Below are 288358 nucleotides of genomic sequence, written 5' to 3'. Positions count from 1 at the left end.
CTTTTACATGTAAGCCGACCGCTGGCTGTAAAAAACGATACCAAGATGATGCCTAAATCTGCAGGCATCATCCTGGTATAACCACTCAAAGTCCAGCAACGTACCAGTACATTGCTGGTCCTTGTTTGGCATATAGGTTTTTTTTTTTTTCATGCAGCCTGTGGGCTGAACGGAAAAAAAGAGAACCTATCAGAAATCAGCACAGGAATAATGCGTAATATTACTCATCATTAACCGCCCAAACAACCACCCACTGAATTTAATGATGGGTATACACGACACTATCCACGTATACCAAAATAGGATTTTAACTGCAGTGCTGAAATCAGAAAATCACCACAGCTGCTATCAGCAAAGGTATCCATATATGCTGAGCGCAAACGCTGTTTGTGTCAGAATATATAAAATCAATGCGTGGTAGCCGACGAGGGACCTGCAAGAGAAACAGGTCACAAAAGAATGAAAAAACAAACAAAGGACATTGAAAAAAAGTATAGTAGGAAGGAGTAGAAGGACATATAAAATGACTGACAACAACAGTTTTTGGATCTTCATCATTAACCGCCCAAACAACCACCCACTGAATTTAATGATGGGTATACACGGCGCTATCCACGTATACCAAAATAGGATTTTAACTGCAGTGCTGAAATCAGAAAATCACCACAGCTGCTATCAGCAAAGGTATCCATATATGCTGAGCGCAAACGCTGTTTGTGTCAGAATATATAAAATCAATGCGTGGTAGCCGACGAGGGACCTGCAAGAGAAACAGGTCACAAAAGAATGAAAAAACAAACAAAGGACATTGAAAAAAAGTATAGTAGGAAGGAGTAGAAGGACATATAAAATGACTGACAACAACAGTTTTTGGATCTTCATCATTAACCGCCCAAACAACCACCCACTGAATTTAATGATGGGTATACACGGCGCTATCCACGTATACCAAAATAGGATTTTAACTGCAGTGCTGAAATCAGAAAATCACCACAGCTGCTATCAGCAAAGGTATCCATATATGCTGAGCGCAAACGCTGTTTGTGTCAGAATATATAAAATCAATGCGTGGTAGCCGACGAGGGACCTGCAAGAGAAACAGGTCACAAAAGAATGAAAAAACAAACAAAGGACATTGAAAAAAAGTATAGTAGGAAGGAGTAGAAGGACATATAAAATGACTGACAACAACAGTTTTTGGATCTTCATCATTAACCGCCCAAACAACCACCCACTGAATTTAATGATGGGTATACACGGCGCTATCCACGTATACCAAAATAGGATTTTAACTGCAGTGCTGAAATCAGAAAATCACCACAGCTGCTATCAGCAAAGGTATCCATATATGCTGAGCGCAAACGCTGTTTGTGTCAGAATATATAAAATCAATGCGTGGTAGCCGACGAGGGACCTGCAAGAGAAACAGGTCACAAAAGAATGAAAAAACAAACAAAGGACATTGAAAAAAAGTATAGTAGGAAGGAGTAGAAGGACATATAAAATTACTGACACCACAACAGTTTTTGGATCCTTTTATTTTTCTTTCTAACTGTTCCTTTACTTCTTGATTTGGGAGGGACTGCGATCATCTGCGATCTTCTCTTCCAGCTTGGGTCTCTCAAAATGTCGATGGACATCCAACATCCTTCGAGACCCTGTGTTTATGTGCCCTACACTGTGTCGTGCTGTACCCTACGCTAATAATCCACTAGTGTATGGTAGCGCTCGAAACATTCCCCGATGCAGAGACCAGGTTGGTCAGGACATTTGGGACAATAATAACGGGTGTCACGCCTAAATCCGCGCTTGCTACAGACACGACATCTTCTTTGGGGCCATCTTTGGGTAGGGGTACTCGGGAGGACATGTGAAAAATGCCTCTCATGCAGCCGGCTCACTGCATCTGGAAGGGGAAGTTGGGCAGGCATGCCTCCTGGGTACAGGTAGGCAAGGATGATCTCTTCCTGGAATTCCCGGAAAGATCCAGTTCGTCCTGACGCCCTGTATAGGACAAAGGCGTTCAGCATAGCCAATTGGTATAGGTAAACAGACACTTTTTTGTACCAGCGTCTGGCTTTACGGGCAACTAAATACGGCGCCAAAAGCTGGTCGTTAAGGTCCACCCCTCCCATGTTAAGGTTATATTCGTGGACACAGAGGGGTTTCTCCATAACGCCAGTTGCCGTAGGAATTTGGATCGTCGTGTCTGGGTGAAGGGAGGACAGAACATAAACATCCCGTGTATCCTTCCACTTCACCGCAAGTAATTTGTCCGTTTTCAAGCAGGCTCTCGCCCCCCGACTAAGACGGGAATCTACAAGCCGTTGGGGGAAGCCCCGGCGATTAGGTCGCACGGTGCCACATGCGCCAATTTGTAAATCAAGAAGGTGACTAAATAGTGGCACGCTTGTATAAAAGTTGTCCACGTACAAATGGTACCCCTTTCCGGATAAGGGTGACACCAAGTCCCAAACGATCTTACCGCTGCTCCCTATGTAGTCTGGGCAGTTGGGGGGCTCCACACAGCTATCTTTTCCCTCATAGACCCGGAAACTAACTGTATAGCCTGTGGCCCTGTCACACAATTTATACAGTTTGACCCCGTACTTGGCACGCTTGCTGGGGAGGTACTGTTTCATAGCAAGGCGGCCAGTAAATTTAATCAGGGACTCGTCAACGCAGACAACTTGTTCGGGGGTAAACAAGGCTGCAAACCGCTGATTGAAGTGGTCTATGAGGGGCCGAATTTTGTGGAGCCGATCGTATGCAGGGTCTCCCCGAGGACGACAGAGTTCATTGTCGCTGAAATGCATAAATCGCAGAATTTGCTCGTATCTCGTCCTGGACATAGAGGCAGAGTACATGCGCATATGGTGAACTGGGCTAGTGGACCAATATAGCCGCAATTCACTCTGTTTAGTTATGCCCATGTGGAGGGAAAGGCCCAGAAAGATCTTAAATTCGGAAACAGTTATAGGTTTCCAGCCGAATTGTCTGGCAAGGTGTGAATTTGGGTTGGCGGCGATGAACTGTTGTGCATATAAATTTGATTGATCCACAATAGATCTGTAAAGATCTTCCGTGAAGAACAGCTCAAAAAAGTTCAGGGGCGTAAAACCAGCTGTCTCCACGTGGATTCCAGGTTGGGCGGTGAATGGGGGAAGTACTGGCGCTGTAGTATCAGTGGGTTGCCAATTAGGAAATGCCAGCGCATCAGGGAGGGCACTATGGGCTCTACGGGCCTGTCTTCGAATACGCGGTGGCTGCGGGCCACTACTTGTGCTAGCCACCGCACCAGCTTCAACTGCACTTAGGGGACTCGCCACGTCACCAGGTCTTACTGCAGTGCTGGTTGTACTAGGTCCAGGTTGTACTAGGCCGCTGGCGCTTGCCAGGTCGCCAGAAGGATGAGCGGCACTAGTACCCACACTCTGCTCCATACGAGCACCCTGCGATTCCTGCATCACAACAACTTCAGAATGGGGTCGGGTACGCCTGGGTCTAACAGGGACCCATCTGTCGTCGGAGCTATCTGTCAGGGAGCCGCTGCCGTCATCAGGTTCATATACTGACACTAATTCGGTCATTGTAGCTTCCCCTTCGCTATCAGATGACTCGGTCAGCATATAACTGAGAAGCTCTTCATCCCTGTACGAACGTTTGGTCATTTTGGTAACTAAATTTACTCGTACAGTGATGCGACTCACAGGTAATAAAAGCACCTGGTTGTCGAAGATTATTTCAAGCGCTACAAAAAAAACTGCTAATGCTAGCAGGGATCAGGCCTGACTCTGCTAACACAGCGGTTTTGTGTCTTGTGTTTTTTTGCAAGTGACAGTAATCTATTGATTACTACACTTGCCTGGGTGAAAGGGTTAAACGCAGGTGCTGGCCGGAATCAGTACTGATCGTGCAAACACCGCGTTTTGGGAACCCTAAACTATGGGGGCGCTAGTATAGTTCTGATCAGATCAGATATTGATCTGTTCAAACACTATACTAGAAATGGAAGTGTAGGTGCGTGCGTGCGTGCGTGCGTGCGTGTGTGGCAATCAAGGGGTTACTTCTAAACTATGCGCTGGGGATCTGGGGGGGGTGGCGGGGACCCTAAACCTCCTTTGGGAAAGAAACTAGCTAGCTAGCGCAACCTCAAGTCACAATGACACCAATACAAAATACAGTAAAAACAGTATATTATGTGTGTATTAGTGCTAATGTGACAGAGGGTGTAGGGGTTAACGGGATGTGATCAGGGGGGGATCAGGGGTTTAAATCTTTATTGGAAGGGACTGGCGGGTATCCTAAGGATAAAAGGAACGGTGGCAAGCGCTAAACCTGGTCACAAGTCACACTTATACGGGTATATAGAAAATGCTATATACTGTATACAGTGTGCGTTGTGGCAGGGGGTGTAGGGGTGATCAGGAGGGGATCAGGGGATTAAATCTTTATTGGGCGGGTGGGGGGGACCCTAAACCTGCTTGGGACACAAACTTAGTCGCCTGCGCTAATTCTGATCACAATGACACTAATACAAAAATACAAAAACACAGTATATTACGTTTGTATTAGTGCTGATGTGACAGAGGGTGTAGGGGTTAACTAGCGGTGATCAGGGGGGGATCAGGTGGGATCAGGGGCTTAAATCTTTATTAGGGGGGGGTGGCGGGTAATTCAAGTGGAAAAAGGGGGGTCGCAAGCGCTAGACCTGACCACAAATCACACTTATACGGGTATATAGCAAAATGCTATATACTGTATACGGTGTGTGTTATGGCAGGGGGTGTAGGGGTGATCAGGGGGGGGTCAGGGGCTTAAATCTTTATTGGGCGGGTGGCGGGGACCCTAAACCTTCTTGGGACAGAAACTTAGTCGCCTGCGCTAATTCTGATCACAATGACACTAATACAAAAATACAATAACACCGTATATTGCGTTTGTATTAGTGCTGATGTGACAGAGGGTGTAGGGGTTAACGGCGGTGATCAGGGGGGGTTCAGGGGGGATCAGTGGGTTAAATCTTTATTAGGGGGGGGTGGGGGGTAATTTGAGTGGAAAAGGGGGGGTCGCAAGGGCTACACCTGTTCACAAATCACACTTATACAGGTATATAGGTATATGCTATATGCTGTATATAGTGTGTGTTGTGTCAGGTGCTGTAGGGGTTAATTGGGGGGGCGATCGGGGGTGAAATGTGCCTATCTAACTGTGTGTGGGTGTGCTTGGTGCAGTACTCACAGTAAGATGTGCTCTCCTCTCACGCTGGATCCAAAAAGACCGTTGTGGGGGGAGGGCACATCTCCTCTAAGCCTGTGTTTACATTTCACAGGCTTAGAGGATGATCTGATTGGGCAGGACCGATCAACAGGTCCAGACCAAAAATGATTGGCCTGGACCTGATGACTGATCGGTTCTGAACCCAATCGAGTCATCATCGGCGGCGGGGACCCGCGGGAGCGCGCACAGGGCCGGCAAATTGTGCTGACGTAGGCCTACGTCAGTTTGCCTGGCCGGGGCTGAGTGCCGACGTAGATCGTCGTGCGCCAGTCGTAAAGTGGTTAAGTAGCATAGGGGGTTGGTAATTGGTTTCAGCTGCTTTGTTATTAATGAAATTAACAACAGGTGCACTAGATGGGCAATAATGACACACCCTCCAAAACAGGAATTGGTTTTACAGCTGGAGGCCACCGACATTTTTTTTCCCTACTTATCTTTTCTGACTGTTTTTCACTAGTTTTGCATTTGGCTAAGGTCAGTGTCACTACTGTTGCATGAGGCAATACCTGAACCCTAAAGAGGTTGCACAGGCAGTCCAACTCCTCCAGGATGGCACATAAATACATGCCATTGCCAGAAGGTTTGCTGTGTCTCCTAGCACAGTCTCAAGAGCATGGAGGAGATTCCAGGAGACAGGCAGTTACTCTAGGAGAGCTGGACAGGGCCATAGAAGGTCCTTAACCCACCAGCAGGACTGGTATCTGCTCCTTTGTGCAAATAGGAACAGGATGAGCACTGCCAGAACCCTACAAAATGACCTCCAGCAGGCTACTGGTGTGAATGTCTCTGACCAAACAATCAGAAACAGACTTCATGAGGGTGGCCTGAGGACCCAACATCCTCTAGTTGGCCCTGTGCTCACTGCCCGGCACTGCGGAGTTTGATTGGCATTTGCCATTGAACACCAGAATTAGCAGGTTGGCCACTGGTGCCCTGTGTTTTTCACAGATGAGAGCAGGTTCACCCTGAGCACATGTGACAGACGTGAAAGGGTCTGGAGAAGCTGTGGAGAACGTTATGCTGCCTGTAATATCGTTCAACATGATTGGTTTGGTGATGGGTCAGTAATGGTCTGGGGAGGCATATCAATGGAGAGACACACAGACCTCTACAGGCTAGACAATGGCACCCTGACTGCCATTAGGTATCGGGATGAAATCCTTGGAGCCATTGTCAGACTCTTCGCTGGTGCACTGGGTCCTGGGTTCCTCCTGGTGCACAACAATCCAAGCCTCATGTGGCGAGAGTATGCAGCCAGTTCCTGGAGGATGATGGAATTGATAGCATTGAATGGCCCCAATGCTCACCTGACCTAAATCCAATAGAACACATCTGGGACATTACTGTATGTTTCGGTCAATCCGATGCAGCCAGGTTGCACTTTAGTCTATTCAGGAGCTCAGTGATGCCCTTGTCCAGATCTGGGAGGAAATACCCCAGGACGCCATCCGTCTTCTCATTAGGAGCATGCCCTGATGTTGTCAGGCATGCATACAAGAATGTAGGGGGCCATACAAACTACTGAGTACCATTTTGAGTTGCTGCTAAGAAAATTTCAGCAAAATGGACAAGCCCGTTGCATCATTTTTGATTTTCGGGGTGCCTTTGAATTCAGCCCTCTGTAGGTTGATAATTTTCATTTCCATCAAACGATGTGGCATCCTTTCATTACTAACACATTACCCAGTCCATATCAGTATAGATATCCAGTGCAAAATTTTTCTCCATTGAGATCTGGTGTGTTTTCAAAGTGTTCCTTTCATTTTTTTGAGCATTGTATATTGCAGCTTATCAATGCTTAGATGTGGTGGCTGCATTAGTTTTACTTTGTAATGTTTTTTTCCATCTTTCACCTGGTGATCTGGCCAGTAACACACCTCCTGTATTAGGGTGCCCCCCACGCTGGAGGAAAGACCACAGGGGCACCTTTGGACCGCAGCATTGGTAATCTGGGGAGAGGGAGTGTTCGCCTATGAGATTCAGATGCACTTGACTAACAAACTGAAGCTGAACTCCAGCTTACACTTTATAATCTGTTACAGCAAACAGTTTTTTTTGTCTTTTGGGATAAATGTTTTACATAAATGAATACAAGCTGATCATTGTGAGCACCCCTGTTGGTGTTAAATGGTTTGTCTCAACCCTCTATCTGCTACATTGTCTAGTTTGCTTGTTCTGTTAAAGTAAGTGGAAAAATACCTGACTTACTGGCTGGATCACCAGGTGAAATAAAGGAGAAAACAGCAAAAAAAAAATCGAATGCATCCACCACATCTAAGAATTGGTTAGCTGCAATTTAAATCAGAACTAAACTTTATCTGAGCACCACAAACTGAAAATGCTATTTGCCAGTGCAATGCCTTTGGATATGGATGTCAAATATATGTATATTTATTAAGGAAAGCCTCGAGTTGTTATCGATTGCTAGGAGACGAGGACTGCACCAGGCCGGTGACATTCAGGGGGGCAGTGAGGGGACATTCATGCCTCTTCTTCCTGCATGGCCATGAGGAGTAGCCACCATTTATACTAATGCTGGACAGGAACTACTTTACAACAGGAGTGGGCTGAGAGTCTATCTGTGCCAGTCGGTAGCAGAGTGGTTTGGGAAGTCCAATTCTACTTGCTGGCTATATACCTGTGACCCCTGTAGGGGCACCTCCATTTGGTGAGTGCGGTCCAACTGGGGGAGCACGATTGCACCTGTTTGCACGGAGTGATTTCTACACAATCAAATTACGAATTATATTTTGCACGACCTTTGCACTTTTTACGATTACTGGGATTATTGGACGATATAATTAATTTTTTACAACTTTTAATACTTTTTTATATATTCTCTGATGTTGGATACCATTTTTTATGACCGGTTATATTTTTTTAGCACTGCATTAATTGTATTTCTTAGGTACTTTTTTTATAATTAGGTTATACTTATTGTACCCATTTACACCATTGCACTTTATTCTTTGTATGTTCACACATGAGCACACACGACACTTTATTTACAGGTTATGTCACCATATCCTATTTCTTGCACATTTGACACTTCTGCACATATGACAAACTTCTTTAGCAAGGCAGTGAACGTCTTAGAGGTGTGTTTGGGGTCGTTATGTTGGAATACTGCCCTGTGGCCCAGTTTACGAAGGGAGGGGATCATGCTCTGCTTCAGTATGTCACAGTACATGTTGGCATTCATGGTTCCCTCAGCCCCAGACTATGACACTCCCACCACCATGCTTGACTGTAGGCAAGACACACTTGTCTTTGTACTCCTCACCTGGTTGCCGCCACATGCGCTTGACACCATCTGAACCAAATAAGTTTATCTTGGTCTCATCAGACCAAAGGATATGGTTCAAGTAATCCATGTCCTTAGTCTGCTTGTCTTTAGCAAACTGTTTGCTGGCTTTCTTGTGCATCATCTTTAGAAGAGGCTTCCTTTTGAGACAACAGCCATGCAGACCAATTTGATGCAGCATGCAATCAAATTTGCAACCTCTGCAGCAATGCAAATGTATATTTCCCAAAGACAACCTCTGGATATGACGCTGAGCACGTGCACTCAACTTCTTTGGTCAACCATGGGGAGGCCTGTTCTGAGCGGAACCTGTCCTGTTAAACCGCTGTATGGTCTCGGCCACCTTGCTGCAGCTCAGTTTAGGGTCTTGGCAATCTTCTTATAGCCTAGGCCATCTTTATTTAGAGCAACAATTCTTTTCTTCCAAAAAGAGAGTTCTTTGCCATGAGATGCCATGTTGAACTTCCAGTGACCAGTATGAGAGATTGAGAGCTATAACACCAAATTTAACACATCTGCTTCCCATTCATACCTGAGACCTTATAACACTAACGAGTCACATGACACCGGGGAGGGAAAATGGCTAATTGGGCCCAATTTGGACATTTTCACTTAAGGGTGTACTCACTTTTGTTGCCAGCAGTTTAGACATTAATGGCTGTATGTTGAGTTATTTTGAGGGGAAAGGAAATTTACACTGTTATACAAGCTGTACACTCACTACTTTACATTGTAGCAAAGTGTAATTTCTTCAGAGTGTTGTCACATGAAAAGATATATAAAATATTTACAAAAATGTTAAGGGTGTACTCACTTTTGTGAGATGCTGTATACACACTGAACAAAATTATAAACGCAACACTTTTGTTTTTGCCCCCATTTTTCATGAGCTGAACTCAAAGATCTAAGACTTTGTACAAAAAAGACCTATTTCTCTCAAATATTGTTTACAAATCTGTCTAAATCTGTGTTAGTGAGCACTTCTCCTTTGCCGAGATATTCCATCCACCTCACAGGTGTGGCATATCAAGATGCTGATTAAATAGCATGATTATTGCACAGGTGTGCTTTAGGCTGGCCACAATAAAAGGCCACTCTAAAATGTGCAGTTTTATCACACTGTACAATGCCACAGATGTCATAAGTTTGGAGGGAGTGTGCAATTGGCATGCTGACTGCAGGAATGTCCACCAAAGCTGTTGCCGTTATTGGAATGTTCATTTCTCTACCATAAGCCATCTCCAAAGGCGTTTCAGAGAATTTGACATCCAGCCGGCCTCACAACCGCAGACCATGTGTAACCACACCAGCCCAGGACCTCCACATCCAGCGTCTTCCCCCTTCTAGATCGTCTGAGACCAGCCACCCGGACAGCTGCTGCAACAATCTGTTTGCATAACCAAAGAATTACTGCACAACTGTTAGAAACCGTCCCAGGGAAGCTCATCTGCATGGTCATCATCCTCATCAGGGTCCTGCCTTGAATGCAGTTTGTTGAATGCAGAGGTTGAAGGAGTGGGAGGGTTAGCCTGTCAGTGCTCAGACCATACGCCGCATGCTGCATCAAATTGGTCTGCATGGCTGTTGTCTCAAAAGGAAGCCTCTTCTAAAGATGATGCACAAGAAAGCCCGCAAACCGTTTGCTAAAGACAAGCAGACTAAGGACATGGATTCTCACATTCAATGGCGTCTCCCACTTTGGAGAGGAGTTCACTTCACGGATGAATCCCGGTTTTCACTGTACAGGGCAGATGGCAGACAGCGTGTATGGCGCCGTGTAGGTGAGCGGTTTGTTGATGTCAACGTTGTGGATGGAGTGGCCCATGGTGGCGGTGGGGTTATGGCAGGCGTATGTTATAGACAACGAACACAGGTGCATTTTATTGATGGCATTTTGAAAGCACAGAGATACCGTGATGAGATCCTGAGGCCCTTTGTTGTGTAATGCACAGCCTCATGTTGCAAGGATCCGTACACAACTCCTGGAAGCTGAAAACATTCCAGGCCTTGCATAGCCAGCATACTCACCGGACATGTCACCTATTGAGCATGTTTGGGATGCTCTAGATCGGCGTATACGATAGCGTGTTTCAGGTTCCTGCCAATATCCAGCAACTTCACACAGCCATTGAAGAGGAGTGGACCAACATTCCACAGGCCACAATCAACAACCTGATCAACTCTATGTGAAGGAGATGTGTTGCACTGCGTGAGGCAAATGGTAGCCTTTTATTGTGGCCAGCCTAAGGCACACCTGTGCAATAATCATGCTGTCTAATCAGCATCTTGGTATGCCACACCTGTGAGGTGGATGGATTATCTCAGCAAAGTATAAGTGCTCACTAACACAGATATAGACAGATTTGTGAATATTTGAGAGAAATAGGCCTTTTGTGTACATAGAAAAAGTCTTAGATCTTTCAGTTCAGCTCATGAAAAATGGGGGCAAAAACAAAAGTGTTGCGTTTTAAAATTTTGTTCAGTGTACAGTATGTATATATACATATATACACACACATACATGGCCGTCTTTAATATTGATTGGACCCTGGGCAAACATTTACTTGAATGACCCCCCCACAATGCATTTTTTCTTTCCATCCCAACATCCCATAGCACATAGACTTATCAGACTTATCTTAAAAAGAATAAATAAATAAAGAACTGGTCCATACACACTGATTGGTTGCTAGAGGATAGTTACTGCAAATTATTACTGCTCACTGATTGGTTGCTAGAAATAACTGTACATCATTACTGCTCGCTGACTGGTTGCTGGAGGTTACAGCACATCATTATCGCTCACTGTCTTAAGCCCTGCAGAACAACACACCTGTCTTCAGCCCTGCGACAAGTCACACCTGTCCCCAGCCCTGCATAATGTCGAACCTGTCCCTAGCCCTGCGGAATGTCGAACCTGTCCCCAGCCCTGCAGAACATCACACCTGTCTCCAGCCCTGCAGAACATCACACCTGTCTGCAGCCCTGCAGAACGTCACCACCTGTCTGCAGCCCTGCAGAACGTCACCACCTGTCTGCAGCCCTGCAGAACGTCACCACCTGTCTTCAGCTCTGTGGACCATCACACCTGTCTTTAGCCCTGCGGACCATCACACCTGTCTTTAGCCCTGCGGACCATCACACCTTTCTGCAGTCCATCACACCTGGCTATAGTTATGGCTAGCAGTAAGGCCTCATGCACACTGGACATTATCAAATCGTCAGTAGAAAGCTGTAGATATAGAAGGCGTTTTTCAGCCTTTATGCAATAGCATTTTTCAGCATTTTTTAGCTTTTTTCAGCTGTAGCTTTTTTTTAGCAAAACTATACTCCCCCAAAAGCCTGGGGCTCAAAAACATTGATAAGCCCCGAATAGCCGTGTTTTTCAGCGTTTTTTAGCTTTTATAAGAGTCAGTGTTTTTACAGCTGAAAAACGCCTTCTTAAACCCGCTAGTTCTGTTTTGGTTTTTTTTTTTCAGCCAGAAAACACCACTGCCAAAAACTGCTGATAACATCCTATGTGTGCATGGACACATAGGATAACATGATAGGGAGTTTACTGGCTGAAAAAAAAAAACGTCTGATGCCAAAAACAGCAACTATAAAAAAGTCCAGTGTGCATGAGGCCTTAAAAGTAACAGGAGTTTCAATCCTTACCATCTCAATTCAAAACTATATATACTCTTTAATGCTATAAAGCCTCATGCATAGATGCACAAGGCCATACAACATACATTGCAGGAACATTTCCATACCTGTGAAACACAGGTGCAGTTCATAGTAATAATTGGCTGTACCTAGGTATACACTATATACTTGTGTAAAATCGTGCATGGGTGTAAATCTGTACGATGTATACCTGCGCACAGCCATTTATTACTAAGGGCAGCCTTACACTGCAGCTGTGGCTCTCAGGCACAGAAAAATACCTGCAATTTTATGCTCTACAGCCTCATATGCTCATGTGCATGAGGCCTAAAAACACATCTAAACCGTACAAGCTGAATATTGCCTCTAGGCAGGCAGGACTGCATTTAAAAACTATCGTCTGCTTGCCTCAAATCTGTAACTATTCGTTTTGCCGTAATCACCTTTATACTGTGGCTTATTGTTTATTAAAGATTTTGGCTTCACAATGCAACCTGAATAGACAAGAATTTCTAAGAAACTGCAATCTCTACTGCCATCCAGTGGCAACAATTGAAACAAGATTTTCTAGTTCGTATAATTTCATAATTGGAAAGGTACAAGCAAAACCAAATGTTTTAACACGTCACAGTTTTTGCATGTAAATCATATTTCAAATGAACCTTTGCATTGGAAATAATACTTTAAGACCGAGTTGTCTATTTGCTTGGAACTCACTTTAAACAATTGACCACCCCCACTCTCCTTCGTTTTTGGATATTTTTTTTTTTTGGTACCTTTTTGTATTTCTTTGGGACTTCCATTCTATGTTGCTGTGGCAAGGTACGTCACTTCTGCAGTTGCATCTTGCCCTCCTCCTTCCCTCCTCTGCCTTCTGGGACATGTGTGTGTCCCAGAAGACAACGGCACCATTTAGAAAGCGCCGCACGACTTGCGCATGCGTAGTAGGAAACCGGCTGTAAAGCCTAAAGAGTTCACTGCCGGTTTCCCTTACTTGCATTGCCAGGGCCTGCACCTAAAGCCGATGGTTGGAGTGGCTTGGGGTGCCAACATCCCGGGCTCCCTGGACAGGTAAGTGTCCCTATATTAAAAAGTCAGCAGCTACAGTATTTGTAGCTGCTGACTTTTAATTTTTTTTCCGCAGGCTGGAACTCAACTTTAATACAGGTTATCTAATTCTGATTCTAACAATTTAGCAAAATTTTCTCATTTGATCAGATTCTAACTAAATAGCAAAAGTGTGTCTATTTTGAGCAGAGAAGGGTCCATAACCATACATGGAAACTGGTGAGCCTGATTTGTGACAACACACAGTGGTAAGGTATACAGTAAAGCCTATAAAGTAGAAAGGTGGGGTATATAGTGTACAGCAGAGAATAGAATATTGAGCGGTGTTGAATCTAATATTAGTAGCATATTTAAGCATGTGCATAGAAAAGAACAGTATGCTAATCCTAAGGCTTAAGCCCCGTACACACGTACCGATCGTCGTCATACAAACGTCGGCGGACGAAAGATCTGCCGATTGTACGCTTGTTAGTATGGTGCCTCCGACAGCTGTCTGCGCACATTCTGCGGACAAGAGTCTTTCTTGCAAACATGAAAATTTTTGTATGCCGACACCAGAACGGACGATTGTTCGCCAGTCAGTACAGAAATCAGCCGACAGACCGCAGATTTGCAAGACTGGGCATGCTCAGAAAAGAAAAAACACAGGGAAAGTTAACCATTACATGACATCACTTCTGTAGTCAGCTGAAGTCGGCGGACAAAATTCTTGTGCTGTCTTTGCACTTTTCAACAGACATCGACATCCCGGGGAGAAAAGACGAACGTTTGTATGACGACGATCGGTACGTGTGTACGGGGCTTAACTCACACCTGCGTCAGCCTTTTGTTGCCCCTCTGAAAAGCAGTCTGTGGATTGCTTTTCAGAGGGTGGCTGAACAGTGGCAGAGCAATACTGCCACCTCCTGAATGTCTTTTTATTTTGACTGCCGAACTGTAGTGAAGCCCCATTTACTTGAATAGGTCACGTTTGGCTGCAGTACTGCCAATTGCGACCTGGGGTATAACCCCGAGTGAATGCATGTTATCTTTTAGGCTGGCAGTCAAGGGGCAGTTAAACTGTTTCAACCAACTGTTTTTACAGCATCTGGCTGCCCGTGTGAATAAGACCTTACTGAATTCAAAATGAGGTTGAAGGATTGTAAGAGGTGCATGAAAGTCAGTCAGCCCCCAGTCTGATGTACTCACACTCCAGTCTGTCACCAACCAAATAAAACCTGTCTCTTGGTACAAAGAACAGGGGTTTAGTTGACACACATTTGCAAAGCATGTGAAAGCTGCAGAGCCACTTCACGACACCCTGTTTTATCTGCAGTCCTACACTCTTAATTTAGTGTCCTCACACTGGAGGCACATGGCCGCTAATGGGTGGATGGGGGAACAGGTGAGAGGGAGACAGCCCAACCTCCCCCAACCCATTCTCATCCACAACTGGCTGTTGTCTCAAAGACTCAAATAATTAGGTTTATAACCATGGTGCAAACTGGAAAAGACCAGCTGAAAAGCATTACACCTCCATCCCCTTGGTGGATGCAGCATATAGATAGGAAGGGATTTTATGTATGGGGCATGGCCTGTAAAGCTCACTGCCTTTCAAATCCATAATTTCCTTTTGGGACTTTATATGAGACAAGCAGGTCATGCTATTGGTCTCCATCCCTGTATACGGAAAACACTAGGGTCAAATCAAAACTGCATCCACCAAAAACGCACGAAAATCGCACAGTGGGACTTTGACCTTACTGAATTTACCATCACTGTCATGCAGCTACTGCAGATTATTCCTAAATATTTCTGTTATATGCTGTATAATGTCATTCTTTCATTGTTAGGTAAATTTCTAAAAAGACGTCTAAATTTGTCTCTACAACATACAGGGGTTGGTTTTCTGAAGGCACATAGGCTGCTCACTTAGCAAGAGAAGATTAAAGTGATTCATATTCTTTGCAAAGTGAACAATCTATTTGTCTTTAATAGATCAACCATAGATTAAATCACGCAGCGTTACTGTATGTAAGGAAATATTGTTGTGGAACTAGGTAAAAACTATATGTATAGGTGGACATACATTCGTCAGTTATTTGATCAATCTAGGTAAGAGCAATTGCAAAAAAAAATATTCACTATCAGTTAAATTATTAAATGATGCAATATTTATGATACTAGCTAAAGATATTATAAACAATTGGATTTTAATTCCGCGCAAAGGAATGGGTGATAAGTAAAGCTGCTGCTAACCCGTTTTCTTCCCTAGAGGAAGTTGGTAACAATTGGTGTGGTAGTTGGGTTTATGGCACTGCTTTAAATGAACCTTATAGTGAAAGAATTAATTATGTGCGTGAGATAATAAAAAATACTTCCTGATAAAAGTTACTTAGTGTTACAATGTGTCAGTGTTCCCATTTATCCAAAAATGTGTTTTTAATGTATCTGATGACAACTGACATGCTGGATATAAGTAAGTAATTAAATAATTATAAATTAGTCTGTGTATAATAATACTTAAAATACAAAGTGACGAGTGCTCTATAAAAATCTGTCCAACTAAAAGTGACTAGTGCATAGCACAGTGCTATTAAATTAAATAAATAAAAATACCATATATCAAATGTGCTTCAAACAATAGTCTAATGGGCCAAACACACTATAAGATTTTCTGAAGACTTTATCCTTTATGCCCAGTACACACGATCCGAAAATCGGAAGACGTTCCGTCCATTTTTTTTTTGGTTGCTAGGAACTCTCAATTATATTCGCAAACGGGAGAGGTTACTTACGATACGAATTTTCTCGGACGATGATTCAAAAGCTTCCGGTATGCGTAACCACGCTTTAGCGTGTGAGGGGAAATGATGTCTACTGCTCATGCGCTGTCTACTGCTCACCATTTTTTTTCGGACGAACAACATACTGATAATACGATTATCGTACGATGTGTTATAATACGATCAAAATTTTTATGCTTGCACGACCGGATAATATCGGGCGAACTGTCATGATCGCCTCTCGTAAGCTGTGTACTAACGATCAGATTATCGTCCGATCTTTTCACAAGCGTTATTTTCGGATCGTGTGTACGGGCCATTAGACTTACCAAAACCATATAATATGAGGTCAAACCTAAACACTTTCAATTTGTATGCAATCTGGCAGGCCCTTGCACTACATAGAAAAGGTAAATCTGAAGGAAATCTAACCACAAAAGTTGGATAGTGTGTATCCAGCTTTAATTTCCACCACTAGAGGGAGTGCCTCCCGTAGGTATGCATCCCTATGCAAAATATTTTTTGCTATTTAATTCACAGATAAAAAATATTGGTGCAAAATATAAGTGACAGGTGCTTTTACAATTCCTTTAGCTCTAATATGACAAATGAATACACAATGGTTGTACTTCATTCCTAAAATATTTTTAAAACCAGATATCAGTCTGTGCGTTGAAGATTCTTCTAAGTTTCTAGCAGTATAAAGTGACCAGTGCTCTTCAAGGGACACTCAGTGCTCTCAAACTGTGCTCTCCCCCGATGGTATTACACTCACTACAAAGCAGTCCCCTTAATGGGGTATCAGGCCTTTCAGCAACTCGGTGGTGTCCAGGTCTCCCCCTCTGTGTTTACTCTCCTTGGGTTTGCATGGAAAGATAGTTTACCAGTATGTGTAAATTTATTTTGAAAAAATCACATCCACTTACTAGTTGGCAAACAGCAATTATCCATAGCAAAACTCAGTGCAGGATATCTGGGTCCTGTGCACTCCATGGCCCATAACCAGCCTACTAGAAGTGATGCAATGATGCTCAAACCCCGCCCTACGTGTTTCATCAGAATTACGTCTTCAGGAGTGGCCACTTCTCATTCGGCTACCGACTCTTTAGTAGGGGGGATGAAATGCACCTAAATGGGGAGGGTACAGACGTACTGGGATAGAAGATGGCCAAAAAGTTAGAGGGGCTTTTAAAAGTAAGTGATGGGGGGGAGGTCCAGATGTATAATTAGCCAGCGGGGTGCAAGGTTCAGCGGGCATTATTGGGGACATTAGCAGTAGAGTGACCAGAAATCCAAAACCCAAGGTAGGTAGACTGACAAATTGAAAGTGCAGCCTCATAACATCTAGCGAGGATACAGTATGAAACCGGACAAATTACGAGGTTTGTATACCAATGCTGAAGTCTGGCCAACAAGATGGGAGAACTGGAGCTGTTAATTTATGAGAATTTCAATTTTGTGGGAATTTCGGAGACTTGGTTTGACAGCTCTCATGATTGACTGACAACCATTCAGGGGTACTCTCTTTATGGCACAGATAGAGAGGGTAAAAAAGGAGGAGGGCTATGCCTGTAGATCAAGAACAATCTGCAAGTGAATATGAGGGACAATATCACTAATGGAGCTAGGGAGGAGGTTGAGTCCCTATGGGTAGAGCTGCCATTGCACACAGAGGTGTTTTTGTTTTTTGTTTTTTTCATCTTTGGTTTGGTGAAAGGATTTCTGCACCTCTTCACTATTCACTTACTTTTAGATACCTTGCACTTTTTTCAATTAAAGTTCACTGTCATCGATTGAAGATTTTTTGAGAATTGTTCACATTTCAATGCACAGTCACAGACTTTATTTTACTTATCAATTTCATGTTTCTTAAGCCTCGTACACACGCACCGATTGTTGGCCGACTGACCGGCCGTTTTTTGTCCAGTGCTGTTGTGTTGGTTGGTTGTTGGTTGAAATGTGCTCTAGACTGCACTTGACTTTTGTTGGCCGACAGAAAATGACGTCACTACGTTCAACTCACGTTCGACGCACGTCCGCCGCTACAAAAGAGGAAGTGAGTGTTTGGCCATGACCCTTCTGGGCATCTCGCGCTGATTTCGGTAGCATTTGTTTGGTTGACGACATTTCGCTATTTTCGGAGACATCGTTCGAGAATTTATTATGGAGACCGAGGATTCGACTTTTGCTGTAGTTGGTCTTGGAGTTTTGGCTCTGAGGCGAGTTATGAGCAAGAGGAAGAAGAAGCGGACCTCCTGGACGAAAAATTGGTTGCTTAACCGTGATCAATTTTCCCACATGTCCTTGCTGAGGGAGCTCCAGGAAAATAATCCTGATGACTTCAGGAATTATTTGAGGATGACGGATTTCAACTTTCACCGTCTTCTTGCCCTGGTGTCCCCCTATATTCTGAAGCAGGATATGTGTATGCGGGTTGCAATTACTCCTGAGCAAAGGTTAATTTGCGACTTTGAGATATCTTGCAACAGGGAGAAGCCTGCAGGATCTCAGGTTCACCACAGGCATCTCCCCCCAAGCTCTTGGTATCATCATCCCTGAGACCTGCTCTGCTATCATCAAGGTCTTGCAGAAGGACTATATCAAGGTATGTTTTATGTTTTACATTACATGTATTAGTCATCTCACCCGAATTATGATGTTTTTGGATGTACATCAATTTACAGATGTCATTATTTTGTAACTACCCTCTGTCCGCATGCACATAGTAGTAAAGATTTATATTATCTTAACCATTTGTAAAATTACCCAGTAACCACCCCAGCATTCTCTCCTATGTGTCCCTAAACGCATTGCCTGTTAACAGTATATTGAATCTGTATCATTTTCTGACTTTCCCTGAACCAATTCTTCCTTTGCAAATGTTTTAGTACCTAGTTTATGATTTTTCTTAAAGACATCAGTCCATACATTCCAACCTATGATTGTGTATGTTTATGTAATGATGTAAAAACGTTCAGTGGCCACAAGCCCTTATTGATGTATAAATGCATAGTTTTATTTACCCATCCCCCCACCCACCCACGCTAAATGTAAAAGTCAGCATATACCAAAGCTCTAGCTGGTGAATTACAATATAATCACATTAGGAGGTGTAAAATAAATGTATGTAGATGTTAGATCCCCAAATGCAAACGATTGTCTTCCTGTTGTTTATATCTTAAAGTTGCATAAGCATTTAACAGACAACTGTGTGTGTAATAATGTGATGTGCTCAAGCACTAATTATTGTTTTTTTTTTTCCTTCAAACGCAGAGCAATGGCTGTAGATTGCTGCTCAATTTCTGAAAAGTGGAATTTTCCCAATTGTGGGGGTGCTATAGATGGGAAGCATGTCCACATTGTCCCCCCTCCAAATTCCGGCTCATTTTTTTTATAATTATAAAGGTTTTTTTAGTATAGTAATGCTAGCCATAGTTAATGCTAACTATGAGTTTATCTTTTTGGATATTGGCAAAAATGGCCGCAATTCGGATGGGGGAGCAGACGGAGTTCGCTCGTCGCCTTCATAACGGCACTCTGAACTTGCCATCCAGGGAGCAAACCATTGAGGGGATGAGCTTCGTATTTGTGGCAGATGATGCTTTTGCGCTTGGGGAGCATCTTATGAAGCCCTACCCTCAGAGGAACCTCACCCCCGGGCAAAGGATCTTCAACTACCGGTTGTCCAGAGCTCGCAGAGTGGTGGAGAATGCCTTCGGGATAATGGCCAACCGGTTCAGGATATTTCTGACTTCAATACACCTGGCACTCTACAAAATTGATCACGTGGTCCTCTGTTGCTGCATTTTACATAACTTTTTACGCAGGAATGCTGAGAACTATCTAATGCAGCAACTGGATACTGACCCTGCTATGCCAGGGCCAAGTGGAGAGGTACAACTCCGTGAACAAGTGGAGTCCATGACCTCAATGGAAGTCGGACGTTCCGGATTGGCATAACAAAGAGCCCGTGAGATCCGCAAGGAATATCTAGACTATTTTGTGGGGAGAGGAGCTGTGTCCTGGCAGGAATTACTGCCAGACACTCGCTAATTTTGTCTGATCTGCCAGACACAAGATAAATGTGAGAGATATAATAATTTTTCTGAAATTAAAAAAAAATTGCAATGATTCTGTATTGTGTATTCTAATAATTTGGGCACATATCCAAAACAAAATTTTTTGGGTTGATCATGTGTTATATATGTGTGACTTTAGAAGGGTTAATACATTCATCAGTGTGTTTCTCTACTGTTGTCTCTCCCCAGCTGTTCCAATGCGATTATGGCCATGCGTTATTTTTTTAACCAGTGGTGTGAATACAAGGGCCTTCTGCACCCCTTTAAATTTATACAAACCCTCTCACATTGAGAAGTAGGTCACACCCAAGGTCATCCAATGTCACCTTACATTGGTGGTCATTGGCCAGAAGGTGCCCATACTGTATATTTATTCTAATACATTAGTGTATTATATCCAATATAGAAAAAAGTGTATTAGCAACTTACCTCCACCTGTTATGTTGTGTTCATTTATGACATCCTTCTCACTGCCCACCAATGTAAGGAGATGTCAGTGTTATGTGAAACTTGCTCATTGTTGAGCTCAAAGTGTTATATATAGGTAATGTAAAGTGAAATAGACAAAAGAACCAGCAATACACTATATATTACACTGATCTCCCTACACTGATTGCTACTGGCCATCTCAATGCCATATAGAATCCTAGGAGTGCTAGTACTTTGAGTGCCGGGTCACACTTATGCGATGCAGGAAGGCTGCGAATTCGCAGCCTGCCCCCGCATCGCAAACGCACCCTTGGCAGTTCACACTGCCATATGCGATACGCTGGGGGTGTCAATGAAATGTTAACGACACCCCCAGTTTGATCGCATATCGCAGTGCGATCTTTAGTGCCGGTTCACACTCTTGCGGCTGCGGCGATCGCATGTAATATTGGAACGCACTGCTCCTTCATTACATGCGATCGGCTGTGCGGTGCGAATTCAGGCATACACTTTGTATGGCTAAATTCGCACTGCACCCGCACAAAAGTCACACATGACCTTTTTTTTCTGCCGCATCAGGATCGGATCGCACAGTGGTTCACACTTGTGCGATCCAATCCTGTGCAAACTGTAAAGATCACACTGCGATATGCGATCAAACTGGGGTGTCGTTAACATTTCATTGACACCCCCAGCGTATCGCATATGGCAGTGTGAACTGTCAAGGGTGCGTTTGCGACGCGGGAACAGGATGCGAATTCGCAGCCATCCCGCATCGCATAAGTGTGACCCGGCACTTACAGTTCGCACAGAATTGGATCGCACAAGTGTGAACCACTGTGCGATCCGATCCTGATGCGGCTGAAAAAAGGGTCATGTGCGACTTTTGTGCGGGTGCAGTGCGAATTTAGCCATACAAAGTGTATGCCTGAATTCGCACCGCACAGCTGATCGCATGTAATGAAGGAGCAGTGCGCTCCAATATTACATGCGATCGCCGCAGCCGCAAGAGTGTGAACCGGCACTAAATAGAACCTGTATTTTAGTAGACTGATTGCCACTCAGTTCACAGATATCATAGTGCATTCAGTGTACTAGTGAATATCACTTGTTAGATGTCCACTGGTCCTGAAGGCACAAACATTTTGTCCGGCTGATAATTATACGCACAATCAAAACTGCTTTCATTAACATGCAAATATGTGAATAGGACAGCCATCATACATTTTGTGCTACTTTACCCAGCTTTAGACCTGCCCCCCCAGCGAAAGTCAAAGAAAGAATCAAACACACATTATTGAATGTAAAATTTTTTTATTAAAACACATTCACAGGGTTAGGGTGTTGTAAAGTGCTTCATATGCATAGGAGCCCTGTCTAAAACTTGAACAAACTTGGGTACACCTTTAACAGATGACGATGCATGTATTGTGCAAAAAATATGCCATAAAATTTAAAACGAACATGGGGAAAAACAACGACATCCCAATAAAAACCAATAAAATATCTGCAAAAATTTGTTTAAAATTTGGCGAGCATGTCAACAAAGTCTCGCATTTTATTTTGTAAGGCTGTTGCAGCCTCCTTCATTTTTTCAAGCTCTGAGCAGCATTGTAGAGCCTCTACTGTTATCCTGGCTATAGTGCAACTAGGAACAACATGACCTGTTAATAAAAAAATCAAATATTAAGTACATGAGAAACAACTAGATGAGGTCATAATATTGGAACATTTGGGGTCAAGTTCATCTTAAACTACTGAAGAGTTAATACCTACCCTGCTCTTCTGCTCTTTTGCCCTAGGCTCTTCTTCTTCCTCCTGTCCTCCTCCGATGCTGACGCCAATGATTATGCCGGTCTCTGCAGCTTAATATATATCCATTAGGGTCGTGAACTCATGATGACGTCATCAAGAGGTCACGCCCCTAATGTATATATATTAAGCTGCAGAGACCGGAAACCGGCAGAATCATCGGCGACAGCATCGGAGGAGGACAGGAGGAAGAAGAAGAGCTTAGGGCAAAAGAGCAGACAACAGAAGAGCAGAAGATTGGACAGCAGAAGAGCGGAGAGGAGATGATCCGAAGAGCAGAGTGGAGAAGACCGGATGAAGATTTTTAAGAACATTTCATAAACGTCTCCTGTCGTTATTCACATACACTTCCTTTTTTGGGGTGAATGGGTAGGGGTACTATGTACCCCATATAAGTTGAAAGACTCCGCGCTAAGGGCGTATTGGATGTGGTATATGATTAAGACTGCTGCCTCCCTATAATATAGTCCGAAGACTATATAATGTATTAAAAAGAGGGGGGTAGGGGGTGGCGCTGTCTGATAATCAAAGAAAGTATAATATGTGTTATGACTAGCTACATATAACAAATATAAATATATAATAAAGCCAATGTGCAAATCCTAATAAAGTAACCTGTGCATCAAAGTGACAAGTGCATGTACTTCACCGTGTAAGTGACGGGTACTGTATACATAAAATCAGAAATAAATATGTGTGCACTACGTGAAATAATGGTATGGTCAATAGGTATTCACAGACAACTGTGAGTGCAGCCGTGCATAGCGTGTTCCACCTGTATAAAATGACGTATGCTAAAATAAATACTATCTTTGATAATCCAGTAAGTATATATAAAACTTGATACAAAAAAATTTATACACATAAATATATTAAGTGCAGCTGTGCTTAAAGTGGTTCAAATAGCCCCCAATAATTAAAGTGACAAGTGCAAAATAATGCTGGGTGATAAAAGATACAACAGGTGAAGTAATAAATAAGTGTACCAAATAAGGGGGGGCAAATGGATAATTTAAATGGTGACTATAAAGTGACAAATGCTAAAACACCCCGATACTTTGTCGGATATCAAAAGTGTAATAATCAATGAGTCTCTCTCAAGCAAAACAGTAATGGGTGATGAGTGTTCGTCCTAAAGGAAGTGTTGGCAAATTTCTTTGTGCGTCCCGTACACACTAGTGGATAACCCCGCGGTGTGTGGTGAGGTGCACAGTGACCCCTATGATAGGTAGCGCACTCACCAGAGATACCCACCCCACACAGGGGTATAAGGTGGGTATGTAAAGATGTAGGATTGGTGGATCCTCTCTCCTTCTCCAGGTCCTGGGGGGGACCACTGGAAAGGTCCCTGGTGGTCCAAGGGTTAAAGGATACCGGCTGTGTGCTGTATGGGTCTGGTGGGGTTTCAAGGGTATCCACTCGGGGGTCCGCAGTATATATAGAGCAAGGGATCAGACAGTAGAGAGACACATAGTGTAAAACTGTAGGTACGGTGCTTTATTTAAATATGCAGAGTAAAAGGTACTCACAAACATAGGTGATATACAGGCAGTGAATCTGAGCTTCCTGAGTGCTGTACGATCCAAGCCTCGATGTGGGAACCTGAAGTGATGCAATACGCTGTACCGGTTTCGTATTGGATTTGTCCTCAGCAGCTGCTGCGGACGTATACGTCTGTGGTATTTCGAAAGCCTCAGGTTCCTGACGGACCAGGAGGAATCCAGGCCATCCCTGTCCACGCTCCCTTCCACGTCAGCAGAGGCCTCATTTGATGCCAGCCAGGAGGAAGATATCCTGGAGGCCAATTTGACACAGGTATGGCATTTCACAATATATTGTCTGCAATAAATATAATGATGTAACAAAATAATTAGCAAGACCATAATTGACCCTTTATGTAAACAGGGACGTAGCAAGGGGTTGGCGAGACCGGCGCCCGCCAGGGGCGCAGGCCAGGGGGGGGGGGGCGCACAAAACATTGGCAGTGTTAAGCCCCGTACACACGTACTGATCGTCGGCCGAACGATCGGCCGTCTTTTGTCTGAGGGCTGTCTTGTCTGTTGAAAACTGCAAAAGACTGCACACGAATTTTGTCGGCCAACAACAGCCGACTGCAGAAGTGATGTCATGTGATGGTTAACTTTCCGTGTGTTTTTTCTTTTCTGAGCATGCCCAGTCTTGCAAATCTGCTGTCTGTCGGCCGAATTCTGTACTGACTGGCGAACAATCGGCCGTTCTGGTGTCGGCATACAAAAATTTTAATGCTTGCACGACAGATTCTGTTCGGCCGAAAGTGCGCTGTCGGAAGCATCATACTAACAAGCCGAAAATCGGCCGATCGTTCGGCGGCCGAACATTTTCGGCCGACAATCGGTACGTGTGTACGGGCCTTTAGTGATTTTTTAGACCTCCGCTCAGCCTGCGCTCCCCAGAACCCCCAGGCAGCATGCGGCTCCATCCAGGTCTAAAACATTGAGAGCAGCTGAGCCAGCAGACCAGGAGACTGAGACTGCCTCCCACTGCATCCCCAGCACACGTCCGGTCTTAAACACACTGCTGTAGCCTCAGCATTCCTCCGGCTCTACCGTTTTTTTTTCCCTCTAACAAATGAACAGCTCCTGCAATGATACATCCATCCTTGCTTCCATGTCTCTGGTCTCTCACTCCGGGTCTGCAAGGCAGGTGGCTCCCTTATTCCTCTTTCCCTGCACCGATTCCCCCTCAGTGCCCTACATCAAGCCCTCTGCAAGTTCAGGCCCCTCTCTCTCTGTCACCCCCCTCTCTCTGCAACCCCCTCCTCTCTCTCTCACACCCCCTCTTTCTCTCCCTCTCTCTATCTCTCACCCCTCTCTTTCTTGTTGTTCACACCTGACACAATGATTGCCCACTAGTGAGCTCTACCTCTACACTGGGCAAACAAGGGACACATCAGAAACTTTCAATTCCCTTTTATATTTTTTTTTTCGTTACATTTTTTACTTTTTCATGGGGGGGGGGCGATACAGCTCCTCGCCAAGGGCACTGGAGACCCTAGGTACGCCACTGTATGTAAAGTCTGCTATTTGTTTAAAAAAATATAACAAACATGACTTTTTATATACACTATAACATTCTAATAAATTGTTCATTTCATCAACAGGAAAGTGTCACTGAGGATGAGGCAGGTGTCAGCCAGGAGGCTGTGGAGCCCTCTGTATCTGCCCAACCTCCTGCCAAACGGCGGCAGAAACAAAAACACATGGATGACATCACTACAGAATTTCTGAGCCAGGCCTCCATAGCCCTAAAAAGGAAGCCGGACGACCTGGAGTAATTCGGAAATATGACGGGCAATAAACTCCGAAAAGTTGATTTTCTGCAGCGCCAAAGGGTCGAGCTGCTCATTATGCAGGTGCTGCATAGAGCAGAACGGGGCCTACTAGAGGAGTGCACACACCTCTGCGATGAGCACCCATCCCCTCCACCTCCACCACAGCAACCCCAGCCACCACCTCCACAACAGCCACAACTGCCACATGGCAGTCAGTGGCAATATGGCCCTCGGGATCCAAACATCCCCTCATGGCAGCATGATTACCGGTATGCCCAATTATAATTGCCCCTAATTTTGACCCTGTTATTTATGTTACCCCTTTTTATTTATTTAAAATTTATATGAGGCGAAAATGTCCTTTTTTATTTTAATTTTTACAATATGGAGTGTATTTATATATTTATGTTGGATTTTCTTCTTTTCTCAAATAAATACGATGTTACAAAAAACTACTTGCCTATCTTTATTTTTTAAAATGTAGAATATTGTGAGTAAGCAGCAATATATGTTTTATACATTAAATCAAAAATGAATAAAGGGACATATCAATAGTTAGATCTTTACAGTCAAAATACAAAGAGAATGGTGAAGAGTTTAAACTATTTAATTTTAACATTTGATGCACCATATAGAATAGCCAAAACATTATCGTCATCATAACAGAACACATGCCTTTTTAATTGTAAAGTATAGAATTATGAGCAGCATCTTCCTTCTTCTCACATTTACCAAGATGAGCATGTGCTCCGCATTTCACATATTTTTAGGACTGCCACGAGACGAAAGTTCTTTCTTGATAAAATGGCTAGTTTACTTGAGAATATTCTTCCGGGTCGTTATTTGGTTCCGATCATGCGTGTTCCGATTTGTAGATTTTTGTCTGCCGAAATCTGTACTGACTGAGGAACAATTGGCCGTTCTGTTGTTGGCCAACAAAAATTTTATAGCATGCACACCAGATTTTGTTCGGCCGAAAAGTCGCAGTTGGTTGTCGGAAGCATCATACTAACAAGCCGACAATCGGCCGATCGGACGTTGGCCGAAAATTTACGGCCAACAATCGGTGCGTGTGTACGAGGCTTAAGTTATTTATGCACATATGTATTCACTTGTTATTTCAATTTGACATTATTTATTTGTTATTATGATTTTTTTTCACGTTATGAGTAACGCACTACTATATTTATCCTATTTAACCTAGCAAGTTTTCTGAGTGCTTGCTTGAGTGGGAGCTGCAACTCACAAAACATACAGCCACCTAAAAGCACCTAATAGCACCTAGAGCAGCGCACCCGTTATAGATCTTTCAATATTGGATGTATGCTATAGGCCTCCAACCAGAGGGAGGAGGGGGAGGCGGACCTCATATCACAGTTGTGAATGGCAGCAAGGATGGGAGATGTCATTATAATGGGGGATTTCAATTACCCGGATATAGACTGGGCAGAAGGAACTGTGCATTTATCTAAGGCTCGCCATTTCCTAAATGTTTTGCAGGACAATTTCATGGGTCAGATGGTGAATGCACTAATGAGAAACAATGCGTTACTAAACCTACTGATTACGAATAATACAGACCTGATTGCAGATATAGAAATACGGGGCAACTTAGGAAACAGTGACCCTAGGTCAATTAGCTTCAGTATAAATCATAGAAATAGGAAACACAAGGGTAATACAAGGAATTTCAAAAGATTCAATTTCCCTAAACTGTGCTCTATACTAGATGATATTAAATAGGATAAAAACCTAGGAACAAAGAACAAGGAGGAAAAATGGGTGCTTTAAGAACATACTAAATAAAGGTATTTGGCCAGTGCATGCTAATGGGGTATAAGTTTAAAAGAGCTAAAATAAACCCTGGGTGGCTAAACTTCAATGTAAAACTACAAGGCTGAGGGGTCATTGGCAGCATTCTAAAATTACAAAGAATGCAATAAGAAATGTAAGAGCGAAAAGAGAGTAAAAAAGACCCCAATAAATTATTTATGTATATAAATATTAAGAAAGTGAGGCCAGAACACATTGGACCCATAAAGGACGACGAAGGGAATCTGGCTACAAAGGACAGAGAGAAGGTGAAGGTGCTAAATAAATTCTTCTTCTCAATCTTCACGAAAGAATTGGGGGGCTACATTAACCCAGCTTGTAATGTTAAAGTTAATAACATGTCACAGGAAGCACCCTAATGATTAACAGAAGACAGACTCAGAACTAGACTTGGAAAAATTAACATAAATAAGTCACTGAGACAGGATAGCCTACACCCGACGGTCCTTAAAGAACTCAGCCAGGTGATAGCCAGACAATTTTTATGACAGTCTACTGATGGGAATAATACCAGCTGATTGGTAAAAAGCCAATGGGGTACTGTAAGATCCTTCGGGGTGCTCCTCTTCCTGGTTGCGTTCCACCTGACTGAGAGGTGGAACACATGTGGGCGTGGTGACGCTGACGTTGTACTTGACGTCATTCCCGAGCGCCGCTCATGGCGCCTATTTCAACTAGCGGTCTGCACGGACAGATTGTTCGTGCAACCGCTCATAGCAGAAACCATACTGGACTCTCTTGAGCTTACCCCGACCCTGCACCGCTGTGCACTGACTCGACCGGAGCATTCGCTTATCAGCTGCTGCCAGTCTCCTCCTCTGCAACCCTGCTTGTTCCTGCCTGCACTGAAGATTGCATCTACTGATAAGTACCCCACAGGGGACCCCCTTATCAACTCCACTGCTACTATCATTGCTACTTGCTATCTGCATTACTGTGCCTAATTACTAGTTCCTGCATACCAAGACGATTACTACCTGCTACTTACATTGCTGTGCCTAATCACTACCTCCTGTATACCTAAACCATTGATACTCACTATCTACTCTGCTGTGCCTAACTATCAGTTCCTGTATTCAATCATTAATATCTCTATTTCACACTGCTGCATACTACTGCTTTGCTAAGAGCATCACTGCCTTGTACATTGAGGAACACTCTCAACCACAGTGATGAGTAAAGAGAGTTAAGTCAGGTGACTTAACATATTCTCTACAATACTACTGAGTGGTTTTCTGCAGCTGAAGATCCAATTCCCCATTAAGTAAAACCAGAGCGTTACAGGTACCAATCTTTAAAAAAAAAAGGCCGAGATATATCCCTGGGAACTACAGAATGGTTAGCCTAACATCAATAGTCTGTAAGATATTGGAGGGGATGATAAGGGACTATATACAAGACTTAAGTAATGAAAACGGTATCATTAGTAGAAATCAGCATGGATTCACGAAAAATCGCTCTCTCCAGACCAATCTATTAACCTTCTATGAAGAAGTGAGCTGCCATCTAGATAAAGGAAGGCCTCTGGATGTGGTGTATCTGGATTTTGCAAAGGCATTTGATACAGTTCCCCACAAACGCAAGGTGTTCAAACTAAGGTATGTAGGTATGGACCATAGAGTGAGCACCTGGATTAAAAGTTCACTGCAGGGGCGAGTCCAAAGGGTGGTGATAAATGGGGTGTACTCGGAATGGTCTGGTGTGAAAAGTGGGTCCCCCAAGGATCTGTCCTTGGACCAATCCTATTTAATTTATTCATAAAAGACCTAGAGGATGGGATAAACAGCACAATCTCTGTATTTGTGGATGATACTAAATTAGGCAGGGCAATAACTTCTACGCAGGATGTGGAAATCTTACAAGAAGACCTGAACAAAATAATGGGGTGGCTACATGGCAGATGAGGTTTAATGTTGAAAAATGTAAGGTAATGCATTGGGGTGCCAGAAACACAAATGCAAGTTACTCACTAGAGGGGGGGGGGCCTTTGGGGGATCCAAGATAGAAAAGGACCTGGGGGTCCTAGTAGACGACAAGCTCAGCAATGGCATGCAATGTCAAGCTGCTGCAAGCAAAGCCAACAGAATATTGGCATGTATTAAAAAGGGGATTCACTCCAGAGATAAAACAATAATTCTCACACTCTGGTCCGGCTGCATCTGGAGTATTCCGTTCAGTTCTTGGCACCAGTCCTCAGAAAGGATGTGCTGGAACTGGAGAGAGTCCAGAGAAGGGCAACAAAGCTAATAAAGGGATAGATACAAATTACCGTGGTAGGTAGTCTATACCCCTTGGTATGGCAGGTTCGTGTGGTACTGGTTGGACGTAAGGAGCCCTCTATTTGGGTGGTCAGGGTGTAATACCTGTGATGTTGCCAATATACTTGAATATATAGAACACACTCTGGGAACGACCTACCTCATATACACAGCGGGCTAGATGGAGGCCCAACCAACATTGATCTAGAATGCCAGAGGAATCTTCCCACCAAAAGTATGTTGTGGGTACACTGTTGATACTTAAGGCATTGAACGGAACCTTTTCCTTACCTGCATGACTGCAGTTAATCCAATGCACGCTTTTCCTCTATGGCATCTTTGATGATCTGTCCCTCAACGCATGTGTCTACCCAGGTCTCTGTCGCAGGGGGAAATATCGGTCTGCTTTGGTCTCTCTAGCCCTGAGGAAGCCTTGTTGCGAAAGGCGGCGGCTTGCTGGGGACCCTAGACCGTGCAATATATAGAGACCGTACCATCTTTGTGATACGCCGTATCAGCATTCCCTGAGTGAATATATTTCTACACATGCATTTTTCTTTCTTTTATATTTTCTTCTTGATATATGTCTATATGATATATATGTTTATATATATATATATATATATATATATATATATATATATATATATATATATATATATACACAATAAAGAGTTTCTTTTTAATATAATTGTGTGCTAATCGTGATCCTCCTCTTTCCACCAGTCTATATGAAGCCCCATCTTTTCTTTCTTAGTATTTGTTTCACGCTAATAAAGGGACTGGAGGATCTCAGCTAGGAGGGAAGACTGCAAGCATTGAACTTATTTTATTCTCTCTAGAGAAGAGACTCTTGAGAGGGGATATGATATCAATGTACAAATACTGTACTGGTGACCCTAGCATAGGGAACAAACTATTCACTGAAAGGGAATATAAAAGGACTCGTGGCCATTCGCTAAAATTAGAAGAGAATTGGTTTAACCTTAAACTGCGTAAAGGGTTGTATACCGTCAGAGCAGTAAGGATGTGGAATTCCCTTTCACAAGCAGTGATATCAGCGAGGAGTATCGATAGCTTTAAAAAGCTATTAGATGGGGACCTTAACGACCACAACATACAGGGTTATACAATGTACTATTGACATAAACACACACACACATCATTGGATTGAACTGGATGGACTTGTGTCTTTTTTCAACCTCACTAACTATGTAATACCAGGGGCAATCAAAGGGTTAAATGTGTCCCTAGGGGGTGTTTTCTAACTGTGTGGGGGATGGGCTCACTGGATGAACACAGAGAGACTTGCGTTCCTAAATAGGAGGGACTCAGGATCCCTGTGTTCATCACTGACAGAAGAGCGGTCTGCCATGTTTACATCAGCAGACCGCCGTTCTGTCTCCATAGGGACAGCGCCCACACTAACTTTCGCATAACAGAGTTGACCTGCCACTGTATAACTACGACGGCTGGTCGGCAAATGGTTAAATGTCCAGGGATCTGGGTTTCCCATGAAATCAAAGTAACAGCAACAAAAGCTGACTGAGGTTCTAGTCTCCCCCTACTAAATTAATAAAAGTCATTTTTCAAGACTATTTCAACTAGTGAGGTCCTTTCACAAGATTTGAATTGCCCTTTCCTTGGTAAAGTAGGTTATTTCCTATATGAATACCACACCTGACCACTGGGGGCATTTTGTAGACCATTCACAGAATAGGAAATAGGGTATCTTCACAGGATCAATAAGCACATCTTTAAAATTTCAGTGCCGAGAGTCAGCAGCTGGAATGACAGCTGTTTGTGTAGCTGGACATGGCCTAAGCGGCTGTAGCTTCTGAACACACCTGTCATTATAGAGACAGGTATCTGTAGATTCTTGCCACTGGAATTCGCAGACTGTGATAATCGCATGTGTGAATGCATCCTTGGCCTTGACCTGAGTAGTGATGAGCTGAACATACCCTGATCTGGAATTCAAACCCCACTCAAATCAAAAGGGAGCTGAATGTTTGTTTTTAGGAATTGCTATTTTCCAAGCTTAAAAGTTAGGGGATTGACAAAGAAGGAGGCGGGAGCTGTTGGGCACTGACCTGAGCAGATACCAAGGAGATTTCTTTTTAAATGATCATTAAATAGGAAGAGGCCATTTTAGAGTGCCTCAGAGAGCGACTTAAAATTATATGCTATTCCTTTAACCACTTCAAGTCCAGACACTTTCACCCCCTTCTAGTCCAGGACAATTTTTAGCTTTCAGCACTCTCACACTTTGAGTGACAATTACTCAGGCATGCAGCACTGTACCCAATTTTTTTTTGAGACAGATAGTGCTTTCTTTTGGTAGCATTTAATCTGGATTTGTTTTTTGCTTTATAAACAAAAAAATACTGAAAATTTTGGACTCAGATCTCAATTATTCAGAACCACAGGGTTATATTGCCCTCTACAGGAGTAGGACACTAGGCAGAAAAAAGACTTGGCTACACCTATGGGCAGTCCTAGGTGGTATACATTCCCCTCTCTTTGCTATAGGCCTTCAGTTTAGTAACAAGCAGTGCCAGAAGTATTAAAACTCCATGGAGGAGTGGGTGCTGTGTCCATCAATGAACTCAGAGAAATTAATTTTACAGTAAGTACGAAAATCCTATTTTCTCTTGCGTTCATTGACGGACACAGCTCTCCAGTTATTCAGACCCACAGGGACGTCCCCAAGCAGTGCCAAACATGAGGGATGGGACAACAAAAAATCCCAAGGCTAAACACAATAGCCAACCAGGTAAACAGGAGCTCAAAAAAAAACAACTGGAGCCCAACCTGAACAATACACCCCCATAGAGGAAACAGACACTCTAAACAGCAGCCTGCAAAATGTTGTGGCCAAAGGAAGCATCCGCAGATGCCAACACATGCACTTTGTAGAATTTGGTGAAAGTGTGCACCGACGACTAAGAGGCCCCCTTGTAAACCTGCGCCACTGGCGTCTGATGACAGAAGGCCCAAGAAGAACTAAGCACCCGAGTAGAGTGCGCTATTAAAGGGAAAGGAGGAACCTGACCCTTGATAGAATAGGCCTGAATCATCATCTGTCTGATCCATCTGGAAATGGTCACAGAAGAAGCAGACAGCCCTTTTCTTGGCCCATCCATGATCACAAACAGTGAGTCTGACCTCCGAAAAGACTCAGTGGCTGCCAAATACACCCAAATCGCCCGAACCACATCCAGGGTATGCAACGCAAATTCCTTAGGATTGGGACACAGGGAAGGCAACACAATCCCACAGCGGTAGAGGAGACCATACCAGTGGGGTCAGATGTCAAACCCCTTGAATAAAAGGTGTGAGGTGTGGAGCATGAGGGTGGCTAGTAGTGTATTTTTTTTTTTTCCCTCTCGCAGCTGGGGCAATGCTTGTCCCATGCTACAGCCAGGACAAATCATCATCACTATCACTGGAGGTTGCTGAGAGGGAATTGTGGATAGTGGGATTGAGGTAGAAAGGGGGACATAGGAGGAGCAGGAAAAGGGATTGCTGTTTCCTGATGACTAGCATTCTGGTGATGTTCCCATTGAGCTGGGTGGTGAGAAGTCAGATGTGACTTCATACACATGGTTGCCAAATGACTGATGGTATTGCCACACTTGATATGCTGGAGGTAGAGATTGAAAATAACAACAGAGCAGTCTGCTGCACATTTGCTGAAAAAGGCCCACACAGGCAGGGCTCGAGTCCTGCAGAACGCATGGGGACGGCGTTCCCGTACTTTTTCCACAGCAGGAACGCCGTTCCCATTGGCAGCCACATCCTGCAGGCAGGGCTGGTGTCAAGGGGGAACCACAATCCCCCGCTGTGCAGCTATTTAGAAAGAAAAATGTCTCTGGGCCCCCTGTGTTTAGTGGGAGCGGGAACAGTAAGTGGACTATTTTATCAGTTTCGGGTGGGCGGATTAATCCGCCGCAGCGCGCTACACGACTCAAGCCTGGTCACCAGCCTCTTCAATGTGAATAGAATGTGACAGGCTGGGAACGCTGCGGCAGATTAATCCGCCTAATCAAAACTGATAAAATAGTCCACTTACTGTTCCCGCTCCCACTGAACACAGGTGGCCCGGAGACATTTTTTTTTTCTAAATAGCTGCACTGGTGGGGAATTGTCTAAGTGGTGGACAGGATTTGGGAGTCCCAGCCCGCTCTACCTGCCCCCCCCCCCCAGTTCCCCATCTCAGTGGTGCCCACAAGGAAGGGAGAGAACCAGAAGTACCGGCAATGCTCAGCTGGTCTCCGGGCTCCCAGCTCCAGGAGGAACCACCTACAGGACAAACCTGCACCCAGGCTGCAGGTAGAAGACAGCGTCCAAGCCAGGTACTTGGGGGGGGGGGGGTAGGGGGACTAACAGTGCTGCATTTGAATTGTTGTCTTACTGGCGGTTCACATATATGCGATAACAGACATTGCATGTGATGCGCAGCATACTGCTGTGCAAATCACATGCAATGTGTGTGCGATGCAAATTCAGCCAAACAGATTGTATGGCTGAATTTGCATCGCATTCGGACACAACTCACACAGGACCCTTTTTTGGGTCTGCACCAGGATCGGATTGCATGGATGTTCACACCCATGCGATCCAATTCATGTTGGAACTGACAGTTCTCACTGCGATATACGTACTGATCTGGGGGTGTCCTTAACCTTGTATTGACACCCCCCAGTGTGAACTGCCTGCGAGTTGAATGCAATGCGGGAACCTGCAGTGGATTTTTAGGGTTCCCGTATAGCATATATGTGAACTGGGACTAATACCAAGCACGTTTGGAGTGACACATCTGAGGGGCATTGCTGTAAATTAGGGTACACTAGTGTTGCCCTCTGAGGAGTGAACCACAATGGATCACTTTTCAGAGGGTTTCTGCCAGGTGGCAAAGAAGCATTATGATGACTCCTCACCATCTAATTTAATCCTTAAAAACCTGCACCACCTACAAAGGTTCCCCCTTATATCAGGACCCCCCCCCCCTCCATTTACTCTGCAAGAGGTGGTCTCTGGTCACCAGAGTCCCCCCTACATCAGAGTTCCCGGTATTTCCCTTTAAATCAGTCTGCAGGATTTCCCCTTACAGTGCAAGGGGGAACTCTGTAGATGCTGATGTGAAGGGAAGCTCTGATGTAGAGGGCAATGCTGCAGACCCTGATGTAAGTGGGAACTCTGATGTAAAGGGAAATGCAGTGGACTCTGATAAAAGGTGGTCTCTAGTAACCAGAGCCCTCCCCCTCCCCCTTTATATCAGAGTTCCCCTTTAGAGCATGATCTGCAGAATTCCTCTTTATGTCAGAGTTCCCTTGTAATGTAAGGGGGAATCCGGCAGACTCTGATGTAAGGAGGAACTCTTTGCTGGCTGGGTTATATTAACCTGACCTTTGTGTAAATGCAGAAATATGGCTTTTGACTTTTGTTTAACTTAAACACATTGCTAATAGCACTATCTACATGTTTATAGCTTAAAATATTGATATTTGCACTGTTTACCACAGAATACAGGCATTTTAGGTACTTTTTTGCAATGTCGGGGGGGGATCTTCGGTGAGTTCCCACACTTTGTTTCCCAGGACTTGATCCCTGCACACAGGTAAACTCTGGAGAGTGAGCTGACGGACAACAGTCCCTTGCAACTGGGAAGCTCTGCCATCCTGTGGAACAGGAAGGCTGATCCCTCCACTTCTCTGCAAGCTGCCCTTGGAGGACACCCTGCCTCACTTGGGTTGTCCCTCACATTTCTCCTTTGTGCTTTTAGTACAGTTAGAGATATCATCATCATCCCATCTCTCCTGTGGAAACATCAATACCAACTGAATCTCCCTGCCTGGCCTTGGCTTCTGTTATTCTTTTCCTCAACCTCAGAGCCCATTCATTTCTGCGCAGTGTGAAAGTACACCCGTCACCAAGCACCTCCAAGACTCCCTCCAACACTAACATGGCCCCTCCCTCCCCTACAAACACAATCAATCTGCAGCACAGATTCTATATCCCCATGACTCTATAATCTTATCGCTACACCTATCTGTCACCGGGGCTCTGTAACGCTAAGATCCCACCCTCTGAGCACTGACACTGCATATCCTGTCGCTGCACAACCCGTCACCTTCATACCATTGACACTACATGTCCTGTCACCTAGTTTAGTTCACCCTGCAGCAATGAGATTGCACCTGTTGTCACCTCATAGCACTTACAATGCATTATTAACAAACATAACCACGCTTAAACACAAAAATAAATAATCGCAAAGCTGCAGCTAGAAGTGGGAAACACCAAAAATGCAAATAACAGTAATGTAGTTGCGCTACTAGTGATGTATGTTAATAAAACATATATATATGTGCTATAAATTTATCAATATAGCATAGGTTCACAACTTTATAAACAGGGAGCTGTAAACCCTTATGCATACTATGTGATACAATGAATGTATAGCGACATACAAAATAATGTGCACATGTCTAAATATATAAATAAAGAAAAAAGAAAAGTCCAAAAAGCAGTGGAAATTGGATGTGAAAGAAAGTTGAAGTCCTCCACCAAAATTCAATGAATCTTCCTCCACAATGTGTTTGTGCCAAAGACAAGCTATTGCGCTTACCAGATGGAATATAAGATATAGCCTTTCAAGGAATTCCTGAAGGACCCAGATCTCAAACCAGCTCAAATGGGTAACATACAAGTCTCCACACTGTGCAAAACAGGACGCTAGGTACTGTGGCTTTCCAGGGCAGCTCAGACAGGCAGCAATTTCCCCCGCAGTATCACCATATAAAAATAAGGGCCACCATAGTGAAGTACGTAGCAAACAATGTATTTATTATGCACACAAGGTAAAAAACTCACATAACAGCCCCCATCACCCTGTAGTACTGGCACTGCATATCCTGTCACCCAGCTCTACTGACCAGTGTTAATTTCGTCGACTAAAACCGACTAAAACGTTTTCGTCGACTAACACAATTCAGATGACTAAAATACGACTAAAACTAAAATGGCATTTTAGTCTTAAGACTAAAATACGACTAAAACTAAAATGGCATTTTAGTCAAAAGACTATAACTAAAACTAAATCGAAATTTGCTGCCAAAAATTAACACTGGTGCATGCTCAAAGCATAAATAATAACATATTAGATTTTTCACTCCAGGACCAGCAGTAGTATATAATGAGTTTGGAAATTGTAGAGAAATGCTTAAATAATGCATTACAAATTACAATTGAACTACACCCATTCGATTATAGAGGACTAAAATGAGTTTTAGTCGACTAAAATGTAGGGTGTTTTAGTCGACTAAAATATACTGGAGTTTTAGTCGACTAAATACGACTAAAACTAAAACACTTGCAGAAGACTAAAATAGGACTAAAACTAAAATGCCATTTTAGTCCTAAGACTAAGACTAAAACTAAATTGAAATTTGCTGCCAAAATTAACACTGCTACTGACCCTACAGCAATGACATTGCACTCTCCTGTCATCTCACAGCACTGACTCTGCATCTCCTGTCACTCCGCTCCACTTGCCCTGCAGTAATGATGATGCACACCCCATCACTTTCTAGTACTGACATCACTTGTCCTGCCACCCTGTAATGCTGACATCACACCCCCATTCCCAGTCACCCCACAGTACTAACACTGCATCGCCCATCACACATTTACCCTCATCTCTCCCTGCAATACTAACAATGTTCCCCTGTGTGCTCAGACAATGCCCCCTATCCTGCAGCCTCATGTTACCCTAAAGCACTATCACTGCAATCCCTGACACCCATGTCCATTCACCCAGCACCTCCATTGCACCCTCCAGCACTGGCACTGCACCCCCATGTCTTCTAATACCAGCATCTGTCCGTTACCCAGCTCCCACAAACCCCCAGCTTCACTCAGCAACCTCATGTCACTCTTTAACACTTAAAGCGGAAGTTTACCCATAACAACTTGCTTCTTGCTGAAGGCTGCCATTCTGCTGAAGCCCAGAGCCCCCAAACAGAAGTAAATTATAAAGTGGAACTAAACCCATTGATTTAACAGTTTCAAAAAACAGTTACATTCCTAGAATTCTAGGATTGCTAACTGTCACATTTGCTTTGCGTCCTCAACCAAACTGTCAAACCGTCAAATGGCTGTTATCATATAATATAAAATGTGCAGCACCATGGCCGTGGCAGTTTAAACAGAAGCAGCTTCCATGGCTGTAAGGATAGGAGGGTTTCATTCTGCTTTAAGGCTGGCCATACACTATACAATTTTCTTGTTCAACTTTCCTTTAGATTTACCAAAACCATGTAATATAGGGTCAAACCTAAACACTTTCAATTTGTATGCAGTCAGGCAGGCCCTTGCACTAAATAGTTTAAGGTAAATCTAAAGGAAATTGAATAAGAAAATTGTACAGTGTATGGCCAGCCTAAGGGTGTCAGGAGATCACCCTCTACAATCTCAGCAGTGCCTAAAATGGAAGAGCAACTGAGCATGTGCAGAGAAGGGTAAGACAGTGTATACTGGATTTTAAACAGTATAAACATTTATTTTTAAAGTATTACATAGTTATACTTGCAAAATTGACCAGCCTAAAGTTATATAGTAGGACTTTATTTTCTGACAAAAGTTCCACTTTAAGCTGGCCATATATGGATTGCAATTTGTCCAGTTCACCAGGAACCAGCCAAGTTTTGTTCCTTGTATGGGCAGGGTGGTTGCATGGAAGTCCATCTACCGGTGTTCTGTGAAAAAACCATACCCGTGAGAAATGCATACCCTTGTCACTTCCGGTTCACCTACGTCAGCACCTAACTCATTGAACAGCTGAGGGCCTGACAAGTGCGCATGCTCAGAGGGTATGGATTTATCACGGTAGTGTGTGTAAAGCCCCGTACACACGTACCGATCGTCGGCATACAAATGTTCGTCTTTTCTCCCCGGGATGTCGGTGTCTGTTGAAAAGTGCAAAGACAGCACAAGGACAGCACAAGAATTTTGTCTGCAGACTTCAGCTGACTGCAGAAGTGATGTCATGTAATGGTTAACTTTCCCTGTGTTTTTAATTTTCTGAGCATGCCCAGTCTTGCAAATCTGCGGTCTGTCGGCCGAATTCTGTACTGACAGGCGAACAATCGTCCGTTCTGGTGTCCGCAGACAAAAATTTTCATGTTTGCACGAAAGACTTTTGTCCGCGGATTGTGCGCAGACATCTGTCGGAGGCACCATACTAACACGCGTACAATCGGCAGATCTTTCGTCCGCCGACGTTTGTATGCCGACGATCGGTACGTGTGTACGGGCCTTAACGTTACACTTGCGGCGCTTACATTAAAACAGCTGGACTGCAACATGAATCATCTCCACTCCTATCCTTGTCACTTCCCTGATCTCAGCTAATAAATGTAAAAGCGGATCACGGAGCCGAGATCTCCGTGATTTAGATTTCATACACCCGCTGCCGCTTTTACATTTACTAGCCGAGATCAGGGAAGTGCCAGGATAGGAGCGGAGATGACTCATGTTGCAGTCCAGCTGTTTTAATGTAACTGCCGCAAGTGTAACGTTACACACACTACCGTGATAAAACCATACCCTCCGTGCATGCGCACTTGTCAGGCCCTCAGCTGTTCAATGATGTATCCGGGGCTGTGAGCATGCGCACTGCTCAGCTGTTCCTGACAGGAAGTGACGTGGGTATGGATTTCTCACGGGGTATGGTTTTCTAACGTTACACCGGCTTTTCCCTACTCAATCAGCACAACATGCTAGATCCAACAAATCTGATTGGTGTGTTCTGACGGAAGAGAAGTCTCCCCACTGTCAGAATATATAATAGCTCAGCAGGGTGGATTCTCCCTTTCACATCAAGTGTGTAAATGGGGAAATCTAGTAAAAAAAAAAAAATGTAATCCAACCGACTGGTTAAATTTAATAAAAAAATGGAACATCTATGGGTTGCCTTAGACTTCATCCCCTCCTCCAGCATGCCCATGTATCATGTAACCCTGCAGCACTGACACTGCTTCCCTTATCATGCAACTCCAAACCCCCATATTTCTCTATAGAGATGATGCTTCACACCCTATCACCCAGCTGACACTGCTTCCTCTGTCAATGTATCTGCAACCAGCACCTCCTGTAATCCTTTCACTGCACATTAATCCCTAATGTGTGACACATTATTTGCACCCTGTACACTCTTCTAACAACAGGACATTGAAATGTGAGTAGCTCTGTACTCTGTGTATGTTCCGCCCACTCCTTGTGCCTTCGCAGCATTACTTCCGGGTCACTCTGTACCCATGCTTGTTTCTATTTCCGGGTTGGTCTCTGTGTGTCTGTGTGTAAGGTTCCCGAAGGATAAAACTGTGAGTAATAGAGATCAGGTGGGGAATCGTTATCCTGGCCATGTAATACACAGTGGTAATGGGGAGAGGGCACCCTTATAGGGTCACTGAACGTTAGTAGATCTACGGGCTCCACCTGTGTACTGTGCAGCTATTGTACACACAACAGCTGATGAATGCCATTGCAGCTCACACCTTCAGAATGTTACACTTATTTCATTTTAGACACTGGTATTAAAAAAAAAAAAAAATTGGTACAGAAAAAAGCATTAGTGTTTACAACCAGTTGTATTCAGCCTTTAATAGTGTATGCACCAATGTTTCTCACTCCAGCCCTCAAGTACCCCCCAGCAGGTCATGTTTTCAGGTTTTCCATTATTTTTCACAGTTGATTTGATCAGTTTCACTGCCTTAGTAATTACACAGCTGTTTCATCTGAGGGAATCCTGAAAACATGACCTGTTTGGGGTACTTGAAGGCTGGAGTGAGAAGCATTGGCGTATACAACCAATCATCATCAGCCTTTAATAGCGTATACAGCCAATCATCATCAGCCTTTAATAGCGTATACAACCAATCATCATCAGCCTTTAATAGCGTATACAACCAATCATCATCAGCCTTTAATAGCGTATACAGCCAATCATCATCAGCCTTTAATAGCGTATACAACCAATCATCATCAGCCTTTAATAGCGTATACAGCCAATTATCATCAGCCTTTAATAGCGTATACAGCCAATTATCATCAGCCTTTAATAGCGTATACAACCAATCATCATCAGCCTTTAATAGCGTATACAACCAATCATCATCAGCCTTTAATAGCGTATACAACCAATCATCATCAGCCTTTAATAGCGTATACAACCAATCATCATCAGCCTTTAATAGCGTATACAGCCAATTATCATCAGCCTTTAATAGCGTATACAGCCAATTATCATCAGCCTTTAATAGCATACACAGCCAATCATATTTAGCCTTTAATATCATACACAGCCAATCATATTCAACCTTTATCAGCTTATACAGCCAATCATATTCAGCCTTTAATAGCATATACAACCAATCATATTCAGCCTTTAGTGCCGATTCACACATATGCAATGCGGCAACCCTGCAAATCCACTGTGGGTTCTTGCATCACACTCAACTCACAGGCAGTTCACACTGCCATATGCAAATTGCTGGGGGTGTCTATACAAAGTTAACGACACCCCCAAGATCAGTTCGTATATCGAAGTGCAAACTGTCAATTCAGACAGGAATTGGATCGCATAGGCATGAAAGTCCTATGCGATCCGATTCTGGTGCGGACCAAAAAAAGGGCCCTTGTGACCTTGGTCTGTATGGCTGAATTTGCAACGCACAAACATCGCATGTGATTTGCAGAGCAGTGTGGTGCAAATTACATGCAATGTCTGACATCGCATATGTGTGAACCGGTGTTCCGTGAGAAAAACCTACCTCGTCACTTCCGGCCAGGAACAGCTGAGCAGTACAGCAGTGCGCATGCTCCCAGCCCCGGATACGTAATGAAACAGATGAGGAGCTGACTAGTGCGCATGCGCACTAGTATGAAACGATCACGGTGTACCGTGAAGAAAACTTACCCACGCCGCGGTTACATTAAAACAGCTCTGCTGCAATACGAGTCATCTCCGCTCCTGTCCCTGTCACTTCCCTGATCTGGGCTAGTAAATATAAAAGCGGCTCTCGGCTCCGTGATTTATCTTTTCATACACCCCCCGCCGCTTTTATATTTACCAGCCCAGATCAGGGAAGTGACAGGGACAGGAGCGGAGATGACTCCTATTGCAGCACAGCTGTTTTAATGTAACCGCTGCATTACATACAGTGCCGTGCACCGGAAGTGACGAGGGGTAGGTTTTTCTCACGGAACACCGGCACTTAATAGCGTACACACTCACAGCCAATCATATTCAGGCTTTATTAGCGTATGCAACCAATCATATTTAGCCTTTAATACCATATACAACCAATCATATTTAGCCTTTAATACCATATACAACCAATCATATTTAGCCTTCAATTGCATGTACAACTAATCATATTCATCCTTTAATAGCGTACACAACCAATCATGTTCAGCCTTTATTAGCGTACACAACCAATCATGTTCAGCCTTTAATAGTGTACACAACCAATCATGTTCAGCCTTTATTAGCGTACACAACCAATCAGATTCAGCCAGTGGTCAGTATGATGAAGAGCGTGAAGGAATGTGCTCATTGATCTATTATTATGTACTAAAAGGCTTTCCTCAGAAAATTGGAAGTTATGCTGCTGACCTTGCAATGGTCAGCCATAACAATATGACCAGCCACCCTCCCCCGACTAGTTTTGCCACCTCATCCCTTTAAAATTGAACACATATTAATTACACAGTTTCTTTGGCTGATTAAGGTGGTAAATAAACTCACTTGGTGCCTTATGTGCATTCAATTAGTCTCAGAACCTGTGTAAATCATATGTATTTAGGTTTTAAGGTATGAGTTGGCAACCTTACCCCCAAGGTGTGGACTCCACTAGACCTCTGAAGGCACCAATCCATCGGTAGCAAATCCTTTTAGCCCTATGACTAGAGATGGGCTCAGGCCTGTTCGAGTTCCCACGTGCAAGATCCCACCAGGAAGCCAACACTGTACTCCACTAATCACAGGCACTGAGACATTTCCCAGTCTGTGCAGCTGCACAGATCAGGAAATGTCTCAGTGCCTGTGATTAGTGGAGTACAGTGTCGGCTTCCTGGTGGGATCGGGGACGTGGGAACTCGAACATGCCTGAGCCCATCTCTACCTATAAGCTAGGTGGGTCCTTCAGATCCCACAGATGTGCAATTAGGACTGAGATCTGGAGAATTGGAAGGCCAAGTCAACACCTTGAACTCGTTGTGTTGCCTCAAACCATTCTTGAATTCATCAGACTAGACCACCTTCTTCCATTGCTCTTGTTGTCCAGTTCTGATGCTTACATACCCATTGTAGGTATTTTTGGCTGTTGATAGGTCAGCATGGATACCCCACTGGCAGTAGTGGGGCTACACAGCTCCATACAAAACAAACTGTGATGCACTGTGAGTCCTGACTCTTTTCTATCAGAACCAGCATTAGTGCCGGTTCACATTTGTGCGATGCGGGAAGGCTACAAATTTACAGCGTGTTCCCGCATCACATCCACACCCCTGGCAGTTCACACTGCCATATGCGATACGCTGGGGGTGTCAATTAAGAGTTAACGACACCCCCAGATCAGATCGCATATCGCAGTGCAATCTGAAAGTTCGCACAGAATCAGATTGCACTAGTGTGAACCACCATGCGATCTGATTCTGCTGCGGACCAAGAAAAGGGTCCTGTGCGTGTTTCAGTGCGATTGCGGTGCAAATTCAGCCTTACAAACTGTATGGCTGAATTTACACCGCACAGAGATCGCATGTAGTTTTAGGAGCAGTGCGCTCCGAATTACCTGTGATCGCACAAATGTGAACCCGGCACTTAAAGTGATTATAAAGGTTTATTTAAAAAACAAAAACAAACATGTTATACTCACCTGCAAGCCACTTGCTATGGGGGCACTGGTGCGTGCTTGCTCCCAAGCCCCGCTCTATGCGTCCCTAAGACATATCAAGCCGTGCCTTGACCCCGCTCCCCACCTTCTCCTCATTGGCTCGCTTGCTGTGGGTGTCAGCAGTAGCAGCCAATGGCTCCTGCTGCTTTGTCTCAGCCAATGAGGAGAGAGAAATCTGTGACAGCCAAGGCTCTTGTGCACATCGCTGGATGGAGTGGGAGCTCAGGTGAGTATTAGAGAAGCGGGGGGGAGGGCGGGGGGGAGCAGCGCACACAAGGTTTTACAGCCTTTACTACCAATTTACCTTTTTCAGCAATTTTAGCAACAGTAGCCCTTCTATTGGATTAGACTACACAGGCCAACCATCACTCACCGTGTCCATCAGTGGTCCTTGGCCAACCACGACTCTAAAGCTGGTTCACTGGTTTTCTTGGACCATTTTTAGTAGGTCATGAGCACTGCAGACTGGGAATATCTCACATTAGCTGCAGTTCTGGAGTTGCTATGACCCAACCGTCTACCCATTACAATTTCACTCTTGTCAAAGTCGCTCAAATCCTTACGATTGCCCATTTTTTCTGATTTACAACACATCAGCTTCAAGAACAATGTGAAAAACAAAAGAATGTGAATCAGCGCTTATGATCCAAGTGAAAAGCTGCTAGCAAAAAAGTGCAAAATATACATACACTAAAATATCAAATATACAAAAAGGATTGCAGCGCTCAAATAAAATAAAGTGCAAACATATAAAAGTGCATCAATTGTATACATTGTCCCAGTGATGGGTTGTAACACAATATAACGATTGTTCATTCAAAAATGTCAAAAGGTCAGAAATATCCCAGTGCAAATGATGAATCGTAAGAGTTCACACGTGTAGCTGTGTCCACCACCGTATAAGTGAATTTCAAAATCGCCAGAGCCAGATGCTGTCTATGTTATAGGACAGCAATAGGGTATTTGACAATAAGCCTCGTGATCTCTGGAAGTCTGGGTTCTCGGCGACATCCGGCCACGTGGACACCCTCCAGTAAATTTGTCAGCTCAGCACATCACATGAGAGTTCAAATAAAAAGGAAGAGGCTCATGGTGTAGTACAAAGTAAAAGTTGAAATTTAATAAAATACTGTAATACTGACAACCAATACAGTGTACATATAGTAAAAAAACAAACAATAAAAAGACTCACATCAAACGCCACCACTTCATAAATGGAGTGATGGCTGGACCTTAGGCATTCACGTAATAGCTCTAAGGCCCTTTCGCGGCCAACGCATCAACAGGAGCTTAAGCTTAAGGACCATAATTGTGGAAACTTCACACTGGACCTCATGCAGCTTGAATTATGTGCCTCTCCACTCTTCCTTCAGTTGGTTTCCAAATGAAATGCAAAATTTACTTTTATTCGAAAAGAGGACTTTGGACCACTGAACAACAGTCCAGCCCTACATTCTGACTTTATCTCTTGTTCAGGAGTGGCTTGACACAAGGAATGCGACAGTTGTTGCCCATGTGTCCATGTCATGGATACCTCTGTGTGTGTGGTGGCTCTTGAAGCACTGACATCAGCCATAGTTCACTCCTTGCGAATCTTCCCTAAATTCTTGAATGGCCTTTGCTTTACAATCCTCTCAAGGCTTAGGTTATCCCTGTTGCTTGTTCACCTTTTTCTACCACACTTTTTCCTTCCACTCAACTTCCCCTTAATATGCTTGGATACAGCACTCTGTGAACAGCCAGCTCCTTTAGCAATGTCCTTTTGTGACTTACCCTCCTAGGGGAGGGTGTCAATAACTGTCTTCTGGACAACTGCCAAGTCAGCAGTCTTCCCCATGATGTGTAACCTACCGAACCAGACTGAGAGACTATTTAAAGGCTCAGGAAACCTTTACAGCTGTTTTGAGTTAATTAGCTGATTAGAGTGTGACACCATGAGTCTACAATATTGAACTTTTTACAATATTCTAATTTTCCGAGATACCGAATTTTGGGTTTTCACTAGCTGTAAGCCATAATCATCAACCTAAAAAGAAAGAAATGCTTGAAATATATCACTCTGTGTGTAATGAATATACCGTATTTATCGGCGTATAACGCGCACCTACATTTTAGGGAAAAAAGCTGAAATTTAAAATAAACAACTTTGAACTCAGAACATTTTTTTTTAATCAAATGTAGTCTCACCAGTGCCCACGAATGCAGCCTCATCAGCGCAGTGCCCACGAATGCAGCCTCATCAGCGCAGTGCCCATAATTGCAGCCTCGCCATTGCCCATAATTGCAGCCTCGCCAGCGCGCACTGCCCATAATTGCAGCCTCGCCAGTGCCCATAATTGCAGCCTTGCCAGTGCCCATAATTGCAGCCTCGCCAGCGCCAGTGCCCATAATTGCAGACTCGCCAGCGCCAGTGACACTATCCGAATCACTTTTAAAAAAGTCCCGGAAGCAGCGCCGAGAGGTAGAACGGGGTAGGCGGCGCCGAGGAGAAGGAAGGACAAGCTATCATCGGAAGTCTCGGCACCTATGATAGACGTCGGCATAGGAGGCGGGACTTCCGATGACAATGCGTCCTTCCTTCTCCTCTGCGCCACCCGCCCCCTTCTACCTCTCGGTGCTGCTTCCTGGACTTTTTCTTTTTATATTGCCGTAAAACATGCACTGTTACTTCTTCCTCCATTTTTAGGAGGAAAAAGTGCGTGTTATACGCCGATAAGTACGGTATATAATATGAGTTTCACTTTTTGAATCAAATTACTGAAATAAATTAACTTTTTGATGATATTCTAATTTTTTTAATATGTACCTGTAAATTGTGGTTCAGGCTGGATCTGTCTGAAAAACTGACGGATGGAACCAAACTGAACTCCCATGTGAAACGGCCCTCAGCCATCAGTAAACCCACTACACCTCTTTTGCTCTCCCCAAGTCCAGCCGCTCTCCCGTGCACAGTCAGTAGTGCTGGGTGTTGCTACAACTGGCTGATGACAGATTCTTTACTTGTCCTGTCAAAGTAAGAAAATCTTTTTTCCTCTTGTTTCAGATGGTTCCCACTCACAGTTCATACCCTTATTCTATTAATTTGCATTCATGGATACTTTTTAATATACATACATCTGCTGTTTCGTCTAGTATACATCATTCTCCATCCATCTAGTGATTTATGTCTCTAGCTAAAATTGTTTATGAGTCTGCAAAATGTTCTAAGCTTACAACCATGCTTCACAGTAGTTTCCAGCTGTTGCTGAAGTACAAGTCCCATGAGGGATAGCATTCTATGACGGACACAAGCACGACTCCCCGGTGCACATATGAGACTTGTAGTTCTACAACAGCTGAAGTTTTCCTTCCCCCTTTTTTTTTTCTATCTTTCCACATTTCATATGATTTATCTTTATTTTACTGTAAGATGTTCTATTAGGCTCCACTATACTCATATTATAATAATAGCTATACTAATATTTAATATTGATTTTCATATTTTATATTATATTGATAGTATATAAAGCCAATACCTACTAATTACCCACTAATTATTCTGTCAATTATACCCCTTGAAACATGTGATTTATATTTTGTATATGTTTGTGTTTTTACCCTATACATATCCATTGTTGTAACATGTTCACACACCTGTGTTATATATATATATATATATATATATATATATATATATATATATATATATATATATATATATATATATATATAATTTTTTTAGCCTTAAAGAATGTTTTTTTTTAGACCCCCGAAATGCGTTGGCTCAATCCTTTATCTTATTTTAAATTGGAATAAATATATACCTTTACAATTATTTCCTGGTGTGGCCATTTAATCTTAGATCTGTCAGCCTCTTTGTTATTCAATGCTTGCTGTGATTCTTACCTCTGACCCCAATGTCACTGCTGTGTCCTGTAGTGATGTAAAAGTCAAAGGATGGGACCACAGGGTACAGCAGGATACATGGGCATCTGACACACAATGAATTGTTGAATAACGAAGAGAATGGCATAGGCTGCCATGCTTGCATAGAAGGAAAAATAGGAGATGTAGGCCTCCAGAGAGGTGAGTAGACGACTACTTCTATTGTAGGGCAGTGGCATTTTGATATGTTTAGAGATGTAAGGCCCCTTTCACACTAGCGGACCGTTCAGATCCGCCGGTCAGTTTTTCAGGCGGATCTGAACGGATGCCCCATGCATCTCTATGGGGCATCGGATGTCAGCTGAGACAAGTCCGCTGACATCCGTTCCGGTCTGTCCAGTCCGGACAGATGGAAACCCAATTTTCCATCCGTCCACTGGATCGGATGAGAACAGAAAGGCGGCCCGTTCTCATCCGATTCCCCCATAGAGAACAGCAGGGACCTGACAGCTGTGTCTCCGCATAAGCGCGGAGACACAGCTGCCATCCGCCTGCTCAGCGGGGGATTGGCGGATGGATCCCCCGCTGAGAAAAACTGAGTCCGCCGACAGACTCCCATGTGTGAAAGGGGCCTAACAGGGTCTCTTTAACATGCATTCTTTTAAAAAGTAACTATTTTTTAATTATTTTAAACGACACGATTACATTTAGAACAAATTTAAATAAAAGGATAGCACTGATTAGTCTCCGGCTGCTACTATGGGTTTGATTTACTAAAACTAGAGAGTGAAAAATCTGGTGCAGCTCTGCATAGAAACCAATAAGCTTCCAGGTTTTATTGTCAAAGCTGAATTGAACAAGCTGAAGTTAGAAGCTGATTGGCTACCATGCACAGCTGCACCAGAGTTTGCACTCTCCAGTTTTAGTAAATCAACCCCTATGTAACTGCCTTCTCTCAGACTGAAATTTGCCAACTGTCTACATTACTGTTTATGTAGAGCCATGTTTCAGATAGCACATCTTTGTTATGGCTCAGATAAACTTTTTTTTTTATATATATATTTTGTGTAGGAGTCAGGTGGAGAAGATCTGATAAAACTTGCTGGAGAAAGACTAATGGATGATTTTGATCATAAAAATACATTGGAACTAGAAGAAAGTGATAAGAAACTTGATGATGTGGACTCATTAATGGAGCATCTTACACTAATTCAAATTGATCTGGAAAATGCCTCCTCTGATTCACCCTCTGAGAATGTGTCCTGTTCGGTAAGTGTTTTTTAGATATGAAAGATACAAAGTTAAATACCTGTGCCAACATTCTTTTATGCTAAAACTCTGACTTCACTACTTAGTGATCCACTGGCCTCTTACAGGCAAGATCACCAGCTGCATACTTGTTCTGGGTCAGTGACTTACTGAGTGGTGAAGAAAGAAGATCAGCGTAATCATCAGGGAACTTGTATCTTTTAAAGGGTAATGATCTCACTCGTATTTCTGTCAGTGGGCCAGTAAACAAACCTAAAGTGGATGTTTCAGTGAAGGGCTGAACTGCCTACTGGCATATTTCTCTTATGGGGCTTTTCCACTGCATGGTACGGCTCGGTATGGCTAGCTTTGGCGCTTTTCCACTGCATGGTACGTGTTTGAACGTTTCGGTATGGTTTGGTACAGTGGCGCTTTTCCACTACATGGTACGACTCGGTACGGCTCGCTTAAACTATACCACCTCGGTTGGGGTTCCAAGCGGGCCGTACTTATACCATATCCCACAATCCTTCGCATGCAGCCTTGATTGTTTGTTACTACTAGCCACTGATTGGTCAGAGAATCGTTGTAGTCCCACCCACTTACTACTTTAGTGGAAAAGCAAACCGAGTAGAGCTTATACAGTGCTGAAAGGTGCCGACTCGTACCACGCAGTGGAAAAGCAAACCGAGCCGAGCAGGGTCAAGCAGTGCCGAGTGGAGCCGAGCCGGTACTCGCAGTGGAAAAGTGCCATTAGTGGTTTCAGAGGTGAGGTATCAGTTTTTGCAGTCCTTAGCACTACCCATTCCACCATGAATTCTCACTCCTCCTGCAGTAGGAGTATTTACATGGCTATCACTGTGTACTACTTTATTTAAAATAGTCCAGGAGAGCAAATCCCTGGCAAATCTGTGAATTTGGGAACCTAAATGCTGCTGGAATCGGTAGGCGCTATAAAAATGTAAGGGTGTGTTATTCACCATTCTTGACCCTACCCAAAATTAAAATATCTTTTTAGGTAGAATGATCTTGTATAGACAACTTTAAAATACCTATACAAATTATTTATTTTCTTTCCAATTGCTCTTTATTTTTACTTGATATAGAGAAATGTTTTAAGAAAGCAAAGGCACTGGGAAAACATTATCATGGCTAAAAAGAGTAAAAGAAAACAGGAGAAGGAAAGAAGAAAATTAAAGCTGTCTGGAAACACGGATACAGGTATTTTGTCCTATCTCCATCTATAACCTCTTGTCACTGACTGTATGCATATATGTGGCAGCATGGCAGTGGGCTTTAATGCTGGGCTACCATAAGCACAGCCAATGTTGTGCTCACACAGCATCCCCAGCACCGTTACAGCTTCTTATAACTATTTACAATTGGGACCTGGGGATAGGCTCAGAATCACGTGATCACCCTTGATAGTCAATCACAGTGATCACATGATCAAGAGGCCCCTTCCTGACACTTGGCTTTAAGAACCCATTTGCTGCCAGAGCCGTTTTTGAACACCTTTTAAAAAAATAATTTTGCAAAATGTATGGCACTTCAGAAGTTGTGGAACTACAAGTTTCTGCTTGGTATTGTTTACATTGACATTAGAATAAAACATACTTGTGTGTGACCAGGAGACCTTCAGGTGACACACTCCTCCTCGTGTGTATCCATATGAGTCTAGGTCGCATGCAATCAATTAGGGCATTCAAAAGTGTCATTAGACATCCAGGTAAAATTTAAAAAACTTTTCAGGAAATTTTTCGCAGCTCCCCATACATGCTGGTGAAGTATCCAGTTGCTGGGACTACAAAGGATGTGTCCAATAGTGATATCTGGATCTGTTCTTTTTCAACTCTCTCAACCTCCTCCTCAACAACAACATCAGCTGGATAGCTTTGTCAATTCAATTTATAACAGGATCCATGTCTGACACATGCGCAAGCCAGGAAAGGCAGCAAGCACACCTTTAAAGGTGCAGTTAGTATTATTACAGCGCCAGATTAATAAATGTACATGTTTCGTTAAAGAAATGATGAAATTTGGTCATCAAAGAGTGAAAAATGAGCAGGGGTAGTGTATTAAAAATGATATGCTCATGAACACTTAATACATGCCATTATGCATGTTTTTGGATTTTCTGTCAGCAGTTCTTGCGTATTGAGTAGCTTTTTCATACAAATAATAATAGATAAAAATTCAGCGCAACTGTATAAAAGAATATAATAGAAAGCTGCTATGCACTAAAAGATCAATAAACCAAAAGTCCCAATAACAAATATATAACAAAAAGTGCAGCGCTATCAAATATGGATTATGAAGAAGATATCGAGGAGAGCAGTCCACAGGTGAAAATTATGGTGAAGCATGCACAAGATATAAACATTCAGTGCTCTTCAATGTGCTGGTAATCCTCCACCCAGTCTCATTAGCCTCTCACCTCACACTTAGCCCCTGTGTCACCAGACGGGCTAGTAAGACAAACTTTATCCAAGGATATCACAAATATAGATCAAATCAGTATTCCTCTTCATCAGAAGATAAGGCTCACAGGTAACAGATCACAGGTCCATAAAGCGGGTCACAGGTCCATAGGAAAACAAAGGTCCGGACATAGTGCATTACCGCAATAAATTACTTTATTGAACATAGCATAAAATCATAAAAATTACCTTGTAAAGCACTATACAAGTGCATGTGATGAGCAGATTGTATTACACACAGCGGTCTCGACCGCAATGGATGGCGGGTGACGTCACCGGCCCCTCCCCCTTCGCACGCGTTACGTCCCACTGCACGGGACTTCCTCAGCCTGAGTAATTGAGTAATGAGTAAGTAATTTATTGCGGTAATGCACTATGTCCGGACCTTTGTTTTCCTATGGACCTGTGACCCGCTTTATGGACCTGTGATCTGTTACCTGTGAGCCTTATCTTCTGATGAAGAGGAATACTGATTTGATCTATATTTGTGATATCCTTGGATAAAGTTTGTCTTACTAGCCCGTCTGGTGACACAGGGGCTAAGTGTGAGGTGAGAGGCTAATGAGACTGGGTGGAGGATTACCAGCACATTGAAGAGCACTGAATGTTTATATCTTGTGCATGCTTCACCATAATTTTCACCTGTGGACTGCTCTCCTCGATATCTTCTTCATAATCCATATTTGATAGCGCTGAGCTTTTTCATACACCCATGTGCATGAGGCCTTACACTAGTCCCATATGTGATACTATTTTGTAATGACAGGTTCTCTTTAATTGTCCAACCTTGCTTTGTCCTCTATTGAAGCTAATGGAGTGCAGATAGCGTTCTATTAGCGGCTTAGCCCAGCCAGAGCAGCTGGACAAAGCAACAGGCAAACCTGTAGACGATGTAATACATCTTGCTTACAGATTATCACTTGGTAGGGAAGATCAGAAGGGGCGGGGGTGCTTAGAAGCTTTGCAGCTGCAAGATTACTTCCATCTGACAGCTTGTCAGATATACACATACTGAAAGTGTGTGAAACCACCCCACCACTGCAGCCGGCTTATTGCATAGGTCAGTGGCAGCAAAAGGGTTAAAGTTTCACGGGAGCCAGCATCAAACGGTCATAGAAATTAGTAATGTAACTTGAACATTGTGTTCTTTTGTAATACTTATTACATTTGTAAGCAATGTGTACATGCAGAAACACATCCACTGCTGTGTAAAATTATGTCAATCAGTTAAGAGGAGTATAGCCAAAGCTCATTTGGTCATACTTCTCTTTTGGGTCACAGGAAGGCACTTACTCTTGCACTCCTGTGACCCAGATTCAGCCAAGAGTAGGCTAAAGTCCCTTGTCAGATGGCGTTAAAGAGCGAGTTCAGGCTCTGCAGGGTTCCTGACAATAATGTCTGGATCCACCCAGATGCCTGACCGATAGCCGGCTCTGCCTCCCAGCATCCAGCTGAAGGGATGCATGGGGCATCCGTTCAGATCCGCCTGAAAAACTGACAGGAGGATTCTGAACGGTCTGCTAGTGTGAAAGGGGCCTAACAGTCACTGCTAAGTGATTAGCATCATGTGGTCGCTCAGTTCTCGGTCTTAGAGCCAGCTGGGGGTAGGTGCAGCATTGCACTAATGTTACCACCAGGTCAGTATAGATGTTTGTTTTTTAATATCCCACACTTCTCCTTTAAACACTGTTACAGGCAGGATAACAAAATAAATGAGCAGGATCTGCAGAATTCATGAGAAAAGATACTGCAATTCTTGGTCTTTTTAATAAGACACTACATCATAAAGCTGAGTATATGCATACTGACCAGCTTTAGACAGTATTGGCTTTGGGCCTCAAGTTTCAGGAAGTACTTGGCTTACTTCTAGAATCTGCCATGAGTGTTCCCTTTTGCATGGAAATAACAAAAATACAGATCGTGCATTTTGTCTCTGAGTTGCATTAAGTATGGGTAGTAGTAAGTAGCAATTAGGATTGTATACAGCTAGAAGATCAGTCCTACAGATGGACCATGACTCCTCCAAACGTCCTGTATTTAAAAAAAAAAAATGTCAGGAGTTAAATTTACTGCTGTAGAAGTAATGTCAACGTTAAGTAAAGGCATTATTGGTGCCTTGACAGCTATACCATTGTCTGTAAGAATTAGGGATGTCTAAAAAAAAAAAAAAAAGTGCAATCACAAGGTAAAGGCATTTGCCAGTCATTTTCTTCTTCTTCTTCAAGGACTTACATTTTCTTAGACTGGATCCTTAGCAGATGGGTTAGCCTCATTATAGTTTGATATGTGGCTATTGGTCTCGTTTATTTATATTTCGTTATAGTACTGATTTGGACACTCATTATCATTTTAGATTTTTTTACGCTGCACTTTTTGTTCACATTTTTTACTCTAATGACAACAAATGACATTTAGTTGGGATGCCAGAAGTACCTTTTTCTGAATGGGGGGAAAAAAGAATGTTTTGAAGAGAATTTGAGATATTTTTTCATAAAGAAACTGTACAAAAAATGGAGCTTGAAATCGGGTAATATGAAGCCTGTTTTTTCCATCCGTGCCACCGAACACCCCTACCTCCCAAATTCCTGAGCAAAGGATAAGAACCCCCCTGTCCCATATGTGACAGTGTTTTGGCCTAGTGAATGCATTCAATTCCAAGAGAGACCCATACCCAGAAGTGTACTGGATTTTGTAGGGGGTTGTAGTTGACGATCGGGAGAAGAAGGCAGTGGGGACACCGCATGAACAGGTATTTAATGCTGTAGTAAAATTCTCAAAAAAACTTTGGAATTTTTTTAAAAGTACATTTTTCAGTCCTGATGTCTTATTAAAAAAAATGACAATTTCTTGTGTTCTCTTATCTCAGGTACTAGCCAACAGCTGCACAGCAAAAGATTTTTAAAAGCTTTGACCAAAGAGCGTCTTTTAGAAGCAAAGGATTCTGGTCCAAGACTTTGCATTGACTTGAGCATGACAGATCACATGAGCAAGAAGGTAATATTGTAAACGGATTGCATACTGGTTGTTGCATGCATTCCAGCAACAAGTGCCACTTCATTTCCAGTACAGATTTCCTGATGGTGACAACAGGGATCGATGCCTGGTAAATGCGTATTGGCACAGCTGTTACTAGTCTGCCTTACTTTCTATGTAAGTGCCCCAAATAATAAAGTTAGAGCACAGCTCCAGCCAAAATGGCAAACGTGTTAAAACATCATTCAGGTTTTCCTGACGTCTATGTCCCCCATTCACAAAATTTTCTTTACTTTCTCTCCCATTGACACCGGGTATGTTTCAACTAGGGATCAACTGATTATCGGCAAAGCCGATATATCGAGGGCCAATCTGCATTTTCCCGATATATCGGTATCGGCCCTGGAGGTTACCGATATTGCCGATATTTTGGGAAAGTGCTTGTACCGGAGTGATGCCTGCAGCTAGAGGCATCACCCCGGTACTGGGGTCCATAGCCGAGGGTGGGCTGTCTTGTAATGCCAACCGATGCGCCCTTCCACGGCTCGCCTGGATCTCCCGTCCCACTGGGAGACTCGGGCAACCAGCCTGCACAGCTGCTAAAAACCCGATCAAAGCCGCATTCGGCTCTGATCGGGTCTCCATACGAAAACCCAGAAGAGATGTCATGACGTCACTTCCGGGTACTGGCACCAGATAAAAAAAAAATGACAGCATTCAAAACAGCCAAACTTGGCGTTTTGAATGTTTTTAAGTGCAGAGGAGGGTTTGGGGTCTTTTAGACCCCCAGATCCCTCCATAGGAGTACCTGTCAAAAAATAATTTTTTTTTTTAAATGTACAAAAATATCAGCCGATACCGATATACATTGGCCCAAATATCGGTATCGGCAAAGAAAAACCGATATCGGTCGATCACTAGTTTGTGAGGATGATCTGACAGGGAATCTGTCTGCTCATCCTCACTAAGCAGGCGGATGACAGGTCCGTGTCCACTGCGCTTATGCAGAGTGGTCACTGACACAGCCCACTTCTCACTATAGGCGGTCGGTTGTAAACAAACTGCCTCTCTGTTTCCATCCAACTCTTATCTGATCCAATCTCGCAGATGGATAGGGAGCAGATCCCCCATCTGTCTTTTTTTTTTTATTAGCAGATTGAATCAGATGTCGGCGAATGTAAATAGAGACACGTCTGTTGACACCTACCACTCCATAGAGGGCAATGGATGGTCCGATCGTGTCCACCTAAAAAAACTGACTGGCAGACCTGATCGGTGTTGCAATCTCCAGTAAAAAACCTGACAAAATTCACTGGAGTTTAAATTTGAACAAAAAGTAGTGTTAGTGTCAGATTTCTATACAGGCAGACGGTATATGAAACATTTATAATTTTCAAATATATTTTCATCTTTTAGGAATTAAGTCGTCTGGCAGCTCAGATCAGGAGGCTTTATGGGTCAAACAAGAAAGCTGCAAAACCATTCTGGCTGTATCTGACAGGTTTTGTACAACACAATCTGTTATATGATGAATGTGTGCGAATGAATGACGGATTTGTCAATTATCTTGTAAGTTTGATTCCTGCAATTTTGATAGTACCATGCTTTGAGTGCTAAATTGTAATGTTAGCTATGTAAACTTTAATAAATATTTGTCTTTTCCCAGAACCATAAATTGTATATATTAAAAGATTTGTGTGGCCTCACTTTGGCTTCTTTCCAGAGTTAAATGCAGGCTAGCCATCTGCATGTTATTTATGCAACGTGGTAAAGCTTGTATTTGCATATTTCTCCAGGTTGACTCAACAGAAAGCAGCTTTCTTGACATGTTTCCATTAGAATCCATCATATACCTTACTCCAGACTCGGACCATGGTAAGTTTGTGGGATGTAATTTATTTGTCTTTTCTAAGTATGAAAAGCATGTTGCTTTGCTCCATAAACATAAGATTGGTTTAGGGTTTTTGGGAAAAAAGAAAAAAAAGTAATGCTGTACAGCAGTCATCATTAGAAAAGCCTCTTCTTTACACCACTTGGAACCTGATTTCATGTGTTAAGGGAAATCCTCTGCGATTAAAGTAGTTAGAAACTCAAAAGGTTTTTCACCTTAGTGCAATCTCTGCCTGACTTACCTGAGTCCTGTCTCAATCTGGCACTGTCCCCGTCTGCCCTCACATTGTCCCATTGGCTCCTGATGTTGTCAGTCAAATTCTGTTAGGAGAGAGCAGGGGGGCATGGCTGAGCCACACTATGTGTGTCTATGGACACACCCAGCCCAGCTTGGGAGCATAGCTGTACTGGTGCCCCCTCAGGTAAGGGGCTGTTCTGTAACACTGCAAAGAGCAGGTCAGTATAACTTCTTTTAACTTTACCTTATTTTAATTTAAAAAAAATTGCCTAAACATCCACTTTACCACTTGCCTACTGGGGCACTTAACCCCCCCTCTCACCTCCTTAGTTTTGGGACTAATAAGTGATAACATGTGGTGTCTGCTCTTACTTGAAAATGGCTGACTTTAACCACTTAAGCCCCGGAGGATTTGGCTGCTAAAGGACCAGGGGTTTTTTTGCGATTTTTTACTGCGTGACTTTAACGGACAATTGCGCGGTCGTGCGACGCTGTACCTAAACGAATTTGACGTCTTTTTTCCACAAACAGAGCTTTCTTTTGGTGGTATTTGATCACCTGTGCGATTTTTTGATCACGCGCTATAAACAAAAAAAGAGCGTAAATTTTGCAAAAATAACAATATTTTTCACATTTTTTTATATGAAATTCCCCAAAAAAAAAAGTAAAAATCAAAATTTTTTAACATTTTTCGGCCAATTTGTTTTATGCTACCTATGTTTGGTAAAAAAAATCGCAAAAAGCGTATTTTGATTGGTTTGCGCAAAAGTTATCGCGTTTACTAACAAAGAGAAAGATTTTTGTCATTTTTGGTGTTTTTTTTTTTTAACGCGTAATGGCGGCGATCTGCGATTTTTTTTTCGGTACTGCGACATTGCGGCGGACAGATCGGACCCTTGACTGACATTTTTGACACTTTTGGGGTTACCAGTGACATTACTGCAGTAATCAGTGCTATACATATGCACTGTTACTGCAAAAATGACACTGGCAGGGAAGGGGTTAACTTTATTGGACAGGGAGGGGTTAAGTGTGTCCTAGGGGCGTGCTTTCTACTGTGTAGGGACATTCCTATTGGTGTAAAAGCAAAGATCAACCGTTCTACATAGTAGAACGGTCAGATCTTTACTTTTACACAGGGAGAACTGACAGGCAGCTTGTTTACACAAGCCGCTCTGTCTTTCTCCCTTCACAGGAGCGATCGCAGTGTGACTGGCGGACATCGAGTCCGCCGGTCACACGCACTGACTTGCCTGTGAACGAGCCGCGGCCGGCGCGCGCCTCGGCGGGCGCGCGCCCGCCCGCGATAGGCTCGCAAGTCAGTGACAGGCGAGTGACGTACCGATACGTCACTCTGCCTGGCCGGGGCTGACCGCCGCAGTATATAGTCGTGCGGCGGTCGGCAACCGGTTAATCACACACCCATTTTGACAGAACTACACATTACTTCAAGTCTCAAGTAAAGTCTCAGTTTTTGTTCTTTAAATAACACGTGCTCCATGCAACGATTTTGCGCCAAACCCCCACTTCTGGGTTCCCCCACTGGAGCTCTAGGCTAGTAACACACACGCACAGCTCTGCCTCCACTCTCTCTTTACTGAATTTGACTGACAGCAGCAGTAGTCAATGGCTGCAGCAGGTAATTGTTTAGAAGGGAATGGGGGGCACAGCAAGTCCTAAAACATTTCTCTTTCCTTCACTGATGGACACGGCTCCTGATAATCTTGACCAGTGATTTATACTGCTCCCTACAGGATTAGGACACTAGGCAGAAAAAAAGGAGGTATACTCCCCCCTCTCTGCTATAGGTACTTTTTTCTGCCTAGTCAGGAGTAAGGACCTAGTTCGTTGCTGGAATTTCTGATCCTGGCAATTTTTTCCTTTTTAGATAGATTTTTTTTTTCTCCTGGTCTTTTCCTCTGAGATCTACAATCAACTGCCAGACTGGGCAATGGGGTGGAGGGTTTTGGGGTGGCCGTGGACCCCTGGGTTCTCCTATCATGGGGTAGGGTGTCGGTCTGGGCTGCTTTCAAGGGCTGGGGCAGGGTGTTGTACTGGTGGAGGGGTTTCACCCCCGGTGACTGTACCTGGTGGGGGCTCCTGCACGGTTCCCCCCTTTCCCTTCTGTGCCATGCCTGGGCCCCAGGGATCCCTCATGGAGCCGCCATTTTGATGTGGCCTGTATTATGTATAGGCCGGCAGCCATTTTGCATTGGTCCAACAGCGGCGCTTATTACAGAGGAGCCTTCTGGGCGCTGATTTTGCCTATGGGAGCCCCTCCTTATCCCCTGCTACTGACTCCTGGTTCTCTTTCCTTCCTGGTTGCCGCACATGGAGTGCTTTTATCCTGGTGCTGCCGCTGACTGTCTGGTGGGGTGGTGAGTCTGATGGAGTCCTCCCTCTCTCTCTCTGCTGCAGGATCGTGGGGTGCTCTGTTGCTGGCGACCGGGTGGTGTACTTCAGCAGTGTTTTTTTTTTTTGTACGATTTGTGGGGTCCCTCTACTCCTTAATGGAGTCTTTGGAGCACATTTCCCCACCTGACCCCCTCTGAGGTTGCTGGGCCCAATCATCCATTGATGCACTGACGGCAGTCCTTTGTGTCCCAGGCGGAAGTGGCTTTTGGGCAGTGGGCTAGTAAAAAGCTCCCCCTGCCACATCAGTTTCCGCAGTTCCTGGATTTAATTTGGCTGCCGCGGATGGGGCCTGCGGCCATGCGCCCTGATTTCTCAGATAGAGGATGATTCCTCCACACCTGTAGCCACGCACGAAAAGGAGCTGGTGGACGCACTGATTGAGTCTGTGTGTGAGACTTTAAAAATGAAGGACGCAGCTAAATCTGTGCCGGAGGCACCGGTTCCCTTTGGCTCTCACAAGCTGTCTAGAGCAGCGAAGCGGTATCCCTTCCCCTCCTATTTTGACAGATTTGTCGCAAAAGAGTGGGGGGGAACGTCTAAAATGTCCCTTTGTGGTCCCTAAGCGATTTGCAATGAGGTACCTCTTTGAAGAGTCCCTCCGGTTCCCAGGTTGATCAAGGCAACCATGATTCCGGTTAAAGAATCGCCGGCATTTAAGGATCCGGCTGACAGAAAAGCGGAGGCTGTGGCCCGAAATAGGGTCACCGTTGCTGGTTCAGCACTTAGGCCGGTCTTTACCATTGCCCTGCTGTCACAAACTGACCGAGTGGGCTAAGCTTTTACGCCGTGACCTGGAGGGTGAGCAGCTTTCCCCCTGCCTTTGCTGAGCTGGCGGACCAGTTGGTTCAGGGGCTGCAGTTTATCTGTGATGCCTCTTTGGATGCGGCTCCCCTGATTTCTAGACAGTCTGTTTCAGCAGTGGTCCTTAGGCGTGTTTTGTGGCTCAAATGTTGGTCTGCGGACCAGACCTCTAAAAAAAAAAAAAAAAAAAAAAAAACTTTAATTGATCCTCCTTTTCAGGGAAATCGCCTGTATGGAGCTAGGATCTATTGCAGGTAAGCCGCTCAGGTGGGAAGATGTGATCAGGTGCAGGTTAGATCCATAGTCTCCAGCAGTATCCTCAAACACAGAGTGATGACTGCACTCTGATGTAAGTACACGTGATGTTTATTCACCACTGTAAATCCAAACTGGACATCAATAAATCACGGACAAGGACAAAAGGTTGACACATTTCACGAACTTACACTCGCTTATTCATAATCCACTGGTCAAGATTATCAGGAGCCGTGTCCATCAGTGAACATCATAAAAATGGATTATGGTAAGTCAAAAATCCCATTTTTTTTTTTTTTTTTTTTTTTTACCTTTAATATACGTAATGCATTAAGGTAAAAAAAAAAATGGTTTTGCTTTTATAACCACTTTTATCTACTGTGTATTCATGTAGAGATTTGTTGTACTCTGCATTCTCTCTGTCTGGATTTGAAATTGCAGTTTGCAATTGCAGCCAACTTCAGCAAAAGCTGGCCACTGAACTGCAGGACCAGCTTGTTGTTAGCTCTCGCTGAAGTTGCCACCATCCCTATACTGCAGGGGTGGGGAGCCTGTGGCCCACGCAATCATTGTGTCCGCCGAATGGGGAGCAGGTGTGAAATTTGGTGTTATCTGTCTCACACATACTGGTCACAGGAAGTTCAACATGGCACCTCATGGCAAAAAATTCTCTGAGGATCTGAAAAAATTGATTTTTGTAAGAACTTACCGTAAAATCCTTTTCTCTTAGCTCATTGACAGACGCAGTCCTTTTTGATTAATATCAAATTGGGTTATACTGCCCTCTACAGTAGTAGGACACTAGGCAGGTGAAAACGTTCTGGCCACACCTTAGGGGCAGTCCCAGAGGGTATATCCTCTCTCTCTCTCTCTCTCTGCTACAGGATGTCAGTATGTCACAAAGCAGTGTCAGAGAATTTAACCCAACCCAACTCAAAAAATAGAGGAGCGGGTACTGCGTCTGTCAATGAGCTAAGAGAAAATGATTTTACGGTAAGTTCTTACAAAAATCCATTTTTCTCTGTCGCTCATTGACAGACGCAGTCCTCTTTGATTAATATCAAATTGGGACGTCCCAAAGCAGTGCCACAAATGAGGGGTGGGATTAACGGAAATCAAAATCCAATCCAGAAGGCCCAACCGGTGCCAACTAGAAGTTTTAAAGGCTCATCAGACCAAAGGATGAGACTCAACTGAAAAAAACCCTCGAGGTAGACCACCGGTCTCCTCAAATAGCGGCCTGCAGAACCTTGCGGCCAAAAGAGGCATCCGCTGATGCCATCACATCAATTTTATAGAATTTTGCAAAGGTATGCACCGACGACCATGTAGCCGTCTTGCAAACCTGAAGCACTGACGCCTGATGGCGAAATGCCCATGAAGCACTAAGCGCCCGAGTGGAGTGCGCCTTAACAGGGAACGGAGGCTCCCGACCCTTAATAGAATAAGCCTGTACCACCGTCTGCCTGATCCATTTGGAGATAGTCGCGGCAGATGCAGGCAACCCCTTCTTAGGGCCATCCGTGATCACAAAGAGTGAATCCGTCTTACGAAATGAATCCGTAGTATTCAAGTATACTCTGATCGCCCGAACCACATCCAAGGAATGCAACGCGAATTCCCGAGGATGAGCGGGCTTAGGACACAGGGAAGGCAAAACAATGTCCTCATTCAAATGAAACTCTGAAACCACCTTAGGAAGGATGGATTCGGACGAAGAACAACCTTATCCCTATGAACCACCAGATATGGGGAACGACAGGATAATGCGGCCAGTTCTGACACCCTGCGTGCAGAAGTGATAGCCACCAAGAAGGCCACCTTCTGGGATAAAGTAAGCAAGGGAATCTCCCTGATATTTTCAAAGGGAGGTTTCTGAAGAACCGACAGCACCAAATTAAGATCCCAGGGCGGCAAGGGTGCACGCACCGGTGGAGCCAGGTGCCGCACTCCCTGGATGAAACTCCGCATCAAGGAATGAGTAGCCAGAGGCTTCTGAAAGAAGATTGCTAACGCTGAAACCTGACCCTTGATAGTGCTCAAGGACAGTTTTTGCTCAACCCCCTTTTGTAGAAAGGCCAATATTCGGGCCACCGAGTAAGAACATGGAGGGAACCCAAGGGATTAACACCACGCGATATAAGACTTCCATGTGCGATGATAGACTTTTCTGGAAGTCGCTTTCCTTGCTTTAATTAGAGTAGGAATAACTGAAGCTGACAACCCTTTGTCCTTCAGCACCTGGGTCTCAATAGCCAGGCCGTTAAAGCCAGCGATCGTAAAGCAGGATGGAAGATCGGTCCCTGCGACAGCAGATCCTCCCTGAGAGGAAGTCGCCAAGGAACGTCTCCGACCAGCCTGACCAGGTCGGCGTACCAAGCCCGACGAGGCCAGTCCGGAACTACCAGGATAACTGGAATTCCCTCCACCTCTATCCTGCGAAGAAGTTTCAGCAGCAACTTGAGAGGAGGGAAGGCATACAATAGCTGATACTGCCCCCACGGGGCGACCAGCGCGTCTGCTAGAGGATCGCGGGAGTGAGCTACAAACCTCCGCAATTTCCTGTTGAGCCGAGATGCCAACAGGTCCACATTCGGGGTGCCCCAACGAAGGCACAGTTGGTGGAATACCTCTGGATGAAGAGACCATTCCCCTTGATCCAGAATCTGACGGCTGAGATAATCTGCCTGCCAATTCTTCACCCCCCGAATGAATACCGCGGAGAGAGCTGGAACAAACCGTTCCACCCAACGAAGAATGCTGGCCACTTCTATGGCCGCCAGGACACTCTTGGTGCCCCCCTGGTGATTGACGTAAGCCACTGCTGTGGCATTGTCTGACTGGATTCGCACCGGGCTGCCCCGGAGCTGCTCGGTCCAGTGAATCAGACAAAGTCTGATCGCTCTCAGTTCTAATACATTTATCGGTAACCTGGACTCTTCCAGGGACCAAAGCCCCTGAGCAGATAATTTGCCGAGAATTCCTCCCCACCCGGATAGACTGGCATCCGTGGTGACAATCGTCCAGTATATTGGAAGAAATGACTTGCCCTGGCTGAGCATCGGAGACCGAAGCCACCAGACCAGAGACTCCCTGGTCCGCTCGCTCAGTCGGATCCAATTGTCCAGGGAATCGAGATTCCGGTTCCATTTGAGAAGAATCTCCTTCCTGACTAGACAGAAAAAAACTGACATCCTGTAGCAGAGAGAGAGAGGATATACCCTCTGGGACTGCCCCTAAGGTGTGGCCAGAACGTTTTATTCTGCCTAGTGTCCTACTCCTGTAGAGGGCAGTACAACCCAATTTGATATTAATCAAAGAGGACTGCGTCTGTCAATGAGCGACAGAGAAAAAATTATTTTTGTGCTACATAAAGAAGGCCTAGGGCTATAAAAATATTGCCAAAGATTACCCTGAAACTGAGCCGCAGCATGGTGGCCAAGACTATACAGTGGTTTAACAGGACAGGTTCCACTCTGAACAGGCCTCGCCATGGTCAACCAAAGAAGCTGAGTGCACATGCACAGCGTCATATCCAGAGGTTGTCTTTGGGAAATAGACGTATGAGTGCTGCCAGCATTGCTGCAGAGGTTGAAGGGTCAGCCTGTCAGTGCTCAGACCATACGCCGCACACTGCATCAAGTTGGTCTGCATGGCTGTCATCCCACAAGGAAGACTCTTCTAAAGATAATGTACAAGAAAGCCTGCTAACAGTTTGCTGAAGACAAGCAGACTAAGGACATGGATTACTGGAACCATGTCCTGTGGTCTGATGAGACCAAGATAAACTTATCTGGTTCAGATGGTGTCAAACATGTGTGGCGGCAACCAGGTGAGAAGTACACAGACAAGTGTGTCTTGCCTACAATCCAGGGTGGTGGTGGGAGTGTCATGGTCTGGGGCTGCATGAGTCCTGCCTACACTGGGGAGCTACAGTTCATTGAGGGACCCATAAATACCAACATGTACTGTGACATTCTGAAGCAGAGCATGTTCCCCTTACTTTGCAGATTTGGCTGCAGGGCAGTATTTCAACATGATAACGACCCCAAGCACACCTCCAGGACGACCACGGCCTTGCTAAAGAAGCTGAGGGTAAAGTTGATGGACTGGGCAAGAATGTCTCCAGACCTAAACCCTATTGAGCATGTGTAGTGCATCCTCAAATGGAAGGTGGAGGAGCGCAAGGTCTCTAACATCCACCAGCTCTGTGATGATGTCATGGAGGAGTGGAAGAGGACTCCAGTGGCAACCTCTGGTGAATTCCATGCCCAAGAGGGTTAAGGCAGTGCTGGAAAATAATGCTGGCCTCACAAAAATTAACACTTTGGGCCTTTTCACTTAGGGGTGTACTCACTTTTGTTGCCAGTGGTTTAGACATTAATGGCTGTGTGTTGAGTTATTTTGAGGGGACAGCAAATTTACACTGTTATACAAGCTGTACACTCACTACTTTACATTGTTACTGTAGCACTGCTCCCATGGGAGCTGCTTTAAGCGGATTCCCCTGGGTTACCCATAGCAACGACTTGTAAATTCACAGTACTTTAAATGCTTTGCTCAGTCAGTAAACAGTCCAGGGGATTTGGTTGTTTCTATATTATTAGAATTTGGATGGGAGAAGGGATGAGTGGGATACTCCAACTCAGCAAACTATGCACAATCTTGAGGACTTCTATCTATGTTGAATGCGGCAAGGCAGCTGCCTCACCCTGCCACTGAAGTGAAGTATTTGAAAGGTGACCTACTTTGTAGATTACTCTTCAGGGTTTTACTTGGCACCCCCTTTCTCACTGTGTGCGCTGACCTCGCAAAAGACACCCTGCCTTATGTGCTCTCCACTTTTATTTCCAATTCCATGATATCTCTCCAGGTGCCACCCCACTGGGACGGTTAGAAAAACTTGTGCATCATTGGCCAGGTTTCCTCTACTATCCAACAGGCCTCCCTATTGGATGCAGTGGGGACACTCCCTCAGACCAGATGAATACACACTGAGCACAGAGAGCAGACCTAACTTCTTATCCGGGGAGCAACAAATGATTTTACCTAGCACCTGTCTAGGAGGGTGCTACATAGCAAAGTGTCATTTCGTCAGTGTTGTGACATGAAAAGTTATAATAAAATATTTACAAAAATGTGAGGGGTGTAGTCACTTTTGTGAGATACTGTGTGTGTGTGTATATACATATATATATACAATCAGGGCTCGACAAATTTGCTATGAATCTAGGAGCCAGCTAAAAAAGTTAGGAGCCAGTTTTTTTTTGGTAGCGTGGGTTGTCAGGGCAAGTAATTTGCGCCCCCTAACTAACTTACAGCAGAGCGGTCAGTCAATAACTCCAATGTAACGCATTACATCAAGGTTATGGGCTGGCCAGAAAGAATGACATTAAAAACCTGTTATAGGGGGAAACTCCTTTTTATGCTAATGCATCATGACTGCGGCATGTAAAATACCCTCATCTGCTGTAGCTTAAGGGTGGCTGTTGGTGGGTGGCAAAAACATGTCTTTACAGCACATTTTTACCACCCAACTGCACATCTAAATAAAGCCTTTGTGACATTTTAAATAAAACAAACACAGAAAAGGATGAAAGAAGTATCCCAGCGCTGCTGATCTTCTGTTGCCTCTTTGCAGCTACTTCCTGCCTGTGTGTCCCCCCTGTGGTGATTGTTCATAATACACATGGCTTTATCAGAGGACATAAAAAGATCATTTTAAAGCATGCCAGCCTCATCTCCCCTCCTCCACCTCACAGCACACCTTAAACAACTGCACTATGAGAACAGCAGCTCAGTGTGTCACAGCATGGACACAGAACACACACAGGCAGCCCCCGTGCTCTATCCTCCACCACAACTCTCCCCCCCCCCCTCCCTCATAGTAGTGACAGTCTGCCTGCAGGGTCAGGTAAAGGGCACACAGGCTGCTGGGTCCCCCTCCTCCTCCTCACTCTTCTCCAAGGTCTGAACTCCCGCTGTGGTCTCTGGGGGGAGGAAGACCAGCCTGATAAGGACGCTACGGGCAGCAGAAGAGAGCTCAGAGAGCAGCCATTCCGGACCGTGCTCTGGCAGAGGAGAGGAGGCCAGCCCCCTCCCCTCTCATGTTACTCACAGCTGGACTTCAGATTACTGCACGGCTCCAGGGAAAACACGGAGACCAGGGAGGGGGGAGAGCGAAGCATCAGCTGCCTGACACTCTGAGCTGCGTGTCCGGGCAGTCCGTCAGGAGTTGCAGAGAGTGGGCTGGCGGCAAATCAGGAGCCAGGACGCGGTTTCTGGTCGCCACGGCGACCGGGGTTTGTCGAACCCTGATATATAGGGATCCAATTAAAAAGAGTTGCAGTCCTGCTGGTATACATAGAAAACATTTTAAATCATTATTTCTTTGACCTATTTCAGTAAATTAAAACCACATTTGTGATATTCTAGTATTTACATATCTTGTTTTAATGCATCGGTGAGTAGTTGTACTTTGTTTTATAACGTATGGAGGCCAAAAAAAAAAGTTTTTGTTATTTTTAACTTCCCTTTGCTTTATTCAAGTCCTTGAAGATATTGATCCATCTAAAGTGTATGTTCTGGGAGGACTGGTTGATGAAAGTATTCAAAAGGTCTGTATAAAAATGTTGCATTTGCCTATTAGACCATACATAGAAATTGTTCACATTTCTGTATTTGAGGAACTGTTTACAGACCTGCTAAACATAGTATACTAATCACATGTGCTGTAAATCATTAATGTTATTCCTATTCTTGTATCATAGAAAGTAACATATCACAAAGCTAAAGCAAATGGCCTGCAGACTGCACGACTGCCAATTCAAGAGTATATGGTTAAGAGGGAAAATGAGAAAAACTTCCACTCTGAGATATTGGCAATTAATCAAGGTGAGCTTTTATTATGCTATTAGTATTGATACAGGGGGGGGGGGGGGGAATTTACTAAAGCTGGAGCAGCTGTGCTTAGTAACAATCAACTTCTAGCCTCAGACTGATCAGTTAAAATGATTGTAAAGGCAGAAGGTTTTTATCCTAATGCATCCATTAAGATTAAAAGCCTTCTGTGTGCAGCAGCCCCAGCACCCCCAAATACTTACCTGAGCTCCATCTCGATACAGTGATGTTGAACTAGAGACATGGCTGTTCAGTAAACCCCTCCTCGTTGGCTCCCGCTGCTGTCAGTGAGCCAATGAGGAGAGGGGGTGGTGCCGGGGCTCAGTGTCTGAATGGACACACAGAGCTGCGGCTCCGCTCAGGTGCCTCCATTAGCAAGCTGCTTTCTGTGGAGCTACTCAAAAGGAGGGCCGGGAGCGCAAAAAAGGGGCCCAAGACGAGTAGGATCTGGGCTGCTCTGTGCAAAACCACTGCACAGAGCAGGTAACTATGACATGTTTGTATTGTTAAAAATCAGCGAGACTTTAGTATCACATTAATCTTTGAAAATGGAAGCCGATTGGTTGCCATGCCCACCTGTAGCAGATTGTGGCAGCTCCTGTTTTAGTAAATTCCCCTCTCAATGTATTTTAGGATTGTACAATTACAAAAACATACACTGCTCAGTATGATTGAAAATAGTATGGCAGTACACTGGATTTCAGTACTTCAGTGTGCAATTATTTGGCATTTATTGACAGATATTGATAAATACCAGCCAGTTAGATTTAAACATTGAATCTCCACCTGTCACTTTCCAATGTAGAATTTAATTTGTTATAAGGCAGCGCAAACTAAAACATCAGACTCTGTAAATGCAGTCCACACCATGCACAGCAATAGCCAACCAGCTGTCAATCATAAAAAAAGTACCAAAAGGCTGCATGCAACCTAACACCAACAGTTTCTGACAACAATAAATGATGGTAGGTATGTTGCAGTCCTACTTATAGCGAAAAATTAAAATTGTTTACTTTGGCGCACATTCTTGTGGATTTGGGATCTTTGGCTTTTCTGGAAACCCAGCAGCAGGCCCAGTGACATCATGCAGGCCAACGACGACAAGTATAAGGCATGTCTGACCATCTTTGATTAGGTTTTTTTTGTTTTATTGCTTTAAGCTAGGTTTTTTTATTATTTCTTCAAGGCGGGACTAGCTAATAAGCGAAGCTTGCATTTTCATACTTGGGGCTCTTTCACACGGGCGGCCCGATCAGATCCGCCTGTCAGTTTTTTTTAGGCGGATCTGATCGGATGCCCCATTCAGCCCTATGGAGCAGCGGATGTCAGCGGTGACATGTCCGCTGACACCCGCATGCGATCCTGTCCGTGAAATCCAGACAGATGGAAACCCTATTTTCCATCCGTCCTGGGGATCGGATGAGAGCGGACAGGCGGTCCGCTCTCATCCAAATCCCCATAGAGAGCAGCGGGGGCTGTGACACCTCCCTCTCCGCTCTGCAAGCGGAGACGGAGATGTCATCCGCCGGCTCAGCGGGGATCGGCGGATCGATCCCCGCTGAGCAGCACAGATCCGCCTACGGAGGCGGACCGTGTGAAAGAGCCCATAATCTATATTCATGGTCAATGAAACTCCTGTTTTTGATTTTGTATATTTTGAATGTATAATGAACAAATACTTTGTTTACACTTTTTTCTTTAGTGTTTGACATCTTATGCACATACCATGAAACTAGAAGCTGGCCAAAAGCATTAAAAGCTGGTGTCTCTCAAGGAAAAGGCTATGTACTTCCTGATAATTAACTATAAAATAAACCATTATTAAAACCATTCACCTGTTTATTTATTTTTTAAAAATAAAGTTCCTGTAATTAATTTATTGTACGTTTTCTTTGGGTTGCATACAACTAAAACATCTGCATGTTATCTTAAAAAAAAAAAAAAAAAAAAAACACACACACTATGTCAAGCAGTAATACAAGGACATTCCTTGTTATTGTTAAGCTGGATACACACTATATAGATTTTTTTTTTCCTTTAGATTTACCAAAACCATATAGGAGGTCAACTCTAAACACTTTCAATGTGTAAGCAATCAGGCAGGCCCTTGTACTACACAATTGAAGGTAAATCTAAAGGAAATCAAAACAACAAAAAGTTGTATAGTGTGTATCCAGCTTTAGTCTACATTCACACTGGCAATGAAGGTGAATTGTAGAGGCAGAAATCAGAGGTCCCTACTGCAGCTATTCACTGCTGTCAGCGATTACCTGTGCTGATTGCTGCTGGACAAACACAAAGCGTGCCCAATGTCTCAGCAGTGACAATCAGATATTGCATTAACATGACAAAAGGCAAAAACATTTCCTGAAGGCAAAGTCCAGCTGGCCCAAACATTTAAACTATTTCCATTATTAGGCTTTAAGAGCTACATCATGCGCTGTTGTGTGACGCCACCTGTTTTAACCCCATTTTTGCCAACAAAATGCAGTGCAACCATGATGCATTGTGCTCCTTTGCTGCGCTTCCCTGTTTGCCTGAATGTGTCGCCTCACAACAGCTTGTCAGCTGACTAAATGAAGCCTTAGAGGCATTGTTTCTTCAGAGTTTACCAAAATTATGGGCTGCAGTAACTGGTGACTTGTCACTTTATGGCAGTGTTGGCCCAGCCCCTCGCAGTTTGCATTGCTCAGTGAAGTTTCCATCAGACTGATGATCCAAAAGTAATGTACAGGCTCTGGGAACAGTGCTAGTACCGCAGCCCAGAATTTTTTAGGCACCAAGGTTATGAGTGAATGTGTTTAAAGTTATGTGTAAGCTTCTTTTGGGAGCCTATATGTTGCTGCAGTTGCACTGTACCACAGCTATGTACTGTAAAGTCACACTTTAGAAAACGCCTTTAGCTTCTTAACCAGTTCTGAATCGGAAGGATTTGCCCCACTTAATGACCAGGCCATTTTTTGCAATTCAGCACTGAGTTACTTTAACGGACAATTGCGTTGTCGTGCGAGGCTGTACCTAAAAAAAAAAAAAAAAAAATATGATGGTCTCTCCCCCCCCCCCCCCTAATAGAGCTTTGAATTGGTGGTATTTGATCACCTGTGCGATTTTCTGCGCTGTAAACAAAAAAAAAAAAAAAAAAAAAAAAATATATATATATTTTTCACATTCTGCTATAACATTCCCAAAAAAAGAAAATTAAAACAATTTTTTTTCATCCTTATAAGCCAATTTGTATTCTGCTACATATTTTTGGTTAAAAAATGGAAGCAGCATATTTTGATTGGTTTGCGCAAAAGTTATTGCGTCTACAAACTAGGGGAGAGATTTTTAGCGGGACTGCGACATTGCAGCGGACAGATCAGACCCCCTAAACTGACATTTGACACTTTGGGGGGACCAGTGACACTACTACAGTGATCAGTGCTAAAAATATGCAGTTACTGTAATAATGACACTGGCAGAGAAGGGGTTAACCTAGGGGCGATCAAAGGGTTAAGCGTGCCTAGGAGAGTGTTTACTAACTGTATGGGGGATGGGCTTGTGAAATGATCATAGAGACCTGTGATCCTATATAGAAGGATCATAGGCGATCTGATCATTTCAAACAGGTCAGCTTGTTTACAACAGCTGTCCAGTGTTCTCTCTCAGCAGGGAGCGATCGCTGGTGCCACCGGTCCTGTGGATCGGCATCCCTGCTGTCTAGGGGGGTAGGAGCGCAGGTACGGTGATTCGTACAGGCGAGCCAGCCTGCCGCAGTATATATTATATATACACATACACACACACACACACAGGGTTGGCGTTCGGGAACCGGTTAAATGATGATAAGTTCACGTTTGGGAACAGGTTACATTCCTGCAGCATATAGTGACAGCAAGTGAGGGATCTTCTCCCACGGCTCACCTTGACTATACATTAACCACTTCCATATCGGGCCTATTCTGGTACTCCACTCCTACATGTAAAAATCTTTTTTTTTTTTTTTGCTAGAAAATTAATCAGAACCCCCAAACATTATATACGTTATTTTAGCAGAGACCCTAAATAAAATGGTGGTTGTTTTTATGTCACACGGTATTTGTGCAGCAATTTTTCAAACGCATGTTTTTTTAAAAAAAAAAAAAGGTCATAAATTAAAAAAAAAAACTCTTAAGTTAACGTTTTTTTTGTATAATGTGAAAGATGTTACGCCGAGTAAATAGATACCCAACGTGTCACACTTTAAAATTGCAAACACTCGTGAAATGGCACCAAACTTCAGTATTTAATCACCTCCATAGGCGACGCTTTAAATTTTTTTCCGAGGTTACCTGTTTAGAGTTAGGAGGTCATGGGCTAGAATTATTGCTCTCACTCTAACGTTTGCGCCGATACCTCACGTGTGGTTTGAACATCGTTTACATATGGGGACGCGACGTACATATGCATGAACGTTTTAAAATTTAATTTTTTATGGTTTATCTTATTTTGACACTTTCCCTTTATTTTATTTTTTTGATCACTTTTATTACTATTACAAGAAATGTAAACATCCCTTGTAATAGGGCATGACAGGTCCTCTTTACAGTGAGATCTGGGATCTATAAGTCCCCAGATCTGGCCTCTGGAAAGCCTGAATGGGAAAAAAAAAAAAAAAAACACCTTGGTTTCCCAGCCGAGGAAACGGCAGTGTTTACATCTGCCGAGGTGGGACGTGACATCATATCGTCGCTCCCGGCCTCCAAAGGTCAAAGATGATTGGGGACCATCTGGTCCTCGGTCAGCTCTATGGTAAATTGCCGCCATCAGCCGATTCATTCTCCGGCTCGCCGATCCCATGGAAGGAGAGGGGGGGAGGGGATGTTCTCTCCCCCCCCCACCTGTAAAAAAAAAAACAACAGCCACGGTGATTGTTTTTATATAACAGAGAATCGCCGGCAGAATAAGATACCCGAATCATGCCTGCAGCTGCAGGCATTATTTGGATTTGACCACTTAAACTCCAGGACGTCACCTAAGAAGTGGTTAAAAAAAAAAAAAAATTGCAGCCAGGTTGCGTCATTCATTTACAGAGTTCATTAAATGGGAAACTACAAGTACTGACAGCCTTTGCAGCTGTCAGCTTGTAGTTTTCAATGAATCATGGCGCTGTTGAGCGCTCTAGTAGTTTGTTGTCTGTCAGTGTGTATATGTGCCAGTATGGCAGACAGATACATTGACAATCTGCAGAAGTGCTGCATGGTACCCGCGATCTGATCATGGGTGCAATATTTTCCAGAGGTTTTATAAAAATAAATGCAAATTGGTTTTGGAATGGGATGTCCAAAATTTCATATAGATGTGATGGTGAGAGGTTCACTAACGTGAATATAGTGTATATTCACCAGCTGGCCTCTGCATGCTTATCTCTTTAGGTTTTAATAGAAAGCTAGGTACCATTTCTAACTTGGTCATTTATGATTCCCCCCCAAAAGTCATGCCCACATTTTACAGCAGTCCCCTGGTCACTGGCAACCCATAAACCCCTGTACAGAACAAAGAAAATAAATGTTCTTTCAAACTGCACACGAACCAAGATGGATTTTTTTTGGAGTACAAAATATAGCCAATACTTAAGATTTAAAAATAAAAATGCAGTGCCATCTAGAACACGATTTGTAACAAAAGTTTTTTTAATTTAAAAAAAAAATAAAATTTGTGTCACAACATAAAACAAATTCTATATGGTTCATTTACATCTGGATGATCATCAATACATGTTGTCTGAGAACTTTCCAAAAACCTGCTTCCTCTGGGCAGCAGTCAAAAATTCACAGGCTTCCAGTAAGTTGGCTACAATTAAAGTCTGTTGGATAGTTTTAGCCTTAACCCAAATTCTTCCATTCAATCCAATCACCATTTCGAATGGAAATACATTCAGCAATTCCTGGACAATGTCATTCTGGGGTGTTAAAAGCCTAAAAATATAATAGAAAACAAAGTAAGTACCATTTCATTTTAGCCACGTTTAGTGGTTCTAAAAGTTAAACCTTAAAGTGAAACTTTACTCGTAACAGTTTGATCATTTTTATATTATTTTTTTTAAAGATTCATTCCACATTATTAATCATGCTACCAATATTAGCGTGTCCTTTAAAATGCCTCCAGCTTTGCTCCCACTTCTTGCTGGGTGTCACCATTTTGTTGAAGCCTAGAGCAGTCACTTACATATTGGAAACTCTCCCCCTCTCATGGGTCTCAATCTAGAATGCCACTTTCTGTAAATAAAGTCCCCCTGTCAGGACACTAACAGCTCATCGGGGGGAGATGGAGATCGCTGAACTAACCTTGCATGGTGGGGTTGAATAGAAAAAAAAAAAAAAAACGAATAGTGTGTGTACCTGGCTTTAAACTAGAGAGGGAGGCTGACAAAAGCTTTACAGTGCTGACGTTCACAGGCTGCCATTGAGGGAGAAAGAGAATTAGATAGATAAGACACTGGTCTTGTAAGGTTGTCCTTTTCTCCCTCAGCACAGTCTGGGTTGTTCCTGCTGCTTTCTTCTCCCTTCAGCAACAGTAAATCTTAAAAACGGTCAGCTGATCAGCCTCTAGTGGCTCCAATTTTAGGCACAGTGCAGAGAATAAAGAGCAACTGAGCATGTGCAGAGCAGGATGAGACAGTCCACCACTGAATTTTAAACAGTACAGGCACTTATTTTTAATGTTTTAAGTAGCTATATCTGCAAAAGGGGCAGCTTGAAACAATCTAGCAGGACTTATTTTACTGACTGAAATTCCACTTAAAGCATTTTTAACCTTAATGCAGGAAATGCATTAGCCAATTGCTGTGCCCTCCTCCCGCATTGGCTCCTGCCAGTCAAATTCTGTGAGCAGAGGCTGAACCACAATGTGTGCATCAACGAACATACACAGCCTGGATCAGGATTGGGCCTGCGAGTCTTTCCCCCTCCCATATCAAGCGCTTGCTATGGAGGCAGACACAAAAGATGAGGAGCCAAGATCGCCGGTAGGCAACCCCAAAAGGGGAGATTTAGGGCTTCTCGGTGCAATACCATTGCACAGAGCAGGTGAGTATACGTTTTTTTTTTTAAATTAAAATAAAATCCTTTAAAATCCATTTTAAAGTGAAAACCTGTCATGAGAGAAATGTGGCGACTATTGGACAGAGGGGGAACATGAGAAACGCTCAGGCTATGCTGAAATATAAAAAAAAAAAAATCAGGCTATGCTGGACTACAAAGCAGACCAGACAAAGGTTAGCAACCATCTGTCTTTTCAACACAAACCAGTGTATAAATATTAGGATTCAGCCACAATAAGCAATACAGGCAGGCCTCGGGTTACAAACAAGATAGGGACTGTAGGTTTGTTAAGTCGAATTTGTTTGTAAGTCTGAACAGGTACATTTTTTTAAGTGTAGCTCCAGCCAAAAGAATAATTTTTACGTTTTTTGGATAGCATAGAGAAGGGTTAACACCCTTGTTTCATTTGTTTTACTGTCTGTATTCCTGTTCAGAAGCATTCACCTCACTTTCTGTCCCTATGATGGATTTTGAAAAATTTGGGTTGTTGTGGAAACAAGGATTAGTGATATGGCTTCAGTGGAGACTCCTTTTTCCCCCACGATAACTCTTCCAGGAGTGAAATTCCCTTCCTAGGGGTAGATTTCCTCTCACTTTCTGTTGTCTCCCTCCATTTGTAAGTAGGAGTCATGTGTAACTAAGATGTTTATAACCCGGGGACCGCCTGTAACGGGACAATAAAAAGACATCACCCACCCACTGCACTTCTATTAAATTCAAGTGAAAGGCCCCTTTACATATTATAATAACTTCAAATAGTTTCATTTGTTTAATAGGTAAAATAAGTTCTTACTTTCTTACTAGTCCTAAGGATACTTTAAACATAAGACCATCTTGTCCAATGACACCTTTCCCATTCGCTTTTCCAGAACCGTCAATACATGCCAACTCTGGTTCCATGTCCTTATTAGCCACAATGAACTGTCCATAAACGAGGTCTCCAACCTTCCAAAATAAGTATAAACAAGGTTAACTTTATATTCTGGAGGTATGAAAATGTTCTACTGTAGTTATGCATCGTGTTAACATTTATAGTGTCAGGCTACCAAAAACTGGTCTCTGGCTAACTTATATCTACAGAGCATCTACTCTAGAAAAAAAAGTAGATCACCACATTGCCTATGTTATCTAGATGGTGATAAACAACTAAAAGTAAAAAACACATCCATGTTAATAGACTGAAAGCATGCCATTCTGTGACCCGAGTTGGTAGATTTATTTCTATAAGTAAATAATCAAGTCTTTCACTCAAAAGGTATTCTCTATCTTTTGTGCCTATATAAAAACACAAATTTCAGGCAATAGGCATAGTATGCCAATATGTACCTTCTGAGAGCAAGGACTCAACTCCAAACTATTTAGCTGGATTGGTTCAGATTAATCAGGACTAATGTTATACTTCAGCCACAGATTGAACAAAAGTTGTTCAAATACATCAATTGCCAAGCTGGATGTGAATAAGTGTACAACAGCCAATACCGACTTGTACAGCAGGCTGCACCAATACAGGCAAAACGCTAAAAATTATTTTGGGACAAAGATGTTGCTTTTTGAACTTCTAATGTATTTTGTGGTAGGCTGCAAATACAGTATGTGCTCAGCCCACTGCAGGAATGCAAGCACAGCTTTCCCCTCTCTGTCCAATGTATACAAAGCCTAAATTTACAGTTTCAGAAAATAGAATGCTGAAGGGGTTCCTATTAGGAGAATCACATCATAATTACCCCTACAATTTGTGTGAAACATCCCCGGTTAAAGTGGAGTTCTAAAAACATAACGTAAAAATTCTTAGTTTGCTATGATCTCTTTTCTTATCTGTACAGTTGTGCTCATAAGTTTACATACCCTGGCAGAATTTATGATTTTTTGGCCATTTTTCTGAGAATATGAATAACATAACTCTTCTTTCACTCATGGTTAGTGTTTGGCTGAAGCCATGTATTATCAATCAACTGTGTTTACTCTTTTTAAATCATAATGACAACAGAAACTACCCAAATGACCCTGATCATAAGTTTACAAAAAAAAAATCAATCAAATTCTGCCAGGGTATGTAAACTTATGAGCACAACTGTATGTGTTATGCCAGAATTTTTAAACCACACGAAGGTATTGTTTCAGAAACACAAGCAGGCAAAACTTACCTTTACATTGGGTCTGTTCTTTTTAGTTGCACCTTCAAAGGCCAAGAATGACAAAGAAGCTTGATCACTCCCTCCAACATCAAGCTTAAAAATATCTCCAGCCTTGGTTGTGACAATTCCAATCACGTGGTCCCCTTTAACAGGCACATACTAGAATAGGAAAAATAACCATAAGTGATCACAAGGAGAAGATTTGTTTTATATAGCATTACCACACATATGCTTCAGGTGCTGCAGTGCACCCAACACGTCTGAATTTTACAATACGTAGCAGAGAGGAGATCAAAGCTGAAGGTATGGCAATTCCTACAGTTACATCAGTACAGCTTATGTGTGTGCCATACCTCCAGGATTTCCGATGGAAGCTGGATATTACAAAAGATGTCCGCTCTGCAATGGCGCCATTCAGAAAATACTTTGCATTTTCTCAATAAATGTTGAGAAAATGTGAAGTGTTCTCTAACTGGATGATGTGGAGATTGTGACGTTGTCACCCCAACTTGTCCAATCAAGCAGGGTAGCAGTTTTGTACAGGACCTGGAAGCAAGTGGAGATCAGTGGAGTAGCAGTGCTAACTTATCAAGGCAGGACCAATGTAAAAATTGCCATACCTAAACATCAGCTTTAACCGTGCTTTAAAAAAAGTTTTTATATATTTTAGCATAGTACAGAGAAACATACAAACATCACCAAGCAGTCTTGTGAGCTTAGTTATTAGGGTTAAAAAAAAATAGTTAAAAAAAAAAAAAAAAATCAATTGTGCAGTGATGTGTTACAGATAACAAAACTTAGAACTATAAAAAAAGTGTCCAAATATAAAAACATAAATAAGTCCAACCAGTGCATACACAGAGAAAGGTCCCCCCCCCCCCCCAAAAAAAAAAAAAAAGTACTGTGCAGGTGTAAAGAAAAAGATCCAACAAAAGTGGGAAACCTTTCAACAAGTCTTACAATGGCGCAGACCCAGTGTGTGGATCCACTCAAATCCACCCATGAGAAAACCAGAGAGGTCAGCCGCTTACCAGAAAAAGACATGACCATTACTATACAGGTAAATGGTCAATCAGAACTTATGCGTTTAACTTGGCTACCCTAGATCAGATGGATCACTGCTGCTCCTGGACACTCCACCACAATTCCACTCAGAAAACAAAAAGGAAGCACCAAGAACTCAGGTCTCCACTTTTAAGCTGGGGGTGATGGGGGTGGTTTACTTTGTTTTTAAAAGGATAAATTCACCTTTTATAAGAAAATTAAAAAAAATAATGCATGCACACTTTTTGCAAGTAAAACAATGTGCATTTATGGTATTCTTTTACACTGCAGCCTGTAACACTGGCACCATGCCAGGCTCCTACAGTCTGTCAGTCAGCTGTGTGCCTGTAGCTACAATACAGGCAGACAGTTACTGAACATCAGTAAGAATTCAACAAATGATGGGAGTGCTCACTAGCGCTCTCGCAGTTCATTGAGAACTACAAGCCGTCTGCCCCAGTGGCTGACAGTACACTTAGTTCATTCATTCACAGAACTAGGTAAATTAAGGACATGGCCATGTGGGTAGAGCACCCCTTACATTCATGCTGTTTTTTTACTTGTGGCAGAAGTGGGGAGGCGATGCCCACTGTCACAATAGGGGTTTAGGGGGTGCTGTGTTTTAAAATGTTACAAAGGTGAACCCCTATTGTAACCCCCTGCCCTTCAATGCAACTCGCCAACCCAGATCGTGCTGGAATAATTGCAATAGCTTCTGTGTAACAGTGGATGCCCCATAACATAGTTCTTTCTATTTATTTATAGTTCATTCTTTTTACCGAAGCTCCTTGCTGGATGCAGCCAATGCCATACTGACTGCTGTCTACCATGTCCAATACAATCCGAACTTCTCCCCCTTCTCCCTTTCCATGTCCGTAATCTTGCACATGCGCAGTGCTTGGTGGACACTCAAAAATTTGCTTGTGCAGCTCTCCTATTCCATACTGCTCCCTCGGGCTCAGTCCTGTGCCGTGCTCCCCACCTCTACAACCCCTGTGACATAGCGAGTTACATGGCCTTAAAGTGATTGTAAAGGCTGAAGGTTTTTTAATGCATGAAGGTAAAAACCCTTCACCTCTCAGTCCCCCTAATACTTACATAAGCCCGATCTCCATCCAGTGATTTGCACGAGAGCCAAGGCTACTCATTGGCTGGGATTCAGCAACAGGTGCCATTGGCTCCTGCTGCTGTTAAAGTCAGTGAGCCAATCAGGAGAGAGAGGAGGGCGGCCGAGTTAAGGCTCCATGTCTGAACAGACACACACAGCAGTGGCTCGGCTGCCCCCATAGCAAACTGCTTCCCGTGGGGGAACTCAGCAGGAGGGAGGGACCAGAAGCATTGGCAGGAGGACCTGAGAAGAGGATCTGGGCCACTCTGTGCAAAACCACTACACAGAGCAGGTAAGTATAACACATTTATTATTTTCAAACCAAAAAATTACAAGACTTTAATATCACTTTAAAGAGATCTTCACTGCATCCAAGCACTACAACCCAAAAACACACTTTAAATAATTCTTAATATCCAAAGCAAACTCCCCCATCCATTCATGTCTCTAAGCTTTCTTTTGTTAAAAAAAAAATTACTTTGAAAAATAACCCCCTAGCATGTGGCCATCTTGAGTAAGGGTAAATTATTCATGTAGCATTTACTTCCTGGAATCCGTCTGCCGTTAGCTCAAACATGCATGCAAGGGAGTGTGCTTAGCTGAGAAAACCCCTCCTAGAGACTCTCTTGGGATTTATGACATAATTTGCCTAGGCAGGAAACCAGGAAGGAAGAAAAAAAAAAAAAAAAAGGATTTAAAACAAGTAAATATGATATACTTTCCTATCCATTTACTAATGCTAGCAGCATGAGGATTAAAAATAACTAAATGTTGATTGGAAGAGGGAGTTCCACTTAAAGTGTTAATAAACCCAGGACCCTGCATTCACTATTTTAGTAAATTTAAACTGCTAAATACCTTTTCTCATCAGCAATATTGTGACTTCTGTCTGTGTCATGTTAAAGCTCATAAGAGGAGTTTTCATTCTCCCATGACTGTCCCATCAGGCTTTAAAACCCATGACCCTCTGTCTAGACAGTGCTGATTGGCCTTGTGCTGATCACATGCACTCTTCCAAGAAGGTAAAAAAAAAAACCTCCTCTCTAGCAATATACACCAAACTGAGCATGTGCAGCCTGACTCCTAATGCTCTGTACTATCAGGAGATGGATTGGAGTCAGTGGAAGGGGAGGATCAGAGAAGACATGATCACACAGCCTCTATACACAATGCAGAGAAATAACCCCTTGAGGTTCCACACTGAATATATAATAAGCATGTTTTACTACATATACACACTGATTTTACTATTGTGGGTTTAGTAACACTTTAAGGCTCAGCTTGTGAACGGGAAAGGAGTTTCGCAGGATCTTAGAGCTGACGCCGGGATAATTACGTGGGAAATGACATAGCCCTGGTGTTCTATCAGATTACCACTACTCATCAGATTGTGTAACGGAAGTGACGTTCCGACAAAAAAATACTTACCGCGCATGCACTATGCGTTCCATGGTGCGCTATGTGTTCCACACACTTCTCCACTTCACTACCAACAGAGCCCATCAGATTGTTCGGCAATAGTGACAGCAGACATCTTACTACACCCAGCTACGTCTTCAATTCCAGAGTAATTTTAGGCTACGTTCACATGTGGACGTAGCGGACTGTGATTTGCAATAGCACCCCAAACGCTGTGCGATGTTGCCACAATTTCCACCTGCCGAATCGCGGTAACATCACACAAACAATCGCGGGACACATGATGCCCAAAAAGGTACAGGAGCTTCTTTTGTGCGTCATGCATCCAGCGATTCTGTTTGCGTGATGTTACCGCGATTCGGCAGGCGGAAATCTCGGCAACAGCGTTTGGGATGCCATTGCAAATAACGGGCATCGCACAGGCGTCCCGTGATTTGCAATGATTCCGGATCGCGGTGATTCTGCCCATGATCCGCTAAGCCCACATACGAACGTAGCCTTAGCAATAAAGTGTGCGTAAATAAAAATAGTATATTTGACATCTGTGATGCTATTTGGATGTTTAATTCTGAAAGCCTAAGGGTTTAGCGATGAGCAGTGAGGGGTGTACTAACATGGCCTCCGCCACCTTCCTACTGCTGATGCCCAGCTTGTTACAAAACGGAACACCAAAACAGCATCACAGATGTCAATATACTATTTACATACCCTCACTTTATTGCTTAAATGACTCTGAAATTCAAGATGTAGCTGGGGGAGGTGTAGTAAGATGTCGGCTTCTTCTGTTCTATCAGGATTACCACTACCTGTCAGACACAAAGTGTTTGGAACACAAAGCAGGGTAGTGGAATGCATAGCGCATGTGCAGTAAGTTTTTTTTTTTTTGGTCGGAACGTCACTTCCGTTACACAATCTGACGGGTAGTGGTAATCTGATTGAACGCCAGCATGTAAACACAGGACTTACAGCAGGAAGAGCGTGCCGGAAAAAGAGACTAAATGCGCATGCGCCGATGACATCATTGTTTAGAAAAACAACGGATTAGACAGAAAGGAAGAAGGTATGAAGGGACTAAATGCGCATGCGCCAATGACATTTAGAAAAGGATGGATTAGACAGAAAGGAAGAAAGTACGAAGGGACTAAATGCGCAGATGACATAATTGTTTAGAAAAGGACGGATTACACAGAAAGGAAGAAAGTACGAAGCGTACACAGGGCACTAGTTTAGAATGCTTGATATGACTTAGAGGTGGCGGCGACTGCCAGAGGACGTAAGAGAAATAGGATATACCGCTTTAAGAGAGTTGTTGTGGGGAGGTACTGTAAAATGTGGCGGCTAGACTTTCTGGTTTTACCACCCCACGCTGCAAGCCTAAACAAGCCCAAAATAAGTGAGAGCAGCACTAAAAATGACAGGCCCTCTTTCTGTAGAGCAACCAATCACAATCCTCGTTTCATTTTCAAACCATACATAGCAGGAACGACAGAAAAGCGCTGACTGGTTGCCCCACATCCACCCAGTATACTTATTACATCTCATGGTAGACACGAGTACACAGAGCTGTCCTCACCCTCTTCTGCTGGGAGTCCACCCAGTACACCGTCGGTTCCCTCTGCCTCAGCACTCCACACTTAGCGACCCGTAGGTTGTCTCCGTGCCGAGCGAGCCCCGGACCGCACACCACCCGCACCCGACCGGAGGAAGGAGACGAAGATGTCAGAGACAGTGAGCCATCCCCTTTCTGTACCGGGAGAACAAGCACATCTCCGGGTAACACCACCTGACCCACCGCATCCCCGACTGCAAGGGAAGACATGCTGGGGGAGAGGAGGAGACGACCCGGAAGTGGTAAGGGCGGATGGGAGGGGACCGGAACCACGTGGTTCCATTGTGTACAGGAGACAGGAAGCACGTGGGCTCACACTGTGAGTGTATCAGGGCTGCAGGGGACTGGTGGAGGAAGTATAGAGCTGTCTATGGAGCTCTGGTTCAGGAGTCCCTTTGTTTAGTCTGCACGACTATAGATTTTTTTCTCCGATTAAAGGCATTATCTGCTTGCTTACTGGGCACTTTCACCCCCCTTTCTGCCCAGGCCAGCATTTAGCGATGTCTAATTTGTCGACAGCGCTGTCAATATAAATGACAAATGCACGGTCATGCAACACTGTACCCAAACAAAATTGTTATTATTGTTTTGAGACAGATAGAGCTTTATTTTAATTGTATTTATTCACCAATGGGTTTTTTATTTTTTTTTGCGAAACAAGCGGAAAAAAAAACATTCTTAGTTTCTGTTATAGAATTTTGTAAATTAGTATTTTTTCTCCACTAATGTGCACTGATGAGGCTGCACTGATATGTTGCACTAATAGGCTGCATTAATAGGCACTGATAGGCTGCATTGATGGACACTGATGAGGCTGTGCTGACAGGCATTACAGGTGGGCACTGATTGGCAGCACTGTTGGGGCTGATGATCAGGGCCCTGATTGTCAGTGCAGATGCCCCCACTTGTGGATTTGCCAGTTTTTGACTCTCTTCTCTCCTCACGTGCTATCAGTGTGAGGTAAGGATTGGCAATAACGGCAAATCCTGTTTACATCTGTGATCAGCTGTGATTGGATACATTTGATCATGTGGTAAAGAGCCACTGGAATTGGCTCTTTACCCTGATCTGTGATCAGCTGCAACCAAAGAACGCTGCGTACACTGCCAATGCTTACCGCAGAGAGCACGCAGGCAGTGCGAGCACTGGAGGGTCATAAGATGGCGTCTTGACAAAGTGTGGCCATTCTGTAGCCGTCATACTGCCATAGCGTGGTCAGAAAGGGGTTAAAGTAAAGTAAGGACAATTTTTTTTTTTTTTTCGTTTTTGGAGTGGAGAGGGATTAAAATACCTATTAGGTTTTTATTGCTAGCTCTGTTCCTGTTAGTGAAATTTACTCTCTCCACTTGTCCTGTGTACCATTATTATCAAAAGTTAAAGTAAAAGAAAATCCCAAATTTCGGGTTTTCCCAAAAACAGTAATAGAGGAGAAATCTTCCAATGGGGACACCAGTTCTGGTGATCTGAGTTTTGGCTACAGGATCTCTCACTTCCAGGTTTTGGCTATGGGACAGGAAATGAAGGGAAAGCACCCCAATAGGACAAAGACAGCAGGAAGAAAAATTTTGACGTGTTATAACTCTCCCTTACTCTATCCAAAATGAAAGAAAGAGTTGTGCCTATAGTTCTACTTTAATAAAAGGAAAATATACATGCCTTAGTTTTGCATTGGGTCTTGCAGAGCACTGCTATTACTAGGGATAGACCGATATGTTTTTTTCAGGACCAATACCGATATTTTGGTCACAACATATGGGTATCGACCGATATTTTGTACATTTAAAGTATTGAAAATAAAGACAATTTTTGACACAAATCTGGTACTGACCATGTTCATTTTGTTTAATGCTTAATGGCTGGCACCCTGTGGTGGGTGGGTGGCTGGCACCCTGTGGTGGGTTTGTGGCTTGCACAGGGGCTGTGGGTGGCTGGCTGGTACAGTGCCTGTGGCTGGCAGGTAAAGGGCCTGTGGGTGGCTGGCTGGCTTGCTGGGACAGTGCCTGTGGCTGGCTGTCTGGTACAGGGCCTGTGGATGTGGGTGTATGGCTGTGATACACTCCCTCGAGAATTGTCCCGACTCCAGACAAGGCTGTCCAAGGAGAGGGAGGCGGCCTAAGAAGGCAGAATGACGTCACGGCAATATCGGCCAGTTCCGGGGCTGATACAGAAATATCAGGGAAAGTGCATATCCGCTGCCGATATATCGACCTTGCCGGTAATCGGTCTATCCCTAGCTATTACTGCATCACAGGTGCAGTGCACAGGCCCCTGCAGACTCTTCCTCTAGTCCTAATTTTGTATTGATGTACGGATCTATTGCTTTGACCTCACTGCATTTGTGCTTTATTGAGATGTATGGGTCCCCCAGCCATGGTCTCAGTGAATGGATGACATGGTTGTGTGGGCAGGGCTGTGTCAAAATCAAAAGATTACAGAATGCTGTGGGAGGGTTTCCTATGATTTAGGTAACCAGGGGGAAGGGGGCTGTGTTTTAAGGGGGGGGGGGGCTGGGGAATGTGACCATGGTTATTCACTTGCCGACCGGACCCTGCATATATACTGTAGCAGACTGGCTCGGCTGCGCGAATCGATGTAGGGCTACGTCGGTTCACAGTAGTGGTGCTGGGGGGCGAGTGCACTCCCGCCCCAGGTAGCGGGGATGCAGATGCACGGGGCCAGCAGCCACGATTGCCGCCAGGCACCCGCAATCGCTCCCCGCTGAGAGAGAACCACGGTCTGCTGTTGTAAACACAGCTGAACATTCTTCTCTCTGAAATGATCACAGAGCACCTGTGATCCTTCTTTATAGGATCACAGGTCTCTATGGTCATTTCACAAGCCCACCCCCATACAGTTAGAAAACACTTCCCTAGGCTTATATTTAACCTTCGATCACCACGGTGTTAACCCCTTCGCTGCATATCTTTAGCACTGATTACTGTAGTAATGTCACTGGTCTTTCCAAAAGTGTCAAAAATGTCAGTTAGGGGTCCGATCTGTCCGCTGCAATGTCGCAGTCCCGCTAAAAATCGCAGAACGCCACCATTACTAGTAAAAAAATAAATAAAAATGACATAAATCTTTCCCCTAGTTTGTAGACGCGATAACATTTGCGCAAACCAATCAAAATACACTTATTGCCAATTTTTTTTTACCAAAAATATATAGCAGAATACAAATTGACCTAAAAGGATGAAAAGTTTTGATTTTTACATTTTTTTTTTTGGGAATGTTATATAACAGAATGTGAAAAATATTGTTTTTTTTTCTCAGAATTGTCACTCTTTTTTTGTTTATAGCGCAAAAAAAAAAAAATCACACAGGTGATCAAATGCCTCCAAAAGGAAGCTGTATTTGTGGGCAAAAAAAGAACATCCATTTTATTTCAGTACAATGTCGCACGCCCACGCAATTTTTTGTTAAAGTAACGTAGTGCCGAATCGCAAACAATGGCCTTGTCTTTAGGGAGGCAAATCCTTCCAGTCTAGAACTTGTTCAAGTTACTCTCCGAATATTGGTATAACATGAAACATAGTAACAAAGATAGATTTAGCGCTTAACGTAAGGCAGAAAGGTAAAAGTTGGAATATTTAGATATCAGCGCAAAACCTTAACCACTTCTGTACTGCCCACCTGCAATGTACTTCAGAAGGGGCTCCGTACAGGCAAAGCGACATACTTGTACGTCACTGCTTGATTCCCATGTGATTGTACACGGTGGGAGTTTGTCAGCAGGTCCTGGCCAGTATTCATGGCTGGGACCCGCTGATCAGCTTTGTCCATTCACAGCCAAGTGCCCTGTGTTGATAAGCAACACAGACTCTGTACACAGGGAACAATCTCTCTGTTTCTTCTCCCTGCAAAACAGGAAGAAGAAACAAAGACATCTTTAGTAAAAAAGCAGCACACAGTACACAAACAGTTGTTAGCCACACAGTTAACCCCTTGATTATCCGAGATGTTAACCCCTTGCCAGCCAGTGTGGTTAGTACAGTGACCATGTATCAGTATTATCACTGATCACTGTATTAGAGTCATTGGTGATGTCAGTGGCGGTTAGTAAGTTCCCACTCAGTGTCAGTTAGTGTCAGCTTTCTCGACGCACTATTGCAGTGCCATTATAAGTCTCTGATCACCACTATTAGTAATGTAAAAATAAATAAATAAAAATTCCAGCATATATACACTATAGTTTATAGACACTCTAACTCTCATGGAAACCAATCAATATACACTTATTGGGATTTTTTTTTTACCAGAGACGTAGCAAAATTCGTTTTGGACAAAACTTATGAATAAATTCGATTTTTTTTTATTGGATATGTTTTAACTCAGAAAGTAAAAATGTGGGATTTTTTTTTTCACTTTTGGTGAAAACAATAAACAGGGCAAATAGAGAACATTTTTGTCTAACAGGGGAACAGACAGCAAAAGTAAAACATAAAAAAAACCTGACCGGTATTGTATTCCAATCCATCTCCACTCTAACAAAAACTAAAAAAAAAAAAAAAAAAAAAAAAAAACTTGCATTATTTATACTTTAAATTGTAAAACCAAGAACAAAATGTAATTTAGTACAGCTTACCAGCCCTTAGCTGTGGTGGCTGCATTTTTTCTTTGTTTTTCCCCTTTATTTTCACCTGTTAATTCTTGAACTACACTCACTCCTCCACTGTGTCTATAGAGCAAGGTTTCCCAATCAATTTTTCCCTTGGAACCCTTTGACATGGTATAGCAAAACTTGGGAGCCCCAACAATGTGTGCCATAGAGTAGCACAGCGCCAACCTTTCAATGAGCAGAGTGTAATGTTCTCTTTTGCTGGCAAATTCTTTTTATATCTGGTTTAATTGTTGACAATTGTATTTGCATGTCTGCAGTTGTGTCAAGTCGATTTTGATACTTTGTTTTTGTTGCGGAATAAAGCGAGAATCCAGTTTCACAAAAGTATGTGCTGGCGAATGGCAACAGAACTTTGATTGCCCACTTGGACAATTCTGGGTATTCTTTGCCTAAATCACCCAAAAAACAATAAGAGAAACTTCTTTATATGTTTGGCTTAGTTGACTGTCAGAAGTAATATCAATCAGATTCTCAAAATCTACATCAGAAAAATTGGCTGGCTTGTCTTTTATGAATGGATTTCGAACCCAGTCATTATTGTTTTCATTCAAGAATGGAAAATACTGATTAATAGATGTGATTAAATGGTGAACATGATCTACAATTTCATTGCGGATTTCATCTTCAAGTTCAATTTCTGATTTTTCAAGAAAATCCTTAAAGCGGTAGTATCCCGCTTTTTGACACTTTTACCTACAGGTAAGCCTATAATAAGGCTTACCTGTAGGTACAATTAATATCTCCTAAACCGGCACGGTTTAGGAGATATTTGCAGTGCATGCAGCCGCTCACGCGAGCGGCGCATGCGCTCTGAAGGTCCGGGGGGACCTTCAGTTTTACTTGCCGGGAGCTTGACGGAAAATCACTCCCGCGCGCATTTTTTTTTTCAATTTTTGGGTTTACAACCGCTTTAAGTGTTGGCAAAGAGTTCAAATTATTTTGCTCAACAGATGAGGTCCAAAACTGCAGCTTATGAGACTGTGAAAATATTTTATCTCTTACATTAAAAATATTAGTGTTTTTTTCTTGGAGACGATAAACATACGTCATTTAATTTGGTGAAAATGTCTGCAAGATATTCTACTTTGGATAACCACAGAGTGTTTTTTAATCGATCAGATAATCCAAATGTATGATCCTGGAAATATGCAAACAACTCTTGACACAAATAAAACATTCTAACAAGGACTTTACCTCGTGATAGCCAATGGACTTCTGAATGCAAAAGCAGAGCAGAGTGGTAACTACCCATATCTTCACATATAATTTTAAATAGTTGTGACTGTAATGGTCGGCTTTTTATAAAATTAATAATCTGCACTGATTCGTCTAGCACAGTTTTAAGTGAGATTGAAATAGTTTTAGCTACCGGTGCATGTCTGTGAAGAACACAGTGAGAACTGGTCCTGTTTTTTGCTACATTTCTTATTCGTGTCTCAGCACCTGCCACTTTCCCAACCATTGCTTTGGCACTATCACTGCACACATCTACACATTTGTCCCAATTTATACTGTGTGTCCATGAACTTCTGGATCTAGTTAAATATGTTCTCACCAGTGGTATGAGTTTTCAAAGTTTCACACAGAAGCAAATCTTCTTCAACCTGTTTGTCAAAATTCTATCTAACAAAAACCAACAAAATTGAAAGTCTTGCAACATCTGTGGACTTGTCTAATTGCAGTGAGTACCCATCACATTGATGCAGTCGAGAAATTCGTTCAATATGGATGGCATCAGCAAGATCATGCATACGGCGCAAAACTGTGTTGTTGGAAAGTGGCACAGCTTCAATTTTTTTACTCAACTTCTCACTTAAAATACATGAAACTATTTCTTTTGCACACGGTTTTATTAGTGATTCCCCAAGTGTGCGTGCTTCTCCTACAAGTGCCATGCGGTAACTCACTCTGTAATAAACCGCTGTGGCTTTTTCATTAGCATTTTGAAATTTTTTGTTCTTAAATTGTTTACTCTTCTGATACTCCTTTAGCTTTCTCTTTAAAAAGTCAATGTCTTTATCCTTGTACTCTGCGTGGTTTTACTCAAAATTACGACTTAATTGCTAATGAACTGTTTGGCAATACTTTATTGCAAAGTACGCATTGTGCTTCAGGACAATCTTCATTTCTGGCACTTGTGAATCCAAATGACAAGTAGCTATCATCATCATATTTTCTTTCCTTTATTTGAGAAGAAGATTGGCTAGCATTGTGTGCTTTTTCTTTTTTTTTTTTTTTTGACTTGTCACTTGTCTCTGCTATTTGAGGAACAGTGGATACAACTATTTCAGGCATGTTTTCTGGAATTTTAGTTGTATCTTCTTTCTTAGTTTCTATAAGTGCCGAACAGGTAGAAATAGTAATAATTTTTCTCTGAAGAGTTCCCTGTTTTAACCAGCTTTCCAAATTCATGGTTGTTAATTGTTAAAAAAATAAATAAAAAACACTTAGAAAAATACAGATCTCACAACCTGACTGAAAAGGATGCTGATTTTGATAATGCTCTTAGGGCCCCTTTCACATATATGGTCCGTTCAGTTCATCAATTCAGTCATGTCAAAATGTATCCGTTTTTCATCCATTTTTTGTCCTTTTTCATCCATTTTTCGTCCTTTTCATCCATTTTTCATCCGTTTTTCATCCATTTTTCATCCATTTTTTTTTTACATCCACTACCAATGCAAATGAAAAACGGCCTGTTGTCCGTTAACATCCGTTTTTCGTCCGATCCGTCACATATGTCCGTTTGTCCGTTTTTCATCCATCCGTTGACAGATGAAAAATGGACATCAATGCATCTCTATGTAAACACGGATGACAACGAATGATCATCCGTTAACATCCATTTTCATCCGCTTCCGTCAATGTCTGTTTTTTGGAACGGATGAATGCCCTATTTTTCATCCGTCCAAAAAACGGATCAGACGAAAAACGGATGTTAACGGACAAACGGTAGTGGATGTAAAAAAAACGGATGAAAAATGGGTGAAAAACGGATGAAAACGGACGAAAAATGGATGAAAAAACGGATGAAAAATGGATGAAAAACTGATACATTTTTGCAAAAAATTTACATTTTCTACTTTGACTGTTAAAAAATATCCAATATATTCAATCATATTTAGGCCAAAATGTATTTAGCTACATGTCTTTGACAAAAAAATTCTCAATGAGCGTATTTTTAACCACTTTAAGACCGGAAGATTTTACCCCCTTCCTGACCAGGCTATATTTTGCTATTCGGCACTGCGTTAGTTTAATGGACAATTGCGCGGTCTTGCGACGCTATACCCAAATGAAATTTACATCCTTTTTTTTCCCCACAAATAGAGCTTTCTTTTGGTGGTATTTGATTACCTGTGCGATTTTTAATTTTTTAAAAAAGAGCGACAATTTTGAAAAAAAAAACAATATTTTTCACATTCTGATATATAACATTCCCAAAAAAAAATGTAAAATAAAAAAAATCGCAATAAGCGTATTTTGATTGGTTTGCGCAAACGTTATTGCATTTACTAACTACGGGAAAGATTTATGTCATTTTTATTGTTTTTTTTTTTTTTTTTACTAGTAATGGCGGAGATCTGCAATTTTTTGCGGGACTGTGACACTGCGGTGGAGAGATTGGGCCCCTAACTGACATTTTTGACACTTTTGGGGGGACCAGTGACATTACTACATTAATCAGTGCTAAAAATATGCACTGTTACTGTAATAATGACACTGGCAGGGAAGGGGTTAACACTGTTTGTGATCAAGGGGTTAAATGTATGCCTCATGCTTACTGACGTGTGTGTGTGGGGGTGGGGGGTTCTGTTACACAGACAGAGATCACAGGTTCAGCTATGCCGAATCCTGTGATCTCCCTGTCTGTCACAGAGAAGATCCGCCTGCTTTGTTTACACAAGCGGGCGGATCTTTTAACTCTTTCCCCGACAATCAAGAAAGAGAGGCGGCGATCACCGCCTCTCCTCCTCTGGCCCGACTCCCGCTGTGTCTAAACACTAGCAGTCCAGCGACGTAGGTCTACGTCGCTGAATCCAGGGGAGCCGCTGTGCCGCAGTAGAAGCACAGTGAGCGGTCCTAAAGTGGTTAAGTAATGACAAAATTATCGCCAAATAAACAGGCTCATAATAAGAAATTGCTCTGGTCCATAAGGGGTGAACAGGTGGGAGAGCTGAAGTGGTTAAGCGTAAATGAGATCATACGATCACATCATAACATGAAACATGTAACTTCAGGTAAAGGTCATCTTTTCTGTTACATAAAGTAACAAAGTAGCAAACAGTGTAGAATATGTGTATCCAAACTGCGCTAACTGTGAGAGAAAAAAACAAATTGGACAAGCTGCTGACACCACAACTGACATGTGTTGTATAAAGATAAAGAAAGAAACAGTGCAGCGCTAAACGTGACACAACAAAAATGCCACAATCATAAATTGTGAGATGTATACAAACACAATTAAATCGATAAAAACACAAACGTGAGTCCAGTGAGTTACACATTAGTGCATATAAAACAAAGTCCCAGGTGTAAATGAAACATCATGAGGTGATAGTGACTTCAGAAGATCCCCACACCAACAAAAAATGAATGCGCTCACCAGAATGTATGAACCCAAGTTACAGTATAGTAAATGGGTCATACAAGCTGAATGACATAAATGTCCCCCAACGTGACTGGATCACCGGATGAACCAAGGCAGGAATCCACACAGTTCTCCAATTAGGTTGCCAGGAAATCCCCCTCACAGATTTATATAAAGGCATAAACCAAACAACACGGACATAGTGTAAAACTGTTATGGACAATTTTTTAAGAATATAGGAGTACACTTACAAACATTCACAGGAATAAAGCGGTCAATGTACAGGATGGCACTTGTGACGTTGTTGACGCGTTTCGTTATAACTAACATTTTCATAGGAGGTTGCCCTATTCCTAGCAATGTATTGTCCCTCAAAACTTTTGTCCCTGTCACCAGCTCAGCAGCACACACTGTACTTGGAAACCTGTGTATTTTCATCTTTGACATTCAGCCTAACTCATCCAAACATTTTTCCTTCAGCATTAAAAGAAAACACTCGCTGCAATATACACCTCCTGTCCTGTGCTTTCCCACACACTAGATGATATCTGGTAAGATTAGACCATTAAACTGGGTTCCCATTCCGAGGCATACCCCTTTTCCCTTAAAGTTGAAGAAAAGCCTAACTATATCTATTCTTATAAATGTTCTCTCCCCCTCCTCTTACCTATCCTGCCCAACCTGTATAAAAAGGATGTGGATTCTTACCTATTTCTAATCCTCTCTTGTCCAGTCACATGATCGCACAGCTCAATCGCTCGAGCCCTGTGTCAGTGAGCTGTAGGGAAGAGAGGGGGGTTCTGACAACGACTGGGCTAAGGGAGCCTATGGGTGATGTCATGGCTCACGAAATTCAGAGACGTTGTTGAGCACTCCCTTACACAGAGCTGCAGGATCACATGACTGGACCAGTGTGGATTAAAAATAGGTAAAAATACAGATAGCAATCGAAAGGTGCATGTTTTCGCTGAGGTCCAATATTAAATGGGGCCCTAATTCTGACCTGCAAATGAAGCATTTGTACTGTCCAGCTGCGTAAACAGGGTGTAAAGATATGGTATGCGTAGGTGCGATATCAACCAATAGCCATCAGGGATGGGGGATCGAATATAAAAAGAAATTTAAAAAAGAAAGGTGTCCCAATGATTTTTCAGAAGGGGGGGGGGGGGGGGGGTTGCTGAGATGCTCCAACCATACGTGGGTCCACAATAGGTTTTATTTTGAATGAATCACTGTGGTCCGATATGACCGTGTCACACAATGTTGTCTTACTGAAGTAAAAATGAAACCCAGAATAGAAACTGTTCACTTAGCAAAGTGAGCAGCGTTTACTGCTTTACTGAATGAACCCCAATGTCTTACTTTTAGAAGTCAGGCTGAATAAACAATAATAGATGTTGATGTCTTTTTTATATTTTAATGTATTATAGTGGTGCAGCTAGGCTATGTGGTGGCCTTGTGCTGGAGACTGCTGCTTAGGAGTTCAGTGGTCCAGATGTCCAGTGGTCTAACATGCCGCCACCTGCACAGGGTATTTTAGACCAAGCTGCAGCAAAAAAAATCCCAAAAATATGCCCATATCTTTTACTGTTTATGCAGCCTGAGTGCATTACAGTTATAAAGTGGAGGCTTCAATTGAGTTTTAAACTTGAATGAATGATGAATGCTTAGCAACAACATCCAATGCTTCTATTTTGTTAATGTGTTTTGCACAAAAAAAAGCAGTGTAATAATAGGGTTTTTCTTTTCATTGAACACATGAGCTTTATGCACTAATAAAGCTATACAATAGTGTGTACATACTCTGTATTATATATATATATATATATATATATATATATATATATATATATATATATATACGCACACATACACTGTTCAACATATATGGCATCATTTAAGGCCCTGTGAAAGGAAATAAATAACAAGCATCAATTATTTATCTGTGTTGTAGCAGCTGGAAGGGCATCATCTGGTTTCTTGGATTTCATATGTTGTCCGGTTCATTGTGCATTTCTCAGACTTGTGTTTGATTCTATATAATCACCCCTCAGGCACACAGTTGCTATTCTGAAATACCCAACACATAAAGCAGGGAATATACTTCTTTTTCCATCAATACTAATCCCATTGTTTTTATTCTTTTTGCACCATTTATTATTTTCAGTTTGCTCCTAAATTGTGTTTTCTCTTTCTGATATCAAAAACCACATAGATATTATAAAGGGTAAACTTTTATCATAAATTAAAGGCACAGCTGCTCCGAAGATTTATCTGATGAGAGAATCATCTTTTGTGTTGCGAGCTTATACTACTACATGCTTTGAGCTCCTCATACGCAAAAATTTTCCAGCATTTTAGGGATTTGAATTGTACATTTTCATGTGACTGTTAGGGTTTTCAGCTTTCCTTGCTGTTTTTATTTGTCATTTTATATTCTAGGGCATGCAACAAGAAGTGCTGGAACATGCAAATGTGGGTGAGAACACCCCTAACTCCAATCAGGACTTAACTGCTATGAGCACTTCACATGCCTACAAGAAGGGGTAGAAGGATGACCACATCAATGTGTTGCTGCCCCTTCATTGTCCAGAGAGACTGGGAGAGTAGAAGGAGAACTAACAAAGTAATTTTCCCTTCACCTGTTGTACCATTTCCATGTTTACAAGGGAAGAAAAGCACATAAAGGATACTTGCATATGATAAGAGCAAGAAAAACAACTGTATTACTAAACTCCTGAAGACTTAAATAAGAAAAAAAATGAAATAGTGGGCTGCGAGGCGAGGGAGAATTCCATTGGAGCAGTAGAGCGCATACATTGGGTCCGCACCTGTACTCACCTTGGAATCCTTACTTCGTAGGATTGGAGCAAACCCTAACATCCATGGAATCACCGTCGGTACCATGAAGCACAAACTCGTGGCTTGTGCAGATGATATCCTATTTCATGTCACAAACCCCCTATTCCCTTAGAATATCCTAGTAGAATTGAATTTAGGACAATTCTCCAATTTTAAAATTTAAGTGATTGTAAACGATCACCTTGTAAAACAACCCATTCAGTTTAAAATAGAAATGAAAGGCAAAACATTTTTGTATAGATATAATAAAACATTATAAATACCTTTTTTTCCCTTTTTTTCTAAGAGATCACATTCCCTCTGTTCTCAGCTGCATACAAGCTAGGGGGAGGAGAAGCAGCACACACTGAGCTTCGCAATGAATGGCTGTGCAGTGGGGGAATGTCAGGACAAGTCTGATCATTGGAGGAGAGTACACTAAGTTTCCAGCATAACTACAGAACTGACCATGGTGTGCTCTCCTACTTAGTGTCGTCAGTTTTTAAAAGGAAAGCCGAGGGACTGGCAGGAACACCAGGGAATGTACATAAAGAAAGCAATACAAAGAAAACAGGATCCTTTTTCATACAAGTACATGGTACAGCAGGCACATATCAGGAAAATGAAGTGTTGGGGTAACAAAAATTTTAACTATATTGAATCAGAAATTCTCCTCATTAACATCCCTCCTGCTCTTGCCCTTACAGTATTTTACAGCAAGTCCTTTCCTTTTCATGGGTCAGTAATTCTCTGAAATAATTTGGAATACAACTTACAGTTCGTTATGATCATCTGTACACTAAGAAGAACCATCCTTTGATATGAGCTAAGCGTAACAACCTTCGTGCTTCGGATAGAACCTCTTTTTTTCATGGAATGATCATACGAACCTTATTAAAATGAATATACTACTTAAGATCCTGTTCCTCCTACAGATAATGCCAATCACTCTACCAAAAACCTAATTTGCACACCTCCAGAGCCTATTTAATAATTTTGTCTGGAAAAACAAGAGCCCAGGAATAGCCATGTCTATACTCGGGCGACCTAGGGAGATCGGAGGTCTGGATATATTAGATGTGAGGTCGTACTATACAACCATTGCCCTACAGAGGGTTCTCAACTGGCTTGACGTCACCTACACGAGACGTGAGGGCGGGTGTTTGGAGCCGACCGGCCGGCGGCTTTGATTCAGCGCTTTCTTCTTGACATATTTGTAAGTGTAACTCTTTTATATGTGCAATAAAAGTAATGGTTTTACGCTATGGGGCTTTCTATTTTCTACATGTGACCATTCATTGATACATGTGTGAATACCCTTGGCTTCAACTTTCTTCTGATTGGGATTGGTTTACTCCACGAGTTTGAGGGGCACTTCATTTAATCCACATCCTTGGGGATTTCCAAATCTCTGGTTCCTTAGACAGTTGCCTGCACCTTTTCAACTTATTCCTGGTAAGCAGTGGTATATGTTGGTGGTGGTCACTCATATGGATTGAACCTGTCGCATGGGATAGATCTGTGGCGGCTTTGAACTGTGTTCTTTTATGTCATTAACTTTTTTGTATCTGGTAAGCAGCGTGTGATGTCGGTGGTGGTTTTTCACTATACTTAGCACCTACTCCTAACTCATTCACTTAGGGGATCTAATTTAATTATGCACATCTGTATCAAATACAGTATCACGCTATGAAATTTTTATTTTATATGCACATGATTGATGCCTATTGAGTTTATCGTGTCGTCTGAGGCCTGGAATCCCTCCAAAGGGTCTTCCCTGGATTTACAGCTGATCCGGAGACTTACCATCTTCTTATCAGGCGATTATATTTGCTGTTTCTGGTAAGCAGTATATACACTTATTGTCAATCTCTTCAGAGGAGTCATTCATACAATTTTTGGACTTATACTTCACTCACTTAATTTATTGTTTTCTATGGGACTATATGAGGACTCTCACATGTAATTCAATATTGGTCTCTTCATTTTAGCGCAGCTTTTTATTTATTATGCTTTTAGGATGTTTGTCACATTTAAGTTGCTGCTCTGAACTCTTTTGAGTTCCTTTTGGTTGATTACTCAGCACGGTTACCATTTACACATTTTTGATCTTACTGTATATGGGTTACAAAATTTGGTACCTGAAGAAGCCAGGATCGGACTACTACAATATATATGCATTTACAAGTTTATCATTATTGTTGGAATTGCCTGTGTGCCCTTTAAGACTGCTTTCAGAAGGAGATCGGCATTTCACAGGAAATGGAAGAATTGGATTGTGAGAGATGTAGTTCTGTAGTGTTATCTGGATTGCTGAAGAAACTGTACTCCCAGTGAGCAATGGGGCAAGGGAAGGACCATGGGAGAGACTATAAACCTATCTGCTCAACAGTGTGAACGCTCTCATGCTTCCAGGACCCAGTGAGTGCGGATCAGCCTGTTGGGTGCTCACAGAACTGTCGGTGGCTGAGGCCTGGTACACGAGGCCTAAACAAAGTGCGGAGCTTGTCCTCAGCGGAGCGGATGCCGATAGCTACCCTGTGGATGCTGACACAGTATAGCTGAAGAGGAAGCGAGTGGAGGCCGGATGGACAGCCTGTGGCAGCTGAGTATCGCTCACTCCCAGACGCCGGAGCAAGGGAGAGTGCATTGCCTGTCTTGCAGGATCCTCACGAATGGACATCATAGAAAGAAAGGGTGCCTGTGTGGAATCCTAACCGCAAGTATAACCTTTACTTCATCAACATACTGACAGCAGATAATATTGCACACATCATTTTCCTTGGGATTACAAATATCACATTGGACTGTGATAAGAGCTCCAACTGCCGGTGAAGACTGAGCAAGGCCTTGCTAGGGGAAGGATGCTGACATTTGTTACATCTTAAAGGGGACACACTTGATTTGTTTTATAGCAGTGCTAGTTAGAACATCAATAGCACTAGAACAGCTCTAAGTTCTTTTCTTTAAGTTAATAGTAACAATAGTATTACATAGGTCAACAGTTACTGTTTCTAATATCAGAATATTGTGTTATTACTGTTCATTAAAATTGTCATTCTTTATTTGCTATTTCTTTATATCAGTCTTGCTGAATTTTGCCAGTTTAGGTGGGATTTTACTGACTGATAGAGTTATACCTGTTTATCCTTTCAGTAAACAGCAAAACTTCATTTATTTTGTGTCAGTGTGTTCTTAAAGGTATACTCATAATGTCCAAACCTAGAGTGTCAGGTGGGTTGGACGGTTCTCAGGGTCAAAGGAGTGCTGAGGAACACCAATCAACCAGCAGCCCTCAAGGGGGCAGTGCTACAGATACAATTCACCAAACCTTTTAGACACACCTCGTGTTTCCTTGTTAATGCTTAGAGTCGGGGACAACTTATGAAGATGTGCTCCTGCAAGGGGAATTCCCCTCTCTCATACATCATTAGTATTTGTAATACTGCCCTCTTCTCACCCTGGCACTCCCTAACCCTTTGTGAGGTTATCCCCTTTCCCTTTCTCTTGTACTTCTGAGTTTAATTTTCTTTTTTGAATAGCATTTGAGGATGTCCCGGAACAACACAATAAATTATTATAACTGGTTTAGTGACTTCATTGTTTTAGTCCCCATTATATTTTGATAACCTTGTTTTTTTTTTTTTCCACGTGGCATTTGACCTATGCACCCTTAAGTATGTTTTGATAGATAATCTGTCTAATACTGTCTGTGTCCCGCTGAATCCTTATTTCGAGAATAATGTACTGTATCTGTATGTTCTTGAAAACCTTTAAATAAAGATTATATGTTAAAAAAAAAAAAAATTAAAACGACTGAAGATATACAGTTCAGGCACCTAAGAAGTACCGGTACCTGCACATATTTGTATCAGCCTCCCTAACAAACCTATCAGGGCGGAGTCCTTTGCAGTTCTATAAAGCAAAGCATTGACTCTTCTGGCATTTGGCTTCAAGAAGGGGTCAGGGGGGCAGCTGCACATATGTGCAGGGACTTGTAGGTGCTTGCACTTTACAGCAGTGTTTTAATGACCTGAATTTTTTTTATAAAAGTCTGATTGTGACTGGTACTCTTTAAGATTGACGTATGCGGATTGTTCAGATAGGAACAATCAAACCCTCTAATGAACCTTTATATACTCAGAATCCACTATTTAGTTCATGTGGAAAGATCATGCACTTTATACTTTATACTAGGGGGATTATCACACAATACAATCAGAACACTATTAATGTGTGTGAAATTAAGTGGTTAGTGGGGGGTTGAAAGGTATCTGGGTATGGAGGCTTTAGCTCCACAAGGATATTGCATAAAATATCTCAAGGCATATTTTCCACAGAAACCAATAAGAATCCAACTTGTACTGGTGTGACTTATCCTGGCCATGCACTTTATGAAAAATCATCCGAAATTTGGTAATTTGGACAGTTCTTTCGGCCAGTTAATGGGCATGAATCAGTAAACGGTTGTGACGTTTTTGAGGCGAAGAAAGAAGTACAAGTTTGGAAATTTTCTGCCGAACAAACGATACATTGAAAGGTTAATATGTTTCTCGTCCAAACATTTTGCACTAGGTATTTGTGAAAAAAAGAAACAAAAAACTGATTTATTTATGTCCATTGAACAATTTTTCGGTCATTACATTATGGCACAATTGTTTGCTCTAACTGCCGTGTGTTTGTTTTTCAAAAATGAGTTTGAACGATTTTTCGTATAGTGTATGGCCATCATTAGGCAAAGTGAATTATGACTGGTTGATCTGGGTTATGCCACTTTATACCCATTGCCATGTGTTTTTTAAGTCTGTTTATGCTATACTTTTAGTTTTTATAACACTTTAGGCTACGTTCACATGTGGGCGTAGCAGATCACGGGCAGAATCACCGCGATTCTGCCCGCGATCCAGAATCATTGCAAATCGCGGGATGCCTGTGCGATGCCCGTGATTTGCAATGGCACCCCAAACGCTGTGCGATGTTGCCGCGATTTCCGCCTGCCGAATCGCGGTAACATCGCGCAAACAGAATCGCGGGACGCAGGACGCCCAAAAAGGTACAGGAGCTTATTTTGTGCGTCATGCGTCCCGGGATTCTGTTTGCGCGATATTACCGCGATTCGGCAGGCGGAAATCGCGGCAACATCCCACAGCGTTTGGGGTGCCATTGCAAATCACGGAGGAAAAAAGATTTGCGTTGAGAGGGGGATTTCAGCAGGGGATCGGATTTGTTCTGGGGGGATTTATGCTTAGAGGAAGACTTATTAAACTTGGAGTCTCAAAGGTCACCCAGGTAGATTTCCTACCTCGAGAAGTAGTTTCTTACTCAAAGGAGACACAGACGCCGATCCCTACACATCAGACAGAAGGAGTCTTTGGGAGTCCATCCTGGCCCACACTAGGAGGAGGTGTTCAGTTGTCTTTGGATCCTGCCTGTCTTAGAGTTATCGGCACTTTGGGTGTTTTATGACCCTGTGGGGTCTAAGGAGTCGGTAAGAGCATTTAGTGACTCTGCTTGGTGGTGGACTTCCCTATTTGCACCCCCCCCCTTTTCTAGGATTTATGTGGACTCTACATCTGCACCTGGGACTCACGTTGTCAGCTATACCTGTCTATTTTTGATTAGCGCGACACCATCTCCTATACTGTTACTAGAAGATATTGTTTCTTTGTCTTTTTGTGTCAGCTGCTTTTCATTTATGGGGTTAAACCCTTTCATATAAGTGTTTTATGTTAAGATTTTAAGCATATTATGATCATAGCGCAGCAATTTTATCTTATAAATCACGGGCAACGCACAGGCGTCCCGCAATTTGCAATGATTCCTGATCGCGGGCAGAATCGCAGTTATTCTGCCCGTGATCCACTACGCCCACATGTGAACGTAGCCTAAGTGTCCCTGTCCAATGTGATATCTTAAAAAAATATATAAAAAATGAATCCACTTTTAAATTTCATTTTTATTTTCAGATTTGTTTACTTTTCTATTTTAACCTCCTGCCATCCGCGCTACAGCCTATATACGGCTGCAGCTCGGACTCGAATTTTCGGGAGGCCGTTTTTAAATGGCCTCCCAGTGACACGCCCCCAGCGCGCTCCCGCGAGCGCGCATCGGGGGGAATCTGAGGGACACGGCCAATCACAGATCGTGGTGAATGGCCGCTGTGATTGGCCATTCAAGCCGTCCAATGAGAGATGATCTCATATGTAAACATATGAGATCATCTCTCATCGCCGGCGCTCCTTCCTCACACAGAGCCTGCGTGTGAGGAAGGAGGGAGAGCTACACAGCACTGGGGACACAGAAAAAAGTAATCAGGGCACCGATCACCAGTGCCCTGATTACTAGAGGTACACCAAACACACCTTCAATGCCCACAGTGCCCCCCATCAGTGCACACAATCAGTGCCCATAGTGCTGCCAGTCAGTGCCCATCAGTGCCTGCTCATCTAGGCACTGACTGGCAGCACTATGGGCACTGAGTGTGGGCACTGATGGTGCCGCCTGCCAGTGCCCATCAGTGCCGCCTCATCAGCGCACATCAGTGAAGGAGAAAAATTTATTTATTTTCAAAATTTACTTACAAAAAATAAGAAAAACTTTTTTTTTTCAAAATTTTCTGTCTTTTTTCTTTTTTTTTTGTAAAAAATAAAAAACCCAGAGATGATTAAATGCCACCAAAAGAAAGCTATGGGCACTGAGTGTGGGCACTGATGGTGCTGCCCATCAGTGCTCATCAGTGCCGCCCATCAGTGCTCATCAGTGCCACCCGCCAGTGCCCATCAGTGCCACCCGCCAGTTCCCATCAGTGCCGCCCGCCAGTGCCCATCAGTGCCGCCCGCCAGTGCCCATCAGTGCCGCCCGCCAGTGCCCATCAGTGCTGCCCGTCAGTGCCACCTCTCAGTGCCCGTCAGTGCCACCTCTCAGTGCCCAGCAGTGCCACCTCAGTGCCCAGCAGTGCCGCCTATCAGTGCTCATCAGTGCCGCCTATCAGTGCGGCATATTAGTTCCTCCTCATCAGTGCCACCTCATCAGTGCCCATAAGTGCCACCTCAGCAGTGCCCATAAGTGCCACCTCATCAGTGCCCATCAGTGCAGCCTTTCAGTGCCCATCAGTGCCGCCTCATCAGCGCACATCAGTGAAGGAGAAAAATTTATTTATTTTCAAAATTTACTCACAAAAAATAAGAAAAACTTTTTTTTTTCAAAATTTTCTGTCTTTTTTCTTTTTTTTTGTAAAAAATAAAAAACCCAGAGATGATTAAATGCCACTAAAAGAAAGCTCTATTTGTGTGAAAAAAATGATAAAAATTTCATATGGGTACAGTGTAGCATGACCGCGCAATTGTCATTCAAAGTGTGAGAGCGCTGAAAGCTAAAAATTGGTCTGGATGGGAAGGGGGTTTAAGTGCACAGAAGGCAAGTAGTTAAGAGCTTGGTGTCAAGCATTTTGGTTTATAACTAACTTCCTTTTACTTTTTGCATATAAGAACAAATCAACCATTAATTATGTATATAATTAAGAGCTGAATGTATAGAATAAAGTCACTTTTTTTAAATTATGCTTTCATACAGCCCTAAATGTATAGTATTTAGTTATACTGTGCATTCTCACAATGCTATGAATAGTGTTTGAGAAATAATTATAGAGCAGATTGATTGGGCAACACTGATGCTTAGGATTATGATATTTTATTAAAATTTACTTAAAAAAGATTTACTTTAATGACCAATTCATTGTTGATTGGAGTCTTGGAGGTTTATATGGTAAAGCTTCAGATTTTAAATTTGAGTGTAAAATATTATATTTATTGGCATGGTAATGTCCATATTTGTTGCTTTATTTTTTTTCAGTAAATATGAATGTCCATCTTTGTTTTGTAAATATTGTAAAAAAGATATCTTTATATATATATATATATATATATATATATATATATATATATATATATATATATATATGTGTATATATATATAGATAGATAGATAGATAGATAGATAGATAGATAGATAGATAGATAGATAGATAGATAGATAGATAGATAGATAGATAGATAGATAGATAGATAGATAGATAGGTAGATAGATAGATAGATAGATAGATAGATAGATAGATAGATAGATAGATAGATAGATAGATAGATAGATAGATAGATAGATAGATAGATAGATAGATAGATAGATAGATAGATAGATAGATAGATAGATAGATAGATAGATAGATAGATAGATAGATAGATAAATAATTTGTTTATGTGTACTTTGTATAGAACTGAATAGTGTTGTATAACTATGAATGGAAAGCGGGGTTGTGTTGTGCCTCTGCATCCTTTGTAAGCTCTATTGTTTTGTCTCTGCAGCTACTGAATGAAACCAGTCAGCCTGGAAGGATTCTTTCTCACGAGACGCTTCTGTGGAAGTGGTATTATAGCCCCTTAGTTACAGGGCAGAGAAGATACCAGAATTCAGGGACAAGTCTTTTAAGCACATCACTTTATCTAATGCCCTTGTATTTAAAACCATAGCTGATGTGAGCACCAGCTGAATAAATGATGCAAAGAGCTGTCCCTTTTCCAAACTTCTCTGGCACATTTGTATGTGGAGGAGTGGCTTGTGGACTGCAGCTGTCCATGGCTTTACTGTCAAAGTGCATTAGCTCTAGCAGTTTGTTTGGGATGAGAGGCAGTCAGTCAGTGGTGAATAACTGAGCACAAAGTCAAAAGTAAGCATAGACAGAGATGCACTCAATTCTGCTTCTGCTGCCCTTGTTTGGCTTCCTCCACCTGATACCTGGTGTAGGGGCAAGTGCTTCTCTATGTGGTCCATGCATGAAAGATTCCTGTAGGTCTGTCACCTGTGCAGCACCTGAGTTACTCACCAAGGATGACTGTGACTGCTGTGACCTCTGCCTGAGTATAGAAGGAGAGAATTGTGGTGGACGAGATGAGACAAGAGCTCGCTGTGCTCCTGGGATGGTCTGTGTAAGCCGCTCCAGTTTGGGAAGAGAGTCATCCTCTTATTCGGAAGGGACAGGATTCTGCCTATGTGAAGAAGATGGTGCGGTATGTGGCTCTGATGGACGAACCCATTCCAGTGTCTGTGCCCTCCATCTGCAGAGTTGGAAGGCACAAAGCGAAGGCAAGGGTACCATCTACAAGATCCATGATGGAGAGTGCACATTTGGTAAGTGTTTTATTTGTACAACTAGCTAATATAAAAAGTTTCCATAAACTTATTATTGGCAAAAAAAATAATAAATAACCATACATACTGCATTAATTGAACTCAAATGTTCTGTTTTTACTAAACAGGCTAATCTGCTTAATTGTTATTGTAATTTATAGAATTGGAAAAAGTATTTTGTTTATTCTTTATGCTGATATCTATTAAAATATAACTATTCATTATAGTTAACAGGCGTCCATGGGTATCTCATGTCTACAGGATGTAACATTTTTATGTTCATTTACAGGTTACATTGTTTGTATATGGCAGTTTGTATTGTCTTCCATAATATGCAACAGTACTACATGGGAACTCTAGTGTCATGTGTGTAAAATAAATGACAATGGGGTTTATTTACTAAAACTGATGAGTGCAAATTCTGGTGGAACTGGGCATGGTAACCAATTAGCTTCCAACTTCAGCTTGTTCAATTAAACATTGACAGAAAAAACTGGAAGCTGAGTGGCTTCTATGCAAAGCTGTCCCAGATTTTGCACTCCTCATTTTTAGTAAATTAACCCTGCTGTGCATTAAAAAAAAGAAATATGTGATAAAGGCATTGCTTTCTTGACTTTTTTTAAAATTACAGATCAGCCTCACATGTCAGGGGCGTCCTTTGTACGGAAGTTGTAGGCTGATAATATGCCTGACATTTCACCACGTGAGCGCTCATGGTACTGCCTTCATGATAGCCCCTAATTCTTTTATGGAATTGTTGTTTTAGTGCCTTCATATGCTGCCTCAGCTACTTTGGCAAACAAGAACTTGTAAACTTTGCACAGAATAAATACAGCTACTTTGTTTCTACTGATCGAATAGCAAAATGTCATCTTCATCTATATCCTGTGTGATTTGATCCTCTGTGCAGAACAAAACCATAAGCCTGTATCACAATTACCTCAATTGCACTCTATTATATTGTCTATTCCAGCCCAGTCACTGTACAGTCTAAAAGCCAATCCTACGCTTTGATGGAATGTCAGATTGCCTAATGACCCCCGCTATATATCCTTTTGACTTGAATTACAATTCAGAAACTGAATAGTCTACTCTTAAAACATGGATGCTGGAGTTTTTGTGCAGATTACTGTAGAAACTGAATGCGGTGCATGGCAAGCATTATGCAGGCTAGGTTGGCCATATATAATGCATTGTTTGCTAGCTAGCCAATCAACTTCATGTTTGCTAGAAGTAGTGCTGGGTAGTGTTTCTCCATTATGTTTACCTACAGTATGTAGCCATTTATAAAAGCCAGTGTTTACCAGGTTTCTTGATGAGGATCACCCTATCACAAATATTCCCTGATAGGTGTACATATATTTTCCGTTTCCATAGAACTGCATTTAAATGCATTCAAAACAATATTTTTTTTTAAATACCTAAAAATATTTGGTAATGCCTAAATTACATCCAAATTATTATTTGCCAAAACTCTACGTTAGGATGAATTGTTTTAACAGAGTCTGTGCCAGACTCACTGTTTCTGAAGGTGCCAGAAGCACCCACTGGAGTGCAATTACCACTGGTTAAAAACCTGTGGTTTGGAGAATCCTGTATGACTGACAGAGAGCCCAGAATCGGCTGCCTAAAATCACTTGAGTGATTAATTCTCCTTTTTATACTGTGTGCTTGCCAAATGGCACATTGCATCAGTTTTTTATGGTGAGTCACATGGTATTTCATACTCATTTAGGACAGGCTACCTGTATTCATTTGTAAGGTCAGCAGGGGTATGGCTATCTTAAGGTTGGCCTTAGACCAGTGTTTCACTCCAGTCCTCAGGGCACACTAACAGGCCAGATTTTAGGTATTACCTTGGGGAGATGCAGACTAGAATACTGCAATCACTGAGCAGCAAATGATATCACCTGTGATGTATTTCAGTTTTCTTGCAAACCTGGCATGTTAGTGTGCCCTGAGGAACGGAGTTGAGAAACACTGCCTTAGACTGCCCAGTATTTACAGGTGACACGCCCGATTTTGAGCATAATGATAATCAATTGTTTTCACACTACAAGCAGGTTAGACAACGTAACTACTGGAAGCTGGATGTCATTATCATACAGTGACATTATCCAGCCTGCTGGAAAATCATAGCATGAATGGATCTGATCCTGCCCTGTGGAGCAGGAGAAACTTTCAAAGTATAGTGTCTGTAGCACAGTCACTGTCAGCTGTCAGGTCCTGGCACTCATGAAACTTTTATGGTTGGGCAAGCTTCTTCCTCCCTAATGTTCTCAGGAAATTATCCCTCTATCACAGTCCTTCTAATGGATATGATCTTGATCTTTCTGGTTGACTTATTTGACAAAAGGAATCCAAAAAATGTACTGTGGTGACTTCTGGAGTGTTTTAGCTTTGACTTGACACACTATGAAGATACTTTTCAGTAAAGGCCAAGTTATATGATCACTCTGAGACAGTAATTCCTATAATAAGTTTGTTCATGTGTGTGATCAGACTGCTGACACATTTGCAGTGTGTGTGTGGTCAGTGTGGTGACACATTTGCACTTGCAGTGTGTGTGTGGTCAATGTGCTGACACATTTGCAGTGTCTGTGTAATCAGTGTGGTGACACATTTGCACTTGCAGTGTGTGTGTGTGTGTGTGTGTGTGTGTGTGTGTGTGTGTGTGTGTATGTGTGTGTGTGGTCAGTGTGGGGACACATTTGCAGTGTCTGTGTAATCAGTGTGGTGACACATTTTCACTTGCAGTGTGTGTGTGTGTGTGTGTGTGTGTGGTCAATGTGCTGACACATTTGCAGTGTGTATGTGCGTGTGTGGTCAGTGTGGTGACACATTTGCACTGTCTGTGTAATCAGTGTGGTGACACATTTTCACTTGCAGTGTGTGTGTGTGTGTGTGTGTGTGTGTGTGTGTGTGTGTGTGTGTGGTCAATGTGCTGACACATTTGCAGTGTGTATGTGTGTGTGTGGTCAGTGTGGTGACACATTTGCAGTGTCTGTGTAATCAGTGTGGTGACACATTTGCACTTGCAGTGTGTGTGTGTGTGTGTGGTCAATGTGCTGACACATTTGCAGTGTGTATGTGTGTGGTCAGTGTGGTGACACATTTGCAGTGTGTATGTGTGTGGTCAGTGTGGTGACACATTTGCAGTGTGTGTGTGTGTGGTCAGTGTGCTGACACATTTGCAGTGTGTGTGTGTGTGTGGTCAGTGTGCTGACACATTTGCAGTGTGTGTGTGTGTGTGGTCAGTGTGGTGACACATTTGCACTTGCAGTGTGTGTGTGTCTGTGTGGTCAATGTGCTGACACATTTGCAGTGTGTATGTGTGTGGTCAGTGTGGTGACACATTTGCACTTGCAGTGTGTGTGTGGTCAATGTGCTGACACATTTGCAGTGTGTGTGTGTGGTCAGTGTGGTGACACATTTGCACTTGCAGTGTGTGTGTGTGGTCAATGTGCTGACACATTTGCAGTGTGTATATGTGTGGTCAGTGTGCTGACACATTTGCAGTGTGTGTGTGTGGTCAGTGTGGTGACACATTTGCACTTGCAGTGTGTGTGTGTGTGTGTGTGTGTGTGTGTGGTCAATGTGCTGACACATTTGCAGTGTGTATGTGTGTGGTCAGTGTGCTGACACATTTGCAGTGTGTATGTGTGTGGTCAGTGTGCTGACACATTTGCAGTGTGTGTGTGTGTGGTCAGTGTGGTGACACATTTGCACTTGCAGTGTGTGTGTGTGTGTGTGTGGTCAATGTGCTGACACATTTGCAGTGTGTATGTGTGTGGTCAATGTGCTGACACATTTGCAGTGTGTATGTGTGTGGTCAGTGTTAGTTTCCTTGGACGTCAATGGCAGGATGGTTTTCTCATATTTGTTTGACCTGGGGAAGAAACTCAGTTCTGTCACACATTATCACCTCTTTTGTGCATATTTCTGTGCAAGAGACACTGTCCCTTAATTTTGAATACAATGAAATTCAGCTCATTAAGAACACAATACATTGCCCACTGGCATAAAGGAACTGCCTACGGCAACAATTACCACACAATCAATCTTCACTAGAATAGCAAGATACCTTTAACAATACATCCTTTGACATTCTCTCATCTGTGTTTGCTAAGGATGTAGGTTATATTTTTTGCTATCGTACCAAATCTTCACTAGTCTAAAGTAAGGTATGTAATACAATTTTTTAAAATATTACTGATCATGAGGAAAATAAAATTGCAATTGTGTATTTGCCAAGCCCTGTTATAATCCACCATTTTTTTTTGTACACTACCTACACAATGGAATCATTTTTCTCATTGTCTGATCAGCTCTGTTTTTACCATACGGTTTCATTTTGGAGCCACACATATTTTCCAGCATATAGGATGATCTCAGTAACAAATTACACTGTTTGTACACATCAGTAGCAACTAATGTCTGATCCTTAATTGTTCTGTGTTATAAGCAAGCATGCTTAGGTGGCACTGGATAAAAGAGCCAGAATCCTGTTACCATCCTTTTCTGGTGATTTATACATAAATATTCACCAACCTTAAAATTCACACTATCTGTGGCAATGAGTAATGTCCTTTGTCAAATATAGTCAGTAATGTTTCAAAATACAATACAGGCTCTTCATCATTGTGCTGAGAAATAGTAGCATCAATCAAAAGCTAAAAAAGCATTGATATATGCTAATTTGATGAGTGTACTAATTTTGCAACTATCCTCTGGGACATGTGGTCAGAACACAGTGAACACGGGGTTATGTAACTTACCATCTGCCATCTTATTAGTGCCCACAGACACATAGGCCTTCTTACCCAGCACTCCTGTTTGATTTATCTTTTATAAGTTATCTTCAAAGTCTCTCAGGAGTATAGCTTATACAGTTATTTTTTGTGGCTAAGCATAAGCCCAACTATTCATTTGAATGAAAATAAATGAATAGATTGACCCTGCTATGGTAGTCTGTATATAATTACCATTATCCCTTTTTACTCAAATGTTCTTTTATGTTACTATGTTAAAAAGAAAAGTGACTGGATTATTGTGAGGACTGCCCTTCTGGACCGGAAGATTTTCCCCTTAATGACCAGGCCATAGTTTGCGATTGAGCACTGTGTTATTTTAACGGACAATTGCGCAGTCGTGCGACGCTGTATCCAAATAAAATTGATGTCCTTTTTTTTCCCACAAATAGAGCTTTCTTTTGGTGGTATTTGATCACCTCTGCAATTTTCATTTTTTTGCGCTATAAACAAAAAATGAGTGACACTTCTGAAAAAAAAAAAAAAATATATTTTTAACTTTCTGCTGTTTAACATTCTCAAAAAAAAAAAAAAATGTAAAAATCAAAATTTTTTAACATTTTAGGCCAATTTGTTTTCTGCTACATATTTTTGGTAAAAAAAAAAAATCGCAATAAGCGTATTTTGATTGGTTTGCGCAAAAGTTATCGCGTCTACTAACTACGGGAAAGATTATTTGTCATTTTTATTGTTTTTTTTTACTAGTAATGGCGGCGATCTGCGATTTTTAGCAGGACTGCGACATTGCGGCAGACAGATTGGACCTCTAACTGACATTTTTGACACTTTTGGGGGGACCAGTGACATTACTACAGTAATCAGTGCTAAAAAGATGCACTGTTACTGTAATAATGACACTGGCAGGGAAGGGGTTAACACTGTGGGTGATCAAGGGGTTAAATGTGAGCCTAGGGGAGTGATTCTAACTGTGGGGGGGGGGGAGTGGCTTGTGAAATGATCACAGAGACCTCTGATCCTACATAGAAGGATCACAGGAGCTCTGTGATCATTCCAGAGATAAGAACGGTCAGCTGTGTTTACAATAGCTGACCGTTCTTCTCTCTCAGCAGGGAGCGATTGCGGGTGGCAGGCGGCAATCAGAGCCGCCTGCCCCGTGCATCGGAGTCCCCGCTGCTGAGTGGGGGCGGGAGCGTGCTCGCCCCCTAGCTGCAGACGCGCAACCAATGTAGACCTACGTCGGTTCGCGCAGGAGGGCCAGCCTGCTGCAGTAAATTTACGGTGGGCGGTCCAGAACCGGTTAATGTCTGTGTTGGTTCTCCTGGACAAAAATGATTGTTGTATCCTCGCCTCTCTGGTGAATTTGATATGATAAAGCAGGGTTGGCAGCGTTTAAAAAACTATATAAGAGTTTAAAAGAAAAAATAAAGAAAGAAAAACAGTGGCAAGCTCTTTGAAAGCAAGGCCTTCTTCTTGACATACATTTGCATGAAAAAATGTTTAAATGTTGAGAGAACTAAACCTTCATAGGTTTTTATTTCTATCATGAGGTTTTTAGATAGCACAGATAACACAGTCCTAAAAAATCTTTTTTCTAGGTGCCTTGATTTTTAGGAACTGTCCATAAAATATAGAAAAAGTCCCAAAAGACCATTAAAGGCCCATAGATCTGCATAAGGTGCTGGAAAAAGTCGATCACACAGGATTCAGTCAGTGGGTTCCCTTCACCAGAAGCACACAAATGCGCTCACCTCAAGGTTTGACCCCTGTTTTACCAGCTGGTCAAACAACGCAGTGTTTCAATTCTTCCAATAGAATCAGAGAACAGCAGGCCTCCTATGCACCAGCCACTAAGGCAGAGACTCCATAAGGTGTATATGAAAGAAAGAAACAAGGCCTCTAAGTGTAAACTGTATACTAATATGACGTTTAATGAAGAATCACACTTACATGAAGGCAGGTAAAATGCGCAATAAAACATCCATCAAATGAACAGCGCCGCGGGCTCTGCACAACGGCAGCCAGCCACGCAGACGCTCAAGACAGCAGCGGGTGACGTCAGAGAAGGCAACTCCACCTCCCGTACGCGGCATTACGTTCTACGGGACTTCGTCCGCTCAGGCCTGCTGTTGTCTGATTCTATTGGAAGAATTGAAACACTGCGTTGTTTGACCTGCTGGTAAAACAGGGGTCAAACCTTGAGGTGAGCGCATTTGTGTGCTTCTGGTGAAGGGAACCCACTGACTGAATCCTGTGTGATCGACTTTTTCCAGCACCTTATGCGGATTTATGGGCCTTTAATGGTCTTTTGGGACTTTTTCTATATTTTATGGACAGTTCTTATTCTTCTGTTTTAATACTGTTACTATCATAATTGGTATATGTTTTAATTGATTTACGCTGCACCATTTCTTTGCATTATATTCTGTCTGGGATTTGCTGTGTATCCTGAGTCGGTGTTCAGCCAGTATTTCAGCTTTTTACTTTTATTTGTATTCATCACCTGTCTGCGCTGATTGTCTTTTTTGTGTTTATGTTGCCTTGATTTTTAGACCTGTTCTTGGGGTTATTTGGGGCGCTGATTCAGAAAATTGCATTGGCTAGACTGCATCAGCTCTAGTTTCTTAGATATAGTCAAACTGTTAATTGTTTTGTCAGTTTTTGAAAAGATTTGCTGATCAAATCGTTCTTCTGTTACCTAGTTTGTGTTTTTGTGTACAAGTTAGCACACATAGTGAAAGTGTTTCCATACTTCCAACTGTAGTTTTACATTGGAAACATTGGATTCCAAAGTGTAAGTTATTATGATTGTATAGGAGGTGTGTGTATATTGCCATTTATATCGTTTTATTTTTGCAAATCAAGCGCTGTAGAGATTATGGCTACTTCACAATGGTGCTGCCCGTGTCATCATGATGTATTTTAATATATTTATATCCTGATTTTTGAAAGGCGACCAGCGTGAAGAGTGGTATATGGCATTTATGCTGTGTCTCAAAAATGAAATGGTACCATTTTTTAAATCAGGGTTTCAAATACACCCAGGAGCAGGTTTAACATTCGAGGCACCATAATGTGTGTTGGCCTGTAGATGTAAAAATAAAATTTAAAAATGAACCTATCATGGTATGTCTGAGAAAAACTCTTTCCCAGGGCACTCTGAACATTTTAAAAACCTTATTCAAGCATAAGAAGGTAGGTAAAGAAATATTGGATAAAAAGTTTAAAAGACTGATTATGTCAAAAAGGCAGGGTTACATTTTACAGAGGTTTAAAATTATCTAAATAGAATGGGTCGCAAAAACAAGAAATTTACAGGTGCATCTCATAAAATTAAAATATCTTTAAAAAGTTTATTTATTTCAGTAAATCTATTCAAAAAAGTGAAACTCATATATATTATATAGATGCCTTACACACAGAATGATATATACTGAACAAAATTATAAACGCAACACTTGTCTTTGCCCCCATTTTTCATAAGCTGAACTCAGAGATTTAAGACAACCGGGATTTATCCATGAAGAGAATACCTTTCCAAAGTGCCAGAATGCCATCAAATGTGAGCATTTGCCCACTCAAGTCAGTTACAACGGCGAACTGCAGTCAGGTCGAGATCCCAATGAGGACGACGAGCATGCAGATGAGTTTCCCTGAGATGGTTTCTCACAGTTTGTGCAGAAATTCTTTGGTTATGCAAACCTATAGTTGCAGCAGCTGTCCAGCTGGCTGGTCTCAGACGATCTTGGAGGTGAAGATGCTGGATGTGGAGGTCCTGGGCTGGTGTGGTTACACATGGTCTGCGGTTGTGAGGCCGGTTGGATGTACTGCCAAATTCTCAGAAACGCCTTTGGAGACGGCTTATGGTGGAGAAATGAACATTCAGTTCACAAGCAACAGCTCTGGTGGACATTCCTGCAGTCAGCATGCCAATTGCACGCTCCCTCAAAACTTACGACATCTGTGGCATTGTGCCAGCGTAAGGCACACCTGTGCAATAATCATGCTGTCTAATCAGCATCTTGATATGCCACACCCATGAGGTGGATGGATTATGTCAGCAATAGTGGTATAGTGTTGTTGAGTGAGGAAGTACACATTAGTAGAGTGGCAGTGAGTGAGGGTAACAAGTGAGGAAATGTGTGCCAATGCAGTGGCAGCCATTGAGAAGATGCAGTGGCAGAGAGTAAGGATATGTGTGCATTGATGGGAATTGAGAAAGTGCGCTTTTGTGCAATGGCGGAATGTGAAAATGTATGTGTTGGTGCACAGGCAGAACATGCAGAAGTGTATGTTGGTGCAGTAGCATTGAGTGAGGAAGTGTATATTGGTGCAGTGGAAGTAAGTGAAGAAGTTTGCATCAAAGCAATAGTGAAAATTGAGTTTAAAAAAGTGACTTCCTTTGAGAAAAAAAGTGACTTCCTACTTTTAACAGAATGTTTGAAACCCTATTCCTAAACAGGTTCTGTGTAAAAGAAAAATGTTGAAATAGTATAAAATTTGTTAGTGAAATGGGCTCGCCAAGATGTCTGGCTCTGTAGAGAGGTACAAATAAGCAATTGTAATCATTGATATTTGAGATGAATATTCATCATGAATGCAAATTCTTCTTGACCTAGGACCTTTCACTTCAAACTGGTAACATTTCTCAAAGAATCAGGCAACCTTAAAGCGTAATTTAAGGCAACTTTTATTTTTTTTACGTTTTGAAGGGGAGAGGGATTTTTTTGTTGTCTGTGCCCCCATTAAGGAGATTCACTCTCTCTATTTGTCCTGTTCACCAAAAGTAAAAGAAAATCAAGAATTTTGGATTGACATCAGAACAGTAAAAGAGGAGAAATCTTCCAAAGGGGTGACTCCGGTGATATCAAAGGAAAACAGGTGTATTAGCCATGACTAAGGACTAACATCTGAAACGCGTAGTCTGTTTTACAGGTTTGTACATATTTACCTAATAAAGAAATACGATTTTGGATGTCATCCTGAGTGCTACCATCCCTTTCCTGACCCTGGTGACATACCTGGATTCCCTCACTTTAGACAGATTTCCTCTCACTTCCTGTTTTGGTTATGAGACAGAAAGTGAAGGGAAATCTCCACAATGGGACACAGATGGCAAAAAAAATACAGAGGGGGGCTATAACCCTCCCTTACTTTAACCAAAAAAGATTTTGCCTTTCAATTACACTTTAACCTCCCTAGCAGTATTCCCGAGTGTGGCTCGGAGTTAATATACAGTGCCAAAAGCGGTAACCTCGAGCCACACTCAGGATTACCCCAGAATCAAACTTACCTTCTGCTACGATCCCCCACCATCCTCCCCATCCGTCCTCCAGCCATCCTCCCACTGTCCTCCCGCTGTGTGCTCGGCCGATGATGGCACCTTCCTCCAGTTCTCCTCCTTGCGAGCGCCGTAACGCGGGGGGGGGGGGTGAAATTGGCAGGAGATTTAAAAAAAAATTAAATAAAACAAATGACATGATACAGTGTAATCTGTTAGGATTACAACTTTGTATCATGCCATGTCGCCACAGCTTTTCACCTAGTGGCTTTTCCAGTGCCCTGCCTGTACATTTTGAGGTACTTTGTGCCTGGAAAATTGGTAACGTCCATGACGTCCAAAAAGCAATCTTTTAGCTCAAAAACTCTTTTGGACAAACTGGAGAACAGCGATGGTGAATCAGAATTATTTGAAGAACTGAGCGATAGCGATTGGTGGGAAAATTCATCATCAGGTACTAAAAGTGATGACAGCAACGATTCTGCGACTGAGCTCAGCGATGTGAGAACTTGGTGCTCTATTGACTGCGGTACGGATCAGGCAGTGCCCCAAGATTCCCATTTACTGGAGCACCTAGTGTGAAAGTTGACGTTCACCATGACAACCCCTTGGCATAGCTACAATTATTTCTGACCGATGAGGTTATTGAAAAAATTGTTTCCGAGACAAACCGGTACAAAGAGCTACAATGCAATACGCATCGGAAGTTTGCAAGATGCAGAAAGTGGGAACCAGTGACCAAAGATGACATTTGGAAATTTCTGGGCATAATAATTCTTCAGGGAGTGGTGGGGAAACCCCTGCAGAAGTGGTATTGGGCAAACAATACATTACTTGCCACTCCATTGTTTGGCACGGTCATGTCAGATACATATTCTCCATCATAATGAAATATCTCCACTCCATCATAATGAAATATCTCCACTCCATCATAATGAAATATCTCCACTTCAAAAACAATGAAGAATTTGATGAAATTTATTATTATTATCATATTATAATTTATGATTTCGTGTTTCAAACTTTATCATACCCGGGATGTCTACTAGACTCTTGTTTGGACAGATTTAAGTGAGTTATTCCTAAGACTAAAGGCCTAAAATATAAAACAACAGATTTCCATGCAAAACAATGTACCGCTTTTAGCACAAAAATTCTGACATAGTCAGACCACCAGGGAGGTTAATTACCTCCAGGGGTGACAACTTTAAACTACTCACCGGGCTTCCCCTTCCACACCTACACCTACCCCCTCTATTCAATCACTGGCATAAAAAGTCGAAAAAATGCCTTTTTCTCTCCTAAATCCATGGTCATGTGACATTCCGTTACCCTCTTCTTGTGTACAGGAGTAGGATCCTTCTTCCAGCATCCGTGACACAAACTCTCTTTTGCCCGAAGATGTACAGTGGGTACGGAAAGTATTCAGACCCCCTTAAATTTTTCACTCTTTGTTATATTGCAGCCATTTGCTAAAATCATTTAAGTTCATTCTTCTTCCTCATGAATGTACACATAGCACGCCATACTGACAGAAAAACACAGAATTGTTGAGATTGTTGCAGATTTATTAAAAAAGAAAAACTGAAATATCACATGGTCCTAAGTATTCAGACCCTTTGCTCAGTATTTAGTAGAAGCCCCCTTTTGATCTAATACAGCCAGGAGTCTTTTTGGGAAAGATGCAACAAGTCTTTCACACCTGGATTTGGGGATCCTCTGCCATTCCTCCTTGCAGATCCTCTCCAGTTCTGTCAGGTTGGATGGTAAACGTTGGTGGACAGCCATTTTTAGGTCTCTCCAGAGATGCTCAATTGGGTTTAAGTCAGGGCTCTGGCTGGGCCATTCAAGAACAGTCACGGAGTTGTTGTGAAGCCACTCCTTCGTTATTTTAGCTGTGTGCTTAGGGTCATTGTCTTGTTGGAAGGTAAACCTTCGGCCCAGTCTGAGGTCCAGAGCACTCTGGAGAAGGTTTTTGTCCAGGATATCCCTGTACTTGGCCGCATTCCTCTTTCCCTCGATTGCAACCAGTCGTCCTGTCCCTGCAGCTGAAAAACACCCCCACAGCATGATGCTGCCACCACCATGCTTCACTGTTGGGACTGTATTGGACAGGTGATGAGCAGTGCCTGGTTTTCTCCACACATACTGCTTAGAATTAAGGCCAAAAAGTTCTATTTTGCTCTCATCAGACCAGAGAATCTTATTTCTCACCATCTTGGAGTCCTTCAGGTGTTTTTTAGCAAACTCCATGCGGGCTTTCATGTGTCTTACACTGAGGAGAGGCTTCCGTCGGGCCACTCTGCCATAAAGCCCCGACTGGTGGAGGGCTGCAGTGATGGTTGACTTTCTACAACCTTCTCCCATCTCCTGATTGCATCTCTGGAGCTCAGCCACAGTTATCTTTGGGTTCTTCTTTACCTCTCTCACCAAGGCTCTTCTCCCCCGATAGCTCAGTTTGGCCGGACGGCCAGCTCTAGGAAGGGTTCTGGTCACCCCAAACGTCTTCCATTTGAGGATTATGGAGGCCACTGTGTTCTTAGGAACCTTAAGTGCAGCAGAAATCTTTTTGTAACCTTGGCCAGATCTGTGCCTTGCCACAATTCTGTCTCTGAGCTCTTCAGGCAGTTCCTTTGACCTCATGATTCTCATTTGCTCTGACATGCATTGTGATCTGGAAGGTCTTATATAGACAGGTGTGTGGCTTTCCTAATCAAGTCCAATCAGTATAATCAAACACAGCTGGACTCAAATGAAGGTATAGAACCATCTCAAGGATGATCAGAAGAAATGGAAAGCACCTGAGTTAAATATATGAGTGTCACAGCAAAGGGTCTGAATACTTAGGACCATGTGATATTTCAGTTTTTCTTTTTTAATAAATCTGCAACAATGTCAACAATTCTGTGTTTTTCTGTCAGTATGAGGTGCTATGTGTACATTCATGAGGAAGAAGAATGAACTTAAATGATTTTAGCAAATGGCTGCAATATAACAAAGAGTGAAAAATTTAAGGGGGTCTGAATACTTTCCGTACCCACTGTACATATCAACTCCATTTTACTTCCTCTATTTCTCTTTTACAATAATGATAGGATAAAGTATATCTTTTACAATTTTTACTGGGAAAAACTTTTCTGTGGAGCAGTAGCATCACAGCAAACAATAATTAAAATACCAAAGTAAAGAAGCCCTGTATTACTCTTGGCTAATAGGACTATTTGTTGTGTAATGGTGCCCATTGAGAAATGAAGAGCAGAGCTTATGTGAAAAGTAGTGGTGTCTCTAGCCTTCTATACAGTTCATTTTCTTTCCTACCCTTTTCCATTCCAGGCAAGATTTTCACCTCATTTATAGTGTATGTCAGGGTAAAATAAAAAATATATAGTACATTTCTGCAAAACATGCATCTTTCCCCACCCTTTAAATTGCTGTACAGAAAAATATGAATTGATCCTGACAGAAATTCAGTATGTCCCTAATTTCCTGCTGAAAACACATTGCCATTGCTGCACAGAAATCCCAAGCATTCTTGTCAGCCCAGCTTGCAGAACTACATAACTCTACCTATCCCTGCCAATTTCTGTTTTCCTTGCACATGGATATTGTTTGTAAAGTGAAATTTCACTACATTCACAAACTCTAGGGTAAATTCCCTTGCAAAATCCATCACCATGTGTGCAAGTAAAAAAGCTTTTTGGAGATGTAGCTTTTGAGGGCATGCCTATATCAATACCCAGGAGTAGCCCCGCGATCATTTTTCCCGTTCAAAGTATTTTATTATTATTATTATTATTATGAACATACAATAGATATAACAGAAGTGTACAAAAGGACACAACAAAAAATGTAGAGAGGACTATGTCCAAATATAGAGTGGCTAATTAGAACCGAGGGTATAAAGAGAATCATAAAGCGAGACAGAGGCGTCTGGTGCTCAAAATTTTGGGGGGGGGCGCAAAAAGAAAAATTTGCAGCAAAAAAACGCGGTAAAAAGTTAGCATAGCAGTACTTTACCTGATGTACAATGTCATTGGCCTGGCCTGCACTGTCTTATAGTGTGTACACTGTCACTGCTAAGCAGGCTGCTGGCCTGGCACTATATATTTATTAATAGTCAATGGTTATGGCACACAGCGGTCTGGCCTGATAGTGGTTTAATTTCCACATGCAGAGATATCATACAAAGAACTCAATTATAACCAGAAGTTACAATATGCTTATACTGTAGTAAACATTTTTATGTATGGTGAAGATTACAATGGTGAACATAAAGTTATTCACTAACATGTACTCACTTGTACACACAACAGATGAGCCCACACCAAAGACCTAATTCTGACCTCTGGCTCGCAGATGCTCACTCCTCCAGGATGTGTTTCTCCCATACACCAACTAGCAAAGCCATCTATTCCACTCTGCAAAAAGTTCCCCTCACCGGGCCCACCGCCAGACGGACACGAGTCCGCAGTCCCGGACCCGAACACAGACAGGAGAAAGAGGCACCACTGAGTCTGACTGAGGCACTGGCAGCATTTAATCACTTACCTGAGTGTCACTGCTGCCTGGCGTGCTGCTTCTCGCTGCAGCGCTACGACGGGACTCGGGAGTCGGCCAGTCGGGACTCGAGTCTGGAGAGTGGAGACGAAACGTCCTCTTCTCTTCTTCCTCCTCGATCACCATGCGTGCCGGCCCGCTACTCCTCCTCTCTGACCGTCTGACGGCGGGCGGGAAGGTGACGTGACGCCGGGATGGTGAGTGACTGACGCACGCACCGCCCCCACGCGACGTCAGTCACCTGGGATGTCCTGTATGATTGGTCCAGACTGGAGTCTGGACCAATCACAGCCAGGACAGCACTTGAGTGGGAGTGTCGGGGCGCATTGCTCTGCGCCCCTATGACCCCCAGAAGGCTGCCACAGATTGGGGGGCTGTGCCCCTGCGCCCCCTATAAACCGGCCGCCACTGAAGTGAGAATGTAAAATTGATAAGTATAATAAATAATGATTAAGTGGAAGTCAATGGGATTGCAATAATGGAAACAACATGCCCGCGTCCACCCTCTAGGTCACCCCTAATGGGTTCAAACCTGGTATGGGAGAATGAGGTTTGGGGATACACTTATGGGTCATACACACTATAAGATTTTCTGAAGACTTTATCCTTTAGACTTACCAAAACCATATAATATGAGGTCAAACCTAAACACTTTCAATTTGTATGCAATCTGGCAGGCCCTTGCACTACATAGAACAGGTAAATCTGAAGGAAATCTAACCACAAAAATTGGATAGTGTGTATCCAGCTTTAGGCTGGATACACACTATACAATTTTCATTCGATTTTTTCCTTTAGACTTACCAAATCCATATAATATGAGGTCACACCTAAACACTTTTCATTTGTATGCAATCTGGCAGGCCCTTCCACTACATAGTTGAAGGTAAATCTAATGGAAATCTACCAACAAAAGTTGTATAGTGTGTATCCAGCTTAAGATAATACCTGAACATATACTTTATTAGGAACACTCCTATCTAAATTGCAGAAAGTGTTTTTTTCCAAGGAATTTTATAGGCTCTCTGTAAATATTAATTTCATATGCAGTACAGTACACGCAAGCACTGAGTCGTGAATTATCATGTAGCACATTTCCATTTGTGTGGTCCTCTTGTGATGATACTAACAAACGATTAGCTGAAAATGTTTGACGTGACTTATAGAAACTTCCTGAGTCATTGTGCACAGCTGGTTTTAAAACAGATTGCAATGACAGCTTGTAGTTTCCATTTAGAAGAAAAAATATATATATTTTTTTCCCACTGCATGTGTATACATTATTGCATGTATACAGAGATACATATGGTCGTTCTCTGTCAAGAGCTGTTATATTACATAAGAAACCTTGGTAACAGCAATAATGGACTTCAAGAATAGAACAGAAGAGCAGCTTTGTAATTCATGACAAGCTTTTAGAGCAAGGCTGTGCCAAATTGCTAAAATATCGATTTTGCCTCTTCAGTCCTTGAATTCTTGCTTCCCAGCTTTATTAGAAGGACTAGAGGCGTATATTTCTAAATGAAAGTGATTGTAAACGATCACCTTATAAAACAAACCATTCAGTTAAAAATAGAAATGAAAAGCAAAACATTTGTGTATAGACATAAACAAAAAACAACAATATAAATACCTTTTTTCTCCCTTTTTTTATAAGTGATCACACTCTCAGAGCTGGGAGAGGAGAAGCAGCAGCACACTGATCTTCCCCATTACAAGGCTGTGCAGGGAGAGGGGGGTCATGACAAGTCTGATCATTGGCGGAGAGTACACTGAGTTCCCAGCATAGCTAGAGAACTGACCACAAAGTTCTCTCCTGCTTAGTGTGGTCAGTTTTTATTAGGAAAGCAGAGGAACTGGCAGGAGCACCAGGGATTTCAGCGATACAAAGCGATACAAAGAGAACAGGATACTTCTCTTACAAGCACAGCAGGCACATATAAGGAAAATTAAATTCTGTGGTAAAAAGCACTTTAACCTTTTCACACCGGTGCTTCCCGGCTCTTTTATAGGTTTGTGATTCCAGGAGGCAGGGTGGGGCTTAAGAGCATGTCACCGCCATTATTGGCTGTCACAGTGGTCTCGGAGCTTTTGGTTTGTTGCCGGTAACTGTTGGGAGTGTGCAGTCTCAGTACAGCTGTTTGGGCAGCAATTCACACAAATATGTGGCCCCTTGGCGCCAAGCAGCAGGCACCGAGAGGCCGCATATTTGCATGCAGCTGGCATGCAATACACAATACAAGTGTAGCACCCTCCTAGTCAGGTGCTAGGTAAGAGCATTGGGTTGCTCTCCTGCTTATCATGTAACAGGCCTAACTAGAAATCCTGCTCCCTGTGTCCAGGTGTGATTCATTTGGTCTGAGGGAGTGTCCCCACTGTATCCAATAGGGGAGTCTGTTGGACAGTGGAGGAAACCCAGCCATTTACACACAGGCTTCTGTGCCAGTCCCAATGGGAGGGCACAACAGTGGTGCATCCTGGGACTGACCATAAAAGCCAAGGGCACACGTGACAGGGTGTCTTTGACAGGAAGCAGAGTCCCAGGAGGAGGGTGACGGCTGTCTCTCCTCCTGTCAGCAAGGAAAGTTGGTCACAGGCAGTCAGCTCAGCACCACACTCTGGCTCCTCAGGCCAAGAGGTCCAGGATGCTGACGGCGGAGTTGAAGGCAGAGCTCACTGAGAAAAAACAGTGTCCGTGAGTACCAGGGAGCCTGCGGGGGGTTTGCCCAGGAAGGGGACCACTCCAGTGAGGTAAGAGGACAAGAGCTAGCACACACGGTCAGTAAGAGTAAGAAAGGGGGTGCCAAGTTAGACCCTGAAGAGTGATTCACAAAGCAGTCTACTATTCAGATCTTCACTTCAGTGGCAGGGTGAAGCAGTGGCCTTGCCGCATCTTACAGTCAGTTGTCCTCAGAATTGTGCATAGTTACTAGTTGGAGTATACCACTCATCCCTTCTCCTATCCAAGTTCCTAAATAAATACCAAAAAACACAAATCCCCTGGACTGTTTATTGACTGAGCCAAGAGTTAAAGTGTCAAGAGTTAACGGACTGTTGCTATGGGTAACCCAGGGGAATCCGCTTTAAGCAGCTCGCATGGGGCAGTTCTACACAAGCTTATATAAATGCTTAAAAAAAAAGATTTGGCCTGAAATATTATAGCTGATCCATATTAGCTGCTTCCATTGCATCTATATTACCTCCCTGTGTTCCCATGATATACCCAATCCATACATTAATAAGTAACTTGTTTTCTTATTAAAACTTATTTCATTTTTTACATTTTTTAGTAAAAACTGATTCCACAATAATCGTGAAAACCAAAGTGCCAGAAGCAGGATTAGGTCCATGTCTCTGGAGCATGACTCTGTGCTATATTGTTTTGGGCAATATTGTTCCATGACAGATCGGCAGATAAAACTGAGACCTCAGTTTTTATTCTTTTAACTGGGTCAACAGTTTCATTAGATTGGCTTTTGATCTAGAACAAGTATATAGATCAGGACTACTGACTGCATTTGCTGCGTGCTTGCTCCAGGCCAGTGATCCAAATTGTACCAAAGCCAGACAACTACATTTCTTAGAAACAGGTCGACAATAGCAGCCAATACATTTCTCTAAGTACAGGTTAGCATATACCTGTTTTTCTTCCCCATAGAAGAATATGTGAATGCAGTTCAGAAGCTGCTTGAAAACAAGAGTTTAACCACTTAAGCCCCGGAAGATTTTACCCCCATTCCGACCAGGGTTTTTTTTGCGATTCGGCACTGCCTGACTTTAACGGACAATTGCGCGGTCGTGCGACGCTGTACCTAAACAAATTTGACGTCCTTTTTTTCCCACTAACAGAGCTTTCTTTTGGTGGTATTTGATCACCTGTGCGATTTTTACTTTTTACGCTATAAACAAAAAAAAGCGTCAATTTTGCAAATATAACAATATTTTTAACAATTTTTTTTACATATAATCACAGGTATGGCATTGCCACTGTGAATGAGGCCTTAAGAATGCTATAGGAATACTACCTGCCAGGGGGTGCTGGTATGCTCTCAATACCTCTAGTCCAATGAGTCTGTTTACTATTTTACATGCCAGGTGAATTGTAAATATCTATCCAGTGGATGCTTTCTAGTATCGGAGTTATCTACTTACCTTCTGTGCTCATCTAAATCTATACTCTGTAAAAAAATAAATAAAAGAAAATGCATCGTTTAGCATGTAAAAGCTGTCCTTGAGCTCAGGTGACATTGCCTAGGTTGGAGTGAGGACATCAGTCTGCTGCAGGCAGTAGCAAGCATTTCCTCAGTCTCTTCTCCTGCGGTGATCAGATTGCAACATTGTAACTTTGTGGCAAGCAACAAGATGAGAGGCTGCAGCATGAGGCTGATCAGTGTCAGACATTTTTGAATACAACCAAGAACTGAACAGGCATGAGGATTTACATGATTGTGTCATCTCTAAGCCAACATCCCAGTTCAGAAATTAGATGCTAACATTGGATAATGTCTTAATAAAATTGTCTCTGCCAGTTAGAGGCAAATGAGGCATTGTCAGAAAATGGAAAATTGTATACTTACCTTTCCGTCATTTTCCTTTCCCGGTGCATCTTCATGGCAGCATACACTTGGGTTGTGGCTCCGCCCCCACAACCTGATAGGACTGGTTAACTATAAATCAAAGAAAGACCCGGCTCAAAGCATTCTCTTTAATGCCTCGTACACACGCATCGATTATTGGCCGGAAATTTTCGGCCAACGTCCGATCGGCCGATTTTCGGCTTGTTAGTATGATGCTTTCGACAACCGACTCCGACTTTTCGGCCGAATAAAATCTGGTGTGCAGGCTATAAAATTTTTGTTGGCCGTCAACACAACGGCCGATTTTCCGTCAGTCAGTACAGATTTCGGCAGACAAAAATCTGATGAGCAAGACTGGGCATGCTCAGAGAAGAAAAAACACACGGAAAGTAAACCAACACATGACATCACTTCTGAAGTAGATTTTTGTTGGCCGAGAAAATTAGTGTGCAGTCTAGGCACATTCCAACCAACAAGACACAACTCTGGACAAAAGTCGGACGATCAGTCGGCCGATAATCGTTGCGTGCGTACGAGGCATAACTCTCACCATTTGGGTGGGGATGTGTATGCTGCCATGAAGATGCACCAGTAAAGGAAAATCATGGAAAGGTGAGTATACAATTTTCAGTTTTCCTGGCCCATCATGGCTCCATACACTTGGGAACTAACTAACCATATGGGAGGGTGCAAGAAAAATTTTGTAATGATCAGTAGCGTAAGTATGCATTTTCCAGATTTTACTGTCGTGAGCCGGTTTCACCTAATAGTGTAATGAGGATGTCCGGTGAGGACCATATTGCTGACTTGCAAATAGCCTCAGGAGACACTTGGCAACGCTTTGTCCACAGAGCTGGCACTGCCCTAGCTGAATATGCTCTTAAGTCCTCCGGAACAGGAGGGTCTTGTGAAGAGCAGGCTCTTTTAATTGTCTTAACAATCTAGAAGATGACTGTACGTGTTGATGCTGACTGACCCTGCCTTAAGCCATGCTGGAACCAAGCACAGATTTCAGCTTTCCCAAATAAAAAGGTAGCTGTCAAGCAGGTCATCAGTGTTAGATCAACATCCAGGGAATGTGGTTCTCTCACTTAACCAAGACAGACGATAAATTGATTTCCTAGTTACAGTGGAAGGAGAAAGCTACCCCATGGATAAAAAGCAGTCTGGGGTTTTAGGGCTGTTCGGTCCGGGTAGAAAGTTAGGTGAGGCTCCTGAGTACAAAGCTTGCAACTCTGACACCCTTTTCATAGAGGTTGTAGCAACCAGAAATATGGTCTTCAGGGTTAAATTACAGAGTGTAGTCAATTCTGTAGGATAGAAAATGAGGCCTTGATAGAGCTAAGGACCATAAGCAAGTCCCACATAGGGAACAGTGGTTTCCAGGCAGGTCTATAACTTCATGTAAGCCTTTTAAGAGTTGCATCACTAAAGGGTTAAGGAATCCTTAAACCCCTGTAAGTGCAGACAAGGCTGATCTTTTATCATATTTGAACTTAGTCCCCTGTTCAGTCCCAGTTGTAAGAACTGCAGACCCTTGGCTGGTTTAAGTGATAAAGGACTCCAGGCTTTTGCTGTGTGAGATCTGCATAATTTACCCATATTCTCTGTTTAGTATTCATGGAGACCTTTCTGGCTTGACACAAGGTAGCCACTACCTGCACTGAGTACCCTTGACTTGGTAGCCTCCACCAGTGGTGTATTTTGGTTTTGTGCTGCCCTAGGCAAGACTAAACTTGGGCGCCCCCCTCCTATGTAAATTTGCCCCACTCCTTTTTTTTAATGGATGTGACTCCCTGCAAAATTGAAGGACTACAAGTCCCAGCATGAACCTCTGAAATCTCTGGAGGGGGGGAGGAGAGGTGAGGGGGGGATGAAAGAAAGAGGGGGTGAGAGAGGGAGGGGGATCAAAGAGAGAGATGGGGGGTGAGAGAGAGAGGGGGAGTGAGAGAGAGGGGGTGAAAGGGGGGGAGTGAGAGAGAGAGAGAGAGAGAGGGGGGAATGAGAGAGCGAGGGGGTTGAAAGAGGGAGGTGAGAGAGAGAGGGGGGGAGATGGAGAGAGAGGGGTTGAAAAGAGGGGGGATGAAAGAGAGAGAGTGGGGGGGGTGAGAGAGAGGGGGGGATGAGAGAGAGAGAGAGGGGGGTGGGTGAGAGGGGTAGGTGTGAGTGAGGCGGCTCTAGCAACCAGTGGCCAATAGAGTCTCAGGTAGAGGGGGGTGGCTTTTTTGCTGCCCCCTTGCAAAGTGCCGCCCTAGGCCTGGGCCTTGTTGGCCTAGGCCAAAATACAGCACTGGCCTCCACCTCTCAACTTCCATGCCATCAAAAGTAGTCTCTTGGAGCTGGGTGGCAAAACTGTCCATGAGAGAGCAGATCTGTCATAAATGGCAGAGGCAGTGCTCAACTGTAGGAGAGAGACACTAGAGCCTTCTAAGCCAAAATTGTATAATTGCAATTATTGATACAGTAAGTTCCACTGACAGCCTAAGAAGTCTACCGTTCCACTGCTGTATAGGCACAGTACAACTCTTGCTTCTCTTGTAAAAGGAGTGACTTTGAACACTACGCTCAGTTCGAGAGCATATTTTGCCTCATAAGCTGAACATCCCATGACCTTGAGCAGCCTGCTCTTTGAAATGCGTCCCCCAACCTTTCTGGCTGGGGTCTGATATGATAATATTCCATTCGAAAACAACAATTGGTCAGTTACAAAGAACCGAGGATACTTAGGCACTGTTCTGCTGGAAGAGACTTCGCTCCCAAATCACCTTTAACTTTCTCTATCAGAGGACAGATCTTCCCTTGTGGAAGTTCTACTGCATTTTTTTCCGTTGCTATTGCAGACAGTAAGACCTTTGTGAATGCCCTGGGAGAGGTGTACAGACCAAGGGGGAAGCACTGAAACTGGTAGAGGAATTTAGGATGGATTGGGACAAGTCCTGCAGGTGCAGCAGCTGGGTGATAATTATGAAACCACTTCCATTATACTCACTCAGCACCTGGACTGGTTATTGCTGGTCTGCAGGCATCTGCAGATGCTACAGTACGTAGGAGCACTTCAGAGCTGGGTCTAATTTTTGGACAAGAGCCTCCTTGAACACAACCGCGAGGTGACGTGTCTTGCCAGCTGCATTAATGATACATCCACCATCGCAGGAGACCGCAGCAGGTTGACCTTTAACTTTTTCAGGGTATACAGTTTTGACAACCTGTTTATACAGGCCTTTTTGCCTGACCTCTTCTATTCTTCCTGGATTAACTCCTCCAGTTGTTCAGTGAAGGGAAATTAGTACTTTCTAACCTTGTGGAGAGTTTCCTCCACTTCTCTCCAGGCAATTGCGTCCTTAACTGCCCTTGCAAAAGGTTCTATTGGGCAATCGTCAAAGCCTGTGGCCCCTTTAATGCCTTCTTCTTCCAACAAGCTTTCCAATTTGGACACCACCTACTGCAGGGGCGTCCAAACTACAGCCCTTCAGCTGTTGCGGAACCACACATCCCGTGAGGCATTGTAAATCTCTGACATTCACAGACATAACTCGGTATGATGGGAACTGTAGCTCCCGAACAGCTGGAGGGCCATAGTTTGGACACCCCTGACCTACTGGCTCTGGTTGGAAGTGCTAGGCAATTCAGCCTCTGACTAGGAAGTACAGGCTTCATGTATCAACTCCTTGGCCGATTCTTTATTCAAGATGGCTACTTTCTAGACATCCCCTTCTTTGTCAGTAGTCGCTTTTTCCAAGCGGACTTGACATACTAGCTTGTCAGGCAATGACTTTCCACCACAAACGCCGCAACCATTCGGCTGGTAACCTGTGGTGTTTGTAAATGGGGAGCAATAATAATGAAAGGTAAGATGATGACCTTGATCAACGTTGCCTGGATGGCTGCGCCTAAATGGTAAATGTTCTGGCTTTTAGAAAGCTCCCTCCATCCTGAGGTCCTTGCAGGGCTGTATCCTGCTTGTTCCAGGCAGACTTGACATATTAGCTTGGCAGGCAATGACTCTCCACCACAAATGCAGCAACTATTAGGGCTGGTAGCCTGTGATGTTTGTAAAGGGGAAGTAATAATAATTAGTGGCGAGATGACCTTGATCAACATTGCCTGGATGTCTGCTCTTAGATGCGACTTGTGTTGACCTTTAGAGGGCTACCTCCATCTTGAGGTCCTTACAGGGCTGTATATATTGGCTCTTTTTTTCTCAATCTTTACTACTTATCTAATCCCTATACCTTAAAAGCAATAGGTGATCTGACTGGGCAGTGTTCCCCATAGCAACAGAGCAAAGCAACAGACTGAAATGAAAAACAGCATGACACAGTGATTCCAGAGCAAGCATTGAGAAGGGGATAGGAAGAGCCAAGGTGAAATACTATACACAGCACAGTGATCTTAGAGCAACACTGAGAAGGAAAAAGCAGAAGCCCAGGTGAATGCCATAAAAAGCACAGTGATCCCAGAGCAACACTGAGAAGGAGGTAGGAAAAGCTCTGGTGAATGCCATAAAAATGGAAAACATACCTGCAAACAATGACCACATAAGCATCCAGCATGCATGAATAGAGAGCTCCACCATGTGTTGCCCAAAAATGCTATAAAAAAACATTTAAAACTATCACATTTTGCCATTAGTGGTGATATTAGTGCCTGAGCATGCTCAGATCGCCATCTTGGAAAAGGGCTAGCCAGGAAACAGGCCACAGGAGCCACATCACTTCCGCTCTTTCATGCTCAGAGTATACTTGCACTGCTGCAGCCATCTTTGAAATGGCAAATGCCCACAAAAAAGAGAAAAGAGGTGAAAAGCATATGGAAAGGAAAGGGAAAACACTGTCACTTACGTCAAAGATTGTTTAAAGCTTTCTTTGACAGGCCTGCTCCGCCAGAATGGGGCTCCAACCATATAGCTCATGTAGAGGCTGTACAGGAAATATTTCCAAAAAAAAAAAAGTATTTCCACCCAGGAGAGGCTGAACTATGCCCCCCCCCAGACCACCAGAATAGAGCTCCAACCATATAGCTCATTTACAGACTGTACAGGAAGGACTTCCACCCAGGAAAGGCTAAACTTGGCTGGAACGACAAATAGGGATACCTTGCGACTCCAGTCCTGATCAGGTGAGGAAAAAAAGGAGAATGCTATGAGCCGGGTCTGTCTTTGATTTATAGTTAACCTGTCCTATCAGGTTGTGGGGGCGGAGTCACAACCCAAGTGTATGCTGCCATGATGCGCCAGGAAAGAATCCCTGTGAATAGTAAAACGTACCTGGAAGTGTTACATAAAAAACATAATAAAAAATATATATATCATCCTTAAAAAGTTAGACCAAAAGCTATTTAGAGTACGATTGAGTAATATAAGCAAACTTCACTTTTTTAAAGCACCGATAAAACACAAACATTATGGTTTGTCTGCTTCACAAGGAAAACATTTTCTGACAAATATTTGGATGACTTTCCCCCATAACTACGTTCTCTGTCTGATTTATCTTTGGTGCTCTTTCTGAATTCAGCATCTTAGACTTGATCGTCTTATTTACACCTTAATGCTTAATAAATGTATTATTATGTGACTTGCTTTTGTTTAAAGTAGAACTATAGGCAAAACTTTTTTTTTCTATTTTGGATAGAGTACGAGTAAGAGAGAGTTATAACCCCTGTAAAGTTTATTTTTGCCATATTTGTCCTATTGAAGAGATTTACCTTCACTCCCTGTCCCATAGCTAAACAGGAATTGAGAGGAAATTCTAGCAAATTAAGGGAATCCCTTGGGGGGCCCCCAGGTCACCTGAACTAGTGTCCCCATTGGCAGATTTCCCCACTATTACTTTTCTGGGGACAACCCAAAATGTGGGATTTTCTTTCACTTTCACTTTTGACGATGATGGTAAACAAGACAAATAGAGAGTGCGAATCTCCTTAACCTGGCACAGACAGCAATAAAGACTGACAAGTGTTCTAATCTCTCTTCACTCTTTCCATTACTAAAAAAAAAAAAAAAAGTTTTGCCTTTAGATCTACTTTAATTCCTAATCCTAACACTGTTTTTTTCTCTTTTGAAAGCACTCATCTGTTTTGCCTCCAATCTTGCAGTATTTGCCTATTATCTTTACATTCTATTCTTAAAGCCCTTTTCAAACAACTCTTGAGTGAAGAAATTAAATGAGTCCATCAGCCCTGATCTGAACTTACAAAATGAACTTGAAGACGTCTTGTACAATAGTGAACAAAATTGTGGACCCTTTTGAAAAATATAAGATTTGTCTAATTTGCAGTGATATATTTACTCTAGGGGATCTATGTATGAAAATAAAAATGTCTTAAATGTTCACATAGGCGCGACAAATGATTGCCATATTGTTTTTATATATAGTTATCCCTTATGATCATCAGCTCTATATAGTGGCTATAATGGGTCATTTTCTTTTGATTGAGGTATTTCAGAAAATTACTGCATTATGGCAACTAGGTGGAGATGATGATCATGATAAGATAATCATATTACAAACAATACGGAGAACATTCGTGGCAAATGTACAAAAGTTTAGGACATCTACACAACACATTTTATGACATGTAGACCTCAAAGAAATTCATAAACTCTTCCAGTCATATATAATTTTATGTAATGCTGTAAAGTTGTAAAGGAGTGGCATTCATCCTATAATTTAATGAATGGCCTGTAAACAGCCCATACCTAAATCCCATTGAAAACCTTTGGGTTAGACTAAAGAATAATGTTGAAAAAAAAAAAAAAAGACTAAGAAACTAATAAGAACTCATAGAATCTAGAATACAGCATTAGTATTGTATTATTACACCAAAAAAAATTTAAAGTGGATGTCCAGTCAAATGCTAACTACAGTATACTTAAACCTGCTCCCAACCCCATTCAAAGCTAATTCTAACTACCCTGCAAAAGAAAGATATCTGTACGTACCTATTCTGAGGGTGCTCCGGTTCAGTCACATGATTCGGTCCCAGCGCCACATTTAGTGTAGAGGAGGGACAGCCAACAATGGATGCCCCATAGGCATTGCAGCTGTTGTGGGCGATCTCTCTTCTTTACTGAAGGCTGCACTAAGGTTGATTGAAAAAAAATACTCAAATATTCCCCTGGAATATACATAATATTAAATAGCATTAAAAATCGTATTCATACTTACATTTTTTAAGGTGCCCCCACCACTTCAACAAGCCTCCAGGCAACTAATTCATGTACGTATTTCCACCTGGAACAATTGTTGCAGGTACCGACATTTGTCCTGCATAGAGATGGGCCTAACACCCCCCCCGGTTCAGTTCACGTTTGAACAGGAAAATAAGTCTATGGGACTCAAATTTTCAAAATCAAAAGGCCCCATTTTGAAGGCTTATATGCAAGTTATTGGCCATAAAAAGGATATGGGGGGCCCGGGTACTGCCCTGGGGGACATGTACCAATTTAACCACTTAAGCCCCAGAGGATTTTCCTGCTAAACGACCAGGGGGTATTTTGCGATTCGGCACTACGTGACTTTAACAGACAATTGCGCGGTCGTGCGACGCTGTATCTAAACAAATTTGGCGTCCTTTTTTTCCCCACAATTTCTTTTGGTGGTATTTGATCATCCGTGCGATTTTTACTTTTTGCGCTATAAACAAAAAAAGAGCGTACATTTTGCAAAAATAACAATATTTTTCACATTTTTTTTTATGAAATTCCCCCAAAAAAAAATGTAAAAATCAAAATTTTTTTAAATTTTCAGCCAATTTGTTTTATGCTACCTATGTTTGGTAAAAAAAATCACAAAAAGCGTATTTTGATTGGTTTGCGCAAAAGTTATCGCGTTTACTAACAAAGGGAAAGATTTCTGTCATTTTTGGTGTTTTTTTTTTTTAACGTGTAATGGCGGCGATCTGCGATTTTTTTGCGGTACTGCGACATTGGGGCGGACAGATCGGACCCTTGACTGACATTTTTGACACTTTTGGGGTTACCAGTGACATTTCTGCAGTAATCAGTGCTATATATATATATGCACTGTTACTGTAAAAATACACTGGTAGTGAAGGGGTTAACTTTATTTGGGAGGGAGGGGCTGTGTGTGTCCCTAGGGGCGTGCTTTCTACTGTGATTGGCTGTGGCTTGAGCTGTAAGGACACTGATCAACGGATCTACATAGAAGATCCATGTGATCAGTGTTTTTACAGCGAGGAGAATGACAGGTGGCTTGTTTACACAAGCTGCCTGACATTCTCCCTCTCCCCCGCCGATCGCCGAGTGACCGGCGGACATCGGGTCCGCTGGTCACACGCGCGGGGGGGGCCCGTGACCGCGCGGGAGCGGGAGCGCGCCTCCGCGGGAGCGCGCCTCCGCGGGCGCGCGCTCGCTCCCCAGAGCCTCACAGGCGAGCGACGTAGACCTACGTCACTCTGCCTGTGAGGGGCTGACTGCCGCAGTAAATATACTGTGAGCAGTCGGCAAGCGGTTAAAAAAAAAAAAAGTTTTTAAAGGAGCAGCGATTTTAATGTTGCTTAAAGTGAAACAATAAAAAATGATAAATTTCTTTAAATATAGTGCCGGGGGGGGGGGGGGGGGAGGGGGGGTCCCCGGTCCCCTTAGTCTGCCTGTAAAGTGGTGCATCTGTACTGTGTGTAAAACCTGCTGCAGAAAAATTACATTTAAATTTCCAATACCATAAAATTGCCCACACAAATGTAATCCCCTTTGGGACTGGTATGGATTTTAAGGGCAACCCCATGCCGTAGTTTACTAAAAAGCTGTGTGGGGTCTCCACACCAGACACTTATCTGAGCATGCAGCCCTTCAGGTCAGGAAAGGGGGGAACGAGCGAGCGCCCCCCCCCTCCTGAACCATACCAGGCCACATGCCCTCAACATAGGGGGTGCTTTGGGGCACCCCAAAGCACCTTGTCCCCATGTTGGGACAAGTGCCTCTTCCCAACAACCCCTGGCTGTTGTTGTGGGGATCTTTGGGCAGGGGGCTTATCAGAATCCGGAAGCCCCCAGATTCCACCCCCCTATAGTACACCTACCTATTCACCAAAAAAAGTAAAAAAAAAAAAAATGTCCCCCAATGCAGATCCATCATCAATCACGACGCTGTCGAACCCGAAAAAAGAAAAAAAAATCTCTGTCTGCATCGAAGGCTAAACGCCATCTAAAAGTTCTTAAATAGGTAATGGGTGGAGCCACCTGGCAACATCACCTGGTGTCACTGCCCGGTGTGACATCACCAATCAGCGGGTCAGTGACATCACATGGGGCGGAGCCGCTAGGTGGCCAGCTCCTTACTTATTTAAGAACTGTCAGATGGCGGAGCAAGCAGATGGCAGTTAGCCTTCATTGAGAGTGAAGTGTTTTTTTGTTTTGTTTCTTCGGGTCCGGTGGTGGTGGTGGCGTAGTGATTGACAATGGATCTACATTGAGCGGCATTGTTTTTTTTTTATTTAATAAAGAAATTGTCAAAAGCTGTGTGTGTTTTTATTACTTTTTGACACGTTTTTGGTGAAGGGGTAGGGGTACTATGTACTCCATACTCATCCACATAGGTGGGGGGGGGGGGGCGGTATCTGGAAGGTGCTTTTAGGTGGGGGGAGCAGAACACGTGGGCGTGTGGCCTGGTGTAGTTCAGGAGGGGGGCCGTTCTCCCCCTTTCCTCGCCTGCCAGGCTGCATGCTCAGATAAGGGTCTGGTATAAATTTTAGGGGGACACTACGCCTTTTTTTTTCATTTTGGCGTGGTTTCCTCTTAAAATCCATACCAGACCCAAAAGGCCTGCTATGGATTGAGGGGGGGGGGGGGCAAGCCATTTGTTTTCTCACATTTTTCTAATGCCGGCAATGTTTTTTTTTTTTTTCATTCAGCTGTTAGCGGAAAGCCCATTGACAGCTGATAACTCATCCGTTGTTAAGGACGCAACGGCTGGCTTCCCGGCCCAGCTCCTTATTAACCAGCTACTCACTATGCCCTGATTGGGCAAATCTTTGCCTAATCAGGGCTTAGAATGCACTATGCAACACACAGTGCATTGTAGGGTACTCAGCGGACGAAAATCCCGCTGAGCGCCTTGCAAATTCGGGTGTTCGCCGAAGGGTTAACAGGCGATGTTCAGGCCCAACTTTTGCTCAGATCGAACTGTTCACACAAGCATAACAGAATTCTAAGGAGTGTCTAAGATAGTTTATTGATTTCAGTGTATGTGTGATGTTAGGCTTTGTTCACACTGTTACTTTGTTTACACTGGATTACATCACTACACACCTTAATGCACATTATGCTACACAGTGGTGTGTGGTACGCTAAGGCAGCCCATTCTTTTAATTGAGCTGGCCTAATGCACCAAAAAAGGTGCAAGCACTATTTTATGTGACACAGCACACTACAACTCATGGTAGTGCATTAACATACGGTGTTGTGTGCTACAACACATGTCCATTGGTAAATCCCATTTAGTTTCCGCAGCCTAATGGTGTGAACACACCTTAATGTTTGCAAATATTTTTTTGCTTTCTAATATAGCGACAGATTTACTTCAAACACTCAGTAGGCCTTATTATACTGTTCTCCTACTAGGAGGTCCCTACATATGAACTCCCAGCACATGCTGGGGCAATTACAGAGGTGCCTGAGTAAATGCATTTACATTACAAAGAATGGAGAAAGAGGCTATCCCCATAATTAATGTATTTGTATTCAGAAGAAAGACTACCAAAATACCAATCAGCAGGAAATAATAATACATGAACTGAAAGAAGAACACAAATTATACCAATCAGTAGACAGGAAATAATAATACAAGAACTGAAAGAAGAACACAAATTATATAGCTAACATTTTTATAGAACATTATAATAAATATAAAATATAGTCCTATATCACAATTGGTTATGGATATTATAAACTCTCACAATTTGAATAAAACCATTTGAGCCTATAAAAGTTTTAGGCCAAAAAAGCCCCCTCAGCCATGCAGATTTTAGAATTGGGATACATAATAAATAGGAAAAAGAAAAATACACAACAGCATCCTGCACAGTACAAGCCTTTTTAAAATTAATTGCATGATGCCTTTGTTCTTTCCTTTGTTTTATGAACCGAACATAGAATGTCAATCAGCACAAATATGATGGAAGATCACAACCCTATGGAAAAAAATTGAGATTTTTTTTTTTGGATAGTGCCAGACTGAACTTTTTTTTTTAAAGCAATCATTTGTGCATAGTTTTTATATTTTAGCTATTTAATTTAGTTCTGTAGCTTTGACAGCATGTATGATTTGATTAACCTCTTCACACATGGAATGGGGCCTCTTGTTAAATTATCCTTAGGGAGGGAGAATGCTACTGATCCTCTGTCTTAATAGACAAAGCTAGTGCCTTCATATTACATTACTACTCCTGAATATTTATTTTCTGCCATCCGCACCAAAGGTTTTCATACCCATTTTCTTTCTAAAGCTGACTCAGATCAGGGGGGATTAGGGAAAGCTTTGGTCTGATTTGTGGTCTGTGCTGCACCGAAGTCTATTATTCAGAGACTGATCCACTTTTGAATAGCAAGTGTCTGTGTCTTTGATATGCAATTCAACCTGACGCTGTCGGGCTACAAATGTTCTAGTTACACTTTGCACCTGGGTCCCTAATGCTTAACCTTTTATCTTTGTTTTTATTTTATTTCCTCACTTGTTAATGAGAGTGAAATGTACAGACCTATAGTAAAAACCTGAATTTTTATTCAATTTAGTGAATGATTTGAATGTGTGTCTTTTTTGTCATTCTTTAACTACCACAATACTGTAGCTATGCAATACACAATCAAGGTATTAATATGACGATGAGGTTTTTTTTTTTAATCATTTCAATTCTAGAGTCATTTTTACTTGTAGGAATAGAATGACTTTTGTTTTGGAGATATGACTGTCAACACCTTGACCTTGTAGTCTACCCTTGCAAATTTTTTGGGCCAGCACTGAGTATGTGTGTGTTTATATATATGTGTATATACTTATTTATACACAGTGCATCCGGAAGTATTCACAGCGCTTGTTATGTTACAGCCTTATTCCAAAATGGATTAAGTTCATTATTTTCCTCAAAATTCCACAAACAATACCACAAAATGACAACGTGAAAGAAGTTTGTTTAAAATCTTTGCAAATTTATTAAAAATAAAAAAGGAAATAAATCTCATGTACATAAGTATTCACAGCCTTTGCCCAATATTTTGTTGAAGTACCTTTGGCACCAATTACAGCCTCTAGTCTTTTTGACTATGATGCTGCAAGGTTGGCACACCTATTTTTAGGCAGTTCCCCCCTGTCTTCTTTGCAGGTCCCCTCAAGCTCCATCAGGTTGGATAGGTAGCATTGGTTCACAGCCATTTTCAGATCTATCTAGAGATGTTCAATTGGGTTCAAGACTGGGCTCTAGCTGGGCCACTCAAGGGCATTCACAGAATTGCCCTGTAACCATTCCTTTGTTATCTTGTCTGTGTGCTTAGGGTCATTGCCCTGTTGGGAGATGAAGCTTCGCCACAGTCTGAGGTCCAGAGCGCTCTGCAGCAGGTTTTCATCAAGGATGTCTCTGTACATTGCTGCATTCATCTTTCTTTCAATCCTGACTACTCTCCCAGTTCCTGCCACTGAAAAACATCCCCACATTATTATACTGCCACCATCATGCGTCACTGTAGGGATGGTTTTGGCCAGGTAATGAGTGGTGCCTGGTTTCCTCCAAACATGACACTTTCCATTCAGGCCAAAGAGTTCAATCTTTGTTTCATCAGACCAGAAAATTTTGTTTCTCATGGTTTGAGAATCCTTCAGGTGCCTTTTGGCAAACTCTGTCATGTGCCTTTTACTAAGGCTTCCGTCTGGCCACTCTACCATACAGGCCTGATTGGTGGAGTGCTGCAGAGTTGGTTGTTCCTTTGCAAGTATCTCCTCTCTCCACATAGAAATGCTGGAGCCGTGTCAGAGTGACCATCGGGTTCTTGGTCACCTCCCTGACTAAGGCCCTTCTCCCCCGATTGCTCAGTTTGGCCGGGCACTCTAGGAAGAGTCCTGGTAGTTCTAAACTTCTTCCATTTACAGATGATGGAGGCCACTGTGCTCATTGGGACCTTTCATGCTGCAGAAATGTCTCTGTACCCTTTGCCAGATCTGTGTCTTGATACAATCCTGTCTCAGAGGTCTACAGACAATTCCTTGGACTTCATAGCTTGGTTTATGCTCTGACATGCACTATTAACTGTTGGACCTTAAATAGACAGGAGTGTGCCTTTCCAAATCATGTCCAGGCAACTAAATTTACCACAAGTGGACACCAACCAAGTTGTAGAAACATCTCAAGCATGATCAGTGGAAACAGGATGCACCAGAGCTCAATTTTGAGTGTCTTGGCAAAGGCTATGAATACTTATGTACATGTGTTTTTTCCATCTTTCACTTTTAATAAACTTGCACAAATTTCAGACAAACCTCTTTCACATTGCCATTATTGGGTATTGTTTGTAGAATTTTGAGGAAAGTAACAAAATAAATCTATTTTGGAATAAGGCTGTAACATAACAAAATGTGGAATAAGTGAAGCGTTATTAATACTTTCAGGATGCACTGTATATATATATATATATATATATATATATATATATATATATATATATATATATATAATGACAGAGGGAGGCTCTGACATAAGAATATAAGAAAATCTGACACAGGATTCACATTAAGGGTTAATACAAGGTTTAGAACTATCATTTCTGAGTGGAGAAAGCTGTGTTTTTGGCTTTCTTCAGATTCTGTAGTTCTGGATCAGAACAGTCAATCATGTGTCTGGGTTTTGCTAGACACCTGCGACCTGGCTGACTGCCCATTATATACTTTGGTCTGAGGATAGCTCAGAGCTTCCAGTTTGGAGACAGCTTCCAGTTTGGAGACCTCTCCCAGTGTGGGAGATGGAAGGTCTCACTCGGGTTCAGGGGGCCCCAGCCAGAATCCAAGACAGAGAGACTCACTGAGGGGTCAGAGGGCCCAACCAGCCAGAAGCCACGAGACAGAAGCCAAGAGACAGAGGGTTTCATCAATATATATATATATATATATATACACACAGCATCTCACAAAAGTGAGTACATCCCTCGCATTTTTGTAAATATTTTGTTATATCTGTGCATGTGAAGACACTAAAGAAATGACACTTTGCTACAATGTAAAGTAGTGAGTGTACAGCTTGGATAACCGTGTTAATTTGCTGTCCCCTCAAAATAACTCAACATACAGCCATTAAAGTCTAAACCGCTGGCAACAAAAGTGAGTACACCCCTAAGTGAAAATATCCAAATTGGACCCAATTAGCCATTTTCCCTCCCCGTTGTCATGTGACACGTTAGTGTTACAAGGTCTCAGGTGTGAATGGGGAGCAGGTGTGTTAAATTTGGTGTTATTGCTCTCACTATCATACTGGTGACTGGAAGTTCAACATGGCACTTCATGGCAAAGAACTATGAGGATCTGAAAAAAAGAATTGTTGCTCTACATAAAGATAGCCTAGGCTAAAAGAAGATTGCCACGACCCTAAAACTGAGCTGCAGCACAGTGGCCATGACCATACAATGGTTTACCAGGACAGGTTTCACTCAGAACAGACCTCTCCATGGTCAACCAAAGTAGTTGAGTACACATGCTCAGTGTCATACCCAGAGGTTGTCTTTGGGAAATAGACGTATAAGTGCTACCAGCATTGCTGCAGAGGTTGAAGGGGTGGGAGGTCAGCCTGTCTGTGCTCAGACCATATGCCGCACACTGCATCAAATTGGTCTGCATGGCTGAAATCCCAAAAGAAAACCTCTTATAAAGATAATGCACAAGAAAGCCCACAAACAGTTTGCTGAAGACAAGCAGACTAAGGATATGGATTACTGGAACCATGTCCTGCCTGTGGTCTGATGAGACCAAGATAAACTTATTTTGCTCAGATTGTGTCAAGCATGTTTGTTGGCAACCAACCAGGTGAGGCGTACAAAGACAATCGTGTCCTGCCTACAGTAAAGCATAGTGGGGGTAGTGTCATGGTCTGGGGCTGCATGAGTGCTGCCAGCACTGGGGTGCCATTCACGCCTGAGACCTTGTCACACTAATGAGTCACATGACGCCAGGGAGGGAAAATGGCTCATTGGGCCCAATTTGGACATTTTCACTTGGGGTGTACTCACTTTTGTTGCCAGCGGTTTAGAGATTAATGGCTGTGTGTTGATTTATTTTGAGGGGACAGCAAATTTACACTGTTATACAAGCTGTACACTCACGACTTTACATTGTAGCTAAGTGTAATTTCTTCAGTGTTGTCACATGAAAAGATATAATAGTTTTTTTTTTTGCAAAAATGTGAGGATGTGAGGGGTGTACTCACTTTTGTGAGATACTGTATATATATATATATATATATATATATATATATATATATATACAGTGGGTACGGAAAGTATTCAGACCCCCTTAAATTTTTCACTCTTTGTTATATTGCAGCCATTTGCTAAAATCATTTAAGTTCATTCTTCTTCCTCATGAATGTACACATAGCTCCCCATACTGACAGAAAAACACAGAATTGTTGACATTGTTGCAGATTTATTAAAAAAGAAAAACTGAAATATCACATGGTCCTAAGTATTCAGACCCTTTGCTCAGTATTTAGTAGAAGCCCCCTTTTGATCTAATACAGCCAGGAGTCTTTTTGGGAAAGATGCAACAAGTCTTTCACACCTGGATTTGGGGATCCTCTGCCATTCCTCCTTGCAGATCCTCTCCAGTTCTGTCAGGTTGGATGGTAAACGTTGGTGGTTTAAGTCAGGGCTCTGGCTGGGCCATTCAAGAACAGTCACGGAGTTGTTGTGAAGCCACTCCTTCGTTATTTTAGCTGTGTGCTTAGGGTCATTGTCTTGTTGGAAGGTAAACCTTCGGCCCAGTCTGAGGTCCAGAGCACTCTGGAGAAGGTTTTTGTCCAGGACATCCCTGTACTTGGCCGCATTCATCTTTCCCTCAATTGCAACCAGTCGTCCTGTCCCTTCAGCTGAAAAACACCCCCACAGCATGATGCTGCCACCACCATGCTTCACTGTTGGGATTGTATTGGACAGGTGATGAGCAGTGCCTGGTTTTCTCCACACATACCGCTTAGAATTAAGGCCAAAAAGTTCTATTTTGGTCTCATCAGACCAGAGAATCTTATTTCTCACCATCTTGGAGTCCTTCAGGTGTTTTTTAGCAAACTCCATGCGGGCTTTCATGTGTCTTACACTGAGGAGAGGCTTCCATCGGGCCACTCTGCCATAAAGCCCCGACTGGTGGAGGGCTGCAGTGATGGTTGACTTTCTACAACTTTCTCCCATCTCCTGACTGCATCTCTGGAGCTCAGCCACAGTGATCTTTGGGTTCTTCTTTACCTCTCTCACCAAGGCTCTTCTCCCCCGATAGCTCAGTTTGGCATGATGGCCAGCTCTAGGAAGGGTTCTGGTCGTCCCAAACGTCTTCCATTTGAGGATTATGGAGGCCACTGTGCTCTTAGGAACCTTAAGTGGAGCAGAAATCTTTTTGTAACCTTGGCCAGATCTGTGCCTTGCCACAATTCTGTCTCTGAGCTCTTCAGGCAGTTCCTTTGACCTCATGATTCTCATTTGCTCTGACATGCATTGTGATCTGGAAGGTCTTATATAGACAGGTGTGTGGCTTTCCTAATCAAGTCCAATCAGTATAATCAAACACAGCTGGACTCAAATGAAGGTGTAGAACCATCTCAAGGATGATCAGAAGAAATGGAAAGCACCTGAGTTAAATATATGAGTGTCACAGCAAAGGGTCTGAATACTTAGGACCATGTGATATTTCAGTTTTTCTTTTTTAATAAATCTGCAACAATGTCAACAATTCTGTGTTTTTCTGTCAGTATGGGGTGCTATGTGTACATTCATGAGGAAGAAGAATGAACTTAAATGATTTTAGCAAATGGCTGCAATATAACAAAGAGTGAAAAATTTAAGGGGGTCTGAATACTTTCCGTACCCACTGTAAATGTATATACAGTATATATATATATATATATATATATATATATATACAGGGGGGAATAAAACATCAAAGAAAACTACCTTTGTATAGTCTTTATTATCATCCATTGTATCCACAAAGCTTAGATCTGTCTAGTCATCTGGCTGAGGTTTCAGAGAAGCGGCAATGTCACTTTTGCTCACTAAGCAGCTCCACTGGAACAAACTACAATTCCCATCATTCAAAGGAAATTTTAGCTGTGAATGGAAGTGAATGTGGGTGGCATTGTAGCAGTGTTGGGGACCAATCTTAAGATGGAAAGGTGTGTGTGTGACAGACCGGTAGTCTCCTGGTTTGTCAATCAAATGCAGTTAGAGTGGGTGGGACAGGTTGGGAGTCTGCGAAGCCCGTGTCCTTTCACTGCATTAAGCAGTAATGTAGAAATGCCACTGTTATTATCAGTAAACTACAGTGGGGAAGTTGCAAGGAACTTGCACGGCACCAACTGGTCTTACAACAGGAAATAGGGAAGTTGAATCCTCAGTTGGCAGGTTTCTAAGAGCAATTTCACAGTTGCTGCTGCGATTCATTGCAAAAGAAGATCATATTTTGGGGAAAATAAGGAATGTAATTTTTAAACCTCCTAAAATGTTTCTGTCAGGAGTTTAGCTTTATATAAAATATTTGGGTTTGCATAAACAAAAATTGTGCAGTACAGGACAGATTCATAGACCATGGATTAAATGCAGCTACATTCAGGTGAGTGGACACTGGCAAAAGCTTTGCTTGGAACGGCCTCACAGTGTATCCATATAACCCTGCCCGCATTGTCCTCTTTTAGTGATCTTAGGTGATGAATCCCTTCTCCCTTCTCCTATTTGAGATTTATTTTTTCTATTTGTCCAACCAGTTTTCCTTTCTTCTTTGGATTGACACTTCTATCAAGATCTGACAACTTATTGCCCTGGAGCACACTAGCCGTTTCCAAGTTGGCTACCCTTGATGTACATCATGTTAACTATTGTTGCACCCTATAAGAGTGGGGCTGGTCTGTAATGCTTGCTTTGAGCACTTCATCCTGCATTTGGCGCTCACCCTGGTATGGTGCAAAAAGTGAGTTAACTGCAGGGTGCTATACAAGTCCAGAGCCATGGTGCATTTTTTGGCACCCAGACCCTGAAGACCTCTTTTGGGGTATGCCCACAATGACAGGCAAAACCTGGATCCTAAACAGGACCAGCAATGTGGACAAGGTAAGACAGGGTTCCCTGGTAACCTTATATACCTATTCCTATCTACTTCTATTTTGTTGGATATGTAATTGTAATAGATACTTCATTATATCCTTTTATTTGAGTGTTAAGTACACAAAATGGTTATGGGGTAATCTATACTTTGAGTGTTATTACCTGTTTAATCACTTAAGCCCCGGAAGATTTTACTCCCTTCCTGACCAGGGACTATTTTGCGATTCGGCACTGCGTGACTTTAACGGACAATTGCGCGGTCGTGTACCCAAACAAATTCGACTTCCTTTTTTTCCCACAAACAGAGCTTTCTTTTGGTGGTATTTGATCACCGGTACGATTTTTTGATCATGCGCTATAAACAAAAAAAGAGCGTCAATTTTGCAAAATAACAATATTTTTCACATTTTTTTATATGAAATTCCTCCCCCCCCCCCCAAAAAAAATGTAAAAATCAAAATTTTTTAACATTTTCGGCCAATTTGTTTTATGCTACACATGTTTGGTAAAAAAAAATCGCAAAAAGCGTATTTTGATTGGTTTGCGCAAAAGTTATCGCGTTTACTAACAAAGGGGAAGATTTTTGTCATTTTTGTTGTTTTTTTTAACGCGTAATGGCGGCGATCTGCGATTTTTTTTGCGGTACTGTGACATTGCGGCGGACAGAATGGACCCTTGACTGACATTTTTGACACTTTTGGGGTTACCAGTGACATTTCTACAGTAATCAGTGCTATACATATGTACTGTTACTGTAAAATTACACTGGCAGTGAAGGGGTTAACTTTTTTTGAGAGGGAGGGGCTATGTGTGTCCCTAGGGGCGTGATTCTAACTGTGATTGGCTGTTGCTTGAGATGTATGAACAGTGATCAACGGTTCTACATAGTAGAACCGTATGATCATCATTCATACACCGGGGAGAATGACAGGCGGCTTGTTTACATTAGCCGCCTGCCTTTCTCCCTCTCCACCGACAATCGCGAGTGAACGGCGGACGATTGGATCCGCTGGTCACACGCGCGGGGGGGGGGGTCCGTGACCACTCGGGAGCAGGGGAGCGCGCCTCCGGGGGCGCGCGCTAGCTACCTAGACCCTCACAGGCTAGCGACGTAGTACTACGCCACTCTGCCTGTGAGGGGCAGAGCGCCGCAGTAAATAGTCGTGTGGCGGTCGGCAAGTGGTTAATATTGTCCCACTTACTTGGCCTTTTAGGTAACGTTGTTATAACATTAATCTATTAAAATTGATGATCTTTTCATCTACCTTACTACTGGAAGTACCACTTTGGATAGTGGCGTAGTGCTCATGAGACTCGTGACTGGGTAATTCCGTCTGCCATTTCTGCCTTACATGTTGCCTGATACCTCAGAGACACAACCATGATAACTTGGTTAGCGCCTGTGTTATTGCAATTTCTTCATACCAAAGATGCTGCACCCCCTCCATCTTCATCCATTCCATAAGCAGTGGTAGATTACAGGTGCTCTGGAGTGGGAGAACATGGGACAAGCAGAAGAGATTATGTTGCAGGCCCTGGGGAAACTACAAGTATCTCTCAGTTTGTTAACAATTTGTTTGTTCTGGAGCAAGGTCTTCTACTGACACTGCTCAAGCCCCCTAAATCGAGTTCTTTCACAGACATACAACATGCAAGCCTGTCTGACTAATGCCCCGTACACACGTGCAGATTATCTGCAGACTTTTGTCTGCAGACTTACCTTTTCTATGTAGTGCAAGGGCCTGCTGGATTGCATACAAATTGAAAGTGTTTAGGTTTGACCTCATATTATATGGTTTTGGTAAGTCAACAGACAAAAGTCTGCAGATAATCTGCACGTGTGTATGGGGCATAAAGCGGAATTTTCTGCCACTATGCCTGCTAATTCCAAAGGCTATTCCCACTCCTGGAAATGGCAGGTACTAACACCCATAAACATTCTCCTGCCTCCCCACCCTTGATTATCCCCAGACATTACAACCTGAACTAGCTAGTGTGCATTTCGATTTGCAGAAGGCAAGAAGGACATTGACTTTTAGTGGAGGCTGTGGATGATTTTTTACCACCAGAATTTTGATAAGTTACTTATTTAGCTTTCCTTCCACATGATGGCTAATGTGGAATGTGGTTCAATCAGTGCACTCTATTCTCTGTATAGATGCACCTAGTGCAGATCATCCCCACATATTCTTCTGAGCACAAAAAAGAGTTTTACCACTATAAAACCTTTCCCTATTCTTTATCAAGCTGATTAGGCCTTATGCATTATGATTGGCCCTGAGATGTACCCTATAGAAGGGGAGTTTAAGAAGAAATGCATTGTTGAAATAATCCATTTACTGTTTCATATGACGACAGTCTCTCCCTCCTAAGGATTCTGTTGATAGGCATTTGAAGACTCTTTTGAAGAGCTTCTTTGCCCTGGCAAGTCCCACCCTGTAACCTGCTATTGCCACTTTGTCAGTTTTCAAGACCATGGCAAACTAGACTGGGGAAATTCAATAATGAACTTTCTCTGAACATATATGATCCTAATCTTACTGTAAGATTACATCTCTTGTCCTTGGCACTGCTCTTCTGTATGGACATCATGGAAAATGTGATCTTTCAGATTTCCAGAATATCCTTGCTTTCTGTGCATATGTGCAGATTTTTATGGCTTTATGCTTGGTCAGCCTTGTGAAAGGTACCTTTTTGTGCATGAAATTCAAAAGGGAGCTTCACTTTATAAATGCCCTAGTGGAATATATTCAGGTGAGGGGTTCTTACCCCACTCTCCTTAACCATGCTTTCCCATGCAATGGACCTCCTCCACTGTACAGATAAAAACTACTGCAGGCCCGTCACCCTTTGGCCGACCCCTCTGCCCACTGAACCTGTTCAAAAACTATCTTCAGAATGATACAAAAAGTGTCTATTGCTGTCCCCTCTCTATTGTTTTTTCTCTGCAGCACATTCTTACTTGCTGCTTCTCAAGATAGACTGGTTTTCCTACACCTTGCAGCTTACAATCACAAGGGGTGGCCATGTCCTTCCCCTTTAGGGAAGATTACAAGGACTTTAAAAATCCTGCTAATGGACCCTTATCCACTAAACAATACATGTCCCTTCATACTCCAGAAAAACATCTATACTAATCACTGCAGTCACCAACCTCCTTGACGGTCTTCTAAAGACTTGCCATTATGTCTACCGCAGAGTGTGGCTTCTGCCTAGTCTTCTCCAGACCTACCATTATATTTCTTATATAAAAAATTTTCTAACTTTAATAGCAACCAAACTTTGGTGGGTTCTACTTTCCATCTATCAACATTTCAATGTCGTTTTTACATTGTTGAACTCACCACACCTTGTGGGGCTATATCATTACACCCTTTATCAAACCCTAAGCTTTCGTGTCCCAGGGTGCCTTGGAGACCTTTTTTCTTAAAAAAGCAACTACAGTAAGTCAAATCTTTGAGTGATAGGTCAAAATACTGATGCTCCTTCTTTCCCAGAGTCTGACACTGCACTCTTATTTGGCTCCTTCCCAAACCTTGTACTGTTCGGTATAGCTGTGTCTAATCCTAATATCATTATAACTACAGTGGGTACGAAAAGTATTCAGACCCCCTTAAATTTTTCACTCTTTGTTATATTGCAGCCATTTGCTAAAATCATTTAGGTTCATTCTTCTTCCTCATGAATGTACACATAGCACCCCATACTGACAGAAAAACACAGAATTGTTGACATTGTTGCAGATTTATTAAAAAAGAAAAACTGAAATATCACATGGTCCTAAGTATTCAGACCCTTTGCTTAGTATTTAGTAGAAGCCCCCTTTTGATCTAATACAGCCAGGAGTCTTTTTGGGAAAGATGCAAGTCTTTCACACCTGGATTTGGGGATCCTCTGCCATTCCTCCTTGCAGATCCTCTCCAGTTCTGTCAGGTTGGATGGTAAACGTTGGTGGACAGCCATTTTTAGGTCTCTCCAGAGATGCTCAATTGGGTTTAAGTCAGGGCTCTGGCTGGGCCATTCAAGAACAGTCACGGAGTTGTTGTGAAGCCACTCCTTCGTTATTTTAGCTGTGTGCTTAGGGTCATTGTCTTGTTGGAAGGTAAACCTTCGGCCCAGTCTGAGGTCCAGAGCACTCTGGAGAAGGTTTTTGTCCAGGATATCCCTGTACTTGGCCGCATTCATCCTTCCCTCGATTGCAACCAGTCGTCCTGTCCCTGCAGCTGAAAAACACCCCCACAGCATGATGCTGCCACCACCATGCTTCACTGTTGGGACTGTATTGGACAGGTGATGAGCAGTGCCTGGTTTTCTCCACACATACCGCTTAGAATTAAGGCCAAAAAGTTCTATTTTGGTCTCATCAGACCAGAGAATCTTATTTCTCACCATCTTGGAGTCCTTCAGGTGTTTTTTTAGCAAACTCCATGCGGGCTTTCATGTGTCTTACACTGAGGAGAGGCTTCCGTCGGGCCACTCTGCCATAAAGCCCCGACTGATGGAGGGCTGCAGTGATGGTTGACTTTCTACAACTTTCTCCCATCTCCAGACTGCATCTCTGGAGCTCAGCCACAGTGATCTTTGGGTTCTTCTTTACCTCTCTCACCAAGGCTCTTCTCCCCCGATAGCTCAGTTTGGCCGGACGGCCAGCTCTAGGAAGGGTTCTGGTCGTCCCAAACGTCTTCCATTTGAGGATTATGGAGGCCACTGTGCTCTTAGGAACCTTAAGTGCAGCAGAAATCTTTTTGTAACCTTGGCCAGATCTGTGCCTTGCCACAATTCTGTCTCTGAGCTCTTCAGGCAGTTCCTTTGACCTCATGATTCTCATTTGCTCTGACATGCATTGTGATCTGGAAGGTCTTATATAGACAGGTGTGTGGCTTTCCTAATCAAGTCCAATCAGTATAATCAAACACAGCTGGACTCAAATGAAGGTGTAGAACCATCTCAAGGATGATCAGAAGAAATGGAAAGCACCTGAGTTAAATATATGAGTGTCACAGCAAAGGGTCTGAATACTTAGGACCATGTGATATTTCAGTTTTTCTTTTTAATAAATCTGCAACAATGTCAACAATTCTGTGTTTTTCTGTCAGTAAGGGGTGCTATGTGTACATTCATGAGGAAGAAGAATGAACCTAAATGATTTTAGCAAATGGCTGCAATATAACAAAGAGTGAAAAATGTAAGGGGGTCTGAATACTTTTCGTACCCACTGTACATTATCTTCAGCATGACATTTTGTCTATCACTAATCCATGTTCATGAACTTGTGGCAATTGGGACCCTTCAGTTGTATCTCCATGAAAATTTCCTGTTGGCGGAACAGCTAGTACCTGGTTTCAACACTCAAGGTCACTGGAACTCTACTCCTCACTAAGCACCAAGGTTAGCTCTATTATACAGGGAGTGCAGAATTATTAGGCAAATGAGTATTTTTGAGGATTAATTTTATTATTGAACAACAACCATGTTCTCAATGAACCCAAAAAACTCATTAGTATCAAAGCTGACTATTTTTGGAAGTAGTTTTTAGTTTGTTTTTAGTTTTAGCTATTTTAGGGGGATATCTGTTTGTGCAGGTGACTATTACTGTGCATATTTATTAGGCAACTTAACAAAAATCAAATATACAGTATACCCATTTCAATTATTTCTTTTTACCAGTGAAACCAATATAACATCTCAACATTCACAAATATACATTTCTGACATTCAAAAACAAAACAAAAACAAATCAGTGACCAATATAGCCACCTTTCTTTGCAAGGACACTCAAAAGCCTGCCATCCATGGTTTCTGTCAGTGTTTTGATCTGTTCACCATCAACATTGCGTGCAGCAGCAACCACAGCCTCCCAGACACTGTTCAGATAGGTGTACTGTTTTCCCTCCTTGTAAATCTCACATTTGATGATGGACCACAGGTTCTCAATGGGGTTCAGATCAGGTGAACAAGGAGGCCATATCATTAGCTTTTCTTCTTTTATACCCTTTCTTGCCAGCCACGCTGTGGAGTACTTGGACGTGTGTGATGGAGCATTGTCCTGCATGAAAATCATGTTTTTCTTGAAGGATGCAGACTTCTTCCTGTACCACTGCTTGAAGAAGGTGTCTTCCAGAAACTGGCAGTAGGACTGGGAGTTGAGCTTGACTCCATTCTCAACCCGAAAAGGCCCCACAAGCTCATCTTTGATGATACCAGCCCAAACCAGTACTCCACCTCCACCTTGCTGGCGTCTGAGTCGGACTGGAGCTCTCTGCCATTTACCAATCCAGCCACGGGCCCATCCATCTGGCCCATCAAGACTCACTCTCATTTCATTAGTCCATAAAACCTTTGAAAAATCAGTCTTGAGATATTTCTTGACCCAGTCTTGACGTTTCAGCTTGTGTGTCTTGTTCAGTGGTGATCGTCTTTCAGCCTTTCTTACCTTGGCCATGTCTCTGAGTATTGCACACCTTGTACTTTTGGGCACTCCAGTGATGTTGCAGCTCTGAAATATGGCCAAACTGTTGGCAAGTGGCATCTTGGCAGCTGCACGCTTGACTTTTCTCAGTTCATGGGCTGTTATTTTACGCCTTGGTTTTTCCACACGCTTCTTGCAACCCTGTTGACTATTTTGAATGAAATGCTTGATTGTTCGATGATCACGCTTCAGAAGCTTTGCAATTTTAAGAGTGCTGCATCCCTCTGCAAGATATCTCACTATTTTTGACTTTTCTGAGCCTGTCAAGTCCTTCTTTTGACCCATTTTGCCCAAGGAAAGGAAGTTGCCTAATAATTATGCATACCTGATATAGGGTGTTGATGTCATTAGACCACACCCCTTCTCATTACAGAGATGCACATCACCTAATATGCTTAATTGGTAGTAGGCTTTCGAGCCTATACAGCTTGGAGTAAGACAACATGCATAAAGAGGATGATGTGGTCAAAATACTCATTTGCCTAATAATTCTGCACTCCCTGTATAGCCCCATTTTCTACACATGTCTCCTTGGCCTCTAGCCCTCATATTCTGCAGTGAGTTTCGATGTGCCTGCCCTCTCTGTATTAGTGACAAAGATTACTGGGTTGCCTGTTTGAGCAGCCCACCTGATTTTGCCTCTTATATTACTTGGGCAACTCCTGTGTCCTGTAAGATAATACGCAATTTATAGGGATGTCAAATTTCCTATGTAGGAGTACCGTACAGGACAGAGGTCCCTCCCTTTTTTTGTCTGTGATCTTCTTACTGCTTCCTAAAACTATAGCCTCACAGAGTTGGCACAGTTATATGGGTACACTGTAGGGCAGTTCCCAGCAAAGCTTTTGCCAGTGTCCAATCACCTGAGGGTGTTCTGTACTCCAAGATACAGAATTTACAGGCATGTCAAAATTCTCATTTTTTTCCGTCTCACACAATGAGCACCAATGCTATCTAAAGCAACTGGTTTATTATAATTCTACAAAAGAACTGGGAGGGGTTGACCACATTCAACTATTTTTTTTCCTAAAAAATTTTGCAGAACAGCTATTGGCTGCGAGGGCTGATTGTATGATGGTCAGCTGCTGTTTTTACAGCATGCCCATTTGACCGAAGCCAGACAGGCTGCTTTACACACTGGCCAAATATTGGTCTGTTTCTGTTGAACCAGCCAATACCAACCAATGTTTGCCTGTGTGTACCAGCCTTTACAGCCAGGTGTTTCAGCACTATTTAAAAGTATACATGGAGCCAAAGGTGTGCGCATAGGGTGTGCTGAGTGTCCCTGGGCACACCCTAATCACCCTGTGTGGTGCAGATTCCCCCTGCTTTCTTGCATCCCCTGTCTCTCCCTTGCAGTGCTGCCAGCTTCCCTCCTCTCCCGCTGGCTGCTGCAGGGAATGTTTCAGGATGGATGAATGAATAAACACAGTAAGTGATCTGTACCGATTGCTCCTGTGTTCATTCCTAATTAAAGCAAAGTAAACTGTGTTTACTATTCATCAGTGTGTGAATGAACAGGAAGACGCTCAACAAAGAGCACTTCCTATTTGTTCACTGTCCAGTGCAGCTGAGGCTGCAGAGAAAGGGACTGGGGAAGCTCTGTCCTCAGTTATCTTCTCTCTGTTTAAACCCTTGATATTTCACCAAAGCCTCCACAATGGGGCTCCTAAATTTAAAAAAAAAAACAAAAAAAAACATAATAAAAAATAATATATTATAATAAAAACTAAAATTGGAAAAAAGCAATAAAAATAAAAACTACTGACAACATCCACTGCCCTACTGACACCAATCTTTGCTCGACTGACACCGTCCACTGCTCTGCTAATATACACACGAGTGTTTGTGCTCTGGGCTGCACACTCGAATGCAATAGGCTGTGCACACCAATGCATGCAGCACTGTACTAGGGCTCTGGGAAAGAGCAATACGTTTAAAGATAGGCAGTGACACCATATTATGATTTTTTTTTCTAAAGTATTGTGATTTTTTAAACAGACCTGACCTATTATGAAACTGGCTTTGAAAAATATATACTATACAGTACACTCAGTTCTCCTTTTACTCCTTGAGGTTCCAGTCACATGTCCTTTTGCAGCACCATCTTCATTCAAATAATGCTTTAGGGGAAGATATTTTCTCCTTGACTACATCTACCTCTATACTAGGATCTATCATAGGTATTGCAGTGCTGTAAAAAATGGTGGTCATTCTGTGGAGGTCATTTATGCTCCAGACAACCCTCTCTTGACCCTTCCATTGCATGCTTTTGTGCCATCATCCAAATTCCATTGTCAATTAAAGGCACTGACAAAGGAAATTGAGGAAATAGGATTGTGATGTTAATGGAAACTTGCAGTGAATATGATCTTTTTACTACATGCATATACAATTATTAATTTTACAAACACACCATAATTACTTGAAAAAGGATTCCCTGACATTCATTGGTTACCATAAGAGACATTTTATTAGATGCTGATTGCTTTGCAGGTTTCTTTGTCTGATTGAAACCCTGGACTGAGAAATCTGATTGGGGATGAGTCACTGGAATACTGTATTGTGATAAATCATTGACTTCCACTGGTGTAAGTAAATCACTTCTACAAAGTATGTAAACAGGTTCTAAATGGATAGCACTACAGATGTGAAAATTAGCTGAGAGCTCTACCTGATAGCTAGTAAACGCAATAACTTTTGCGCAAACCAATCCAAATACGCTTATTGCGATTTTTTTTACCAAACATATGTAGCAGAAAACAAATTGGCCTAAAATGTTAATAAAATTTGATTTTTACATTTTTTTTTGGGGGGGGGGGGGGAATTTCATATAAAAAAATGTGAAAAATATTGTCAATTTCATTTGGGTACAGTGCCGCACGACCGCGCAATTGTCTGTTAAAGTCACGTAGTCCCGAATTGCAAAATAGGCCCTGGTCTTTGAGCAGGAAAATCCTCCGGGGCTTAAGTGGTTAATTAAAAAAAAAAAAAAAAGGTCAAAACTTGGTAAATGCAAAATATTTGCCAATAATAAATAAAGCTGTTATAAAATGCAAGATAGTTTGATAGCTACCAGGCAAAATATAAATGGTGGATTTTATACACATTTTCATACCTGCAGACGATCACACCAGGAATCCAATTGACAAGTTTATTTATTGGAAATGTTCTGATCACTTTATTCTGCAGTTTTTTTTTTTTTAAGTAAAGCTTTTCAGTGCTTTTATGGGGGCTTAGAGTTCCTAGTTGTCACAATAACTATAGATGAACTGAAGGCAAAGCTACTTTTGGGATCACAGCCATGCTGGATAAAGTCTGACCTTAAACTGTGAAATATGCAGCAGGGGACACAATATTGAATATCATCCTGTCAGCTATAGGTTATAAAAAGACAGTCATACAGGAGGCATGTTTTATTACCTTAAGGTCTATAATACTAACAAAACATCTATAAAGAATTCATTTTTATTATGTGCATGTAATGGGAACCCAAATACAGTATAATTGGTAGACTAATGACATTGAAGAATGCTAAAAGTTGTCACTAAAACTTTGTCTAGTCTAAAATGGCATTGAATTTTAAATAATAATTTTAAATAATAGGCTCCACATGAAAGTTACATAAATAAATATCACATTTTGAATGCAAATTCCAAAAACTTAGGCCAGGTCCAAATTAGAGGACAGGCCAGTATTAAAAAAAATGTAAATAAACAAAAAAGCCTTTTTTCTTAATATTGTGGGGCAAGGGGAGGAGAGTTGTAAGGAGCGTGTAAAGGTCCACTTTGAAGCGGGAACTAAAGGGTGGACACTCACTCTCCTAACATTCCCTCATCAGCCGGCATCTTCCCCTGTGTGCCAGGTTTCTGCCATCTTTATTGGCCATCGGGGGATAACCATGGGCGCCGGGGAATCATGATGCGCAGGAGCTAGTCATCCTGGCACACAGGAATAGTCTGGCCGCTGTAAGCTGTGCTGCACATGTTCAGTCCGGGGATTACTGTGAGCAGGCAGTTTGATATGTTTTGGGCATATGTGTTTTGGGCATGAAAATGTGTGCCTGCTCACAGTGTATCATATTGGAACGCTAAATGAGTTGGCCCACCGTTTGCAGCTATAACAGCTTCAACTCTTCTGGGAAGGCTGTCCACAAGGTTTAGGAGTGTGTCTATGGGAATGTTTGACCATTCTTCCAGAAGTGCATTTGTGAGGTCAGGCACTAATGTGGAGGAGAAGGTCTGGCCTTAAGACTGGGATGCCATTAAAGGGTGGGTCAGCTCAATATTGAACCCTACAGACTAAAGCCCCGTACACACGATCAGATTATCGAACGATCTGTCGTCCGTTTTTTGTGACATGCTAGTCTGATGTGGAAAGGGAAGAGGTTATTTTCATACAAATTTTCCCGTACGACAGAATTCTACTTCAGAAGTGATGTCATGTGTTGGATTGCTTTGTATGTGTTCTTTCGTCTCTGAGCATGCCTAGTCTTGCTCTTAAGATTTTTATCCGTCAAAATCTGTACTAATGAGACGAAAATTGGATGTTGTTTTGACGGACGACAAAAATTATATAGCCTGCACATCAGGATTTTGTCGGCCGAAAAGTCGGAGTCGGCTGTCGAAAGCACCATACTAACAATCCGAAAATCAACAGATCGGTCGTCAGATGAAATTTCCCTTCAGATTTTCTTATCGTGTGTACGGGCCTTAAGACTGGGATGCCAATAAAGTTCATGTGCGTGTGAAGGCAGGCGTAGCAATACTTTTGGTAATATAGTATAGTTATACCCTTGACCATAGGTAAAATTAATCGGATGGGGTTAGCTTGTTTACCCAGTGACCATCCATTTGAGTTTGAAGTATTTTAATGAAAGAAAATACTTTGATCTCTTTAATATAATAGAATCTGCAGGCTTTCAAAACTTGTCTGCAACTTGGTAGTTCATGGCATGGTTTCCAGAAATTCCTGCATATTTTTATGGATGATTTGTTAAATTAAACCTTTGCTTTTTTACAGATATATTGTGCAGCAGGATAAATACACACAGCACAGATAACCTAAATCTGAAGGTGACAGAAAAAATTATTTTGGCATTCCAGTATTAGAACATAAGGAAGTGAAAATAAATGTTCTCAGATGGGAGTATAATGCTTCGAGAAAGCAATGTCAATTCCACATTTTTCAGACAGGTTACTCAAGTAAAGTTTGGGAATAGCATTCTAGCATACAGGACATCAACTGTGGCCACCTCAGTAACAGCATGTTACACCCCTTTCCTTTCTAGGTCATTTTTCTGTTTTCAGTGCTGTAATAGTTTGACTGACAATTACTTAGTCAAGCAAAAGTGTACCAGAATTAATGTTATATCATTTTTTTATATAAAATCCCGCGATGTATTCTGGCAGTGTATGGCGGCCGGATATTCCGCCTGATGCTGTGTGCCCCGGCTTCCGTTCCCTGCGAGCGTTGTGTCGCAGGGGGGTGGAACCGGCGGCAAATTCAAAAAGTAAAACACACAAACACACTGATATATTGTAATTCTATTGGATTACATTACTAAATAAAATAAATTGACATTAGTTTGCCCCCCAGTGCCCTTGCCTGCAGTTTTACTGTACTTACACGTGTATATATATATGTATACATATAAATATATACTGTATATACACACACATATATATATATATATATACTTTAACTTATTTATAGTTATTTATTATATTATAATTTATGATTTTGTGTTTCAAAATTCATCATACCCGAGATATTATAAAGAAGAACACGCAGTAAAAAAAAAATCATATGTAAATAGTTGGTTTGGGCTGCTCATCCTTAAGAATTACTAGCAAAATAATTGTACCGCTTTGAGCACCTAAAATCGGAAACAATCATACCGCCAGGGAGGTTAAACTACGGAAAGATTTTTATTTGAATTTATTTGAAGAACTTTAGGTTGTTTTTTAGGTGAAAATAAATGAGTATTTTTTTTTCCTATAAAACATTAATACACTGCTCAAAAAAAAAAAATTAAAGGAACACTTTGAAAACACATCAGATCTCAAAGGGAAAAAATATCATGCTGGATATCTATACTGATATGGACTAGGTAATGCGTTAGGAATGAAAGGATGCCACATCAATTGATGGAAATGAAAATTATCAACCTACAGAGGGCTGAATTCAAAGACACCCCGAAAATCAAAGTGAAAAACTGCTCCTGAACAGACTGAGGTGCAATATGGCAGCAATGGATGGACCAAAACATAATGTCCCAGAGGTCTTCTATTGGATTTAGGTCAGTCGAGCGTGGGAGCCATTCAACGGTATCAACTCCTTAATCCTCCAGGAACTGGCTGCATACTCTCCCCACAAGAGGCCGGGCATTGCCATGCACCAGGAGGAACCCAGGACCCACTGCACCAGCGTAGGGTCTGACAATGGGTCGAAGAATTTCATCCCAATACCTAATGGCAGTCTGGGTGTCATTGTCTAGCCTGTAGAGGTCTGTGCATCTCTCCATGGATATGCCTCCCCAGACCATCACTCATCCACCACCAAACCGGTCATGGTAAACAATGTTACAGGCAGCATAACATTCTCCACGGCTTCTCAAGACCCTTCCATGTCTGTCACATGTACTCAGGGTGAACCTGCTCTCATCTGTGAAAAGCACAGGGCATCAGTGGTGGACCTGGTGAATTCTGGTGTTCAATGGCAAATGTCAATCAAGCTCCATGGTGCTGGGCAGTAAGCAAAGGGCCCACTAGAGAACGTTGGGCCGTCAGGCCTGACAAAGAGCAGATACTGGTTCTGCTGATGGGTTAAGGACCTTCTACGGTCCTGTCCAACTCTCCTAGAGTAACTGCCTGTCTCCTGGAATCTCCTCCATGCACTTGAGACTGTGCTGGGAGACACAGCAAACCTTCTGACAATGGCAAGTATTGATGTGCCACCCTGGAGGAGTTGGACTGCCTGTGCAACCTCTATTGGGTCCAGGTATTTCCAGTAGTGACACTGACCCTAGCCGAATGTAAACTAGTGAAAAACAGTCAGAAAAGATGAGTAGGGAAAAAAATGTTAGTGGCCTCCACCTGTAAAACCATTCCTGTTATGGAGGTTGTCTCATTGTTGCCCATCTAGTGCACCTGTTTTAATTTCATTAACACCAAAGCAGCTGAAACTGATTAACAACCCTCTCTGCTACTTTTTTTTTTGTAAAATTCTTTTTATTGAAGTTTTCACACAAACAAAACATACAAAAACAATAGACCAGCTCACCCCAACATGGGGGAGTCACACAAACAGCAACATCAAAACAGTAAAGTCCCCCCCCCCACCCTGGCAACCCAACCCCCAAACACAGCCGGATTCCCTCCGAAAAAAGCAGGATAATGGGACCCGGAAACGACTGAGCCCCGGCGCACCAGTGCCCAGCCGTCCCCGCTCCCAGCCCACACATAAAGGAAGCATCACTCAGTTAGGTGAACATAATCATAACAAATTACAAACGCTATCTACCGTACCGTAACAGGAGACTCCACCCATGCCCTCCACACTTTCTCAAACTTCTTGGGGCACCCTCGGGACAAATATGTTTCTTTATAAAGGGGCAACACGGCATTCACCAGACCCTTCCAGTACAGCAGGGAAGGCGGGGTCACCTTCTTCCATTGTAACAATATGGCCTTCTTGGCATAAAATAGCAATATAGTTAGAAGGGTTCTATGTGCCACCGAGGGAACCACCTCCTCCACCAAACCCAGCAGACAAACACTTGGAGTCAGCGGGACCGCAGTCATCAGCACCTCCCCTAAGCAGGTGGTAACTTCCGACCAGTAGCGCTGAATCAGCGGGCAATCCCAGAAAATATGGGACGCATCCGCCGGAGAGGCAGAGCATCGCCAGCATTCAGCGGAGGACATGGGGTAAATTTTAGCTAGTCTAGCAGGAGTGTAGTATATTCTATGGAGAAACTTGAACTGAATAAGTTTGTCTCTAGCAGCAACGAGGTGTTTGAATGGTTCAACCCACATGTCATCCCAGTCCTCCCCCTGGAGTTCAGGAATTTCAGCGGTCCAACGCTCCCTACACTTCACAATACTTGGTGGAGTCAGTCTGAATAAATCCTTGTAAACTGAAGATAGGGTTTTGGTAAGGTCAGGATTAGTTAGCATTAATTCTAGGTCAGATGGTACCGGTTCAATCTTGGTGTCAGTAAATTGGCATTGAAAGGCGTGACGCAGCTGTAGGTATCTGAAAAAATGAGTTGAGGGTAAGTCATGTCTTGTACGTAGGTTGTCAAATGATAGCAATTCTCCCTCTGTCGTTATGTCCCCTAACGTCTTCACCCCCACAGTAGCCCACACCATAGGGTCAGGTAATCGGTAAAAATGAGGGAGCTTTGAATTCATCCAAAGAGGGGTAGACGGGGAAAGTCCAAACCCTCTCTGCTACTTAACTGACCAGATCAATATCCCAGAAGTTTAATTGACTTGATGCTATACTCTGATTAAAAAGTATTCCTTTAATTTTTTGAGCACTGAAGATTGCTTTGAAAAACAGCATCTTAACTGTTCAGTGGCAAATCATTTTTTTGGAAATCCTGGAAGCTGCGGGGCTTTACATATGCTCCATATTTAGGTCTAAAGTAGCCAGTCGATACTTCAAAATGATATGCCATGTAGCTGTGTAGGCTATATATATGAAAATGTCATATAGAACAAGATACTGTACCTTAGATACAAGACACACTATGAAATACACTGTACAAGTGTACAACACAATTCTTGTCACAGAGGGAATCCTAAAAGCCCTAAATTATCTGCTTTCTAACTACTTGTACCATGGAAAAAAATATATTTTTAAAATCATTTTTCAAATGTCATGTAGACAACCCTGCAGACAATCAAGTTGAACAATATGCTTTTGTTTTGTTCGGCAATTGCTAATACGAATACAGTTTCTATTATATCTTAAGAAACTCTTATAATATCAAAGGATAAACTGGCAAAAAGACAGAGCATGCCTGGCTGGCCCCCTTACTCATTAATAGTGCCATTTAGACAGGTCCCTTCTGGATCATGCAGACCTCAAGTCCCTGAAGATGTGTTCCTCAGCCTTATCATACCCTTTGTCTTCAGCATTACTTCATCATTCTTCCCTGCAGACCTTTTCAAATCTCTCTCCTCCAGGATTCCTCATAGGATCCCTGCTGGCATTTCTAGGATTCCTAAAATCTTATTCCAACATCTCTATAAAACATGTGCATACTGTAAAACAATGTTCATTTCCAACAATGCCATTGTATACTTATGCATTTGTTCCTCCATCATTCATGTAAACCCTGTTTTTTTAAGAAATATTATTTTGTATTGTACAAATTATATTACATATCTTTTTGTACATGTTACAATATTATTCTTTAAAAAAATCTAGTGAAAAAAAAGATCTCTACTGCCTCCAGCACTTCTATTGTTTCTAATAATGGCACTAAGCATGTCCTCTGACCAAAAGATCGTTTAACCACTTTACCACCAGAGGATTTTGCTGTCTTACGTCTGGGCCACTTTTTGTGATTCGGCACTGTGCGACTTTAACTGACAATTGCGCGGTCATGCAACGCCGTACACAAACAAAATTTACGTCCTTTTTTTCCCACAAACAGAGCTTTCTTTTGGTGGTATTTGATCATCTCTGCGATTTTTATTTTTTGCGATATTAATAAAAAAATGCGACAATTTTGAAAAAAATAACAATATTTTTCTACTTTGACAGTTAAAAAATATCCAATATATTCATTTTTTGTCATATATTTAGGCCAAAATGTATTTAGCTACATGTCTTTGACAAAAAAATTCTCAATGAGCGTATTTTTAACCGCTTTAAGACCGGAAGATTTTACCCCCTTCCTGACCAGGCCATATTTTGCGATTCGGCACTGCGTTAATTTAACAGACAATTGCGCGGTCGTGCGATGCTGTACCCAAATTAAATTGACGTCTTTTTTCCCCCCACAAATAGAGCTTTCTTTTGGGGATATTTGATCAAAAAATGTAAAAATCAAAATTTTTTAACATTTTAGGCCAATTTGTTTTCTGCTACATATTTTTGGTAAAAAAAAAAAATCGCAATAAGCGTATTTTGATTGGTTTGCGCAAAAGTTATTGCGTTTACTAACTAAGGGTGTTTTTTTTTTAACGAGTAATGGCAGCGATCTGCGATTTTTTTTGTGGGACTGCGACATTGCGGCGGACAGATCGGACCCCTGACTGACATTTTTGACAATTTTGGGGGTACCAGTGACATTACTACAGTAATCAGTGCTATACATATGCACTGTTACTGTAAAAATGACACTGGCAGGGAAGGGTTAATTTTTATTGGAGAGGGAGGGGTTAATGTATGCCTGGTGCTTACTGATGTGTGTGGGGGGAGGTGACTGAGTGACACAGGGACAGATCGCAGGTTCAGCTATGCTGAACCCTGCAATCTGACCCTGCCTGTCACTTAGGAGATCCACCCGCTTTGTTTACACAAGTGGGTGGATTTCCACACTAGATCCCCGACGATCGGGGAAGAGCAGCGGTGATCACCACCGCTCCTCCCCTGGCCCGACTCCCGCTGTAACTGAATACAGCGGGAGCGAGCCTCCGGCGGCGCGCGCGCGCCGCCGAGGGAGGGTAATGTCTGGTGACATAGGTCTACATCGCCAGATGATAACGAGCCACATTGCCGCAGTAGCAGCACAGTGAGCAGTGGGGAAGTGGTTAAAGTGGAACTACACAGAATCTGAGCACCACAAACCAAAAACACTATTTAATTCATTTTTAATATTTAAAGCAAACTCAACCATTCCCTCATGTCTCTATGCTTCACATTCTTTGATGTGCTTGCAGAGTGATATGGTGCCCCTCAAGGTTCCCCACTCACCAGATTGCAGATAATCATAGACCTTCAAAATTATTGCACATTGCCCGGGATCTTTACAGGACCAGAACTTCTCCTATGTAGCCTTGGAAATTTTTTTGTTTTTTTTATTTTTATATTGTTTAATTTAAGATCAATTTTAATGAATTTTTATTATTTTTATTATCATCAATTAACTTAGTATTAAAAATTGAATAATCATTTAATGAGAACACAATAAAATATTTATATCTTTGATGTTTTTAACATTGTAAAACAGCAGGATAAACAATGGGTTAAATAAGCATTGTGTACAGGAAGTGATGCCCGGACGTAACAATCGCTCATGAATATTATAGATATATCAATTAAATAACAAAGGTTATAGATGAGTAATTCCACTATAACAATGCCATTGGATAAGATATATGGTTTATGATCGATTGCCAAAGTTTAAATAATTAGATTCCGGAAATTAGCATCGAGAGGCTACGATATAAAGAGCCTCCGCTAACAGGAAGTGATGTCTTTGAAGACGCTGTATTGACGGCGAAACGCGTTGACACACTTCCGGTTGCGGACCAAAACAAACGTCACTTCCGGTCAGGAACTTCCTGTGTGTGGAACGCACGCCGAGAGCGGCGCCACACGAGTTCCTTGTATATGCCTGAGTTATATTCTTGCTTGTGAGTACCCATCTATATTTTTTTTTTGGGAATAAAATTGCTCATACTTACTTCACCATGTATGGCCATTTTTTTGTTTAACGGTGGAAGCGGAAGCTGACCCAAAAAAATTTCCAAGGCTACATAGGAGAAGTTCTGGTCCTGTAAAGATCCCGGGCAATGTGCAATAATTTTGAAGGTCTATGATTATCTGCAATCTGGTGAGTGGGGAACCTTGAGGGGCACCATATCACTCTGCAAGCACCTTAATTATTTGGCACCTTGGCACCTTAATTGGATCACTATAAGGACTTTTTCAAGCACTGAATATTTATTTGGACTATTTTTAACCACTTATTTGTTTATTGTGCACTATCATATTTAATTATATATTTATCTGTTACTGCTCAGATATTTATAAGCACTTAGCACTTTTTTATATTTGATCATACTGATTATTGTATTTATATCACAGCACTCAACACTTTGTTCTGAGCCAGCGCTGCATAATTTCGTTTTCATCATATTTTCCTTAGACTTTCTTAGTGTCTGCAGCAGCTGCCCATTATTGCATTTATCTTTATTTAAATTCTCACGTTGTGTAGCGCGGGTTTAATTTTTGTTTTTTCACATTCATTTGTTCCATTATGGAATCACCCCCAGCAGCTCACTTAGCAATATTTAATTTTATGAACAACAAGAAAGTAGATGCAGATGAATTTTTTTCATCTACTAACATTGGACAGACCATGCACCAGGATTTTAAATTACTGAAAGGTTATATGGATAAACAGGTCAGAACCTGGTGGGACATTTTTACATTAAACAAATACATTAAAGATGGTATGACCCCCAGGAGATTAAGATGGGACCTGGCCCCCAATGATGGCCTTACTGATAAGGCCCTGGAGGAGGAGTGGTTTGGTTTCTTTAACCTTATGGAGAGGAAACTATTAGAATTACTCATCTCTAGGAAAGCAAAGAAATTAAAATTATTGGAGGCCAATATTAACGGTATTAAGGCAAAATTTGTGAACTTAGAGGAAACTACAGATTTCAAAGAAAAAATGAAAAACCTACAAGAATTTGTTGAAAAAGTTGATAGGGACACACAAAGGAAAAAAATGAAAAAATATTTAAGAGATTCAAATGATTACAAATCTAATAAAATCTACAAATGGCAAGAAGAAGCTCCTCCCCAAGAAGGAGCCTCTAGAGACTCATCTCCAGAAAGAGGTCTCCCATATCCCCTTGCCATGACCCCCAGAGTGAATCTCAATGAGAACGAAGAATATGGAGAGGAAAGATTTGAGAATCCCAACTTTACTCCATACGGTAGATCGGAACCAAACACCCCAATGTACAATGTTCCTACGAATAACAGATTCATGCCATTAAGGAATGAAACTCCTCAACAACAATATCCTCAACAACAATATCCTCAACAACATTATCCCCAGCAACAAGGATATAATAATAACTATAGAGGACAACGTGGACAACGTGGAGCAAGACGTCCACAAAATAATGGAGGATTCAGAGGAGGTAGAGGCAACTATGGATACAATAATTACAGAGGGGATTTTCAAAGGAGGGGATCAGGCAGACCCCCATGGAGAGGAAGAGGAGCACCCAACTACAGAGGAGGAGGGGGGAACCCCTACCACCTGGACCGGAGAGACGATTGGAGACCCTGGCCCCAGATGGAACAAACACAATATGTGAGAGAGGAAAGAGAAGAAGAAAGAGAGGATGTAGAGGAGGGCAGAAAAAGAAAAAGAACAAATTAACAGAAGGAATTTTTAATCTAAGCACTGCCACTTTCACAGAGGATGAACTCAAAGTTTTAAGTTTGGGATTAAAATATGCGCCAGAAAAAAATTTAAATAAATTCGATACCTATATCGATCTCCAAAAATTTGTGAGAAAATTAAATATTAAAAAATATTATGCGGGGAAGAATACATCTAACACTGCACCCTTAGGAGAGTTCACTTATACCCAATTGAGAAACAAATCTGTTTTTAACCCCAAAATTTTAAATAATCAATTTATAGATGTTTTTAAAGCTATGGTAGAAAATGATTTGGATAGTCTGAAAATAAAAAATTCCAGGAAAAAAGAAGACATAGAAAGAGGTCTTAAATTATTGGAAAAAAGAAAAGATATAGTAATACGGGCCGCAGACAAAGGAGGCGGTCTTGTAATCCTAAATAAAAATGACTACTTGAATGAATTAAACCGACTGGTCAATGATCCTGAGACATATGAAAAATTAAAAGGGAACCCTACTAAGAAATACAAAGCTAAACTTACCAGACTTATTAAATGGGCACGCCAAGAAAATATTATTAACAAGAAGGAAAGTAGGTACCTGGTACCAGATGCACCCAGAGTACCGGTAATATACCAGCTGCCCAAAATACACAAAAACAAGGAACAACCACCTGGCAGGCCCATTGTGAGCGGGGTGGATTCCCTTTTATCACGTCTAGGAGAATATCTGGACTGTTTTCTTCAGCCGCTAGCACAGAAAGGATTGGCTTACCTGCGAGATAGCAAACACCTTATGGAAATTATAAAAGATATTAAAACAGAGGAAAGTGACATTCTAGTGGGAGTAGATGTTAACTCCCTCTATACAAACATTAAGCAGGATCATGCATTACAAGCAGCAAAATGGGCCCTGGACCAGACGGAAATAAAAACGAAACAAAAGGAATTTATACTACAAGGTCTTGACCTCGCAATGAGCAACAATTTTTTTTGGCATGAGAAAGAATACTATAGACAAAAGAAAGGAGTCGCCATGGGAGCAAAATATGCTCCCTCCATAGCAAACATATTTATGCGGAAATGGGAGAGTGAACAAATTTTCAAAAACAGACCTAAGGAACTCATCACCTATAAGAGATACATAGATGACATTTTTATTATATGGAGGGGTACCCAGAATACATTAGATCAATTTTTATCATCTATGAACAACAACAAATATAACATCTCTTTTTCCCACACAAATAGTTTGGAAGGTATCAATTTTTTGGACCTTTGTATTTTTAAAGATTTTAACAAACTTTTTACAAAAACCTATTTTAAAGAAGTGGATGCCAATGGCTACATCCCCATAGGTAGCTGCCACCATCCCAGATGGCTCAATACAATTCCTAGCAGTCAACTAATGAGGATAAGAAGGAATTGCGACAGAGAAAGTGATTACGATGAACAAGCAGAAGTAATCATAAATAAATTCTCTGAAAAGGGATATAAGAAAAAAGATCTGGAGAAAATAAAGAAAAAAGTTAAAAATATTGAACGTAAGGATCTATTCAAGAAAAAAGAAAAGACTAATAGAGATTATAGTATGGCATTCCTCACCAGCTTTTCAAGACAGCACACCCAAATGGAGAAGATTTTAAAAAAGCACTGGCACCTTTTACTAAAAGATAATGTTCTTAAAACTTTACTTCCCTCAAAACCACAGTTCATTTATACCAAGCCTAAAACCCTCAGATTACAACTAGCACATAATGTGGTCAATCCACCTAAAAAAATAGGCACATTCTGGGATCAGAATGGGTTCTTTAGTTGCGGCAGGTGTATGATCTGCCGCACCTCTAGGTTTAGAAAAAGGAAAAATATGAATTTTAAATCATCTTTTAATGGTAAAATGTATAAAATCAATAAATTTATAACGTGTTCATCCACACATGTGACTTACCTTCTCTCTTGTCCATGTGGACTACAATATGTGGGTAGGACCACTAGGGAACTGAAGGTGAGACTGAGAGAACATGTCTCCAATATAAAGAAAGGGTTTAAAAACCACAGCCTTTCCCACCATTTCAAATTGTTCCATCATAGTGACCCCACCCTTTTGTCCTTTTGTGCCATAGACAAAATAGAACCCCACTGGAGGGGTGGTAACCTTAAAAAAGCAGTTTCACAAAACGAGACCCAGTGGATCCATCGTTTGGAGACACTCAAACCAAAAGGATTGAACGTAGACTTAGATGTCAACTGTTTCCTATCCAATTGGTAACCCTCCCAAAATATCCTTTATTCCTTTAAGAATAAAATGCTTATATATATATATATAATCTCCTCTCAACTGTTTTTAATTAACATTTTATTCATTAGTTTTAGTATAGAAATTCAGAATTGACTATATATACTATTATATTATTATATTCCTCTAATGACCATTTTTCCTCTCCACACATATATTTACATGTTTTTATAACTCAAGATTATATATTAATTTATATAAAGATTTTAATGATTTATGCATATCATATTATTAAAATATCAATTGTCCCATTATTTATAGGAACATATTACAGGTTTTTCTATTATCATAATTTTATATATTTTTTATTTTTATATTGTTTAATTTAAGATCAATTTTAATGAATTTTTATTATTTTTATTATCATCAATTAACTTAGTATTAAAAATTGAATAATCATTTAATGAGAACACAATAAAATATTTATATCTTTGATGTTTTTAACATTGTAAAACAGCAGGATAAACAATGGGTTAAATAAGCATTGTGTACAGGAAGTGATGCCCGGACGTAACAATCGCTCATGAATATTATAGATATATCAATTAAATAACAAAGGTTATAGATGAGTAATTCCACTATAACAATGCCATTGGATAAGATATATGGTTTATGATCGATTGCCAAAGTTTAAATAATTAGATTCCGGAAATTAGCATCGAGAGGCTACGATATAAAGAGCCTCCGCTAACAGGAAGTGATGTCTTTGAAGACGCTGTATTGACGGCGAAACGCGTTGACGCACTTCCGGTTGCGGACCAAAACAAACGTCACTTCCGGTCAGGAACTTCCTGTGTGTGGAACGCACGCCGAGAGCGGCGCCACACGAGTTCCTTGTATATGCCTGAGTTATATTCTTGCTTGTGAGTACCCATCTATATTTTTTTTTTTGGGAATAAAATTGCTCATACTTACTTCACCATGTATGGCCATTTTTTTGTTTAACGGTGGAAGCGGAAGCTGACCCAAAAAAATTTCCAAGGCTACATAGGAGAAGTTCTGGTCCTGTAAAGATCCCGGGCAATGTGCAATAATTTTGAAGGTCTATGATTATCTGCAATCTGGTGAGTGGGGAACCTTGAGGGGCACCATATCACTCTGCAAGCACCTTAATTATTTGGCACCTTGGCACCTTAATTGGATCACTATAAGGACTTTTTCAAGCACTGAATATTTATTTGGACTATTTTTAACCACTTATTTGTTTATTGTGCACTATCATATTTAATTATATATTTATCTGTTACTGCTCAGATATTTATAAGCACTTAGCACTTTTTTATATTTGATCATACTGATTATTGTATTTATATCACAGCACTCAACACTTTGTTCTGAGCCAGCGCTGCATAATTTCGTTTTCATCATATTTTCCTAAGACTTTCTTAGTGTCTGCAGCAGCTGCCCATTATTGCATTTATCTTTATTTAAATTCTCACGTTGTGTAGCGCGGGTTTAATTTTTGTTTTTTCACATTCATTTGTTCCATTATGGAATCACCCCCAGCAGCTCACTTAGCAATATTTAATTTTATGAACAACAAGAAAGTAGATGCAGATGAATTTTTTTCATCTACTAACATTGGACAGACCATGCACCAGGATTTTAAATTACTGAAAGGTTATATGGATAAACAGGTCAGAACCTGGTGGGACATTTTTACATTAAACAAATACATTAAAGATGGTATGACCCCCAGGAGATTAAGATGGGACCTGGCCCCCAATGATGGCCTTACTGATAAGGCCCTGGAGGAGGAGTGGTTTGGTTTCTTTAACCTTATGGAGAGGAAACTATTAGAATTACTCATCTCTAGGAAAGCAAAGAAATTAAAATTATTGGAGGCCAATATTAACGGTATTAAGGCAAAATTTGTGAACTTAGAGGAAACTACAGATTTCAAAGAAAAAATGAAAAACCTACAAGAATTTGTTGAAAAAGTTGATAGGGACACACAAAGGAAAAAAATGAAAAAATATTTAAGAGATTCAAATGATTACAAATCTAATAAAATCTACAAATGGCAAGAAGAAGCTCCTCCCCAAGAAGGAGCCTCTAGAGACTCATCTCCAGAAAGAGGTCTCCCATATCCCCTTGCCATGACCCCCAGAGTGAATCTCAATGAGAACGAAGAATATGGAGAGGAAAGATTTGAGAATCCCAACTTTACTCCATACGGTAGATCGGAACCAAACACCCCAATGTACAATGTTCCTACGAATAACAGATTCATGCCATTAAGGAATGAAACTCCTCAACAACAATATCCTCAACAACAATATCCTCAACAACATTATCCCCAGCAACAAGGATATAATAATAACTATAGAGGACAACGTGGACAACGTGGAGCAAGACGTCCACAAAATAATGGAGGATTCAGAGGAGGTAGAGGCAACTATGGATACAATAATTACAGAGGGGATTTCCAAAGGAGGGGATCAGGCAGACCCCCATGGAGAGGAAGAGGAGCACCCAACTACAGAGGAGGAGGGGGGAACCCCTACCACCTGGACCGGAGAGACGATTGGAGACCCTGGCCCCAGATGGAACAAACACAATATGTGAGAGAGGAAAGAGAAGAAGAAAGAGAGGATGTAGAGGAGGGCAGAAAAAGAAAAAGAACAAATTAACAGAAGGAATTTTTAATCTAAGCACTGCCACTTTCACAGAGGATGAACTCAAAGTTTTAAGTTTGGGATTAAAATATGCGCCAGAAAAAAATTTAAATAAATTCGATACCTATATCGATCTCCAAAAATTTGTGAGAAAATTAAATATTAAAAAATATTATGCGGGGAAGAATACATCTAACACTGCACCCTTAGGAGAGTTCACTTATACCCAATTGAGAAACAAATCTGTTTTTAACCCCAAAATTTTAAATAATCAATTTATAGATGTTTTTAAAGCTATGGTAGAAAATGATTTGGATAGTCTGAAAATAAAAAATTCCAGGAAAAAAGAAGACATAGAAAGAGGTCTTAAATTATTGGAAAAAAGAAAAGATATAGTAATACGGGCCGCAGACAAAGGAGGCGGTCTTGTAATCCTAAATAAAAATGACTACTTGAATGAATTAAACCGACTGGTCAATGATCCTGAGACATATGAAAAATTAAAAGGGAACCCTACTAAGAAATACAAAGCTAAACTTACCAGACTTATTAAATGGGCACGCCAAGAAAATATTATTAACAAGAAGGAAAGTAGGTACCTGGTACCAGATGCACCCAGAGTACCGGTAATATACCAGCTGCCCAAAATACACAAAAACAAGGAACAACCACCTGGCAGGCCCATTGTGAGCGGGGTGGATTCCCTTTTATCACGTCTAGGAGAATATCTGGACTGTTTTCTTCAGCCGCTAGCACAGAAAGGATTGGCTTACCTGCGAGATAGCAAACACCTTATGGAAATTATAAAAGATATTAAAACAGAGGAAAGTGACATTCTAGTGGGAGTAGATGTTAACTCCCTCTATACAAACATTAAGCAGGATCATGCATTACAAGCAGCAAAATGGGCCCTGGACCAGACGGAAATAAAAACGAAACAAAAGGAATTTATACTACAAGGTCTTGACCTCGCAATGAGCAACAATTTTTTTTGGCATGAGAAAGAATACTATAGACAAAAGAAAGGAGTCGCCATGGGAGCAAAATATGCTCCCTCCATAGCAAACATATTTATGCGGAAATGGGAGAGTGAACAAATTTTCAAAAACAGACCTAAGGAACTCATCACCTATAAGAGATACATAGATGACATTTTTATTATATGGAGGGGTACCCAGAATACATTAGATCAATTTTTATCATCTATGAACAACAACAAATATAACATCTCTTTTTCCCACACAAATAGTTTGGAAGGTATCAATTTTTTGGACCTTTGTATTTTTAAAGATTTTAACAAACTTTTTACAAAAACCTATTTTAAAGAAGTGGATGCCAATGGCTACATCCCCATAGGTAGCTGCCACCATCCCAGATGGCTCAATACAATTCCTAGCAGTCAACTAATGAGGATAAGAAGGAATTGCGACAGAGAAAGTGATTACGATGAACAAGCAGAAGTAATCATAAATAAATTCTCTGAAAAGGGATATAAGAAAAAAGATCTGGAGAAAATAAAGAAAAAAGTTAAAAATATTGAACGTAAGGATCTATTCAAGAAAAAAGAAAAGACTAATAGAGATTATAGTATGGCATTCCTCACCAGCTTTTCAAGACAGCACACCCAAATGGAGAAGATTTTAAAAAAGCACTGGCACCTTTTACTAAAAGATAATGTTCTTAAAACTTTACTTCCCTCAAAACCACAGTTCATTTATACCAAGCCTAAAACCCTCAGATTACAACTAGCACATAATGTGGTCAATCCACCTAAAAAAATAGGCACATTCTGGGATCAGAATGGGTTCTTTAGTTGCGGCAGGTGTATGATCTGCCGCACCTCTAGGTTTAGAAAAAGGAAAAATATGAATTTTAAATCATCTTTTAATGGTAAAATGTATAAAATCAATAAATTTATAATGTGTTCATCCACACATGTGACTTACCTTCTCTCTTGTCCATGTGGACTACAATATGTGGGTAGGACCACTAGGGAACTGAAGGTGAGACTGAGAGAACATGTCTCCAATATAAAGAAAGGGTTTAAAAACCACAGCCTTTCCAAACATTTCAAATTGTTCCATCATAGTGACCCCACCCTTTTGTCCTTTTGTGCCATAGACAAAATAGAACCCCACTGGAGGGGTGGTAACCTTAAAAAAGCAGTGTCACAAAACGAGACCCAGTGGATCCATCGTTTGGAGACACTCAAACCAAAAGGATTGAACGTAGACTTAGATGTCAACTGTTTCCTATCCAATTGGTAACCCTCCCAAAATATCCTTTATTCCTTTAAGAATAAAATGCTTATATATATATATATAATCTCCTCTCAACTGTTTTTAATTAACATTTTATTCATTAGTTTTAGTATAGAAATTCAGAATTGACTATATATACTATTATATTATTATATTCCTCTAATGACCATTTTTCCTCTCCACACATATATTTACATGTTTTTATAACTCAAGATTATATATTAATTTATATAAAGATTTTAATGATTTATGCATATCATATTATTAAAATATCAATTGTCCCATTATTTATAGGAACATATTACAGGTTTTTCTATTATCATAATTTTATATATTTTTTATTTTTATATTGTTTAATTTAAGATCAATTTTAATGAATTTTTATTATTTTTATTATCATCAATTAACTTAGTATTAAAAATTGAATAATCATTTAATGAGAACACAATAAAATATTTATATCTTTGATGTTTTTAACATTGTAAAACAGCAGGATAAACAATGGGTTAAATAAGCATTGTGTACAGGAAGTGATGCCCGGACGTAACAATCGCTCATGAATATTATAGATATATCAATTAAATAACAAAGGTTATAGATGAGTAATTCCACTATAACAATGCCATTGGATAAGATATATGGTTTATGATCGATTGCCAAAGTTTAAATAATTAGATTCCGGAAATTAGCATCGAGAGGCTACGATATAAAGAGCCTCCGCTAACAGGAAGTGATGTCTTTGAAGACGCTGTATTGACGGCGAAACGCGTTGACGCACTTCCGGTTGCGGACCAAAACAAACGTCACTTCCGGTCAGGAACTTCCTGTGTGTGGAACGCACGCCGAGAGCGGCGCCACACGAGTTCCTTGTATATGCCTGAGTTATATTCTTGCTTGTGAGTACCCATCTATATTTTTTTTTTGGGAATAAAATTGCTCATACTTACTTCACCATGTATGGCCATTTTTTTGTTTAACGGTGGAAGCGGAAGCTGACCCAAAAAAATTTCCAAGGCTACATAGGAGAAGTTCTGGTCCTGTAAAGATCCCGGGCAATGTGCAATAATTTTGAAGGTCTATGATTATCTGCAATCTGGTGAGTGGGGAACCTTGAGGGGCACCATATCACTCTGCAAGCACCTTAATTATTTGGCACCTTGGCACCTTAATTGGATCACTATAAGGACTTTTTCAAGCACTGAATATTTATTTGGACTATTTTTAACCACTTATTTGTTTATTGTGCACTATCATATTTAATTATATATTTATCTGTTACTGCTCAGATATTTATAAGCACTTAGCACTTTTTTATATTTGATCATACTGATTATTGTATTTATATCACAGCACTCAACACTTTGTTCTGAGCCAGCGCTGCATAATTTCGTTTTCATCATATTTTCCTAAGACTTTCTTAGTGTCTGCAGCAGCTGCCCATTATTGCATTTATCTTTATTTAAATTCTCACGTTGTGTAGCGCGGGTTTAATTTTTGTTTTTTCACATTCTTTGATGTAACTGCAATATTTTTGAGCAGCTATAATATAATATCTATAATTTTCTAATATGGTGAGCCTTTTTTATATTTTGGGGATTACATCTGACAATACCTCCTGGCCGGTTGGTTTGCATGCCATAAGAGGATCCCTGGATGATGTTTAAAGGTCCTGGCTGGGTATAAGCCACAAGTGTCACTGACCTTCAGTAATAGGAGATCTGTGCGTGCTGGTAAACAAGCACTCTGTCTATGGTGGTGGTGGTAGTGAAAGGATCACACACTTCAAGGTGGTGGATACTGACTAAAATTATTATTTTATCACCTTTTGGACTTTTAATAAATCACCTCTGTTGGGTATATTGAGTTGAATCATACTATCAGTGCAACTCTGTATAGGACTAACTTTCTACACAAACCATGACACAGTGAGGTAAAAGAATGGTGCTAGTGGAAATGGTCCATCTGGCACTTAACTGAAATGCTTCCCCCCACATTTCAGTTGCACTGGAGTATACAGTCATGGGCTGTCATAAAGGAGCTGTACAGCGATGTTAGATAGACTCAATGCTGTTTACATGGATTTTGGCTAATTAGCATGTTTCAAGTGACATCGCCTTTTTCAGTTCTAAATGGAATTTTTTTTTTTTTAACTGAAGAATTTACCTAAATTTTACTATCCACAGTGGCATTGCCCAGTCTGCTCAACCTCTTCTTCTGGATAGACAAAGCTTAAGACATTAGATGCATAGGTTTGTGATAGGTCTAGTTGCCTCCAATCCTTAGACCCAATGACACAGGTGCCCACAGGTGTCAGTGTGATAGGTGAACAGGAGACGAAGGCAATACACCTACAAGCCAAGGCAAATGTATTATGGCAGTTTGAACTCTTGTGGTGGATTTTTTAAAAAGATGCTAAGATTCACAAAAAAATGAAGGAAGGAAAAAAGTGGGGTTTTATAGGCCAAAATGAGATGATCAGAATATGGTACAACACGAATTAGGATAACCAAGTGGTGGGTCTCAACAAGAGAAGGTGGAAAATGGTCCCTGCATTTTACAGCTGAAAGTAAAAGAAACCCTTAAAGGGAAACTAAATTGTACTTTGGGTGAGAACATATTATTAAATAAGTAAAATGATTATTATTTTTTATGTAACCATTATATTTTGGCAGGCTTGACATGTCATATTTCTATGCCCCTCACATTTTTGTAAATATTTTATTATATCTATTCATGTGACAACACTGAAGAAATTACACTTTGTTACAATGTAAAGTAGTGAGTGTACAGCTTGTATAACAGTGTAAATTTGCTGTCCCCTCGAAATAACTCAACACAGCCATTAATGTCTAAACTGCTGGCAACAATAGTGAGTACACCCTTTAGTCAAAATGTCTAAATTGGACCCAATTAGCCATTTTCCCTCCCCGGTGTCATGTGACTCATTAGTGTTACAAGGTCTCAGGTGTGAATGGGGAGCAGGTGTGTTAAATTTGGTGTTATCACTCTCACTCTCTCATTCTGGTCACTTGAGGTTCAACATGGCACCTCATGGCAAATAACTCTCTGAGGATCTGAAAAAAAAGAATTGTTGCTCTACATAAAGATGGCCTATGCTATACAAGAAGATTGCCAACACCCTAAAACTGAGCTGCAGCATGGTGGCCAAGAACATACAGCGGTTTAACAGGATAGGTTCCACTCAGAAGAGGCCTCGCCATGGTCGACCAATGAAGTTGAGTGCATGTGATCAGGGTCATATTCAGAGGTTGTCTTTGGGAAATAGACGTATGAGTGCTGCTAGCATTGCTGCAGAGATTGAAGGGATCGGGGGTCAGTCTGTCAGTGCTCAGGCCTTACGCCACACACTGCATCAAATTGGTCATTGGTCTGCATGGCTGTGGTCCCAGAAGGAAGCCTCTTCTAAAGATGATGCACAAGAAAGCCCACAAACAGTAAGCAGACTAAGGACATGGATTACTGGAACCATGTCCTGTGGTCTGATGAGACCAAGATACACTTATTTGGTTCAGAATGTGTCAAGTGTGTGTGGTGGCAACCAGGTGAGGAGTACAAAGACAAGTGTGTCTTGCCTACAGTCAAGCATGGTGGTGGGAGTGTCATGGTCTGGGGCTGCATGAGTGCTGCCAGCACTGGGGAGCTACAGTTCATTGAGGCAACCGTGAATGCCAACATGTACTGTGACATACTGAAGCAGAGCATGATTCCCTCTCTTCGGAGACTGGGTCGCAGAGCAGTATTCTCACATGATAAGGAGCCCAAACACACCTCCAAGACGACTATATATATATAGTGTTATCACTCTCACTCTCTCATTCTGGTCACTTGAAGTTCAACATGGCACGGCATGGCAAATAACTGTCTGAGGATCTGAAAAAAAGAATTGTTGCTCTACATAAAGATGGCCTAGGCTATACAAGAAGATTGCCAAGACCCTGAAACTGAGCTGCAGCATGGTGGCCAAGAACATACAGCGGTTTAACAGGACAGGTTCCACTCAGAACAGGCCTCGCCATGGTCAACCAAAGAAGTTGAGTGCACGTGATCAGGGTCATATTCAGAGGTTGTCTTTGGGAAATAGACGTATGAGTGCTGCTAGCATTGCTGCAGAGATTGAAGGGATCGGGGGTCAGTCTGTCAGTGCTCAGACCTTACGCCACACACTGCATCAAATTGGTCTGCATGGCTGTGGTCCCAGAAGGAAGCCTCTTCTAAAGATGATGCACAAGAAAGCCCACAAACAGTAAGCAGACTAAGGACATGGATTACTGGAACCATGTCCTGTGGTCTGATGAGACCAAGATCAAGATGGTGTCAAGTGTGTGTGGCAGCAACCAGATGAGGAGTATAAAGACAAGTGTGACTTGCCTACAGTCAAGCATGGTGGTGGGAGTGTCATGGTCAGGGGCTGCATAAGTGCTGCCAGCACTGGGGAGCTACAGTTCATTGAGGGAGCCATGAATGCCAACATGTACTGTGACATACTGAAGCAGAGCATGATCCCCTCTCTTCGGAGACTTGGCCGCAGGGCAATATTCCAACATGATAATGACCCCAAACACACCTCCAAGATGATCACTGCCTTGCTAAAAAAGCTGAGGGTAAAGGTGATGGACTGGGCAATGTCTCACGACCTAAACCCTATTGAGCATTTGTGGGGCATCCTCAAATGGAAGGTGGAGGAGTGCAAGGTCTCTAACATCCACCAGCTCCGTGATGTCATCATGGAGGAGTGGAAGAGGGCTCCAGTGACAACCTGTGAAGCTCTGGTGAACTCCATGCACAAGAGGGTTAAGGCAGTGCTACAAAATAATGGTGACCACACAAAATATTGACACTTTGGGCCCAATTTGGACATCTTCACTTAGGGGTGTATTCACTTTGTTGCCAGTGGTTTAGACATCATTGGCCGTGTGTTGAGTTATTTTGAGGGGACAGCAAATTTACACTGTTATACAAGCTGTACACTCACTACTTTACATTGTAGCAAAGTGTTATTTCTTCAGTTTTGACACATGAAAAGGTATTATAAATTATTTACAAAAATGTGAGGAGTGTACTCACATTTGTGAGATACTGTGTATATATATATACAGTATATATATATATATATATATATATATATATATATATATATATATATATATACACACACTGTCAATTTATACAGTGTGTGTGTGTGTGTATATATATATATATATATATATATATATATATATATATACTTGGAATCCCCCCTGCCAGCAAACACAATGATTATTGGTGGTGGGCTGGTGGCCAAAGCTGCTGAAAATACTTACATGCTAGAAATTCAACATGCTGGTTGTACCCAAGTCAATCAATAGATTGACTTGGGTACAAACAGCCTGCACATAGATGGATCGAATCTCTGCTGGTCCCTGCTGAACCATCCGAGATTCTAGCCATCTATGGCTGGCTTAAGGCTGCCCTGACTTGTGGCTCAGGACTAATGTAATAAGGATCACTAGGTTGAGTTATCCTTAAAGTCAAAGGGTCCCAGGTTCTTTAGGACAGCAGCAGCACATCTAATAACACAGTTTAATGCATTTTGTCATCAGATATAGAGTAAAGGTAACAATAAAGGTTTCCTTATAATTATACTGTATGTCCTTCAATAATTTACAACAAGACTCTGATAATTAATTTTTTAAATAATTACATTTTCTGAATGTAATTATCAAGAATACATCAGTAGCATTTCACTGGTAATAAGTGGAGCTTAGTTTCACTTGACTAATGGCAGAACAATGGGAGAGGGTTTCCTGCCAAGAAAATAAGTGACCCCTGATTGTTTACATGTAATTAAGCCACAGCAATACAGAGGATTAGATGAAAAAGAAATTAGCTTTATGAAATGCTAGTTGAATTCCAATTCGCATAGTCTGAAGAATAGACACAAGTAATTGGGGATCATTAAATTTAGTCAGTGAATTGAAAAATTCTTTATATTTGCATAAAAACACTGAAAGTAATTGATATACATAGAAGCATAACATACCATCTACAGTAATGACAGATGCATTACATGCGATCTCCTGTGCGGATGCGAATTCAGCCATACACTTTGTATGGCTGAAATTCGCACTGCACCCGCACCAAAGACGCACAGGAGGAATTTTTTCAGCCGCATCAGGATTGGATCGCACAGTGGTTCACACTTGTGCGATCCGATCCTGTGTGTATACTGTCAGATCGCACCGCGATATGCGAACAAACTGGGGGTGTCGTTAACATTTAATTGACACCCCCTGCGTATCGCATATGGCAGTGTGAACTGCCAGATGAGCGGATGCGATGCAGGAACAGGCTGCGAATTCGCAGCCTTCCCGCATCGCACAAGTGTGAACCGAGCCATAAAGTTATAGGCTGTATTCACACTATAGACAAACGTCACACAAGAGTATCGCTCTCAACAAAGGAGACTCCTGACAAATCTGAAGTGGAGTCTTTCCATTGGGTGCACAGGCTTAAAGGATCACCATCCGTTGTAACAAGTATTCAGAAGAAAAGGTAGCCGGCAACTTTAGAATCCAGTAAAATTAATATTCTTTATTGCTACATATACTGTAGGTTCATTTTGTTTCCAACTGCTACACTGGTCGGGTATTGATAAAAGACAACAGTGGACAGAGATTGTGATGTCTATAAGAATATGGATCGACAGTCGAGAGGCTCACAGGTATATACAAAAAATCCTATCGAAAAATATACCAGACCTTAGGGGTTGGTATGGATTTGGGGGGACCCCATGCTGTTTTTTTTTTCAATTTTCATTGCTGGCAATTTTTTTATTTCCATTCAGCTGTCAGCGGGGAACCCCCCCCCCCCCCCCATTTATATAGCAGGGCAGATAGGTAGGGTCCAAAAAACCAGAGAACAGAGGTGCAGGACATTAACACCTTCCCCAGCTTGGGCAAACTACCTCACATACTGTAGACAATCTGCCTGCATGCAGCTTACCAATTGTTAGATTTTTTTCTCTCTACTTTCACCAGGTGATTTAGCCAGTAACACACTCCCTGTACTAGAGGGTCTATACTCAGGATGAAGGAACAAAAGAGACACTTTTGGACAGCAGCATTATCAGTCTTTGGGAGGGGAGTGTTTGATGCTCAGATTTAGATACACTAAACAAATTAATGCCAGACTCCAGCTAATACTTTCGGGCAGTTACACCAACAGGTTTGTTTCTTTTGGGATAAAGGTTTTACATAAATGAAAGCTGATCTTTGTAAGCACCCTGTCGGTATTAAATGGTATGCTTCACACCTCTAGCTGCTACATTTGTAGGACAGCTTTTTCTGTTGAAAAACAACAGAAGTACTGGCAGGATCTCCAGGTGAAAATAAAGGAAAGAAAGCCTTAAAAAAGAAAACTAATACAGCCATCACATCTAAGAAATCTGGTAAGCTGCAATAAAATAAATGCTTGCTTTTCTCTTTAATACTGATTTAACCACTTACGGACCTGGCCATAGCCAAATGATGGCTACAGTGTGGCCTGCTTATTCTGGGAGGGCGTACAATGACGTCCTATCAGAATCCCGCTTCCCGCGCGCCCCACTGGGCCGCGCACACTGAAGTGTCTTTGCTCGCTGGGTCTACGGGACCCCGAGCATCACGTATCGTGGTAAAGGGCTAATGTCAGCGGCCCTTTACCACGTGATCGCTCCATCCAATGATGGAGCGATTAGTTGTCCACAAACCGGTGCATGTCCGGTTCAGTTCCTCCTCGCACGCTGTACACATCGATCGATACAGCATGCAAGGAAAGGAGGGAGGCTGCAGCACCATTCGCCCCTGCCTCCTCCATGCCTAAATCGTGCCTTAATCATTCCTCAATCGTGCCTCAATCATGCCTAAATCATACCTCAATCATACCTCAGTTATGCCTCCATCATGCCTATCCGTGCCTCAACCATGCCCACCCATGCCTCAATCATGCCAATCCATGCCTCAATCATGCCCATCAATGCCTTAATCATGCCCATCCGTGCCTCAATCGTGCCTACTAATGCCTCAACTATGCCTCATTTATGCCCATCTGTGCCACATCCATGCCTCATCTGTCCCCACCCATGCCACCTCAGTGCTCATCCATGGCTCATCCGTGCTCATCCTTGCAACATCAGTGCTCATCCATGCCACATCAGTGCTCATCCATGCCACATCAGTGCTCATCCGTGCCACATCCATGCCACGTCGGTGCTCATACGTGCCACATCTATGCCACATCAGTGCTCATCTGTGCCACATCCATGCCATGTCAGTGCTCATCCATGCCCCATTAGTGCTCATCCATGCCACATCCATGACACATCAGTGCTCATCCATGCCACATCCATGCCATGTCAGTGCTCATTCGTGCCACATATATGCTACATCAGTGCTCATCCGTGCCACATTAGTGCCACTACAGTGCTTTTCAGTGCCCTACAGTGCCTCACAAAAGTGTAATGGGTAGTCAGGAAATGACGGTGCTCCCTGCTTGTTGTGCCTCTGTATGTGGCCAGGCTGTGGAAAGTCTAGAGTAGAGTAGAGTAGCAGAATGTATTTTGGGGTGTACATGCTATGTGTTAGAAATATCTTATAAATGCACAACTCTGTGATAAAAAAAAAAAAAAAACATTTTCCTTTTCTTTCCACATTTTCCAAAAACTTGTGGAAAAAAAATTACATGTTCAAAAGACTCATTATGCCTCATAGATTATGGGTTGAGGTGTTTGCTTTACAAAATGGGGTCATTTTGTGGGCGGTTCTATTGTCCTGGTGCCCCAGGTCCTTCAAAAGTGTGATAGGTTCTCTATGTGTAATTTATGTTCCTAGAACGCCTGGTGGTGCTACTTGGATGTTGGGCCTCTGTATGTGACCAGGCTGTGTAAAAGTCTCACATATCTCACACATCTCACATATCACCATACTCCGGAGTAGCAGAATGTATTTTGGGGTGTAGTTGCAAGTATGCCTATACAGTGTGTGAGAAATAACTTGGTAATATAACAATTTTGTGAAAATAAAAAAATATATATATCTTAATTTTGTAAAGACTTATGGGAAAAAATTACAACTCCAAAAAACTCACCATGCTTCTTACCTTGGAATGTCTACTTTCCAAAAAGGGGTCATTTGGGGGGCATTTGTACTGTCCTGGCAAGTTAGTGTCTCAAGAAATTAGATAGGTCGTCAGTAAATCAGCTTCTGCTGAGTTCTGTATTTGAAAAACCTAAGATTCTCTTAAAATCCTGTGTCATGAGTGCACAATATATTAAATGTTTATTTTTAAAATAAACATTTTTATACATATTAAAGGTATATAGAACAATTTCAAAATATATACTGTACATTTAAACAAATTAAATAGAATAAACCCAAAACCATCATCAGTATCCAATAAACCTATTGATATCCTCTTCTTGTTTCAGAATGTAATGTACATGTTTGGATTTCCTGCAGTATTGACACCTATGCGATAATTACAGTGGATGATGAGATTAAAGTGATATTAAAGTCAATTTAAAAAAAATAAAACAAACATGTTATACTTACACCCTGTGAAATGGTTTTGTAAAGAGCAGCCCCAATCCTCTTCTTCTCGGGTGCCCCGCTGGCACTCCTGGCTCCACCCTCCTTCCAAGTGCCCCCACAGCAAACAGCTTGCTGTGGGGGTACCTTAGCATGCTCGCTCCTGGGCCGCTGCTCTGTGTATCCATTCAGACGCAGAGCCATGGCTCGGCCCAGCCCCCTCTCTCTTCTCATTGGCCCACTGGCCGTCTCAGCTAATAAAGAGGGAGAGTCTCCGGAGAGCTGAGACTCTCATGCACATAACTGGATCGCAGTGAGTATTGGAGGGGCTCCTGCACACAGAAGGTTTTTTTACCTTCATGCATTGAATGCATGAAGATAAAAAACCTTGAGCCTTTACAACCACTTTAACTACACATTGAGCAAGGCAGTAAAATGGTATTATTCTAGACTTTTAGTTAAACTTAATTGGAAGATGGGGAAGTGGGAGGCGGCCCCTCGTACATGGGAACTTCCAACAGTGGCATCTATCTAGTAGAAAGGGGAAAATACAGAATACTGGTGAAAGGTAACTATTGTGGAATGGCAAGTCCCTAGCTAACAAAACAGTTGGATTTCTGATGGTTACATATCAGTCTTGTATATAGTTCAAAGTAGAAAGCCCGGAAAAAGTAATGTAAAGTTGACTGTCTACTATTTGAATCAAAAGCAAATAAAACACCTGTGCCATGTTACAAAGCACCTGTATTGTGGACATTTTGTCTATAAAAAGAAAACATAGGGCAAAGGGTTAGTTATCAGTAATGCCTGTAGGCTTCCTGCAGTTATTCTGTTCCCCATTACTGACTTTAAATGCCTTTTTCCACAATATGTCTCTATGTGGAGGTGGCCATCTTGCCATTGGAAGGGGTTTGGTAAAGAAGCAGGGCTTTTCTTCCTTATATCACAGCTGCCCCCCCAGATAACTTGTGATCTGATAATGAGGTAGACATAGCATCCAAGATGAAGGAAGCACGTCATCAAAATGAATAAAGCGGAAACGAGAAAATCCTTGCACTGCAGAGCCTTAGATTCAGCTTCCTCTCCAGCAAGGAGAACAATAGTTACATAGTAATATATCCAAATCTCACTCTAAGTGCCATGAGACACATTGCCTAAATGAACTAACTGCAGATATTTCATGTATCAGCTGATTTTTGATTTATCTTAATATATGCATGCAGATCTGTTTTATACATGGAGGGTTAACCTAACTATTATGATTTCTACATGTTCTGCAGATCAGACCAAGAACTCTAACATGTGTCAATATATTTGCTATTCAGTGGTTTGCCTAATATAAAGTGTTTCTAAAATGAAATACTTTTTTACCCTTATGCATTCACTGCATTAATGTAAAAACATTTTACCACTTGTTGTTCAAAACCCCCCCCCCCCCCCCAAACACTTACCGGCGTTCTTTATTGATTTAGAGCTGTGCCCGGCTGCAGCTTTTCTCTGTCATCTCCCTGCTCTCAGAGCCTTAACTGAAAGCAGTGGGAGCCATTGGATCCCGCTTCTGTCAGTCAAGTCATGTAAGGAGAGAGCAGGGGGTGTGGCTGAGCCGCACTTTGTGTCTATGTCTACACATAGCCTGGCTCAGGAGTGGTCCCACATGTGTGCCCCCCATAATAGTACATGGCTTGTTATGGGGGCACATGCAGGAGAAGAGGAGAGGACAGTGCTAGCAGGGGACCCCAGAAGGGACAGTAGGGGCCACTCTGTCAATACTATTTCACAGAGCAGGCAAGTATAAACCTCTTTTTATTTTAGCTAAAGAAAAGGCTGTACAATCACTTTAAAAAGCCATTCACTTATCTCTAGCCTTTACCATGAAAGGCTAGATGTTCCAGGTAAACACAGGTTCCTCCACTTTCACATGACTGGCAGGTTCCCGTTGACAGCGGTTCTGGCTCTGAGAAACATTTCTCCAAGGCAGGGTACTCAAGCAGTTGCTCATACACCGCATTGGCTTACTTCATACAGGCCATGTTCTCTTCAAGCTTGGCACACCGAGGCTTTGCTCCCTTTGTACCTCCATGCCCACATCATGGCTTTGTTTCCTATCTTGAACCTCATATGGATTGAATAACTTGGCAGTGAGAAGCCCTTCCAGGCCCAAATGTCATTTACATTCAAGTACTAATTCCTTAAAAATACAGCTTATAGGGATGTAGTTCTGTAAATTGTGAATATAAACAGTAATGCTATGGGCAGGGCCGCCATCAGGGGGGTACAGCCCATACACATGTAGGGGGGCCCAGGCATCCCGTGGGGCCTCAAACAGGGTTGGGTTGCAACCTGTCCTCGCAATACCATTCAATTGTAAGCTCTGCCGTTCCCTTGCAGTCTGGCACTATGCAGGGAATCCTGGCTCTCACACACAGCTGTAGGCCCTGCCCACCCCTGTTCTCCAGCTGTTCACTCTTGGACAGGAGGGGTGGCATTTACAAGAACCGTTTACCTTTATTTTCCTGGGATGGAGAAGATGGGACTGGAGGAGGAGGAGGACATGGGTTGGAGTAGGAAATGGGACTGGAGGAGAAGGAGGACATGCGACTGGAGGAGGATGATGACATAGTAGGTTGGCCTTAGGGAATGTTGGCGGTCAGATCCATGGGAGGGGCCCAGGCCTAAAACTGTGTAAGGGGCCCCAAATTTTCAGATGGCTGCCCTGGCTATGGGTAAACATACTATAGTAAAATAAATGTCTGATTAGAAGAAGGAAATCCCATAGCATCTACCAAATGATGAGTAATGATGTACCTGGGATATAAATAAGACTCTTCCTATCATATATTCAGGTGGTGAGGAACACACAGAAGTCTATGAATTTTAATGTATCAGAGGTCTGCGGAAGTCTGATTCCAAAGACCTGAACTGAACCCACAGAGTCTCTCTCTTTCTCTAACTGTCTTTCTTTCTCTTCATCTATCTACCTGTTTGGGGGTTTGCTACTGTTATTTCATGGTGGCTTTTATTATTAAATCTCCTTTACAAAGCCTCTCAGAGTTCCAATTGCATCCTGGGTAATAAACCATCACACAAAGAACAAGGAAAAACAGGAGGCACTTGGCAGGTATTAATGCTGAGGCTCAAGGGGAATAATTTGGGGATTTTCTGCAAGCTGCATTATCTTCCAGCACTGTCAATTAGGCACTTAGAGATGCAGATATACTTGTTTCAATAGTAAATTTGCAAAAGGCTTGTCTTTTAACAGATGGTTCTCCTTCCTTCTCATCTATTTTGAAGAGATGATGTGACCTCCAGCAGCTGCCAAAGTGTCTGTGGGAGTTCTGGCTGCTATGTGGACTGTTCATTATTCCGTGTGCATTCAGTATACTGACAGAATATGCCATACTGTGCCACTGTCATTCTCTAGTATAATAGGCCAACACCAGGAGGTGCTACCAGTAATCTCTTTTTCTCCTCTATTTATTCTTTCTTACTTTAAATATTTAGAAATGACCCTTTATCTGGCAAATTGATGTCATTTATAAAGCTTTGCAGGGCTGGTTATGTAACCTTGTACTTTGAAACACTCGTTATGCATTATGCATTATTCTTAAAATCATGATTTTGGTTTTTACCAAAGTGGTTGTAAAGCTTTGTTTTTTAAAAAATAAAAATAACAAACATGCCCGTACTAAACTCTGTGCAATGGTTTTAAAGCAGCCCCAATCCTCTTCTGCTGGGGTCCCCCACCAGTGCTCCAGGCCTCTCTTCTTTACGGTTGTGCACATCGCTGGATCGGAAGGGCTCAGGTAAGGAAAGGGGGGGGGGGGGGTCTGAGGGGCAGCTGCAGCACAGAAGGGTTTTCGCCCTAAGTGCCAGGCCACACTTGTGCGATGCGGGAAGGCTGCAAATTCGCAGCCTGTTCCCACATCGCAAACGCACCCCTGGCAGTTCACGCTGCCATATGCGATACGCTGGCGGTGTCAATGAAATGTTAACGACACCCCCAGTTTGATCGCATATCGCAGTGCGATCTGACAGTTCGCACAGGATCGCACAGTTCGCACAGTGAACCACTGTGCGATCCGATCCTGATGCGGTTGAAAAAATGCCTCATGTGCGACTTTTGTGCGGGTGCAGTGCGAATTTAGCCATACAAAATGTATGGCTGAATTCGCACTGCACATTCGATCGCATGTAATGAAGGAGCAGTGCGCTCCAATATTACATGTGATCGCCACACTCGCAAGAGTGTGAACCGCCACTGATGTATAGAATGATTTAACCACTTTAAGACAGCTCACTGTGCTGATACTGCGGCACTGTGTCTCCCCTGGGTCCAGGGACGTAGACCTATATGTGAGGTTTTACATCCACTTGAGGGTTTAGAACCACTTTGTAAAGTAATTTTTTTTTCTAACAATAAATATTTTATACTAACCTGCTCTGTGCTATGGTTTTTTTTTTTTTTTTAAACAGTTGGTTTTATTGAGAATAAACAAAGAATATAATAACAAAAGCTTTGCGGTCTTTCTGTCAAAGAAAGACAATCTATGGTTATGCATAGAGTGGAACTGAACCTTCTCTTCTCAAGTCACCGCTGACTCTCCTGGGTCCTCCTCTTCTTGATGGTACCCCATAGGAAGCTGCTTCAAATGGGGTACCGCCTGTGGGCTTGTTTCTAAACCACACTGCCTGTGTCCATTGATACATACAGCATGGCTCTGTCCTGCCCCACATCATCCCCAGAGAATTTGACTGACAGCAGGCTCAGCAAAGCCTGTAAGAGTGGGGAGAGTCGCTACAGATGGGCACAGCGAAGGATTGAGTAAGGGTTCAGGTAAGTATGGGGGGGGGGGGTTGGCGAAGGGGCAATACTGTTACCTAAACATTTTTTACTTTAATGCAGGGAATTCATTAGGGAATGCATTTTGTACCTTAATGCAGCTTTAGAACCATTTTAAACTTTGCCTACCCTAACCTAACCTATACACAAGTAATCCAGTATTACTATTTTACATATTGCTAGGCAAACCTTTTATCTTGAAAATAAGTCATTATCAAACAGTAAAATACAGTATTAAACAGTAAATAATATTTTACCATTATATATTTGGGTGCATGGCTAGTTTATTTAACATTGATTCAATGTTGTAAAACTGTAAATACGTGAAGATTTAGGGAGGAGCATGGCAGCACAGTGGCTAGGTGGTTAGCACTTCTGCCAGGCAGCACTAGGGTTGTTGGCTAGAATCCAAACCATGGCACTACCTACATGGAGTTTGCATGTTCTCTATGTTCCTGTGTGGGTTTCCTCTAGGTACTCTGGTTTCCTCTCACACGCCAAGGACATGTTGGTAGGTTAGGATGGATACTGTCTAAATTGACCCTGGTATGTGTTTGTATGAATGTGAGTTAGGGAGCTTAGACTGTAAGCTCCTAGAGGACAGGGACTGATGTAAATGTACAATATATTTGTAAAGCACTGGGTAAATTTGATAGTGCGAAATATGTACTTGTAATAATAATATCTATGTTAGCTAATCATGCTTTACATTACTTTATTTCTAACTACAGCTCCTGTGATTACCATAGCACCAGGAAAAATTCACAATGTCACCGGTGCTCAAGTGTATCTATCGTGTGAAGTAAAGGCAATTCCAACACCTAGCATATCCTGGAGAAAGGTAAGAAAAAGATATTAAGGCTTTAAAATACATACTGTATCTAAAAAACACACTGTATTTTATACTGGGAAAAGTATATACAAGCCATAGATATTAAAGTACAAGTTCAAGTTTATGCAAAAATTCCCTGAGCCCCCTCCTTAACCACCTCAGTACAATCAACTGTGCCCTTTACCACCACTGTTCTTTACTTACCTCCTTCAACTCATTGTCCTCCTGTGCTGTCTGTAGGTCTACTGATAAAAATCTAGTGCTGGGCTTACTGCACCTGCACTAAACCTGGGTACACATGGGCCGAATATATTAGAATGTTTGGCCGGCTTCTGTTGGACAAGCATACTGGAAAACCTGCAGCTGACCGACTCCCGATCAGTGCTCTTAGCCAATGGCAGAGAGTGCTGATCGGAGTGTTCTGGCGGGTGTTAATCTCCCTGTCAGAACACAACAGCTCAGCTGGGGAAATTGCTGTACTAATGTCGGATGGTTAGTACAGCTGGTCCAAACAGAGCAGTCAGGTTTTTTGTCTGGTACGCACTAGCAGTTTTTTTTTTCAGATTGCAAGAAAAAATCTGACAGCCCAGATTCAGCCAAATGCAGCAAAGTTGATTGGACAGCACTTCACAGTACAGATGGACAATGATTCAAAACACACTGCAAAAGCAACCCAAAAGCTTATGAAGGAAAAGAAGTGGAATATTCTGCAATGGCCGAGTCTATCAACTGATCTCAACCCAATTGAGCATGCATTTCACTTGCTGAAGGCAAAACTAGAGGCAGAAAGACCCACAAACAAAGAACAACTGAAGACAGCTGCAGTTAGAGCCTGGCAAAGCATCAGAAGGGAGGAAACCTCATTGGTAATGTCCATGGGTTCCAGACTTTAGGCAGCCATTGCTAGTAAAGGAGTCTCAACAAGATATTAAAAATTATAATTTTATTTATGATTATATTCATTTGTCCAATTACATTTGAGCCCATGAAAATGGGGGGACTGTGTATAAAAATGGTTGCAATTCCTAAAATTGGTACTTAATATTTATGTTCAACCCCTTGAATTAAAGCTGAAAGTCTGCACTTCAAATTCATTGGGATTGTTTCATTTTATTTTTTTTTGCTGGCCTTCAGAGCCAAAAGTATGAAAATTGTGTCTGTGTCCAAATATATATGGACCTAACTGTATATACAAAAGCACTGTTTCATTAAAGGGATAGTTTACCTTTTCAGAAAAAATGAAAAGGTGAACTAATGCCTACCTCCTGGTCCCCACTGTACTTACCCCAATGGATGGCGAGCTGGCAGTGTCCATGCAGCTGTTATAGTGATTCAGGGGGTTTGAAAACCTTTACTTCCAGCCAAAGTTTAAGACTCTGTTATAGCACATCGCAATGCACAGATGCATTATTGATTGGTTTGCGTGAAAGTTGTAGCGTCTACAAACTATGGTATAGATACTGAATTTTTTTTTTTTTTATACTACTACCGGCGGTGATCAGTGACTTATAGTGGGACTATGATAGTGCAGTAAATAATTTGACACTAAGGCTTCTTTCACACGGTCCGCCTCCGTAGGCGGATCCATGCTGCTCAGCGGAGGATCGATACACAGATCCCCGCTGAGCAGGCAGGTGACAGCTCCCTCTCCGCTCTGTGTGCGGAGAGGGAGGTGTCAGAGCCCCATGCATCTCTATGGGGGAATCAGATGAGAGCGCGAACCGCCTATCCGCTCTCATCCAAACCCATCCAATTCGATTCCCTGGACGGAATGCGGATAGCAGCGGGTGTCAGCGGACATGTCTCCGCTGACATCCGCTGCCCTATAGGGATGCATGGAGCATCTGATCAGATCTACCAAAAAAAAACTGACAGGCGGATCTGATCAGATTGCTCGTGTGAAAGGACCCTAAGGGTTTTTTTTACTAAAGCTAGAGAGGGCAAAATTAGTCACAGCTCTGCAGAGAAACCAATCAGTTTCTAACCTCACCTTGTTTAATTAAGCTTTAGCAATAAAACCTGGAAGCTTATTGGTTTCTCTGCAGAATTGTGACTAATTTTCCCCTCCCTAGCTTTAGTAAATAACCCCCTAACTGACGCTGGGGAAACTGACTAACTGACACTGGCATCACCAGTGACACTAATACAATGATCAGTGCTACAATTTAATGACACGGGCTGGGAAGGGGTTAACATCTAGGGCAATTAAGGGGTTAAATTATTATTATTATTATTATTATTATTATTATTATACAGGATTTATATAGCGCCGACAATTTGCGCAGTGCTTTACAATATGAGGGAAGACAATACAGTTACAATACAATTCAATACAGGAGGATTTAGAGGGCCCTGCTCATTAGAGCTTCCAATCTAGAAGTTAAATGTGTGCCTAAAGCCCCGTACACACGTACCGATCGTCGGCCGTCTTTTGTCCCCGGGCTGTCCTGTCCGCTGAAAAGTGCAAAAGACTGCACACGAATTTTGTCCACTGACTGCAGAAGTGATGTCATGTAATAGTTAACTTTCCCTGTGTTTTTTCTTTTCTGAGCATGCCCAGTCTTGCAAATCTGCTGTCTGTCGGCCGAATTCTGTACTGACAAGCGAACAATCGGCCGCTCTGGTGTCGGCATACAAAAATTTTAATGCCTGCACGACAGATTCTGTTCGGCCGAAAGTGCGCTGTCGGAAGCATCATACTAACAAGCCGAAAATCGGCCGATCGGTCGTCGGCCGAATCTTTACGGCCGACAATCTGCACGTGTGTACGGGCCTTAACAATGTATAGTGTGTTTACTGTGTGGTGTTTTACCAAGCAATGTGCCGGTTTTTACTCCCTACTGTGCAAGCAGAAAAAAAAAAAACGCCACATCGCTGCTGTACGAAGACAGCCCTATGTTTTTTACCAACACAGGGCTCTCTTCTGTCATTTGCAGAGCCGATCAGCAAGTTCTAGCCATAAATTATTGGTCAGGACCCACTGATCAGCTTGTGCTGCAGCCAAGGACAGCACTGTCTTCTGGGTCCGCACGCACATGCGTGAGCAGACCTGGAAAAAAGCCCTGGCCTACAGATACATGATTGTGCCTGTAAGAGCTGACCTGCCACAGAAGATGTACTTCAGCGGGTTGGCAAGCGGTTAATATGTATGACTGGTGGGTATTATTGAACTATCAAGCTTACCTTCTTTATGTGTTTTTGAAGGTATCTGAGTCTCCTAAAGGAGTACGAATATTTGAGGAGCTACCTGGAGACAGAGTGAATGTTGCTGTCCAAGTACGTGGTGGACCTTCTCGTCATGAAAGTTCCAGCTGGGTAATGGTGAGTTCAAAACATAAACTTTTGGAAGTACTGGATGACTTACTTCCTTTCAATACATTTTCATTAAAAAAATTCAAGAACAGGAAATATAGTGAGATGAAAAAAATGCACAGCAGTAAAGCCTAGTACATGGTGCGAATGTCAGGCGACATTGGTGGGTTTTTATTCAACCGGCTGATGTCGCCTGACATTCGCACCATGTACTAGGCTTTACTGCTGTGCATTTTTTTCATCTCACTATATTTCCTGCTTTTGAATTTTTTTATAAAATGTATTAAAAGGAAGTAATTCATTCGACCCATGTGTATGGCAGCCAGTCCGACATCTGTCAGATGTGCATGCTAGAACACCTGCATCTGCCTGGCTCCTAATCAGCGCTCTCAGCCAATGTTTTTGGCAGGGGGTGTGGGGGGGGGGCATTTCTCTGTCAGAACACAATAGAACAGCAGGGGAGATCGATGTACTAACATCGGATTGTTAGTACAGCAGCTCCAATCTGAGCTCTGAGGTTTTTTGTTCAACCTAGTGGTGCATACCAGGCTTAAAATCCTGATTTGGAAAACAAATCTGTACGTGTGAACAAATGTTATATTACATGTGTTTATGGAACCTAGTGTTTACCATGGGCCACTGACAGGTAGGCAAAATGCCCACTAAGCCAAGCTTATTAGCTGGCACTTTTATTGGGAACAGGACTTCATTAAAATGGGCTCTATACTGTTTTGGAGAATAGATAATAGAGAATTTAAAAGGAACATGTTAGTAGTAAGAGGGAAAGCAGTGGATAATGTGCTGGATGGAAGGAACCGGAGACTGTAATAGCCACCATTGAAGGAGGTAGCATTTCCAGTGATAGAATGAATTGAGGGAAAGTATTCTCTCTCTAGTGGGTCCAGATATTTTGGAATGTGTATGTTGGCGCTTTCTATATTGCATAGAGTTTATTTTTAAGATCATTAATTATAGGATCTGTATTTAATATAGTGAATAGTGATTATTATACAGATTTATTTATGTAATATGCTCGGCCCTAAAGAAAAAAAAAAATTATATTTTAATTTCCTTTTTTACTTTTGTGCTAAATGTCTTGAGTTCATTTGGCTATGCTTGGAGTATCCATTTAACCACTTCAGCTCCGGAAGGTTTTATCCCTTAATGACCAGACCATTTTGTCCGATACGGCACTGCGTTGCTTTAACCGACGATTGCGCGGTCGTGCGATGTTGTATCCAAATAAAATTGATGTCCTTTTTCCCCCCACAAATAGAGCTTTCCTTTGGTGGCATTTGATCACCTCTGCGGTTTTTATTTTTTGTGCTATATACAAAAAAAGACCCACAATTTTGAAAAAAAAAAACAAAAACAAATATTTTTTTACTTTCTGCTATAAAACATTCCCAATAAAAAATTTAAAAAATCTATTTTTTTCATCAATTTAGGTCAATTTGTATTCTAATACATATTTTTGGTAAAAAAAAAATCTTAATAAGCGTATATTGATCGATTTGCGCAAAAGTTATAGCGTTTACAAACTATGGGATATATTTATACACTTTTTTTTAATTTATTGTCTTTTCCTAGTAATGGCAGCGATCAGCGAATTTTAGCGGGACTTTGACATTGCGGCGGACAAATCTGACACCCATGACACCCGAAGACCAGTGACACCAATACAGTACTGCTAAAAATATGCACTGTTACTGTCTAAATGACACTGGCAGGGAATGGGTTAACACTAGGGGGGATCAAGGGGTTACGTGTGCTCCTAGGGAGTGCTTTCTAACTGTAAGGGGACTGGATTTACTAGAAGAAAAGAGAGATCTGTGTTTCACACAAGATCTCTCTCTTCCTCTGTGACAGAACAGCAGTCTGCCTTGTAGTACTTGCTTCCAGGTTCAGACCGCCGTTCTGTCATTCCGCTGAATGATGGGCGGGTCATGGTGACCCACTGATTGGCTCTTGCTCTGTCCAATCACAGCAGGAGCGGTGCTCCGATGGTACACATGCCCCCGGAAATCCCAGCACAAAATCACGTACATGTACGTGATTTTGCGCAGCTAGGCCGCCCTGTTGCAGTATATATGCAGTGGGCAGTCCGGAAGTGGTTAAGAGAGATGGCACAAAAGTAAGTTAATGCTATACCATCTTATTATACTGTGATTATAGATCCCACAATACTTTGCGAATAGTGTGATAGAAGAACCCTGTAAAAAAAATTCATTTATTACATTAAAACTGAACTCCAGGTATGCTTTTTTACAGAATTACATTGGTCCAGCTTGGAACAATGTTAAATATACAGTACATATTTCCGGGAGTGGTGTGGGAGCAGGGAATTACTGTAGTAGTTGCGGCTACTACAGTGATTACTTCGGTCTGCCGGGTTCCTTTCTGAGCAGCTGCCCTGCTGCATTGTTACCACAGTAAGCCGCTCACTTTGCATGGCTGCCATGTTCCTCACCCTGCATTTTTTCTCTCTGATTGAGTGAGGGGGAGATGTGGGGGATAGATGACTTGATCTCCTTCTCATCTAATCAGAGAACACTTTACGCTCATTAAGAAAAATGCAAGATGTTCTCTGAATGGTGGCCTTGCTGAACGAGTGGTCCTCTGTGGTTGTCATGCCAACAAGGAACCTGGAAGCCACTACTACAGTCATTCTACGCTTTCACTGTGTTCCCATGGGCATGAAATATGCGTAATTATATTGGTCCAAGCTGGAATACAATACAAATCATACCTGGAATTCAACTCTAAGTAATAAAATAGTGCGATTAAGGACCCGTTACTAAACTTGTAAACAATGTTAGCCAAATTTTTTATGAACTGACTCTTTGACAATACTATATGCAAACTTTGACAAATGAGTGCTTTCCTTTAGATAAAGCCTTTGACAAAGGGGGATGAAGGTACTTACCAATGCCATGCGACCAATATGGTAGGAGATGCATTTGCAGAAGGATCCATCAGAGTTGTTGAACACAATTCCCGCAGAATGAAGAAGAACCATCATCTTATCTGAAGTTACAATGTAATCAGGTAATGGGTCAAGAGTTTGAAATTTCCTTAGAGAAGTGTGGCTAAAAATGTTTTTTACTTTCATATTGTCAGGTATTAACCACTTCTGGACAGAAGGATTTGCCCCCTTAATGGCCCGGCCTTTTTTTGCGATTCGGCACTGCGTTAATTGAATGGAAAATTGCGCAGGGGTGCGTCGCTGTACCCAAATAAAATTGATGTCCTTTTTTTTCCCACAAATAGAGCTTTCTTTTGATGGTATTTGATCACCTCTGCGATTTATATTTTTTGCGCTATAAACAAAAAAATAGCAACAATTCTGGAAAAAAAAAAACAATATTTTTCACTTTCTGCTATATAACCATCCCTCCAAAAAAATGTAAAAATACATTTTTTCATCCTTTTAGGCCAATTTGTATTCTGCTACATATTTTTGGTAAAAAAAAATCTCAATAAACGTATTTTGAGTGGTTTGCGCAAAAGTTATCGTGTCTACAAACTAGGGGAAAGAATTATGTATGTCATTTTTTTTTATTTGTTACTAGTAATGGTGGCAATCAGCGATTTTTAGTGGGACTGTGACATTGCTGTGAATAGATCAGACCCCTAACTGACATTTTTGACACTTTTGGGGGTACCAGTGACATTACTACAGTAATCAGTGCTAAAAATATGCACTGTTACTGTAAAAATGACATCGGCAGGGATGGGGTTAACCCAGGGGTGATCAAAGGGTTAAGTGTGAGTGTTTTCTAACTGTGTGGGGGAGGGACTTATGAAATAAACATAGGGACTTGTGATCCTATATAGAAGGATCACAGGCGCTCTGTAATAATTTCAGAGAGAACAACGGTCTGCTGTGTTTACAACAGCTGACCAAGGTTCTCTCTCAGGGGGGAGTGATCTCCGGTGCCCGACGGCAATCGCCGGTGCCCCCACGAGCGCTCCCACGAACCGCTGTACAGGTGCAGCGATTCGCGCTTTGCGCAGCCGAGCCAGTCTGCCGCAGTATGGTCGGCAAGTGGTTAAAGATGGACATTGCAATATGATTACACAAAAAATATCAAATTTCACCTAAGTAGTGCCCTAAAAAAATGTACGTTTGTCTTTATTTCCTCCTAAAAAATAAAGGTCTTCAAGGTGTTTGACGGTGCCTAGGCACTCCTGTGTCTACACCCTCATAGCTGTATATCTGCAGAGTGAGATCTAAGGCACTGCTGCCTCTGATTGCTAGTCTCAGAAGAAAGGTACTGAAATCTGGCTGTCACTCTTGTTTTGCTCCCTGTTCTCTTCAATGGAGGTTCTAATAAGGAAGCAAAGATCCTGTCTCTACTATAGGCGTGCACAGAGGGGATGAAAGCTGTGCTGGGTACACCCTAATTACTATGTGCGGTGCCTATTCCCCCTACTGCCCAGGCTTCCTCCTGTGTTGGCCCCCTGCCCCGCAGTGCTGCTGGCTTCCCTCTTCTCCCCCCCCCCCCCCCCCAGCTGCTGGGCGGGATGTTTCAGGATGGACAGCAGGGGAAGGGACTAATAAATATGTTTTTACTGGTGCCTTCCCTTTCTAAATGAACGCAGTGAACCCACTCACTATGTTCATTCATAACTTAAACATCATAAACTGTGTTTACTATGCTTCAGTTTGTGAATGAACAGGAAGCTGCTCAGCACAGAGCACTTCCCATTCATTCACTGCCCAGTGCAGCTGAGGCTGCAGAGAAAGGCATGTGTTTGAGCTTTGGGGTGCACACACCTATGCAAATAGGCTGCACACACCTATGTTCTCTACCAAGATGGATGCCCACACACAGACACAGTGCAGAACAAGGAATGGTACGAGCTTTGCAGCTAGGGCTAAAAGGTTGGGAGACAGCTGCCATCACACCTTTACACATCATGAGATCTGAGCTAAATTATTGGCTCAGAAATGTTCAAGTGAATTAAAGGATTGTTCAGCCCAAAGCTCTCTACACCGTACAGCAAAACAAAATAAATGTTTTACATTTGACTTGCTAAGCTAAGAGGCATAAATATGCTGCTAGTAAGTTATCTTTAAGTGAAATGTTCATTTAAACGGAACGTATAGTGAATTATACACTAATAATAAGAAATACTAAACATTTTTTATTATTACTATTTAGTATGAGTATTCACTTCCTTACCGCCTCCTCTAAGTCAGCTCTGCAACATGTTCCTTGCTCGATGACATGGCGGTGTTGTAACATTATCCCGCAGCAGTCTGTGCGTCCTACCGCAGCCCCTCCTCCTCTCAGTCAGCTGTTCGTAAGTCTTAGAATTTCATCGGACCTTGAAAAGGCTCGCAGCAGCTGGTGGTGACGGAGCGTCCCCGGAAGTGACGAGGGTCCGGAATTTTCACAGGTCCGACTAAATTTTAGAACACCGGCCAATTCATACATCCCCTCCCACCGCCTGTAAAAACAATCAAATGACTGAACAGCCCATATGATTGTTTTTACTGAGCAGGGAATTGCCGGCAGAAAAAAAAGATATCTGAGTGATGCCTGTAGCTGCAGGCATCATTAGGATATCTCCAACAAAAGCCCAGAAGGTCATATTATGTCCAGTGGTATAGAAGTGGTTAAAAGCTGCTGTCACATCACTTCCGGTTCCGGCTTACTGGTGGAACGCATTGCGTTCCGGGACGCCGTATACACGCTTACAATACAGGGAATCTGTTTGCTTGTGAGTACCTATATTTTTGTCTGATTATTGGAATAAATCTTACGGAATTACACTATTTGGCCTTTTCCTTTTGCCCTGTATGATCCCACGGACGACCCACTCATATTTTCCCTATGCATACCATATCTAAATTTGTTCTTACTGGAGAGGATTTACATACCCTATACCTCCTTTGGTGACACCCGGGACCCCCAGGGACGACCTCCAACACCCCCCCTACCTGGAAGGAAGTTAGAAGCCAGGAAAAGGGATTAAGGTGTAGAAGAAAAAGGATTTTCATCTACACCTTAATACCCGCTCTATACCCCTGTGTGGGGTGGGTATATCTGGTTAGTAGGCTACTTACTAGTGGGATTTCCCCTTACCTCACCAGTTACCCACCACGGGGTCACCCTGACATTTCATCCACTTACCAATTCTCTCTGGATTTGGACTAATTCTCTGGGACTATTTCCTATTGCTATTTATTTGGCTACTTTAATTATCACTTTAGCCAGTTACCAAAATATTTATTGCTTTTTTTTGCACAATCTTTCTGCACTATTTGCACTTATCACACTTTATTCCACCGTCTTCACTTGTGAATATACTAATTTTATTGGTACTGGCCACTAAGTTATTAGTTTTCCAGTCAACCACTATATTATCGATTACATTTCCATCGATCATCTTTCTTATATTTTATTGCACTTATACCTTACATACACTGTTACATACACTGCCTTTTAATATATTTATATATTTATATTTTTTGTTCTCTCATACAGTACTTTCTAGTCACTAGTCACGTTATATTGATATTTGGATACAGTTACACCCCTGCACTTGGCAATTTTTTTTATCATCACCAATGGTCACTTGTCACTTACTACTGATTTTATATTGATTTATATATTTTTACCACATGATTGCACTTAGTTCCTTTATTATTTTTGATGTTTACATGTTGATCTTTTAATACTATTTATATTATATATATGCCATTTTTATGATATCAATTTCTCGGATATATGCACATTGGTTGACATTTGCACTTTATCATATTCACTACAGGCAGTGCCAATTACCCATCTATTGACTTCTTTATTTGACCAGCTGATGCCTAAGGCCCCATGCACACAGGGCATCAGAAAAAACAAGCTGCAGAGCCACTTCTAACGCCAGGAAAAAGCAGCTGTAAAAACTTGCTTTTAGTAGCTTTTTCCATTGCCATTATTGCACGTTTGGCCACGTTGATTTTAGAAGCGTTTTTTCTGCCTCCATTCAAAATCAATGGTTCCCTATGGGAGCCCATTGATTTGAATGGAAGGCACAATGCAAGTCAGATCGGGATGATCCGACTTGCGCTCTGAGAATCTTGAGGGGGAAATCCTCATGGATTTTGAGGTGAGCTCCAAGCCGAAAAACGACGTGGGGTCCCCCCCAAAATCCATACCAGACCCTTATCCAAGCATGCAGCCTGGCAGGCCAGGAAAGGGGAGGGGACGAGCGAGCGGCCCCACCACTCTGGACTATACCAGGCCACACGCCCTCAACATGGGGGGGGTTGGGTGCTTTGGGGCACCCCAAAGCACCTTGCCCCTATGTTGATGAGGACAAGGACCTCTTCCCGACAAGATCCCGGACCCCTCCCTATGTGAATGGGTATGGGGTACATTGTACCCCTACCCATTCACCCCATAAAAGGCAGTGTATGTAAATAATGACAGGAGACATTTAGAAAAGTTCATTAAAAATCTTCATCTGGTCTTCTCTGCTCTGATCTTCTCCCCTCCGCTCTTCTGCTCTTTTGCCCTCTGCTCTTCTCCCCTCCGCTATTCTTCTTCCTCTGGTCTTCTTCTTCCTCTGGTCTTCTTCTTCCTCCGGTCCTCCTCCGATGATGTCTCCGGTGATTATGCCGACTCCGGGTCTGCGCAGCTTGTTATAGAGCCATTAGGGGCATGGCCTCCCGGTTATGTCATCAGGAGACTCCGCCCCTTTATGTCAATATAAGTTAACAAACTTTTCAAAATGTCTCCTGTCATTATTTACATACACTGCCTTTTATGGGGTGAATTAGTAGGGGTACAATGTACCCCATACCCATTCACATAGGAAGGGGGTCCGGGATCTGGGGGCCCCCTTGTTAAAGGGGGCTTCCAGATTCCGATAAGCCCCCTGCCCGCAGACCCCCACAACCACCGCCCAGGGTTGTCGGGAAGAGGCCCTTGTCCTCATCAACATAGGGGCAAGGTGCTTTGGGGTGGGGGGTGCAGAGCCCTCCTGTCCCAAAGCGCCCAACCCCCCAATGTTGAGGGCGTGTGGCCTGGTATGGTCCAGGGGGGGTGGGGCCCCTTGCTCGTCCCCTCCCCTTTAATGGCCTGCCAGGCTGCATGCTCAGATAGGGTTTTGGTATGGATTTTGGGGGGGACCCCACACAGTTTTTTTGGGCTCACCTCAAAATCCACACCAGACCCGAAGGGCCTGGTTTGGAACCTGGGGGGAACCCCACGCCATTTTTTCCCCATTTTGGCGTGTATTTCCCCCTCAAGATTCTCAGAGATGATCTGACTTGCGATACGCCTTCCATTCAAATCAATGGGCTCCCCTAGGGAACCATTGATTTTCAAAAAAACGTATAACGTAGCTTAACGCCGTATAAGCAATGTTAAGCAACGTTAATCAGCCATTAGCAGCATCAGACGTTTTTACAGCTTGTCGCTGTAGCTCCAGAACGCACTGGTCCTGGGTTTTTTTTGCAGCTCAAAAAACGCCTATGTCACTTGGAGCTCCTAAAAGCCCTGTGTGTGCATGAGGCAATTGAATAACATGAAGGGGCGTTTTTAAGCTGCAAAAAAAAAAAAAACGTCTGACGCTCCTAACAGCAGTGGCAAAAACGCCCTGTGTGCTTGGGGCCTAAATGTGGTCTTAGCGATGTTTTCTTCAAAAGGGGTTAAAATGTATGTATAGCCAAAACGTTTTTGATGGGGAGAGGGGGGAAGATGGATTAGAACTTCTGTCAGGTTTTACTGCTGCTGCAGGCTCCATTGGAGAGATTCCTTCACATTCTGTCTGGTAAAAAGATTGTCCCCAGGACAAGAAGTAAGAGCAGATTTCTGTAACAGCAACACAGACAAATCAGATCCTCTGCAGTTGTGAAAAGGATACTTTTTTAAAGTTATTATGATACGCAGGCTGTGACAGTCTGGATAAGGCCTCATTCACATTTAGTGCCGGTTCACACTAGGTCGCTCCGACTTAGGGGGCGACCTGTGAAGTCACGTGCAGCGCGACTTCAGCGCGACTTGCACGGACTTCATAAAATGAAGGTCAATGCCAGTCGCCTCCAGGTCGCCCTGAAGTAGTACAGGACCCTTTTTCTAAGTCGGAGCGACTTGTGTCGCTCCTATTAGAACCGGTCCTGTACTATTCAATGACCGCTACGGTGCACGACTTGCCAGGCTGACCAAGTCACCTGACAAGTCGTATTAGTGTGAACCGGCACTAAATGTTTTAACAGCTGCTCCTAGGAAAGTCTGGCGTTTTTTTTTTTCTTGCCTCTAAACTCCCCTGCATGTTAACCTATAGGGGAATTTACTAAAACTGGAGAGTGCAAAATCTGGTGCAGCTGTGCATGGTAGCCAATCTGCTTCTAACTTCAGTTTGTTTAATTAGGCCCCTTTCACACATTCCGTCCGTCGGACGGATTCCGTTTTTCTCAGCGGGGGATTGATCCTCCGATCCCCCGCTGAGCAGGAGGATGACAGCTGTTCTCCGCGCTGTGTGCGGAGACACAGCTGTCAGTTCCCCATACATCTCTATGGGGGAAATGGGATGGGAACGGACCATCGGTCCGTTCTCGTCCGTTCTCATCCGATCCCATCCGATCCGCTGGACGGATGAAAAATAGGGTTTCCATCCATCCAGATTTGACGAATCGGATCGGTTGTCAGTGGACATGTCTCCCCTGACATCCGATGCCCCATAGGAATTTATGGGGGGACCGTTCAGATCCGCCACAAAAACTGACAGGCGGATCTGAACGGTCCACCTGTGTGAAAGGGGCCTTAAGCTTTGACAAACAAACCTGGAAGCTGATTGGTTTCTATGCATAGCTGCGCTAGATTTTGCAGGCTCCAGTTTTAGTAAATCAACCCCTATATGTCCATGCACAGATAGATTTTTAGCAGTGTTTAGTGGCAGGAGAATTTAGAGGCAGGAAAAAAAGAACCACTGCCAGGCAGCAGAAAAGACGATTGTAAACGCATCTAAACACATCTAAACATGTGTTAATGCTAGGCGCGTTTAGCGCTTGACTGTTAATTCATTTCATTGGCCAGAATAAATAATTATTCTGACCAATGGCCAGAATAAATGATTATTCTGACCAATGAAATGAATTAACGCCCAATCACTTGACGCCTGTAAATGCACCAAAAACGCTGCTGCCACGAGGAAGCTTCTAGGAGAATTTTTTAAAACACCTTGTGTGCATGAGACCTGAATTGCTGTTGGAAATCAGGTTTAACTGTTTTGTGAGGAACAGTATATTACAATTATGTGTGTTGATGTCTTGAGTGGAATGTATCAGCACTATGCAACATTTTTGTGTTATATATATATATATATATATATATATATATATATATATATATATATATATATATATATATATATATATAGTCGATAGCTCTGCTATAGCTGTAGCTGTGCAGGGGGAGCGCAAATTTTGACTTAAAGCATGTTACCCCAACACTTCATATTCTTGATATGTACCTGATGTACAATTTACTTGTATGAGAAAATATCCTGTTCTTTTTCTATTGCTTCCTTTATGTGAAATTCCTGGTGATCCTGCTAGTTCCTCTGCTTCCCTATTAAAAACTGACCACACTAAGCAGAAGAGCATACCATGATCAGTTCTCTAGCTATGCCGGGAACTCAGTATACTCTCCTCCAATGGTCAGACTTGTCCTGACACGCCCCTGCTGCACAACCATTCACTGGGATGCTCAGTGTGCTGCTGCTTCTCCTCCCTCCAGCTCTTATGTAGATGAGAACAGAGGGAATGTGATCACTTGTAAAAAGGGAAAAAAGATATGTTTAATTATTTTGATATCTATACAAAAATGTTTTTCCTTTCATTTCTATTTTAAACTGAATGGGTTGTTTTACAAGGTGATCGTTTACATTTACAACCACTTTAATTTAGCAGCAAAACCTGACAGGGATCCTGACCTTTCCCCATTCTATCCAAAATATTGTATGTAATTTGGATATAGATACAATTGACCGTTCAGAATAGATTCCAAAGGACTGTCTTATAGCTATAAGCCTGATTGTGTTATTTGTAATTTATAAGCTTATGTTTGGAGTGCATGCAGAAAGGTTCATAAGGTGTAATTATATATTATAATACTAATACATTCTTATTATTATTAATATAAGGGAGAATACCCTAATTCTAACTTGATCCTTTATCTTTTAATAGGAATGAAGACTTTCAACGTGCAAAATTTTGGTTTCATCATTATGTACAAAACATGTAGAAATTAGTTTTATATTGTTATTATGACGCTTTTTGTACAATATTAAACAGTTACTAGAACAAACTGAATAAAGTTTGATAGCTGCAACCCTGATAGTTTCTTCTCTGAGTATTTCTAATTTGACACAACTTGACAGCAGTTGTTGAGCAGCAACCTAACTCATCTACTTACCTTAGGCTGGCCATACATTATACAATTTTCTTTAGATTTAGCTTCAACTATGTAGTACAAAGGCCTGCCTCATAGGGTACAATTGAAAGTGTGGTTTAGTTTTAACCTCCTATTATATGGTTTTTGGTAAATCTAACAGAAAATTGTAGAAGAAAATTGAACATGTATGGCCAGTCTTACTCATCCACAAACACTAAACAATATTTAGTGAAATTGTTCCCACAATATTTTACAAATGATGCTATATACAAACACAATTGTTTTTCTATTTATTAAAATAGAAAATGCATGATCGTTTATTAACAAATGAATATGTAAATGATGCAATATAATGACAAGAAAGCACAACAAATGCAACTTTGGAGAGCATACAGAACATGAGAGGCAGGAATTATTACGGGAAAATATGTAGTCAAATGCAATTTGCAGTTTACAGTAATATGAAATTACTTCTAGCATCTAACACTTTCATTTTCATTTATCAATTTCATTACAAAAAATGGTAAAGTTCATGTGGAAAAAAAGATCAATAAAGAAGCTGTTTAAATCTGTCACGAGTTAGAGGATAATAATATGGCATTTCATTAAAATATCCTTATTAGCTGCATTCACATGGCTAGAATTTTTGTGGAATGTGTAAATCATTTAATCTCAAATAATGTTTTACCAGAAGAGACGCTTTTGCAACCAGAAGCCCAAAGCTGGCAGTGCTCAGTGTAGGACTGTATGAAATTGGCACTGATATTTTGGTTCCCATATTGTACGTCTGCCTGTTTAGGAGTTCTGGATAAAAGTTGTGTTAATAGTTAGCTTTAGCCATGCAGGGCATTTTTCCGCTAATTCTCAACCTAAGTGTTGCCAACCACCCGTAGATTTACGGGCAGCCCGTAAAAACAGGGCACTTTTTATCCTGCCCATAAATGCCCGTAGGAACTGAAAAGTGTCAGTAAAAATGACTGCGACAGGCTCGGGTGAGAACTGCGCAGTTCCGGAAATCTCTGAGTCAATTCCGATCCTGAGTCCGCGCTGCCCATGCCGCAAGCCACATTTCCCACCACACGACCACCGGCCTATGAAATATAAAATGCCAGGAGCCGAGCCACGGGCTGACGGTGTAGACGTGTTGGTTGTTGTGGTGTGGACAATGCAGGGGAACCAAAGGACTGGCGGCACCCACACCAGCGAGAGAGACGGACAGCTCGGACCCAACCGCCCCGAATGGACACACAAGGCCCTGACCAGTGTCACTAGCTGGAACTGAGCACACCCTGCCCTGGCTGCAGCCCCCTGGTGAGTGAATGGAGTATAGGCATACAAGCCAATTTTAAGTTAGAGTGAGTCCCACCACCTGGCCTGCAACATCCATCCATTGCTTGGCTGGCTGCTATCTAGGTGATGTCCACTGGCAGACACAGGCAGCAGTTATCAGACAAAAATGGCAGTGGTGAGATTGTACAGAATCACAAATGTTCACAATCTTTGTCTTGCTATCTCCTGTATCCTGTCTGCATCCTTTGACCACCCCCTGTACTATTTCCGTATCCTCTGACTGCCTCCTGTATCCCTTCTGCATCCTCTGACCGCCACCTGTATCCTGTTCCCATTCTCTGACCGGCACCTGTATCCTGTCTGGATCCTCTGATCACCACCAGAACCATTTTTGCATCCTCTGACCACCTCCTGTATACTGTGCGCATCCTCTGACCACCTCCTGTATACTGTGCGCATCCTCTGACCACCTCCTGTATACTGTGCGCATCCTCTGACCACCTCCTGTATACTGTGCGCATCCTCTGACCACCTCCCGTGTCCTGTGCACATCCTCTGACCATCTCTTGTATTCTGTGCGTATCCTTTGACCATCTCTGGTATCCCGTTTGCATCCTCTGACCATCTCTTGTATCCCATGCGCATCCTCTGACCATCTCTTGTATCCTGTGCACATCCTCTGACCAACTCCTGTATCCTGTGTGCATCCTCTGACCACCTCCTGTATACGAGATACAGGAGGTGGTCAGAGGATGCACACAGGATACAGGAGGTATCCTTCTTGTATCCTCTGACCGCCACCTGTATCCTGTGCGCATCCTCTGACCTTCTCTTGTATCCTGTGCACATCCTTTGACCATCTCTTGTTACATAGTTTGTGAGGTTGAAAAAATACATCAGTCCATCCAGTTCAACCTATTATGTGTGTGTGTGTTTCCTTTTAACCTTACATTGTATACCCCTTTATGTTGTTGTCTTTAAGGTGCCCATCTAATAATTTTTTTAAACTATCGATGCTCCCTGCTGATACCACTGCTTGTGGAAGAGAATTCCACATCCTTACTGCTCTGACAGTAAAGAACTCCTTACGTATTTTAAGGTTAAACCATTTTTCATCTAGTATTAGTGATTGGCCACGTGTCTCATTGTATTCCCTTTCTCTGAAAAGTTTGTTCCTTATGCTCGGGTCGCCAGTACAGTATTTGTACATTGATATCATATTCCCCCTCAAGCGTCTCTTCTCCAGAGAGAATAAGTTCAATGCTTGTAGTCTTTCCTCATAGCCAATGCCCTCCATTACCCTAATTATGTTTGTTGCCCTTCTCTGGACTCTTTCCAGTTCCAGCACATCCTTTCTGAGGACCGGTGCCCAGAGTGAATGAAGTGGAGTGAATCCCCTTTTTTATACATCCCAGTATTCTGTTGGCTTTTCTTGCAGTGGCTTGGCATTGCATGCCACTGCTAAGCCGGTTTTCCACTAGGACCCCCAGGTCCTTTTCCATCTTAGATTCACCCAGAGGTTCCCCCCCTAGTGAGTAGCTTGCTTTCGTGTTTCTGACAGCCAAGTGCATTACTTTACATTTTTCAACATTAAACCTCATCTGCCATGTAGTTGCCCACCCCATTATTTTGTTCAGGTCCACTTGTAAGGTTTCCACATCCTGCATAGAAGATATTGGCATGCTTAGTTTAGTATCATCCGCAAATACTGAGATTGTGCTGGATATCCCCTCCTCCTGTGCACATCCTCTGACCATCTCTTGTATCCCCTGTGCATCCTCTGGCCCTCTCTTGTATCATGTTTGCAATCTCTGACCAACTCTTGTCTTTTATCATGTCTGTAGTCTCTGAGGGAGAGTCTGGAGATGAATTAAAGAGTGAGAGCGGGGAGGGAGATTACAGGAGAAGTCAGGCGTCTGTGGACTGTGGGGAGGAGACTGTGGGATAAAACCAGAGCCACCATCCTGGAGCCACCTGACTGAGCCCTGCACGGTGCACCTGAGAGGTCAGTGACAGCGCCGCCGGGCCAGTGGGGGGGGGGGGTCACTGATGTAAAGGGGGGAGTGAATACAATAATATAAGTGGACGATGATATAATGGTTCCCCTTTATATCTGTAAACCCCCCCCCCTTACCTTAGTGTGTTCACTCTGCGGAAGGTGGTCTCTGGTCACCAGAATCCCCCCCCCCATCAGAGTTCCCAGCATTCCCCTTTACATCAGAGTCTGCAGGATTTTCCCTTACAGTGTAAGGGAAAACTGCGAACCCTGATGTAACGGGGAACTCTGATGTAAGGGGCAATGCTGCAGACCTTGATGTAAGTGGGAGAGAAAGCAGTGGGCTCTTATATAAGGTGGCCTCTGGTTCCTGCACACTCTACTATATGGGGGAACACTGTGCTGGCTGGGTTATATTACCTGACCTTCATGTAAATGAAGAAATATGGTTTTTGACTTTTGTTTAACGTAAGAACTTTGCTAATAGCACTAGCTCTATGTTTATAATTTAAATATTTGCACTGTCAGTAAATTTCATAATTTGTTGCCAGTAAAAAATTGGTGCCGTTTGTAAATTTTGGCGTCCTGCCAGTACATTTCACTTCGGGGTTGGCAACACTGCTACAGCTACAGGTTCACTTTACTGCCACTCTACCCATGTGCACATATTACCAACCTTTCACTCTGCAAGGCTAGGAGTGAAAAAAGGATGCCATATGTAAGCTCCAAGTTGTGTGACAGATGACTGAGCAGCCAAACACCAGTGCCACGACATAGGAGGATGTAAAGTCACACACTCTCTGCACCCATTACTATTGGAAAGTCTTCTTTACTCCCTGGGACTGATTTGAGAGGTGAGGGAGAGGAAGGAATGAGTATGTGTAGTTGGGAAGGGGTAGGGGGCAGCATTTAGGATAACTTGTTTCTTTACCCTGCATAGACAAAGCATAGGTTCACTTTAAATAAAAAGGGGAGTGGGGAATTTTAGACAAGACACATGGGGAACACATGTGTCTCCATCCCTGTTTGGTAAAAAGAAAGGGGAAGTTGGGACTTTAGATGAGGTGTGCTAATAAACCAGAGTAAGGTGTGATGGATATTCATCACACCTTACTCTGTTTTATTAGCACACCTCATCTAAAGTCCCAACTTCCCCTTTCCTTTTAGGTTCACTTTAAGGTTTAGGCTTAAGGTCTAGAAGAATAAATGTTGAGATAGAGTAATTTTATTGGTTAAGGTAAAACTTGAATCCTTAGCTAATCTTAAATGCTAAGGATTACATTTCAGTGTTAAGGTAGGTTTACAATAAAGTGTAAGGATATGTAAACCTAACGTTTCATATTCCTGATATGTGCATGATGGATGGGCATCCGCAGAACTTTTTTCAGGGGGGGGGGGGGCATAATTTTAAGGTCACCCATGCTCTGCCCCTTTTTGACAATGTCATGAAGGGGAGGGGCTTAGTCATTATCACATAACATGCAGATATCCAAAGGTATGAGAAACCTGATGCAAAAGCTTAATAGAAGAATCAAGCTGCCATAGGGCTCTTTCACACGGGCGGTCCGATCAGATCCGCCTGTCAGTTTTTTAGGCGGATCTGATCGGATCCTCCATGCAGCTCTATGGGGCAGCGGGTGTCAGCGGAGGTCACCTCCGCTGACACCCGCTGCCATCCGCATCCGATCCTGTGCTGAAATCTGGACGGATGGAAACCCTATTTTTCCATCCGTTCAGTAATCGGAGCGGAGTGGATCTGATGAGAGCGGACAAGCGGTCCGCTCTCCTCCGATCCCCCACAGAGGGCAGCGGGTGCTGAGACACCTCCCTCTCCGCTCTGCAAGCGGAGACGGAGCTGTCATCCGCCCGGCTCAGCGGGGATGACACTATTGAATGCACGCTGAATGTTCGCTGATCTCCCTTCCCTCTATCTGTTTGTACCTGCCATGCCAGTCCCAGGTCTGCCAATGGGTGCATGGAGCCCAGGAAAATGGCTGAGGTGTGTGTGTGTGTGTGGAGGGGGGAGGTGGCAGGCACTAACAGGGTGTGTGGAAGTGATCTGGTGGCTACACTGCTAATGGATTGTTTCCATATGACAGACAACACTTGGCTTGTCAGGTTTTCATTTATGTTTTCCATACTCTTATTACTTGACCTCTTTGAGGCCTTTGACACTGTTGACCACCCGCTCCTTCTTAATAAACTCTGTTCCCTTGGCCTCCAAGATTCTGCTTTATCTTGGTTCTCCTCCTACCTATTGCAGCGCTCCTTCAGTGTTACCCACAACTCTACCTCCTCCTCCCCATTGCCCCTTTCTGTGGGGGTTCCCCAAGGCTCTGTTCTTGGACCCCTCCTCTTCTCTATCTACACCACCTCCCTCGGTCACTTGATAACCGCCCACGGTTTCCAAACCCATCTCTACGCCGATGACACTCAAATCTATCTGTCTACTCCTCACCTCACTCCTTCAGTCTCCTCTCGCATTGCTAACTTACTTACTGACATATCAACAAGGATGTCGCACCACTTCCTCAAACTAAATCTCTCTAAAACTGAGCTGGTAAATTCCCCCCCCCCCTGCCCGTGCCCCCCTCCATGACATTTCCATCAAAACTAGTTATGCAACCATCAATCCCTCCCTTCATGCCAGGGTACTAGGTGTAATCCTAGACTCTGACCTGTCCTTTCAGCCCCAAATCCAATCATTGTCAAAAACTTGTAGACTTCACCTCCGCAACATCTCTAAAATTTGCCCCTTTTTAACAACTTAAGCCCCGGAAGATTTTACCCCCTTTCTGACCAGGGGGTTTTTTGCGATTTTTTACTGCGTGATTTTAACGGACAATTGCGCGGTCGTGCAACGCTGTACCTAAACGAATTTCACGTCCTTTTTTTCCCACAAATAGAGCTTTCTTTTGGTGGTATTTGATCACCTGTGCGATTTTTTGATCATGCGCTATAAACAAAAAAAGAGCGTAAATTTTGCAAAAATAACAATATTTTTCACATTTTTTTATATGAAATTCCCCCCCCAAAAAAATGTAAAAATCAAAATTTTTTAACATTTTCGGCCAATTTGTTTTATGTTACATATGTTTGGTAAAAAAAATCACAAAAAGCGTATTTTGATTGGTTTGCGCAAAAGTTATCGCGTTTACTAACAAAGGGAAAGATTTTTGTCATTTTTGGTGTTTTTTTTTTTTAACGAGTAATGGCGGCAATCTGAGATTTTTTTTGCGGTACTGCGACATTGCGGCGGACAGATCGGACCCTTGACTGACATTTTTGACACTTTTGGGGGTACCAGTGACATTACTGCAGTAATCAGTGCTATACATATGCACTGTTACTGCAAAAATGACACTGGCAGGGAAGGGGTTAACTGTATTGGAGAGGGAGGGGTTAAGTGTGTCCCTAGGGGCGTGTTTCTAACTGTAGTGGGACAGGTCTACTATTGTAAAAACAGAGATCAACGGTTCTACATAGTAGAACCGTCTGATCTCCATTTTTACACAGGGGAGAATGACAGGCGGCTTGTTTACATAAGCCGCCCGCCTTTCTCCCGCTGTCCCGACGATCGTAGTGTGACCGGCAGACATCGGGTCCGCCGGTCACACGCCCGCACTCCTCTGTGAACGAGCCAAGGCGGGCGCGTGCCTCAGCGGGCGCACGCTCGCCCGCTATTGGCTCAAAACCCGGTGACAGGCGAGCGACGTAGACCTACGTCACTCTGCCTGGCCGGGGCTGACTGCCGCAGTAAATATACTGTGCGCAGTCGGCAACTGGTTATCAACTGAAACCACCAAGCTGCTCATTCACTCCCTTGTTATTTCTCGCCTCGACTACTGCAACTCCCTTCTCATAGGCCTACCACCTCATAGGCTATCCCCTCTTCTGTCCATCATGAATGCTGCTGCCAGGCTTATCCACCTTACCAACCGCTCAGTGTCTGCCTCCCCTCTCTGCCAATCCCTACACTGGCTCCCGATTGCCCAGTGAATTCAATTCAAAATACTAACCATAACATACAAAGCTATTCACAACTCTGCCCCGAGCTACATCACCAATCTTGTCTCCAAATATCACCCAAACCGTCCTCCCCGCTCCTCTTAAGACCTCCTTCTCTCAAGCTCCCTTGTCTCCTCCTCCCATGCTCGTCTCCAGGATTTCTCCAGGGCCTCTCCCATCCTCTGGAATGCTCTACCTCAACCTGTACGGCTATCTCCTACTATAGCTGCTTTCAGGCGATCCCTGAAAACTCATCTCTTCAGGGAAGCCTATCACACAGCCAACTAATCTTCCATCAGCTCATTCCCTACTGTTACAACCTCTTGTAACACCTGCCCCACCCCATTAGATTGTAAGCTCTTCTGAGCAGGGCCCTCTTAATCCTCTTGTATTTTATTGTATTGTAACTGTATTGTCTCCCTCTAACATTGTAAAGCGCTGCGTAAGCTGCTGGCGCTATAGAAATCCTGAATAATAATAATAATAATAATAATGACTGAGCCACATTTACCACAACTCAATTACTCTCCCTTATGCTACAAAGGCACTGCCACCATAGTATGTAGTATGGCAGTGGTAGCTGAGGGTTTTACACACTCCCAGTGGATAAAGCCATTGGGCGTGTGTGTAAAACCCCCTGGCACCACTGTTGTACTATGTATGACAGTGGCAGTACCTTTGCAGCATAAAGGGGAGTGGTTGGGTGGTGGTAAATGTGGCTCAGCCATGCATTTTTACTGCCCTGAAAGAAAGCATCTCACTTACTGTGTATAAACCTGACAAGCCAAGTGTTGCCTGTCATATGGAAACAATCCATTAGCAGTGTAGCCACCAGATCACTTCCACACACCCACTGTTAGTGCCGGCCACCTCTTCCCCCCCCCCCCACCCCCCCACTCACACACATGCACCGATCCTCAGCCATGTTTCCTGGGCTCCATGCACCCATTGACAGACCTAGGACTGGCATGGCAGGTGCCAACAGGTTGAAGGAAGGGAGATCAGCGAACGCCTGTTTGCTGATCTCCCCTTACTGTTTGATGACAAATCTCCAAAAGTAGTACAGAAACTACTTTTGGGAATCAGGGTGGTGCCGCAAAGTTGGTGTCGCATGGATTCAGCCGAATCCATTTCTGGCAATTAGCTCCAAATTGACATGCAATTTGACATGTCAAATCGTATGTCAAATCAGACCAATGTGAACGTAGGTTGAGGCCGGGCTGGGGCAGCAAATGTGCAGGTGCAGCATTGAGAACTGACAAGCAAATTCTCTCCTCCTGCCTCTGGTGCATAAGCACCAATATCCCTAGGATTATATCCTTCAAGTCAAAATCCACATCATGTGTGTGCCCCACCACTGGCCTCTGTCCCTGTACTCCAGTGCTGCCTCTGGCCTGGTGCAGCATGCATAACCCACTGATAATAACATCCTTCCTTCTCTTGAATCCCTTCAAATCAACATCCTGCTCCACTGCCCCTGACTGTATCTTATCATGCCTTTAGCATTAGATCAATTAGTTCTTCTTCTGACTCCCTTTTCACGGTCACCGCTGCCGCTGGTGTGTCCCGACTCTCTACTCCACTAGGCTTTGCTCCTCTGCGGGCGGCAGCTCCGCCCCTCCTGACTGATGTCAGCAGGGAATCCTCGGTCCGGCCCGCCCCCTGCAGCTATTAGAAGGAGAGAGGACAGGGCGAGCAGGGAGTCGGCAACCATCGGCGCACGGAGCTTGACATTTCAGAGGGGGGCACGCGCCCCCCCTTAAACCCCCCCCCCCCCCCGTGCGGACTCCCATGGCCTGATGTACCATGTACTCGTATAAAAAAAGGATCCTGTTTTCTTTGTATTGCTTCCTTTGTGTAAACTCCTTAGTGTTCCCACCAGTCACGCTGCTTTCCTTTTAAAAACTGACCACACTAAGCCACCGCATGGTCAGTTCTCTAGCTAGGCTGGGAACTCAACCTGCTCTCCTCCAATGATCAGACTTGTCCTGACACACACCCCCTGCACAGCCTTTCACTGGGAAGATCAGTGTACTGCTTTTTCTCCTCCACCAGCTCTTATGCAGCTGAGAACAGAGGGAATGTAATAAAGGGGGGGGGGGGATATTTTTACTGTTTTTTTTTATACCTATACACAAATGTTTGTACAAATGTTATACCTATACACAAATGTCCTTCAATTCCACTATAAACTGAATGAGGAGTGCAGAATGAACTTCACTCCTGTGATCTACAGGAGAAGTACAGCCAAATGATCTTTGGCTGTACTTCTCCTTAGAGGCACACTGTTCCTGGGCTTACATCCTGCTAGTGCTTCTAATAAACTACAAATATGTGATGAGGAGGGTGCAGCTCGCTATGCAACTCCACGAGTCCCACATGAAAAAAACTGCACCTGCGGCAGCTGCCCTTACTGCCCCCTCCCCTCCCCTTATCTTAGCACTGTGTGGAGTCCAATAGACCATCTATGTGGCTAGAGTCAATAGTCAAGAACAGATAGGATAGATGCTAGAACTGTTAATTAAGGTACAGGCATGTACTGTAGAGACTTGAGCTTCAGTGCCGAGTAATATGGTAGCTTCAGAGAAGCGGAGGGAGAGTCTAGTCTAGGGTTGTTTATTTAAGGAAGCACCTATATTTTATGAGTTCTTTTGGGAAATTTTTACTGTGACACTTTTTACTTCTGTGTAAGCCTTCAGGCCATCTTCCCCTAACTCTCTTCCATTTCCAGATTCTTTATAGCCCCCAAATGGTGTCTGCGAAGCAACAATATTATAAGTGTTGACCCAGACAGTACCGGCTTGTATTGCCTGTGTTAAATGCAATGCTCTGTCTAAGTCTTTTGTGAATATTCCTGCAGCTAGTCCATACCTTGTATCATTGGCTCTTTCAATTACTTCATCTAGTTTATTAAATTTAAGTATTGATTGTACAGGTCCAAATATTTCTTCTCTTGCAATCCTCATGTTGTCATGTACATCAGCAAAAACAGTTGGCTTGATGAAAAATCCTTGCTCTCCGTATGGCTCCCCACCACTCACAAGTTTAGCGCCTTCTTTTTTTCCAATTTGAATGTAGTCAAGAATTTTATTGAATTGAATCTTATCAATTTGTGGGCCATGCTCTGTATCTGATTCAAAAGGATTTCCAATCTTTCTTGCTTTTGCCTTCTCAACGGCTTTTTCTAAGAATTGATTGTATATTGATTCTTCAACATAGGTTCTAGAACCAGCAGCACAGCACTGACCCATGTTGAAAAACACAGCTTCATGGCATTGTTCTACTGCATGTTCTAGGTTTGCATCTGCCAGGACAATACAAGGACTTTTTCCACCGAGTTCCAGAGTAACTCGTTTAAGGTTTGACCCACCGGCTGCTTGCTGAATTAGTCGGCCAACATTTGTAGAACCAGTAAATGCTACTTTATCAACATCCATGTGTCTTGCTATTGCTGCACCTGCAGTAGGCCCATAACCTGTTAATATGTTCACCACACCAGGTGGAAATCCAGCTTCCTTAATCAAAGATGCAATATATAAAGCAGAGAGTGGCGTCTGCTCAGCAACTTTCATGACAACTGTGTTTCCAGCGGCTAGTGCTGGTGCTAATTTCCAGCACTGCATTATTAATGGGAAATTCCATGGAATAATTTGACCACAAACCCCAACAGGTTCAAGTCTGGTATAGCAAAAATAACTTCCATCCATGGGGATGGTCTTTCCATGACATTTGTCAGCAAACCCTCCAAAATATCGATAAATCTTGATTGTTTCACCAACATCTAAATTATAAGACACTGAAAAAGGTTTACCATTGTCCAGTGATTCAAGAGAGGCCAAGTAGACCCTATCCCTTTCTATTAGGTCTGCAAGGCGATTTAGAAGTTGACCTCTGTGTGAGGGGTCCATAGCACGCCATGGAGATCCCAATCTAAAGGCTTGTTTTGCAGCTTTAACTGCTAGGTCAACATCAGCCTTGTCTGCTTCAGCCACATGAGCAATTATTTCTCCAGTAGATGGGTCCACAGTTGGAAATGTCCTCCCACTGACTGCATTATGCCACTCATTGTTTATGAATAGCTTGGTGTATCTCACATCTTCTAAAGGCTTCTGCACTTTTGTTACTGAGTATGAAGCCACCATGTGACGAAATGCAGAGATATGTTGGTGGGCTTGAATGCGAAACATGGTTTCACTGCAAAATAAAAAAAAATATCAATATATATTTATATATATATATATATATATATATATATATATATATATATATATAATAATGCATTATATGAATAACATAAAGTAAAACCGTTTAGCTTTACAGATCTCCACTAATGGTCAGCCAACATTTTTAATACTTTTTTTTTTATAGCTTTGGATAGGATGGAGAAGGATGAGTACCTCAGTTGCAATGTTATTGCTATCTGAAACCTTCTTAGAAAGAAAATCTGTAACAGAAAAAAGAGGAAATAAAAAGCTATCCTTCCCTTGTAATAAAAACGCATATTTATCTTTGTCTGTGTTGCTATTTCAAATTTCCCCTCACTTTTGTATGCAGGACAGAAAGGGAGGGGAAAGCTCTCTAATGGAGCCCATAGCATAAAAACCCAAGGAGAGTTCTAACTCTAGCCCATTCTATCCAAAACTATAAAAATAAGTTTAGGTTGGATGCACATTTTCTTTTCAAAGTTTTTATTAAGGATTTTCAGAAAAAAAGAAAGTTTACAATCAGATATAGCATAATACATTTCCTAATAATGTTATAATAGATCATAAGTTTAAGGATGAAAAGAGCATATAGAGCTGAAAAATAAGAACAATGAGTATGGAAAGCTCTGTAACAGACAAATGGTGATGTTGGCCATACCTCCAGAGAATCTGAACACCCCTATTGGGAGCAAACTGTGTCCGGGTGGGGGCAAAGCCAACCATCGCTCTCTTTTCTGTTTCTAAAGGTTTTATTGTGTTTTAAAACAATCAGTACAAACAGTTCTTTGAAGGAATGATAAATCAACATATCTATTGTCCTTTCACACGAGCGCTCCGATCAGATCAACCTGTCAGTTTTTTAGGCGGATATGATCGGATCCTCCATGCATCCCTATGGGGCAGCGGATGTCAGCGGTCACATCTCCGCTGACACCCGCTGCCATCTGCATCCGATCCTGTCTGTGAAATCCAGATGGATGGAAACCCTATTTTCCATCCGTCCAGGGGATCGGATCAGATGGGATCGGATGAGAGTGGACAGGCGGTCCGCTCTCATCCGATTTCCCCATAGAGATACATGGGGCTCTGACACCTCCCTCTCTGCACACAGAGCGGAGAGGGAGCTGTCACCTTCCTGCTTAGCGGGGATCTGTGTTTATGATCCCCAGCTGAGCAGCACGGATCCGCCTACGGAGGCAGACCGTGTGAAAGAGCCCTTAGTGTTCTAATCAGGCTCGATCAGATATACCAAAGTTAAAGGGTAGTAGCCTAAACATAGGCATTTATAACATCGCTCTAATTTTTCTACAACTTTTTGAAAACAAATAACAACAAAAAATTACAAATGAGTAGCAATGTTCCTTTTGTGCAGATACACAATCGGGGTATAGTATGATATAGGAGGTAGGTGTCACCAGACTGCCTAAGGTATGAGTCCGGTTATTTAGATAGGGGGTGTGATAAAAAGAGAAAAGGGAAAGTAGTAGACGAAGATTGTGTATGGGGACGAGGGGTATGGAAGGGTGAGGGAATGTTATGTGGGCATGAGTATATAATGCCCACAGCATGAGATTGTGGTTGCCAAACATTTAATTTTATTAGTAATACTTTTAAAGTTATAGTTTTTAAATTATTCAGCTTAGTTTAGAGCAGCCGCTTAGTTAATATGGCCATTTTAAATCTAGGCAGGAGTCCTATCAGGTTTAGCGGGCGGAAAACTGGATTTGAAGCGGGAAAGTCTCGTGTGAGTAGGCGGGAAACACGTGAGTAGCCTGAGGTAAAGTCACGTGCCCAGAGCTATATAAGAAGATGCGCGGCTCGGAATTTTCAGTCAGTCCTGGAGCAGCTCGGCGAGCTCCCCTCCCTCCCTGTCGCGAGTACCATTATGTGGTTTGTCACCCTTGCATCAAGGGGGGACTTTAATTCAAATTTTATTATGCTTGCGTTTTTATGACTGAGCGGATGTTTGAAAGTTTTATGTTTTTAATATTCATTCATATTTATATATTTATTGATATTTATTATTATATTTATTATTATTTATTTATTTATTGAATATTAATTTAATTATTTATTATTTTACCAATAAGTCCCGGTTCACACTGAGGCGACCTGTGAGGCGACCTGGTCGCCTCACAGGTCGCCGTAGGTCGCCTCCCATAGGGAAGCTGCGGACCCGTTCTAATAGGAGCGACACAAGTCGCTCCGACTTAGAAAAAGGGTCCGGAGCTTCTTTGGGGCGACCAGGAGGCGACCGCCATAGACTTCAATGTTATGAAGTCCGTGGCGGCCGCTCCGAGGTCGCAGCGCGCTGACGCAAGTAGCGTTGCTCGTATGTGAACGGGCACTAAAGGTGCCGCGGCCATTTCAACACCATAAACAATTGTTGTGTTGTTATTTTCTTATAACAACAAATAATATTGTTTAGAACAAGTGCAACCTACATTTCCATGAGGCAGAAATGTATTTTTTTTTTTAAAGTTTATCCAGCATGCCCAGGTTTTCCAATATTTGGAAGGGGTCTCTTTTGCCTGGTGTACGAGCTCCTCCATTTCTGCAATAGTCTTAACACGCTTAATCCGACCAGTTTCGGAAGTGATTGTCTATGCCAGAGAGTAGGTATACATATTTTTGCTACGTTAATGACATGAAGTGTTAGTGAGCGATTGTATGCATTGTGGAAGAGAGATGTATGATGTAGGAGAAACTGGAATGGATAGTAGTCTAACGAGTGAGTCGTGATACTGGAGATGAGGCGGTGGACCTCCCTCCAAAAAGGTTGGATGTCTGCACAGGACCAGCATATATGGATATGAGAGCCTGTCTCTCTGTTGGAGTGCCAGCATATTGGGGAGACAGTTGGACAGAACTTGTGTATTAAATCTGGGGTTCTATACTATTTAGAGTATATTTTAAAACTATTTTCCTGAGCTGAGACATTGGTAGAGCTTTTATGGATATATGTGAAGGTGTGTTCCCAAGTCTCTGTTGATAGGTCTAGGGTAAGCTCCTGTTCCCAACGATGGCTGACCTTGTTTAGTTTAGGCTCAATGTGAATGCACATTTTAAAGTGCATTTGACATTTGCAGTTAAATATGAGAAAAACAAACTATATGTTCCCATTCACATATTGTACCTGAAAATGTAAAAATGTATATCTTACCTTTTAAATATTTCTCATGAGAAGGCCTCATGCCAGACAGCAAGCATTTCTTAATATTCTCAGAGTGAGTATGTCCCAAGGACTTGGTGAGCTTCCTCTCGCTATACATTATACCTACATATCTTGTACAATTTTCCTTTAGGTTTACCAAAACCATATAATACCAGGTCAAACCTAAACACTTTCAATTTGTATGCAGTCGGGCAGGACCTTGTAATCTAAAATACATTGAATAAGAAATTTGTATATTGTATGGCCAGCTTAACATACAATGCATCTTCTAAATCTTTTACCCTTTTGACAGTCTTGATATCTAGTTAATACAGATAATGAGATCTGCCAGCATAGTATAGACAGGGTTTACTATGGCAAACACAGCTCCCCAGCCCCCTTATAAACAAAGAGAGCTAAGTAGGATTTTTCAGTGCTGGAGTTTTCAGAAAGGAGCATCATAAAATGGTATGCAGCAAATTTATGCCATGAAAATAGGAACATGTAACAAAAATAAAGTAGTTGTTATTGCAATTTAGCTGCAAAAAATAAAATACACTTTAAATAAGAATTCCAGGTATGGATTTTTTATACATAGTTACATGGGTTCAGCTTGAATAAATGTAACTAGGCATGTATTTTACCTGGCCGATGCACCTAGAAGCTGGAAATCACTGAAGTAAACACCACTTGTACTCCAGCGATCTTCACTTGCTTCTAGGTCCTGTGCCAAGCAAGAAAAGCATTCTCTGATTGGACAAGGTGGACCTGTAAACAAAGTATCCATACCTGGAATTCATCTTTTAGTGTAAAATAGCTACATCAAATATCTGTTTAGAAGAAATGCAGTGTGTGTTTCTGCGTCCCCTCTCCTTTACACAATAAACTGCAGTTACAATCTGATTGTACAATCTCTGTATGATCTCTTTTAATTTTACCAAAACTATATAATAGGAGGACACATCATGTATCCAATCACTCTGTGTCCAATCAGGGAGGCCCTTGCAATACATAGCTGATTGTACAATTAGATTGTATAGTGTATGATGAGCTTTACAGAACCCAGGACATCTCCTGGTTGCAATAGAACAGCTCTGATCCACATAGGCTGTTTTCTGATTTCTCAGCTCCTGCACATTCTGCCAAATGAACGATCTATGCAAGATGAAAGTAAGGTGGAAAAAAAATTGATTACTGGCTGTATATTCATTGAGAACGGTGATTACTGATTGATTGCACTGGAAAACCATGCACTTGAGGAGGTCGGTGGGAGTGATCTCTTGGAACGGGAAGGGAGCTGCAGGGTGTGTGCTAATCAGGACAGCTGGTGAAATCCTTCCTGTGTCTTACCAGTTGTCACATCCTAAGGGCTGTTGAGGAAGTAAGTGACGGTTCACACTGCCGCAACCTCTAAGTCGCCTCATAAGGGGCGACTTCTAGCACGACTTTTAGTGCGGCTTCGGCGCGACTTTGCATGACTTCAGCGCGACTTGTGAATTTTTTTACGCGACTTATATGATAGACGACTTTGTACGACTTTGTATTTGGCCAATCAGAATATGATGTTTTTTGGATAGTGTCTGAGGGGTCTAAAAAGTTTCCCTGTGAAGTTTCATCACTGTAGCATGTCCAGAACCAGCAAAAAAAAAAGCATTTTTCTTATAATTTTTATTAGCACATGAATATGTCTTCTCTCCACCTGGCCCGTTTTTCTTGCAGGCATTTATCGGCCATTTTTGGAGGCTGGCTTGACTTTTTTGGGATTTAGTGTCTAGGGGGTCTAAAAAGTGTCCCTGTGAAGTTTCATCACTGTAGCATGTCCAGAACCAGCAAAAAAAAAAAGCATTTTTCTTATAATTATTAATACAGCAGTGTGGCGGCTTCTCTACACCTTGAATTTTTTATTGCTGGCATTTATCGGGTATTTTTTGGGCGTCTCTGGAGGCAGGCATGTCTTTTTTGGATTTAGTGTCTGGGGTGTCTAAAATGTGTACCTGTCAAGTTTCAGCTCTGTAGCATGTCCAGAACCCACACTGAACCCACTGAACCCACACTGCTGTATTAACCACTAAAGCCCCGGAAGATTTTACCCCCTTCCTGACCAGGGCCTATTTTGCGATTCGGCACTGCGTGACTTTAAAGGACAATTGCGCGGTCGTGCGACGCTGTACCTAAACGTATTTGGCGTCCTTTTTTTCCCACAAACAGAGCTTTCTTTTGGTGGTATTTGATCACCTGTGCGATTTTTTGATCATGCGCTATAAACAAAAAAAAAGCGTCAATTTTGCAAAAATAACAATATTTTTCAAATTTTTTTATATGAAATCCCCCCCCCAAAAAAATGTAAAAATCAAAATTTTTTAACATTTTCGGCCAATTTGTTTTATGCTACATATGTTTGGTAAAAAAAATCACAAAAAGCGTATTTTGACTGGTTTGCGCAAAAGTTATCGTGTTTACTAACAAAGGGAAAGATTTTTGTCATTTTTGTTGTTTTTTTTTTTTAACGCGTAATGGCGGCAATCTGCGATTTTTTTTGCGGTACTGCGACATTGCGGCGGACAGATCGGACCCTTGACTGACATTTTTGACACTTTTTGGGTTACCAGTGACATTTCCACAGTAATCAGTGCTATACATATCCATTGTTACTGTAAAATTACACTGGCAGTGAAGGGGTTAACTTTTTTTGAGAGGGAGGGGCTATGTGTGTCCCTAGGGGTGTGATTCTAACTGTGATTGGCTATGGCTTGTGATGTATGAACAGTGATCAACGGTTCTACATAGTAGAACCGTATGATCATCATTCATACACCGGGGAGAATGACAGGCGGCTTGTTTACATTAGCCGCCTGCCTTTCTCCCTCTCCACCTACGATCGCGAGTGACCGGCGGACGATCGGGTCCGCCTGTCACACGCGCGGGGGGGTCCGTGACTGCACGGGAGCGTGCCTCTGGCAGTGCGTGCTCGCTCCTGAGACCCTCACAGGTTAGCGACGTAGACCTCTGCCTGTGAGGGGCTGACTGCCGCAGTAAATATACTGTGCGCAGTCGGCAAGTGGTTAATAATTATAAGAAAAATGCTTTTTTTTCTGGTTCTGGACATGCTACAGAGATGAAACTTCACAGGGACACGTTTTAGATCCCCCAGACACTAAATCCAAAAAAGACATGCCTGCCTCCAGAGATGCCCAAAAAATGCCCGATAAATGCCAGCAATAAAAAATGCAAGGTGTAGAGAAGCCGCCACACTGCTGTATTAATAATTATAAGAAAAATGCTCTTTTTTTCTGGTTCTGGACATGCTACAGAGATGAAACTTCACAGGGACATTTTTTAGACCCCCCAGACACTAAATGTCATGCCTGCCTCCATAAATGCCAGATAAATGCCTGCAAGAAAAACGGCCAGGTGGAGAGAAGACATATTCATGTGCTAATAAAAATTATAAGAAAAATTGCTTTTTTTTTTTTTCTGGTTCTGGACATGCTACAGTGATGAAACTTCACAGGGACATTTTTTAGACCCCCCAGACACTAAATCCAAAAAACGTCATGCCTGCCTCCAAAAATGCCCGATAAATGCCTGCAAGAAAAACGGCCAGGTGGAGAGAAGACGTATTCATGTGCTAATAAAAATGATAAGAAAAATGCTCTTTTTTTCTTGTTCAGGACCATTTTTATGGAAATTCGGATCACAAGTCGCTTCAAATAAGACAAGGAGGCGACTCTCATTGAAGTATATGGGACAAGTCGGATCACAAGTCGCCTCAAAGTAGTACAGGACCCTTTTCTGAAGTCGGAGCGACTTCAGTAGTGCCAATTAAGACGGCACTCATTGATTAACATTGCTTTTGTTATGTCAAGCGACTTGGGGCGACTTGAGGGCACACAAGTCGCCTCACAAGTCGCGCTAGTGTGAATGGGCTCTAATGGAGAAGTAAAGGATACATTTTTTTATACAACAAGCTGGACACTAAGGTAAAGGCTGTTTAGGATAAATAGAAAGTTTTAAAAGCTTCTTTTCTGCAAAAGGATATACATTAATGTTATATTGGTACATAGGGGATCTATAATTTCCAAAAAATAAAAAAAAGAAGTGAACTTAGCCTTTAACTTCCGAGGTAGGTTTGAACTACCTGAATTTTCGGGCATCCAGGGTGATCAGCAAGAAAAAACTAGATGCCTGCAGTACCCTCATAGTATCATATTGCACACTTTGAATCCAGTAAATGTATTTATCTGTTGACAAAAGAGGAATATGGTGTGGGGTATAGCCTTCTTGTATCTCTAGTTATTGAGCCAGGGCTGGAAAGGCATTATCACTGATGGAGTGGCCACTGGAGGCTGGACGTGTCATTGTTTGAGGGGGGCATACTGAGTGGTAAGCTTACCTGGTGTTTTTCAAACACCATTCTTATGGTAGTTTTCAGCGATCACTCCCCTTTCCCTCCTGTTTCACAAACGCCTATGTTATCCTGCTCCTATGGCCCCTATGTATAGCTCTTCAAAAAGTCCACAAAGGATGAAACACATTGACTTATGTACATTTTCATTAAATGTTTAAATTATTTTAGTTTGTTGCTTATATTGAATAAACGCTACACAAGTGAAACCATGTCTGTTTTGTTACTGCTACATGGTGCCGAGGACTTGGAGGCTAACACTTAAATATGCAGCGGGATAACAGCAGATAAATATGCAGCTGGTCCTTTATATCCACCCCCCCATCCATGAATAGGTTATATTCATGCATACATTTTGCTTCTGGACGGGGCCTCATCTTGTCTGAATTTCCACCAAGGTGTCATCATGTATTGTGGAAACGTCTCTTTTATCTCTCCACTTTAGGGCTAGTACTTTTCTTGGTGACCAGTCTCTGTAGGAAGCCCTTGCGGTTGGATCGTGCTGTCACACAGGCCACAGTCTTCTTTAGGTAGAGATGGTGGAAAAGTGGGAGACTCGTGTAGAAATTGTCTACATATAGGTCCCAAACAGTGGTTTAGCTGCTAGACGATTTTGCTACTTGTCCCCATATAGGTAGGGCATCCAGGAGGCTAGCTTGCTGTCCTTTCCCTCATAGATTTAAAAATCATATGTGTAACTCATGGCCCTGTCGCATGCCCTTGTAAATTTTGACCCCATATTTGGCCCGTTTACTGAGAAGGTATTGCTTGATGGCAAGTCTTCCGGTGAAGTGGACTAGGGATTCATCCACACAAATATTTATATTGGGGGTAAACATTTGCTTGAAGCTGGAGCAAAAGAAGTTTATTAGGGGCCGAATTTTGAATAATTTCTCATAATCAGGATGATTTGGAGAGAGGCACTGGGAATTGTTGTTGAAATAAAATCTCATTATTAAAATCTCATTATCATTTCGTATCGGGTTCTGGGCATCAAAGAGGAGTAGACTGGCATATAATGGATAGGTTGGGTAGACCAGTAGGAAGGGAGTTCATTTTTTTTGTCAGCCCCATTTTGAGGGTTAGTCAAAGGAAAATTTTAAATTCTTCCACAGGGAGGGGTTTCCAAACAAAGGGGCGGGCATAGGAAGAATCGGGATTGCTGTCAATATGTTAGCTGGCATAAAGATTACTTTGCTCCATGATGTGGTTCAGCAGATCATTCGTGAAAAATAAATTACATTTTCTTATTGTATTTGAGGGCCTGGCTGCGTTGTAAAAGGGGATTTAGAGGTTCTTCCGAAATATCGGGCAGCCATGTAGGGTATAATAATACATCCGGGAGGCTAGTATGGGCCCTGCCTTTTTGTGGATGGGACATCCCATTACTAGCTTCTTGCCTATCATGTAGGAATGTTGCCCTGCTTGTGCTTGCCACTGCACAAGGACTTGCAGTACTGCTGGTGGATGCCTGCCTATAATCTTGGAGTGCTGCTGGTGGATGCCACAGAATTTATTGCGCTACTGATGGATGCCTCAGGATTTGTTGGGCTGCTGGTGGATGCCTGCGCCTGCTCAAATCACCTGAGCCATTTTGTTCGGATTCTGTTCTCAGAGCCACTGCTTTCTACTGGCTCATACTCGCTATCCGAGTCTGATGGAGAGAGTTCCCGGCTATTTTCTTCCAACATAATCTGGAGTATATGGAAAGCTTCCTCACTGCTAAATAATTTTTTAGCCATGTGGACAGATGTGTGCAGATGATTTCTGGGACACGTGTGTCAGATGTGCGACAGATGTCGATCACTGGCATTAGTCAGATGTTCACTAGGACAGATGTGGCAGATCACGGACAGATGTGGCAGAGCATGGATAGATGTGGCAGAGCACGGACAGATGTGGCAGATGTTCACAGAGGTGGCAGATGTTCACAGACAGATGTGGCAGATGATTACAGAAAGGTGTGACAGATAATTACAGAAGGGTGTGGCAGATGATTACAGACAGGTGTGGCAGATAATCACAGACAGATGTGGCAGATGTTCACTGGGACAAATCATTTTACTGGGACAGATGTGTGACAGGTGTTTTTACTGTAATGGTGACACTGTTTTGGGGGACACAAGCTGGGTGATCATGTGTGTAAAAAGCAGTAAAAGTGCTGCAAACTCACTGATCCCCATCTGGCAGCACAGATCCGCTCGTTACAACGGCTGTGTTTGCAATACATGACAGCTCTGATTGGAGACAGCCATCAAGTGATCAGGAGGGCCAATCACAGAGCCCTCTTGCCAAGCGGTGTTTCGCAGTTTCTGGGGGACACATGCACACCGGGGTTGCGTGGCCACGCAATCTCGCTTCTTATTAAGGACGTTCTGGATTGCCCACTCAGAAGAAGGAAGCCCCCACCCAGCAGTATATGTGCAGTGGTCTAGTGGGAGGTGGTTAAGGGAATTCCTTGAGGACCCCCAGGTTGCCTGAACTAGTGTCCCCATTAGAAGATTTCCCCTCTATTTCCTTTCTGGGAACAACCCAAAATTTGGGATTTTCTTTTACTTCCACTTTTAATGATAATGATAAACAGGACAACTGGAGAGGGTGAATCTCTTTAACGTGGTCATGGACAGCAAAAAAAACTGACAAGCATTCTAAACCCCCTCCATTCTATCTAAAACAATAAACAAAAGGTTTTGCCTTTAGTTATACCTTAATTCCGCTTTGAAAGTTATTGCTCTGTGCTCTGCCATCTCCGTTGAGTAACAGCTAACATGAGAACCCATATAGGTGTTCAGCTTTATGAAAGCAGGAGCATCTTGTTTTATGACAATATCCTGAGAGTATTTGCAGAATAGTAGCAGTCATTCTTTTTGCACACAGCACCTTGTTGGAACAGTGAACTACGCTTGCTGATTTTGTAATCAGCAGGAGCTTAAGAGCGTTCTGCACTGCCTCCTACTGACCACAGTTTATCATGAATATTTCACAAAAAATTGAATGTAATCTATTTGAAAAACAACATATTTTTAACAGAAGACAGAAGGTGGTAATTATTAACTGTTTTTTTTTTTTTAATATAATTACCTGATTAGAAATGATAAACACTAATTTTTGAAATCACAGATGATCTTGACACCATACCATTCTGAAACACATATAACATACTATATTTTATGGTATGTAATCTGATAACATAATTTTTGGTGAATTACCCTATAAAAATAAAGGTTACCACATCTCCCTCTTTTTTTTTTTTTTGGGTAGTATATTGGGCTGCCTAGCGAAATAATAATACCTAAACCTTAAATGTTGCCTTTCTAAGTAGTATGTCTAAGCTTATGAATCCATTGTAGTAGAATGTTATACTGTATAAAGCCCCATACACACGATCAGAATATCGTATAAAAAATACTGATTTCGTACGATACTCTGATCATTAGTACACAGCTTTGGTCTTAAATTAAAGGGACAAACACGAACATTTTTCTCGTATGATACCAGATCATAATATTTTTGTTTAACCACTTCAGCCTCTAAAGATTTACCCCCCTTTATGATCGGCCCAATTTTTGCGATATGGCACTGCGTTACTTTACCTGAAAATTGTGCTGTCGCGTAGAATCACAGCAGGTGCGAGCCACCAGCGGCGCGCACTCACGCCTGCTACCCGGAAGTGCAGGATCACGTATATATATATATATATAAGTGATCTTGTGCAGTGCAGCTGCTCTGTAGCAGTAAAACTGCTAAAGGGTGGTCTGCAACTGATTAATTAGTACAGTTTTCTTCCGAAAATACAATACAAATACAATACATAATTTCCAAATTTTTATTAAGTCGGTACGATAATCTGATCGTTAGTACACAGCTTTTGTCTGAAATTTTCCAAAGGGACAAATACAAACATTTTGCTTCACGTGAACATGGGATCTATGTCCTCCTTACTGACAGAACGGCAATCTGCTTTGCTTACATAGGCAGACTTATGTTAAAACTAATGAAAAAAATGAGCGCTGGTAATATAGTGGGCTTGTGTGCATATCTTGTGATGATAAATAAATATATATTCAAGATAAGTGATATAAATAGTATCTGTATCAAAAATGTATAACCAATGTATAAATAGTTTATGATACCTAATAAAATGACAAAATATACCTAATAATATACGCACTGTAGTAATATACAGTGGGTACGGAAAGTATTCAGACCCCCTTAAATTTTTCACTCTTTGTTATATTGCAGCCATTTGCTAAAATCATTTAAGTTCATTCTTCTTCTTCATGAATGTACACATAGCACCCCATACTGACGGAAAAACACAGAATTGTTGACATTGTTGCAGATTTATTAAAAAAGAAAAACTGAAATATCACATGGTCCTAAGTATTCAGACCCTTTGCTCAGTATTTAGTAGAAGCCCCCTTTTGATCTAATACAGCCAGGAGTCTTTTTGGGAAAGATGCAACAAGTCTTTCACACCTGGATTTGGGGATCCTCTGCCATTCCTCCTTGCCGATCCTCTCCAGTTCTGTCAGGTTGGATGGTTAACGTTGGTGGACAGCCATTTTTAGGTCTCTACAGAGATGCTCAATTGGGTTTAAGTCAGGGCTCTGGCTGGGCCATTCAAGAACAGTCACGGAGTTGTTGTGAAGCCACTCCTTCGTTATTTTAGCTGTGTGCTTAGGGTCATTGTCTTGCTGGAAGGTAAACCTTCGGCTCAGTCTGAGGTCTAGAGCACTCTGGAGAAGGTTTTTGTCCAGGATATCCCTGTACTTGGCCGCATTCATCTTTCCCTCGATTGCAACCAGTCGTCCTGTCCCTGCAGCTGAAAAACACCCCCACAGCATGATACTGCCACCACCATGCTTCACTGTTGGGACTGTATTGGACAGGTGATGAGCAGTGCCTGGTTTTCTCCACACATACCGCTTAGAATTAAGGCCAAAAAGTTCTATTTTGGTCTCATCAGACCAGAGAATCTTATTTCTCACCATCTTGGAGTCCTTCAGGTGTTTTTTTTAGCAAACTCCATGTAGGCTTTCATGTGTCTTACACTGAGGAGAGGCTTCCGTCGGGCCACTCTGCCATAAAGCCCCGACTGGTGGAGGGCTGCAGTGATGGTTGACTTTCTACAACTTTCTCCCATCTCCTGACTGCATCTCTGGAGCTCAGCCACAGTGATCTTTGGGTTCTTCTTTACCTCTCTCACCAAGGCTCTTCTCCCCCGATAGCTCAGTTTGGCCGGACGGCCAGCTCTAGGAAGGGTTCTGGTCGTCCCAAACGTCTTCCATTTGAGGATTATGGAGGCCACTGTGCTCTTAGGAACCTTAAGTGCAGCAGAAATCTTTTTGTAACCTTGGCCAGATCTGTGCCTTGCCACAATTCTGTCTCTGAGCTCTTCAGGCAGTTCCTTTGACCTCATGATTCTCATTTGCTCTGACATGCATTGTGATCTGGAAGGTCTTATATAGACAGGTGTGTGGCTTTCCTAATCAAGTCCAATCAGTATAATCAAACACAGCTGGACTCAAATGAAGGTGTAGAACCATCTCAAGGATGATCAGAAGAAATGGAAAGCACCTGAGTTAAATATATGAGTGTCACAGCAAAGGGTCTGAATACTTAGGACCATGTGATATTTCAGTTTTTCTTTTTTAATAAATCTGCAACAATGTCAACAATTCTGTGTTTTTCTGTCAGTATGGGGTGCTATGTGTACATTCATGAGGAAGAAGAAGGAACTTAAATGATTTTAGCAAATGGCTGCAATATAACAAAGAGTGAAAAATTTAAGGGGGTCTGAATACTTTCCGTACCCACTGTATATTGTGACTTAGGTGATGATTTAAATCATAAATGTGACAATGGTGATAAAATATAAATAATTAAATTACTGGATTTGCATAAAATCGCATATGACTGAAAGTAAAATCCTTAATATATAAAATTATTAGTGCAACTGGTGAAATAGTCCATGATAGTAAATAAATAAATAAATAGAATCTTCAAAGAGCTTTTGTGCTCCAATTTTGTGCTCTAGGTAAAAGTAGCAATTTTTGCTTCTTACCAGATCACTTTAGGTCGCAAGGACCTAAATCGCCTTTGGTCCCTTTAAAGGACTTCCTGAGGACGCGATAAACGCGAAATGCATTGTGGTCTTCTGTAAACCGGAAATCGAGAGAGCCAGCGACGTCACTTCCACTTTGTCTGGAATGCACGACACAGATACTATTTATATCACTTATCTTGAATATATATTTATTTACCATCACAAGAAATACACACAAGCCCACTATATTACCAGCGCTCATTTTTTTCATTAATTTTAACATTTGTTGTTTTTTTGGTATTTTACAATAAAATAAAAAAAGAGCAGCAATTATCCCACATCCTACATAGGGCTAGACACGAAAACTAGGCGCCTTCACCCTGATAAATAAAAAAAAAAATACATAGGCAGACTGCTGTGTTTTGAATGATCAGCGGGTGAAAGTGGACATTGAGTCTGCATGACCCAATACTCGAAAATGTAGGATCACGTACAGTTTCTCACAAAAGTGAGTACACCCCTCACATTTTTTTTATATTTTATTATATCTTTTCATGTGACAACACTGAAGAAATGACACTTTGCTACAATGTAAAGTAGTGAGTGTACAGCTTGTATAACAGTGTACATTTGCTGTCCCCTCAAAATAACTCAACACACAGCCATTAATGTTAAACCGCTGGCAACACAAGTGAGTACACCCCTAAGTGAAAATGTCCAAATTTGGCCAAATTATAAATTTTTCCCTCCCCATTGTCATGTGACTCGTTAGTGTTACAAGGTCTCAGGTGTGAATAGGGAGCAGATGTGTTAAATTTGGTGTTATCACTCTCACTCTCTCATACTGGTCACTGGAAGTTCAACATGGAAAAAAATAATTGTTGCTCTACATAAAGATGGCATAGGCTATAAGAAAATTGCAAAGATCCTGAAACTGAGTTGCAGCATGGTGGACAAGACCATACAGCAGTTTAACAGTACAGGTTCCACTCTGAACAGGCCTCGCCATAGTCAACCAAAGAGGTTGAGTGCACATGCTCAGCGTCATATCCAGAGGTTGTCTTTGGTAAACAGACGTTTGAGTGCTGCCAGCATTGCTGCAGAGGTTGAAGGGGTGGGGGGGGGGGGGGTCAGCCTGTCAGTGCTCAGACCATACGCCACACACTGAAATAAATTGGTCTGCATGGCTGTTGTCCCAGAAGGAAGCCTCTTCTAAAGATGATGCACAAGAAAGCCAGCAAACAGTTTGCTGAAGACAAGCAGACTAAGGATATCGATTACTGGAACCATGTCCTGTGATCTGATGAGACCAAGATAAACCTATTTGGTTCAGATGGTGTTAAGCGTGTGTGGCGGCAACCAGGTGAGGAGTACAAAGACAAGTGTGTCTTGCCTACAGTCAAGCATGTTGTTGGAAGTGTCATGGTCTGGGGCTGCATGACTGCTGCCAGCACTGGGGAGCTACAGTTCATTGAGGGAACCATGAATGCCAACATGTAATGTGACATACTGAAGCAAAGCATGACCCCCTCCCTTTGGAGACTGGGCCGCAGGGCAGTATTCCAACATGATAATGACCCCAAACACATTTCCAATACGATCACTGTCTTGCTAAAGAAGCTGAGGGTGAAGGTGATTGACTGGCCAAGCATGTCTTCAGACCTAAACCCTATTGAGCATCTGTGGGGCATCCTCAAACGGAAGGTGGAGGAGCGCAAGGTCTCTAACATCCACCAGCTCTGTGATGTCGTCATGAAGGAGTTGAAGAGGACTCCAGTGGCAACCTGTGAAGCTCTGGAGAACTCCTTGCCCAAGAGGGTTAAGACAGCGCTGGAAAATAATGGTGGCCACACAAAATATTGACGCTTTGGGCCCAATTTGGACATTTTCACTTAGGGATGTACTCACTTTTGTTGCCAGCGGTTTAGACATTAATGGCTGTGTGTTGAGTTGTTTTGAGGGGACAGCAAATTTACACTGTTATACAAGCTGTACACTCACTACTTTACATTATAGCAAAGTGTCATTTCTTCAGTGTTGTCACATTAAAAGATATAATAAAATATTTACAAAAATGTAGGGGTGTACTCCCTTTTGTGAGATACTGTATAAGTGATCCTGTCCAGCACGGCTAAAACTGTAAAACTGCTATAGGGTGGACAGCAACTGGTTGATCAGTACAGTTTTGGTTCGAACATACAATACAAATACATTACATCACTTCCAAATTTTTAATAAGTTGTACGAGAATTTTTGTACTTTAGTAACTGATTTGTTTTTGATATGAGACTAGCATGCAAAAAAAAACGATGATCATTCGTCCTATAATCTCATCATGTGTACTAGGCTCTAGCCTGTAGTAGAAGCAATAGCCTGTTTGAATTCTATTCATAAATCCAAACCATTCTAGCTCAAAGATAATCTGAACAGCCCTGTAGATAAGTGTTGCCATGGCTGCATAGACACTCACTGATGTGATCTTTGACCTGACAGTCCAAAATGTATTCAGTACAAACGGTTACTTTTATACTTTCTTTGTGATGCTAAAAGAAGCTGGTTGTGCAATAATGTGTTAAATTAGGCATTGAACAAGAAAAATGTAGCTGGCCCGTTATACATCAACGTTCCCTATGCGTAGCCCAGGAAAACACATCTCTACAAAGCAAATTGCGCAGTTTCCTGCAGCTGTCCACTGCTTTGTTGAGATAGTGAACATCATTTTTCTACGAAATATACAGATTGACAAGAAAATAGGTATGCTGTACGGAAACACTTACCAAATAAAAGTCCAGCTGCAGAATAAATGTTTCAGACAGGCCTCATTTCTGTCTCACAGCTCAGTCGTTTTTTCCATAATCAGTGTAAAAGGGAGGAGAATTTCAGGTTTCATCCTCCTCCCCCATGTTACGTGCATAATCCAGCACAAAAGAACAGTAACAGCAATCAGCACAGCCATTTGTCTCTCTTTATAATGAAATTATTTTTAGACAGTAATTTGTTCAAGGATGTCTTATTAAATGTAACTGAATAGAGATCTCTTTATCAGAGGTTGGGACAGCATGTAGTTGTCTGATGTGTCAGAGCACTGAGATATTTGCATCCAAAAGAGCATATCTGTCCTTGTGTGCATGTAAACGCTTAGGCCCTGCACACTTGTGCAACCTGAAAGTCACGCGACTTTAACAGACTTGAAGCAAAGCCTGTGTAATCTTGAGGTCAGTGGACCTCAAGTCGCATCAAAGTCGGACCAAAGTAGTGCAGGGACTACTGTGAAGTCGCTGCAACTTGAAGTCGCACAGATGTGAATGGTACTCTTTGGAAATCATGGGGTACGACTTGTTATGCGACTTTGCAGGACAATTCGCACAGGTATGAAAGGGGCCTTTAGCTGTGTGGTTACCAGCATACAGCCTAGGGTTGCCACCTCATCCAGAGCTGTATTTTGGCATAGGCCAACAAGGCCCAGGCCTAGAGCGGCACTTTGCAGGGGGGCAGCATAAAAGCCGCCCCCCCTCCATGTGAGACTCTGTTGGCCACTGGTTGCTAGAGCCGCCTCTCTCACCCCCTCTCTCTCACCCCCTCTCTCTCTCACCCCCTCTCTCTCTCTCCCTTTCTATCTCTCACCTCCCTCTCTCTCTCTCACCCCTCTCTCTCATCCCCCTCTCTCTCCCTCTCATCCCCCCTCTCTCTCTCATCCCCTTCTCTCTCTCATCCCCCTCTCTCTCTCATCCCCCTCTCTCTCATCCCCCTTCTCTCTCTCATCCCCCCTCTCATCTCTCCCTCTCTTTCATCCCTCCACTCTCTCAACCCCCTCTCTCATCCCCCCTCTCTCTCTTCTCTCTCTCATCCCCCCTCTCACATACCCCCCCTCTCTCTCTCATCCCCCCCTCTCTCTCGCTCACCCCCCCTCTCTCTCTCACCCCCTCTCATTCTCTCATTCCCCCCTCTCTTTCTCTCTCTCTCTTTCATTCCCCCTCTCTCTCTCACCCCCCTCTCTTTTACCCCCCCCTCTCTCTCTCTCTCTCTCTCTCTCTCTCTCTCTCATTCCCTCTCTCTCTCTCACCCCCCCTCTTTCACCCCCCCCTCTCTCTCTCCCTCCCTCCCTCACCCCCCATCTCTCTCTCTCTCTCATCCCCTCTCACCCCCCCCTCTCGTGAGATCTCAGGAGTTCATGCTGAGACTTGTAGTCCTTCAATTTTGGAGGGAGTCACATCCGTTAAAAAAGGAGTGGGGCAAATTTACATAGGAGGAGGAGGGAGGGAGCCCAATTTTAGTCTTGCCTAGGGCAGCATAAAACCAAAATACACCCCTGACCTCATCCCTTTAATCTAGGACACATAATAATTACACAGAGGGTGGTGATAAATGGGGAGTACTCGGAATGGTCTGGTGTGGAAAGTGGGGTCCCCCAAGGATCGGTCCTGGGACCAATCCTATTTAATTTATTCATAAATGACCGCATTTGCGGACGATACTAAATTAAGCAGGGCAACAACTTCTACGCAGGATAAGGTAATCTTACAGGACGACCTGAACAAAATAATGGGATGGGCATCTACATGGCAAATGAGGTTTAACGCTGAAAAATGTAAGGTAATGCACTTGGGGGCCAGAAATACAAATGCAAGATACTCACTAGGGAGAGAGCCTTTGGGAAAATCTAAGATGGAAAAGGACCTGGGGGTCCTAGTAGACGACAAGCTCAGCAATGGCATGCAATGCCAAGCAGCTGCAAGCAGAGCCAACAGAATATTCGCATGTATTAAAAAGGGGATTTAGACAAAAATGCCATGATTCAATTGGCCATCATCCCATAATGTATCAAAGAAAAATAAACCATAGAAAAAAGCGGGACTATGTGGGCCACAATAATGAAGGGATAATCACAAATATTCACAAAGTTTATAAAAAAAAATGTATATACACATAATAAAACCAAACATAGAGAAAAACTCCATTAGTAGCACCAATACGTATATACCAGTGAGTGTCCGTGGTCTCGGTGTTAGTACAGTCTGACGGTCCCCGGCAAGCTGACGCGTTTTGCACTTTAGGCTTCCTAAGGGCCCAAGAGACCAGAAAGACAGGTACACTAAAGAAATATATACAACAACAGTGTGTTATGATTGATACAAATATTATACTCCACATGTCACTATACATGTATCAACATTGTATATAGTACCTTGTAACTAACCCAATGGGGTCACAGGCAGGCTAACACATGTATCCCTGGGCAGGTGTCGGGACCCTCTATATAGTAGGTGGCAGAATCATATTTAAGATTATATCCAACATTATTAGAACTGGAATTCAAAACCCCAGAAGCGGGTAACCCCCATCCAGCCAAAAGGTATATATCTCTCTCCCACTGGTACAATAGCCGTTTCAATACCACTGCACGCATATATATATATATATATATATATATATTTGATTGTTTGGTCCTGATGGGGGATTTCAGGTATGGCGATGTATCTTATGGGCAGGCGTTCGGTGGATTTGTACATCTATCTGCTCATCCTTGGATCAGTTCAGGGGTGGTGCGGACGTGGAACGCACAGGATGACAATTGTATCATCTGCCGGTTGCAAGTACACTTCGGCCGCTCCGCCAGCATCACTTCCGCCTGGCAGCGGATGTGACGTCACGGCGCCTCCCCCAGGCTGTCGGTCCCCGGCTTTCGGACGCCGCAGAGGCTTCAGCTGTGGCGGAGGTGGACCCCTATATAACCGGTCATCAGACCAGTTATCAGGTAGGCATGGAGTTTTTCTCTATATTTGGTTTATTATGTGTATATACATGTACATTTTATATTTTGGATGTAATGAAGATGTTTGTTTTATAAACTTTGTGAATATTTGTGATTATCTCTTCATTATTGTGGCCCACATAGTCCCGCTTTTTTCTATGGTTTATTTTTCTTTTATTAAAAAGGGGATTCACTCCAGAGATAAAAAAAATAATTCTCCCACTTTACAAGATTCTGGTCCGGCCGCATCTGGAGTATGCCGTCCAGTTCTGGGCACCGGTCCTCAGGAAGGATGTGCAGGAACTGGAGAGAGTCCAGAGAAGGGCAACAAAGCTAATAAAGGGACTAGAGGATCTCAGGTGTGAGGAAAGACTACAAGCATTGAACTTATTCTCTCTGGAGAAGAGACGCTTGAGAGGAGATATGATATCATTGTACAAATACTGTACTAGTGACCCTAGCATAGGGAACAAACTATATCAGTGCTAAAAATATGCACTGTTACTGTACTAATTACACTGGCAGGGAAGGAGTTAACACCAGAGGCGATTACAGTGTTAAGTGTGTCCCTAGGGAATGCTTTCTAACTGTGTGGGGGATGGACTCACTTGGTGAACACAGAGTTCCATGTTCCTAAATAGCAGGAACACAAGATCACTGTGTTCACCCCTGACAGAACGGCGGTCTGCCTTGTTTACATCGGCAGACCGCCGTTCTGTCTTTTTGGGGAGTGATCGTGAATGATTGGCTCCCCCCGCTGGCTATTACACGAAGTGACGTACAGGTACGTCGTTTTGCGCAATAGAGCCGACTTGCCGCAGTATATGTACTTCTGGTGGTTGGCAAGTGGTTAAAGCAATCAACTGAACTGGCCAGAATCACCTCTGAAAGGAGTCTATTCCACATTTTCACAGCTCCTACTGTGAAGAAACCTTTCCGTATTTGGAGATAAAATCTCTTTTCCTCTAGACATAAAAAATGCCCCCTTGTTCTCTGTGATGACCTTAAAGTGAATAACTCAACACCAAGTTCACTATATGGACCCATTATGTATTTATACATGTTGATCATATCCCCCCTCAATCTCCTCATCTCAAGAGAGAATACATTTAATTCCTCTAATCTATCCTCATAGCTGAGCTCCTCCATGCCTCTTATCAGTTTGGTTGCCCTTCTTTGCACTTTCTTTAGTTTCCAGATATCCTTTTTGAAAACTAAACCCAAAACTAAACTGCATATTCCAGATGAGGTCTTAATAATGATTTGTACGAGGGCAAATCGATATATCTCTCTCTCTGGAGTACATACCTCTCTTAATAGAAGAAAGGACTATGCTTGCTTTGGAAACTGCAGCTTGGCATTGCATGCTATTATTAAGTTTAGGATCTACCAGAACCCCCAGATCCTTCTCCACCATTGATTCCCCACGTTGTACTCCCCCTAGTATGTATGATGCATGCATATTCTTAGCCCCTAAATGCATAACTTTACATTTATCAACATTAAACCTCATTTGACACATAGTCGCTCAATTAAACAATGCATTGAGGTCGGCTTGTAAGTTGGAGACATCCTGTAAGGATGTTATTCCACTGCATAGCTTGGTGTAATCAGCAAAGACTGAAATGGTACTTTTAATCCCAGACCCTATATCATTTATAAAGATGTTAAAAAGTAAGGGTCCCAACACTGAACCTTGGGGCACACCACTTAGAACCTTAGACCATTCAGAGTAAGAATCATTAACCACTACTCTCTGAATGCTGTCTTTTTGCCAGTTTTCTATCCATTTACAAACTGATTCTTTAAAGCCTGTAGACTTTACCTTACACATTTGTTGTATGTGGAGAACTGTGTGAAAAGCTTTTGCAAAATTCAAGTATACTACGTTCACAGTCTCCCTTCTGTCCAAGGTTTTACTTACCTCTTGGAAAGAAAAACCCCAAAGGGGATAAATGGTCGGGGAAGGGCAATACCAGAAAAATGTATTGGCAACTACAGATGCAACAGTTTATATATAAAAAATAGTAAATTTACTATTTTTTTTTTATATATATATATATATATATATATATATATACTGTTGCATCTGTAGTTGCCAATACATTTTTCTGGTATCGCAACGTCCCTTCCCTGACCATTTATCCCCTTTGGGGTTTTTCTTCCTATTTAATCCTTTGGGATAGATACCATCTGTTGTTTTCTTGGAGTGGAACTGAGCATTTCTTTTTTTACTTACCTCTTCATAAAAAGAAATCAGGTTTGTTTGATAACTTCTGTCTTTCATGAATCCATGCTGTCTATTGCTTAAAATATTTTTTTCCAACAGGAACTCATCTATGTGGTCTTTTATTAAACTCTCCAGTATCTTCCAGAATATAGAAGTTAAACTAACAGGTCTATATTTACTTGGTAAAGACTTTAATCCCTTTTTAAATATAGGCATCACATCGGCCCTACGAAAAATCAGTGGTACTATTCCAGTCATTACTGAGTGTAACGCTCCTGCGTTTCATGTATGGTGTGGATTTTCAGCTGCAGAAATATTCCACTTCAGTAGTCATGTAAGAGAGATGCTGAGATACCATTCCCAACCTCAATGACTCATCATGTGTGGAAGGTCTTAATTCAGCTAGTAAATACACACACTCAACAAGCTGGTTCCTAGAGTGACTTTATGTATGTAGTAACACAGTGATGAAGATTTAAGAGACAGGTTGAGTGGAGGTGGTAGGTGACAGACACTTGAAGGTAAGACAGTAGCAGATGGATGCAGGTAGGTTTAGCAATCATGTATGGTAGCAGATGACAGAGTAGCAGGTGGACATACAAGAGTGATCAACCCAGTGCAGGAATAAGTAGCAGTAGTCTTAAGAGCTAGCAATCTAGATATGCAGATGTGATAAATAGTCTTTACTATGCAGAGCTAGATAGTGTAAGCTTAGTATAAGTTTATAGAGGGTTCCCCTGCGGGGTACTTAGCACTAATAGCAATACAGCCGAAGGTTGGTTCAGGAGGAGCGGATGATCCAGAAGCGGGATGCAGGGATCAGCGCAGCGAGGTTCCGTCAGTGAGGTATGCTTGCAAGCACGAGAGCTTCAAGCCAAGTTAGCATCCAGGTAAGGGTGTTTGAACGAACACATGTGAGTGAGAACCGGCGACTTAAATAGCCATCTAGTCCGGCGCTGAGTGATGACAGCTTCAGTCTTAAAGGTGTATGCGCACCTTTCCAAAAGAGAATGGTGGGGCGCATACACTTGTGAAAAAGAGTAATTTAGGGTACCAAAGGTACCGGAACATTACACTGAGTCCCTAAAAATCTGAAACAATGGCTTTGAAATGACAAAGCTCAATTCTTTTAGGATCTGTGGGTGGATGCCATCTGGTCTAGGTGCTTTATCAACCTTTATTCTGTCTAAATATGTCTGCACCATGTCACTTTTGAGCCATTGTGGATCATTTGTGGCTGTGTCAATAAAATCCCCATTATGGACATGAACTCCCCCATACTCCTTTGTATACACAGAGCTTAAAAAAGTATTTATTAAATTTGCCTTGGCTTTGTCCCCAGTCACCCACTCCAGATTATTTTGTAAAGGGCCTATATATTTGAAGAATTGTTTGGGGTTTGTCCTACTATATTTTGCAATCTGTCGTTCATTTAGAATTTAAGCATCCTTTATTTTCTTTTCACATATTCTGTTATATTCTTGATAACATTTAAATGATGATAGTGTTCCTTCATTTTCATATTTTTTAAAAGCTCTTTTCTTATTATTTATAGCTTTTTCAACTTTGGCCATGAGCCACATAGGTTTTGTTTTTAGCCTTGGGAATATACTTTGCAGTGAGTTCGCATACAGTCTTTTTGAAGAATTCTCATTTCTGTTCTGTGCTCATCAATGCCAATATTCCCTCCAAGTCTGTCTTGGAGAGTAGTTACGTGTCTTTATCTTTCCTGTATGTATTTGTTGCTTGCAGCTAACAATAAATGAAATCATGTTATGGTCACTGCTACCCAGGTGTTCTTTTATATGAATATTGGTAATAAGCTCTGCATTGTTTGAGATTACCAGGTCCAGCAGAGCATCATTTCTAGTCGGGGGTTTCAATAAACTGGACCATACAATTGTCTTGTAATAGGTTTATAAATTTTTGCCCTTTAAGTGTTCCAGCAGTGCTATTACTCGATTTTCGGGTAGTTAAAATCCCCCAATTATTATTATCACTGTCCCAGCCCTTGCAGCCCTTTCTATCTGTGCAAGGAGCTGAGTCACCACCTCCTCATTAACACTGGGAGGTATATAACAAATTATAACCTTTGTAGTATGCACGCCCATGTACATTTCCACCCATAATGCTTCAGACTCATCAAATACATTGCCCATACATTGTGTAGGTTGATCCTGTATAAAGATACATGATATGTTTATAGTAGAAATGATCACTTAATAATGAATGCCAATATAGCTTTTTCCACGTTCACCTACAAGGTTTCCCTGACAGAATTTCTAGTGATTTCATTCTACCTACTGTATATATAAAATGTTTATAAATAAAAAAAAGAAAAAACAGTCTGCTTTGTTTTATTAAAGTACTTTTCCCAATTTTATGCACATTTTCCCATCCAATCCTTAAAAAAATCACATGGAAAGTTGCAGTGAATTGTAAAAATTAAATTGTATAGCCTTAAATGAGAACTATAGGCAAAACTTATTTTCCCATTTTGGATAGAGTAAGGGAGGGTTATAACCACTGTTAAATTTTTTTCCGCCATCTGTGGCCCATTGTGTAGATTTCCCTTCACTTCCTGTCCCATAACCAAACAGGAAGTGAGAGGAAATCCCTGCAAATTAGAGAGTTCCTTGGAGACCCCCAGGTCACCAAAACTAGTAACTCCTTTGGAAGATTCTCCCTCTGTTACTTTTGTGGGGACATCCCAAAGTTGGAATTTTTCTTTTGCTTTCTCTTCCAATAATGGTAAACAGGCCAAAAAGAGAGGGTGGATCTCCCTAACTGGGACACAGGCAGCAATAAAAACTGACAGGCATTGTAATCCCTCTTCACTCTATCCAAAACTTAAAAAAAGTTTTGCCTTTAGTTATATATTAAGAAAAGTTCAGTTCCCAGCTTTCATCCAAAAAAATTATTGACTTTACTGGGCTTAGAGTGGCTTGCTTTACTGGTTATATGTTTAATTGGCAAAATGTCTACACAAAATGGAACTGCTGGACTATGTTTATTTAAGGTGAAATATGGTGAAAATAATGTAGAAATTGTGCAGAGCATGTGTATTAATTGTGCAGAGCAGGTGTATTAAAGAACTAAAAGGTTGCCCCTTTTAGTAAAATACACAATAAACGTTGAATGGTTAGGCTGGAAACACACCTTTCTGTTTTTAGGTATCTCCTGCAATAACATCATCATCCAGAGCAGATGCCAGTGTCCTTCAGCCAGGGCCGCCATCAGAAATTTCGGGCCCATTACACAGCTTTAGGCCTGGGCCCCTCTGGGCCTGACCACCAACATTTCACAGGGCCTGCCCCCTGGCCGTCCCACCGAATCCACCCACTGGCCATCCCACAAGTCCTTCAGTGCACCCACTTCTATTTTAACACTCTTACCACTTAAGACATTTAAAAATGAATCCAAGACAGCAAAGAGACATCCCCATATATTAAGAAAAGAGTCATCCCAATCCAGCAAAGAGACAGCCTCATATATTCAGCAAAGAGACATTTCAATCTAGTAAAGGGACGGCCTCATACATTCAGCAAAGAGACATTACAATCCAAAAAAGAGACGGCCACATATATTCAGCAAAGAGACATCCCAATCCAGTAAAGAGACAGCCTCATATATTTAGCTAAAAGACATCCCGATCCAGCAAAGAGACAGCCTCATATTTTCAGCAAAGAGACAGCGCAATCCAGCAAAGAGACATCCCTTCAGCTGCATCGGCTTACTCTGCAGCCACCCTGTTTTAGCTATTGCTAGTTACTACAGCATCAATAACTTGGTCACATTGGTTGGGGTCTAGGCAGCCAGGCCCCTCGGAATGCTGGGGCCCCCTACATGTGTATGGGCTGTCCCCCCCTGATGGCTGCCCTGCCTTCAGCTCACTAAATGCTGTTCTCTGAGGCACGCTATGTGTACTGCTATTAGCCCTTCTCCCACTCCACTGCCTACTCCTTCCTCTACCTCTTTTTTTGCTAGTGCAATGGAAACCCTAGTCCAGCGTTCCCCCAGAAACCATAAGAAGTCTCAGCAGTGACATCACAACCCCTGCACTCAGAAATGGCACCAGCAAGAAACCTCAACGCCGGACTTTGATGAGAAACATTTACTTCACGTGGTAAAAAGAGGAAATAAAATGTTAGGTTGGAGGGGCTAGAAAGGGGTCAATTTTTGAAAGAAGAAAATGGTCGCACACCACCACAGAATCCAATGAAGAAAAGTTCTTTATTACCATAAGTGGTACAAGGTACAGCAGAGTAGGACAGTAGACGCGTTTCACACCACTGCTACGTGCTTGTTCAAAAGTGTAAAAAATGTCAGTTAGGGGTCCAATCTGTCCGCCACTATGTCGCAGTCCTGCAAAAAAAAAAATCGCAGATCGCCGCCATTACTAGTAAAAAGAAATAAACAATGACAAATCTTTCCCATAGTTAGTAAACGCAATAACTTTTGCGCAAACCAATCAAAATACGCTTATTGTGATTTTTTTTAACCAAAAATATGTAGCAGAAAACAAATTGGCCTAAAATGTTAAAACATTTTGATTTATAATTTTTTTTAGGAATGTTATATATCAGAATGTAAAAAATATTGTTTTTTTTTTTTTCAAAATTGTCGCTCTTTTTTTCAAAAATTTAAAATTGCACAGGTGATCAAATACCACCAAAAGAAAGCTCTATTTGTGAAGAAAAAAAGGACATACATTTAATTTGGGTACAGCATCGCAAGACCCCGCAATTGTCCGTTAAAGTAAAGCAGTGCCGAATCGCAAAATATAGCCTGGTCAGGAATGGGGTAAAATCTTCCAGTCTTAAAGCGGTTAAAAATACGCTCATTGAGAATTTTTTTGTCAAAGACATGTAGCTAAATACATTTTGGCCTAAATATATGACAAAAATTGAATATATTGGATATTTTTTAACTGTCAAAGTAGAAAATGTAAATTTTTTCGCAAAAGTTTCGCTCTTTTTTTATTAATATCGCAAAAAAATGAAAAGCGCAGAGGTGATTAAACACCACCAAAAGAAAGCTCTTTTTGTGGGAAAAAAGGGCGTAAATTTCGTTTGGGTACAGGGTTGCATGACCGCGCAATTGTCAGTTAAAGTCGCACAGTGCCAGGTTGCAAAAAAGTGGCCTGGACGTTAAGCAGGGAAATCCTCCGGTGGTAAAGTGGTTAAGGTCACTAAAGGCATTAGATCCTGTTAAAATAAATCTGTTAAAATGAATTATTTTTCTACCTGGAGTCTTACATACTGTACATTTCCAGTTTACTCTTGGTATTATGCTTATTCTTAGATAAAATCAGAAGCTACATTTCTGCATGCAAGCTGTCACAAAACAAACAAAATGTTTAATGAATTGGCAGGTCAAATACACCATCTTAAGGAAAAAGCAGAAACTAAAAGAGGACAAAAATGTCAAACTATCTATATTTCTATTACAACTCACTAATCTTAATACAAGCAGTCACAGGAGTATCAGCCAAATGCAAGACTGTGCAAAGCTTGTGGCAAGTTCACCTTTTCATCTGCACACATTCCAAGTGCTGCTGAGATAAAACAGTGACTACAGTGTTTTCTTAATTTGACATGCGTGGGAATCCTAATTATGCATTCAAAAGGCCTAGAGTGACAGATGCTGCCAAGAAAATGTTTAGAGAAAACTGTTATTTAAAAACCACAGTGGATCATTGAGGAGCCCTCCAGGACAAATTGAGTAAGCACTGCCATAAAGAGATAGAATACGTTTGTGTATTTGCTTAGGATAAAAGAAACAACTTTCTTTATGGGGCACTTTGAAAGAGTATTATCTAGTGGTTTCACAGTTAGGGGTTGATTTACTAAAGGCAATTAGACTGTGCACCTTGCAAAGTGCAGTTGCCCTCTAAAAGTGTAGTTGCTCCAGAGCTTAGTAAATGAGGTAAAGTTTCACTTTGCAAAGAATACCCAATCACATGGAACAAAAAAAAAAAAAACAGCATTTTTGCTTGCGCATGATAGCGGAGCTTCTGCTCTTTTCCTAAGCTCTGGAGTAACTACACTTGCAGAGTGAAACTACCTTTGCAAAGTGCACAGTCTATTTCCCTTTAGTAAATTAACCCCTTAGTGTTGCCAGCAAAGAAGCCTAGTTGTCTTATTCGAGATTTTGTGACAGTCTCCTACATCTTTGTTGGACTCTTGTTTTGGAGTACTATATTTTACTACCCTCGTATCAGTCAGGGTCCTTTAAACTGAACTTTGAATACAAAAACGTTCATATGAATGTATTCCTCTATAGCTACAAAAAGATTTAAAGTGTCATTTAACCCACATCATTAAAAACTGTCAATAAATGGTGTATTACATGCTATTTATACTTAGTCACTATGAAATGTGTTTTCTATATTCTGCGAAAAAACATGCATGATCTGCTGTTTTCTATCTCCCCCTTCTGTTCATGTCCCCACTGCAGTTGGTCCTACTAGAATAGGAGGAAATGCATCATCTACCCACCTCTTCCCTATTGACCCGAGCGTCTGATCTCAGATTGCGCACCCCCACCCCCTCCTTTCAACTCAGACACCCCCCTCCCCCCAACCACTAAGAGCATCCGCATTCTGATTGTTCATAGGGAGCACAACGCCTGAGAGAGGTCACAGCCAGGCATTGCTCTCAGTCCATCCTGGCCCCCCTGAATCACCTCATCACTCAAAATATGGGGAAGTGATTTACAAAAGGAATTTGCTGGCTACTTTATTGCTGGATCCTGAAGTGGTGCTTACAGTGGAGATCGTTAGATTACCCTTACCTGGAATTGACTAACTGTGCTATTTGGCCGCTTATTATGGTGGACAAATTTCTCTGGTAAGAGGCTGCATCTTTGGAGTGTTGTGATGGTGGAGGATTCTCTTCTTTTACGTTTCCATCTCACAGTTATACCCAGTGGAAGCTGGTGCTCCATGGGCTGGGGGGGGGCGGCAGACGGACCGCACCATACACCCCCCCGGACCACACTAGGCCGCGCACCATACCCCCCCTGGACCACAGCAGGACCACAGCAGGACCCCAGCAGGACCCCCCCCGGCTCACTCATCCTGCCTGGATGCCTGGACATCTGGACATGTACAGCAGCAAGGATGGTGGCTTCGGCTACTTCCCCCTCAGTCTTCTGCATCTCCTCCCTCCTCCTCCATGCCCAATGGCATGGCTTCTCCTTTCGGTCAATCAATCGGGAAACGGGTCTCAGGACCTGTTCCCGTTTGGCCAGGAGGAGGATCCGTGTGACAATAGCAAATTTTCATTCGCTATTTTCACACAACTGGGTGGGCTCATTGCGTCCCAAGCCCACCCTTTTTTTAGCCTATTAGAGCCTCTGGCTCTAATCACATGCTAAAAAAAAAAAAAAGCCCCATTGAACTCCATGCGTCCGGCGCCCTGCATGTAGATTAGGGGGCTGGATGCATGGATAGGGGGTGGCGCCCCTGCGCCCCTAATGCACCAGCCGCCACTGGTGATACCTTTATGGATTCAAGTTTATGAACTGATTTTAGTTACCTGATGTTACATAGACACTTAGGGGTTGATTTATTAAAGACAAATAGACTGTGCACTTTGCAAAGTGCATTTACACTCTGCAAGTGCAGTTGCCCCAGAACTTAGTAACTGAGGTAAAGCTTCACTTTGTAAAGAATACCCAATCAAATGCAAGTAAAATTAAAAAAAAAAAAAACAGGATCCGGCCTCCTTTCGATCTCTAAACTTGGATCCCCTTGTGGCCCACCTTCGAGATAGGTGTGCCCTCTGGGCCTCCTTGCCCCTGAACCTTATGGATAGGATAAATTTGCCTAAGATGATTTTTTTGCCTAAGTTTTTATATTTTTTTTGCAACAGCCCTGTCTGGCTGCCTGTTTCCTTTTTCAAGACTATCGATGGCTGTGTGAGTTCCTTTATCTGGGCGGGGAAGTCTCCCCGCTTAGCTAGATCTACTCTGTGCCTGCCTTCGAGTTGCGGTGGACTTGCGATGCCTGACTACCGGACCTACTACTGGGCGGTGGTGCTGGTCACTGTTGGCTGGTGGTATGCGCAGTCGAGGGATAACGCGGCGGTCTGTTTGGAGGCTGCTCTGGTGGGTTCCCTGCAGGGACTTAGTAATCTAGTGTATAGGGGAATTAGGGCTTGCCCTCCTGCCCTTCAGTCCACCAGAGTGACGCTGCGAGTGTGGGGGGCGGCTAGACGCAGGTTTTTGTCTTCTACCCAGTGGTCGCCGGTGTGCCCCTTATGGGGGAATCCTAATCTGGGGCATCTGGTATCCTTGCCGGATCCTCAGCTATGGGCGCGGTATGATGTACGGACTCTCCGCGATGTTTGTCCCGGAGGATCTGTTCTCTCCTTTCCCGATCTTCGTAGGGCGAAGGGCCTACCTGGCTGGATGTATTTCAGGTACCTCCAGCTGCGCCATGCACTTCGGGCTCAATTCCCTGTGACCATTACTCTGGGGATGGACCCGGTGGAGGAGCTGCTTGCCCATGAACTCTTGGCCAAGCCGCTTTCCTCTCTTTATTCTACTCTGCAATGCTCCCATTCTCCCAGAATGGATAAGTTGTGGGATATGTGGAAGGAGGACCTGCCTGGTCTTGAGAGGGACGATTGGGAGGATTGTTTTGAGACGGGCACCAAGTTGATGATTTCTGCCAGAGACCGTTTGATCCAAACCAAATTTCTACATAGAGTCTACTATACCCCCCAGAAGCTGCATAGGATTTTCCCTCAGAGGTCTCCGAATTGTCCGCGTTGCCTTACCGGTGTGGGTACATTCTTACATATGTTCTGGGAATGCCCCAAGGTGGCCATGTTCTGGGTACAAGTTTTCGATTTCATCAACCAAAGGCTGGGCTTGGCTCTCCAGGTCTCACCGATTCTGGCCCTGCTGGGCATTACGGATGATGATCAGAGACCCGGACCCACTAAACTATTGATCACATATTTACTGTATTATGCCAAACGGGAAATTGTTTTGAAATGGATTGCTCCTTCTCCCCCCTCGGTGGTTTCCTGGGAGCACTCTATTGATGAGGTTTTGCCGTTGTATAAGATGACTTACATGCTGCGAAATTGCCCTAAGAAATTTGACCGGGTGTGGCAGCCCTGGTTGGCCCCTTTGGGCTGATCGGGGTTGCCCGCCTGCCTCTACTACTGGTGCTTCTGGGCCTGGGGGCGTGGGACGGTGCTAGTTATGTTCTGTTCTGTTTTACTACTGCTGTCATTGCTATTAACACTGTTTGTGAACTTTGTTGGCTGTTTCTTATTATGTAACTGCTGTCCAACTTTTTGAATGTGTCTTTCCAAATATTTCAATAAAGGAACCGTTTGAATTTAAAAAACAAAACAAAAAAACAGCATGGTGTGCATTGGATGATGGAAGTCAGTAGAGCTTTTGCTCATTCACAACGTTTTGGAGCAACTGCTCTTGCAGAGTGCAAATGCAGTCTATTTGCCGTTAGTAAATCAACCTCTCTGTCCCCTACTTCTAGGTGGGAGTGTGCACTTGGTTTTATTTTTTTAAATCCTATAAGGGATAGCGCTGCATATCTTACCATTATTTAAATACTGATTAGTGCCTGCATATTATGCTAGCTGCTGTAGGTTGCTAATACTTTTAGTAGAATCTAAGCCCTGGTATTTGTGTGTATCATTTAAACTAAAGACAAATATACTGTGTACTTTGAAAAGTGCAGTTGCACTCTGTAAGAGCAAATGCTCCAGAGCTTAGTAATTGAACAAAAGCTCTGGAGACTTCCATCATCCAATCATGTGCAAGCAAAAATGCTCCTTTTTTATTTTCCATGCATGTGATTGGGTATTCTTTGTAAAGTGAAGTTTCACCTCATTCAATAAACTCTGGAGCAACTGCAGTCTATTTGCCTTTAGTAAATCAGCGCCAAAGTTCCACATTGGATTACTGCACAGGTCTGGAATAAATGCACAAAACACACCAAGATTAAAGTAAGAACACAGGTGCCTCTTGTACTTGTATTTGCTTATCTTGGAGCTTAGCTTTAAAAACACACGTTTGGCTCTACATCATAAGCCTACATTGTAGGCTCATCAAAAAATAAATGCAACTTTATTCTAAAATTTACAACTGACTTTACTGCACCCAAAGACTCTTTCAGGTTACGTTTGGTACATTAGTGGAACTACTCTCAGAACAGTCTATGCTGCTACATGACCTGGCCTACATAACCCCCTACCTCCTGTAGGCCATGGCCTACAAAACCCCTACCTCCTGAAAGAAGGTAACCTTTAGGTCATTAGAACTATACTCTGGTGATGTTGGTGGTGTCATTTTATTTATTAGGAATAGCTTTACAATAGTTCAGTATCAACTGCCTTCTGCACAACCCGGATCCCGCCAAAATAACAAAATACATTAATTATTTGCCCCATTAGTATTATTGAAAACTTAAAGTGTAACCCCACTTTTATTGAGAAAAAAACATTCCCCTCTGGGTGTACATTACAAAGATTTTTACAAGCTTTGTTGCAGATTCCAACCTTTTGTTATTCTGATCAAATCCCTGGGTGTTTGTCTATGCCCGTGAGCAGAAGTGAGTCTAATGGAGGTGGTTTCTTAATTATCAACCAACCGCTGTAGGGCTCTAATGAGGAAAATTGCAGGGTCTGTATCCCTTTAGATGTGATTTCCTATTGGGAGTATCTCACCAAAAATGAGATTTTTTTTTTGCAGGGGATGTCAGAAATCTGGCTTGTATCTGTAACAGACCCCCAATACTTCGACCAAGTATTTCTGTCTTAGGTCTCCTGAATCCCACGTGATGCAATGACTATGGCCCCCAATTCCCCCCCCAAACATCAGCCTAAGCTCGATGAAGGGTAAAGCAAAGACTCTTTATTCAACAACTCACTTCCAATATATACAGTCTTAGGTGCTTGATTACATAATATGCAAATGTATTGTATACAGAACATAATTAACATACCTGGCCATCTGGACAGAAACAATAGGTGAATGACACTGCAGGCTCAGACAGGATTAGCATTATCTAAAAGTGTGAACACACATCACCTCTAAACAGACGAAAGCAGAAGACATAGGCTTGCAGACTGCCCATCTCTGTTTTCAACACACCTTTAGTGCAGCCTTCTGGGAAAATCAGTGAGCCAATCACACAGGCAGGAAATTATATTTCTGGGGGACATTCTGTGTACGGAACACCTCAAAGTTGCCATATTGCATTGCATTTCACATAAAATTACAGAGCTGCAGATTGAAAAAGAAAGGTAATAACATTCAATTACAATATGACTTGTGTCGCAATTGTATACGCTATATTGTTTTTTCTTTATTTGCTATTTTATTTCCATGGAAGTGGAGTTACCCTTTAAGTCCTCTTTGAATAAATAAAAAATGTAATCAATGAACATTGAATTTCATTGAAAATCTGAAAAAAAAAAAACCAGTTGGGGAAATATATATCATATCATTTATATAGAGTGATGAAAGAAAGTTTGGGCACCCCAGGTAAAAATTTGTATTAAATAAGAAAGGGAGGTCGGGACTTTAAATGAGGCATCTGATAATAAACCTCCATCCCTAATATTGGTTAATGAGAAAGGGGAGTTTGAGACTTTAAATGAGACGTGTGACACGGCCAATTGAAATGTAAAATATGTTTATTAGGACAACAAAGACATAGCATATAGCAGAAATTGAAAAAGAAATTGCTATGTTGATTAACAGACACAGTAGATATGAGCTGGAATACATTGATGGAGTCGCACAATTGCACAAACAGTAGTGGAATAAGGCTGTTAGAATATATCACTAGATGACACCAAAGAAGGCGTTTCTGTGGACTATGTTCCACTTCATCAGGGGCAAATGAGGGTGTATCTCTGTAAAAAAAAAAATATATATATATGTATAATAAAGAATAACGAAATTATATAGTATTTGAGTAAAAATAGAGATCAAACTTCGTCAACTTACACTGCAACTCAAGTCTACTGGTACATGCTGATGTAATTGGTTGGGTATGGCTGGAAGTGCAACTCTCCCAGGAGCTGTGGGGGCATGGAAATGCGGACAAGCAGGTCACGGCAGATGGCAAAAACTGGTAAAAGAGGGGTGAGAGTGAATAGATGACAAGAAAAATAAAAAAGATGAAAAATTATGAAGTGGTAGTTAATAGTGAAAGACTTATGGCCACCAGATCAAATTAGTAGAGAAGTAACAAAAGTATAAGCACATAGTAGTAGTGCGTGAAGCTATAAATATACGTGGCGGGGTGTATAGATGAAGACAGGATCCGAAAGGGAGTGTGCACCAAATCAAGAAATGAAAAAAGTGCTAGATCATGACTAATAAGGATGAAACCCAGATGGAAATATAGTGCATGATGTGAAAAAGGGGGGGGGGGTAAAGGAAAAGGTACCAGACAAAAACAAAGTGAAGGGATGTAGATAAAGTGAGCACAGTGACTTACAAATGCAGAAAATCCAAGTGAGTAAGTAATATAATAAGAGTCCGCTGCTCAGAAAAGAAAATGCCATAACTGTGTACAAAGGAAGTCCACATAGTACCCCCAACGCCACGCTAGCGCGTGCTATAGACGGCTGTCCTAAACGGAAGGTAGGTGCCAGATGGCAAACCGCTTCCGGGGGGATGCCTATAAGCACACCGGATGGAAGGCGCAGCCAATGCCGCGGCGCCATGGTGATGGCGTCACAAACATGGCGTGGGGCGTGGCGCCGATGCTGAGCGGGAAACCATCCGCCCACCCGTGCCGGAGCAGAGAAGGGGAGACGGAAGGGATCTCGGTGAGCATCGCAGCTCCCGGGAAGAGGAATCAACCAGGCATCCCAGCAGTACAAATACATAGAAAGCAACAATGCTCTACATAAAAACAGTGCAATATGTATGAAATGCATAATTGGACATGTATTAAAGTATAAAAGTAAGATATATCAGACACCACCTATGTAGGGGGTTTGTAACATAGGTAATGGTCATGACAGTAGGGCAATCACCTAGCAACAAGTTTATAAGGTAGTAATAAAAAATTGGTTATGATCACACGTCTCCATCTCTAATTGTATGAAATAAGAAAGGGAGGTTGGGACTTTAAATGAGGCATCTAATAATAAACCAAGCACCTCCATCCCTAATATTGGTTAATCAGAAAGGGGAGTTTGAGACTTTAAATGAAACGTGTGACACGGCCAATTGAAATGTAAAACATGTTTATTAGGACAACAAAGACATAGCATATAGCAGAAATTGAAAAAGAAATTGTTATGTTAACAGACATAGTAGATATGAGCTGGAATGCATTGATGGAGTCGCACAATTGCACAAACAGTAGTGGAATAAGGCTGTTAGAATATATCACTAGATGACACCAAAGTAGGCCCGACGCATTTCTGTGGACTATGTTCCATTTCATCAGGGGCAAATGAGGGTGTATCACTGTAAAATATATATATATATATATATATATATATATATATATATAATAAAGAATAACAAAATTATATAGTATTTGAGTAAAAATAGAGATCAAACTTCGTCAACTTACACTGCAGCTCAAGTCTACTGGTACATGCTGATATAATTGGTTGGGTGTGGCTGGAAGTGCAATGTGCATAAAGAAGCCAAGGAAAGATGGAAAAATCTCCAAAAGGCATCAAATTACAGATTAGACATTCTTATAATATGTCAACAAAAGTTAGATTTTATTTCCATCATTGACACTTTCAAAATTACATAAAACAAAAAAATGGCGTCTGCAAAAGTTTGGGCACCCTGCAGCATTTATAGCATGCACTGCCCCCTTTGCAAGGCTGAGACCTGCCAGTGTCATGGATTGTTCTCAATCATAATCTGGGAAGACCAGGTGATGTCAATCTCAAAGGTTTTAAATGCCCAGACTCATCTGACCTTGCCCAACAATCAGCACCATATAATCTTCTAAGCAGTTGTCTAGAAAACTGAAACTGAAAATAGTTGACGCTCACAAAGCTGGAGAAGGCTATAAGAAGATAGCAAAGCATTTTCAGATGTCAATATCCTCTGTTCGGAATGTAATTAAGAAATGGCAGTCATCAGGAACAGTGGAAGTTAAAGCAAGATCTGGAAGACCAAGAAAAATATCAGACAGAACAGCTCGCAGGATTGTGAGAAAAACAATTCAAAATCCACGTTTGACTGCACGATCCCTCCAGAAAGATCTGGCAGACACTGGAGTTGTGGTACACTATTCCACTATAAAGAGATACTTGTACAAATATGGTCTTCATGGAAGAGTCATCAGAAGAAAACCTCTTCTACGTCCTCACCACAAAAATCAGCGTTTGAACTTTGCAAATGAACATATAGACAAGCCTGATGCATTTTGGAAACAAGTTCTGTGGACCGATGAGGTTAAAATCAAACTTTTTGGCCAGAATGAGCAAACGTACGTTTAAAGAAGAAGGGGCACAGAATTTAATGAAAAGAACCTCTGTCCAACTGTTAAGCATGGGGGTGGATCAATCATGCTTTGGGGTTGTATTGCAGCCAGTGGTACAGGGAACATCTCACGAGTAGAAGGAAAAATGGATTCAATAAAATTTCAGCAAATTTTGGATGGTAACTTAATGCAATCTGTGAAAAAGCTGAAGTTAAAGAGAGGATGGCTTCTACAAATGGATAATGATCCTAAACACACCTCGAAATCCATGGGGGATTACATCAAGAGGCGTAAACTGAAGGTTATGCCATGTCCTTCACAATCTCCTCACCTCAACATAATTGAAAATCTATGGATAGACCTTAAAAGAGCAGTGCGTGACAGACAGCCCAGAAATCTCAAAGAACTGGAAGACTTTTGTAAGGAAGAATGAACAAAGATACCTCAAACAAGAATTAAAAGACTCTTGGCTGGCTACAAAAAGCGTTTACAAGCTGTGATACTTGCCAAAGGGGGCAGTACAAACTTTTGCAGACGCCATTTTTTGTTTTCTGTTATTTTGAAAGTGTAAATGATGGAAATAAAATCTAGCTTTTGTTGACATATAAGAATGTCTAATCTGTAATTTGATGCCTTTTGGAGATTTTTCCATCTTTCCTTGGCTTCTTTATGCACATTAATACATTTTTTTATCTGGGGTGCCCAAACTTTCGATCACCACTGTATGTCATACCATTTTATTTAAAACATTTTCTTTTTTTGTTTCTAAACACAATAAACCACTTTTAAAAACACTGCAGTTTCCTGCATGTCATATATGGTAACATATAATCCTTTTATACACACAAACAGATTGTGCTGTACTCTATTCCTGAAAAAAAAAATGACATTTAGTAAATCCATAGAGTACTCTTAGAACAGATTGGTGGATCCATCCAGTCACTAGTCAAAGATTCATTATTGTAGCATATATGTTGTTTTATGTTCCATATGGTTTTTGTTTATCCTTAACCAAAGCAAGGATCTGTAAGATATCTGTAAGAAAAGCAAACATTTCCTCAAATCAAAATTTTAGGCCGTCACTGCAGGCAGTGTTTGTACTTCATTCATAGCACAATCCCTGTTGATTTTAATGTAAATATTACCCAAACCTTGGTAAACCCATTATTTTATTTATATTTTATATGTACATCAAAGTCGCCAAGCACTCAAAAGGGCGCAATCCTCAAGGCCGGTGCCCTTTTGAGTGTTTGGAGCCTTTGATGAGGAAAATGATTGACTGCAGCACTCACATAGGGCTTTTCCCCTCCCCTAGGACCTACATATATATATATATATATACATACATACACACACACACACACACACACACACACACACACACACACACGGTGCCTTGAAAAAGTATTCATACCCCTTGAAATTTTCCACATTTTTTCATGTTAGAACCGAAAACGTAAATGTATTTTATTGGGATTTTATGTGATAGACCAACACAAAGTGGCACATAATTGCGAATTTGAAGGAAAATGATAAATGGTTTTCAATTTTTTTAACAAATAAATATCTGAAAAGTGTGGCGTGCATTTGTATTTGGCCCTCTTTACTCTGATACCCCTAATTAAAATATAGTGGAACCAATTGCCTTCAGAAGTCACCTTATTAGTAAACAGAGTCCGCCTGTGTATAATTTAAACTCAATATAAATACAGCTGTTCTGTGAAGCCCTCAGAGGCTTGTTAGAGAACCTTAGTGAACAAACAGCATCAAGAAGGCCAAGGAATACACCAGACTGGCCAGGGATAAAGATGTGGAGAAATTTAAAGCAGGGTTAGGCTATAAAAAATATCCCAAGCTTTAAACATCTCACGGAGCACTGTTCAATCCATCATCTGAAAATGGAAAGAGTATGGCACAACTGAAAATCTACCAAGACATGGCTGTCCATCTAAACTGACAGAGCATTATTCAGAGAAGCAGCCAAGAGGCCCATGGTAACTCTTGAGGACCTTCAGAGATCCACAGCTCAGGTGAGAGAATCTGTTCACAGGACAACTATTAGTCGTGCACTCCACAAATCTGGCCTTTATGGAAGAGTGGCAAGAAGAAAGCCATTGTTGAAAGAAAGCCATAAGAAGTCCTGTTTGGAGTTTACGAGAAGCCATGTGGGCAACCAGGCAAGCATGTGCAAAAAAGGTGCTCTGGTCAGATGAGACCAAAGCTGAACTTTTTGGCCTAAAAGCAAAACACTGAACACCCCGTCACCACTGTGAAACATGGTGGTGGCGAGATCATGTTGTGGGGATGCTTTTCTTCAGCAGGGACAGGGAAGCTTGTCAGAGTTGATGGGAATAGTAATGAGCCGAACAACCCCCTGTTCGGTTCGCACTAGAACACCATGAACAGGGGAAAAGTTTGTTCGAACAAACTAACTCCATTGAAGTCTATGGTACTCGAACGTCAAAAATCAAAAGTCCTCATTTTGAAGGCTTAAATGCAAGTTATTGCCCAAAAAAAAGTGTATGGGGGTCCGGGTACTGACCTGGGGAACATGTAGCAATGCAAAAATTTTTTTTACATTTTTAAAATAGCTCATCTGTACGATGTATGTAGCCTACTGCAGCAATACTAACATTTCTAAAGGAAAAAATGTCATATACAAATATACATACAAATTTCAAATCACATGTACTTGCCATACAGGTGCAGAAAAATTGGTCCTTGGTTGTTGGTGATGCCTGAACACCGCAACCCCTAGCAGTTACTCTTGCTGGGTGCAGAAACGGAGAAATGAGAAAAGGAAGCTGCTCAGGTGAGGCTAAGTGAACCGGTGCTGGTCAGATCCGCCATCCAGAATTCATGCAAACAAAGAAGTTGGACCGCACTCGGAAAACGTGAAATCAAAAAAGTATTTTATTCCTCATAACTAGGGTTGAGCGGACACCTAGATGTCCGTGTTCAACGGGTTCGGCCGAACTTTAAAAAAAAGTCCGGGTCCGTGTCCCGGACTTTTACCGAACTTTTCCCGGACACCGAACCCCATTGAAGTCAATGGGGACCCGAACTTTAAGGCACTAAAATGGCTCTAAAACACCAATGGAAAGGGCTAGAGTGCTGCAAATGGCAGCAAAACGTAGTTAAGAGCATGGCAAGTGCTCTGCAATCAAATGTGGATAGGGAAATAACTTAAAACAACAAAAAAAAAACTGAAAAATAAAACAATGTTCTTCATCTCTGAAGGACGAGGCCCATATGGAGTAGGAGGGAGGTTGAGGTGGTGGTGGATGTGGCGGTGTCATAGGCGTGCGCACAGGGTGTGCCTGGTGTACCTGGGCACACCCTAATCACCTAGGGCACATAGCATTATCGCTCTGTTTGCCAGTGAGGAGATGGGAAAGATCTCCCTCGCACCTGCTCTGCTCTATTTCTCTTTTCCAGCAGGGAGAGTAATGTATCGGGGCCATGTACATGTAGGCAAACACATGCATGTGTATTTCAACTTTGGGGTGCACACCCTAATGCAATAGGCTGCACACACCTATGGGCGGTGTAGGTGGAAGCGGCGGTGGAGGAGGACCAGGGCCGGATTAAGAGCATCATGGTCTTGGTGCTGAGGATTTTGAAGGGCCTTAAGGGCTGTGCCTTGGCATGCACCCAGAGGAGGAAGGGTGCAGCCATGCATGCCTAATTCAACATGGGATGCTGTCTCTGAAGCCCATAAACACATCCATGCATCGGCAACTGTCCCTCCTTGTCCGGCCTTCGCGCTGTGTGGGGAGGTTCTGAGGGTGCTGCCTGGGGAAGCGAGCATAGAAGCCAGACTTCTGTGTTTACAAGTGACAGAAGAGCGGTCACAGTGAATATGGCCAACCCGGGGCCTATATAAAAGGTAGGGGCCTGCATGGAGCTGCAGCTCCAATAGCCCCTACGTTAATCTGGCCCTGAGGAGGAGGACGAGGTAGCCAACACTGCTTCTTTTCACAAATTTTAAATGAGGGTACACCCCAAAAGAGTGAGAAAGAGCAAAAATGGAACAATGGCTGGGTAAGGTCGGTATCCATTGCTATTCTGCACAAGGTACGGAAAAGTCCCGTGGGATCCATGCCTGGTTCATTTTAATGAACGTGAGCTTGTCCACATTGTCTCTGGACAGGCGGCTGCGCTTGTCTGTTATAACACCCCCAGCCGTGCTAAATACCCGTTCAGATAATACACTGGCTGCAGGGCACGCCAGCACCTCCAAGGCGTAAAGGGCAAGCTCAGGCCATGTGCCCAATTTGGAGACCCAGAAGTTGAAGGGGGCAGACCCCTCATTCACTACATGTAGGCGTGTGCACACATACTGCTCCACCATGTTGGTAAAATGCTGCCTCCTGCTAAGACGTTCCATCTGAGCTGCTGGTGCTGCTGTTTGTTGTGGCGTGCTGACAAAGCTTTTCCACATTTCGGCCATGCTAACCCTGCCTTCTGAGGTGCTGGCGGTGCCCTGGTTGAGTTGGCGACCTCCTCCTCCTCTGCCTTGTGCTTCCACTGTGGCCCCGCTGTCAGATGGGAATGCCAGCAGCATCGCGTCTACCAGCGTGCGCTTGTACTCGCGCATCTTGCGATCGCGCTCCAGTGAGTGAATTAAGGACGGTATGTTGTCCTTGTAACGGGGATCCAGCAGCGTGGCCACCCAGTAATCAGCACAAGTTAGAATGTGGGCAACTCGGCGGTCGTTGTGGAGACACTGCAGCATGTAATCGCTCATGTGTGCCAGGCTGCCCAGAGGCGACGAAAGGCTGTCCTCTGTGGGAGGTGTATCGTCCGTGTCCTCTGTATCCCCCCAGCCACGCACCAGTGATGGCCATGAGCTGGCCTGGGTGCCACCCTGCTGTGAACATGGTTCCATCTCCTCCTCCAGCTCCTCCTCATCCTCCTCATCCTCCAGAACTGTGCCCCTGCTGGACAATTGTGTCCCTGGCGTTTGTGTGTGCAGGAACCCACCCTCGGAGCCCCTTGCGAATGACTGCCCTGAAAGCCTTTGAAATGTTACCTCTTCATCCTCCTCCTCCTCCTCCTCATCCTGTGCCACATCCTCTTCCATCATCGCCCGAATTGTTTTTTCAAGGAGGCATAGAAGTGGGATAGTTAAGCTGATAACGGCGTCATTGCCACTGGCCATGTTGGTGGAGTACTCAAAACAGCGCAACAAGGCACACAGGTCTCGCATGGAGGCCCAGTTATTGGTGGTGAAGTGGTGCTGTTCCGCAGAGCGACTCACGCGTGCGTGCTGCAGCTGAAACTCCACTATGGCCTGCTGCTGCTCGCACACTCTTTGCAGCATGTGCAAGGTGGAGTTCCACCTTGTGGGCACGTCACATATGAGGCGGTGAGCGGGAAGGCCGAAGTTACGCTGCAGCCCTGCCAGGCGAGCAGCAGCAGGGTGAGAACGCCGAAAGTGCGCACAGACGGCCCGCACTTTCTGCAGCAGCTCTGACATATCGGGGTAGTTTTTAAGGAACCTCTGCACCACCAAATTCAGCACATGCACCAGGCAAGGGATGTGCGTCAAACCGGCTAGGCCCAGAGCTGCTATGAGATTTCGCCCGTTATCGCACACCACCAGGCCGGGCTTGAGGCTCGCTGGCAGCAACCACTCATTTGTCTGCTGTTCCATGCTCCTCCACAACTCCTGCGCGGTGTGTGGTTTGTCCCCCAAACAGGCAAGTTGTAAAACTGCCTGCTGTCGTTTAGCCCTGGCCGTGCTGAAGTTGGTGGTGAAGGTATTACGCTGTCCGGATGAGGAGGCGGTAGAGGATGAGGTAGCGGAGTAGGATGAGTTAGGAACAGGAGGCAAACTGAAGCGCCCTGCAATCCTCGGTGGTGGAAGGACATGTGCCAAATTGCTATCCGCCTCAGGCCCATCCGCCACTGCATTTACCCAGTGTGCCGTTAGGGAGATATAACGCCCCTGACCGTGCTTACTGGTCCACGTATCGGTAGTTAGGTGGACCTTGGCACAGATGGCGTTGCGCAGTGCACACCTGATTTTTTCCCCCACTTGGTTGTGCAGGGAAGGGATGGCTTGCCTGAAAAAGTAGTGGCGGCTGGGCACGACGTACTGTGGGACAGCCACCGACATAAGCTTTTTAAAACTGGGCGTCTCCACCAGACGGAATGAGAGCATTTCAAAGGCCAATAATTGTGAAATGCTGGCATTCAGGGCCAGGGATCGCGGGTGGGTAGGGGGGTACTTCCTCTTCCTCTCAAGTGTTTGGGAGATGGAAAGCTGAACGCTTCCACGGGACATTGTGGAGATGGTTGTTGGTGACCCAGGTGGTGGTGTTGCTGACAGATCGTCTGTTTGCGGGGTGGCAGGTGCCGGTATGACTACAGAGGTGGCTGGAGCGGCCGAGACTGCAGCAGAAGAGGAAGCAGGATGAGCCAGAGACGTTTCTTGGTTTTGAAGGTGTGTACTCCACTGCAGCTCGTGCTTTGCACTTAGATGCCTGATCATGCAGGTTGTGCTCAGGTTGAGAAGGTTTATGCCTCGCTTCAGGCTCTGATTGCACAGGGTGCAAACCACTCGTGTCCTGTCATCAGCACATTTTCTAAAGAACTTCCACGCTAGAGAACTCTTTTGAGCTGACTTTGGTGCGCTCGTTCCCTTGCTGCTTTGGGCAGTAGCAGGCGTAGTGTCTAGGGCACGGCCGCTCCGCTTCTGCACCCTGCTCCCTCTTCTGCTGTGCTGGTGGCTCTGTGCGACCACCGCCTCTTCCTCCAAACTACTCAGGTCACCTGCATGACCTTCATTCCATGTGGGGTCGAGGACCTCATCGTCCTCCACATCATCTTCCACCCAGTCTTCACCCCTGCCCTCCCTGTCGGTCTCCACAATGCTGAACGCCGCAGCAGTTGGCACCTGCATTTCGTCATCATCGGAGACGTGCTGTGATGGTCCTTCCATGTACTCATCTTGAGAAATAAGTGGTTGGGCATCGCTGCACTCAATCTCTTCCACTTCTGGGGCAGGGCTAGGTGGATGGCCCTGGGAAACCCTGCTGACAGAGTCCTCAAAAAGAATAAGAGACTGCTCTATGGCTTGGGGCTCAGACTGCTTGCCTGATTTGCAAGGGGGTGAGGTGAAAGACGGTTGGACATTGGCTGCAGGTGCCAACTCTGACCTTTCTGCAGTAGACTGGGTGGGAGACAATGTGAAGGAACTGGAGGCACTGTCAGCAGCAAACCAATCTACTATCGCCTCTCTGTGTTCTGGCCTCATCACTTCTAGAGGCGTATGATGCCCTACCAAATACTGATGCAGGTTCTGTCGCCTACTCACACTTGAGGAAGGTGTTTCACTTGTGCGTGTAGCTGGCACAGATCGACCACGTCCTCTCCTTGCAACAGGAGCTCTAGCAGCAGCACCACCACGACCCAGGCCACGGCCCCTATTTGACGCTCTCCTCATATTTCTGAAATTTAAGATCTTGCCCTAGAAAGGTCTTTATTGAATAGCGGAACAAAAGAACAACAGTATCGCACAGGTGTATCTCACAGTCAAATATGCAAACTATGCCGCAATTTAATGTTTTTTACACCAAAAGGGTGTGTATTGAATAGCGGAATAGGATAAAAAACTGTGTATCTCACACGTACAAACACAGACTAGGCCCGATTAAATTTTTTCCTACCCTAAAGGGAGGATGAGGAAGAGGAGTATGGAACAGGCAGCACCCTCAAATCTTCAGAAGTATGAGATGAACCCCAAAAACTTGGAAAGGTGGATCTCACACGTACCGACACGGACTATTCCGCAATTTAATTGAGCCACAAAGGTTTTTATTGAATAGCGGAATAGGAAATATGATCAAAAAAAAGTGTATGTTTTTCACACGTACAGAAGCACACTAGGCCCCAATTACTATTGTTTGTACACCTAAAAGGATGGATGAGGAGGAGGAGGAGGAGGAGTATAGAACAGGCAGCACCCTCAAAGCTTCAGAAGTATGAGATGAACCCCAAAAACATGGAAAGGTGGATCTCACACGTACCGACACAGACTATTCCGCAATTTAATTGAGCCCCAAAGGTTTTTATTGAATAGCGGAATAGGAAATATGATCAAAAAAAAGTGTATGTTTTTCACACGTACAGAAGCACACTAGGCCCCAATTACTATTGTTTGTACACCTAAAAGGATGGATGAGGAAGAGGAGGAGGAGGAGTATAGAACAGGCAGCACCCTCAAAGCTTCAGAAGTATGAGATGAACCCCAAAAACTTGGAAAGGTGGATCTCACACGTACCGACACAGACTATTCCGCAATTTAATTGAGCCCCAAAGGTTTTTATAGAATAGCGGAATAGGAAATATGATAAAAAAAAAGTGTATGTTTTTCACACGTACAGAAGCACACTAGGCCCCAATTACTATTGTTTGTACACCTAAAAGGATGGATGAGGAGGAGGAGGAGTATAGAACAGGCAGCACCCTCAAAGCTTCAGAAGTATGAGATGAACCCCAAAAACTTGGAAAGGTGGATCTCACACGTACAGACACAGACTATTCCGCAATTTAATTGAGCCCCAAAGGTTTTTATTGAATAGCGGAATAGGAAATATGATCAAAAAAAAGTGTATGTTTTTCACACGTACAGAAGCACACTAGGCCCCAATTACTATTGTTTGTACACCTAAAAGGATGGATGAGGAGGAGGAGGAGGAGGAGTATAGAACAGGCAGCACCCTCAAAGCTTCAGAAGTATGAGATGAACCCCAAAAACTTGGAAAGGTGGATCTCACACGTACCGACACAGACTATTCCGCAATTTAATTGAGCTCCAAAGGTTTTTATTGAATAGCGGAATAGGAAATATGATCAAAAAAAAGTGTATGTTTTTCACACGTACAGAAGCACACTAGGCCCCAATTACTATTGTTTGTACACCTAAAAGGATAGATGAGGAAGAGGAGGAGGAGGAGTATAGAACAGGCAGCACCCTCAAAGCTTCAGAAGTATGAGATGAACCCCAAAAACTTGGAAAGGTGGATCTCACACGTACCGACACAGACTATTCCGCAATTTAATTGAGCCACAAAGGTTTTTATTGAATAGCGGAATAGGAAATATGATCAAAAAAAAGTGTATGTTTTTCACACGTACAGAAGCACACTAGGCCCCAATTACTATTGTTTGTACACCTAAAAGGATGGATGAGGAAGAGGAGGAGGAGGAGTATAGAACAGGCAGCACCCTCAAAGCTTCAGAAGTATGAGATGAACCCCAAAAACTTGGAAAGGTGGATCTCACACGTACCGACACAGACTATTCCGCAATTTAATTGAGCCCCAAAGGTTTTTATTGAATAACGGAATAGGAAATATGATCAAAAAAAGTGTATGTTTTTCACACGTACAGAAGCACACTAGGCCCCAATAACTATTGTTTGTACACCTAAAAGGATGGATGAGGAGGAGGAGGAGGAGGAGTATAGAACAGGCAGCACCCTCAAAGCTTCAGAAGTATGAGATGAACCCCAAAAACTTGGAAAGGTGGATCTCACACGTACCGACACAGACTATTCCGCAATTTAATTGAGCCCCAAAGGTTTTTATTGAATAGCGGAATAGGAAATATGATCAAAAAAAAGTGTATGTTTTTCACACGTACAGAAGCACACTAGGCCCCAATTACTATTGTTTGTACACCTAAAAGGATGGATGAGGAAGAGGAGGAGGAGGAGTATAGAACAGGCAGCACCCTCAAAGCTTCAGAAGTATGAGATGAACCCCAAAAACTTGGAAAGGTGGATCTCACACGTACCGACACAGACTATTCCGCAATTTAATTGAGCCCCAAAGGTTTTTATTGAATAGCGGAATAGGAAATATGATCAAAAAAAGTGTATGTTTTTCACACGTACAGAAGCACACTAGGCCCCAATTACTATTGTTTGTACACCTAAAAGGATGGATGAGGAGGAGGAGGAGGAGGAGTATAGAACAGGCAGCACCCTCAAAGCTTCAGAAGTATGAGATGAACCCCAAAAACTTGGAAAGGTGGATCTCACACGTACCGACACAGACTATTCCGCAATTTAATTGAGCCCCAAAGGTTTTTATTGAATAGCGGAATAGGAAATATGATAAAAAAAAAGTGTATGTTTTTCACACGTACAGAAGCACACTAGGCCCCAATTACTATTGTTTGTACACCTAAAAGGATGGATGAGGAAGAGGAGGAGGAGGAGTATAGAACAGGCAGCACCCTCAAAGCTTCAGAAGTATGAGATGAACCCCAAAAACTTGGAAAGGTGGATCTCACACGTACCGACACAGACTATTCCGCAATTTAATTGAGCCCCAAAGGTTTTTATTGAATAACGGAATAGGAAATATGATCAAAAAAAGTGTATGTTTTTCACACGTACAGAAGCACACTAGGCCCCAATTACTATTGTTTGTACACCTAAAAGGATGGATGAGGAGGAGGAGGAGGAGTATAGAACAGGCAGCACCCTCAAAGCTTCAGAAGTATGAGATTGTGTTCAGTGTACCCCACAAAGATTGTGTTCACTGTACCCCACAAAGATTGTGTTCACTGTACCCCACAAAGGTTTTGTTCACTGCACCCCACAAAGATTGTGTTCACTGTACCCCACAAAGGTTTTGTTCACTGCACCCCACAAAGATTGTGTTCACTGTACCCCACAAAGATTGTGTTCACTGCACCCCAAAAGGATTGTCTTCTCTGCACCCCACAAAGATTGTGTTCACTGTACCCCACAAAGGTTTTGTTCACTGTACCCCACAAAGATTGTGTTCACTGCACTCCAAAAGGATTGTCTTCACTGCACCCCACAAAGATTGTGTTCACTGTACCCCACAAAGGTTTTGTTCACTGCACCCCACAAAGATTGTGTTCACTGTACCCCACAAAGATTTTGTTCACTGCACCCCACAAAGATTGTGTTCACTGTACCCCCCAAAGATTTTGTTCACTGCACCCCACAAGGATTGTTTGTCTTCACTGCACCCCACAAGGATTGTCTTCACTGCACCCCACAAGGATTGTCTTCACTGCACCCCACAAAGATTGTGTTCACTGCACCCCACAAAGGTTTTGTTCACTGCACCCCACAAAGATTGTGTTCACTGCACCCCACAAAGATTGTGTTCACTGTACCCCACAAAGATTGTGTTCACTGCACCCCAAAAGGATTGTCTTCTCTGCACCCCACAAAGATTGTGTTCACTGTACCCCACAAAAGTTTTGTTCACTGCACCCCACAAAGATTGTGTTCACTGTACCCCACAAAGGTTTTGTTCACTGCACCCCCCAAAGATTGTGTTCACTGTACCCCACAAAGATTGTGTTCACTGTACCCCACAAAGGTTTTGTTCACTGCACCCCACAAAGATTGTGTTCACTGTACCTAACAAAGGTTGTGTTCACTGCACCCCACAAAGATTGTGTTCACTGCACCCCACAAAGATTGTGTTCACTGTACCCCACAAAGGTTTTGTTCACTGCACCCCACAAAGGTTTTGTTCACTGCACCCCACAAAGATTGTGTTCACTGTACCCCACAAAGATTGTGTTCACTGCACTCCAAAAGGATTGTCTTCACTGCACCCCACAAAGATTGTGTTCACTGTACCCCACAAAGGTTTTGTTCACTGCACCCCACAAAGATTGTGTTCACTGTACCCCCCAAAGATTTTGTTCACTGCACCCCACAAGGATTGTCTTCACTGCATCCCACAAGGATTGTCTTCACTGCACCCCACAAAGATTGTGTTCACTGTACCCCACAAAGATTGTGTTCACTGCACTCCAAAAGGATTGTCTTCACTGCACCCCACAAAGATTGTGTTCACTGCACCCCACAAAGATTGTGTTAACTGCACCCCACAAAGATTGTGTTCACTGTACCCCCCAAAGATTTTGTTCACTGCACCCCACAAGGATTGTCTTCACTGCACCCCACAAGGATTGTCTTCACTGCACCCCACAAAGATTGTGTTCACTGTACCCCACAAAGATTTTGTTCACTGCACTCCAAAAGGATTGTCTTCACTGCACCCCACAAAGATTGTGTTCACTGTACCCCACAAAGGTTTTGTTCACTGCACCCCACAAAGATTGTGTTCACTGTACCCCACAAAGGTTTTGTTCACTGCACCCCACAAAGATTGTGTTCACTGTACCCCACAAAGATTGTGTTCACTGTACCCCACAAAGGTTTTGTTCACTGCACCCCACAAAGATTGTGTTCACTGTACCCCACAAAGGTTGTGTTCACTGCACCCCACAAAGGTTTTGTTCACTGCACCCCACAAAGATTGTGTTCACTGCACCCCACAAAGATTGTGTTCACTGTACCCCACAAAGGTTTTGTTCACTGCACCCCACAAAGATTGTGTTCACTGTACCCCACAAAGATTGTGTTCACTGCACTCCAAAAGGATTGTCTTCACTGCACCCCACAAAGATTGTGTTCACTGTACCCCACAAAGGTTTTGTTCACTGCACCCCACAAAGATTGTGTTCACTGTACCCCACAAAGGTTTTGTTCACTGCACCCCACAAAGATTGTGTTCACTGTACCCCCCAAAGATCTTGTTCACTGCACCCCACAAGGATTGTCTTCACTGCACCCCACAAGGATTGTCTTCACTGCACCCCACAAAGATTGTGTTCACTGCACCCCACAAAGGTTTTGTTCACTGCACCCCACAAAGATTGTGTTCACTGTACCCCCCCAAAGATTTTGTTCACTGCACCCCACAAGGATTGTCTTCTCTGCACCCCACAAAGATTGTGTTCACTGTACCCCCCAAAGATTTAGTTCACTGCACCCCACAAGGATTGTCTTCACTGCACCCCACAAGGATTGTCTTCACTGCACCCCACAAAGATTGTGTTCACTGTACCCCCACAAAGGTTTTGTTCACTGCACCCCACAAAGATTTTGTTCACTGCACTCCAAAAGGATTGTGTTCACTGCACCCCAAAAAGATTGTGTTCACTGCAGCCCACACACAGAAAAATGGATGTGGATCACTGACACCTGCCTATCTCCTATCCCACACCACACAGCAATATCGATTGTAGTTTGTAGAACACACTTTCCCTAAAATTCAGCAGACTCTGTCCCTAACAGGATTGAGAAGAGATCGTAGATCAGGAGAACTAAGTGCAGACCCCACCCCACACAGCAATATCGATTGTAGTTTGTAGAACACACTGACCCTATAATTCAGCAGACTCTATCCCTAAAATGCCTACAACTCGCCCTGCCTAAACACTCCGACCTGTCCCTCAATTCTATCCGGACACAAATGTTTTTTTCCTGCCTATCTTTCCCTAATCAGCAGCCAGCACGTTGATGTGTGCTCTGTCCCTGATCTAAGCAGCATAATGACGCCGCTGCGGCTGCCTCGAACTTATAAAGACTTGGTCACATGCTTCAGACGGCCAATCACAGCTACTGAGACATTTGCAGGCATGGCTGGGATGGCTTAAGGCACACCAGTTAAACGATTGTTGATTGGCTGTTGAAAGCCCGCCATGAAAAGAGCGCCAAAGCATGCAAAACCCGGAAATAAAACGACCGAGCACGGATTTTTACCCGAATATACAGTAAAGTGTCCGTGTTCGTGTTCGGGTAACAAAAATCCAATTATTCGGTACGAACACGAATAATACAGTCCGTGTTCGCTCAACACTACTCATAACAAATCCATACAGACAGTGCATTGAGAGACATGACAGGTTGACGCATTTCACGATATAGATAATCGCTTACTCATAATGTACTTGCCATACAGGTGCAGAAAAATTGGTCCTTGGTTGTTGGTGGTGCCTGAACACCGCAACCCCTCACATTTACTCTTGCTGGGTGCAGAAACGGGCCCTGCTGCTAAAAATTCCATACAAATTTGAAATCGCATGTACTTGTCATACAGGTGCAGGAAAATTGGGCCTTAGTTGTTGGTGGTGCCTGAACACTGCAACTCCTCGCAGTTATTCTTGCTGGGCGCAGGAACGGGCCTTGCTGCTAAAAATTCCATACAAATTTGAAATCGCATGCACTTGTCATACAGGTGCAGAAAAATTGGGCCTTGGTTGTTGGTGGTGCCTGAACACCGCAACCCCTTGCAGTTACTCTTGCTGGGTGCAGGAACGGGCCCTGCTGCTAAAAACTCCATACAAATTTGGAATCGCATGTACTTGTCATACAGGTACAGAAAAATTGGGCCTTGGTTGTTGGTGGTGCCTGAAGACCCCAACCCCACGCAGTTACTCTTGCTGGGCACAGGAATGGGCCCTGCTGGTAAAAATTCTATACAAATTTGAAATCGCATGTACTTGTCATACAGGTGCAGAATAAATTGGGCCTTGGTTGTTGGTGGTGCCTGAACACCATAACCTCTCACAGTTACTCTTGCTGGGTGCAGGAATGGGACCTGCTGGTAAGAATTCCATACAAATTTGAAATTGCATGTACTTGTCAGTTGTCATAGAGGTGCAGAAAAATTGGGCCTTGGGCGTTGGTGGTGCCTCTTTTGGATGAACAATTCCTCAGAAACACGTCCAGAGAATGTTAACCTCCCAGTGTCTGGAAAGGTGTTATACAAATTTTTATCAAGGCCTCCTCAAGATGTTTCATCCTCTGCACCCTCTACGAAGGCAGGATGAGCTCTGCAACTTTGCCCTTGTAATGTGGATCAACAAGGGTTGCCAACCAGTAATTACTCCTCTCCTTAATAGCACGGATCCTTGGGTCCTTTCTCAGGCTTTGCAGAATCAGGGAGCCCATGCAACGTAAGTTTGAGGAGGCATGAGCTTCTGAGTCCTCTGGGTCACTAAGGATGACATTTTCAGGAGCAACCTCTCCCCAACCACGTTAAACTTCGGGGGTTTCTGGGGAATGAAAAACATCCCTTGAAGACTGCTTTATGCTATCCTCTACATCCATGCTGCCACAATCTTCCTCTTCCTCTTCCACCTGTGTGTTTTGTGTCCCTGCAGGCATGATATCTGCATAAAGGGGTCCTTGTGAGGAAAGGAAGTCCTCCTCTTCCTCCCGTTGTTCTGCCTCAAGTTCCCTGTCCATGATTCCATGAAGCGTGTGCTCCAGCAGGTAGACTAGAGGGATAATGTCACTCCCGCATCATCCCGGCTCACCATCCTTGTGGCCTCCTCAAATGGTGACAGGATGCTGCATGCATCCTTTACCAAAAGCTACTGGTGTGGCGAAAAAAATCCAAGCTCCCCTGAGCCTGTCCTTGTGCCATACTCACACAAGTACTCATTGATGGCCCTCTGCTGCATGTGCAGCCACTGCAACATTGCAAATGTTGAGTTCCACTTGGTGGGCATGTCACAAATGAGGCGGTTGGTGGGCAGGTTGAATTCCCATTGAATGTCAAATAAGCAAGCACTGGCATTGTATAAATGGCTACAGACTTTTCTGGCCTGCCTCAGGAGATCTTGGAAGCCTGGGTATCTGGTCAAGAAACGCTGCACCACCAGGTTCAGGACATGTGCCAAGCATGGAACATGTGTCAAATGTCCCTGTTGGAGGGCGAAGAGAAGGTTGGTGCCATTGTCACATACAACCATTACTGGCTCAAGCTGTCGTGGTGTTAACCATCTCTGAGCCTGCCCCTGCAGAGCTGACAGAATCTCTGCCCCAGTGTGACTCCTATCCCCTAGACTCCTATCTCCTAGACAGACCAACTGAAGCACTGCAGGGCATCTTTTAGCCTGACTGCTTGCGTAGCCCCTTAAATGCTTAAGGAGCACTGCTGCTTCAGAGGACAATTGAGCAGAAGAGGACATGAAGAAGGAAGAAGAGGAGGAGGAGGTGGTGGAGTAGCCAGATGTGGCAGAACCAGCACAAGCTTTTTTGAGGCATGGTGGCAAAACAAGCTGCAACACTGAACCCTGTCCTGCATCCTTCCCAGCTACCAGCAGAGTTACCCAGTGCGCTGTGAAGGAAATGTAACGTCCCTGTCCATGCCTGCTGGACCAAGAGTCAGCAGTAATGTGAACCTTCCTGCTGACTGCTCTGTCCAACAAGGCCAAACACTACCTTCCACATGACGGTAGAGAGCTGGAATTGCCTTTTGCAAAAATAAATGTCTTTTTGGTACCTGCCACTGTAGTACAGCGCATTCCACAAATTTGCGAAAGGGAGCAGAGTCTACCAGATGAAAAGGCAGCAATTGTAGTGATGGCTGGGTCAGTATTTTTTTCTACGGTTCAGCAACTGGGGTAGTGAAATTTGCCTGCTGCTAAAATCAAGTGGTGGTGTACTGCTAGCAGATTGGGTGCAAGTCTCTGTGGCAATCATTGTTATACCATCATCCCTCTCAATGCAGGTTTTTGAGAAGACATGAGGTATAGTAGGGTTAGAGATCCCAGATGAGGAGCAAGGTAAAGTATGCTTGTTTTATCTTGTGGCTCTTTCAGGTGCTGTTGCCAACGGACTGCATGGCAGGTTGTCATATGTCTTGTCAAGCATGTGGTGCCCAAGCGGCTGGTGTTCTGGCCACGCTTGATCCGCTTCAGATAGATGTTGCAAACAGCAACGTTGCAGTCTACTGCACATGTGCTGAAAAAAGCCCACACTAATGAACTTTTGGAAGTCCACGGGGAGTTTGCAGCACCCTACAGCTGTCGAGCTCTGTGCTGTGGTGCAATAGGTTGGCTACTCCTATGGCGGCCCCTGGAGCACATCCTGCCTCATTGGAGTTGTGCCTCCTCCTCCTCCCCCTCACTTTCCTCCTCTATCCTGTCATGCACCCAAGTACAGCCAGTGACCTCATCATCCTCTCCCTCCTTATCACTTGACCAGCTTAGCAGTATACTGCAGCTGTGGCAACATGACTGCTAGTTTCTTGTCTGTCATTGTCACCCCCTCTCTCTAGGCTCACATTATTCCCTTCATCAACCTGGGAACCAACATCACAGCATTCAAATTGCTGCGCATCCTCCAGCAGCATGTCACCGACACTATGATCGAATAGTTTAGGTGACTCCTCCGTGCATGATGGTGGGGCGACAGAAGGAGTAGCTGTGTAGAATGAGCCTGTGGAACGGACCACTTTGGCAGCTACGGTGGAAGGCAAACTAGTATGAGCATGGGTGTCAGAGGATGAGGAGGATGAGGGCGGCTTATTTATTCACTCCACCAACTCTTCTACATGTTGTGGCTGAATAACACGGCCAGCACTGAAAAAAAAGGACGGGCTTGCCCCATCTGCAAAGGATGCACTATGTCTGTGGCCACCACTTTTCACTGTAGACACACAGGCTGCTTGACCTCTTTTTCGTTGCCTGTGAGCGTCTGCCTCTCCTTGTTGGTCTTTCGGACATGATGTAGATTTTGGGGGGGGGGGGGTATTACTGCTTGATCAATATATAATCTATATATACAGTGCCTTGCAAAAGTATTCAGCCCCCTTGAACTTTTCGACCTTCTGCCACATTTCAGGCTTCAAACATAAAGATATGAAACTGTTATTTTTTTTTTTTTAAAGAATCAACAACAAGTGGGACACAATCATGAAGTGGAACCAAAATTTATTGGATATTTCAAACTTTTTTAACAAATAAAAAACTGAAAAATTGGGCGTGCAAAATTATTCAGCCCCCTTAAGTTAATACTTTGTAGCGCCACCTTTTGCTGCGATTACAGCTGTAAGTTGCTTGGGGTATGTCTCTATCAGTTTTGCACATCGAGAGACTGACATTTTTGCCCATTCCTCCTTGCAAAACAGCTCGAGCTCAGTGAGGTTGGATGGAGGGCGTTTGTGAACAGCAGTTTTCAGTTCTTTCCACAGATTCTCGATTGGATTCAGGTCTGCACTTTGACTTGGCCATTCTAACACCTGGATATGTTAATTTGTTAACCATTCCAATGTAGATTTTGCTTTATGTTTTGGATCATTGTCTTGTTGGAAGACAAATCTCCGTCCCAGTCTCAGGTCTTTTGCAGATTCCATCAGGTTTTCTTCCAGAATGGTCCTGTATTTTGCTCCATCCATCTTCCCATCAATTTTAACCATCTTCCCTGTCCCTGCTGAAGAAAAGCAGGCCCAAACCATGATGCTGCCACCACCATGTTTGACAGTGGGGATGGTGTGTTCAGGGTGATGAGCGGTGTTGCTTTTACGCCAAACATAACGTTTTGCATTGTTGCCAAAAGGTTTGATTTTGGTTTCATCTGACCAGAGCACCTTCTTCCACATGTTTGGTGTGTCTCCCAGGTGGCTTGTGGCAAACTTTAAACAACACTTTTTATGGATATCTTTAAGTAATGACTTTCTTCTTGCCACTCTTCCATAAAGGCCAGATTTGTGCAGTATACGACAGAGTCTCCCACCTCAGCTGTAGATCTCTGCAGTTCATCCAGAGTGATCATGGGCCTCTTGGCTGCATCTCTGATCAGTCTTCTCCTTGTATGAGCTGAAAGTTTAGAGGGACGACCAGGTCTTCGTAGATTTGCAGTGGTCTGATACTCCTTCCATTTCAATATTATCGCTTGCACAGTACTCCTTGGGATGTTTAAAGCTTGGGAAATCTTTTTGTATCCAAATCCGGCTTTAAACTTCTCCACAACAGTATCTCGGACCTGCCTGGTGTGTTGCTTGTTCTTCATGATGCTCTCTTCGCTTTAAACGGACCTCTGAGACTATCACAGTGCAGGTGCATTTATACAGAGACTTGTTTACACACAGGTGGATTCTATTTATCATCATTAGTCATTTAGGTCAACATTGGATCATTCAGAGATTCTCACTGAACTTCTGAGAGAGTTTGCTGCACTGAAATTAAAGGGGCTGAATAATTTTGCACGCCAAATTTTTCAGTTTTTTATTTGTTAACAAAGTTTGAAATATCCAATAAATTTCGTTCCACTTCATGATTGTGTCCCACTTGTTGTTGATTCTTCACAAAAAAATTACAATTTTATATCTTTGTTTGAAGCCTGAAATGTGGCAAAAGGTCGCAAAGTTCAAGGGGGCCGAATACTTTCGCAAGGCACTGTATATACTGTTAAGAGAATATGTCACGGTCTAGAGGATAGCGATGAGATTTGTGAGATTAAATCTTGGGTGGTAGTGTATAGTTAGGGGATGTGGCTATCCAGTAATGATTTGTCTGACCTCCAAGACCTATGATGGTTTGTCTGACTATGAGTCCAATGAGGAAGGGTTTTATATACTGTTAATGTGCAGCATCTATTCCAAAGAAATCGCTGTATTTTTACAGGTTTCCCTGCGTGATGACTTACCCTGCAGCTCTACCAAACAGGCTCCAGTTGATCTAGGTTTTAAATGTTTGCTCAACTTGTAGAAAGAGGGTTGGGGGTACAGGGTACCCCCCATAGAACAGCAAAACATATCTGAGGCATTTAGGTAGCTCCAAACTGACAGTGGCCCTTTAGGAGTAGCCTTCTATTTACAATATAGTTAATGTTCTCTATAATGTTTCAGTAACAGCCTCCCAACAATAAATTGGCTTTTTGACTTAAATAGCAGCATGGTTACCATGCAGTCCAGCAAGCTCCACAGAAGATGCTCCCTCTGGGTAGTAACCTTCCTGTTTCTTAGGCCTATATCACAGATCAGATTTGTTTTTTAGATTCTTTAGGCCTCTGCCACAGGCCAGCTTTGGATTTCTTAGGCCAAGGTTCATGTTCTCATTAGAACAAAACCCTCCTTCTTTATGCTAGTCTTTTTGCTGTGCATTCAGCAGGTTTATGCAATGTACCTAGTACAGAGGTCAGATGTATATAATGTACGTAAGTAGCAAAAGGGGCAGGCATATGTAATGTACATATTGCAGGAGTCGTGTGTAAGTTATATACATGGTGGAGGAGTTATGCTGCATATCATTGTACATAGTGCAGGGGTCAGGTGTATGAAATAGCATAGGACAGCCCTCAAAAATTCCACTCGCCCGCTCGCATTTTGCGAGTGAAATTTAATTGAGGGCGAGTGTTCTAGCTTGGCTTAGATGAATGGCTCGGCTCGGGCTGGGGCGGGTGGATCGGATGGCTTGGCTCGGGCTGGGGGCGGGTGGATTGGATGGCTCGGGCTGGGGGCAGGTGGATTGGATGGCTCGGCTCGGGCTGGGGGCGGGTGGATCAGATGGCTCTGCTCGGGCTGCGGGTGGGTGGATTGGATGGCTCAGCTCGGGCTGGGGGCGGGTGGATCAGATGGCTCGGCTCGGGCTGGGGGCGGGTGGATCAGATGGCTCTGCTCGGGCTGGGGGTGGGTGGATTGGATGGCTCAGCTCGGGCTGGGGGCGGGTGGATTGGATATGGCTCAGCTCGGGCTGGGGGCAGGTGGATTGGATGGCTCAGCTCGGGCTGGGGGCGGGTGGATTGGATGGCTCGGCTCGGGCTGGGGGCGGGTGGATCAGATGGCTCGGCTCGGGCTGGGGGCAGGTGGATTGGATGACTCGGCTCGGGCTGGAGGCGGGTGGGTCAGATGGCTCGGCTCGGGCTGGGGGCGGGTCTGCTCGGCTTTAGACAAGCCGCCTCCCCAGTCATCTCTATGGAGGGCTCTGTGAGCCACACTGCACACTGGGAAATGTAGTTTCCAGCACAGCACAGCACCGCGGATTTTCTCCTCACTCACATGCCGGACTTGAGGTGGCAGAGAAGATGCGCGTCCCAGGGCAGTGAGGAGGAGGAAGAAGAGTCAGCAGCGAGAACTCAAACTTCAGGTAACAGCCTACTGGGGAGAAGTGAGAACCGAGACATTGGGGAGACCATCAGAGAGACAGAGAGAGACAAGTCCGAGTGTGTAAGTTTGCACAAGCAGGTAATGTACAGGGATGATGGGTGCAGTCTGTTAACTTATCATATCAACTGTACTGGCTTCTGAATGGTTGCTATTAGGCCCCATTTACACCTAGTGTTTTATGCACAACATGCATAGGGCAGCCCATTCATTTAAATGGGGATACACTACATAAGGCAAAGTAGCTCATTGAGCTTTTTCTGCATTCAGTTTTTTTTTTTTTTTACACCACTTATTTTACAGTGCTTTCACATTTTTGCATGCAGAAAAACACATGTCAGCTTGTGGTGTTTGGGATGCCATTAACAACGAATGGCACAGCAAACGTGATGTGGTTTTAGCATGTTTTATAAATGCGTGCACATGCAATTTTGCATGTGTTTACAAAACACATATGAACACAAGTATGAGTGGAGCTTTAAGGATGGGGTCGGTGAGAACCCAGAAAGAAGGTGTCACTCCTGCACAATAATTTAGCGTAGTGCACCTCTCAACCCTGCACTCTGTATGTAGTGTATATTTACTTAGGAAGGCAGTAATGATGTTTACAGTGCCTGTGCCCATATTATTAAAGTTATTGTTGATAAATATTTCTGTAACCTAATTTTGCATACAACATTTAACAGTGTTATTTAATGAGATAACTAGGAGGGCGTGTTTAGGGGCGGAATTAGGGGCGGGGCAGGGTAGGAGTTGGGTGGGGCAACTGGTGGCGAGTAACTCTTAAGGCCTGGCTAGTAGCTCAGGACTTGAAATTTTGAGCCCTGGCATAGGATATCAGAGGGTAGGAATTGCTGAATGCAGCAGAAGGTTTTGTGGAAGAGCTTCACAGGATACCACAAGCGTAGATTAGAATATTATTAAGGAGGCTCAAGAAGCTAACATACTTTTTAAGGCAATACCCTCTAAAACGTAGAAATGGTGCTACCTGCAATTAGTGCAAAGAAAATCTCAATAGTGCTAATCAATACTCAATAATCACAGCTGCACTCACAATATTGCACACACAGTAACAATATCAGCCATGAAAAAGAAAAAAATGTTGTGCTGACTTAAAATTGTGTTCCTAACCTCCTATAGATTACATGAATACAGAATACTTCATAAAGTTAATAAGTGCTGAACCAAATGCTAAATACAAACAATACCCTCTAAAAGGTCATCTCTATGGCTCATGTACTGAACCTCGTTAGAAAATGTACACAAGCTTACTGACAGGCAATACACATTCAGGTGGACTAGTAACCTATAAATGAAATCCAAAGAATGTATCATCCAGCTCTAACAAAGTTATTTTCATTAAAAACAATAACACACATGCCATTACTTTTGACCCCCAATGATACCTGAAACAGTGAATTTAATGTTTACATGAGAACCTGTGCTTTGCCCATACTCTTCCATTCCCAGTAAATGAATATATACATATTCAATATATATATATTTACCTTCTCTTTGCTTCCCCAATGTGCCATTTGATCACGTTGGCTGCCAGTGATCCTCAAGACCCATCTTAAATCCACAATACTTTTTGCTTAATTGGTTCCAAACAGAGGACAGCTACAGTACTACTCTTTTGTTGGTTATAAAGACAATTGGAATGGGGTGCAGGAAGGCGCCTTTTTTTAATTAGTGGTATGAATCAGACAGCCTAAGTTGGCTACTAAGAGTAATGTTAGGCATAATGTTAAAGGATTAGTTTACCTTTACAAAAAACTGCCTATGAAAATAAGGAGTGCCTGTAGATAAAAACAAACTGCGGAGCTCTGACTAAAGGTGAATAATGCCCTTGCTATAGGTGTAGGCCATTTATATATCTTCCAAAGCCTGACTGGAATACTCCCAGGATGTTGCTAGGGGATTGCTACGTGAGATCTAGTTGTTACTGCTCACCTCCACCATTACAAGAGCCAGCTTTTTCTCTGATTCAGACCCCCTCACATGCTGTTTCTCCCCCCTGATGCAGTAGCTTTGAGCTCTGTGTTTGAGAGCTTACACCTGTGATGGAAGAGGTAAGGAGTAATGACTAGGCCCCACTTCGCAATAGGAGTATTCCAGTCAGGGTTTAGGAGATACATAAATGGCCTACACCTATAGAAAGGGTATTATTCAATTTTAGTCAGAGCTGCACAGTTTGTTTTTATCTACAAGTGCGGCATATCTGCATTGGCAGTTTTTTGGTAAAGGCAAACTAAAGGGATTGTAAGGTCTCAAATTTTTTCACCTTAACCACTTGCCGACCAGCCACCGCAGATATACGGCAGGTTCCCACGAAACACCGTACCTGTACGTCGCTTCGCAGGGAGCGTGTGCATTCTATGCATTAACCACTTGCCGACCGCCGCGCAACTATAGACGGCGGTGGTCAGCCCCTCCTGGGCAAAGTGACATAGGGGTATGTCACTCACCCACGAGCCTCTAGGGGGCAAGCGCGCGCTGTCGGAAGCGCGCTCCCGCCCCCGCTCATTCCCTGACATCCCCGCGCGAGTGACCGGCGCTCTGATGTCCGCCGGCCACTTGCGATCTCCCGCAGGAGAGGGAGAAAGGCAGACGGCTGATGTGACCACATCCGTCTATCATTCTCCCTTAGATCATGACAGAGGCTATGCAATCCTGCTATGTAGGATCGTATGTCTCTGTTATGATCTAACAAGCCACGCCCCTTGACAGTTAGAATCACGCCCCTAGGGACAGACTTAACCCCTTGATCCCTAACAAAAGTGTCAAAAATGTAAAAATGTCAGTCAAGGGTCCGATCTGTCCGCCGCAATGTCGCAGTCCCGCAATAAAAATCGCAGATTGCCGCCATTACTAGTTAAAAAAAAAACAATATAAATTACATAAATCTTTCCCTTGTTAGTAAACGCAATAACGTTTGCGCAAACCAATCAAAATACGCTTATTGCGATTTTTTTTTACCAAAAATATGTAGCAGAAAACAAATTGGCCTAAAATGTTAAAAAAATTTTGATTTTTACATTTTTTTTGAGAATTTCATATAAAAAATGTGAAAAATATTGTTATTTTTTCAAAATTGTTGCTCTTTTTTTGTTTATAGCGCAAAAAGTAAAAATCGCACAGGTGATCAAATACCACCAAACGAAAGCTCTGTTTGTGGGGAAAAAAAGGACATCAATTTCATTTGGGTACAGCGTCGCACGACAGCGCAATTGTGCATTAAAGTCACGCAGTGCCGCATCGCAAAATAGGGCCTGGTCTTTGAGCAGCCAAATCCTCCGGGGCTTAAGTGGTTAAGGTGAAAAACCTTCCTAGCTGCAGCACCCCCCCAGACCCCCCTTTTTCTTACCTTTGCCCATTGGTTCCAGGGCCATGCATGAGCCCAGCGGCTCCAGCCACTGACTCTCATCTCATTGGACAGATTGGTAGCAGCAGGAGCGATTGGCTCCCACTGCTGTCAATCAAATCCAGTGACACAGGAGCAGGGGGTGGGGCCGAGTCCTGCTGTCTGTGTCAGTTGACACAGCAGCAAGACTCGAGAACGCATCTGCACAGGTGCCCCCATGAAAAGTGGCTTTCCGTGGGGCACCCAATGAAAAGGAGGAACCAGGAGCACCACTGGGGCACACCAGAAGAGGAGGATTGGGGCTGCTCTGTGCAAAATCCTTGCAAAGAGCAGGTAAGTATAACATGTTTGTTATTTTTATTAAAAAAAAAACAACAACTTTACAACCCCTAGATTTATATATTATTTTCCACATAGAGCGGGTATGGATTTGCCTTCATCCCTAGACTTGTCAACTTTACAACCCCTTAACCCTTTAAGTACACTGAGGCTGGGTTCACACTTTTGCAAATTGGATGCGGGTTTCCCCGTATACAATTCGTATGACAGGAGACAGTGCCCGGCTCTCAATGGAGCTGGTTCACACAGCTCTGTGTCAGCTGCAGAACAGCTTGCAGAAAAGTCCTGTGCCTCTTCCGGTCCATTTCAGGTCCAAATTCAGTCAAAATTCGAACCTGAAATGGTGCACGGGGACGCACTGGACCCCTTGCTGTGAGCTTCTCAGGGTGAACCCAGCCTGAAGCAGCTGGAGTCCTTTTTTAAGGCCATACCCTCCCTCTAAAAGGTAACCTCTAAGTCCCATGTAACTTTTTGGAAAACTTGCACACTTATGATCATGCTGTAATGGTTCCTATGATACGTCCATTACCATCACTGGTATACTCTTCGTTTTTAAAGATCACAGAGTCACTTTAATGGTTTGCCGTATCTTGCATTTTCCTTTAAAAGTGTTATGGCTCCTGTATAATGTATGTATTTGCATAAGACTAAACAAAAAAATAGCTATATCTATTGTTATGTGGGCATGGAAACATAATGTTAAAATTAAGTATATTTTTATTTGTTCCATCTTCCAAAATACAAGTCTACTTAAAATCCAACAATAATGCTTTCAAGTATTGCTTGCTTAAACGTTTGGATCCACTAGATGGCACTGTTGTACTCTATAAACGATATGATCATTTACAAAGTAGATTGCCATGAATCACGTTGTTAATGTTCCAAAAATTCCATTTGTACAGTAGATGTGGATGAGATTTATGTTTAATCTAGAAGCTGAGCTTTCTCAGCAGGATATGATAGCCAATGTTGTATAAGTGAAATTAATATATACCGAGATGCTAGGCTGGAAAATTATTTAACATTAATGGAGTGCAAGAAGAGGCCACAAATATTCTGAGTACTGTACAGATAGCTCAAGCAGAAGCACAGTGGGAACCATAAAATAAAAGGTTATGCTAAATGTTCTACATGTAATTTACACAAATGTGATTACATTACTGAAACATTGCAGCTCAATATAGTTTTGTATTCCACCAACAAAGGAATATTTTTAATAGCGCATGTTGAGTCCAGTAAATAATTACTATGCTTTAATCACTATTAACGGCCTGGCAGTCTTATGCATCTTTAGTAAGAGGTTTGAAAAAACAATGAGGAAAATTTATATAAGGTCAAATATTATATTCAGTCTTATCCATCTTTTAATAAATATAAACAATGTAAAACACACCCTCTCCTCCTCCACTGCCACATTAGGCACTTTTTTTTGGGGGGGGGGAGTGCGGAGCGGTTACCTGGTTTTAACAGCTACCCGTTCCCACTTCCTGGAAAGATCACCTCACGTCAACCTGCGTCATGTCTGGCTCCTCCTCCTTCCCCCCCCCCGCTGCCTTTTGGGACCTGAGTGTGTCCCAGAAGAAGACGGGACCATTCAGAAAGGGCAGTGCGACTCGCGCTTGCGCAGTAGGAAATTTGCAATGCCGGCGCCTGCACCTGTAGCTGCTGACTTTTTTTTTTTTTTTACAAGCAGGAACTTTGCTTTAATGCTGTAAAAACTTTGTTCCTGTGTATAATTTATATCTATGGATGTACATGGGGCAGCCATATTTGCTCATACACATGAAGGCTCTGCATTCTACTAAGTAGTACTGCACAACAGTTTCAGCGGTTAAAAATTACTGTTCATTCTCCCAAAGCAAGTCTATTCAGCCAATTGATTGAAAACAATGTACAGTACTCCCCGTGTGACTGACATCTTATCTCAGCAGTTGTTCGCTAACTAAACAGAGTAATTATGGTGGATAATCTACCCTACCTGTAGAGATATAAACGAGCAAGCATGGAATAATGTGAAAGTCCTGTAAAAACTGATTACAATATAAAAATAGACACTTGATTGTGTTCCCTTTAGAGCCCATTCACACTTAAATGCATTGCACTGCTTTTGCGATCTGCTGCAGGGTCAGTGCAAAGTTAATGACACCCCAAACACAAATTGCAAATGCAGTGCGTTTGAACGCATTGGATGGTACTGCTGTACGATGCGGTTGCTGTGGTTTTTTAAAAAGTAGTACATGCAAAATGAATAGTGCTGAAATCTCACTGCTCAGAACTGCATGTGAATTGCACAGGAACCGCACAGCATGCCTGTGCGATTCACATGCAGTACCTAGTGTGAATAGCCCTTAAAGGGTAACTGTTTGCAGTAACTAGTACCAGAGTCTCACGGAGTGTGCTAATGACACAAATTGTGATTCTATTGCCAGGTAACGTGTATGTTCCTATAAGTATTTTTTATTCTATATGTGTGTTTACATACTGTATGTGTATTTTATAAATCATAGTTGCATTTTCATATACTTCTTATAACTAAAGTATCTGGTTGATCCGGCCAGCCACATTTCTTCTTTATGCTAAACTGACCACACAAAGCACAGAAGCTGATCTGCGCATTCATGGTTAGTTTTCATCTTTTGGCTGGTCATTTTGAGGTACAGGACACTGTGCAGACATGCAGCATGCACGTGTTGGGTAGTTTGTTCAGCCACCACACCCCCCAAGCTTTCACAGCCTCCCTCTGGCTTATACCCCCTCCCAATCACACCTGCCTCTGGCCTACACCCTATGCCAATCACACCTGCCTCTGGCCTACACCCCCTCCCAATCACAGTCTGACTCTGGCCTACACTCCCTCCCAATCACACCTACCTCTGGCCTATACCCCCTCAAAATCACACCTGCCTCTGGCCTACACCCCCTCCCAATCACAGCCTGCCTCTGGCCTACACCCCCTCCCGAAAACATCTGCCTCTGGCCTACACCCTATGCCAATCACACCTGCCTCTGGCCTACACCCCCTCCCAATCACAGTCTGACTCTGGCCTACACTCCCTCCCAATCACACCTACCTCTGGCCTACACCCCCTCAAAATCACACCTGCCTCTGGCCTACACCCCCTCCCAATCACAGCCTGCCTCTTGCCTACACCCCCTCCCGAAAACATCTGCCTCTGTCCTACACCCCCTCCAAATCACACCTGCCTCTGGCCTCCCAATCACACCCGCCTCTGCCATACACCCCCTCCCAATCACACCTGCCTCTGGCCCACACCCCCTCCCAATCACACCTGCCTCTGGCCCACACCCCCTCCCAATCACACCTACCTCTGGCCTACACCCCCTCCAAATCACACCTGCCTCTGGCCTCCACCCCCCCAATCACACCTGCCTCTGGCCCACACTCCTTCCCAATCACACCTGCCTCTGGCCCACACCTGCTCCCAATCACACCTACCTCTGGCCTACACTCCCTCCAAATCACACCTGCCTTTAGCCTACACCCATATATAATATCTATCTGTCTATCTGTCTATCTATCTATCTATCTATCTATCTATCTATCTATCTATCTATCTATCTATCTATCTATCTATCTATCTATCTATCTATCTATCTATCTATCTATCTATCTATCTATCTATCTATCTATCTATCTAGATCTAATTATCTACAGTGCATACTGAAATATGAAATTACTTATGGCAGAAAGTTTAACAGCTAATTAGTATTTCAACCGATAAATGTTGATAGAGTATGTTCCATATTAAGAAGGTAACCTGTGGATGACATATTAGATAGCAGGGATTGCAATAAAAATATCAAACATAACAGTCATATGGCAATTGCAGAGAATAATATAAAAAAAAAATCCTTGAATGAATTGTCGGTCATCCTGTATTAGAAAGTCCACTCAAGTGTGCAGTTAAACCCTAATGCCAGAGAAGCTGTTGAGTATATTAAATCCTGCCCACAGCCTCATTACTTGATAGCATGGTTCAATGAAGTCAACAAGCATATACTGTAGAAGCCAGAGCTTCATCCAAGCATATTAAAACTCTTAGAACTAAAAACAGCTGTGCATCCATTCAAGGCTATGGTGCCTATGGTATATTCCACACCACACTGAAATGTTCAGGGCCTAGTCCAGGATAAAAAAAACATGCAATTCTACTTTTAGAGTTGAATGCTGTAGGAATGATTCAAGAGGTCACCAAACTGAAGTTTTCAAAACCTTGGTAACTTCCTATGAAAGAGGCCTACAAGGATAATCACAGGAATCAACACTTGTACTGTAGGCCAAAGCTGCCTTCAGGTAAATATCCTGTTAGAGCTGCAAATTGCCGTGTTTCCAAACAGGGCTGGACATTAAGTGGTATATACCACAACACACCGATGCAGTCAGAACCTTATCCAGCATAAAAAGACTTATGTAACTGAAAGTGATAAATAAACTTAGATTTACATGCATAATCCATAGCAATTTGTATATCATTTCAGCAAGCTGTCATGAAGGTGTTCATAATACTTAAAGCATAAGTTCACCTTTACAAAAATAAAAAATAAATGCACATTTTTTGCATGTAAAAAAAAAAGTGCATTTAATATTTTTAGGAGTCTGGAAAGCACCTGCTGATCGTGGGTGTAATGCAAGGCTCTTGCAGACTGTCAGCATAGCTGTCTGCTCGCACCTCCGATATGGGCAGGCATTTATTGAATGATAGTAAGCTCAGTGAACTACATAGAGCTCTCATCAGCTCCCTGGTAGTTCATTGAGAACTGCAAGCTGTCAGCCACAAAGGCTGATGGTAGTTGTAGTTCATTGATTCACAGGGAATGATGTGACTGTGTGGGTGGAGCCCCGCATGGCTGTGCTCTTTTTTAATTGTGACAGCAGGTGCAGGCTGAAAATCCCCGGCCCGCTGTCACAAGGAGGGGATCAGGGGGGAGAGCTGGCAGATGTTGAACATATTACATGTAACACTCTAAATGTGGTTGTAACATGTAACATGTTCATAAATGTTAACTTATCCTTTAACCCATCTTATTTGAAATTCTAGGTCAATGGTCCCACTCCATTGGAAAACACACAGTCAAAAAGGATCTCTAAATGCACTGCACCAATCCAGGTAAGTGCAATATGCATCCCAAACATCTAGCTGGAAATCACCACTATTTCTGCACCGTGGAAACATTGAATTGATATACAAATTGCCATTGACCCAATCTACAGTATTTAACATAAAGGCTGCTGATAGCAGTCTTTTCTGTCACCCAAGAACAGAGATAATGTTTAGAGGCCACAGTTTGGTATTAGTGGTAGTCCTATCCATGATGCCAAAGAGGGAAACGTTACATCCTCTGTGCCATGTTTTAGATCGATGTGTTTACCGTACCAATGCACATCTCTATTGATGAAGCCAAGAAGAAGAAGAAAGTTCCCAATAGTACATTAAAGAGTCATGCAGTTTTGTTAATCACAGGAGTTCTATGAAATGTCTATATAAATAAATTAGAATTAGCTTTTTTAGTCAAAAAGTGTTGATTATTAGTTTTATTTTTCTGCAACTGTATAAATTCATACTGAAAAAAAAGGAGTAAAAAAACTAGCATACACACCACAGTGGGATGCTTGTTTGTCTCACCCACTTGGCGCTAAGGTGCTACAGGCTATAATAAATAGCTCTCATAAATACAGTAATAAAAGGTATAAATATCAAAATCCGATTAAAGGTATACATACATAAAATGATAAAATGATATAAAATCACACATTCATCTAAACCTCTCGGATGTCAGCAGCCATTATAAATAAGAACAATCATAAAAAATGGTGTGTACATCTAGTAAAACCACATGTCAACACTAACAGCGCTATATAATAGATCACATAGTCCATAATGTGTCATATTAAATTCATATAATAACAGTCCTGCCAGATAAATTCATACAATTTGAAAGGAGTATTCAGGAGGTGGAGCTTAAATATAGTGTCCTAATGCCTGAATCAGAATGGAATAGCACAGTGATGAGGTACAGTACTTGCCAATGGACTTTGTTAGAGGATTAGACATTATAGCCCCATATCCCCACTGTAAAAATAAATGTTAGGCATACACCAGTTAGGCCTATTTTCCATGAATCCATAAATAAAACTCCCTTGCTGCTTGCCACTTTTACACTAATATGATAATATGCCCTGCCTTCATTTGTATAGTAAAACACTTGCTTCCGCTCTTGTCTTTAATGAATTTGAGGGCTTTTAATTCTTAATGAGAATTTGATAGAAATTGGCCAGCAACAGTACAGTTTTGCATTAGCAAGAACATGGACAGTGCCAGCAAACCTGTGACCAAGTTCCGTCTGCTGGTTAAAGCAGACCTAGTACCACCTAATGGAAAAGAATGTGTTGCTGCTAAAACTACCTAAAACATTTTTTTCCTGCAATTGATCATATTGGAGTGCGGCTGCTGTATGTAAGCCAAGATAATTGTAAAAGAAAAAGTATTGCCAAATTTGCCCTGGCAGACTAAACTCCTACTGAGACTGTAGATAAAAAAAATTGTACTGTTCCATAATACCACAAAAAGGTAACTCCACTTTCATGGGGAAAACAAATAGAAAAAATAATATAGAGTATACAATTGCGACACAAGTCATATTGTAATTGAATGTTATAAAAAAAACTACCTTTCCCTTTTAATCCGCAGCCACTGTAATTTTCTAAAAAAAGCAAAATGGCTACCTGGAGTTGTTCTGTACACAGAACGTGTACTGACCACACCCCAGAAAACATAATTTCCTGCTTGTGTGATTGGCTCAATGATTTTGCCAGAAGTCTGTCTAAGATACAAATCAGATTTTTGGCAACCACTGCAACAAAAATGTCATTTTTGGTGAGATTCTCCTAATAGGAAATCACGTCTAAAGGGATGAAGGCCCAGCAGATTTCCTCATTAGAGCCCTGCAGCTGCACAGCTGGTTGAAAATTAATTATAAAACCACTCCCATTAGACTCACTCAGCACAGAGGACACACAGTGATTTCTTCAGGATAACAAAAGGTAGGAATCTGCAACAAAGGTTGTTATTATCCTTGCAATGTACATAGATTACCCAGAGAAGAATGATTTTTTCTCAATAAAAATGGAGTTACGCTTTAAGGCATGACCCAAGCATGTTATTTTTTTTTTTTTCCATGTCTCCCTTGAAGCATCATAGGGAATACTCCCTCCCCACTGTGTAGTATTTTTAAAATGTTTTTGGATTGTACACATCCCAGTGGCAGTGCTCTATGCCATTCTTTTTACAATAGCTTGTCCCTTAGCCCTAAAAAATCACTTGAATTTGAAGACATAAATGATACCCGATAGACTCTAAAATAATTTGCAGCTACGGCAGATTAACCACTTGCCGACTGCTCACTAGAGCTCTACTGCGGCAAAGTGGTTCGTTATCGTCTGGCGACGTAGACCTACGTCGCCAGACACTCCCCTTTCTCAGCGGCGCGCGAGCGCCGCCGGAGGCTCGCTCCCGCTGTACTCAGTCACAGCAGGAGTCGGGCCAGGGGAGGAGCGGTGGTGATCACCGCCGCTCTTCCCCGATCGTCGGGGAATCGAGTTTGGAGATCCCCCACTTGTGTAAACAAAGCGGGCGGATCTCCTAAGTGACAGACAGTGACAGATTGCAGGGTTCAGCATAGCCGAACCTGCGATTTGTCCCTGTGTCACTCAGTCACCTCCCCCACACACGTTAGTAAGCACCAGGCATACATTAACCCCTCCCTCTCCAATAAAATTAACCCCTTCCCTGCCAGTGTCATTTTTACAGTAACAGTGCATATATATATAGCACTGATTACTGCAGTAATGTCATTGGTACCCCCAAAAGTGTCAAAAATGTCAGTCAAGGGTCTGATCTGTCCGCCGCAATGTCGCAGTCCCGCAAAACAAATCGCAGATCGCCGCCATAACTCGTTAAAAAAAAAATGATAGAAATCTTTCCCTTAGTTAGTAAACGCAATAACTTTTGCGCAAACACATCAAAATATGCTTATTGTGATTTTTTTTACCAAACATAGGTAGCAGAAAACAAATTGGCCAAAAATGTAAAAAAAATTAGATTTTTACATTTTTTGGGGGGGGAATTTCATATAAAAAAAATGTGAAAAATATTGTTATTTTTTCAAAATTTACGCTCTTTTTTTGTTTATAGCGCAAAAAGTAAAAATCACACAGGTGATCATATACCACCAAAAGAAAGCTCTGTTTGTGGGAAAAAAAGGACGTAAATTTCGTTTGGGTACGGCGTCGCAGGACCGCGCAATTGTCAGTTAAAGTCGCACAGTGCCGAATCGCAAAAAGTGGCCTGGACGTAAGACAGCAAAATCCTCCCGTGGTAAAGTGGTTAAAGTTCACCGAACTTTAAACAAGTAAATCAAACTCATCTCTATATTTCAGTTTATAGAACTGCTGCATCACATTCTTGTGTATTTTCTAAAAGGTACAGTATGTGAAGAGTTCACATAGACCAGTGATGATGAACCTTGGCACCCCAAATGTTTTGAAACTACATTTCCCATGATGCACTTTGCAGTGTAGTTGAGCATCATGGGAAATATAGTTCCAAATCATCTGGGGTGCCAAGGTTCTGCCATCACAGACTGATAAATCTGTTATAAGTACAAGTGCCTTCCTTTTTGGGTTCTTGGATGTTCTTGGTTCTTGGGTTTGGGTTCTTGGATGGTAGTAAAAGCCAGGTAAGGATTGAAGCCTGTCCCAAACTTGGGATTTTACCTAACTTGTATTCTTGGTGGCAATGATCACCAGGACAGAGAGTGTGAATCGTGCAATCAAAACGGAAAAAAAAAACTGATTCCTCAGCACTTCACCCAAAAGGTAAAAAACCTGCTATTATTATACGTCAGTACCTAGTTAAAAAGTTGTTTTCTTGGGAAAACAACCATTTCTATCTTATTCTTTTCAGCTACATTTGGAATTCAATTGGTTTTAATGCCTGCTTGTTATAGTGATCCTGAGCATTGCTGGTTGTCAAGCTCTTTGAAAGCGTACTGTGTAAGACTTCCATAACAATTCACTAGGAATGTGCATTAATGATCCTCTGTCAAATTTCTACTGCAGTTTCTGCTTAGACAGCTAGCTTTTCCAAGTGGAATGAGATGTAACCACACAGAAACATGACTGATGTAAGCATTCCAGCATGTTATTAAACACTGAACAGAATGTATGTCTTGTGTCACATATCTATGAGATTAAACAGTAGGAACGATTTCCAGCTTTAAAATATAACAAGCTTTAGTTAGATGGTATGCAGGACTATGAGATGAAGCCTTTCCATTAAATTTCACAATCTCAGAAAAATAATCAGTACCAAGAAATATGAAGGAGGTCACAAACTGACAAAATGCAGTTGGCTTTTTTGGAAACTGAATATTTTAAAAAAAGTTTGGCAGAGTGCAGGATACTAAGCTGGCAAGGCATGAGATACAGTTGGTTCTCAACAGTATTCAGCAATAGCAAATGGAGTGAGAAATAATGACTAAAGCACCAGTTAGAAAAGGTTCTAGATAATGTGCTGCTTACAGCTTGCCAGGAAGGCTAAAGGGCCATGCACACTCTACAATTTTCTTTAGATTTACCAAAACCATATAATATGAGGTCACACCTAAACACTTTCAATTTGTTTGCAATCAGACAGGCCCTTCCACTACATAGTGGAAGGTAAATCTAAAGGAAGTCTGACAACAAAAGTTGTATAGTGTGTATCCAGCTTAATGGGCCATACACACTATAAGATTTTCTGAAGACTTTTTCCTTTAGACTTACCAAAACCAGATAATATGAGGTCAAACCTAAACACTTTCAAATTGTATGGAATCTGGCAGGCCCTTGCACTACATAGAAAAGGTAAATCTGAAAGAAATCTAACAACAAAAGTTGGATAGTGTGTATCCAGCTTAAGGCCCCATGCACACAGGGCATTTTTGCAGCTGCTTTTAGGAGCGTCAGATGTTTATTTTTTTTTTTTTGCAGCTTAAAAATGCCTCTCCATGTTATTCTATGGCCTCATGCACACATAGGTTTTTAAGAGCTCCAAGTGGCATAGGCATTTTGATGACCAGCATTAGAGCTGTAAAAATGTCTGACGCTGCTAAAGGCTGCTTAAAGTTGTTTAACATTGCTTATACAGCGTTAAGCCACGTTATACGTTTTTTTAATGTGAAAATCAATGGTTGCCTATGAGAGCCCATTCATTTGAATGGAAGTCGCATCACAAGTTGGATCAGGATGCACAGTGGGGGGGGGGGGCAGCACTGTAGGGGGGGCAGGATGGGACCAGAAGAGCACACAGGGGCCCAGAGACAGCAGAACACAAGTGAACTGGATAGGAGGAGTTGCAGGTCAGCATACAGAGGAATCATTCTCCTCCTGCAGCTACAGGAGGAAAAAAGAGGACAGTTATTTCTCTACATGCTGCCCCCACCACCCTTCCTATCCAGGTGTACAGGGGAGCCGCACAGGCCCCCTGGAGCATGGGGCCCAGTTGCAATTGCAACCCCTGTAGTTACACCCCTGATATGGGACACTATTATTCCTGGAGCTAGGATAAGATTTGGCACAAACACTGTTTCCTTTTCCTTTTCTTTTCCTACTAAAGCTGAACCTAGGAATACTGGTCACTACTGTCATGGGTGCAAGTATTATGGCAATATACAGAAGAACCAGGGATACTGGGCACAGTTTATACCACTAATTTCAGGGATACTGTATGCCTTTATTACCACAGGACTTTTAAAGGTGAACTATAGGCAAAACGTTTATTTTCATTTTGAATAGAGTAAGGGAGGTTTATATCCCCTGTTAGTTTTTTTGACATCTGTGTGCAGTTAGGGAGATTTCCCTTCACTTTCTGTCCCATCACCCAAACAGGAAGTGAGAGGAAATCCCTGCAATTTAACCGCTTGCCGACCGCTGCAAGTAAATTTACTGCGGCGGTCAGCCCCTCACAGGCAAAGTGACGTTAATTAACGTCACTAGCCTGGGAGGGTCTGGGGAGCGAGCGCGCGCCGCCGGAGGCGCGCTTCCGCTCCCGCGCGGTCACGGACCCCCCCGCGCGTGTGACCGGCGGACCCAATGTCCGCCGGTCACTCGGCGATCGTCGGGGGAGAGGGACAAAGTCAGGCTGCTAGTGTAAACAAGCTGCCTGTCATTCTCCTCGGTGTAAAAACACTGATCACACGGTTCTACTATGTAGAACCGTTGATCAGTGTCCTTACACCTCAAGTCACAGCCAATCACAGTAAGAATCACGCCCCTAGGGACACACACAGCCCCTCCCTCTCAAATAAAGTTAACCCCTTCGCTACCAGTGTATTTTTACAGTAACAGTGCATATGTATAGCACTGATTACTGTAGAAATGTCACTGGTAACCCCAAAAGTGTCAAAAATGTCAGTCAAGGGTCCGATCTGTCCGCCCCAATGTCGCAGTACCGCAAAAAAAATCGCAGATCGCCGCCATTACGCGTTAAAAAAAACAACAAAAATGGCAAAAATCTTTCCCTTTGTTAGTAAACGCGATAACTTTTGCGCAAACCAATAAAAATATGCTTTTTGCGATTTTTTTTACCAAACATAGGTAGCATAAAACAAATTGGCAGAAAATGTTAAAAAATTTTGATTTTTACATTTTTTTTTGGGGAATTTCATATAAAAAAATGTGAAAAATATTGTTATTTTTGCAAAATTTACACTCTTTTTTTGTTTATAGCGCAAAAAGTAAAAAGCGCACAGGTGATCAAATACCACCAAAAGAAAGCTCTGTTTCTGGGAAAAAAAGGACGTCAAATTTGTTTAGGTACATCTTCGCACGACCACGCAATTGTCCGTTAAAGTCACGCAGTGCCGAATCGCAAAATACCCCCTGGTCGTTTTGCAGCCAAATCCTCCGGGGCTTAAGTGGTTAAGGGAATCCATTGGGACTCCAAAGTCACAAGAACTAGTGTACCTATTGGAAGATTTCCCTTCTATTACTATTCTGGGGACAACACAAAATTTGGGTTTTTCTTTTACTTTCCCTTTTGATTATAATGGTAATCAGGACAAATAGAGAGGATGAATCTTCTTAACGGGGACACAGACAGCAATAAAAACTGACAGGTGTTCTAATCCCTCTCCACTCTATCATAAACGAAAAAAAAAAATATTTTGCTTTTTGTTATACTTTAAGCACTGTTATTAAAGCATAAAGGCAAAAAAACAAACATGTCATACTTACCTGCTCTGTGCAATACTTTTGCACAGAGCATCCCAAATCCTCCTCTTCTTGGGTCCCCTGTCGGCACTCTGGTCCATCCCCCTTAAGCTGCTTGCTATGGGTTCACTTCTGCGTGCTCGCTCCTGAGCCAAGTCTCTGTGTCCATAAAACCCAAAGAGCGCTGCTTAGCCCTGCCCCCTGTCACACTGGCTGTGATTGACAGCAGCGAGTGCCAGTGGCTCCTGCTACTTCATCTCAGCCAATGAGGAGGGAGATACCCAGGAGAGCCTCGGCTCTCCTGCACATCACTGGATCGAGGTTGGGTTTAGGTAAGTATTGGGGGGCTCAGGACGGAACTGCTCACTGAAGGTTTTTTTACCTTCATGCATAGAATTGACAACACATTTATGTTCAATAATAAGAGTTTTTTCATAAAGAAAAATTATTTGTCATATTTAAGGGTGATGCTCTGCCACTTCACATGTTGGAAAGGCTATAACGTTTTGTTCGTCCCTGAAGCTTACACGTGACTTACATTTTTTTCTTGCTTATCTCTTCTTTTTTAGTCAACTTTTTGGGGCTAATGATCAATAGGGCAATAATTATGATTTATTGAGGTAATGGGAAGAATGGTTTGTACATACACAGACACACATACACTTTGTCCATACTATTCTGAATTGATTATTACTATACCAATTAAATATTTTAATGTTCTAAATGTAGCATAATGTACAGTCCATTGCCAGAGAGCTGTCAGAGAGCCTAACACTCCTCTCAATAGTGTTCCCACACACCACACCTAATTGTAGGTTGTAGTAAAGGATTTACTGAAAAGTTTCTAGTGGTACCCAGAAACAATAAAAAATGAACAGCCGCTCTATGCTACATTTACTTTGCAGTAATTTGTATATTGTTGAAAATAATTGAAGACATAAAGCATTTATGCTTTCGTTGATGTATATGCATTAATTTTCTCAGATTTAGTTTCTATTCTTAACCCGTACTTAAGAATTCAATTACAAAATAGATTTCTCACTGCAGAAAAATGGTTTTGCTGTCATTTAATTATAATTCATGAAAAACTGCTCTTGAAAATTAATAGTGGTCTCCTTTGCTCACTTTGTGCAATAGCATAGTTATATTTTTTTATAATAAGCTAAGGGTAATCCATCATATGTACCTCTAGTTCCATAATATACCCTTTTCGTTACCATTTAAACTACATTTTCTTAATGCATTTAGTATGGTTTAGAATCTCTATTAAGAAACATTTTCAGCATAAAACTACTGAAAATATTTTATTTAAAGTCGCAATGTGCAATATGACTACCAATACAATTAGTAGTGCTACTATTTTAATTATTAACTTATAAACTTGTACTTATAAAATAAACTTATAAACTTATACTTTTTCCATTTGGGTCTTTTTTTCTTTTTTTTTTACAATGTTCTTTGAGAGTTATATTGATTAGTACAATTCACAAAAGAAATGCAGATACTGCCACCGCTGATCTCCTTCTTAAAATGCTAGTTACCTGGCTAACAACTCCTGATCTTCTCACCTCTGTCTCAGAAACTATTAGAGAGCCAGGTAAATAGAAGTTTGGAAGAAGGTCTGCAGTTAGAGCCTTCAAATTACTCTAAAGCTGACCATACATAATGCCAGAGGTCTGAACAAAAGAAACAGATTCCAACATCCACACAAACGAGGTGGAAGGAGGAATCCCCCTTATCAGGATATTGTATCCTGACAGTGGGAGCCACTATTGTCAAAATACACCGATCAGCCACAAGCGCTAGCAGTTAAATTATTTTGTAGCGGTTCAAACAGTCCTTGACAACCAGGTGCTTTTTTACCTGTGAGTCTCACTAGGTACCTATAAATTTATTGGCCACAATGTCCAAACAGAGATACACTAGTGAAGAGCATGACATATGAGAGTGATGGGGAAGCCTCACTGTCAGAATCAGGCTCAGTATTCAAACCTGTACAAAGCAGTGGCACCCTGACAGATAGCCCTGATGACGGAGTAGTGGTCCCTGCTAAAGTCAGGCGTACCCGACCCCGCTCCCAGTTTGCTGAGGTGAAACAATCACATGGTTCTCGTATGCAGCAGTGTTTCAGTACTAGTGCTGCTCAACTTTCTGGTGAACTGGCGAGCACCAGCCGCCTGGCACGTCCTGGTCATAGACAAACCAGCACTGCAGTAACATTGGGTAACGTGGCGGGTCCCATAAGTGCAATTCAAGTGGGTGCGGTGGCCAGCATAAGTAGTGTCCCGCAGCAACCAAGAATTTAAAGACCTGTGGAGCCCATAGTGTCCTTCCTGATGCACTTACAAATCCTGATTAGGACCCCACCACTTCTGCAGCGCCCGTACTTCCCCCATTCACTGGCCAACCCGGGAATTCAGGTGGAAACAGCAGATTTTACTCCCCTTGGTTTTTATGAGCTGTTTTTCACAGAATATCTGTACAGATCTATTATGGAAAAGCAATTTATATGCCGATCATTTTATCGCCGCAAACCCAAATTTGACCCTTGCCAGAGAATTTGCATGAAAACGTATTACCGTTTCCAAATTTAGAACCTTTCTGGGCCTATCCCTCATTATGGGCGTTACTAAAAAAAAGTGAGTTGAGGTCATATTGATCCACTGACCCAATTTACCATATGTCCGTGTTCTCGGCTGCCATGGCCAGGACTAGATATGAGCAAATCTTGCGGTTCATGCATTTCAATGACAATGAACTCTGTCATCCTCAGGATGACCCTGGATATGATCGGCTCCACAAAATTTGGCCCCTCGTAAATCACTTCAACCAAAAATTTGCAGCCTTGTATATGCCCCAACAAACTGTCTGTGTTAATGAGTCACTGATTAAGTTTTCTGGCTGCCTGGTTTTTAAACAGTATCTCCCCAGCAAGCATGCCAGATATGAGGTCAAGATGAATAAGCTCTATGGGAGGGCAACAGGCTATAAATGTATTTTCCCGATTTACAGGGGAAAAGATAGCAGCGTGGAGCCCCCCAACTGCCCAAACTACATAGGGAGCAATGGCAAGATTGTTTGGAACTTGGTGTCTGTAAAATATTGAAGATATCTAATATTTTAGTATCTTTAGGCATTTCTGGATGATTTAGCATTGATTGCCAGACTGACTTAAAAACAAAGTGTGAATTTATTGACACACAAATGACATCAACAATACAATGTAAAAGGTATAACAGTTCAGTTCAGCGTAGTTAAAAATATAAGGAATAAAAGCAATACTTCTAAAAAATGTGTCCAGCTTGAAATCATGGCTGTACAGGCATGTATGTCCTTCACTCTAATCTTCAAGTCCAAGAAGAAGCAGGAAATTACGTCTCTAGGTTTCTGAGATAAAGCACCTGCTTAAGGTTGTCAAAGTCTGTGTATAGTCTTTGTGTTTGTAGGAGTCTGTGATGTGTGTGTGTGATCTCTCCTAGTCTGTGTGTCTGTGTGCTCACTTGAATATCGATCCCTTGGCCATTTATCTTACATGTAGACGTCATAACCTCACAGCGCTCAAAACCTTGTATGGCATACATAATTTCTGCTAAATTCAGTTATTTCTATATTTCTATGCAAGAGGAGGTACTAAACTCATAAAGACATATGGACTTTGATTGACAAGCCCAAATGGAACACTCTATTCTTGTAACGTGTCTAATGTGGATGATATCATGTTACATCATATAACCAAAAATCTACACAAAAATAACACATATTAACAACTTATGCAATTTATACAACATTAAATAAATACATACAAATACTAATAATTATGACTGAGATTACACTAATCCTAACTAACATTGTTTAAACAAATATATGTATTATTCCTCGTATAAAATAGATCCTGTCTATTCTTGACTTCTCATGACATTCTATACCAGATACCTTATATGAACCAGAAATATCTGACATTTTACTGTCTCAGCTCAGATGAAGAACTTAATCACTAATCACCTTATCAAGGTCATTCACACATATTAATATTATGATTAATCATAAAACCAAATATATTTTGCAAGCTTGCCGTCAATATAATATAATTTCAATAAGTGTCGAATTATGAATTTGGAATATCTAACAGTGTCACCCTTATTCGGAAAGGGGTACCATTTATATGTGGACAATTAATACAAAAGCGTGCCACTTTTAAGTCACCTTTTTGATTCTGGAATTGGGGAACTGGAACTTTGATGACGGGTAGAGAGCCTGCTTGAAGTGTGATACATTTCATGCAGTGAAGTGGAAGAACACATGGAATGTTTTTGTTCTGTCTGCCATTCACGCACATATGACAGTCCAAATTACAATGGCGACTGGTGTTGTCGAGAAGCCCCTCTGTGTCCACGACTACAACCTTAAAATGAGAGGGGTGGACTTCAATGACCAGTTGATGGTGCCCTACTTAGTTGCCCATAAGGCCAGACGCTGGTACAAAAAAGTATGCTTCTTACAATTGGCTCTGCTGAATGCTTATGTGCTATACAAAGCATCAGCAAGAAGTGGAACCTTCTTAAAATTCCAGGAAGAGGTCATCACAGCCCTTTTGTTTCCAGAAGATACTGTGGCCCAAATTCACAATCCAGATGCAGTGAGCCAGCTGTATGAGAGGCTTTTTCCGAATGTCCTTCCTGATACCCCAAAGAAGATGTCGTGTCTGGAGAAAACGCGGATATAGGTCTGACACCCGCTATTTTTGTCCCTCCTGTCCTGGCCAACCTGGTCTCTGCATCGGGGACTGTTTCTGTCGCTACCACACACTGGTGGAGTATTAGTTTATGGTACAGCATGGCACAGTCTAGGGCACACTTACACAGGGTCTCGAAAGATGTTAGATGGCTATCGCATTTTGAAAGACCCTAGTCTGGAATGTTTAAAGTTTTTTACAGTTACAAAAAAAGTGTAAAAAAAGTTAGAAAAATAAAACATAAAAAATAAAAAAATAAAAAAGCCCAAAATAGTTGTCGTTTTATTGAGTTAATTTTCTGTTCTTACTGTTTTACTGTAATTTATGATATGCTGCTATACTGTAATGTTTTATTGTTACTGTTTTTCATTGTTAACCATACCGCCAATCTACTGTTTTACTGTACTGTATACTATTATATTGTAATGTTTTATTGTTACTGTGTTTTATTGTTAACCATTGTTTGCTTTGCAGGTACGCCCATCAGCTGCAGCACTGATCTGTTTATCCTAACAACAACAGCGTTTGCTTTCAGCATACATGTAAATCCATGATTGCAGTGCTGTAGGAGGTGATTTCACCACCGCAGTTAAAAAAAAAAGAGCATATATGGTGAAGCATAGGGGATGGGGTGGACACAGAGTGCAGACCCTATGCTTTGCCATATATTTTTTTGCACCGATTGATGTGAATTGAGGAATCGGTTAAGTTATCTTTTTTCATTCAGCCTACAGGCTGTATGAAAAAAAAGAACATTACAATATATACCCAATAAGGACCAGCAACGTACTGGTACATCGCTGGACCTGGTTATACCAAGATGATGCCTGCAGGTTTAGGCATCATCTTGGTATGGCATTTTAAAGCCAGTCGTCAGCTTTCATATAAAATATGAATTATTACTTCTAGACTGCTTTTACAAGCAGTGGGAGGGGACTCCCCCCCCTCCCTCGCTGCCTTCCCTGTTTTTCTTGGGCTCTCCTGTCCCACCGGGTAACCTGAGAATGCAGCAGGTGGTTCTGACAGCTGACCATAGAGCTGATCGGAGACCAGAATGGCTCCAATCATCTCTATGGCCTAACATACCTGAAGCTACAAGCATTTTTATCACTTCGGTTTTGCTGGATATGAACAGCGCCATTTTTAAATTGGCAAAACATCTTATAACATCGATCTTGGTTTGGTCAGATGCTTTAGGGCAGAGGAGAGATCTAGAGTCTAATAGACCCCCATTTTTTCAACAAAGAGTGCCTTTCACTACCTATTGCTATCATAGGGGATATTCACATTCCCTGTGATAACCATAAAAGTGAACAAAAAAAAAAACAGAAAGGGACGGTGTACAAATAAAATAAAAAAGCAAAATAAATAATAAAAAATATAAAATAAAGCACCCCTGTCCCCCCCCCCCCCTGTTTGCAAATGGAAGCATCGGTCTTGTGTAGTATGTAAACAGCAATTGCTCCATGCATGTGGGGTATCACCATGAACGTCAGATCGCGGGCAATAAAATATTTACCATGCCTCTTAGAAAATAGCTTGGGGTCCTACTTTCCAAAATGGGGTCATCTGGGGGGGGGGGGGTTGTGATATCTTGAATTTGAAAATTTTATTTTTCTCAAAACTTTCAGTCTTTTTTCATTTACATCACAAAAAATAAAAATCCCAGTGGTGATCATATACCACTAAAAGAAGGCTCTATTTGTGGGGAAAATAATGACATAAAATTTGTTTGGGTACAGCATTGCATAAACGCGCAATTACCAGTAAGTCGCGCAGTGCCAAATTGCAAATAATGGCCTGGTCATTAAGTGGGTAAAACCTTCTGGTCCTTCAGTGGTTAAGCAGCTATAAGATATTGTGTGATCAATGAAGTATATAGGGGGCACACCAAATAATTCAATAAAGTACCTTGTGCAATGGTCACCATCCAACTGGTATCCACTGGTTCAGAATCCAATATCTTAGCTAAAGGTTATCCTGCACCAAGGGCTATAAACAAAGTTTATACAAAAATAGCTTTTTATTCAAACATTGCAAAATCAGAATCTTAAAAACTCTGATAATTCACATACATAGCACAATTTAGGCAAAACACTGCTCTTTTTCAAACATGAAGAATACCTTGGCAGCACTTGGCCCTGCCGTTGTTGGAAAATAGCTAAAGGGTACAGAGGATTCTCACATATTCAGAATGAGGGGCTCAAGAAATTATTTTTAGAATTGAGAAAACTAAGCTTTTGGTTTTCTCTGTGTTTTGCAAATCTTGGATCAAGGTCCAGAGCTTGAAAACTTTTCAGTAGGTAGAAGTCTCCAATCCTGTATCCAGATCCTACAGGAGACCAAGAGTCTGAGTGTGCATCTGTGCACAGTTTTTATAATGAAAGACCTGACAACTGTTCAGGGCTCCACACTCTTGATGAGTCTGTGAGGCTGCAAGGAGAAAGCCAATGCTGTTCATTTTGGCACAGCCCAGATGCAGTCTGTGAGGGAACAGACAAAT

General features: G+C 42.5%; 4 protein-coding genes across 5 annotated transcripts; 2 read left to right on the top strand and 2 right to left on the bottom strand.

Moving 5' to 3' along the window:
- The first annotated feature begins 46631 nt into the window (after nucleotides 1–46631).
- Nucleotides 46632–68628, top strand: TRMT10B (tRNA methyltransferase 10B). 2 transcript variants are annotated; one of them, XM_082243565.1, is made up of 9 exons: nucleotides 46632–46760; nucleotides 48683–48880; nucleotides 49966–50080; nucleotides 54206–54333; nucleotides 55729–55881; nucleotides 56109–56187; nucleotides 66461–66528; nucleotides 66682–66805; nucleotides 68514–68628. In XM_082243565.1, exons 2-9 carry the CDS (start codon nucleotides 48728–48730, stop codon nucleotides 68612–68614), a joined length of 921 nt encoding a protein of 306 aa, XP_082099691.1. In that variant the 5' UTR covers nucleotides 46632–46760; nucleotides 48683–48727; the 3' UTR covers nucleotides 68615–68628. The 2 variants fall into 2 exon arrangements, with proteins under 2 accessions (XP_082099691.1, XP_082099692.1); XM_082243566.1 differs by lacking the exon at nucleotides 46632–46760 and adding an exon at nucleotides 48967–49087 and having other exon boundaries at nucleotides 48741–48880.
- Nucleotides 68629–72449: 3821 nt separating this feature from the next.
- EXOSC3 (exosome component 3) lies at nucleotides 72450–81447 on the bottom strand. Its single transcript, XM_082243484.1, has 4 exons — nucleotides 81155–81447; nucleotides 76020–76169; nucleotides 74669–74820; nucleotides 72450–72750 (listed from the first exon to the last, which is right to left on the bottom strand). The coding sequence occupies exons 1-4, from the start codon at nucleotides 81398–81400 to the stop codon at nucleotides 72543–72545; spliced, it is 756 nt and encodes a 251-aa protein (XP_082099610.1). The 5' UTR covers nucleotides 81401–81447; the 3' UTR covers nucleotides 72450–72542.
- A 20336-nt stretch (nucleotides 81448–101783) lies between these two features.
- On the top strand, nucleotides 101784–188487 carry IGFBPL1 (insulin like growth factor binding protein like 1). The gene is made up of 4 exons (XM_082243207.1): nucleotides 101784–102423; nucleotides 182032–182141; nucleotides 185337–185453; nucleotides 188335–188487. The coding sequence occupies exons 1-4, from the start codon at nucleotides 101979–101981 to the stop codon at nucleotides 188473–188475; spliced, it is 813 nt and encodes a 270-aa protein (XP_082099333.1). The 5' UTR covers nucleotides 101784–101978; the 3' UTR covers nucleotides 188476–188487.
- A 17866-nt stretch (nucleotides 188488–206353) lies between these two features.
- On the bottom strand, nucleotides 206354–224868 carry ALDH1B1 (aldehyde dehydrogenase 1 family member B1). The gene is made up of 2 exons (XM_082243317.1): nucleotides 224737–224868; nucleotides 206354–208340 (listed from the first exon to the last, which is right to left on the bottom strand). Exon 2 carries the CDS (start codon nucleotides 208331–208333, stop codon nucleotides 206786–206788), a length of 1548 nt encoding a protein of 515 aa, XP_082099443.1. The 5' UTR covers nucleotides 208334–208340; nucleotides 224737–224868; the 3' UTR covers nucleotides 206354–206785.
- Between the last annotated feature and the right edge of the window lie 63490 nt (nucleotides 224869–288358).

This window comes from Pelophylax lessonae, assembly GCF_965119305.1.
Source record: "Pelophylax lessonae genome assembly, chromosome: 1".
NCBI lineage: Eukaryota > Metazoa > Chordata > Amphibia > Anura > Ranidae > Pelophylax > Pelophylax lessonae.
Note: the sequence above shows the minus strand (reverse complement) of the source record. Positions and strands in the feature narration are given on the sequence as shown.

Excerpts from the sequence above, each read along its gene's own strand:
- TRMT10B (XM_082243565.1), top strand. The coding sequence starts at position 48,728 with ATGGATGATTTTGATCATAAAAATACATTGGAACTAGAAGAAAGTGAT. Across the intron at positions 50,081-54,205 it reads GTCTGGAAACACGGATACAG|GTACTAGCCAACAGCTGCAC; the intron begins GTATTTTGTCCT and ends CTCTTATCTCAG. Across the intron at positions 54,334-55,728 it reads CAGATCACATGAGCAAGAAG|GAATTAAGTCGTCTGGCAGC; the intron begins GTAATATTGTAA and ends TTCATCTTTTAG.
- EXOSC3 (XM_082243484.1), bottom strand. The coding sequence starts at position 81,400 with ATGTCTTCCCTTGCAGTCGGGGATGCGGTGGGTCAGGTGGTGTTACCC. Across the intron at positions 76,170-81,154 it reads TGGACTCCCAGCAGAAGAGG|TATGTGCCTGTTAAAGGGGA; the intron begins GTGAGGACAGCT and ends TTCCTATTCTAG. Across the intron at positions 72,751-74,668 it reads TCCTTAGGACTAGTAAGAAA|GCTTTTAACACCCCAGAATG; the intron begins GTAAGAACTTAT and ends TTATATTTTTAG.
- IGFBPL1 (XM_082243207.1), top strand. The coding sequence starts at position 101,979 with ATGCACTCAATTCTGCTTCTGCTGCCCTTGTTTGGCTTCCTCCACCTG. Across the intron at positions 182,142-185,336 it reads CTAGCATATCCTGGAGAAAG|GTATCTGAGTCTCCTAAAGG; the intron begins GTAAGAAAAAGA and ends GTGTTTTTGAAG. Across the intron at positions 185,454-188,334 it reads AAAGTTCCAGCTGGGTAATG|ATAAAGCCTTTGACAAAGGG; the intron begins GTGAGTTCAAAA and ends GCTTTCCTTTAG.
- ALDH1B1 (XM_082243317.1), bottom strand. The coding sequence starts at position 208,333 with ATGTTTCGCATTCAAGCCCACCAACATATCTCTGCATTTCGTCACATG.